Source organism: Sinohyriopsis cumingii, chromosome 6 (genome assembly GCF_028554795.1).
Source record: "Sinohyriopsis cumingii isolate HCF-2022 chromosome 6, ASM2855479v2, whole genome shotgun sequence".
Taxonomy (NCBI): Eukaryota; Metazoa; Mollusca; class Bivalvia; order Unionida; family Unionidae; genus Sinohyriopsis; species Sinohyriopsis cumingii.
Genome location: NC_142966.1, coordinates 31977271 through 32219268, shown reverse-complemented (window position 1 = coordinate 32219268; position 241998 = coordinate 31977271). Strand labels below are relative to the sequence as shown.

General features: G+C 36.9%; 1 protein-coding gene across 4 annotated transcripts; it reads left to right on the top strand.

Annotated features, from left to right (window-relative positions):
- The first annotated feature begins 84781 nt into the window (after positions 1 to 84781).
- Positions 84782 to 227081, top strand: LOC149796582 (nuclear pore complex protein Nup98-Nup96-like). Of its 4 annotated transcripts, none has more exons than XM_089961300.1 (40): positions 84782 to 85025; positions 93903 to 94060; positions 99253 to 99279; positions 102961 to 103119; positions 104667 to 104798; positions 106577 to 106675; positions 108536 to 108687; positions 110589 to 110733; positions 111688 to 111860; positions 113306 to 113428; positions 114924 to 115092; positions 115499 to 115675; positions 117766 to 117829; positions 118319 to 118430; positions 118892 to 119041; positions 121707 to 121894; positions 123258 to 123389; positions 124976 to 125108; positions 128223 to 128427; positions 129700 to 129839; positions 132525 to 132638; positions 133163 to 133273; positions 152712 to 152925; positions 161037 to 161177; positions 163929 to 164093; positions 166135 to 166443; positions 168793 to 168935; positions 180720 to 180864; positions 184691 to 184786; positions 185838 to 185953; positions 190997 to 191176; positions 192363 to 192499; positions 197977 to 198237; positions 206247 to 206402; positions 210571 to 210700; positions 214746 to 214869; positions 219103 to 219245; positions 220047 to 220147; positions 221629 to 221703; positions 224087 to 227081. In XM_089961300.1, exons 2-40 carry the CDS (start codon positions 94009 to 94011, stop codon positions 224187 to 224189), a joined length of 5496 nt encoding a protein of 1831 aa, XP_089817426.1. In that variant the 5' UTR covers positions 84782 to 85025; positions 93903 to 94008; the 3' UTR covers positions 224190 to 227081. The 4 variants fall into 4 exon arrangements, with proteins under 4 accessions (XP_089817426.1, XP_089817424.1, XP_089817425.1 ...); XM_089961298.1 differs by having other exon boundaries at positions 102925 to 103119; positions 115499 to 115666; XM_089961299.1 differs by having other exon boundaries at positions 102925 to 103119; positions 166135 to 166422.
- The last annotated feature ends 14917 nt before the right edge of the window (positions 227082 to 241998 follow it).

The window sequence follows — 241998 nt, the reverse complement described above, 5'->3', positions numbered from 1 at the left end:
TGATACAAGGGAAATGTATGTACAAAAGGGTGTTGCCTTTCTGCTCATAGGGGCGTAATCTTTATTAAATAGTATATAACTGTACTTAAGAAACAAATGGATTTAATCTCAATATATTTCAATTACTTTTAATATAATTTAGAGAATATTTCATGCTTATTAATTGTACTAAAAAAATCTGTCCTAATATATGAACCCATTTTATTAAATACCTGTAATTACCATAATGTAATATATGTACTCATTTCATTACCTACCTGTAATTAAAAGTGTTAGAAGTGTAACTAAAATTGAAAATTTGAAGTTTTTTTTAAAGGTACCTTCAAGGTTTTATATGTTTTGAGGTTCAGTACGCTAAGCAGATACAAGATTATCTCCATGGTGATCATAACTTTATTACAAATTTGATAAAGTATGCCTTTGTAGGAGAAAATTACGCTGATAGAGGTTGGGAACTAGATGAGTTTGAGATCAAATGCAAGTACCCTTTCAACCATTTGCGAATTAAGATATATATGGCCGTTGTCTCTGACCTTATTCTACGCGGTCGGACATGAACAGTATAATGACATATTTTAAATATTGGCAGATAGTTTAACCTAGCATATATATCAAACCACAACACCTTTTTGTGAGCGTCGGATCCGCTACTACCTACATTATTTCACATGTGAGACCCGGGCAAAGCAAGCCAAGCAAAATAGGCATACCAGTGTAAGTAATACTAACATAGGCTACCGCAGTGCCACAGAGGTGCAATGCAAGCTCGTAATGGGTAGGAAAGCAACTAAAATGCACAGAATGCATAGCATAGCATGGTTGTCGAATATAACTCGATTGCAATATAAGACCAATCCAGGTGGAGGATTACATACGAAATATAATACCTACTCCAGCTTAAAAATCATATCCGATAACCTTACACACAACGCGACGGTGAACGGGCATGCGTGGCCAAGGAACACGTTAGTTAGAGTCTACTGTGTATTGTATTTGTGTCGGTTATATTCTGTGTTGTATTTGTCTTGTATTGTAAGTATGTGTTTTGTATTGTTTTAGGTTTACCTCGTACCATTTATAAATCCCACAATCGACGAGCTAGTCTTATTATTTCAACCCGAAACGGAAGGAAAGATAGTTCACATCTGTCACCCACCGTGGGACCGGGATGGAGAGTAGATCGCATTTTACGGGTAAACCAGACCGAAGGGCTGCAACCAAGGGATCCCGAAAAGATGTCACATTGGAAAGTCAGCATACTGTAGGACGCTAACGCGCGCTTCCAAATGATTTGGTGTTCCTTTCTGGGCCCTAACAGGAAACTTGTGCGCATACTTTCGGCGTCCGTAATGTTTCTCGGGAGCTCTGAGAGTAAGATGACGTCACGGAAAGTCGAGACAATTATCATAACAGCTGATGGACATTTAACTGTGTATATAATAATAATAATAATAATAATAATAATAATGAGGACTTTGTATAGCGCCTAATCTTTAGAAGCTCTAAGCGCATTACAACATTAAACAACACCTATAAGATAAAAAAAACATATAATAATATGATTACAAAACAAACACCATGACATTAGAAAACATTAAACATCATGCTGAGAATATTTAAGGTAGGAAACATTATGAGGTCTTTAAGTTTGTTTTTGCAGTCGAAATAAGTGAGTTTTGAGAGCCTTCTTGAATGTGATCACTGTGTCTTTGCGTCTAAGTTTAGGGGGCAATTCATTCCACGTTGCTGGGCCCTGGTATGCAAAAGAACGCTGTCCATATGATTTTGTTTTCAAAGTGGGAATAATGAGTATACGATTGTCAGAAGAGGAGCGTAAGTATCTTGCTGGTGTGTACACATGGGTGAGGACGGATAGGTATGTTGGACGAAAGTCCGACAGTGAAACGTAGCACAGAGAACACATTTTGTGTTTGATTCTGGATCGAATGGATAGCCAGTGTAGGGTACAGAGCAGGGGGAAGGTGTGCTCTGATCGTGGTACTCTAAGTATGATCCGAGCAGCTGTGTTTTGAACTTTTTGAAGTTTCTGGAGCAGATATTGAGATGAACCAGACAGTATTGAGTTACAATAGTCCATTCTTGAAAGTACTAATGAACACACAAGTGTTTAAGTGGCATCAACTGAAAGATATTTGCGAACTGAGCTGATGCGTCTCAGCTCATGTGAGAGTACTGTCCAGAGTAACGCCTAGGTTTCGTACTGATTGTGTGAATTTAATGTTGGTGTTGCTGATATTTATTGTTTGAGGTAAAGGATGTGAATGATAAAGTCTTTGTGTTGTGATCAGAATGGCCTCAGTTTTATCATCATTCATCTGCAGCTTGTTACATGTCATCCATGATTTCGCATCAGAAATGCACCTCTCTACACCTTGGATGGAAGCATCTACTTCAGTTGTGTGGCTAGATTTGTATATTTGGGTGTCATCAGCGTACAATTGGTGAGACACTGCATGATGATCTATGACACTTGAGAGCGACTGAGTGTACAGAATGAAGAGAACAGGTCCAAGAACAGACACTTGTGGAACACCACAACAGATCAACTGGGCTGGAGTGTATTCCATTTGCAGATACAATTTGTGTCCTGTTGACCAAGTAGGACTTGAACCACAGTAAGGCTGTATCATGAATGCCAAATACATGCTGGAGACTGTGAAGTAATATATCACGGTCTATTGTATCGAATCTGCAGACAAATCAAGGAGGGTGAGGACTGTAATCTTTCCGCTATCCAACGCAGAGAGAATGTCATTAACTACTTTTAGAAGAGTTGTTTCAGTACTGTGGCAAGGGCGATATGCAGATTGTACATTGCTAAAAGGACTGTTTGAATTTAGATGAGATACCAGCTGGGATAGAACAACCTTTTCTAAGATTTTATATGAATGGGAGATTCGAAACTGGGCGGTAGTTCTTTAAATCGTTATGGTCTAGTGTTGGTTTCTTCAGCAGAGGCTTTACAATGGCAGTTTTGAAAAAATGATGGGTATTCCCCGGATGAGAGAGGTATTAATAGTATCAGTTAGTGAACGCAATACTGGATCTAAGCACTCAAGCAGCAGTGATGTTGGAATTGGATCAAGTTCACATGAATTTGGTGCACTCTTCATCAGGACGAGGAGTAATGCGTGTTCTGTGTTATGTTATTTGTTAAATTAGTGTTATAGTTTCGTAAGGAAGGATTCTTGGATTTGGAAATGCTGTGTTATTTTCCATACAATTTTGTTGGCTTATTCAATACATCATTTATCGTTTGCACGTAATAGTTATGACCTTCTAGCTCTAGTTGCGCTTATGGGCAACATTGGATGAACGGTATATCCGTTTAGTTCGACACGTGGTAGCAGCACGGTTAGACCCACTTGTCGGATGCGACATAGAAATGGGTGTCAAATCGAGGTTAAGGTCATTGTTATGAATTCGGCCTAGATGATATATTAGCAGATGCAAGGACTTGCGTGTTGTCTAAAAATAATTCTGCGTTGATTCAATGGACATTACAATGACATTCATAGCAATTACCATGATTATTCATATGTTTATTTTCTTTTTACATTACTGATAGAGGGTAGGACAATTTCGTTTGTTGCGAAATGTACATGTTGGTGTGAATTATAATTAGATTATCCGACCACCACATATAAGATGGTTTTATAGGTCACTGCGTGAGATGTTATTGACTTGACAAGACAGACCTCCTTATCTAACATACCACCATGCTTTAAACCCCACTCACAATCTTTTACAGCGCTTGGACGCCCGAGTGAAAGTGGCAGAAAGCTAAGTGATAGTACTGTTTACATTTGTTTTTTGGGGTTATATATGTATACCCCATTATGTGTTACATGTATAAGCTTGCGCTTGATATTTTCACGCGTGCGAGACGGTTTTTAAGGAGCCATTTAGAGTTGCCAGCGTAGTTCGATACCTAAACTAATTTAAAGACGTAGGCCGTTACTGATTTTTTTAACGTTGGTAAAAAAAAATTCTGAATCGTGGTTATGCAACCGATCTCTTTCGTACGATTTGTCTGCAGTGGTTTGATATATGCGCGATGTTTCTCAGGGCTCTTTTCATGATTGCTACAAGTAAGAACCCTATGACAAATGAGGAAATGATAGAGGCATTAAATGCTAGCGGGTATGTGGTAATGCCCATGGGGGCCCCACTTAAGCCCATGGTAACCCCAGCCAAATCTGATATGCCTCCGTCTACCCCTTTGTCGCAAAGCACTCCAATTGCAGGAATGGGGAGGGGCTCGCTCATGCGGTTTGGTACGCAGAGTGTGGACATCAAGCCCAAGGTTCAAGTAGGTGCTTCAGCACTATTTGGTGGTTCCCAGGGTACTTCACCCGCAGCCAACGATACCCCCACCCACCCACTTCAGCCGTAGTACCTAAGATCCCTTCCTTTTCAAGGGATGACACAGCACAGAAAGTTGACGTTACATATTACGAATGAAGATTCGAGGTAAAACGTCTTATATCTGAATATCCCCCAACGATCATGACTCAGGCTATCAGACGGTCTCTACGGGACAGGGCGAGACATACCGTTATAGCATTAGGCGAGAAAGCATCTACTGAAGCCATCTTGAGACGCCTATATACTGCCTTTCGAGATATGTCGACTCAAGGCATGATTATGCAAGAGTTTTTCAACTCTTTCCAGAGAGAAGGGGAATCGGTGACTTCTTTTGGTTGCAGGCTGGAGAGACTTCTCCAGACGAGTAGGATGTACGAGTAGGTGCGTCGACACATTACGGAAATGTTAGATGCTGGTGCAATCAGGGAATCTGACAGTCCCTACTTCTCTAATGCTGTGTTAGTGCGGAAACGTGATAACAGCCTACGTTTCTGTATAGACTACAGGACCCTCAATGCAAGGACCTGGAAGGACGCTTATATGTTTCCACGGTTTGACGATACTGTTGATGTCTTGCAAGGGGCCAGGTTCTTCTCTAAGCTGGACCTTAGGTCCGGATATTGGCAAGTTAGGATACAACACAAGCAATATACAGCCTTCTCGGTGGGTCCGCTCGGTTTTTATGAGGCGAACGGAATGAGTTTTGGTCTGTGCAACGCTGGAGTTACTTTTCAGCGTCTTATGGAGAAATGCATGGGAGAAATGCACCTCAAAGAATGCCTCATCTTCATAGATGATATTCTCATATTCTCAAGGACGTTCGACGAGCACATAGAACGGTTAGAAGCTGTGTTTGCACGCTTACATCAGCAAGGTCTTAAGCTGAAACCCTCTAAATGCGAGTTGTTCATGTCCTCATTCGTTTATCTGGGTCATGTTATATCCGAGGAAGGTATAAAGACCGACCCGGAGAAGACCGCTGAGATTAGGATTTGGCCAAAACCTAAAAACATTAAGGAGCTACGTCAGCTTTTAGGGTTCGCAGGGTACTATCGTCGCTTTGTCGAGAGATTCTCGCAGATAGCACAACCATTAAACGCTCTATTAGAGGGCCATGACACGATCAATGTGCCTCGAAAGAATAAGTCCATAAACAAACAAGCAGCTCCTTGGACTTGGAGAACTGCCCAAAAAACCGCCTTTTCAACTCTAATAGACAAGTTGACCTCTACCCCCATCTTAGTATTTGCCGACTATGCTAAACCATTCATCGTGCACACGGATGCTAGTGGCTCTGGTTTAGGCGCGATCCTATATCAAGAGCAAGAGGGTTTGAAAAGAGTAGTTGCCTACGCCAGTCGTGGATTGAGACCCAGTGAATGACGCTATCCAGCTCACAAGCTCGAATTTTTGGCGTTGAAATGGGCAGTGACGGATAAATTCCACGATTATCTCTTAGGTTCTTTCTTCTAGGTGGTCACGGACAGCAACCCATTAACATACGTCCTTTCGACGGCAAAACTGGATGCTACAGGGCATAGAAGGGTTGCGGATCTTGCAAATTACAACTTTTCCATCAAGTTTAGAGCTGGTAAAAATAACGCTGACACCGACGGTCTCTCGCGTTTACCACAAATGTTCCCAGACGTGGTAGAAGCTATTTGCCATGCAGCTACTGTTTCTGTACCCTTGATTGAGACTATTTCGGATGATCCAGCCCCTCATTCGGCCGATGAGGTGTTTGCGTCTAAACATTATAATAACATCGAGTGGGACAAGGAACAGTTGACTGATAAGACTCTAGCGAGAATTACTGACCTCAAGAGTAAGGGTTTTCGGCCCGGGGAGGAGGATCTACGGGAAGAAAATTCGTCCGTGCAGAAATTTCTCCGTGAATGGAACCGCCTTGTAGTCGAAAACGGCGTTCTCTATGGAACCACTTTTCTTGATGGTCAATCTATCAGACAGCTCGTGATCCCAGAGTCATACCGGAGTCTAGCCTTGAAAGGTATCCACAGCGATATGGGCAATCACGGCAGGGATTAGACACTCTGGTTAGCTAGGCAAAGGTTTTATTGGCCTGGTCTGGAGAAGGACGTGAACCGCAAGGTGGAGTCTTGCAAACGGTGCGTACAAAGAAAGACCCCGGTTAGGGCAATGGCCAAATTAATCCCAATTCACACCACCCGCCCAATGGAGCTTGTCTGCATGCTCAGGCCGTTCTTTGCCGGAATCAGACAGCTCAGACTACCGCAAGACCCTTTATGAGCACTTCTTTCGATATTAGTTTCCCGGAAAGGCTTCACGGCGATCAAGGACGTAATTTCGAGGGTAAAGATATAAAGGAGTTATGCAAATTAGCGAACATACAGAAGTCTCGCTCCTCCCCGTTTCACCCACAGGGGAATGGCACCTGCGAACGCTTCAATGGAACACTCTTAACAATGCTAGGGACATTGGAGGAATAGCAAAAATGTGATTGGAAGTCGTACATTGCTCCAATTGTCCATGCATATAATGCTACTAAGAACGATTCTACCGGATTCTCGCCACATTTTCTTATGTTTGGGTGGCACCCCAGGCTTTCTGTCGACGCCATTCTGGGCACTACATCAGATAGTGGCGAGGTTGCTGAAGCGCCTCTCGCGTACGTGGAAAAACTGAAAGACCGCCTCCAATTTGCTTACAAGGGCGCGACGAGGGAATCGAGCAAGAGCCAGGCTAAGAACTAGGCCCAGTACGATAAAAAGGTACACGGGTCCAAACTTGAAGTAGCGGACCGAGTCTTAGTGCGCAACGTTGGACTGAAAGGGAAACAGAAATTAGCCGACAAGTAGTCCAAGGATGTATATCAGGTGATATTAATCCCCAATTTAGATATACCTGTGTACAAGGTAAGGATGGTCGAGGGTTCGAAATCCACGCGCACATTGCATCGTAATATGCTTTTGCCCTTCGACTACCTTCTCTGTGATCAAGTCCCCATGAAACAAGTTCAGAAGCAACCTGGTGTACCAAATGCTACCCCTTTGGAGTCGAGCTCTGAATCTTCGAGTTCTGACTCGGACTCCGACCGGTATGTTATACCACAAAGACGACCCGGGGGGCCAAGAAGGATAGTGTTAAGTTCCGTGAACACTCTACACGAGCTGCCCCTGTTAATAGATCACCATATTAGCGAGCCTCTTGAAAGCGTAAACTTTCAAACCAGTAGGTCTAGGCAATATGGCAGTAGTTTAAGTGAACTCACGAGTCATTTATCTACTCCCTCTCGCGTTTCACATGAGAGTACTGAGTTCGGTTACCCAGAGATATCTGCCGAAAGGTCAGGTCAAAGCCCGACCATCTTAGAGGAAGACCCGGACCGCCAGTCTGTGGTGTTGATCCTAAGCCCACTGGCGCAACACAGGTGTCACAGAAAGACTCAGGCCAGCAACCGTTAAGGAGTTCAACCAGCGACTTAAAACCACCCGACCGGCTAGGCCAGTGGGTGTATTCGCAAACTGTTTACTACGTGTGAATTACTGAGATCTAGATTACATGCCTGTTTTTATTTGCAGTTGATAGGTGGAGCGACGCAGAAGAGCCCCTTTCATGTAAATTAAGCACTGCAATGTAAATTAAATACAGCAAGGTATTTGACAACGACAATTCCATTTTGAGTTTTAGCTGTAGTCCATATTTCAGTGTTTTATGTTTTATCTGCAGGGAGAGTAAATTAGTTAAGCTCTGTATTTGTAATCATTTCAGAGGTATGATAGTATTTTTTTTTTTATTGGTTTCCAAAAGACTCGAAGGATAGTTCCAAACGATTGTCATTGTACTTTTAACGCGGCAAGCACAAATTTGCTAAATGTCAGGAGACATTTACATTGAGGGAGGGAGTATGTGACCCAGGAATTGCTTCGTGTACCAATGTGCGTGGTTGTCATGAGTGAGTGAGTGATCAATCACGGTGCATGATTCCTGTGCGTCAGGAGTATTAAAATCACTTCCCCGCCAAACTAACAAAACAAGCTTCAGGCATTGCTACTCTAGGCTGGAGACGGACAACATCTCAAGCAGTGCGAGTTGTGAAGAGCACTGGTCTTTCACGCAAGCGAAAGACAAGGGCTTAAATATAATTTGGAAAAATTATACCCTTCGAGTCTGGTCAGGGATAATTAGTTTTTCTGTGATAAAATTATAAATGCCGGTGGGTGGGTTGTATACTGTGTATTGTATTTGTGTCGGGTATATTCTGTATTGTATTTGTCTTGTATTCTAAGTATACGTTTTGTATTGTTTTAGGTTTACCTCGTATCATTTATAAATCCCACAATCGACGAGCTAGTCATTATTTCAACCCGAAACGGAAGGAAAGATAGATCACATGTAGGAGTGGTTTAAGATATTCATAGGAATACGTGTTTTGTAATTTGATACAGGATTAATTAGTTGTGTTGGGCATCTGGGTCCTGTTTTGAGACGCATGGCGTTAAGTATTAGTATTTGGGTTCGAAAAGCTTACTATTGACGTAGTAAAAGGGAAACCACAGAAAACCCTACTAGTGTGAAACTGGAGATTTCTCTTGTCATGTCCTTAGAGGAGAAATATGTGGAGTATTTATGAGATTAAGAAACCTTTAATTGACTTTAAATATTGTTTTGAAGTCCTTGGAACTGAGGAACTTAGCATACTTGTAACCAATTTCTAGAAATCGGGGTTACATAAAGGGGAGTGGAGGGCGAGTAAAGCACATGCTACAAGAAGATTATGTCTTACTGATACAGTTTGGTCGTTAAGCATCACCTTTAAAGAGATTTGACAATGGCCCTTCTTCACATACTATCTCTAGAGGATAGTATAGTCACGGAAGAAGTCCTGAGGAATTTCGTTGAGCCGATTTCGAGAAATCAGCTAGATGACGGAGGTCTCGTACGACACATGATGTAAGATTAAAACAGAGACCCTTCTTTGACATTTTATCTATAGCGGATAGAGGTCCATCCATGTAACGTTATACATGTGTAACTGACCAACCAGAACCCTCTGTGCATGAGTCATGGCTCCACTGGTACTATCTACAGGCGTCTGCCTCTTCGATAGCACTCTATGTTAAGACCTCATATTAGTCATTTGTATATATCAAATTTATTGATAGTTAGAACACGACGTCCCATCTTATGTTTTAACACAATAACACAACATGGTGTCAGATGTGGGATAATACTTATAATAGGAATAACACATGGATCGTAAATGGATATTTTGAAACAATAACTTTACAATCCACGAAAGATTTTGCACGAATTTAAAACCTTAAAAACGTTGAAATTTCTGCATACGAACTTAATACCTTCGAAATGGCTCTTTCCGGCGTGCCAACCCCTACCATGGACTGGGACAATTCCAACCTTACCACCTCATTGGCTAAATTCCAACAATACACTGTGAATTAATATTTAATGGACCGATGAGTAGAAGAAGTGATGCGGTCAAAGCCAACTACATTCTACTTTGGGTAGGCGACAAAGGTAGAGATATTTTCAACACATGGACTCTGACGAATGAAGATAAAAAGGACCCATCAACGCTCTTTACAAAATTCAAACATCAAGTACAACCAAAATTTAATCCAGTCTTTGCCAGATTCAAGTTTAACAATGAAATTCAAGGCTCCAGGACAATAGACCAATATGTGACTTCATTGAAACTCTTGGCCAAGGACTGTCTCTTCAAAGACGAAGACGACATGATTCGTGATAGAATTGTCTTCGGGGTATCGTCACCAAGGATACGAGAAAACTTATCAGCGACGGTGAAAAGTTGACCTTGGAAAAGGCTATTAACATCAGTCAAAGCCATGAATTTACCCAGGAGCAGCTCCAGACCATGTCTGCATCAGCCAGACCGGAAGTACATGCGACAATTCAACGACATGCCAAGAGAAAAGAACTACAGCCGAAGATGAAATGGACCACATCTTCCAGACGGAGCATCAACGCGACCTGTGAACACTGCGGGTACAAATCACTTTCAAGCCAGGACAAGGGCCCTACAAAAGGAAAGACTTGCAATAAGTGTCATAAACTCAATCACTTTGAGAAAGTATGTAGATCAAAAACGATCAGTATGATTAACAATGAAAATAAAAACGTGGATTTATATATTGACAGTGTAAAAATTATATAATTGCCAATGGCCAGGCGTATGCGGCGATAGAGGTATGACCTAATTTATTTTCTATTGATTTTACATTGGATACTGGCTCTCAAGTTAACATCATATCATCGCATATATTCAAAACGCTAGGCATAAAGCATCCAACTCAACCTACATTAAACACATTATCCGCATATGATGGCACATTATTGAGTACAATGAGTAGAGTCAATCTCACATGTAAATGCACTGAACGTACACATGAACTCGAGTTCTACATTGTTAAAACGAAAGCACCACCTATTATTGGTTTACAATCTTGTATGGAGTTAGGCTTAGTTAAATTTATATACTCTGTTCAGACACAGATGTCAAATTTACAATGTAACAAGAGTACACTCCTCACTAAGGCAGTTGTTCTCAAGGAATATGCCGAAGTCTTCAGCGGCATAGGTCTTTTCCCTGGGGAATGTACCATACACATCGACCCCAAGGCTACACCTGTAGTGCACCCTCCGCGGCGAGTACCTGTCGCACTTCAAGACAGACTCAAAACTGAACTTGATCGCATGGAAAACGAAAATATCATTGCCCCGGTTACATCACCTACAGCATGGGTAAATTCTATGGTTATCGTAGAAAAGCAATCGGGTAAACTAAGGGTATGTCTCGAACCACAAGATCTTAATAAAGCAAGTTTGCGCCCCCATTACCCTATGCGCACATTAGACGATATCCTACCCCAATTATCATGTGCAAAATACTTCACCAAATTGGATGCACGGTCATGATATTGGGCAATAAAACTGTCACGTGACTCTTCATACCTCACAACTTTCAACACCCTTTACGGCCGTTACCGTTTCTTGCGTCTCCCATTTGGTTTGAAATCATCTCAGGATGAATTCCAAAGGCAGATCGATGAGAGCTTTGAAGGTTCAAGTGGTATCGTTTCGATTTGCGACGATATACTAGTTTTCGGATGCACAGGCGACGAACATGATACAAATTTGAGAAATGTTCTCAAACGCTCCCTCGAAAAAGGAATCCGGCTAAATGAGGAAAATCTAGAAGTAGGTGTTACAGAAGTACAGTACTTCGGGCACATTCTGTCAGCAGTAGGTCTCAAACCCGACCCTGCCAAAGTATCAGGGGTCAGAGAAATGGAACCCCTTCGTAACCGCGCGGGGTTAGAAACCATTCTTGGCATGGTTAACTACTTGTCCAAATTTGCCCCAAATTTGGCTGGGATCACCAGTCCGTTAAGACAACTGTTAGCGAAAGACGTAGAGTTTTCATGGGACTCTCCGCAAATAGACGCATTTCAAAAGGTCAAAGACATAATTACTATAAGCCCGGGACCTGTTCTGTCCTATTTTGACCCTAAGAAACCACTGACTTTGCAAGTTGACGCGCAAAATATGGGCTCGGTGCCGCCCTAATACAAGATGATAAGCCCATGGCTTATGCATCAAAATCCTTGACTACAACTGAAATTAATTATGCTCAGATAGAGAAAGCAATGTTCGCTATACTGTTTGGATGCAAACGGTTCATCAATATGTATATGCGAGAAAGGTACACGTTCAAACTGACCACCTTCCACTCGTCGCTATAATGAAAAAGCCCCTCTATGCAGCCCCACCACAACTACAACGCATGCTTTTGCAACTGCAGCGTTATGATCTAGAGGTAAAACATTACCAAGGTAAGAACATACCCGTAGCAGACACACTCTCCCGTAAGTTCTTATTTGATACTCACCCCACCTTATCTGAAGGTATAGATATGCATGTGCATATGGTTTTATCGGCATTACCTGTATCTGATTGTAAGAAAATAAGAAATTCAATCTCTCACTGAACAAGACCCCCAGCTGGACATACTAAAACAGGTCATAACTGAAGGTTGGCCTGAAAAGAGGTCAAGCTGTCAATCAGAAATAATTGACGATTGGAATTATAGAGATACACTTTCAGTTGTAGATGGGTTAATTTTGAAAGGTCACAAAATAGTCATACCACAAGTCCTCAGGCAGAAAATGCTAGAAACTGTACATTCAGGACATTTAGGTATTGAGTAGTGTCTGAAAAGAGCCAGAGATGTCTTGTTTTGGCCAAGAATCTCAGTTGACATTTCCGATTTAGTGTCAAAATTCTCTATCTGCTTGGAGCGCAGAAGTTCTAACCAAAAGGTCTCACTGGACAGATTATCTGGTGAATTTTCATCCAACAATGACCAATTATAGAAAAATGAGAATAATTTTACACTGAGGATACAAATAAAAACAAACTAATGATTTTTGTAGAAAGAATACATGTGAGATTTTTACTGCAGTAATCACGTTAATTCCTGATGCAACTGGTGGTTTTCATACTGAACCAACACTGCCACCAACCCCTAAATTTTACATTCATTTTTGACAAGAAATAGCTATTTTGAATATTTTCCTGTGACAAGGCAGCTAAAAGAATCAGTATGTGCTTTATGCATGAATAAAGTTCACTAATACTATAACAAATTAGCATACTTTTAATCACCCCTCAACCATCTAGACTTTTAGATATTTGCCTCTGTAACAGACACACATAAATACGTGGGGCCCCGAGTGGCCGAGTGGTCTAGAGCGCTCTTCGTTACGGATCACTGCCATCTCACCTCTGTCTGCGGAGGTTCGAGTCTAAGATTCAGCCAATGTGGGTATATGAGAAAGCTTGCCAGTAGCTTCTCGAGGGTCGGTGGTTCTTTCCGGGGTTTTCCCGGGTTCTTCCTCCACCATTAATACTGGCCGCCATGTATAGCCTATCGTGTGCTGAAAAATGGCGTTAAACCCCACAACAACAACAACAACAACAACATAAATACGTAAGCCAAGTCGGCAGCTCATTTGCAGCCCAAGTTACGCATTTGATCTCCAATGCTCATCTAACTGTGACATGCAGTCACCAACAAGCCAACCTATTTCCAAGCCTAACTCAAAGTAAATCTAAACCACATTATAGATTTAGCTGATGTGTGAATTTATAAATGCTAGGCTTGTGATAATTAGGTTCATGGCTTCTACCTTAAAAATTAGGGGTGTCCAAATACGAAACTATCCAGTGAGACCGACGGAACCTCTCATCCCCCATGACGTCCCTGAATATCCATGGCAAAAAGTCGCCACAGACCTATTTACATGGGATAATAAAAAGTACATTGTTGTAGTAGATTATTTTAGTCGCTACTTTGAAGTTAAGGCACTCTCAAGCTCAAAAAGTTTCACTGTTATTAATCACATGAAACGCATATTCGCGCTCTTCGGAATACCGGAAGTCGTTGTCAGCGACAATCAAACATGCTATTCTTCCCGAGAGATCGCAAGCTTCCGCGAAAGAATGGGACTTTAAACATGTTACATCGAGTCCCACATACCCTCAGTCGAACGGCCTAGCGGAGAAAACAGTTCAAACTGTATAGAGAATTCTCTCAAAGCAAAAGCCGATGGCAGAGAACCGCTTATAAGCCTATTAGAATATCGAGCCACTGCTCTTCACATCGGGTTCTCACCAGCACAATTGTTGATGGGGAGACAACTCAGATCAATTCTCCCAACAACCCGCTAAAGGTTAATTCCCAAAACACCCATCACCGCTGAGGTCAAAAATAAATTACAATAAATAAATTAATATATAAATAAGAAGAAAACAAAGAATTATTATGATAAAAGTGCAAAACCACTAAAACCAATTAAGGAAGGGGAATCATTCAGAGTTCAATTCAAAGATCAAAACTGGGAACCTGCCGTTATAATAAGAAAACACGACGAAAGGTCATACTCAGTTCGCAGCAAAGATGGTACCATTTATAGTCGCAATAGACGTCAGCTCATGAAAACTAATGAAACACCCCCACCCCTACAATGTAATATAATTGCGCCCTTCTCTCAGATTGAAAACACACTGTGTACAGCTGTAACACTTCCCGCAAATGCCAGTAAACCAATTTCACAATCAGTGGAATCTCAGTGCTTCAGCCAAAGTACGCCTGAGCCTGACGCAACAAACCCACAAGATTGTCAGCAAACATACACACATTCTGGTAGGCTACCAAAACCTAAGATAACAGAGTGAGTGTAATATCAGTTCCTAAAACCTGTACATATCCTGGATAAGAAACAGTTGTGAAATCCTGTACTCACAGATAAGAGAGACTCAGCTAATAATCATTAGTGTAGCACAGTGCATGGTTCTGTTGATAAACACAGACGGTGATTCATGATAAGGACCAGCTGTGTACATTAAATAGCAATCAAACAAGCAACAGGATCTTTAAAAAATGTACAAAGCATTTTCAGTCTGTCTCAGAGATTTATTCGTTGATCATTGTAATCATTGCTATCAAAGACGCGCTTGATTTTGATACATTAGTTATAATGACTCATGATTAATTTAGACAGTTTATTAAAAGTTTCCTAGTGGTTAGAGCGTCCGCCTCGGATGCGGTAGGTCGTGGGTTCAATCCCCGGCCGAGTCATACCAAAGACTTGCAAAAATGGTACTAACAGCTGCCTCGCTTGGCGCTCAGCATTAAGAGGTTAGTGTTAGGACTGGTCGGCCTGGTGTCAGGATAATGTGACTGGGTGGGACATCATGCTACATGTCTGCGGTATGATGCCCCAATGCTAGATATCATTATAAACCGTCAAACTGCAGACATCGTAGCGATATGACTGAAAAATTATGAAAGCTACGTTAAAAATCCAAATCACAAACACACACACACACACACACACACATTAAAAGTTTATTAAAACCTTTTCTTTGTACGAAGAGAGATGTAACATTAAGCATGTGTAACTGACCAATAAGAACCCTCTGTGCATGAGTCATGGCTCTAATGGTATTATCTACAGACGCCTGCCTCTTCGATAGCACTCTGTGTTAAGACCTCACAGTAGTCATTTGTATATATTAAAGTTATTGATAGTTAGAACACGGCGTCCCATCTTATGTTTTAACACAATAACACAACAATCCAGGAAAAATGTCCTGATGAATTTCGTCGAGACGAAACAGCGAAATAATGGATACCCTATGGGTACCTGTTCTTAACCCCTTCCCCCTGAAAAAAAAAACACGAAAACCAATAGCAACACGCAAATGTTAATAGATTGTATCGATAGTTTGTATTAATTGAACACCTGCTAAGAGGATTTTGATTTCAACGTGTCTTGCATATTATCTAACTAGGTACACGGTCTAACAGTAAAAAAAGTTTTTTTAAAAACTTCGTCGAGGCGATTTCGAGAAATCTACGGTTAAATGGAGATCGAGTAACACACATGGCGTAAGAACGTTATATCTTTATACAGTTTTGACACAGAACCTTCTTTGATGTTTTATCTCTAGGGGATAGAGTCAGCTCTCGAAGCAAGTCCTGACTAATGTCGTCGATAGTAATCCGCGATATAAGGGGCGTCCGATATTGACGTCAAGTTGGTTACTTATTCCTTATTCCCGATTGAATAAGGAATAAGTAACCAGTTACCGATTGAATAAGGAATAAGTAACCTTTATCTGCTACTAAGAGAAACCTCCGTATGATAAATAGAACCAAACTAATGCACGACATCCAAGCTAACCTAACAACTTGCTTACCTCCTACCGCGGAACAACTCGATAACTGTCTGCGTACATTACTTGACAAACATGCCCCAGCTACCAAGTGCAGAGTATCAATTCAAAAGTGTTCTCCATGGTATAGCAGTGTTAGGGGCCAGCTTCGCACTGCTAAAAGAGACCGCCTTAAAGCTGAGAGGCTCTCGCTTTCCACCAGACTCACTATTCGTAAGCAACTCTATGAAGTCGCTAAGAAGAATGTCACAGATATAGTCCATGGAGCGAAATCAGCCCACTACACTACTAAGATCATGGAAAGTTTCAGCTGCAAAGAGCTCTTCGAGATTACTAACAAGCTAATGTCAAGGAATAAATGAACACCACTTCCAACTACTTTCTCTCCAGTCGACCTTCTGGACATGTTTGCAAATTTCTTCCATGACAAAGTATAAACCATTAGAGATAAGCTTGACACCACAATTTCAATTGACTCGTCGTCACCATACAGTTGGGATACAGAATTTGAACGACAACCATTACCAGCATTTGAACCTGTCTCTTTGGATTTCGTACGTACAATCGTGATGAAGAGTGCAAATGATCCAATTCCAACATCACTGCTGCTTGAGTGCTTAGATCAGTATTGCCTTCACTAACTGATGTTATTAATACCTCTCTCTCATTCGGGGAATTCCCATCATTTTTCAAAGCTGCCATTTTAAAGCCTCTGCTGAAGAAACCAACACTAGACCATAACGATTTAAAGAACTAATCTCCCATTCATATCAAAAATCTTAGAAAAGGTTTTTCTATCCCATCTTGTATCTCATCTAAATTCAAACAGTCTTTTTAGCAATGTACAATCTGCATATCGTCCTTGACACAGTACTGAAACTACTCTTCTAAAAGTAGTTAATGACATTCTCTCTGCGTTGGATAAGGGAAAGATTACAGTCCTCACCCTCCTTGATTTGTCTCCAACATTTGACATAATAGACCATGATATATTACTTCACAGTCTCCAGCATGTATTTGGCATTCATGATACAGCCTTACTGTGGTTCAAGTCCTACTTGGTCAACAGGACACAAATTGTATATGCAAATGGAATACACTCCAGTCCAGTTGATCTATGTTGTGGTGTTCCACAGGGGTCTATTCTTGGACCTGTTCTCTTCATTCTGTACACTCAGTTGCTCTCAAGTGTCATAGATCATCATCCAGTGTCTCACCAATTGTACGCTGATGACACCCAAATATACAAATCTAGCCAACCCAACTGAAGTTGATGCTACTATCCAGTGTGTAGAGAGGTGCATTTCTGATGCGAAATCATGGATGACATGTAACAAGCTGCAGATGAATGATGATAAAACTGAGGCCATTCTGATCACAACACAAAGACTTTCTCATTCACATCCTTTACCTCAAACAATAAATATCAGCAACGCCAACATTAAATTCACACAATCAGTAAGAAACCTAGGTGTTACTCTGGACAGTACGCTCACATTGCACCAACATGTCATGAACATATGCAAGGCTGTATATCTTGAGCTGAGACGCATCAGCTCAATTCGCAAATATATTTCAGCTGATGCCACTAAAACACTTGTATGTTCATTTGCACTTTCAAGGCTGGACTATTGTAACTCAATTCTGTCTGGTTCATCTCAGAATCTACTCCAGAAACTTCAAAAAGTTCAAAACACAGCTGCTCGGATCATACTTAGAGTACCACGATCAGAGCACACCTTCCCCCTGCTCTGTACCCTACACTGGCTATCCATTCGATCCAGAATCAAACACAAAATTTGTTCTCTGTGCTATGTTTCACTGTCGGTCTCTAGTCCAATATACCTATCTGACTTCACCCATGTGTATACACCAGCATACTTACGCTCCTCTTCTGACAATCGTATACTCATTATTCCCATTATGAAAACAATGTCGTATGGACAGCGTTCTTTTGCATATCTGGGCCCAGCAATGTGGAATGAATTGCCCACTGAACATAGACACAAAGACACAGTGATCACATTCAAGAGTGCTCTCAAAACTCACTTATTTCGACTGCAAGAACAAACTTAAAGATCTACTAATGTTTCCTACCTGAAATATTCTCAGCATATTTTTTATTTTTTAAAGTTTTTCTAATTTCATGGTGTTTGTTTTTGTAATAATATTATTATATGTTTTTTATATTATAGGTGTTGTCTAATGTTGTAATGCACTTAGAGCCTCTAAAGATTAGGTGCTATACAAAGTCCTCATTATTATTATTATTATTATTATTATTTCCAAATCCAATTTTTTTTAAGACTTCTTGCATATAGTTGTGTTTTAATCTGTAAAATGCTTTTTCCTGGTCAAAAAGTACCATAGCACCTTTTAGCCCACATTCCTGTATATAATCTATAATTGTTTAAATACTTAAAAATGTTCTTCTGAATGTCCCTCCCCTTGGCCCCACATGTTTGATTCATGTTTATGGTTTTATTCATTCCCTTTTTAATTCTTTCTGCTAAAATTTTACTTAATAACTTGTAGTCCGTATTTAGGAGGGAGATGGGCCTCCAGTTTTTTTAGACCTTCCCTATTATCCCCCTTCCCTTTGTATATTAGTATTATAATCCTTTCCCTCATGCTTTTTGTCATATTATCATTTCTCAAATATAATTTGTTGCATAACTATTCTAAAATGGGCGACAACTCGCCACGGAATTTCATGTAAAAATCCGCGGTGAGTCAATCTCTACCTGGGGATTTTCCTTTGGTCAAGTTATTTATACTATTTAAAATTTCTTCTCTTGAGATGAAATCATCACACAAGTTCACGTGTTCTGATGATATCATCTCGCAATATATTCCTTGTAGGTACTCTTCTATTGTGTTATTATTAATATATTGTAAGGTATACAAATTACTATAAAATTCTTCAATATGTTTTTAAATTTTCTTTCTGTCGGATACCTTTCCTTCGTTCATTTTTAAAGTTTCAATATATTTTTCACACACACCCCTCCTCAGCTCCTCTGTTTTATATAGGCCCTCCGCTTTTTCATATACTGTGGTAAACTTTCCAGCCCTTATCTCTCTCCCTTTATTTTCTTCATCTAATATCTGATTTAAGTTCCCTTTAAGTATATTTTCTCTCTCATTTGTATTAATTTTTTTCTAGATGTCTTATAATCGTGTCTTTTTCCATTTTTTGTTTTTCCTTCCTTGTTTTTGAATAAGTAATAGTTTTTTTTAAATAAAGTTTTAAATTTATCACATTCACTTAAAATATCTGTTTCCCTTATCTATATATTTTTATTATTTCTACTTTAATTTTTTCGATAAAATCTTTCTCATCTAAAATCTTGTTATTCAGTTTCCAGTTCCCTTTACCCCATTTAAGTTTATTTATCAATTCTATTTCTAAATATACTAACTTGTGATCAGAGACTTTAAAATCCCTCATGCTTGCTTCTTTATTTATCTTTTTTCATAGTAGGTACAATAAAATTTATCTAATCTACTCCCTTTGTTTATTTTGTACTCGTATGTGTATTCACTCCTAAGCCAAATTAATTTCCTATGTACGTCTACCATTTTGTGTTTATTTAGGAAACATTCCATCTCTGGTTCAAACCTTACGTCATTTGTAGTTAATTCCCCTACTCTATCTATATTTTCCCCCACCCAGTTAAAATCTCTCCCTAAAACTAAATTTTCCATGGTATATTTTTCCATGTATTTTGATAAGTTTTCTAAAAATTGTTGTTTGTGGTATTTATTGACCGGCATTTATACATTAGTAGTGAATGGGGTCACCCTAGCGTCAAGGGGAATTAGCATTACAGAACGCCTTGGGTCACTCTAGCGTCAAGGGAAATTTAACATGGGGAAAAATCGTGGGTCATTCTAGCGTGAAGGGGAATTGAACATGGGAAAAAGTCCTGGGTCACTCTAGCGTCAAGGGAAATTGTACATGGGGAAAAAAGTCTTGGGTCACTCTAGCGTCAAGGGAAATTGAACATGGGATTTTTTTTTAAAAAAATTTTTTTTTAAATTTTTTTTTTAAAAAAAAAGGGTAGGCAATCGAAAGTCATTCTCTTTTCGAGACCTATGAGTGCCCCTGAAAAGGGCCTTTGGGTTTCTTCTGCTTCTAATTTCTTCTATTTCTCCACCAACTTCTTATTTTCTCTCCTACACTCTTTCTCTTCTTTTCTTCCTTTTTTTCTCTTCTTTCTTCTTCTCCTCCTCTTCTTTCTTCCTCTTCTCATTTTCTTCTTCTTTTTCAATTTTTTCATTCCATGCTCTTATCCTTATCCTTTCCTCTTCATCCTCCTTCTCCTACTTTATTTCTTTCATCACATCACTTATCATGTCCTTTACTTTTCTTAAGTTGTTAATCTCCATCTTTACTCGATGGGGACTATAAGAATAGTGGTCTTCATTTAGTCTCACTAGCATTTGTTCCATCATGCCCAAATTGTCAAGGACGTCTTGCAATGTTTGCAATTTATCGAGGTGGTTTGAAGCCATCTTCTCTGTAGAATGGTTTGAACGACGAATACTGTGGGTTCTTATACGAAAAGCGCGGACGTGATGGAAAACATCCCCAAGACATAAAATTGATATTACCTAGATCATGACCTAACAACGCGCGGACGTGAAGGAAAACATCCCCTACTTTTCTCATTTCATATGATCTACTATCCACATACGTGAACCAGCAATAAACAAACTCCAAATCTACTATTTACACACGCAAAACATTAAAATCAAACCCAAATCTACTATCCACACAAACATACGTGAGCGCTTACAAACACACACACACACACACACACACACACACACAAGAAAAAAGAGTCAGTGTTTATATTCACACTACTCTACATACACACATTGGCAAATCGATTGTTATATCTTTTCTAGAGATTGGGTAGCCCTGAAAAGGGCTGTTTTTTAACTCTAGATGCACCTATCTAATGCAGGCACCTTCCTGGTCTGGCACCACACACACATCTTCGACTCCAGTCTCCTTGCCAATTCACCCTTGTTGCTGTAAGCGCATAGGCGGGTTGAGTGGCTTCACTATTCCAATCTTCTGTCTCTTGAATAGTGAAGACTTCCCTTTCTCTTCTTCTATTTCTTATTCTAGGATGAATTGGCATCCTTACCTCCTGTTGTAAATGTGGTGCAGCTACAGGTTGGGGAGATGTTCTTGCTTTAGGTGTCACCTTGCACACAGGGTTCATCATAAGGTGACACCTGATCTCTCTCTTTCTTTCCTCCTCTTCTTTCATTTTTCTCTCTTCCTCCTCCTGTTCTATCCTGGCTTCTTCAACAAGGGCCTCCGCAGCCAGCTCGTTCAGGAGGCATCTGGCATATTCCAGGTGCATCTGGAGTTCAAAAAGTTTTTCAAGTCTGCTACTCATTTTTTATTGTTGATCAATCAACAAGGGTAGCTAGACTGTCCAGCGAGTTTCAATTTATAGTGAAAGCGCGGACGTGAAGGAAAACATCCCCTAAAAAAATAAAATTGATCTTACCTAGATCATAACCAAACAACGCGCGGACCTAAAAGAAACACTCACTTTTTTATACTACCCATTCCTATTCTAAAAATTTTTTTCATTAATCACTTCAATATACTATTCACATACGCAAAGCAATCCAATCAAACCCCAAATCTACTCTCCCCACACCTCAAACACCAAAAAAAAACATAACATGATCTTAATCTACTATCCACACCAAGGTACGTGAGCACTTACAAACACATACACTCATTATTTCTTTTCTAGAGTATTGGGTAGCCCTGAAAAGGGTTTTTTTTTTTTGTTTTTTTTTTTTTGTTTGTTTGCTATGGCAATCTTTTAGTTTCTAAGACTGCGACGTCCTCTGAGGATAGACTTTCTGACGATAGGTCTGCTTCTTCGGAAAGAGAAGAAGAACTCTTTGGTGTCGATACAACAATCGACAAAGCCTTTGTCAGGTTCAGGTTCCTGCTGCTGCTGCTGCTGTTGCTGTTGCTGCTGTCTCTGAAGTCTGTACTTCTCTGTCCATTCTTCTTTCTCCCTGTTCACTTCTTCTCTGAAGAGCTCTTCTATCAGGTCTTCAGTGACTTTTAACATTCTCACATTCTCTATCTCTTCAGCTTTCGGTATCAGACTGTGTCTGACCCTATGCAAATTCACGTAGGCTTCGTTTAGCTTAGCTAGTTTGGAGCACATCTTCGTAGGAGGATGAGTCGACAATGGATGGTTAGACTGGAAACTCCCCCGGTTCTTAAAGTCAAAGCGCGGACGTGAAGGAAAACATCCCTCCACGGTTTTCGAACCGCAACGTTCAATGAGTGTCATGAGAGGGATAGTTAGAAGTCAAAGAGCATCAATCAAACATTCTTATAGCCAAACAAACCACAAAGGCATTTTTTTTTCAAAACAGAACATTTTTTTATTCAAAAATCACTTAACACTAGCCAACAACTCTAACATTTTTTTTAACAATAATCCAACCATATAACATCAAACATTTTTTTCAAATCACAAACATTTTTTTCAATTCACACTCTACTTTAAACAGGGCTGACAACGTTGTGAATGAAATTGTGATTTCCACTGTTGGAAGTCATTAGGCCATTGATGGACACTACGTTTCCTAGCTTGAGACAAAAGATAAGCATAATGGTCACAAAACCATCGATCTACTTTCACATCGTTTCTAGAAGAAGAACAAGGATCAAAATGAGTCACTAAATGTTCTAAAGAATAGCCCAGGCTGCGATGATGCAGAAAATACATACAGTACTGTCCACACACCAAGGAATGTGTGCCTTGTAATTTCACATTATTGAATCGTGTGCTCTGAGCATTTCTTCTCATAAAGTCAATGATATCATCTTCAATAGGGGCAATCAGTAGGAATCAAAATATTCCACACATCCTTCTTGAGGAAAGTAGACGGCTACCCAGTGGGTTCCTGGGAGATGACTGTCGTCCGTGTTGATCACATAAGCTAGATGGTCTTGAGGTTTGCGATGAGGGAGTTCATCTTTAGCACAGACGACAGGATTCCAAGAAGCCGTATACGAACTGTGGTTCAAAAGGTAAAACAGTTCCCAGGTATCCATGTTTTGTGTTTTTTTTTCTTCTTCTTCACAGGTAATAATATGTCATCAATTCGATCCTGACTTTTTGCTTGAAAATGTCTGACAAATAACCGTTTCTTCGCTTCGTCTCCCCACTCTAATTCAGGAGAGCTTCGATACGATGGATCTCTTGAGTGGTTAATGGTGGACAAGAATGTTCACGCAAGTCTTTATGCCACTGATGCAACACGACTTCGTCCGAGATGAGACCCCAAGCTTCGTCCAGGTACTCGTCCAATTTTTCTTCTTGACTCAACATCAGGCATTTATCGTGTTGAATTTGACTGGGATGATCGTTTTGACATCCATAGCAATTTTTCTTGATCAATTCCGTCATTTTTTCGACCAAGTGTTTGGCAAAACAGGAGACTAAATGGGCTTCTTGTTCTGGCCATCTTGACTTCATCATAACTTCATCGTCTTTGTCTTGGGATTCTTCTTTTTCCACGGTCTCCTCACATTTCATCTTCAAATTTTCTCCACTAGGTAAAGAGGGATAACAGTCTTCCATGGCTTCTAATAGTCTAGAATGACTTCTCTCAAACTGTTGATTTCTATGGTATTATCGAATTCGGCATACAGGATGACGTTCAACGTTGGATCAGCAGGGTCTCGGTTTACAAACTGAATTTCCACACGAATCTGGCCAGATTTTATAGGGTGGAAATGTCCCTCGTCGCTGCCTTGGTCTGGAGTGAAATCGAAAGCCCACAAAGCATAGCCTCCTGCATAATCTTCGTACGTAATGCCGTGACTGGTGTTGGTTCCTAACTGTCCGGTAGCTTCGTACAAGGACAAGTACGACTTCAAGTAATTCTTCTTGGTAAAGTCGGGTTCGAAAGGTCGGGTACACAAGGTCTTGCCGTCGCGACTGACTTCGATCTTGGACACGCCAAAGTGTTGAAACTCAAAAGGAATTTCGTTGTAGGCTCCATTGAAAGCTGAATTCCTGACGATACCAACAATCAAACGCTTGGGTAACTGTCCTTGGAAGAGATGATCTTGGATCATGGATCGCTGTCCAACAGGAATGGTGAACGTTTTCACTTCTACGCGTCGTATCGGGTACTTGGCGGTCGTTCTGCTCAACGTCTGACTGATGTCGTTTCCCACTTTAGGTAACACTTCCACACGACGCACGTAGAATCTGGCGTCGTCGATTTTGGTTTTGTAAGTGGAATTTTCTGCAGCCATCAAATGGAAAGCGGCACTGCTGCGATTCAGTCTCAAGCGGATATCCACCCCGTTCAGCAAATACTTTTCTTGTAACCACATGTCCAAATGCAAGCGATCCTTCAGTTCTAAACTACGACTTAGATGAATTTTCGTTCGTCGTTCTACAAATCCCGTTGTATTTTGAGCATCCCCAGCAACTGTAATGCTGTTGAACTTAGTCGCTTTCTCATGTTTCCATACCACGCAAGCATCCAGATGAGTATTCTTGACTTCTTTTCCGTACGTCAAGAGATTTTCCAGGTACGCTCGGTAAGGGTAAGTATCCATGCTGCTGCTGATCAGTTTGTTATTCAACCACAAGTCCACTTCGCTAAACAAGGAATGCATGAAATTATTGACGGGAGCTACTACATCATCATTGTCTATGTTAGCGTTGAGTGGTTCGATCACTTTCACTTTCAAGTACAAGTAACTGCTATTCAGATCGATGTAATCTTCGGGCTGTCCTTTGATTTCAAACTCGATGGGAGTGGAGTCTGTCAAAGAGGAGACAGGGTTAAATTCCACCCATTGGGATTCTTGCATAGTCATCATCGTGGGGGGCATGGCAAACAGATCCAGTTCCGACTTGGAACAAGCACAAGACTCTCGGTGCATCATTTTTTTGTTGCTGTGTCTCAATAATCGAAAACGTCTAAGTCTCGAACGGTTCTTCTTTTCTTTGTCTTTCTCGCTTTAGAAATGTGAAGTCTGGTGAAATGGTGTTTTCTTCCTCGTCTCTTTCTGCCTTGTCCTTGCTGAATGCCTGACTCGGTAGCGTGCAGGGCATTTATAGGTGTGTCTCGTCGGCCTAAAATGTCTTTGCCCGTTTGCAGCAAGACATTTTTGCCTGCCCTCATGAAGGCTTGTTTAGGGTTTTGTTTGTCGATGATGACATTTTGAAGAAATTCTTTGCCTTGCGTCAGTGTCGCATCTTTCAAGGCGTGCAATCCGCCTGTCACCATCGGTTTCAACACCGGGGCCACCGAACGAAAGGCCGATTTTAACATATCTCCTAAACCGTGTCCTCGCTGTCGAGCAACCCCTCGGTACACTGGATACATGACTTACGAGTCGTGAGAAAACCGTTTTCGAAAATGGAGTTTCACCGTGACTTTTCCTTTGGTGAAAGGAATATTTTGTCCCAGATCTCCTTTTATAGTAATGTTGACCGTGTCCAAATACGACATGCTGACAGGCAAATAGTGAGGATGTACAAATTCGCGGTGAACGTGGTAAGTGTTTCCACCTTCCTCGTCAGAGTTCGTGGCAGAATCCACTTTGAAAGGAATGACACGCAGTAACGGTACGGAGGTGTGTCCCACCACGTTATACTCCACCACATCGGAGTACACAAACATCAAATTCAGTCCTTGGTTCAGTTCTACCGGGGCACGAAAAAACTTGGCAAAAGACTCGTTGTCGTAAATGACTGGTAATTCGGGTTTCTGCTCTACTATCTTCCTCAGCTCCATGTCCCCGCCCAACATGTCAAACAATTCAGGACAAAGTAAAATGGACCAGATTTTACTCCGGTCAAACTTCATCAAGAAGCGACGAGCTGCTTTGTGGTACTCCATGGTGACACTTTTTTGGGCACTTTCCAAAGCTTTCAGAACCAAGACATTAAACCTGGAGCTTATGGTGCTGACCAAATGTTGACCACTAAAATAATAGCCTGGAGAATAAACAAGTTGTAGGTCCACGTTTGAGTTTTGTCATTATAGGTTTTATTGTCATATTTGACATGGGTATTCAAGTACTTTTGCATTTGCTCGTCATGAACTTCCACCTTAAAAAAATTTTGATTGGGAAGAACATTGAGGACTTGGGTCTGGTGAATGATTTCCACTAAAGCCACTTCCCAATGGGCTTCGTGATCTAAGGGGATGACCTGAGGTAATTTGGCCGTGTAACAGCACAACGTGTTGTGGGGAAACACCTCCATGGAACTGTCACTGGGTAAGGTTAAGTAAAATTGGTTTTGGTGACTCATAATTCCAGAGTTCTGTGGCTGTCCGAGGGGTTACTGGACGTTAGAGGCGTGTCTCCGCCCAAAATGGGGTTCTGGTTGTGGTTGTTGTTGGAGTGGTGACTGGCACTGGCACTGGACACAAGGTTCCCGTGGTTCCCGTTCGAAGAGAATTTCAGGGAGGGATTAGGAAGCACGTAACCGATGCAACTGCTCAATAAAATGGTCCACAGTTGCTTGTCTCCTTGTTGCAAACTCAAATTGGCAATGGCGGCCCCGATGACACAATACACCACGAAGATTTGGCAGAAAAAGACGATTTGCGTTTTAGGCACACGTTCTCCACATCACACCCACAAGGGTTGTTTTTGTAAATCTTGCACAGAAGAACTAGGTGAAGGAGTGGTCGACGTAGCTGCGTCTGTGTGAAAGGGCATGATGGTCACTTCTTTTTACAGTCGATGACTTGCGAAGCGTCGATCCAAGAATCAAAACTGGGTGGATATCCTTTCCAACGTACTTTGACTTCTTTGACACGTCGTTTGCCCACTTTACGGGTTCTGCGTTCGAGAATGCTTTCGATGTCGTACACGTCGTCTTCTTTTTTGGTCACACGTTGTAACTCGGGCAAATAAATCGTTCCTTTGAGCACTTCTCCGTTCATGTCTTCCAATTTATAGACGGCAGGATGACGGCCATGCACTCGTCCAGTGACACCAAACAATTCGGTCGTCCAGTTAGGTAAGTAACCTTTGTCGAAAGTGCGTTTGGTTTTGCCAATGCACACCCAATCTCCTACGGCCAACTCTCCACTTTTCTTGGGGACAGCCCTCGTCGGGGACGTACCAAACAGGCGCTCAAACACCAACACTTCGTTCTCGGGAGTCACGTCTTGCGGGGCACATCCGATCCTTCGATGGTAAGATTGGTTGTACGCTTACACCAGGTGCGGTAAGATGTCGATGTACTTCAGTGTGTGGTGATGCGTAAAATATTTCCACATGCGTTCTTTCAAAGTGCGTTAAAAACGTTCCACGATGCTGGCTTTGGTTTCGGGATTCTCGGTGGTAAAAAAATGAATGTCACGTTTCTTTAATTCTTTTTGGAAAGCTTGGTTCAGAAATTCGGTGCCTTTGTCCGTTTGCAATCGAAGAGGGTGACCACCGCTTTGTTTCATCACTCGTTGCAGGGCTCGCAATAACTCGCTGCTCGATTTGGAAGTCAAGGGCACGACCCAGGCAAATTTGGAAAAGACGTCGATGACACAAAACAAATATTTGTAGCCACGATTGTAGCTGGCCAAATGAGAGACATCGGCTAAATCGGCTTGCCATTGATGATCGATGCCTTCCACTCGGGTGCGACTTCTGGAAAACTTGCGTCGAATGGGTTTGTGTAAAGTGTAGGTAGCTTGTTCTTGTAACCATCGTTGCACTTGAGGTAAACGGAGACTTTTCAATCGAGTTTTGGCAGCACGATACAATTTTTGAACTCCTGCGTAACCTGCAGGATGGGAGGGATCGTAGTAAATGCTGCCTAAGACTTTTTCCATTTTTTTTTTTTTGTGTTGGTTGGTGTGTTAATAAGTCATCCACTCTTCGGTGATGCTACTTTGGGTGGGTCGAAAGGGTGGTTTAGAAACGGATTTACGTGTCCGATGGGCTACGGGAGTAGAAGTCGAAGGTAGTGGTGGTGGAGGTGGCAATGGAATGGCTTTGGTCTTCTTTTCTTTTTTCACTTCTGATTTCCCTTCTTTCTTTTTCACTTCTGGTCGAAGGAGGAGTGGACATCATCTTTTTAACCCAAGCTTTGATTTCTTCTCGTTGGGGTGTGGGGGACGGGGTCAACAAGGATGCTGCAATCTTACTCGAAATGGGAGCTGCTGACGGTGTTTGAAACACTTCTCGCATCTCTTCTTCCTCAGGTCTTCGTGGGGTAGCATCTCTGGTGACCCCTGGGGATGGTAGTAGTGGTGGTGGTGGTGGTGGTGGTGGTAGTGATGATGGTGCTGGACTTTTCATCAAGGTCTTAAAATCTTTCAGAGTGGGTAGAGCTGTTTCGTCTAAAGCTTTCTGGTGAAAGAGTTGCAGTCGTTGCAAGAGTTGACCGTACTTTTGCGATTTTTCTCTTTCGGACAAATCTTGGCGATCCATCAAGGACTGCAATTCCTCTTGTAACTGGGACATCTCGCTCAAATTGGGATTGCGAGGTAAATACTGGGTGTGTTGTTCTTGCCAACGATGGTATTCCATCCATCGTTTGTAAGGCACTAAAGCTAGTTTTCGTCCTTCCATGGGGTTGTCAGGGGTCGATTCTGAGATCTTGGGACTTCCGAGGTTATTTTTATCTTGCTCCCACCAGTCCTCCCAACATGGTTCCCAAGACTCCTTTCAGCAAGGGACCTAACAAGAGGGGTAAAATGCCTCCACGTTGGACCAACATCTTCTTTTGACGAATAGGAATTTTCTTTTGAACCATTTGGCGAAGAACGTGACGATGTTTGCTTAAGCATTGTTTCTGGTGTTTGGACAAAGGGATCGTGCCTTTCAAGACGTTCAAACAACATTCGCACACGGTATCGATGACCTCTTTGGAGGCCGATTGAATGAGTTTTTTTCGTAGAGGTGGAGAAGCTTTGGACAGGACAGATAACATGTCCCCATGTTTTACTAAACGTGGTGGCAGTCCTTTCTTTTTCTTTCCTTGGGGTTTTCTGGAGGGTGACATCTCTGAGTCTTCAGGAGCACCAAAAACACTGATACCCCGACTTGGTCACAGGCCTTTTTTATACTGGAACGCGTCGCCACTGGTTGTCTTTACGTCGTGTCAGTTTGAGGACAGGCATGACACGTCGTGGAGGGGTTCGCAACGGACTAAATCGAGCCAGTTCTTGCTTGGACAAATCCAGTTAACTTTGTAACATGCCCGATCTTTCTTGGACTTTGATTTTGGGAGAAGGTACTTTGTGAGCAGCAGCCACTGCCACTAAATTGGAGGGTCCTGCCACTGGGGAAGTTCTTTTTGGGGTCATCAACGGAGAAGTTCTTGGTGTGATCAACGTCTCGAAGTACTCTTCAGTTCTTGGTGTCATCAACGGAGAAGTGGATGAACGTGAGGCTGCCGGAGACGCAGTCACCGCCGTGGCAGGTCGTGGTTTGCGAGTGTAAGGTTGCGTACTGGCCGAAGAAGTGCCTCTCTTGCGACTAGTTTTCTTCTGTGGACTTTTCTTTTTCTGGGGACTTTTTCTTTGTTTCTTTTTCTGGGGGCTTCTTTTCTTTTTCCGGGGTGGTATCTGGTAAGAGGAGGGTCCCGCCACTAGAGAAGTTCTTCTTGGGGACCTGGTCTTTTTCTTCTTCTTGGAGCTTCGTTTGACTTTTTTCTAAGGGAGAAGTTTGGGGGCATTAGGATCCCATCTTAAGAGAGAGCGAATGATGACCCCTCCTAGAGTACCGCTCCCTCCAGGTTTCAAAATGATTTGTTTTTTGGTTTGAGTGTCGATGCGGGGATCGGTCAGTTGGGTCAAAGCAACTTTGTTTCGATCGAAAAAGCGTTTGGTTTGATGAGGAATCTGAATGATTACTTGGAGTATTTGACGTGCCGTCACCGTGAACCATCGTAAGACTTCTTTGAGACTAGCTTCTAAGACACGAGCTCGTATTTGTGGATTTTTTCTCGACAAGGCACGAATCAATTTGACGGGAAGATGCGACTGAAGGGACGTCATGTTCACACTGTGTGAGACAGACGAAAAGGGTCTGAGGTTTTTATAGATTTTTGTGCAGTGAAATTAAGTCGAGGACGGAGACGTGTACAGGACAGGCCCTCCGTCTTGGACCCAGTGATGAAACAAGTGGGTACGAAATCGCAAATCCTCGGGGGTCGTAGGTTTCAAATCGACGAGTAAATAGGCGTGTGGCGTTTGAGTGGCATCGTCGTACGCCTGAGTCAGCCAAGGCGTTCCTAACTGTTTGGCTAAGACTTGCACTTGCGATTTATCTCGAGGGCTTTTAAACAATACCACGTAATGCGCATTGAGACTAATGGTGCGATGGGCTTTACTTTGTTGAAACAAATTTTGAGTGATGTAAACGACACTGGCATTACGGTGATGCCCTTTGCGCGTGAACCACAGTTTAATTTCTTCTTCGTCTTCTCCTAACATGTCGTCAAAAATGACCAAATGGGTTTGACGGGAGTCAGAGACGATGCCGTCGTCTTCTTTAGGAATGCCTTCCACAAACACGATGGAATCGCCTTGACTTTCTCGCAAGAGGCTGTACGCCGATTGCCACTCTTTGTAACACCACACGATCCGCTGAGGTGGTCGATCGATCAAATGATGTTTGTGTTCGATCAAACGTTTGACGAATTCGGTTTTGCCTGAACCGCTAGGTCCAGCAATGAGCATGTTAAAGGGATGGCGAAGATACAAAGCCTCCCAACTGGCACGATCTAAGTGTTCGTCGATGACTTTGACAGTAGAGGAAGAGGGAGCAGAGACAGCAGAGGTAGCCATAGTGTTAGGAATGTCACTTGTGACACGAAAACAGACAAGACAAGAGTTTATATACTTTTTTCAGAACACGTTTATTGAATGTTTTAAACATGAATACGAAAGACAAAAATACATAAAAGCCAAAGGCTTAAGTACAAGGATAAAAGGCACATGATAACCATTAACGTGGAATAAACACAAGTGTCTGTACAACATGTTTTGGGTAATGTTCTGACCAGTTCTATAGTAGGGGGTAAGGTCACACAAGTGTCCTCCCGAAAGGGTCTTTCAGGCATGTCCACGACAGTCCCGTCCTGGGTGATGGTTTCTTCTGGCACCGTCACTAACACTGGTTGAAAAGTAACTTTTCTTCTTGAACAACTCTCGTGCATACTGGGCCACTTCTTGGGTCCAAGCCTCAAAATCCCATTCTTTCCAGGCACGGACATCTGTCCAATGGGGATGTAAGTCACAATCTACACACACATCGTCATACACGTCTTGGGTAGCTAAAAGTTGACGAATCTTTTTTTCCCGTAGAGGTCGAGAAGTATCCAGATGAAACCGCAAGGCTTTGAGCAAAAGGAGTTTTTCGTGACCATTTAAGGCCATGGGGGTGTGGTAAGTACTGATCGTAAAGAGTCCACAAAGAATCGGCTGGTAAACGAAATCCCAGAAAACAAGTCACAAAGACACACACCACTTGTCGACCCAAATTGAATGGATACAGTTCTTGTAATAATTGATGGTAATGATCCACGGTTTGAATATGGTCATTGAGTTCCTTCCACGGAATCTGTTCAATAATATGTGACATAATCCGTGGCATGGCAGCCTGATTTTATAGTCTCTTTGTTTCGGAAGCAATAAAGGTAATTTCTAACTAGACATGTTCGTTCTCCAGTAGGGAATTTAAATGTTACATACTGTAACCGAAGCGTCAGAGTTTGTCTAGATGTTTCGTCTTCCGCTAAGCAGATTCCACGTAACATATGTTGGTAATCCTTTAACTCGTCTTCCTCAATACGTTGCAGTAGGTGAATCTCGAAGTAACCAAAATTACGAATGTTTAGTTCATTCACAAACTGAAAGTGTTCAACAAGGTCTGACCACTGAAACAATTTCTGACGAATCAGTCCTCTTATACCATTCAGGTACCAGTGGTTAAAGATCTGGTGACGTAACGGATGCAATTGTTCTTTACGTTTGACTTGTATTTTGACCAGCTCTCGGTAAATCCTTTCTCTCAACTCCACAGGCAAAGCACGAATGTTCTCTTGTAAAGTATCCATGAATAGGTCAGTCCGTACAATTCACAATCTTCTCCTAGAGCAAAAGTAATCCACATAGTGTATAATTTCTGGCCACTGCCATTCAGGGTAACGTCCAAGAATGTCACTGAATTCTTTTGATGTAAACGGTCTAGAGTAATACAATAGGACGAATGCACACTTGACCCAAAGAAATCTAACACACTGGTTGACTTTTTTCACTTTCCTCTTGTGAATTTCACGGCACAAAAGTTCTACAGTCACCCATTGAGATTTCACTCTGGCAAGTCCCTGCCAAACTTCCTTGTAAATCTTCTCTTGCAGTTCTTTAGGTAATGATTCAATATCGTTTTTGAAATGAAGTTTAAATACTGGTCTCGGTGATGTCAAACATTTGACTCCTAGCCAAACTGGTTTCCTCTTCGTCAACGACATGGTAAGTTACTTTAATGTCTCGGTCCCACTAAGGGTAAGTAATGACAATTCGGTGACCATCGAAACTTAGAATCTTGTCGTCGGGATGCTCGTCTGTCCAGGCTCCTAAACGGTCTCCTTCGATGTCAGGGTGCTGTTGACTCGGGTGATGGATGTAAATGCAACTGTCCGTGTCAAAGTACAGGACACGTTCCCCTAACAGTTCTAAAGCTTCGTAAAATTTTAAGCGAGCATGGGCTGTCACGTAAGCCGCAATGATCACATTTCCAAAGGGGTCGTCTTGTACAAAGTCCAGATCTCCTTCGTAATTGACCAAGATCAAATCCTTGCGAACGACGTCCACGTGTTTCATGTATTTGGTTTTGTCGTGAATCATCTGGAAGTAGCGAGAAGGTTCTGTCAAATATTCCGTCTTGGGTAAACACGGTCGTTGTGCCATTTTACCCCACAAGCAATTTAACATCACTTTGGCAAACGATCGCCTGCCTTCGTTTTTCTCGATGTGGTCTAAAGAGATGCCTACTTGTTCATAGTATTTCTCTTTGAATGTCTTTTCGTCTTCGGGAGTGTGACACCAGGACGGATAGCCGCTGGCTTCTTGCTTCAGTTTCAAAAAGGCATCCACATAGTCGGCGAAAATGCCTTTCTGCATGGGGTCACCCTTGTGGTATTGTTGTGTCTTGGGAAGGTGACAAATTTCGTACACTTCTAACAGTTGGTATCCCATGTCCAGAGCTTTGAACAATTCCACGCTGACCCACGTCCCCGTCAAGGCCCGTTCTTCCTGGGTGTGATGGCAAGGTTGGTCTTGGTTGCACGTTTCGGCACAAGTACGGCACAAAGGAAACATCAGTTTACCTTGGTAATGGTGAGGTAACACGGGATGGTACCAGTCCGTGGGCGGCAAAACTTTACACTTGATCAGACCTTCGTATTGTCGAATGTTTTTTCAGGTCGATGTGTTCCGTCATCAATTGTGGGTGCCCTACATGAAAGCGACAATATTTGCACACGTAGGGATACAGCGAACACACGTCCAAGTATTTGATTTCTTCTCCTTTGTCTACGTCGGCTTGGTAGAGCAAACAGGTGGCATTGGTCCTTCCTCCGTACAAACTATCCCTCGGGTTCAGGGGGTCCATCAGCTTGTAACTTTCCACGAGGCGCTTAAACTCGGGATCGGTTTTCAAACGGTGATCGTATTCGTGTTCCCACATTTCCACCACTTGGTATCCTTCCTGTTCTAACTTTAGACGTCGCTGACAAGTGTCCTGGTACAAGTCTTCCATGGTTCGTTGTAAAAACTGATTTTTAGTGCTACGATCAGGGTAACAGACGGGACATCCGTGAAATAAGCAACCGTTAAACTCGTACACGATCTTTGGGTTTTCTAAGTCTCAGCCATCTACCGAATACGTTCCGATGGTCTTTTCACCCCCTCCGTTGCGGGCATGCTGAATCCATTTGTCTTCCTTGTCGCACAAGTATTGTAACCAGAGTAGAGCTTTGACCGAGTATTGACGTTTGACATAGTGGGTCGATTAAGGGCTGATGACAGCCACGGTGTTTTCAGGCATGAATCGTTGTCTGTACACTAAGGAACACGCTTTGGCAATGGTGCAAGCTTCTTTCAAAGGATCGACCCCTCCGTGTTCCATGAACAGTTCTCGAAATTTTCCACAGCAACGTCGTAAAATGTCCACGTCGGAACGACAATACTTTAACATTTCTTCCTGAAAGTCGAAAGGGTCGGAGGCGTAAGCCTGGTACCAAGCGTAGAAAGCTTCTCGTTCTTCGGTACGCATGTTGTCAGGGTCGTAATAGTGAGCCTCAGGTAAATGGGGTAGAACGGCGTGTTGATTGGCTTCCGTATTGAAAAAGTGTGGAAAATACCCTTTAGCCATTTCTGTCATTCCAAACGTTTTAGGCATTCGGCTCAAAGGCATGGCCAAGTAACTCATCGAATCTTTAAACTGTACTTGTCCCACTTGCATGAAAATGATTTTGGCTCCGTTCAAAGTCACTTTAGGACGCTCGGTGCCTTGTTCCGTATAGTATCTCAAAAGAAACTGTCCATCGTTTCCGGAGAAATTGTGAGCCATCACCGTGGCATGACGATGACAGTCTCCGTAACGTTCGATGTCCTCTTGGCTCCACGTCTTGTCGATGGGGTCTAAGACCCATTGGGCAAAATCGGCTAACGTGTTCGGTCCTCGAAAGATTTTTTCACGCCCTCCAGGAATCTTACTGCAGTGAGGGCAATAACTGAATATAGGTTCCTGAATGCACTTCTCGCACGCTCGATGAGCCACGCAGAAATTAGGAATGTAAATACCGAACTCTTGCATGCATTCCAAATCGAAAAAGATGAAATTGCCTTTCTTCTTGTGACCGTCCTCTTTCTCTGGTGGGGGTTGGTATTTTTCCACGTAGCATTGGTGTTCCAAGTCCACGATGTGATGACAAATGTGACATTTTTTTTTCCCTGAACATACGTGTGCCTTGGCACTATTGGTACGTATGCCTTGTCCACACGTAGGGCACAATCTCAGCAGTTGACAAGCACATTTCTTCTGTGAACCTTGTGTTTTCAAATGTTGTTGGTAACAGGTAGGGCTGACAAACGTGCGCAGACAAGTTGAACAAGGCACTGGTCCTTCACTCAGACAGGGTGGAGAGGCCAAACATCCTGAGCATTTCGATCCACAATGCTTGTGTTGCTCTCGATTATTATAACCACGGTCACATTTCTCACAATAATAAACATATCCCAGGAATCCAGTGATACTGGTAATGGTATCGAAATGTTCATCGTGATAATAGACATGAATGTATTTTCCGTCCTTAAAGTCTTGGCCTCGAAACAACAGAGGTCCGCGCACTTCTTGAGGGTGCACTTTCAAGGTGTAGCGTGGAGCTAGGACATCTTGCAATTTTTGCATTTCAGGAATGCCACAGGGTGTGTCTTTGGACAGGCCAGCTTGTTGCAACAGGAGTTCTGCTTCGTTTCGTTGTTTGTCTCGGTCCGATTGTTGAATACTTTTCCAGGCTCTTTTCCATTCTACCGTGTCGTTCTTGTTGGCATAGATTCGTCCCACCACGATAGCTCGGGCTAAACACATCTGGTTTTGAGGGTTGTTAATTCGGACGAGACTTGTTTTGGTGTTGCGAAGCTCGTTCACCAATAACATCTTTTTGCGTTCAGTCCCTTGAGGAGGAGAGACGTGGGTCATGTCCAGTGTGGCTTTTCCATCGGTGATGTCAAACTGGTCATTAGATTGTTGCACGTGTTGAATTTTGTCCATGACTTTGGAAGTGATCAATTCTGCAGGGTCTGCTAAACTCGATCCAAACAGGGGATTTCAAACCGTCGTGTTGTATGGAAAGTCTCAAGCGATCGTCTTCTTTGGGTTGACATTGTCGCTTGAGTGTGGTAAGCAAAGAATCCCACACTCCGGTGATGAACCTTTCTGCTTTCTCTAACGGTACTTCAGCCTTGAAATCTTAAAACTTCACCGTGTATTAGTAAGCCGTGGTTCTAAATTTTCTAGAGGAACGCTTTTCCGTCTCTCGAATGGAATAGTATTTTTCAGGGTTGACTAAGGGTGACGAACTTTGTTTAGAGGGTTTGGATTCTGGTTCACTCATGTCCTCTTCAAAATCACTGGCATGAATTTGTGCCAAGACTTCAGCTTTGGTACGAGGCGATAGATCACGTTTCTGCCTCTTACTTTCTTCTTCTTCTTCTTTCTTCTCAAATGAATTGGATCGTTTCATCTTGAGTGAAAAACGTCAAATGACTCATGTTTAAACACCATAGACTAATTTATAGTCATGGCAGACCAGCGTATATAGAAGGGTGTGTGTCTTGTCCTTTCACTATTCATTTCACTCTCAAACCGAGCACAACGATGGAAGAGACTACCCAGATGGAACGTTTCATCAGAGCTTTGCGAGGGGTCATTAGAAAATTCTCTTCAGACCAGCCGACGGACTACTCTCCTTCCTTTCGAGATAAAAGTCAAGATACTTGCTATATCTGTCAGAAGAAAGGGCATTGGTCTTCAGAGTGTCCAGACCATCAAAAAAAAAGGGGGGGGGGCTAGAAAAGACAAAAGTCAAGATACCTGTTATTATTGTCAAGAAAAAGGACATTGGTCTCCAGATTGCCCAAAAAAGAAACAAGAGGAGTCAGAAGAAAAGAGGGATTCTTCAGAAGAAGAGAGGGATTCTTCAGAGGAAGAAAGCAGCCAGGTAAATAAAAAGAAACAGGAGAAGAAAAGAAGAAGGGAAGAAAGTGAAGAGGAAGAGGAGGAAAAGACAGTGAGGGTGAAGAAACTTAAAAAAAGAGAGACTAAACAATGAGACAGAAGAAGTCAATGAACTTTTTAAAGTGCTCTGTTGTGAATTGTGAATTGGATTGTAACTATTGAGAAAAGAATAAATTAATTATATAAGGTAAGTGTCTTTGAGTTTTGATTTTAAAATAAGAACGTACACTCACGCACTCATACACAGACACGTACTATAGGGGTAAAAATTTTTTTTTTTTTTTTTTTTTGAGTTATTGGCAATTGAAATTGTATTTCTTTTCGAGAGACGTGGGTGGCCCTGAAAAGCTCCTTTGGTTTTTTTGGTGTAGGGGTGAGTTTAAGCAATCAACTTTAACTGTCTTAAGCCTTTGCCACGGCCGAGGCCTACTTCTGGACTGCGTACTGTTGATGATGATGATGATTTGGTTGAAATCACTAAGGGTGGTACGGTAGGCTTAGTCACAGGGTTGGCGTGTTTAGCTCGGGAAGGTCGTATTCTCTTTGGTCGTAATAAAGAAGTCTGATACATTTGTTTCACACTTCTTAACTCCGCTAAAATGTCCAACAGTACTGTGACCGTTTGATTTTCACCCTCTTGTTTCTTTGCTGCTACTTCTTCTTGCTTTTTTTTTCTTACCTCTTCTTCTTGCTGCTGTTGCTGTAGGAGAAAAGCTTGTTCCGCTTCCTTTTGTCGTTGTATAAATTTCTCCAATTCTTCTTTCTGTCTCTGTCTAAAATTCTCCACTTGCGGTAATGAAGAAGGTAACGAAGGTTCCGGAACAAATTCTTGCGAGGTAAGAAAATCCACAAAATCGCAATTTACCTCTTCTGAAAGTAAGTCCGGGTTCCCTTGGGCGGTCTGCACTGCTGGTGCACCCCAGTGGATCGTTTTCTGAGTTTCCGTCATGTTGAATCACTGTCGCATAGATTGACTACACACAGGCGCTAGCGAATCTATATAGACCACGTGACGTCACAGACTGTTCTCTTCGGATTGGATGCGGGCTGACTGAATTTTGTAACGCGTGTTTGGATTGGTGAATGAACTCAATCCGTTTCAATCCTTCCTCTACCTATAAATAAGCGCAGTTCACTGCATTGATTCACCTGTTCTCGTCACCTCAAGATGTGGACCACAGTCGAATCATCCACCCTTGTGTCTTCAGTGATGTTTAGGACGGACATGCTAATGTATGTCCGATTCAAGTGGACCGTTGTCCACAGGACAGACACCAGTCTGCGGATACGTAGGATCTACGTAGAAAGACAAGGATGCCTCAAAAGAGTGCTGATTTACGGTCCTACAGTGAGGCGCAGGACAAGAAGAAGACCAATGCTGTGCCCTTTATGTTAATGGATACATTAACATAAACCCAAAGGCCCTTTTCAGGGCCACTCATAGGTCTCGAAAAGAGAATGACTTTCGATTGCCTACCCCTTTTTTTAAAAAAAATTGAAAAATTTTTTTTTTTTTTTAAAAATCCCATGTTCAATTTCCCTTGACGCTAGAGTGACCCAAGACTTTTTCCCATGTTCAATTCCCCTTGACGCTAGAATGACCCACGATTTTTCCCCATGTTAAATTTCCCTTGACGCTAGAGTGACCCAAGGGGTTCTGTAATGCTAATTCCCCTTGACACTAGGGTGACCCCATTCACTACTTACATTTAAAAGGTGGACATCTTCTATTATAATGTGGATCATTCTCTCTTTTAAAAAATCCCCTTCATTTTCCCTTTTCCAGTTTATTCCCCTTTTATTTTTAATAAATTATTGCTACCCCACCTCTTACGTCTTTCCCTTTAAAATCATTTAAAATCAGTATACCATTCATTTTTTCCTTACATAACGCCAGTAACTCTTTAGTTTCATTACACAATTTACATAATTTAATTAATTTATCTGTATTAGTCCCATTTACATTTATAGATTAAACACGGAAGTTTTTTCCTTCCATTTTTCATTTTCCTTCCAGGTTGCCGCATTTCGGTTATACAGTGATTATTATTTAAAATATGGTTATGAATGTATAGTATGTATGTTAATTAATTTGATAATTAATTTGTTTTTGTTTGAGGGGTACTGGATCCCCCCCCCCTCCCCGTATTACTATATGCTGGAGTAACTTCCTCCGTTGTACTGTCTTCTGTCCTGTCTATACTCGTTTGATCGGTGGTATTTTCTATGTACATTTCTGTTTCATTTTCGTGTTTCGTCAGTTTTAAGTCAGTTTCGTTTTCCGTTCCGGTCTTAATGTCGTTTTCACTGTATTCTTTATCTCTGTAACTATTTCACTCTGGTCTTCACTGTCACTTTCTTGTTCCTGTCTCAATTTTTCTTCCCCCGATCTTATCCTCCTTGATTTCATAAATTGACTGCGGACTTTCTCGTTCTGTGTCACTATTGCCGCTCTCCTGGGATGAACCCGACCTAGACAGGGCTTTCCTTTTTTTCAGTCTCAGTTTTGGTAAGGGAGTAGAGGTCAGGTTATTCATGTTCACTTCTTACCCCTCACCTTCCATTTTTCCCTTTTCGACTCACAGGGAGTTGTCCTCCTCTTGTAGGTGAGAATACCTTTTAGTCAGTGTAATTGGGTTTCCCTTGTAGGGAGTTTTTAGTTTCCCTGTTTTATTGGGACTTAAGATTTTCTCCCATTCTGGGGTTGGTGAATTGTCCCTTATTACTGTTACGTCTATTTCTGGTAAGTTCACGAGTTCGTTGTTTACTGATATATTAGTTTTGTCCCCCCCCCCCCGTTTCTTATTTCCGGTATTTATCTACTTAGTTGTGTGTTTAAGTCACCATATGGGCAGCCGTCGCCGCCAAAATGACATTAATCAAATGATCTAGTATGAAATCAAATGATTTAACCTAGCAAATGAAATGATAAATCCAGATTCCAAATGATGTGGTGTCACATGAAATGATTTAACGAACAAAACCGAATGATGCATTTAGATTTCAAATGACATGGTATTAAATGAAATGATGTAGAGTGAAATGAAATGATTTAACCCATCAAACGGAATGATGAATTCAGATTCCAAATGATGTTGTGTGATATGAAATGATGTAGCATGAAACGAAATGATTGAACCCCAAAAATGAAATAATGAATTCAGATTTCAAATGATGTGGCGTTAAATGAAATGATCTGGTATTAAATAAAATGATTTAAAGAACAAAACAGAATGGTGATATCTGCTTCCAAATGACGTGCTATTAAATAAAATGATGTAGTCTAAAACGAAATGATTTAACTCAACAAATGAAATCATGAATTTAAATTCCAAATGATCTGGTATTAAATAAATGATTTAAAGAACAAAACGGATTGATCAAATCTGCTTCCAAATGACACAGAATTAAATGAGATTATGTAGTATGAAATGAAATGATTTAACTCAACAAATGAAATGATGAATATGTTAGGAAACTTTGATAATCACAATTAAGACGCGAATACAAGTCTCAACAATCACAACTCTTTCCAATGCCTCCAGTCTCAACAGAGCTTGATGTGTCATACGGTTCTAACAGTTTTTGTAACGATTACTGAGACACTCCTGACTGAACTACCCCAGGGGATTATCTGTAAACTTTAGGTGTATGGTACTTGTGCCTCTTTCTTATCTTCACTCATTACATTTTATTCATCATCAATTATCCTTTGTTTCTATCACATATATATTTTAGTAAACTTTCCTTATGTCATGTTTTCTGATATTTTCAACATCTTCAACATGAATAATGTATGTATCTTTACAAATTACTGTGAATTTATTTAATGAAATCAGTGTCATTTTGTTTTAAAAATTGAGCATGTATGAATATGCAATATTCTAAGACCTCACATTATAGTGTTTGGACCCACAATGGAGAGATGCTCGATTGCTTTCATGTAATTTTCTTACAAATTGTTCAGTTGCGCCATACATTTCTGTAACAGTTGTCGATACAATATTGCAGTAAATTGAAATAGAAATTTGGCCCTATATAAAGTATTAAATCAAAATGTTTGAACTTTGCGTCACACGTAACGCTTCATAACTGAATCTTTCTTTCAGCATGAATTTAAGATTTGTATGTGATTGTTTGTTTTCTTGAATGTTCAATAAAGTCATCTGTTCTTATGAGACTTTCTGATGCATACATATTTGATCTCGAGTTGTATCACCGTGTTTCAACATTGTTTTCTATCCAGCTTTTTTACGTTTTGTGATCTACACTAGGAAAACAAAGGCTTGGAAATTATGAATTAACTTTGACAGCCACTGTGTGCAGTTTTCTTCTGTTGTACGTTTTTTGTTGAAAAGTGAATATCTATGTATGCATGTTTTTTTAGTTCGGTGATTATTTGTTGCTGTTATTGTAGAATTGATCACTATATTCTGCTGTTAAATTTATCTGACAGACATTATGTGCCATATTATTGCAGTATTTTATATTAGATTTTAATATTCATGTATTATCAAAAAGTCTTGTTATTATTAACAAATTTATAAATCTGAAAGGACATTTTTGTTTGTCTTTTGCTGCTTATACTAGTTAGACATGATATCTTTTCTTCTTTTTGTCTTTCTATCCCATCCTAACAATTTTTGGTTATTTTTTTTAAATAAATAACCTCCTAATTCTCTTTCAATTTTTACTTGACTTTCATTGCAACCACAACGCAATAGCGGTGCCTACAAGGCACAGAATATAGCAAATGTCTATTTAAAGCAAAAATTATAATCATCAAAAATAAATTACGCATACACATGTATTAACGATATTGAATGTATGTGAAACAGGAAGAGTCAATAGTCTTCGCAAATGAAAATGGTCATCCATCATAAATTAAATGTCATTACTTAATTAAGGAATTACCATGACAAAGTTGGCATGCACAAACCACACGTGGGTGACACTAACTCGTTTTCAGTCTTGATATGTTATAACAAAGATATTATTGATTCGCTTTACTTCGAATGTTTTCTTACACAATTATTTGCCTTCTTTAATTTATATCGCATTCAGTAAACTGCGTTAATTTCTTCTTTGTTGATTTTACATAGAACAAGTAGAAGCGTGTCGCAATTAATTTCACGATCACTCAGGTACGATTGTGACATTAGGTACAATAGTAGTGAAGTGGGATACCGTAGGGACTAGGGGACTTTAATGTTAAAAGAAGGGGGTTGTACCCTTGGGACTATGTAAATTTAACATAGACCACCCTGGACGATATAGGGACCATGTAAATTTAACATGGGGGAAAACCAGGGTTGTACCGTGGGGACTATGTAAATTTAACATGGAATATATTTTGGGACTATATAGGGACAATGGAAATTTAACATGGGATATAGATTTTGGGACTATATAGCGACAAGGGAAATTGAACATAGTGGGTCTATGGAAATGGAACATGGGAAAATTAAAACAGGGAGGGTCTCTATTTTTTATTTTTATTTTTTTTAAAAAGGGTAGGCAATGAAAGTCTATCTCTTTTCGAGACCTATGAGTGACCCTGAAAAGGACCTTTGGTTTCATCATCATCTTATTTTATTTCCTCCACTTCTTCCACCATCTTCTAACTTTTGCCAGTATTCCTGTCTTCTTCTTCTTTATTTCTGACTCAGGTATCCAGTCAGGATGACCTATAGCTCTGAATTTCTCCTGTATTATGATCCAATTGTTGTTGAGTTTTTCAAAGGCCTCTTTTTTCTTTAAGTTTTACTTATCCTTTTTTCCTTTATTCCACTTGTCTTTGATCTTCTTTACTTCTTCCTCCATCACTTTTCTCATAAGTTCTTCCGATTTCTTAAGCTGGTCCAGGCCTTTTTTGACAAAGGACCACTCTGTCCATTCCATTACGTCTTCCAAAAAGCACCTTACTTCTATCTTACTTCTGACCAAATCCCGGGTAACTTCATGCTTCCATTCTCGCTCAGTCCTTTCCACTACATAGGCTCCATCCACCATCCAATACCAAATGTTCTTCAACTGGTTAAACAATTCTGTTACAGCCACCATCTTCCTTGTCTTTATTCCTTAGAATGGCGCAAACGACCAATGTTGTGGGTACTTATACGAAAAGTGCGGACGTGAAGGAAAACATCCCCATAAACCCAAAACTTATATTACCTAGATCATCACTTAAAACGTGCGGACGTGAAATAAAACATCCCCTACTTTTCTCTTCTAATATTATCTACTATTCGCACAGTAATGACTAGACAAATAACATATCCATACTATCCACACACACACACACGCAAAGCAGCCAAATCAAACCCAAACTATACTATCCACACACACGCTTAACTCCAGATGCACCTATCTAATGCTGGCACCTTCCTGGTCTGGCACCGCACACACATCTCCGACTCTAGTCTCCTTGCCAATTCATCCTTGTTGCTCGAAGCGCAGAGGCGGGTTGAGTGGCTTCACTATTCCAATCTTCTGTCTCGGGAATAGGGAAGACTTCCCTTTCTCTTCTTCTATTTCTAATTCATAGGGGTGAATCGGCATCCTTACCTCCTGTTGTGGTTGTGACTGTGGTGCAGCTACAGGCTGGGGAGATGTCCTTGCCTCAGGTGTCACCTTGCGCACAGGGTTCATCATAGGGTGACACCTGATCTCTCTCTTTTTTCCCCTCTTCTTTCATTTTTCTCTCTTCCTCCTCCTGTTCTATCTTGGCTTCTTCCACAAGGGCTTCCGCGGCCAACTTGTTCATAAGGCATCTGAAGTTCCATGAATTTAGTTAGTCTGCTGCTCATTCTACTCATTTTCTAGTGTTGATCAATCAACAGGGGTAGCTAGACTGCTGAACGATTTTCGATTTATACGAAAAGCGCGAAAGTGAAGGAAAACATACCCCTAAGACCCAAAACTTATATTACCTAGATCATCACTTAAAACGTGCGGACGTGAACGCAAACATCCCCTACTCTTCTCTTCTCATATTATCTACTATACACACAGTAATGACTAGACAAATAACATTACCAAACTATACTATCCACACACACGCACACACACACACACATACAAACACATCAGAAAAGAGTGAGTGTTTATATTCACACTACTCTACATACACACATTGGCAAATCGATTGTTATTTCTTTTCTAGAGGCTGGGGTAGCCCTGAAAAAGGCTGTTTTTTGTGTGAAGTTGAAGCTATGGCGATTGTTTAGGTTCTAAGAATGCAACGTCCTCTGACGATAAGCTTTCTCCCAGGATAAGGACTGCTTCTTCGGAAAGAGAAGAAGAACTCTTTGGTGTCGATACGACAGTCGACAAAGCCTCTGTCAGGTTCAGGTTGCTGCTGCTGCTGCTGTTGTTGCTGTTGCTGCTCTCTCTGCTGTTTCTGAAGTCTGCACTTCTCTGTCCATTCTTCTTTCTCCCTGTTAATTTCTTCTCTGAAGAGCTCTTCTATCAGGTCTTCAGTGACTTTTAATATTCTCACATTCTCTATCTCTTCTGGCTTCGGTATCAGACTGTGTCTCACCCCATGCAGATTCACATAGGCTTCGTTTAGCTTCGCTAGTCTAGGGCACATCTTCGAAGTAGGATGAGTCGACAATGAATGGTTAGACTGGAGAATACCCCGGTTTTTAAAGTCAAAGCGCGGACGTCAAGGAAAACATCCCTTAACGGTTTTCGAGTCGGAACGTTTAATGAGTGTCATGGGAGGGATAGAGAGAAGTCAAAGAGAATGAATCAAGATTCCTATAGCAAAACAAACAACAAAGACATTTTTTCAAAACACAACATTTTTTATTCAAAATCACTTAACACTAACAAACAACTATAACATTTTAACAATAATCAAACAATATAACATCAAACATTTTTTTCCTTCAAATATCAAACATTTTTTCAATTAACACATTATTTTGGACAGGGCTGACAACATTGTGAATGAAATTGTGATTTCCACTGTTGGAAGTCATTAGGCCATTGATGGACACTACGTTTCCTAGCTTGAGATAAAAGATAAGCATAATGGTCACAGAACCATCGATCTACTTTCACATCGTTTCTAGAAGAAGAACGAGGATCAAAATGAGTCACTAAATGTTCTAAAGAATAGCCCAGACTGCGATGATGCAGAAAATACACACAATATTGTCCACACACCAAAGAATCTGTGCCTTGTAATTTCACATTATTGAATCGGGTGGTCTTTGCATTTCTTCTCATAAAGTCAATGATATCGTCTTCCAAAGGATGCAATCCATACGAATGGAAATATTCCACACATCCTTCTTGAGGAAAGTAGACGGCTACCCAGTGGGTTCCTGGGAGATGACTGTCGTCCGTGTTGATCACATAAGCTTGATGGTCTTGAGGTTTGCGATGAGGGAGTTCATCTTTAGCACAGACGACAGGATTCCAAAAAGCAGTGTACGAACTGTGGTTCAAAAGATAATAAAGTTCCCAGGTATCCATGGTTTGTCTTGTGTTTTTTTCTTCACAGGTAATGATAAGTGATCAATTCTATCCTGATTTTCTCTTGGAAAATGTCAGACAAGTAACCGTTTCTTCGTTTCGTCTCCCCACTCTGATTCAGGAGAGCTTCGATGCGATGGATCTCTTGAGTGGTTAATGGAGGACAACAATGTTCACGCAACTCTTTATACCACTGTTGCAACACGTCTTCTTCCGAGATGAGACTCCAAGCTTCGTCTAGATATTCGTCCAATTTTTCTTCTTGACTCAGCATCAGACATTTGTCGTGTTGAATTTGACTGGGATGATCGTTGTGACATCCATAGCACTCTTCCTTGATTAATTCTTTCATTTTATCTGCCAGGACTGTAGCAAAACAGGAGACTAAATGGGCTTCTTGTTCTGGCCATCTCGACTTCATCATGATAACTTCTTCTTCTTTGTCTTGGGATTCTTCTTCCACGGTCTCCTCAAATTCCATGTCTAAATTTTCTCCACTAGGTAAAGAGGGATAACAGTCTTCCATGGTTTCTAATAATCTAGAATGACTTCTCTTAAACTGTTGATTTCTATCGTATTATCAAATTCTGCATACAGGAGGACGTTCACCGTCTCAGTTAGAGCTTCTGCAAACTGAAGTTCTACACGAATCTGGCCGGATTTTATAGGGTGGAAATATCCCTCGTCGCTGCCTTGGTCTGGAGTGAAATCAAAAGCCCACAAAGCATAGCCTCCTGCATAATCTTCGTACGTAATCCCATGACTGGTGTTGGTTCCTAACTGTCCCGTGGCTTCGTACAGGGACAAGTACGACCTCAAGTAATTCTTCTTGTCAAAGTCAGGTTCGAAAGGTCGGGTACACCAGGTCTTGCCATCACGACTGACTTCAATCTTGGACACTTTGTAATGTTTAAACTCAAAAGGATTTTGATTGTGGACTCCGTTGAAGGCTCTATTCTCGACCATACCAAGGATTAAACATTCGGGTAACTGCCCTTGGAACAGATGATCTTCGATCATGGATCGCTGTCCAGCAGGAATGGTGAAGGTTTTCACTTCCACGCGTCGTATGGGATACTTGGCGGTCGTTCTGCTTAACGTGTGACTGATGTCGTTTCCCACTTTAGGTAACACTTCCATACGTCGTCTGGCTAGTTTTCTTCCTTCCATGGGATGTCAGGGGTCGATTCTGAGATCTTGGGACTTCAGAGGTCCCATTTATCTTGCTCCCACCAGTCCTCCCAATACGGTTCCCAAGACTCCTTTCAGTAATGGGCCTAATAAGAAGGGTAAAATCCTCCACGTTGGACCAACATCTTCTTCTTTTCACGAAGGGGGATTTTCTTTTGAACCATTTGGCCCATCTTAAGAGAGAGCGAATGATGACCCCTCCTAGAGTACCGCTCCCTCCAGGTTTCAAAATGATTTGTTTTTTGGTTTGAGTGTCGATGCGGGGATCGGCCAGTTGGGTCAAAGCGACTTTGTTTCGATCGAAAAAGCGCTTCGTTTGATGAGGAATCTGAATGATCCCTTGGAGTAATTGACGTGCTGTCACCGTGAACCATCGTAAGACTTCTTTGAGACTAGCTTCTAAGACACGAGCTCGTATTTGTGGATTTTTTCTCGACTGATGCCATACAAGGCACGAATCAATTTGATGGGAAGATGTGATTGAAGGGACGTCATGTTCACACTGTGTGAGACAGACGAAAAGGGTCTGAGGTTTTTATAGATTTTTGTGGAGTGAAGTTAAGTCCAGGACGGAGACGTGTACAGGACAAGCCCTCCGTCTTGGCACCAGTGGTGAAACAATTGGGTACGAAATCGCAAATCATCGGGAGTCGTAGGTTTCAAATCGACGAGTAAATAGGCGTGTGGAGTTTGAGTGGCATCGTCGTACGCCTGAGTCAGCCAAGGCGTTCCTAACTGTTTGGCTAAGACTTGCACTTGCGATTTATCTCGAGGGCTTTTAAACAAGACCACGTAATGCGCATTGAGACTGATGGTGCGATGGGCTTTACTTTGTTGAAACGAATTTTGAGTGATGTAAACGACACTGGCATTACGGTGATGCCCTTTGCGCGTGAACCACAGTTTAATTTCTTCTTCGTCTTCTCCTAACATGTCGTCAAAAATGACCAAATGGGTTTGACGGGAGTCAGAGACGATGCCATAGTCTTCTTTAGGAATGCCTTCCACAAACACGATGGAATCACCTTGACTTTCTCGCAAGAGGCTGTACGCCGACTGCCACTCTTTGTAACACCACACGATGCGTTGGGGGGGGGGGGACGATCGATCAAATGATGTTTGTGTTCGATCAAACGTTTGACGAATTCGGTTTTGCCTGAACCGCTAGGTCCAGCAATGAGCATGTTAAAGGGATGGCGAAGATACAAAGCCTCCCAACTGGCACGATCTAAGTGTTCGTCGATGACTTTGACAGTAGAGGAAGAGGGAACAGAGACAGCAGAGGTAGCCATAGTGTGAGGAATGTCACTTGTGACACGAAAACAAACAAGACAGGAGTTTATACACTTTTTCAGGACACGTTTATTGAATGTTTCAAACATGAATACGAAAGACAAAAATACATAAAAGCCAAAGGCTTAAGTACAACGATAAAAGACACATCGAAATTATCAACGTGGAATAGAAACAAGTGTCTGTACAACATGTTTTGGGTAAAGTTCTGACCAGTTCTATAGGGGGTAAGGTCACACAAGTGTCCTCCCGAAAGGGTCTTTCAGGCATGTCCACGACAGTCCCGTCCTGGGTGACGGTTTTTTTTGGCACCGTCACTAACACAGGTTGAAAAGTGACTTTTTTCCTTGAACAACTCTCGTGCATACTGGGCCACTTCTTGGGTCCAAGCCTCAAAATCCCATTCTTTCCAGGCACGGACATCTGTCCAATGGGGGTGTAAGTCACAATCTACACACACATCGTCATACACGTCTCGGGTAGCTAAAAGGTGACGAATCTTTTTTTCCCGTAGAGGTCGAGAAGTATCCAGATGAAAACGCAAGGCTTTGAGCAAAAGGAGTCTTTCGTGACCATTTAAGGCCATTGGGGTGGTAAGTACTGATCGTAAAGAGTCCACAAGGAATCGGCTGGTAAACGAAATCCCAGAAAACAAGCACTAAGACACACACCACTTGTCGACCCAAAATGAATGGATACAGTTCTTGTAATAATTGATGGTAATGATCCACGGTTTGAATATGGTCATTGAGTTCCTTCCACGGAATCTGTTCAATTACATGTGATAAAAGTCATGGCATGGCAGCCTGTTTTTATAGTCTCTTTGTTTCGGAAACAATACACGTACTTTCTACCCAGAGATCTTCGTTCTCCAGTGGGAAATTTAAATCTTGCATACTGTAACCGAAACGTCAGAGTTCGTTTAGAAGTTTCCTCTTCCGCTAAGTAGATTCCACGTAAAATATGTTGGTAATCCTTTAACTTGTCTTCCTCAATGCATTGTACTAGGTGAATCTCGAAGTAACCAAAATTATGAACACGTGGATCATCGGGGGCCTGGAAGTATTGAACAAGGTCTGACCACTGATACAATTTCTGACGAATCAGTTCTTTTATACCATTCAGGTACCAGTGGTTAAAGATCTGGTGACGTAACGGATGCAATTGTTCTTTACGTTTGACTTGTATTTTGACCAGCTCTCGGTAAATGCGTTCTCTCAACTCCACAGGCAAAGCACGAATGTTCTCTTGTAAAGTATCCATAAACAGGTTATGGTAAGTTACTTCAATGTCTCGGTCCCACTAAGGGTAAGTAATGACAATTCGGTGACCATCGAGCATGTTCTAGGTAGGCCGAATCTTGTGGTTCCCAGTGGTGAAGTGACAGACCGCAACTGAAGCACCTGACTTTATCCCCTTCGCCCAAGTAGAACAATCCAGCTCTGGCTAATTCTTCGGGGGTCGGTCCTCCCAGATACTTAGGCCATTTTCCTTTGAACGATTGAAGACGATTTTCAAAGTCGCAGTATTCCGACAAACGCACAGGGAACGGAATATTCGTCTTTCACAGGTTCGTTTCGATGAGGGTTGGGTGACATGGACAGGAGTTTGCTCAGGGCTGGATGACATCCGTGGGGGGTAAACGTGAAGGTTGACATCCACCTTTAAAATGAAACCCAGTAAAGTGTCCAAGAGGACGAGCAGCATCGCTTTCGCATCCCTCAGGTATGACACGCACAGCAACAGTTTCCATGATTGGGGTAGTGAAAACAAAGTTTCCATGATGCTTTATGGCATCGCTAAGGTCACAGCGTACAACATCGTTCCCATCGCAAGGCTCACAATCGCATTCTACTTCAGAAGTCCCCACACTTGAATTGTACCTATCTGAACTTGCTTTGTGTTTCTCTGAAAGTATTCATCTTGTTCGCTTGGTCTTGGTAGTCACAATGAACTATCGATCATGCCTAGGGTTCCTTTTTATATACAGACCAATACCGACGTGTCCATACGGTAAGGTGAAATGATTTGGAAGTCGCACTCGCTTCTGGTACACGATTTGATAGACTTTTTCCAAGGGTCGACTGACGATGTGGTGAGTGGGTAAACGTACAATCTTGTTGGATTGATAGGTGGTCACTTTAAAGTGTTGATCTTTTCCAGAGTGCAAGGCTTCTTTCAATACCCCAAAGTTGACCACTCGACTGGTACGATAATTCAGAGTCAATCCTTTCACTTTACACTTCGTGTGCACTTCTCCTTGTTTGTCCCGGTATTCGTAGCCGTAATTTTTAGGACCGCCACTGACGAAACTTAGAATCTTGTCGTCGGGGTGCTCGTCTGTCCAGGCTCCTAAACGGTCTCCTTCGACGTCAGGGTGCTGTTGACTCGGGTGATCGATGTAAATGCAATTGTCCGTGTCAAAGTACAGGACACGTTCCCCTAACAGTTCTAAAGCTTCGTACAATTTTAAGCGAGCATGGGCTGTCACGTAAGCCGCAATGATGACATTTCCAAAGGGGTCGTCTTGTACAAAGTCCAGATCTTCTTCGTAATTGACTAAGATCAAATCCTCGCGAACGACGTCCACGTGTTTCATGAATTTGGGTTTGTCGTGAATCATCTGAAAGTAGCGGGAAGGTTCTGTCAAATATTCCGTCTTGGGTAAACACGGTCGTTGTGCCATTTTGCCCCACAAGCAATTTAACATCACTTTGGCAAACGATCGCCTGCCTTCGTTTTTCTCGATGTGGTCTAAAGAGATGTCTTCTTGTGCCCAGTATTTCTCTTTGAATGTCTTTTCGTCTTCGGGAGTGTGACACCAGGAAGGATAGCCACTGGCTTCTTGCTTTAGTTTCAAAAGGCTTCCAGGTAGTCTGCGAAAATGCCTTTCTAAGTGGGGTCACCCTTGTTGTATTGTTCTGTCTTGAGAAAGTGACAAATTTCGTACACTTCTAACAGTTGGTATCCCATGTCCAGAGCTTTGAACAATTCTAAGCTGACCCACGTCCCCGTCAAGGCCCGTTCTTCCCGGGTGTGCTGACAAGTCTGGTCTTGGTTGCCCATTTCGGCACAAATACGGCACAAAGGAAACATCAGTTTGCCTTGACGATGGTGAGGTAAGACGGGATGGTACAAGTCTGTGGGAACCAAAACTTTACACTTGATCAGACCTTCGTATTGTCGAATGTTTTTCAGGTCGATGTGTTCCGTCAACACTTGTGGGTGCCCTGCAGGAAAGCGACAATATTTGCACACGTAGGGATACAGTGAACACACGTCCAGGTATTTCATTTCTTCTCCTTTCTCTTCGTCGGCTTGGTACAGCAAACAGGTGGCATTGGTCCTTCCTCCGTACAAACTATCCCTCGGGTTCAGCGGGTCCATGAACTGGTAACTTTCCACGAGGCGTTTAAACTCGGGATCGGTTTTCAAACGGTGATCGTACTCGTGTTCCCACATTTCCACCACTTGGTATCCTTCCTGTTCTAACTTTAGACGTCGCTGACAAGTGTCCTGGTACAAGTCTTCCATGGTTCGTTGTAAAAACTGATTTTTAGTGCTCGGTCAGGGTAACAGACGGGACATCCGTGAAATAAGCAACCATTAAACTCGTACACGATCTAGGGGTTTTCTAAATCCCAGCCATCGACCGAATGGGTTCCGATGGTCTTTTCGCCCCCTCCGTTGCGGACATGCTGAATCCATTTGTCTTCCTTGTCGCACAAGTAACGTAACAAGCGTAGGGCTTTGACCGAGTACTGACGTTTGACATAGTTGGTCGTTTGAGGACTGATGACAGCCACGGTGTTTTCAGGCATGAACCGTTGCCAGTACACTAAGGAACACGCTTTGGCAATGGTGCAAGCTTCTTTCAAAGAATCGACCCCTCCGTGTTCCATGAACAGTTCTCGAAATTTTCCACAGCAACGCCGTAAAATGTCCACGTCGGAACGACAATACTTTAGCATTTCTTCCTGAAAGTCGAAAGGGTCTGAGGCGTGAGCCTGGAACCAAGCGTAGAAAGCTTCTCGTTGTTCGGTACGCATGTTGTCGGGGTCGTAATAGTGATCCTCAGGCAAATGGGGTAGAACGGCGTGTTGATTGGCTTCGGTATTGAAAAAGTGTGGAAAGTACCCTTTAGCCATTTCTGTCATTCCAAACGTTTTAGGCATTCGACTCAAAGGCATGGCCAAGTAACTCATCGAATCTTTAAACTGCACTTGTCCCACTTGCATGAAAATGATTTTGGCTCCGTTCAAAGTCACTTTAGGACGTTCGGTGCCATGTTCCGTATAGTACCTCAAAAGAAACTGTCCATCGTATCCGGAGAAATTGTGAGCCATCACCGTGGCATGACGATGACAATCTCCGTAACGTTCGATGTCATCTTGGCTCCACATCTTGTCGATGGGGTCTAAGACCCATTGTGCGAAATCGGCTAGCGTGTTCGGTCCTCGAAAGATTTTTTCCCCTCCTCCAGGAATCTTACTGCAGTAAAGGCAATGACTCACGATAGGTTCTTGAATGCACTTTTCGCACGCTCGATGAGCCACGCAGAAATTAGGAATGTGAATACCGGTCTCTTGCATGAATTCGAAATCGAAAAAGATGAAATTGCCTTTTTTATTCTTGTGACCATCCTCTTTCTCTGGTTGGGGTTGGTATTTTTGCACGTAGCATTGATGTTCCAAGTCCACGATGTGGTGACAAATGTAACATTTTTTCTTTCCTGAACATACGTGTGCATTGGTACTACTGGTAGGTAGACCTTGTCCACACGTAGGACACAATCTCAACAGTTGACAAGCGCATTTCTTCTGTGAACCTTGCGTCTTCAAATGTTGTTGGTAACAGGCAGTGCTTATAAACGTGCGCAGACAAGCTGGACAATGCACTGGTTCTTGCCCTTCGCTCAGACAGGGTGGAGAGGCCAAACATCCTGAGCATTTCGATCCGCAATGTTTGTGTTGCTCTCGATTATTATAACCATAGTCACATTTCTCACAGTAATAACCGCATCCGAGGAATGAGGTGATACTGGTAATGGTATCGAAATGGTTATCGTGATGATAGAGGTGAATGTATTTTCCTTCTTTAAAGTCTTGGCCTCGAAACAACCGAGGCCCACGCACTTCTTGAGGGTGCACTTTCAAGGTGTAGCGTGGAGCTAGGGCATCTTGCAATGTTTGCATCTCAGGAATGCCACAGGGTTTGTCTTTGGGCAAATCGGCTTGTTGTAGCAGGAGTTCTGCTTCGTTTCGTTGTTTGGCTCGGTTCGATTTTCGAATGTTCTCCCAGGCTCTTTTCCATTCTACCGTGTCGTTCTTGTTGGCATAGGTTCGTCCCACCACGATAGCCCTGGCTAAACACATCTGGTCTTGAGGGTTGTTAATTCGGACGAGACTTGTTTTGGTGCTGCGAAACTCGTCCACCAATAACATCTTTTTGCGTCCAGTCTCTTGAGGAGGAGAGACGTGCGTCATGTCCAGTGTGGCTTTTCCATCGGTGATGTCAAACTGGTCATTGGATTGTTGTACGTGTTGAATCTTGTCCATGACTTTGGAAGTGGTCAATTCTGCAGGGCTGCTAAACTCGATCCAAACACGGGATTTCAAGCCGTCGTGTTCTATGGAAAGTCTCAAGCGATCGTCTTCTTTGGGTTGACATTGTCGCTGGAGTGTGGTGAGCAAAGAATCCCACATTTCGGTGATGAACCCTTCTGCTTTCTCTAACGGTACTTCGGACTTGAAATCTTTAAACTTCACCGTGTATTTGTAAGCCGTGGTTCTAAATTTTCTAGAGGGACGCTTTTCCGTCTCTTGAAAGGAATAGTAGTTTTCAGGGTTAACTAAGGGTGGTGAACTTTGTTTAGAGGGTTTGGATTCTGGTTCACTCATGTCCTCTTCAAAATCACTGGCATGAATTTGTGCCAAGACCTCAGCCCTGGTACGAGGCGATAGATCACGTTTCTGCCTCTTACTTTCTTCTTCTTTCTTCTCAAATGAATTGGGTCGTTTCATCTTGAGTGAAAAACGTCAAATGACTAAAATTTAAACACCATGGACTAATTTATAGTCATGGCAGACCAGCGTATATAAAGGGCATGTGTCTTGTCCTTTCACTATTCATTTCACTCTCAAACCGAGCACAACGATGGAAGAGACTAGCCAAATCGAACGTTTCATCAGAGCGTTGCGAGGGGTCATTAGAAAATTTTCTTCAGACCAGCCGACGAACTACTCTCCTTCCTTTCGAGATAAAAGTGAAGATACTTGCTATATCTGTCAGAAGAAAGGGCATTGGTCTTCAGAGTGTCCAGACCGTCAAAAAAGCAAAACAGGAGCTAGGAAAGACAAAAGTCAAGATACCTGTTATCATTGTCAAGAAAAAAGGACATTGGTCTCCAGATTGCCCAAAAAAGAAACAAGAAGAGAGGGATTCTGGAGAGGAAGAAGAGGAAGAAAGTAGACAGGTTAAGAAAAAGAAACAGGAGAAGAAAAGAAGAAGGGAAGAAATAGAGGAGGAAGAGGAGGAAAAGACTGTGACGGTGAAGAAATTGAAAAAACAGAGAGAGTAAAAAAAGGAAACAGAAGTCTATGAACTTTTTAAAGTGATATGTTGTGAATTGTGAATTGGATTGTAAATATTGATTAAAGAATAAATTAATTATAAAAGGTAAGTGTCTTTGGGTTTTGATTTTAAAATAAGAACCTACACTCACACACTCATACACACGTACTAACGGGGTAATTTTTTTTTTTTTTTTTTTTTTTTTTTTAGCTATTGGCAATTGAAAGTCTATCTCTTTTCGAGAGACATGGGTGGCCCTCAAAAGTGCCTTTGGGGGTAGGGGTGAGTTTAAGCAATAAAACTTTAACTGTCTTAAGCCTATGCCACGGCCAAGGCCTACTTCTGGACTGCGTACTGTTGATGATGATGATGATTTGGTTGAAATCACTAAGGGTGGTACGGTAGGTTTAGTCACAGAGTTGGAGTGTTTAGCTCGGGAAGGTCGTATTTTCTTCGGTCGTAATAAAGAAGTCTGATACATTTGTTTCAGGCTTCTTAACTCCGCTAAAATGTCTAACAGTACCGTGACCGTTTGATTTTCACACCCTTGTTCTTTGCTGCTGCTGCCTCTTCTTCCTGTTTTATTTCTTACCCCTTCTTCTTGCTGCTGTTGCTGTAGGAAAAAAAGCTTGTTCCGCTTCCTTTTGCTGTTGTATAAATTTCTCCAATTCTTCTTTCTGTCTCTGTCTAAAATTCTCCACGTGCGGTAATGAAGGTGACGAAGGTTCCGGAACAAATTCTTGCGAGGTAAGAAAATCCACAAAATCCCAGTTTACCTCTTCTGAAAGTAAGTCCGGGTTCCCTTAGGTAGTCTCCACCGTCGGTGCACCCCAATTGATCGTTTTCTGAGTTTCCGTCATGTTGAAAAACTGTCGCATGGATTGACTGTGCACAGGCGATAGCGAATCTATATAGACTACGTGACGTCACAGACTGCTCTCTTCGGATTGGATGTGGGCTGACTGAATTTTGTAACGCGTGTTTGGATTGGTCAACGAACTCAATCGTTTCAATCCTTTCTCTCCCTATAAATAAGTGCCGTTCACTGCATTATTTCACCTGTTAGTCGGCGCCTCAAGATGTGGACCGATGTGCAATCTTCTACGCTTGTGTCAACGATGATGTTCAGGACGGACATACCCGTGTATGTCCGATCCAACTGGCCAGTTGTCCATAGGACAAACAGAGTCTGTGGATACGTAGGATCTATGTAGAACGTCAAGGATGCCTCAAAAGAGTTTTAGTCTATGGACCTACAGTTAGACGAAGTTTAAGGCGAAGAAGATGTCGCAGATGCCCTATATGTTAAGGGCATATTAACATAAACCCAAAGGCCCTTTTCAGGGCCACTCATAGGTCTCGAAAAGAGATTGACTTTCAATTGCCTAGCCCATTTTTTTATTTTTTATTTTTTTATTTTTAAAAAAAAATAGAGACCCCTCCCTGTTTCAATTTCTCATGTTAATTTCCCTTGTCCCTAGACAGTCCCACAATCTATTCCCCATGTTCAATTCCCCTTGTCCCTAGACAGTCCAACGAACTATTCCCCATGTTAAATTCCCATTGTCCATAGGTTACAAACTTTTTTCTCTAATGTTAAATTTTCCATAGTCCCCAGGGTACAACTCTCATGTTTTTAATGGTAAGTCCCATTGTCCCTAGGGTATCCCCATTCACTACTATCATACAGTTTGAATATCGTGTTTTCGGTTCTTCTGTAAAGATGACCGCTCCGGTGGCCTAGTGGTTAGAACGTCCGCCTCGAAAGCGGGAGGTCATGGGTTCGAACCCCGGCCGAGTCATACCAAAGACTTACAAAAATGGTACTAACAGCCGCCTCGCTAGGCGCTCAGCATTAAGAGGTTAGTGTTAGGACTGGTCAGGATAATGTGACTGTCTGCGGCATGATGCCCCAGTGCTAGACATCACTATAAACTGCCACACTGTAGACATCGTAGCGATATGACTGAAAAATTGTTGTTGTTGTTGTTGTTGTTCTAGGGTTTAACGCCATTTCTCAGCACAAGATAGGCTATACATGGCGGCCAGTATAACTGGTGGAGAAAGAACCCTGCAAAACCCAGGGAAGAAACACCGACCCACGAGAAGCTACTGGCAGGCTTTCCCACGTACCCACGCTAGCCTGAAAAATTGTATAAGCTATGTTAAAAATCCTAATCACACACACACACACACACACACACACACACACACACACACACACACTTCTGTAGAGGTAAAAAAGACACATAGTTCAACATTGTGTGATAGACCGACTATGACTGTTAATGAAATTTGTATGGACCGAACTTGTAATGTGACAACTTTGTTATTGATTGACCCGAGAATAGGCCGAGTATGTTATTGGCTGAGAGTTCCAATGAACGTTCCCTCCGATCTTCTTTACATCTTATGTTTATGTCTATAATGTGCAATTTTTACATAGCATTAGCAAGTTGTTCGTGCGGTGCTCTTGGTTTCTAGACCGATGTTAGATGGTCTGAGAACATATCATCACATTATTTCCAGAATATATTTTGTATTGTTAAGATTTTTCTCATTATTTTGTTATTATTGTTAATAATAAATTGACTTTCAAAGAATTACCTTGATTTTATTTCATATATTTTTGTATTTATAGCTAGGACTGTGATCTGTGTTTCTAACATGGCGGAATAGGGAAAGTTTCCAGCCGTCTCGACAACCGCTAGAGGGCGAAATGACCTTTCGATCTCTACAGTCCTATATGTGCCTTGGAGATCTGATTTGAATCAAAACGTCCATTTTGCAACCCCATCACTGACTGTAACCTGTCTATCCCACTGGACAGTCTCTTCGCTCCAAGTCCGCCAGCTACCATCCTCTTATCTTGAAGATGTAACTCCATTAAAACAGGTATATGCTTTAAACTTAAAAACGTTTTGTGACAACCATAGGCAAAAATGTGTAAGTTTCATTATCTTTATATATATATATATATATATATATATATATATATATATATATATATATATATATATATATATATATATATATATATATATATATATATATATATATATATATATATATAAAGATTACAAATCATATGGCAAATAACAGTCCTTTCAAGTGTACTGGATCCACCAAGGGATCACGTGTGTCAGGGACTGATTAAGATAAATTCAATAAATTGAAAAATGAACAGTGCAAAACTAGTTTCTCAAAAGCCTATGCGCTTTCCACTCGGGGTCTTTTTCAAAATCAAACAATAAACAGAGACAAGACTAGCAATAAACATAAGCGCGTTGAAATTACAAAAGTTTACATAAATATTTCTCCTGAAATAAAAGCTTGAAATGTTTGAAGTTTCGACCAGTTGGCTTCAGCTTGACTGATGTTGTACACTAGTTTATATCAACCTACAAATGAGCCATATCGCCATCTGTTTTTTTATGTAACTTGTCGTAACCTTAAATTATATCTCAGATATTTAATTATTGTATTAATAATAATAATAGGCGAGTGAAAGACTAATGAGCCAAATGAACGAATTATTTAAATGAAAATGTGCGGACTGCAAAAGGATCATGATTTTACTGGCTTGTAGTTGTCTTTACCTAGTTTTCTTGGTTTGAGCCACTTGGTTGCAATGTTTTAATGCGCCGTATCTAGTAAATATCCTTTTCTTTCATGGTTTCGGAAAATGTAGTCATGTAGGGACTAAAAGAGAAGATTGGGAGGGAGGATACCTATCTGATCCCTCTTTCTGGTCAGGTGAGTACAACTCAACTTCCTATCATCATCGGGATTAAACAGTAACATAGTAACGAGGGGGTGGGCACAGACTCGATCCTTGTCCCCAGACTGATAGTCGAAATTCAACGACCAGTGACCGGCTTCGAGGCCCGGACCTAGTCTCAACCGCTTAAATGACTGTAATTGTAAAATAGAACAACCCTATATATTTTCAGTAGTTAGGTTTTAAATCGGGTTGTCCATGCATGAACTGTATCGTCCCTGTCAAGAACAGCGTTTTAAAATCTATTTTCGCAACGGGAAAGTGGTCAAGTATCTGATCCAACAACATGCACGGTGAATTTCCAATAAGGTATTGGTCGTCAATCACGAGACTCCGTTTTACAATTTCTATAGCAAATCCGATATCTCGCAAAACCGTAACATTTGGACCGTTAGCGGTACCTTCGCCTCTGGAGAACAAGTGCCGACCTGCTATATGTCACATCTTAGATGATCTGCGAGTAGTATATGGGGGCTGTTTACGGACGATGGGAAAATACATTACAAAACATCCTGGGGCTGTATACGGACAAGATTTATACGGACAATGGAAAATCCAGTCAAAAAGGTCGTGGGGCTGTATACGGACAAGATGTATACGGACAACAGGTTGAGACTATATACGGACAAAAGTTTGGAATTGTATAGGGACAATAGGAATGGAACAGGTGAGGTAACGTCATGTTACTGAAGATTGGTAGCAATGTAGGAAGGGGCTAACCTCAATAGGACCAAACGGTGGGAAGAAAAAAACATAGAACGCTTGGCGGGGTGTGACTGGCGGGAGATAAACAAATTTCCCATAATGTCCTGCTGAAGTAGTCATAACGAAGTTTCCATGACGTGGTATTGAATCACTGAGGTTACAGCGTACGGCATCGCAAGGTACAGCATCGCACTCCACTCCAAAGTCCGCTACGCAATTACAATGGTAATCGCATGCGCACTTATAGTTTCCTCCCGGACAACTTCCGTTGCAATGCATGGGTCTTATCCATCCGCTACTAGTCACACTAGGGGGAGGTAAAAAAAATTACAATCCCCGAACTTGAATGATGTCTGTTTAAAAGTATTCATCGTTCTCGCTTGGTCTTTGTTGTTACAATGAACTATCGGTCTTGGACGTTTTCCCTTTTTATACTAGTCGTAATGAAGTCTCGAGCTTGTACATCGTTCCATTTTTATGCCTAGTTTTGGAAGTCTTCCTTTTTTTTCTTCCTGGACAAAGGTACTACCTTCTCTAAGGTACCGTAGTGTGATGGGTGAAAAGGCCATAGAAAGGTAAGGACAGTGCGGAGACCATCGAGTATGTTCCAGAATAGCTGAATCTTTATAGATACATCGATCCATTCGCAACTTCAGACCACAACTGAAACATTGTACTTCGTATCCCAATCCAGTCTCATGTCCCAAGTAGACAAATCCTGTTCTAGCTAAAACATTCGAAGTAGGCAATCCTTCCCTATCCGTGGGCCAATTTTGAGACGTTTCCCCTCGATGGGCACAATCACAATAGTCAGGCAAGAAGACAAAAAAATGGTATGTTTGAACTTGGAGTCCTCAGTGGGTCTCTCACTCGATTCTTGCTGTGTCGAAGTCATCCTTCTTGTTGGTGACTATCGTCTTCTTGGAACCATTTTTTTTTTTTTTTTTTTTTTTACCGGCAAGTCCGTAAAGTAAAGTGAAGTGATTGGGAAGCCGCTCTCGTCTCAATTACACAAATGAATGAATAAAATTCATGATATGTTTAACTACGTTATTTTCAGCGAATACACACATTCAAGTCTTTATCATACGTGAAATCATCAAAGATCGGTGAATTCACACGGATTCTCGTAACTCATATCAAATGAAGTAATACATGAAATTGTTAGATTCCTATAACAATCAAGACGACAAATTCAAACAATTCGTCAAACTTATATAAAGAAGATCATTGTACGAATTCAGATAGATGAACTCAAACACAGCTATACTCATATCAAGAGAATTAATCTATGATTTAAACAAATAAATTCATGCAAATATAACCAAATAAATTCAAGCAAATCATTATATTGGTATCAACAAATTACATGAGATCGACGCAAATACTTTGTGCTTTCAAGCTTTGTTCGCTTCTACCGCTAGAATTATGTCGACTTTCCAGACATCCGGTCCCTTTGACAAATGTTTTACGAGAAAATTTCTTCTAAATTCAATCTCGGAGTCCCATATATTTTTACTCTTGCAGGAAAAATGCAGACTGACTAGAGTTTTCGATGGGACACATTAAAACTAAGAAATGTCGTGTGGGAAACACGCCCCTTAATAAGCGTAACTAGACGCCGAAATTGCGGTCAGCCTGACTTCTAGATATCCCAACCTGATTCTGGAAAAATTCAACTCTGACAGTTCCGATCGTAATTAACCTTCCCTTTTCTTTTCGGTCTGACGGTTAATAAACGAAGGCTTAATTAAGAATCACTTCTTTTCCCGACACAGACATTAGAAATCATTGCAGTATAGCGATTTAACAAGCACCTGTCCCCATAAATCTAATTAATTGTTCTCTGACCCAAGTTAATGTCCCTTTCATAGATCGACAGAAATTTGCCTCCTTACAATTTCGCAATGTACAATTCATTATATATTGTTTTTGTATTTTACTGAGTATTTTGCAATTTATCTCATTGTATTCTTGAACTTTAGTAATTTTTGGTAATGTTTCTTTTTCACTGTATTTATGAATTTTACCGACTGACTTAACAATGTTATTGTCATTGTATTTTTATCTTTCACCTTTTACCTTCTTTTATGAATGTAATTCTTTTTCCTCTATAGAGCCTCGAGGACTCTGCTCAAATGACCCGGAGGGTATTTTTAGGACAGAACTTTTGGATAAAAGTATTACAATTGTAATTTTCTCTAAATTGTATTAAAAGTAATTTTTAATTTAATTATATTGAATGTAATTTTCCACTAAAATATATTGAGATTAATTTTATCTATTTCTGTACTACAACTGTAATAAAGATCGCGCTTTACGTGCAAGTGCAAAAACCCATAAAATACATTTCTCTTGTATCCTGTATCCAAAGGTCAGCAATTTAGATTTGGTGGGAAGCTGCTAAACAGGGAAATTAATAAATCCCTAAAGGATAATTAAGCTAGATGATTCATGCGTTTCCCGTGGGAAAGGACGAGTGTCTTCTTCTGATTCGAAATAAGCGTTCATAAAAACTGCGTATAAATAGAGAGCAGACTTAAGCAGAATTAATTCGTTCGTCGAGAGTCAGAACAGCTCTGTCTTTCTTTACAGGTAAGAATCGTCTGTGTTCGTAAACTTCTTTAAAGAATAGGCACTTTTTAATATTTGAGATTTTAACTGTAATGTTCATATTTTTGCACCATTTTTGTGAGTTCTTTCTATTTTATATTATTATGTATTGGAATGTTTAACTGTTTCAAAGAATTTATATTCATTTGTATTTATGATATGTATTATTGGAAAAGATGAATTCGCTACCAACTTCATGTTGAGATTTAATTTGGAAACAAAATATTCTGTAAGTAATAAAGAATAATGTTTTAGTAACCTATTCCAAATTAGTATTCTATTTTAAATTTAGTAAAATACATTTCTTCAAAACGATTGTTGCATAATATCGCAGCTATTGAATTTTATACTCTTTGGCTATCATGAAGTTAATCGAGACTTAATTATCTGTATTACATTCTAAAAGGCAGAAATTATACAACTGTATGAAGTTGGTAAGCTCGAAGGAAAAGTGTAATCTTATATGCATTTCGTGTATTTTAAAAATAAAGGGTTTATAGGTGTATCTCTGAAGTGTAGTATTATATACATATATCAATTATTTACAAAGAATTCGTTCATCGAGAGTCAGAACAGCTCTGTCTTTCTTTACAGCGATTCCGTACCTCATTCCCCAAGATGTATCCGTATCTCCATCGTTATGAGTGACACCCTTTGTTAAGAGAGCCTGAACTCCCCCCGTCTCTGTCTCTGTCTCTCTCTCTCTCTCTCTCTCTCTCTCTCTCTCACACACACACACACACACACACACCATGGACAAATTTCTTCTAATAGTAAGAAATGAGAAGGTTATGATACACAAAATATTTTTCATAACAATATTATATTTGGGGTTTGTTTTTTCTCTTCCCGTGTGTGGATAGTAGATTTAGGTTTTTTTTTCCCTTAACCTCTGTGTAGATAGTATATTTGGGTTCGTTTTACCTCCCTTCTGTGTGGATAGTATATTTTGGGTTGTTTTATTTTTTGTTGTTGTTGCTGTTGTTTTATTCTCCTTCCCGTGTGTGGATAGTATATTTTGGGGTTTGTATGCGTTCGCGGACGTTTTAGTGCATAGTAGATATTGTGTTTGTATGCGTTCGCGTACGTTTGTGTGGACAGTATATTTGTGATTTTGTTTTGTTTTTTCTCCTTCCCGTGTGTAGATTATGTATATGGGATTCGTTTTTTCTTCTTCCCGTGTATGGATAGTAGAGTGTGTGTTTGTATGCGTTCGCGTACGTTTGTGTGGATAGTAGATATTGTGTTTGGGTTTTCTTTCCTCCTTCCCGTGTGTGGATAGTATATTTGGGTTTGTTTTTTGTTTGGTTTTTTTTTCTCCTTCTCGTGTGTGGATATTATATTTAGGGTTGTTTTTTCTCCCTTCCGTGTGTGGATAGTATATTTGGGTTTGTTTTTTCTCCTTCGCGTGGGTGGATAATATATTTGTTTTTTTTTCTCCTTCGCGTATGTGGATAGTATATTTGGGGTTTGTGGATAGTATACATGATTTTTTCTTCCCTTCTGTGTGGATAGTAGATAATATGTGAAGTGAGTGTAAGGAATGTTTTCCTTCACGTCCGTGCTTGACAAATATAAAGTCGAGCGTTTGTCTTTCGCGCCAAACTTCCCAATTCCTCCTCAAACTCCCCAAGTTTCCATACAGTCGGACATTATTACACCGGACGCCCTTATGTATATGACTGGGTGGGGGATTATGTGCGGGGGTGATATATGGTTTACCACCCAAGATTGGGGTGTTGCAGCCTGTGCGCGGGCCGATGCTGCATCTGCACCTATCACCCACTACAGCACCATGAGCTGATCGGGATTAGGCTCCGACATGCAATGCAATGGAGCTGCACGTAGAAAAGATGGTTGGTAACCGAAGTTCCCATTTTCTCCCCAATACAAATACTAACAACCTATTCCTTCCCTCTTCTACAACTTATGATAAGTGGATCATCTAAAAATTAGAAATCAATACTGGCCTACAAACGTAGCTATTATAAGGTGGCTTAAATCTCAGCCATCAGGATCCGCTGCACAATGCGGCAACGATCTGACAAATAACTTGCTAAGTTTACTGTAGGACCCCAAATCAGTACTATAAGGTGTCTAAAACCCCAAAGCCATCAGGCCCAGCCGCACAATGTGCCTCTCAAAATTAGATAATTAAGATTCAAGACCCCAAAATCTAGGACTATGAGGTGGATAAAACCCAGACATCAGGCCACCCGCACAAGGCGGCAATAGTTCAAAAATAGAGTAAGACACCCTAAATATTACCTGACTAAAGTAACTCAACCCCAAAATAGATCAAGCAGATCCACTATGCTGTAAATATCACAAATAATAATTTTCAAAATTATAAGTGAGGCAAGATGACACCATTTACTATTCGGAACATTGGGAGCAAAATTAAACGATCCCGGATGTAAGGCGCCTTCTTTCCACTCGGACGACATTCCTTGCCACTATTGGACATGTATTATATAATTGAGTGCGTGTGGTCCACTCCCACTCACCATGAGTCCCGTGAGGCAACAATGTCTCGAAAACGGACTAATCAAACAGCACTCTGTGAGTGCATAAATGCGTTGGGGGATGTGGCATCATTCCTTCCCCCTCGAAAAAATTAATCAGCCCCACCCCACCCCCAGTAGGGACATTAACCCGTCGTGCATGCCCGTATGGGCGCAAACGACTTTAATCCAATTCAGTCAGTCAGTCATTCGTGCCATTCAACATTGAATAAACCAAGATGGCAAGTAACCACCTTGATAAAATGAAGAAGCTACAGGGCGTTCTCGATAATTTGGGAATGATCGAAGAAATGTTAGTCAAACTGGATGACAATTTTTATTCTTACAGTCCCCATCGAGTTAAGATGGAAATCAATAATCTAAGAAAATCAAAGGACATGTTAAAAGAAATGATTAAAGAAGATAAAGAGGATAAGGAGGAAGAAGAGGAAGGAGAAGGAGGATGAAAAGGACAGAACAAGAATGAGGGAATGGAATGAAAAGATAGAAAAGGAAGAGGATAATGAGAAGAGGAAGACAGAGGAAGAGAAAGAAAAACAGGAGAAGAAAAATAATGAAGAAAAGAAAAAGACAACAGCAATATCAAAACTAAGGAGATGATGGATGAAAAAATGAAACTAGAAGAACAAGAAGAATAAACTGAAAGGCCCTTTTCAGGGCCACTCATATACCTTGAAAAGATATTTATTCTTTTTGCCATATATGTTTGATGTTCACCAATCTATGTCTGCATGTTGTATGTGTTATATATGTCTATGTCCAGCCAGTCCCGCCCCGCCACGCGTTCTAGGTTTTTTTCCCGTTGTTTGGTCCGATTGAGGTCAGCCCCTTGCTACATTGTTACCAATCTACAGTACCATGACGTCACCCCATCTGTTCCATTCCTATTGTCCCCATACAATTCCAACCTTTTGTCCGTATATAGTCCCAACCTTTTGTCCGTATAAATCTTGTCCGTATACAGCCCCAGGGTGTTTTGTAATGTATTTTTCCACTGCCCGTATACAGCCCCCATATACTACTTCTGCGAAGAAGCACACGCTGCAGCCTCTTATACTATGCCAATGTTACAAACTTCAGGATTATCACGCGAGAAACTATATCTATGATTCGCTTTGGATATCCTCACCACAGTATCTCCATATACTACTAGTAACAGTTGCTTACACTTATCTTGATTTTAGACATTTAATAAACTTCATTCATATCGAGCCTTTAGTTCTAAAGCATGTATGATTATATATGTGAAGTTGGATCAACTCTAATACTCAGATCTTAGCACTGTGTATTGTTATTTGTAATGTTTGCGTTTACAAAAAAATATGGTTATCTACATGCTTGGGAGCACATGTATATCATGAGGCCAATAAATCAGCCCCACGCCTGTAACGATCTGTACACATCGCCCATCAGTATCAACATAGATTTGATTTATCAAACTAGTATATCATTATCTCGGCATTTTTCTAAACTGAACCGCTCCGGTGGCCTAGTGGTTAGAGCGTCCGCCTCGGATGCAGTAGGTCGTGGGTTCAATCCCGAGTCATACCAAAGACTTACAAAAATGGTACTTACAGCTGCCTCGCTTGGTGCTCAGCATTAAGAGGTTAGTGTTAGGACTGGTCGGCCTGTTGTCAGGATGTGACTGGGTGGGACATCATGCTATGTCTCAGTGCTAGACAACACTATAAACTGCCACACTGCAGACGTAGCGATATGACTGAAAAATTGTTAAAGCTACGTTAAAAATCTAAGTCACACACACACACACACACACACACACACACACACACACACAGTCCGAGCTTCCTCTGACCCTTGCCACCCCATTTTTGATATTTGGGCATTTATGTTGGGGTGTAGGGTCAGAGCGCATTCCCTTTCGAAAAGTTGAAATTCGCCGACACCATTTGGTGTCGGCATGGGGTAGCCGCTTTCTAGCCGACCCAGCACACTTGAACGACCTTTCATCGAGATATACCTGCATGCATTCGATAGGAATATGATTTATTTTCTCAAAAATCGTGAGCATAGCATTTGTCATGTCTTTAATCCACTGACAGACGAGACGAAAGCATGTCTTTGCTGAAATTTGACTTGCATCTGGCCATTTGCATTCCGAGTCACATGCCTATACAAATCTCGGAACCTACATGTCAATGACATCAGAGGTCATATAGTCACGTGATATCGACAATAACAAATTTCCCAAGTTGTTGTACATAGAATTTGGACATATTATACAGAAGTCACTTAATGTTTGTAAATAAATATAATGCACACTAAATTCTCAACATATTTATTCTGAGAACAACGAAAAGAAACCTGTCAGTATCGCAGCAGGATGAAGAAAACCATTTTCAAGAAGTACTGAGCACGTGTCAGCGATGTTTTTTTGTTGATGTCACGTGATTTCCAAATTGACACGTGCTCTTCGTAGTGAATCTGATTTTCTTCAAATTTCTGCAACATTTACAGATTTTCGTCGTTGTTTTTACAATAAATATTTTGAGAAGTTTGTTTTTTAATTTTTCTATAAAAAATACATGAGTTATTTATATGTTCGATTTGTTTTCCTACATTCACACTAGAAATGGTCTGTTGATATCACTTAACTGTATGACCTCTGATGTCATTGTAGGTTGCGAGAGTTGTGCAGTCACTTGACTAGGAATACAAATGGCCAGATCCAGGTCAAATTTTAGTAACGATGTACTTTCGTCTCATGTATCAGCATATTAATGACATAATGAATGCTATGATCGCAATTTCTGAGAAAATAAATCATATTCCTATCGATTTCATGCAGGTATATCTCTATAAAAGGTCGTTCAAATGTGCTGGATCGGCTAGAAAGCGGCTACCCCATGCCGACACCAAATGGTGTCGGCGAATTCCAACTTTTCGACAGGGAATGCGCTCTGGCCCTACACCCCAACATAAATGTCCAAATATCAAAAATGGGGTGGCATGGGTCAGAGGAAACTCGGACTAACACACACACACACATTTTCTAAACTGACTAAAAAAGTTGAAAGCCATAGGAAGATATACTGTAGCAGCAGAGGAAGCGAACAGACCGACTTTGGAAGCGTCCAAAAACCGAAATAAGGCTTCTAACTAAAAATATTTCGAGCTGAATATTTGCTTGAAATAAATGAGTGTCTAAACAAATTGAGGATTCTCCGGTTAGTTAGACCATTTATTTTCGTAAATTGTTTTCCTGATCTGAAAACTCGTGAAATTAAAATTACTATTACAAAAAACGAACCAACTTGAGATTATGACCTCCTCTGCTGCTATTAATTTATCCAAATATTTTATCGAGTCCGATTCGATATCTTGTTCTAGGATCGTGCAAATTTATTGTTATAAATCCATGCGGAGTAGTTTGCGCTCGTGAAAAGAAATTTTTAAATTTAATTATATCCATGTCACCGCTGCACCAGGTTTGATGAATATTTCGCAACGTGTGTGTGTCAACTCCATTAAACACAACTAAAATATTACAGTTATCTCTGATCACTTTTGGTATTTGTGTGTATCGTTGAGTAACATAAATGATATCGGTGTTTATATGTCTACCTCGAGAAAAAATCCTAGCTGGATTTGATTGTTTGTCCAGCATCACATCATCGTATACAACTAAATTATTAATAAATCCGTCTATGGAATCAACTGACGGAGCTTCATCAATATCGGTTATAAACTCGATAACATCGTTATCGTTATCTATTTGCGCGTTTTCATTAAAATCCTTAAGCACATTATAACATCGTTGATCATCAACTGACGGGGCTACCAAATACAATTTATCCTACTTTAACCATCTCATTATAGGATTGAGTAACAACTGTGTCTTTCCACTTCCAGATGGTCCTATTATTATCATTCTAATTGAATTTGGTAACGCAGGATGGTGCTTGACAGGTTCTCGATTTCTTGTCGCTGAGAAATCAATTATATCCATGCTGTATAAAATATCCGTGGATTTATATTGTGTGAAGTGCAGGACGCGTACCCCGACGGATACACTAACAACTATTACCACAAAAAATAACAGATCAGCGGTTACGGGTAAGTGTACGCGGTGCGGTACAAAGAAGTTTAAATTTATTCCTGGTGATAATTCAGGGACAAAGGCAGCGTTAAAAAAAAAAGCAACACGGGGGTGATATTGCAGCAAAATTAACAAAATTACCCGGGACTCAGTGGGGTAAATACCCAGGAGAAAAATACCTACCAGGATATAATTATTGCGGTCCTGGTACTCTACTCGATATCAGGCTTGATAATCAGGATCAACCAAAACCAGGCGAGGAACCAATAAACGCTATTGATAAAGCATGCCATGCTCATGATGTTGCGTATAAAGGCAGTGACCTGCAACATAGGCATATTGCAGATGTGAAATTAATTCATGCGCTAGATTCTATAATAAAATAAAAATATCAAAGAAAAATTAGCTAATTGGTTAGTAAGATCCGCGATGAAAGGTAAATTAGCGCTAGGGGCTGGTAATATATAAATGGAATCGATTTATTATTCACCAATTGGATACTGGAAGGGTAAAGCAGCAATTAGTAAACTTGCTGATGCTAAAGCGTGGTTATCCAAATAGGCAATATGGCAAATTTACCTATCGCCACATAAGCAAATTCGATTTGCACATTTCAGTGTCAGTGTTCCTAATGAAGTTCATCAAGCTGATATTCTGTTTTTACCACATACTGTACGTAGAAAAACGTATAAATACGCGCTAACTGTTGTTGATGTTGCAAGTAGATATAAAGATGCAGAACCGCTGTCAACGAAAACAGCATCTGAGGTAGCCGATGCTTTTAAACGAATTTAACAACGAGGTGGTCTGCGATGGCCACAGCTGTTACAAGCTGATCCTGGCAAGAAATTTCTTGGTCCAGTATCATCGTTAATGAAGCAACATAATGTCAAAATACGACGAGGACATACTACAATTCATCGTGATCAGGCAATTGTTGAACGATTTAATCGAACACTTGCTGAGCGGTTATTTGGATATCAATACGCGAAGGAATTTATTCAGGATAAAAGATCTCGTGAATGGGTGGCAAGATTACCAAGTGTGATAGCAGCGTTAAATAATGAGATCACTCGAACGACCAACATGAAACCTATTAATGCAATTACAAAAAAAATATACCTACACAACAACGTGATTTTTCAGCGCAACCATTATTAGGTAATATCACTGTAAGGTATTTATATGATCCCGGTGAACTTGAAGGCGGGGAAAAAAACGAGCGACTGATCCTATTTGGAGTGTTACCACACATAAGATATCCACCGTGACAAGATCCTCAGGCAGACCCGCAATCTACAGACTGGATTCAACTGCTCCTCAACGTGGATTTGTACGTGAACAATTACAAATAATTCCCGATGACACACAATTACCACCCAAATCACTTAACTAGCTCCGTTACGTCGGTTACATTCAAGACTGGTCAACATGATATTTTCTCGTGTATGACCAAGATTGTTATTTTTTCTATCTACGGTAAATTGTCTTGGATCATTTTTCAGATACCGCCATAACATTATACAATTACAACATGCACAATGATTATTCTGTTGTTGTTTCAGCGCATTAATAAAATCAACATCAAGATCAAAATCGCGGTTGTTTTTTTTATCACACTCTTTATAACCAGATAATTTTTTCTTATTATATCGCTTTGACATTCGTCAATATCATCACTAGTCACTGACGAGTCCATGACGATTCGTCTTAATTGAGATATTTTTATAACTCGAGACACTGCAAGATAAACTAGGTTCGACCATTCGATACGATCATCAACGATCCAAACAAGTGTATCAGTAATAGTTAATCCCTGAGATGAATGAATTGTCATTGCGTATCCAAGCGTCCACGGGGATTTATCAGCACGTAGAGCATCTTCAACAACATCAACATCAAGTGCAACAATATCATTCAACACAAGATTCTGTTTTCTTGACTCGGTCTGTCCTGGTATATCAACGTCAATATTTTGCCGTCGCGTATCTGCTGGTCGATAACATAACGGAACTGGCAACGTTGGAAACTTTTCTCGTTGTAACTGAAACAACTCCCGCTGAAGTGTATCACGAACTATCTTTCTACTTGCAACTTTCAAATCGTTTGGTTTCCACGCGCGCAAAAAGTCTTTCATGGGTGTTTCTGAAATTATCTCGCGCATTACTTCACACTGAATTTTATTCGTTGTAGTCTGATTAATTTTTTAAATTCCTTCAACGTTGCATCAAGTGCTCTATGATCATCAGATACTTCTTCGAAGTGGTCAACGAAATTTTTCAGCCATCCATGTGGAGATGGTCCAGCTACGGGTGGTGGTTGACCGTGATCGCCGCACATTATCACAGCAGTATTTCTTGTTAATAACCAATCAAGAAATATTTTTAATGTTTCTAGTGGTACAGTGCATATTTCATCCCATATTATAATCCTTGGAATGTATTTTTCGCCCATCCTTAAAGATGTCCATGTATCACCCTTCCATCGGAAAAAGCTGTGATAAGTACATGACTGTACTCCTCGTTGTTTCATTTCTCGCGCGAGTCTGTGTGTAGGTGTTAGCACAATCATATCTGAATTCTGAAATAGTTCGATAGCTCGAGTGGTTTTACCAGAACTTCCAGGTCCGTTTAGATAAACTGTTTTGTGTCTAGTTATTGCATCGTATACCGATGGTAACAACGAAGTTGTCGACGATATCTGATTATTTCTGCCTGATTTTATCAGGTAAATACCTTTAACCGCAACATCAGCAGATTCGGAATAATCGAGCATATATTCCTTTTTTATTCTCCATGAACCCCACGATGCATAAGTGCCTATGCTTAATCTTTCTAACAGTATTGAATATTTTTTACTTATATAAAACGAATCCGTAGCGACTCTGACAGCAAATGTAGAAACTTTTTTGTCATCGATAATAGGTTTATTGAAACGTATGCGAGCATCGATGATCTGAAATGAGTATACTGAGGTGACTCACCGTCCATGTAGCTCACAATTGTACCCAGTTTAGTTCCATTTGACAAGAAAGCTATTTCTCGACTTATAAACGTATTTCTGTTCGTTGTATCAGCGATTATAAAATCTAACGCAGCATCATCCATAATCAATCTTGTACAATGTCGTCAGTGATCATATGCTCCTCCTTGGGTGAACTTGCCGATTATTTTTCTACCAAGATCTTTTGTAATCTTGTTCTTGTAATCAGTTTCATCAGAATATTCCTTTTGTTTTGGTAACCAAACTTCGGTTTGTTTCCGGTATGATATAATTGCTTCACTTACAATCAACCGTGTTAATATCGCACAATTAAGCATATACCGTAATAGTACTATTGGTGTCCACATTTTTTCTGAAAAATGTTTTCCAAACCAAACATAACAAATTGGATGAAGTCCTTTAGACATTTCGAATGACTCGATACGAGCGAATCCAGTTAGGTCAAAATCCGGTAATGATCCATTTATCGATACTCGAGTCATTTCGTGCGTCGGATGACCGAATCTTTTAAAGTACACAGAACACTCTCCGTATCCAAGAAAACTCCCGGGATAACACGCGACCATATCAACTGAAATAACATCTCTGTGATTCTATTTAGTATTCTACAACCCGCCGTGTCTATATCTTACACAACTCAATATTATGTCATCAAGAAAATCAAACCTAGTTGGTTTCCACGAATTTTTCTTTCTAGCAAAATGAGCCGCAACTGACGGAACAGTAAAACAGTTGCTCAATAGTTAGTCAGTGTCATCAGTATATTGCAGTGCAAGATTTTTCATTTTCTCGTGAAGAATATCTGTTCGATAAATAACGCCATTTGGTCTCACAAACTGATCAAATTTATTTTTTTCTTCCACGCAAGACTGAAATAACCATACTGACACAGGATCGTTTTAACTTATTTCGTTAATAAAATCAAACATACCTCCATCAGAATTATCTCCGGGATAACATTTAACAGTTCGATCTCGTGGAAATATTGTTACTGCGTTAGTCTACGCGTGTGCGTTATGAATAATAATTTCGATCGAAGCTCCTTTTGATTTATATTTTGATTCATACAAAATCTCTCCTGTTATCGTCGCTACGGTTATTGGAAATTTTAATCTTTTTCTTAACTCAGCGACATCTTGGATAGACGCACCGGTATCTTTAACCATTTCTCCCCACGTGTTTATTATTTTACGTCTTTCATCCGTTAGACCGTTTCCACGAGTCGAAACGGTAAAATGTTCTGTTACTCGTTCAGCCACACAATTTATTTTTGAAAATTTCATCGGCGCTAGTTTATCAACGCTGGGTTTTTAATTTATCACATAGATTCCATAAATAACCGCTGTCACAGGATATGCTCGTTCATAATACGGTTTGTCAACACCTGTCAATACACCTGGTTTGGAATCTCTACTTAGTATGACAGTTTTTTTATTACCGTGGACAGGATCATATTTGTCACTGATAATCCAATCATCTGTTTCTGTCAACACGACAAATTTTATTCTGAAAAGATATTTGCGATTATCAAGATAGTTGATGATAATTGCTGCTCGTTTGTCGTTCATCACTTTGTTGCGTATAATCTTGAACGTTGACCAAACATGAGATGCACCATCTGTGTGAAATTCTTTCTTGGCGTCATGCATTTTATTAATTAAACCTTTGTTTTTCGGATCAACCAGATCTTGCATTGGTAGGTTAGGAGATATTCTGTCGAGATTAAATTTGTCTCCGCTCAAGGGCTTTATTCGGGATAATCCATCGAATTCGTTCATATTATATTTCAAACAAATATTTAAATTAAAATATTATGTATACAATGTCTCAGTGCAAATGGCTTATGGTGGATTCATTGACTCGTTGTAATAAATCCTGTAAAAAGGAATTCTGCGGACAACACATGCAGTGCGTTTACCGTAGAAGCTTAGGACCAATACCATGTCTGCGATGTGGTACTCGTTGTAATAAATCCTGTAAAAAGGAATTCTGCGGACAACACTTGCAGTGCGTTCACCGTAGAAGCTTAGGACCAATACCATGTCTGCGATGTGGTGCTGGAGTGCGAGGAAAAATAAAACACAGTTGTGTGCGTGTTGTGGTGGTAAACGATACAGAGAGCTTAAAAGATATTATGACCAAAAAAAATAACGTCAATAACAACGCAACAAAATCCGTGGAGGATTATCTAACTAAGTTTTCAGACAAATTATGATTTAAACAAATAATATTATTGTATGATGGAGCAAAATAAGTTTATTTCACATCCTACAATAACAAACTACGAATCAAATATTGATGGTATGATAAGACACTGTCGATTAAAAAAATCAGTTAGTTTTGTCATTAATACTGGCTATCTAATGTTTACTGCAGCGAAGAAAACTTATTTCTGTCATCGTTTCATATGCGAGTGTCACAAGGGGTTGATCAAAGACGGTCTTTTGATCGATCACATTAACGGCGTGAAAATTGACAATATTTTATCCAATCTTCGAGCTGTTACACAAAGCGAGAACTCTGCACGGGAAGGTACTGGTAAATATGACAGAACAATTGTAAGGAGGGCGGTAAAATCCACAAACATAGAGACGGGTGAAGAAATTATATTTCAATCAATGTATTCAGCTGCGAAATACTTTGAAATTAACTCGCGTGTGGTAAAATACGTCGGAGAAAATATGACCAAAACTACTTTTTCCAGTAAATATAAACAGAAAATCACCTTCCAATATTTTAATGAGATAAACTATTATCATTATCAAGTAATTACCTCGAATTATATTTATTAACCATTTTTTAATTATTTATCCTTTTTTTCTCAGAAATCCTCACTTTTATACTACTGATTTTTCGATTATGCGAAAGGGAGATTACTTCTGTAATATATAGTTTTCTTCGTAGATTTCCGATTTTTTATGGTCGTAAATGGTTAATTAATCATCTACGTCGTAATTAATTATTATACCAAAGAAAGATATTTATGGTTTCTAACTTACAAAATAGAAAAATAAACGTATTTCACATCGTACAATATAGCGAGTTATTTTTAGATCTGTTATGAGAAATCGAGGGAAAACACGCTGTTTTTAATGCAGATATTTACAATCTGTTCAGAAATACACAAGTATTTAAACCGATCTGTAGGTGGTAAAACGTTTGATGGTGCCGTGGTAGTATGTAAATAGACAGAACACGCTGTTTGTGCAAGATATTACGAGAAATCTTGGCAGAACACGCTGTTTTTAATGCAGAAATATTTACAATCTATTCAGAAACCGCTGTTTTAATACAAAAATTTACAATCAATTCAGAAACCGCTGTTTTGATGCAGAAATATTTAAACCGATCTTGTAGCTAAATAATAACCTTTGAAACATATATTGTTAGTTGATTCGATAGCTCAGTTGGTAATGTATCTGGCCGTGATGTCACGGTTCCAGGATCGAATCCCATGACTGACATCCGTCGGTGGTTACGCATATTAGCGACTTTTATAATTAATTGGGACACCACCAGCCCCCCTACGCTCAACAGAACCCTCAAACAACACGTCACAGGTGGTTGATACATGTTTTGTATCACCCACGGGCTGATTATTGGGGGTTGTTCTGTTGAGCATAGAAAATGGCCTCATTTATGTTTGTACCGTCCTTAATTAAGATTTCATTCATTGCATATATTCCATTTCATTCATTCATTGCATACTTACTGAACCTGCTAAAACACTCGAATAGAGGTTCATTCATTCATTTATATATGTTTGTGCTGTCTTCCCTCTTGGGCCTCTAGACCGTTGTTAGGAGCTCTCATAGGGGGTAGTATTTCGTGTGCCCGTTGAACTTTGTAGAATGCGGTGGCAAGCTACGAGTTCTGGGTTGTGCCGTCCGTAATTAAGATTTCATTCATTGTATATATTTCATTTCATTCACTCATCGCATGCTTACAATCATTCATTGTATATGTTGTGCTGTGCCCCTTCCTGAACTTGCTAAAAGACTCGAATAGATGTTCATAGGGGAAATATTTTTTTATTTTATATATATATATATATATATATATATATATATATATATATATATATATATATATATATATATATATATATATATATATACTAAATAATGAACTACGAAAATATTAATGATGTAATTGTTGCTATTAAAAAATTGGAAAAAGATGGAATTAATATAACCGATGAACTAAATCCTGAAAAAATAATTTCTGATTTTGAAATTTTACAAGAACGTAAAAACCAAGGAATACACACACTATCATCTGAATACAAGTTCAAGAAACGGATTCAGGCGGCGATGTTCCGGTCGCTAGCTACTGTAGAAGATGATCAAGTGAAGGAATTCGTTCCTCTCTCTCTGCCGCAGTAGAAAAAATTAGATTGGAGTTATCCCACGAGTACGAGGCAAAAAAAATAATCAATACTCGCAAAAGACAATTAAGACAAATTATGCTAGCGAGTAACCTAGTTGGTGAAACGATCCAAAGTAACCTCGTTGGTGAAGTAGTACAAAATAATTCTGGTGAAAATGAAAATGAAAGTTTCAGTAACTGGGGTCCCTGTCAACGTTGACCACGTGTAGATCTTTGATCTTAATATTTTATTTTATCATAGATCTTTGATCTTAATATTTTATTTTATCATAGATCCTTGATCTTAATATTTTATTTTATCATAGATCTTTGATCTTAATATTTCATTTATTCTGAAATTATATTTATTCTGAAATATTTTATTTTTATTCTGAAATATTATATATTTATTCTGAAATATTTTATTTTTTCTGAAATTGATGGTTTAGTTGGTACTCAGAATCATATAAACCAATCAATTTCGTAATTTTGATGGGCTAATTGGTACTCAGAATCATGCAAACCAATCAATTTCGTAATTTTGATGGGCTAGTTGGTACTCAGAACTATGTAAAATGATCAAATTTTCAGAAAAAATAAAATATTCAAAATTTGTTATTTTTAGTCGATTTGTCAAGGAAAATTGATAAATTTTCCAATATCATTCGGGTCAAACCTCAAGCGGTTCTCTAATTGATTTATCGATAAATCATTAAAAATCAGTAAAATTAGCTCAAAAAATGCGATTTTTGTTAATTTTACTGATTTTTAACGATTTATCGATAAATCAATTAGAGAACCGCTTGAGGTTTGACCTGACGAAGAACTGTAATTTGATAAAATCGACTAAAAATAACAAATTTGACTAAAAATGTTGGAATATCAAGATCAAAGATCTATGATAAAATAAAATAAAATAAAATAAAATATTTCTGATAAAATAAAATAAATATTTCTGATCAAAAGATCTATGATCAAAAATCATTACGATAAGACTTTACATGTAGATTGACAATCAATTGCTCCCCACGCAGGTCAATTAATTGTCCTATGTGGTCTGTGAGTTTGAAATTTATTCGTGACAAATACTGATTATGTGTACGTAGATAAACAGGATTGGTTGGTACTTGCACGATCAAATCCCCAGCGGGAACTTGTGGTGTGAACGTGTATAGGATGTATCCTTGCTGAGCCTGATTTGATTTTCCAAGATCTATTTGATAACTGCCTTCGATTACGTCACAAACTAGATTAACCGCGATTGTCGATGTTATATTAACGATTCCCGGAGATACATGTCTGCCACCGCCGTGTGGATCATTATTATATCTAAGAACAGTTGCTGGTGGGGCTATTTTTCTCCACGCAGCTAGTATTTCAGGAAAGTTTTTGTTGATAATATCGTTGGGTAATCTTATCAATTCGCCGGTTTCAAATCCTGGTAGTGTAAAATTTAATAAATCTAATTCAGTTATTTTATAATGATCAATATATGCTTGTTTGATACAATTTTTTCTTTTGAACCTATATTATTATTAGCATTTATTACTTCAATAATAGTCTGATTAAAATATTTAAGATCTAATACAATTTGATTTAAATGTTGTATCGTTACAATGATCTGATGTTTTAGATTGATATTGGTATACTCCAAGATACAGTTTTTAAATAAACGTGCTAATGTCGTTAATGTAGTTGTATATTGGGTTTTAATTTCGTTAGCCTGTGATCTAAATTCTCTTTCATAAACAATATTAGTTGAAGTTTTTCCATCATAATCAATGATAGAAAACGGTACCATAGGATATATTTTTCCAACATGAATAGTATGAGTATCCCTACGAGTCCATGGAATTTTTTTTCTTTGTTCTGGAGTTGCTATAAACTTGGCATTGTCAGTGAGAAATTCAACTAATTTTGTTTCTGGTGGTCCTTCATGCACTGGGGGAACATTCGGCTAACCTAGTACGGATCTTATCGTGGACTGATAAATATCAACGGCATAATCAGGAGAGTTTATTTCGATTGCAGAAGATAGCGTCGGCTCATAAACATTAATTGATATTTTTGCTTCTTTTCCTGTTATTGATTTTATTCTAAGCGCAAATTCATCATTGATTTGTTCGATCTCATAACTGCCAGTTGGTATTCCAACAACAACGCAGTCAGATGTTCCATCTGGTTTGTTTTTATTAGCAAATACAAGCGAATTATTTGCTGGTCTACCATTAAATGATCTTGATTTGATATTTGGCCAACTATGGTATACTCGTAATTGCGTTAGTGCAATTTCATTCGCGCGAATCGCAGTTGGAAAATTGATGTTAAATTCAGGATTAATCGAGCTTACCGAGATCATCGTGGTCTTGTGCGGGGTTGTGTTCGTCACGATCTGCTGGAGTAATTCCGTCATTATTAATACTCGTACCTTTAATACCAGCGCAGTTGTATATTTTAATCATCTCTGAAAACTCAAAATCGGATATAATTCCATCACTGAGACTCGCTGATAACAACGAGGATAACTTCGAGTATGCGACAGTTGCTATGTGTAATTTTATCATGTAATCGGATAATTTTTCATTCGTGCAAGTACATATTTTTTTTGCAATGATATTAAGCACACCTGCAATCGTTGTTGCAGCTGAAATTCAAATAGTCACAGCTACTGGTGCCATCATTGTTACCGCGGATAATATTATTCCAGCTCCAGCAACAACAGCTGATACTGAATAAACAACAACGTCGATGATAACTAATCGTCGTTGATACTTTTTTATTTTTACTGTATATTGTTCGACTCGATCTTTCAACGCTGCCTGCCATTCACGCGCTTGATTGTACCTAAATTTTTGAACGTCGATTGAGGTACTCATTATATTTTATGCAGTAACCAATTGAGGTGTTTCAGCTACAAATTCCAAACACCACCAGAAAGATGTTGCGGTTAATTTCTTATCAGCTGCTTCCAGAATAAATATTTCCTCGTTTCCGCTATTTAATATAACAGATACAACCCCGGAAAACTTATCAGTTGAATGACGCCATGGATACGTTGTAAATATTTCAAATTTTGCAGCACTAAACACAGACAGCCTGTACACGCCAGTGACTATTGCGGTATATTTGATAGTTTTATTTTGCTGCGACCATGTTGCGAATCCCGATGATACCGTGTATACGATGTTGGTAATATGCCCGGGAGTAACTCCAGGTGAGATTTTAATCAGACTGGTTTTATTAACGATCTCAGGAATCCCCGCTACGATGTTTTGCTGTGTTTGTTTGATCGTATCGATGTTCGTCTTGATATCAACGAGTTTTATGTCAATGGCGTGCGGAGTGCCGAAGAATTTATCTATGGATTCATCAGTTTTTTGAAAATTTCTTCGAAATCTTCCAAAAGCGCCTACGTGCACATCATACTCGGCCCGCAACGTGGATAATTTACCATCTACGGTGTTGTAGTTGACGTCAACGTATTTTTTTGTTGCTGCGTCTTCGTCGTATGTTGGATCTCTCAAAACTACTATCTTATTCCCGTTCATGCTGAGTTCATCCGTCATTGTGTCACCGGTATTTTTCACGCGATTAGCAACACTTGCTGTAATTTGATCTCTGATGGTTATAAACGATATACTTGAATCCCTGATTCTGCCGCTTTCAGTAAACACAGGTATATTATCCGTGACCGCACCGAGTACTCGTCGAATTATATCATTCCATTTGACATTGCTCGTTTTTAGTTTTCCGTATCGGTTCTGAAAAATAACAACCTCATCTGGGTCAACTCCAGCAAGATTCATAATACAGCGAGTTCATCTTTAGGCGCGTACTTCGACAGATCAATGTCATCGGACTTTTTCTTAACGCGTGAAGAAGATCTTCTTCCGTAAATATCAACCATTATATAAGATCCTTGATCTGTTTAAAACACCTTGCGCGCAACGAAGCGGTTGCTTGTATAATTATGCACAACTTTATGTGGCGGTTTGGATGATTTTGATATAGCGTTAAGTACATTAATTACTTCACGGCCGCATATTGGCGGATCTGTCATTGTTTGTGTGGGTAGCGTTGAATACCAAACATGCGCGTGAAGTGGTGCAACATACTTGATAAACTCAATGGGTGGAGCTAACCCGTATGAATCAAAATAAACGATTCCACGTGGATCAACCGCGTATGATACCCAATGAGTACCGGGTCCTGAACTCGAGTCAAGATTAATAACGCCTGTTTCGAGTTTGTTCGGTTGTTTCGGTAATTGATCTCGCATAAAAACACCTCTGAAGTTTTTTATTTTTAATCGCTTAGCAGCATCAAGTAAATCAAAATTTGATGCTGGAGCGTCTAACGAAGTGATCCTGGAAGCCTCAGACCTCTTCCCCAACGTGATCCCAGTAATCTTAGGCCGCGTCCCTTTTTTACTTCCATTTCCTGTTGCTTTCTTTAGAGCCATTCCAGCAGCTGTTCCAACAGCACCTAACGCGGCTGCTTTTGCTACGGCTGGAGCGGCAGCAGCTATTAACGCTGGAATAGCCGCGAGAAGTGGAAAAATACCGCCTGTTTTAACTATGTCCTTAATCGCACCCGCAATTTGACGCCTGTTTTTGATTGTTTAGCGCCGTTGAAATGTTTAAGCTGGCGTTCTGATAATGATAGTTTATTTTGACCACCCGTGATCTGATGTCGCTTTAGTGATATTTTCATTCCGCGGTTTTTTGCTGAATTTGATTGAAGGTTTTTAATCTGACCAGGAGTCAGACTGACACTAACGTGATGATATGGCATTTTATGATAAATACTTGCCACGCTCCAAATAATGATCAAAGATTTTCCACTGGTGCATCAACGAGTTTCATTCGACCACTACCACCTTCAAGTAACATTGCTTTATCACTAAGTATAACCACGATTACTCTATAATCAACACATCCACCTGTATCTAATGTTGCTTTAAGATGTATATCAACGACAGATTGTTTTAATAGATCAAGATGCTCCAGTGAAAAATAATAAATCGGATACAAAGTTCTAAAATCATGCTGTGATATTAGCAACCCAGTATCAACATTCTGATCACGTCCCATGAATGACATCAAACGATGATATACACGTCCTATACTATTTTGTTCATAATTTAGTTGCATATTCTCTGTTGGTTCTTGTTGTCCGTTTAACCGTAAGGAAATATTTGTGATACCAAGTTTATCAAATATCATATGAGAGTGGGTTTGTGAGTTTAAACGATTACGGTTCTGAAACGCAATAAAAATATGCCGTGGTGCAGAAACACCTTGTTGTGATGCTATATGCCATGTAAACTGACCGTTAACGTCAGTTTGCATACTATCCGTGCTTGTTGTTAACCATGATAACAAGGATTTACCACCTGTGTCCATGAAAGAAATCAACTTTTGTTCTTCTGCGATCGTTGGAGTCATTACCGGCATCCACAGTGAAAGTTTCGATAATACTACTTTACCAGTATCACCAAGAGGTCTCCACAGAGCACCGTTATCATCACCCTTTCTTATAAGAACAACCGTGTGTCGAGCTCCAAAACGAACCTTTTTAATATTCCTACAAAATCCAAAAATATGCGATAGTGGAATTGTACATGAAAATCTTCTATTGGCTTCTGTCAACATATTTCTACGCGCTGCAAATCCCAAGTTGAAATCTGGGTTAACACCATTAACCACTGGCGCCACATCAGCATCAGCGTTATTGGCATTGTTTCTTGGTCGTCTTATATTATACTGATCGCTTTCAGGGTTATTAGAATTATCTTTCGCAAACATCATTGTGGGAGTTGCTGATCTTGTATAATCATCATAATATCTTGCCAACCCTATTATTGTTGTAGCAACGTCGACATCTTTCTGAATTGATTCAATATTTTTTCCATCGATCATATATGTGGCGCTATCAAATAATGTCATGATCCCGTTGTTGACAAAACCAATTTTTACTGCATCTAAGTAATTAGTATTATCCGTTTTATAATTGTACCTTCTACCTCAATAAAAGCGTCAGCGGGTAAAAAATATCCACTTGTGTCATGAACTTGTAGTTCAATTCTTCCAGGTTGATCTGGTGTTCGTGCGTCATAAGAATATAACTGATAATCACGTACCGATTCATCTTTAAGGACAGGTGCTTCCATGTCAAATGCTGTGTCGGACATGCGCTTGAACATTTTATTGTAATTATTTTCGTCTAACACGTTGATTACCGCGTTCGGAAAATTCCACTTCGGGAAGTTCCACTTCCTGATATCAAACTTGAGATATTATTTCCCGATTCACCGAGTCCCGATCTGCTAACGCTGCTAGCTTTTTATTTGCTGCTTGATTTATTGTTTTACTTACGTCTGCGGGCATAATTTCAGTACTTGGCAATTTTACTGGTTGTTGTTTTCGTCTTATTAGTCGTGCTAGTCTATCTTTGATCGCCGAGAACGCCTTACCAGCAACATTGACAATTGCACCAGGAGCTTTTTCACGAACAATATCAATAGCTTTCATCGATAATTGTTTTGCAATAGGCGCTGCTTTTGGGGCTAACCTTGTAAATAATCCATGAATAACATCACCAAGTCCATCTCCGTAAATAACTCTATAGATTGGTAATCGTGAGTTTACCACTCTGACCGATACGGATTTACGATGATTATTGTGTACGATCATCTTATTTTATTTACCATTTATCTAATCGCGGTGACTAATCATCAACGAGCTCATCAATAAGTTCTCGGTAAACGCCAATATCCATGATACCACCTTGAAATAATCGCCGACAAATATCAGCTGCTTCATTGGTTATTTCTGGTTAATTATTTCCGGCACGTTTTCCCCTTATGAGAACTTCTAACCGTGACACGTCATTGAGGATATTATCAGGACAAACAAGATTATTTTCCGGCTGTGTCAGGATATTTAGACCACTTCCAGTTGCTCGTTCTTCTTCCTCACTTATTATTCTGAGAGACTGTGATAATTTTTATTCTTTTTGTGCAAGATACATGTCTATTTTTCTGCGATAATCATTATATACCTCATCATTGGAATAAACTTTATCTTTATTGTAATATATACGATATATCCATTTATACCAGATTTCGGGATTACTAATACGAGCGGAACTATATTCAGGTTTTAAAAATTGTTCTTTTTTATCCTTACTTTCTGCTGCAAGTTTTGATAACGTATCAATATCCCTAATTTCTCTTATAAATTTGATACCGCCCTTGGTAAATGTATTGCTCAGCGTAATCATTTCCCTTTCATCGTATTCCTCTTCTTCTGGTTTTGTTAATTCACGCTCTTTCATATCACCTATCTCAGTACGAAGTTTTCCAATACCTTCAAGTATTTCTTCACCAACGGGTGGAGGTTGAGCTGCAGCAATATCAGTTGGAAGATCTCGTAAAATCTTTTTTGTTATTTTAGTTCTCGCTGCTATTTTTTCAGTCTGCGCTGCAGTTTGTTCTAATACTGGAAAAATACCCTTTTTCCTCTTCTCATCTTCCTCCTCAATATCTCCCCATATAGTTTTTTTTTTTCAACAGCCGCTGCAGCTTTCTTAGTAGCTGCAGTGACGGGTTTAAATAGTTTTTCAATGTCTTCTTCGTACTCAACTTGTGATTGTTGCTGCGCTTGCAAGTTTTTTCTAAATGAATCTCTAACAGGAAGAAATTTTTTGATTGCTTCGAATCGTTCTCGAGCTATCCTTGCAGTATGAGATTCCGGATGTACCATTTTATTATAACATAATGATTTAATTAATATAGCAGCAGAGGAGGGCATGACCTCAAGTTGGTTCGTTTTTTGTAATAGCAATTTTAATTTCACGAGTTTTCAGATCAGGAAAGCAATTTACGAAAATAAATGGTCTAATTAACCGGAGAATCCTCAATTTGTTTAGACAATCATTTATTTCAAGCAAATATTCAGCTCGAAATATTTTTAGTTAGAAGCCTTATTTCGGTTTTTGGACGCTTCCAAAGTCGGTCTGTTCGCCTCCTCTGCTGCCACTGTGCAAAACAAAGGTAAACATTTATTCCTGTTAGACAAATGATCAACGATAAGAAAATTCTTTAAAAGGTTTATAATTTGAAGATCGCAGTCTTATAAATAGTAGAGTTAATTAATTGCTTTCGTTTGCTTTGGTGTTGACCGCTCCGGTGGTTAGAGCGTTAGAGCGTCCGCCTCGGATGCGGGAGGTTGCGGGTTTGAACCCAGGCCAAGTCATACCAAATACTTATAAAAATGGTACTAACAGCTGCATCGCTTGGCGCTCATCATTAAGCGGTTAGTGTCAGGACTGGTCGGCCTTGTGTCAGGATAATGTGACTGGGTGGGACATCATGCTACATGTCTGCGGCATGATGTCCCAGTGCAAGACATCACTATAAACTGCCACGCTGCAGACATCGTAGCGATACTACTGAAAAATTGTTAAAGCTACGTTAAAAAAGTCCAAATCACACACACACTGCTTTGGTGTTTTACGGCACAGCAACACACGCTGGTCCACTGCAGTTTCTGCCTTCTTTAATCGTCACTTTACACTTTACGCATACAAGAGAACGATGATAAAAAAACTTGTATCATCTTTATTAATAGTTATTATTATTATACGTATCGATGTATATGGCATGTATGCTCTCTACAATAATAATAATAATAATAATAAACAACGAAGCTTGCATACTGTTGTGTGCACTGGTAGTAAAGATGGACTTTCAGCTAAGATTAACCGATGTCTCATCATGCAAATGCTTCGAAAGAAGAGTAGGAATCAATACATTTATCGCCTAAACAGTCTACATACACACTGACTTGTTTACACAGCTATGATTTTTTACCCCTTGGGATGTTGACATGACTTGTGGTAACATAGTATATATGTTCTTCTATGTTGTGACTCAAATAGTAACATTCTAAAAATACCGCATGGGGCTTTCCTTTTCTTTTTATAGTCTGGTAGCCTAACCCTTGTTGACATTAAACCTTGTTTAAATTGAAATCCTTTTATTGCTACTATGTGCACAATAATGGCATAAAAAAAGAATACATTAAATATAGTAGTCATCATTATCTATATATATATTCATATATATATAGATATATATGCTGTCATGTAGACTTTAGTTAAAGAATCTACCTATGTGAACAGATCGAGTTCGGAAAATTGTAGTTAGGATACCAGACTATCCTTCAGTTGAGGTAGACGACGCCATTTGCAACCTTAAACTAGATTGAACCGAAATTTTGAGTCAAGTTTCCAATTTTAGACCTTTGATGTGGAAATCCCCCTTTTAATTAATTATATATAATAACTCATTTCGTCGTAAAATGGTCAGTTGTTCATACAGGACGCTTCAAGAATGTATCACTCCTGAAAGATAACTGAGAATTATACGAAGTCAACAGTAACGTTTTGGCGCCATTGTCAGTGAAATATAGGACGTTCAGGGTACATTTTTCAATATCTTTTCAAAATAATATTTATGCATAGTTATTTCTAAGTTTCTTTGTAAATTAAGTAGAAATTAATGATGAATGTTAGCTGCAGTAAAACTTTTGTGTGTACAATCATGGTCACGTGTTTTATCTAGTCCTACATGTTGAGACCTCGACGCAGAAATTTATGCTTTGGGCGTCAAGGTCTTACAGCCTAACTAACGGCGCTGTGTAGCGTGTTTGATGTCGACTAACATCGTTACGAAAGTCAGATTTTAAGGAATATTTCACACAACTGACAACTAAATTAACGACGCTTTTCTACAAAGTAAAGTCATAATGTTTTAGTCAGACTTACTCTGATGTCTTTTCTCAATTCAAATTCTCACAAAAGAAATGGACCTGTTTTCAAGTTTCGCTGGCATACATTTCAATTGGCTGTAAACTGATGAAAGCCAAGAATGCCGAAATCGGGTTAAGTTGAAATATTCTTTAACAAAACGAATAAAAAAAATATTGGAACTGTAAGCAACATTTCGTTTCGTTCAAGAAACATAGCCCCAACATGAACCTACTTGCACTTACTTCGGCATACCTCGGCTACCGTCACATTGCAACAAATTCAAATGTATGTCAATGGAACATGAAAATGCATCCATTTGCTAGTATCATATTTTCATTCTGCCAGGATAAAGACAGCACAGTAAGTATATTAACCCTTTACCTCATACAAACGTCTTTGGACGCCTCTACTCCATTCGCATGGAAGCGCCTTTTGACGCCTCTACAAGATTCACATGGAAGCGCCTTTTGACGCCTGCCGTAAACATTGGCCATTTTGAGCTAGTTTTCATAGCGCCATCTTCGGGGAAAACCCCCCTAGTAGATACCACATTCATTTCTGTGAACGACAATTATGTCAGATCACGTGATCGCTATTCATGCACTGGTCGATATCTGCTATTTAAAGTAACTGGGTCGTAATCTCCAGTCTCCAAAATGGCAGCCGCAGATTTCATTCAGTACGTACGAAGTTTTCACACTTAGAATAACAACCATGAAAGATTCAATAAATTAGGTAAAGTCTCTGATATTGATGTAGGCAGCAATTAGTTTTTATAAATTATCAAATTCAGATGACTTAGTGATATACACACACGAGAAAAACCTTGTAACTTTGTCACTATGCTCTATGAGGTAAAGGGTTAATTACACATAAATTAGTGGAAGAGTGTCGATATAGGCTGCCAAGTGTGTGAGATGTTCCTGAAACTTTGATTACTCATTCCGATGCCAACGACATCGGAACAGGCTATACAAGGCCGTTATTTGGATAGAAAGACATAGCACTAAAACAAAAACGTGCTTTGTCATACATTGTTGTACTAGTGTTTTATACAGTGTAATCACTTAAGATTCTTAACTTGAGCAACTTTGTTGCGTGTTCAGGAGATGAAAGTTGACATCATAATACGCAAAACATTTTTACCACATATTCTTTCACGCGTCACAATTCTTTTTACTTGGTAGTCCACGTTTCCTTAGTCCTACAACGTAAGACACATCACCCGATATTTCTGTTCTAGGGGGGTGATGGGTCTTATTGCCTAACTTACGGCTCTGTGTAGCGTGTTTTGATGTCGACTAACAGTGTAACGAAAGTCAAATTGTCGGGAATATCACACACAACTTGCAACCAATAACGACGCTTTTCTACAAAGTAAATTGATAATGTTTTTGACAGGTTTTACTTACCCTGATGTCTTTTCTAAAGTAAATTCAAATCCTCACAAAGAAATGTCAATTGCCTGGAAAGCAATGAAAGTTGGGAATGCTGATATGGGGTTAAGTTGAAAAATTATTCTTTAACGAAACGAATAAAAATATATTATGCCTATTGGAACTGTAAACAACATTTCATTTTGTTCAAGAAACCTATCCCCCACATGAACCTACTTAAACATACTTTGGCATACCTCGACTACCATCGCATTGCAATAAATTCAAATGAATGTCAATGGAACATGAAAATGCGTCCATTTGCTAGTGTCATATTTTCGTTCAGCCAGGATAAAGACGGCACTGTAAGTATATTATTATACATAAATTACTGGAAGAGTGTCGATATAGGCAGCCAAGTGTGTGAGATATTCCTGAAACTTTGACTACTCATTCCGATGTCAACTGACATCGGAACAGGCTATACAAGGCCGTTATTTGGATAGTAAGACATAGCACTAAAACAAAAACAACATGTGCTATGTCTTACAATGTAGGACTAGAGTTTCCTCTGACCCTTGCCACCTCATTTTTGATATTTGGACATTGATGTTAGGGTGTAGGGTCAGAGTCCACTCCCTATCGAAAAGTTGGGATTTGCTGACACTTTGGCGATTATATTACCACTGATGTCATTGACATGTAGATTTGTATAGTCCTGTGACTCAGAATGCAAACAGCAAGATCCAGGTCAAATTTCAGCAACGATGTACTTTCGTCTTGTCTGTCAGTGGATTAAAGATCTAACAAATGCTATGCTCGTAATTTCTGAGAAAATAAATCATATTCCTATGAATTTCATGCAGGTGTATCTCAATGAAAGGTTGTTCAAATTTGCTAGGCCGGCTACTTAGCAGCTGCCCTGTGCCAACACCAAATGGTGTCGGTGAATTCCAACTTTTCAATAGGGAGTGGACTCTGCTCCTACACCCCAACATCAGTGTCCAAATATCAAAAATGGGGTGGTAAGGGTCAGAGGAAACTCTGATTTTTTTCTTGGTAGCTAAATCCCAAACTGAAATAGGTCAGTTAGGAAAATAACCTTAAACCGTCTACATTTTAAACTCTTGTAGATTAAGCCTATTGAAAGTTTGGTTTTCTTGGTTTGGTTTTGACTTTTTGTTAACAATATTGTGTTGAGGAAATGGGAGCTAAGTGCCTTTTGCAATGACACGCAACCGAACTGGACGGGTTAGCATCAGCATGCTATGGTAGGATTACATATGAAAAGATATTAACAATAAAGCATTCATGTTTTCTATTTTCATGATTCTTGTTCCTGAAGATTGCACTTTTTTAAGAAACTTGTTACAAATGCTAACAAGGTTTGCAGTTCGAGAACAGATGCTATTCAGCATGTCCATATTGGTCTATTAATTTTGTAAAAATAGTTCATAACCTAAATCTAGTAGTTTTTACTCCAAAATTTTTTTGAGGATTGAACCAGTATATTTATTAATTTATTCTACATTAGGAAAAGGATCAAAATTATTCATTCAGGTCTATATGTTATCAAAGCTTTTGTGACTTCATTACAGCAAAGAATATAAAGAAATGAGTGATATTGGGATATTACATTGGAGAGCAACTGGGGTAATCAGTGATGCACCTGGAGCACGTTAACTCAGATTTTGTATAGTGGCCCCCAAATCTTTACTTCAGTGTTCCCCTCGGGCATACATTTTCATGAGGGAAAAATCCTGTTTTGTATCATCAGTGCATGTCTTTGTTGTCCGTGGTCACTAAAGGTAATACAGAACTTTAAGATGTCAGCTAACATCCATTTTAAATTCACGCTTTTTGGCAATCAAAACATGCAAGGTTTGTAGTAGTTGATAAAGTTGCAATGCAGTGTGATTTATGGCTTCTAGTGTAACATGTTATCCAGGTTGAATTAATAGAAATAAAATTTATATGGTGAACACTTGCAGAAATAGAGTTTTGCATTTTGTCAGTTCAGTATTAGTTTGAAAAAGAAATATAGTTAAAAAGCATGGGAGTTACAAGAGTAAACTTGAGTAGAAAATGAGTGAACACTAAAGTAAAGTGAGTCAAAGATCTGGAATAGAAAATTCTGAATTGCAATACTTTTCAGATAATCCAGATATTCAGAAATGTAAATGTTCTTATAGGCTACTTGAGGATTTGATAAAATGTTTATAACATTAATATAAGTGTCCAAGGAAAGTGTATTGCAGTGCAGATTACAAGTTTTGAGGTAGCAGAGCTGTTACATCAGAAGAGATTAAGTTTTTCTTCCCTCTGTTACCTTGACATTAAGTATTATCTAGTATCTAGTATTTTTCATTGTTAGTTGGAGGACAAGAGAGCACAATATCCGCTGCCCTTGGCACCTTGATGCAACACTGGGTAATTGACCAAATGCAGAATGAAACAACTGCTCCCAAGTGCTGATAGCATGCAGTCCTGCTTAATTGAAACCTACAACAATCTACTTGACAATTGTGCGAACATTATTGTTATGCTCTTCATGATGATTTATCATGTAATTTTCAATTTTATAAATCTACCTTCACCGGTGCCAGATTTTAATAAAGGCATATACATGGATGTAAAATTAGTCCAGAATATTTTGCAGTCTGTGCAGATCCGAGTATCTGGGGGTATATTCATCAAGCATAAAAATCACAGAGGCTTATAAGATTAGATGTCTGCATTTACAGGGTTTTTTAAATTCCGCAACCCTCTTCCCACTCCACCCCTAAACATTCTCTCTTTTAATGATGGTTTGAATTGACTGTCTTGTATATTTCAGCATTCTTGTTTTATGTATTTATCTATTGATTTCTTAGGCAGAATATTTATTTATTTGTCTATTTATAATAAACTGTCTTAACCCTTTCATCACTATGGACTGGTTTTCCAGTCATGGGGAAGTAAGTCCGTTAACACTATGGACCGTTTTACCAGTCTGGAGCAGTATTCTTCTGTAACGTTATAGTACCTGACTATATAAATTTCGGGGTACCTCTAATAACTTCCTACTTGTAATGTAGATATTATATTTGGATTATCTCGTGAGTTTAGCTTGTATACAGCTAGAAATATTGAACAAAGTAGGCACTTTTAATGAGTTTTACGATAGGTGAAATTTGTCTTCAAAATGTCAGAGTTCGATGAAACATCAGATGAGAGTGAAGTGTCATATTTTGAATTATCAAAGGATTTTACCAATTTCAACCTTGTACAGTTGGATGAAAATGATAGAAGATGTCAGGAGAGACAATGGCATGCACTTGTGGGTGACAATGATGAAGATGAAAAGGACTTGGAAGATTTTGAACTGGAGGAATTGTACGCTCCACGTAATTTTGTTAGGACGAAGTTGGAAAACCAAAGAGATTTGTTTCAGTTTTCTGAGAGAGTTGGACCCACCCGAATGTTAGATGGCTCCAGGAAAGCTTTGGAATATTTTCAAATATTCTATTCAGATGAAGTTTTTGGAAACATTGTCCATCTAACAAATTTGGATGTGACGATCAAACGGGCCAGCGGCGATACAGGTGTTGGACAGACCTCACCTTGGATGAAATCAAGGCATTTTATGGAATTTTAATTATTGTGGACAACATGAAATTTGACAGGGATGAATTGTATTGGTTGGAAAGTGATAAGCACTGGTTTCTGGGATCCAAAATTGGCCAGGTTATGTCCAGAGATTGATCTTTTCAGATCAGATGCTATTTGCACTTAAGTTATGACAGGTGTGTTGCAAATTACAAATTACACAAGGTAAGATATTTGTTAGACCATTTAAGACATGCATTCTGGTCTGAATATGTCCCTCACAAACAAGTTATGGTTGACGAAGCAGTGGTACCTTTTAAAGGGAGGCTGAGCTTGAAACAATACATATAAGATAAGCCAGTTAAGTTTGGAATAAAGATATGGGTTCTGGCAGATGCTGTGACATCATATGGTTATAATTTTGTTATTTATGTTGAAGAAAATGCAGAAGATGTGTATTGAAATTTTGGCCTGTCATCTAAGGTGGTAATTGCTCTTACCAAACCAATTGAAATGAAGGGCTATGAGATATACACCGACAATTTCTATACGAGCCCTTATCTTGCTGATTACCTGTACCAATGGAAAACATACCTGTGTGGAACAAAAAGAACAAATGTTGTGCTTGTTGTGGGGTTTAATGCCACACGATAGGCTATGCATGGTGGCCAGTATTAATGGTGGAGGAAGAACCTGGGAAAAACCACTGACCCACGAGAAGCCACTGGCAAGTTTTCTCACATACCCACATTGGCCGAATCCTAGACTTGAACCCACGCAGACAGAGGTGAGATGGCAGTGATTCGTAACGGAGAGTGCTTTAGACCCCTCGGCCACTCGGGACCCCGAAAAACAACAAATAAAGATTATCCTAAAGCCCTGGTACATTCAGATGCTGCTGCGAGAAGAATGTGTAGAGGAACATCAGACTGGCGCTTGAGTGAACCATTGCTTGCATCCTAGTGGAAAAACAATCGTATTGTCTACTATCTTTCATCATGTCCCCGACTAGTAGCAGATCAAACTACAGAGCGGCAGAATAAAGATGGAACAAGGACTCAGCTTCCTTGTACAGATACAGTGACAGAATATGCCAAATACATGGGAGGTGTGGACAGGTTAGACCAGAATAAAGAAAAGAAAACCATGCGATGGTATCGTCGGATAGAGATAAAATCGAGATAGTGTGCATTGTACAATGCCTTTGTCTTGGAGGGTACAGTTGTGGATCATAATCCACCTGGAAAAAGGGCAATTGCCATTTCTCATGGATGTGGCCCATGAGCTGATTGGAAATATTCATCAAGTAAGAAGAGCCTTCAAAAGACCAAGACAATGGAACATTGATGTAGAAAGACTGGATGAGAAAGCACACTGGCCTGTGCCAAGTGGGATTGCTGACAGACTGTGAAGTCTGAAACAAGAAGCACAAAACTACAAGGCCAGCCATCCAGGCGTGTCTGTGATGGATAATCCCTTCAGGCGCTCGAAAACTACACTTATGTGTGACAGATGCAAAGTTCCACTGTGTTAATGCCAGGAGCACCTGTTTTGTAGACTTTCATAGAAAGGTTTATTACTGGTAGTGAAAACATACCTGTGTAGTCTGCAGGTGACAATTGAATAAAGATTACATGCACAGACATTGTAAATGATAGATTCTTCTATAAATTCAGTTATTATACTGGTGTTATAAATTTTAATTTACTTGAGGATAAATGAAAAAGAGCTTTGTGAAATTTATTGTTTTACTTACGATTAACTTTAAAGAGAATTTGACAAGCTTCTACTTGTCAAATACCTGAAAGAAAGACTTGTCTTGCTATTGGAATTATTCATGAGTACATCTAGGGTCAATTGAACAAGTTTTGGGAACTTTCTAAGAGGTAAATAAATAATTACTTGTATTTTAACAGTTGTAACAGATCTGCACATTTTAGTGAATTGGTCATAAAATTTGATTTTTAACCATGATCTTTACACCAATCCAGCCAGATATCTTTAAAATTGGCAAAGTTATTTTATTTCAAAATCCACAAGTCATTTTGCTTTACAACTCCAAAGTTACTTAGTGTTGAGGACTCTGTGCCTAAAAAGTTACTTAGTGATGAAAGATTTAATAGTCTCCAGACATAAAATATAATCAGAGATCTTGGAAACACTTAATTACGCGTATTTGGAAGCCAATTTTTGATCTGGGATGCAGAAAATCACTGAAGTGGGAGTCCTCCGTACGCATGTAATAGGTGTGTAGCAAAATTCAAAGACTTGCTAGTCCTGCTTCAGCCACCTGCTTTGTAGGAAACTGTGTTGATCAGTTTGCTGTGCTGATATCTACAATGACATAATTCAGTGACTGAAAGACCCCTGATGTACATGTTGCCATTTTATAAGAGTACATAAAAAAGAATATGATGCAATAGCTGGGCAGCAAGTTCAAAGGCTTTGACTGGCGGCCGAGTGGGAAAATGTACTGGTATTTACAGTGATTGAATTCAGAGGCAGAAAGACCCAGAGAAGTACATGTGGTCATTTATAAACGTACATTAAAAAAAAACAGCTTTAGCTTTCGTTATTGTGTTCATTTCCGAATGTAGCGGAATAAGCAGTGCACGTGACCTCAGAATCAAAACATGTTGAGACTTAGACAAAATGCCATTCGTAAGTGGGTGACAGGTCGCCTAAAAATGTAAACTTCACCTTCTTCTGTTAGGAGGCGAAAACGACTTCTCCTTGTGATTATTTAAGAGATACATTGACTGACCATAACATAATTTTTTAAAATGCCCCTCACTTTAGAGCGGTTAATTCTAGTGTTGTAGCGAAATGTATTCATAAAGGCATCAGTAGCTAGGCCTAGTTTTTATATCAGTTACATTGACAAACTCTTGGCCATTCACAAGCATTATGTTTTGATAACTGATTGACCATTACCCCTTTTCTAAGTAAGGTAGCAACTATCAATTTCCTGCATGCTATCCTTTGATGATAAAACATACAAACTTGTGTTTTAAGATCAGAATCGGTGATCTGGATATATATTAACTGCCTCTTATGCACTATTTTGTCATAAAATTAGTTTAAAACTGTAAGTGAACCAGTAGTGTCACTTAAATATGCTCCAATTGGTCAAGTGTATTACAATGACTGGCAGTTTGCATCGGGTAAGTTACATTGGACTAGTATTAGCGTCAATCCATTGGAGGGGTTCAGTACCTTGAAACCATGTGCAAAGTGTGAATGGTTTCAAAGTAATTTAGCAGTTGAAAACCCGAGAAAGACAACTTCCTGATTTTAGAGGAAAACCCTTTGAAACTTCCTTCACTTTGAAATCTATTAGGGAAATTGCACTAAACATGTCAATGAATTAGTATATATTCATGCTGTAGGACAGTAAACAATAGCCATTCAAAAGGAAAATATGTTCATCAAAGTGAATTATCTGGTTCTGGAAAAGCAGGAAATTTAATCTGCATTTGTGGCCCTGCTCATGTATGTATTATCTTTTGTGAGAAACAATTTAGATTTTGATTGTAAAGACAATGCATTGATTATTGAAAATTACTTCAATGTTTGTTTGCAGGTAGAAGGAGAAATAAGGAAATAAACAAGGACATTGAGAGAAGTGATAGTCCATTTTGTGGGAATTCAGAGAAGACAATCACCAGACATTAATAGCTGTTGGATAAATGTTCAACATGTTTGGGGCAAAACCATTTGGAACACCATTTGCAGCCACAAGTAAATATTTATGCAATGTAGATTTTTTCTTTTGCACACAAGAGTGGGCAGAAGACCTTTATCATATACCTCACATTTAGTTGTTAGTGACCTTCCTAAGATCACAAATACTGCTGACAAGAACTTCTATTGTCATTAGAAAATGACTCAGAACCACTGATAAATCACAACTTTAACAACTCATTATTTATTGTCAGATGTAGAACATGTATAGATGGTGCTTTCAACACAAGAAAAAATATTTTCTTTTAATGGGACCAGAACTATTCACTTAAAAGTTGTCCATAACAGATTGTTGGGTCAATATTCATCTAGTCCATGTCTATTTGCATTTCAGTCCATGTTTATTTGCATCTTAGTCCAGATCTCTTTTCATCTAGTCAATGTCTATTTGCATCTCAGTCCATGTCTGTTTTCATCTAGTCCATGTATATTTGCATCTCAGTCCATTCGCATCCTAGATCAAAATCAGTGTTAAGTTTGATTTTATTTTTTATTAGGCCAAATGTTAAAAGATATTTTGACATTGTAGCTAAATAAAAAGTGGACTCTTATTGTTAAATATGTCATTTTAGTGGAATTACTTAGATGTTCACTTAATCGGACATTTGGTAAGATGCCAGATTGTTCCATGTAAGGGAAGTATCAGTGCAAATTATGACCGTTAAAAGTCAAAATACACCAAGAATTTAATTTTAAAACGTACTAAATACACCTTAGAAAAATGCAAATTGCATTTGATCTTCGACTTAGAATATTGTCTGCTTATTGTACCTAATACTGTTACACATCTCCCCCCACCCACCCCCACCTCTGTCTCAAAATGGGCCAAAAGCCTAGCATTGTATGGAAGAAAGTTACATTGTGATTTAAAAATTGGTTTATTCCATGTACACTGTTTGTTTCTCCATAAGTTAAAAACCACAGTGTACCGAACTCCCATGAAATAAAATTATCTGTTGGACTGACATTAATTTTATCCTCATCAATGTTAGGATCAGGTATAAAAGTTTTGTGTTCTGTTCAAGTCAGATGTAGTGGAGGTGCATCATAGCGAGGTGCACACTTTCTGTTTGTTGATTGTTGTTTGATTTGTTTTAGCTTACCAGGCCATAAGACCAGGTGTGCTTAAGATAGGCTCTGCTTAAGATAGGCTCTGCATGTGTCATGTGTAATCTATCAGCAGTTGCTTCTTACTGGTTTTGAGTCTATATTCAGGATCTGGTTTCAATGAAACTTAGACTGACAGCTTATATCTTCAAGATCTCAGACAGGTTCGATAATGAGAAAAATCCATGCATATTAACTCATTAACCCGAGGAGGTTTTTGTCGTTTTCGCCTGAAATGCAAGTATGAAACACATTTTGGGGGCTATTTCTAATACATCCTAATGCATCGACTTCCAAGAGATTTCCAGTTAACCTAATGCCTAGTTGTGTTAGAAACATCGTGTTTCGTTGGCTATTTCACTCGGCATGAGCAGAAGGGTAAAAGTTTGAGGGGGTTTTTTGTGCCTTTTATGTGCTTATTGGACCCATTATTTTCGTATCCAGACCACTCTTTATTCCAAATGCCGATCTTATCCTACTTTCTGCGAAGGTTCACCTGTTTGTGTGCAGTTCAGACTGGTATGCCTTAGATCTGAGGCCAAAAAGTATAAAATCTGGAAATAAAATCAGATTCCAACCACAGTAAAATTTTTGGAGGAAAAAAATCAGATAAAAAATTTACATTTTCCCTCTGTATTTTGTCGCGCAACTAGAACATCCAGATTATATGGTATCATTGTGGAGCTATATGTGTCTTCCTTTCTATAATACCACCCACTTTAAAGTATCTTAAATGACCTTGATGCTACAGAGCGCGGAAGTAGACTACTACCTCCTGACACGTAAACAAGGCGCATGGGGTAATTGAGTTAAAGGGGTGATATTGTTGTGATTGGTTGATCTTGATGTCACTCTGGGGGTAATTTTTTTGATCTGATTTTGATAAAAATTGGAATATATGCCTGTATTGTATAAGGATCTCAAATAAGTTCAGTAATGAACAAGATACACACAGACTCTCTGGAGGCCGTATTTATGATCTGACATTGGTTGTGAAACTTGGAATGCATACTTCTATCATCAGGATCTTTTACAAGTTATGTAATGAGTGAGATCAGTAATAATAATCAGGTATGTTGCATCAAATTGGTGGGCCCCGAGTGGTCTAAAGTGCTCTCTATTATTGATCACTGCCATCTCAACTCTCTCTGCATGGTTTCGAGTCTTGGATTCAGCCAATGCAGGTATGTGAGAAAGCTTCTGGTTGGTGTGTGGTTCTTTCTGGGTTTTTTTCCGTGTTCTTATTCCACATTAATACTGGCCGCCATGTATAGCGTATCATGTGCTGAAAAATGGCGTAAAACACAAAAAAAGCATCAGATTGGCCAGGCTTGTTAACATAATTCTGGTTCTTTTGTGGTCAGACTTGAAATATGGGCTTGTATTATCGAGATGTTAGATGGGTTCACCCATTCTTCTGAGCAAGAGCCATGTATATAAATCTGATCGGATGACCTTGTTACATCTGGAGATCCAATTTCTTATCTAATTTTGATCAAGCTTGGAATACATATGCTTATATCATAAAAATTGTGGACAAGTTAGATAATAAGCAAGGTCTCTGCATACTAATGAGGTTATTTTGCTGGCTGAGCTTTCTACCACTCTGGAGTCACCAGGGCTGATCATATTTTGTTTTCATCCACTTGTCTAGGACAAGTGGTTTCAGAAAATTCACTTTTCCCCACTTATGTTTCTCTTGTCCCAAAATTGTAATCACTTGCCAAGGTTTGATGAGATGCGTGCACTTAATTATCAAAAGTAACAAACAATATAATGTACATTATCATTTTTAAAAGAATATATTTTTTCCAAAAATGCTTCATTGAATCTATATATTGGTTACTTCAGTGTGTGTGTATATATATTAGCTGCCTGATTTGAAAAAAGTCCATGTACATGTCTGCCACCAGGACGTGTGCTAAGCCAACAATTGATACTGCTGTATGGGTTGAAGTCCATAAGCTTTGGCCCATTTGCTGAAATGTTCATTGGAATTTGTAAAGTGTCTTGGTTTGAAGCATTCTTTAATGAAGTTTTGATTAAATTCAGTGAATTTAATCTTCATTCACACTCGGTAGTGGATGGGCTTCAAAGAAACATGATTTCTAACAGTTTGCATAACAGATTGAGAGAAGGTAGAGTATTCACTAAGAGTGTTCCAAGAAGTTCAACAGGTGGATCTGTTGACTGCTTGTGTGCTCCTGTCTTCGCTTTAAACTCTAAATACTACTGCTGAATGGCAGGATTTTGAAATAACTTAAAGATGTTTGAGAAGAACTTGCAAGTAATCCCACCCATATTTCATTAGAGCTTCCATCTTGTGAGGAACATGCCTCTAGTCTCGGACAAATGGTTGAATTTCGATCATGTGCCAGTTTTGGGATATTGTTTACAATAACTGCAAAACATCTTTCATTCCAAGTGAGTAAATTCAAGCCAGGGATTACAGTCAGCCCAGTGCGCTGAAAATTTATGTTGTTTAGTTTTGTCTTTGACATTTGTTTGCCGCCACAGATTCTGATTTGTGCCTATTTGTAGAAATAGTGACCTCATGCTCAGTTCCAATTGTATGTTTTATTCTTACACTTTCACATGAATTGTTTTTCTCTGAATCATCCTTATCACTGTCCTTGAGAAAATAATTTAGCCAACTCATTTCATTTTATCTACAGTAAATATCAGCTTGCTTGACTGCTACTTCAAAAGTGATCATACATTTTGTCATTTAAATACAAATATAACAGCTCATTAATTAGTATTATTGTTTCACTTCAGAAGCAATATTGCATGTGGATACAACAGAACTGCTTCAAAACCATATAATTAGTCACACCAGCTTTCTGTTATTTGGTGTCTTTTGATTTTTCAACACTCTTGTCACTTTGTTCAAAATGCAATAAAGCAGTAATAGAATGTGCACACATGAAACAGTTATCAACTACCACTGGTAGGTGTGATACAGAATGTAAATGTATTCATAGAAAGTAGTAGAATCAATTGTTCAGTACTCCCAGAGGGCATTAATGTCAAGATAAAGGTTGATAAAAGTGATTAAAGCACAAATATATAGACTTGCCTGACTTTTTAAAATAGAAAAAAGCACTTGTCCTGGACTAGTGACTTGCAAAATTTTACTTGCCTGACTGAAAATGTCTGGGACACAAGGGATTTTGATCAGCCCATGTCACATTTTTGATCAAGCTTGAAATGAGGACTAGTATCATAAAGATCTTAGGTGGATTGATAATGTATGAGCTCCATGCATATTAATGAGATAGTCTTGCATCTGATTGGCAAAGCTTGTTACCTGTCATGAATCTATATTTCTGATCCAGTTTTGATCACACTTGAAATATGGGCTTATATCTTCAGGACCTCGGATGAATTCGATAATAAACAAAGTTGATGCATATGAATAAGGTGAGCTTGCATCTAATTGCCTGAGCATATCTAAACTTAGAAAGCCTTATTTTTAATCCGATTATGATCAGTTGCCCAATATGGGCTTATATGATCAAGGTGATGCACAAGTTTAATAATATATGGTATCCATGCATATTATTGAGGTGATCTTGCATGTGATTGGTTGTGCTTGTTACCAATCTAAAGACTGTTTAATCCAATTTTTATTTGAATTGGTAAATTTGTTTAGTCTACCAAGGTCTTGGATGAGTGTAAAAATGAGACAGATCCATACATGTTAATGAAATGATCTTTTATCTCTTTGGCAAAGGTTGTGAATCCTGTAGTGACTGTTTCTCATCATAAATTGTTTTATATTAGGATCTGGGATGACTTTGATTATGAAAGAGAAACTATGCTTTTATCATTTGACAGGTTTTAATTTTATATCAAGATTAGAAAAAGAAGTAAAATAGCTTACAGAACCAAGTTTTAAAAGGTTTTGTTCTTAGAACACTAATTAAATCAGCTTAGTGTAATGGTTAGCTGTTAAGTTAATAGTCAAAGAGCTATATCAGACTCACTTGGGCCTCTTGTTTCCATTTTATCAAAGGATTATCTTGGTTTGCTCTTGATCTATTGTATTTGTTTCCTAATTTTAAATTGATTTATTTTAGGCACATTTGGATCCTCAACGCCATTTGGTATGTATTTTAATTAGTGCAACATAAGAGCTTTCGATAAGATTTAATAAACTGGGTAGTTTACTTCCAGGTTTGGAACTAATTGCATTTTTTATGCCCACCATCTGTATATTATGTTACAAGATCCATCCATCAGCCTATTTTCAATTTCATTTCCACATAATTTTAATTGCCTGCAATCTGCAATTATCAAATTTTGTAAATGGCTTACACTTGTTGTAAAGAATTCTGCCTATTGATTTTAAGCTTTAAAGCTTGTCAGTCAGGGTGACAGGTAGAAAACCTATTAATTTTGTTTGCCACAAGCTCAGTCATTTTGGTCATTGTGATACAAAGACAAATGGATTTTGCACAGTACATTTTGTTCTTGAGTAAGTTCCTTGAGCAAACTTTGTCATGAAGAAACCTATAGATATGGTTGTCTAAAGAGCAAAGGTCCCAGTTGTGATAAGTCCAATAAGAAAACAATACTTTTGTACAGTAAGTTTCTTTAAGACTGCAATCTTTGCTAAGGTTGGTAAGTAATCTCTAGAGCCAACTATGCCCTGCCAGAGTGCATCTTAGAGAACTATTAAACGTTGTGCAGGTGTCTAATTGATTGTTTATGGTACGCTTGTTATTGAAATGAATTGCCATCTCAAAATCTTGATTGCCATTGGCTATTTTCTTTAAGTTATCCATATAGAAGCATTGACTGCACTGTAGAACTTTGAAAACTGTTTCAGTTTCAGATATTATGGTTGAATTTTCTTTTGTTTTTGATTTTCTCAGTTCCCAGGCAAAAATGTTTCTTTGCTGGGGCTGAGTAAGTCATTCAGGTGATACCAGATATTTGAGTGATTGATGTGCAAGTTATCAAACTTTTACTGTAATTTGATACAACTCTGCCAAATATATAATTTTGGATATAACTCAGTACTGCTATGGAGCCATTGACCAAAAGTCAACATTTGTACTTGAATTGGTCAGTCATATGAAACTTTGATTTATATCTTTATGTTCTTTATAAACATTATTTCCCTCTCCAACACCACCCCAGCCCCGACACCCATTCATGCAGTCACCAAACTTTTAATCATTCCCATTCTGTTATGGTTCATGCTTTATCAAGGTTATATTTATTTCTTAATCTCTTTTTCTGCTTAATAACTCAGGCTACAACATATACCAAAATTTCTAGACATGTACATGGTTTGCAGTAACTGAAATGATGCCATTTAATCAGAAAATTAGAAAGAAATTTTTTTTATACTCCCACCCCATTAGGCTTAGTGAACAGCTGACAGCTAATATAATGTGTGTACCTTACGTCACTCAACTTCTGATTGTTCATTTGTTGTATGTGAGTTACCTTTTATTTGGATTGGATTCTGTTTGCAGACCTCTTTTTCGTAAAATATATCAGATAGTTTCAGTAAAATATCCGTAGAATTATTATAACATTGTTCACTACTGTTGCATATACATACGTTATAAAATAATTGATAATTGGGATGCTTTTGTTGGATCAATGACTAATAATCTATACAATGCCTTACAAACTTGAAATGGTGTTTCTTTATAATAAAATGTTACTAATCAAGTTTCTTTTAACAAGCATGTTTAAAGGTCAATACTTTACTTTGAAGAATTTTTTATCAGGGCTGTTCCGTTGAAATGTACATGGTACACAGGGAAGTTTTTTTTTAAAGATATATGCCAGAGTAGTATGATTATCCAAAGAGTTGATATGAAAATAATACAAAATTCAAAATTGCATTTATATGGGTTGTTTTCATAGATGTCACAATTGTGTACACAAATACCCACAATGCAACACGATTGACATTTCATCACCATTTTGAGTTTCTAATAAATCTCTGTAAACATTAGTCATCATGTATGTTGAAGATAAAAATCTCATTCATTTGTCGATAAGGATATTACTTCATTGAAATGATGCATAAACTATACTTGAAATTAAGTAGCCCTATAGCATGAAAGTAAAAAGTAAGCTTGAAGTTCCCTGGCTATTATTGAAAGACAGAATAGTGAAGTTGAAATGTAATCATGTTTATTGCTATCAAATAGAAATGCAGTTATTTTTGCAAACCTGCATTATTGAGATATTTGGAAAATATTTTGTATGATGTCCCTAATATTGTCATCTTGAAAGAATATTCCAGACATTGATCTTCAGGACACAGTATCAATTATGGAATTAAAATTTCATGGCATGAGTATTATTCCAGAACTTTTTATGTACAGATACTTCTTGTGAAAACAAGTGCTTGTGCCCAAAACAGCTGACAAACCAATTTTAATTAGCATGGTCAAATATTGTATTTGTGGTGAAAATGATGGACATATTATGATATTGAATGACATTGAGGACCATTCAAAGAAGTTTCATCTTCAGTGTATTAAAATGAATCATGTACCTAATGGAACATGATTTTATGCTGAATGTCAAAATCGAGTATTCTTGAAATGCTTTTAGAAATGTGAAATTATATATTATCAATTGGCTTTTTAACTTGAACAATAACCAAACGATTGATTTCAGCCCATGAAAATTTAAAGTCATTACATGTTTCTCTTTGTGTATCAATTTGTTTTTGCATCTTTTTATAGATGGATCTATTTGTTAATGAAAGAATAACAAAGATTGCTGAAATTTCAATGTTTTATTGGTAGAAAAAAAAACTGGCGAAAAGTCACACATTCAATTTTGTGTGTTTGAACTGCTGAACAGAATGTGATGTATTAGGATATTGTTAAGCACAAAATGATCATGTGCGATGAACAATGTTGTTAGGTACCAGTTTGCTTGGCTAGGGAATCAAAATGGTGGATATGGATGTGTACACATTTTATGACATCACATGAAAACAATGGATTGACAACTATTCCACTTTGAAAGTTCCTTCCCTAGGTCCCAAGTATGTTTTACTGGAACAACTCTGAGCATTATCAGTATATCAACCCTATGATATAATGTGTGCTATCACCAAATCTTGTCAGCTTTTATTTTTATTTCTGCTATGTGATATTAGATACATATTGTAAGAGAAAGAATTAACAGAGAGAAAAAAATCTGCTTAAGTGTCCTGTTCCTCTTAATGTGGTAATATTATTTAATTGGAATAGGTAGTTCATTGACAGTCACTTGGATGTTTAAATGTTTACTGATTTTGTAAATATTTCCAGGCAGTTAACTAAATTCAGCTTTTATACATGTATTACAGCCTTATTTATGACGGATAACTGCAGCTTGAATACATATCTGCTACTGGGCAATGTCAACAACTATTATTCTATGAAAATGCTAAGATACTTTTTATTAACTCCTGCATCATTTTACATTTAAGGAGTTGCTCTTTTGCCAGACATCATGCTTCAGTTTCATTAGTTTTTAGCTTCCACAGTCAAATGCTTAATTAACATTTTTTACAATAGTGAGTGTTTTAGAAGGCCCCTGATCTTAATCTGTCAGTTTTCGAGTAAATGAAAAACTGTAGTAAGTTGCTTGAAGATTAAACCTAGACCAGTAAGTCTCATTTTAGAAGTGGTTACAGTTATCTGAAATTAAGATTTTTATTGTTTTTTTTTTTGTTATCAAGAATACATTGCATTTGCCATTTTCTCATGGTTTGTTGCATAAAGGAGGTAATACCAGTACCTTTACTGCAAAAACCACAGGTACATCTGCAGGATTTGGTACACCAGGATTTGGATCAAACACTCCAGCCCCCACTGGGGGCCTCTTTGGGCAAAACACTAGTTCGAGCACTGCCACTGGACTGTTTGGAGGTGGCCAGCAGACTACTACATTTGGAGGGGGTCAGAATACAAGCTTTGGTAAGGGACATCGCATGTTACCTGTAATATATGCCATTGTTTTGCTGGGGGGGGGGGGTTTCATCTATAAGCTATAATTTTAAACAATTTATATTTAAGTATATTGTTGTTTATGGAACTTAACCCATTTATTATGGTGAACCCTTGACCCATAGATTATGAAATCTAAAGCTATTGTTTTTACTGTTTGAAATTTAAAAAGAGTCCACAATGTGGCTGTCCAATTACATTTTAGTAATCAGCTTTGATTAAGCAACCAGTAAATACTTTTGCATTATTCAGAAAATGAAACTACTCTAACCCCTATGAATATTCAAAGGGAGCTGAAGACATACAGTGAGCAGCTAGAGATCATTTTAGCTGACCCTTTTTTCAGCATGATAATTGATTTTAACGGCTAGTCAAAACCACAGTGCTGTGTGTAATGTTTCATTACACTCTGGCTCAAATAGATCTAAGCAGGGTTATCCTTGGTCAGTTTTCACTCCAGCTTGAAAAGTATTTGAATTTTGCTGGTTATTTAGAAAAGTGCTTGAATTTTGGTAGTTACCTTGAAAAGTAATGGGAAATTTGGTGGATACCTTGAAAAGTGATTGAAATTTGAGATTTGGTCAAAGAAATACTGGCCAAGTTCTTGAAAATGCTCTGTATTCCTTGAAAGTTCTATTTTGAAACATATTTCATTGGAAAACTATAAGTTAGTGATAAAAAACAAAAAACAATTTTAATACCACAGATAAAGCCAGAAACTCATTTATCCTGGAAATTATACTTCCAAGTTGGAAGTTAGACTGCTTGAATGTGCTTATTAATATGCAGCCTCGTTTGGAATTGTTACCACCTAGTGATGTTTAAATGAATGGATGCTACCTTGATCTGTGTTTTGACTTGGCTGATAAAAAATGCCATTCAAGTACTCGTCAGTGGGAATTGTATTTTAAAACATGTTTGTTTCAAGCACTATGTATATGTAAGCCAGCTAAGGTGGCCATGCAGTAAACAAAGAGCTATGTGTTTTGTTTGTCCAAAGGAAACTGAACTAATGGGTGAACTTTGGAGTCCCGTGTCAATAGTAAAGGAACAAAGATAGTGAAGCATCAGCAGTTGGAATGAATTTATAATATTTGCTTAAACATGAACAAAAATCAGTCAGAAACTCCAGCAAATAAGACTGCTAACTTAAAAGATTGATATAGGTGAGATGACTGCACACTTGGCACCCTTCCACACACATCCCCAGGCCAGTTCAGGTAAAGTATCTTCACACTGGCTTAGGTAGGTTTAATTAAAAAAAATAGTTCATGTCTAAGGATGAAATACTTACATGTGAAACTTTGTGGACTCTTCACACAGTAGTCAACATTTCTTATATATTTAAATGCAGTTAATTATGGTTCATAGAAGTTTTTTTTTAAATTTGTTGAAAAGTGTTTAATTTCCGGATGAAATATCAATAGCAACAATATTATGTTCAAACTGAGGCAAAATTGACTAAATTACAAATATATTTTATAATTCATACTCAATAGTGAAGATATTGTTTTCAGCATTTGGCTCAAGCTCAACTCCCAGTGCATCAGGTGGCCTGTTCGGTCAGAATAACCAATCGACAGCAGCAGGGCTGTTTGCAACACCTGTAAGCAACACTGCATTTGGTGCAAAGACTCCTGGATTTAGTGGTAAGTGCAGTTTAATGGCACATATCAGAATCATTATAGCCATCATGATTAAGCTGTACAGAACATGATCATCCTGTCAGCATTATCATGGTGAAACATAGGTACCTATTTTTCATTGGTGTTGGTGACAGAGTCAACAATGTTAAACAAAAGATGGAAATTTTCTGGTTGTTGTCGAAAATCAGGTTTTTTAATGCAAACTAATTTTCCTTTTATGGGTTGACTTTTTTCTGTTTTTTTTTTTAAATCAGAATATTTATTCCTGGATGTAATTCAAGTAGGAAAGAAGGTAGCAAAAACCCAAGACACTGTATACCGGAAGTTAATTGTCAAGGCAGGAATTGTTCATTGTTTCATTATACAGTTTCAAGTTATGTCTCATACACTCAAATCTTTCCATGACTTCTAAAAAAATTGAAATTTGTTGAAAGAGGAAAATGTATAGATACAACTAACTTTGACCAGTCAGTAAAAAAAAAAAAATCTGTTCAGATGGAGTTGGATAGAAGAAAAAGATCACAATAATGTTTTCGGAAATTGGGGGAACCTTTACTTGACTGGTGCATGGGCTGCCAAGACAAAATTGTTTCTGGATCAACTGGCAAAAAAGTTCTCCCTAACTATGTTAAAATGAACAAGCACAGACAGGGAAGAGCATGTTTAAATATGCAGAAGTTTTCAGCAGTTTTTCAGTCACTTTCATCTTTTAAAATGGCAGTGACTGCCTCAGGCCAAAAGAAAATATTTCCGGTCAGTCAACCATCCCAGTTTTTTGTTGTAACTCTAGCACTTATTTCTCCACGGGATGAAAGAAAATGCACCCCAAAAAATCCAAACCTGATATGTGCATTTAATTGAGCTGGTTTAGTCCAGTACTTGAAGTGTTTAGTACATTATGTATATACTAATCATTATAATATTATTTCAAGAAAACTACCTACCCTTATTTTAAAACCAGTGCAATAGGAAACGTGCATATTTTTTTTACCTCACAGCAGGCACACTGAAAGAAATGGGTATCAACAGTTCTTCACAAGTGACTTGTCAAAAGAATGAAAGAATATTCAAGTTAACAAATGACAATAATAGTTAATCTTTTATTACATGTTTTGATGATTTGAATGTGTTGTACATGTTTTCGGTTACTTGTGAAATTCTGCACTGGAGATGCTTGGAAAATTTTAAGGTTTTTTTTGGGAGGAGGCTGTTTCTGTCCCTGGTTAAAGTCTTTTTAAAATCCAATACTGTGTATCAGCATGTAGATACAGGTGAGACATGAGGTTTCTTTCGAATGCATTTGTCATTGAGCCTGTGTTGGCATAACGATTTACTACTGGTTTGTTCCCTCTATTTGGTGACTAGAATCTCTTCCATATTTTTAAAGAAAATATGTTAGAGGTAAATATTTCATTAAAATCATTTGTCTAATAATGTAAACTAAGATTGTAGATATGTAGGTAATATATATGATTTTGAGATAATTATTATATTAGGAAGACAAAGAAAACATGGTGGATTTGGCAGTTGCAACTTGATATACAGTGAAAGAAAAAGTGACTAATAAATACAGTATAAAAGAAATCATGTATGGAAGAAAACCATATTGAATTTATAGTCATATGTTTCTTGTCTCAAATTACATACTTCAGACAGTTTGTTATAACCTTTGAAAAATTATTTTGGAGAAAGTGTGCTCTTATGTGACCAAAAGACATAGGGTTAAAGGATTTTCATTTCTATGACATGAGTAATACTGTTTTTCCTCTTTTCTTTAACAGGTTTTGCTGCAACAGGTAATGCAGCATCTACAGGGGGTGCCTTATTTGGAGCCCAGAGTTCAGGAAGCTCATTGTTTGGCCAGCCAACAGGAAATATAGGTTGGCGATAACAATTACTCAAATAATGCATAGCTACATTATAGATAACACTTAGTGTCGTGTGAAGAGTGCATAGGGCATGTCTTAAGGCCAAGTGAATTTGTGGTATAACTTGGCATCTGGCATATGTTGGTCTGTCATTCATTGTGATCTGTCAACATTTTCTAATTTCTTGACAAAAACTGCAGGGTCAACTTAGATTACACTTGGTGGTAATCCTCTTCAGGACATGCTCTGCCAAAATTATATTTTTGGTGTTCTCCTGATAACTCTTTGATTTCCATAGCAACGCATTAAGTACTGATCAAAAACTAATGACTATAGAGTGACGTTCTTGACAGTTTGAGAGCGAAATTGATTGAGTGAAGGATTTGCTACTGCAAATTAAAGAGTAATTATGGTATGCATAGAGTTAATTTAATAGTGTACTTAGTATAAACAGCTGTTGGTAGTCATCATCTGCTTCAGTCTTGGGCCAACCATTAAAATTCTTTGGAGTTCTATAGATCATTTTGGTTTCGTCTCACATTCACTGATGAAGGGACTTAAGCTTCATTTTCTTCTGATTTTCTTCTGATAGTATTTTATATTAATAAAATCTTAGCCCTATATGCATTTATGGTAGGTCAACTGATTGTTATTTTAATATTCTGTATTTGTCTCCAGTTTTCAAAATTTTCTGTTTCTGTACCATTAGCTGAGATTTATTGCACAGGTCATACATTAGACTGGTCATTTAAAGACAGAAAGTCAGAAAAGTCACATTTCAGTCTCTTCTCTTAGCTTGGTGGGAAATTGTTTTTTTTTTTAGTACTTTTTTCTCTGGTACAGCTTAGCTAATTTTGAACATATTTCATAGGAATATTATTTAGAACATGCTGTAAAAATTGTGTCTAGTATGGTTACCCATAGCAGAGATGCAGCTTTCATAAAAAAACCTACAAAATATATTTTTTGTCAACTTTTTCAGAAGTACCTACCTGGTTATGATCAAACTTAATATGAATCTTTGTTGGGACATGATTTATTAACATTTTTTCTGGGATGGCTTCCATAGCAACAGTGTGGAAAAACTAGAACTGATGCTTATTTCCCATTAAGTTTGGCAGTTGTTATAAAAAAATCTATCACTGAATGATGTTCTGTGTGTAACACCCTTGTGATAGGGTAAGTCCTACCAACAACACCTTTAACATTAATAGAAAAGATGCATTGCTCTGTCAAGTCAATCCGAAGATACTCAAAGTTGGAACAATTGAAGAATATATCAGATTCCATCAGTTTCTACTAAACAGTTGGAAATTATCCTGATCTGGGTGTTTTTCGAGTTGTTCTACATTTGCCATTTGACAAGTGTATTCCAGCTGAGCAATGTCAGGCCCTTTTGGGTGTCTTGCTGTCATCTTGGACTTCTGATAATTGGTTTGCTAATGCGTTAAAATATGTTAATACAGATTGGATGAATCTTTCTTTTTTTCTTTTGTGTTGAGCTTGAACATGCTTCTCCTTCCCCCAACAATCTTGACCAAATTGTTCTGCAGACTTTTAACCTCACATTAGTGATCAAATCATACAATTCCTTCCATTAATTTGTTTACCCTGATAACATTCAATCGCTGTGTAAGAATTTTGTTTTAAATAACATCCACTATGGAACATACAAAATGGCTACTTTATATATTGAGAGCCAGCCTTGTTTTCATGTTAGATTTTCTGAGAATCAAGTCATTTGAACTTAAATTATGTAAACAGAAATTCTGAAGATATGAGAGAGAGAGAGAAAAATCAGATTTAGATGTTTTTTTCTTTTTTTTTTTTAGCTGCATGGGTAGAAAAAAATATATCTTTCTTTCTTTCCAGGTTTTGCAACAACTGCTACAAGTGGCACAACAGTGAAATTCAATCCACCCAATGGACAGGACACAATTGTCAAGAATGGAGTTACCACCAATATTAACACCAAACACCAGTGTATCACGGCTATGAAAGAATATGAGAATAAAAGTATAGAAGTAAGTACAGTCTGTTTTTGCCAAGTCTTAATGCACAAGACGGTGAGTTCTACTAGTCGTGTTAGCATCATCATTCAGTTGTTTTGAAAATATATGAAAGTCTTGTAAGTTCCAAATTAGGAGTTTTGTTTAACTAAAATTTCAGATCTTTGTTACTGTATGCCAAAAGATTGGTGAGCTGATGTGCTAAAATTAACATCTTTTCAGCTTATGGTTTTCCCACAATTTTGACTCCTAGATCCACTACGACTTTTAATTAGTGGATGTCCAGCCATGCCTGTGTTGGCACTAGTAATGAATATCTATTATAAAACAATGTATCTGCCAGTGAAAACATTCAAGGTTTGTTGGCCGAGCTGCAATGTAAAGTATTTGATTGCCATTATTGTGACATATTTTTGAGGTTAAAGTGACCCCTGCCATGAGGAAGATATCTTTTTTTAGGTTGAAGTAATGACAAAAAAGAGAGAAAAATTTATGCAAATACACAATTTATCATTAATTAATGATTTGTTAGTTTGGAATTAACAGTAATTCAGAAAATAAAGGTATTTATTAAAATAAATAATGGTAGATAAGGAGTTATATGAGAGCAAGATCTGGAATCCAAAATTCTATGGTGTAGCTTATTTCAAATTAACCAGATATGAAAACATTTTTTTTCCATGAGTTACTTGAGCACATCTTCAAACATTTCATTGCAGTAACTTAAGACTTGTAAAATATTGTGTCCCCTGAAGGTAGGGGCACAGTGTCCCTTTCCCTTGGGATCCACTAGTTATATGACCTCACCAAGTGTTACTTGGTAGTGTGTTGAATAGTTTTTTTTGATGTCAAAATACTAATAAAAATGAGTATATACTGTTATTCCGATGTTGGCACTTTTTTTACCAGAAGGGTTTATTTCTTTATATACACTAGGTTACAAAGAAAAGTAATAAAATACACTTTAATGTAATTAGCTCTTTTGGCCTTTTCACCTCTCCAATCTATCAGTAGTCTCATTTCTTTGATCAGAAATTATTACCATTTAACAATTCACCTGAAAACTGAATGCCATCAAAATTGACTTTTGCATGAACGATTTTTTAGAATAGTGTGAATTCATTTATTTTGTTGAGTAACAGTTTTCATGGATTTTATGATTAATTTACATTATGTTTGTATGTTTAATGTCTATCATTAGATTTGCAGACCTTTACTTTTAATTGGTACCATATAGCCATTATTGTGCTGACATGCCTTAACACTAATACATATATATCATCAGAATGTGGTCTTTTTTTGTGAAGAAATGATAAAGTTGCCTAGTCCTTGACAATGATGTTAACCCACCACCACCACTTTTGTGACAAACTTTTAGCATTATTTTTTTTTAATTACATGCACAGTTTGAGTCCACTGTTGAAATGTTTGCTTGGAGTTTCTTAGGCAAAGTGTGAGCCATTTTAGTCAGTTCATTTTTTCAATTTATAATATGCATTTCCAATTTACGGAAAATACTGTTATATAAAAGTGCATGATATGTTTTAAAAAGTATATTCTAAGCTATACCCAAATCTTGATTCAAATATGAATACTCTAGTACAGTTCTACACATTGGTCTGTATTTGATCACTGATGAACAGAAACACTGCTGACATACAGACACAAGTGTGATATTTCTATCGTAGTGTTGGTTTACCACAGTATCAACTAATGAAAATTTGTATTAGCTTAGCTTTGCAATTTGTACAATTGTATGGTTTCATTAGGGTTATAAAAAATGTCATGCAAAGGTTAATAGCCGAATAGATACATGATAAATCAGCAACTAAAGGATGGAGGCATATGATGGCGATATTATGAATATACTAATTAGGTCATCACAAAATTTAAAGGAGAAAATTGTTTTTCTGTAGGAATTGAGACTGGAAGACTATGCAGCAAATCGAAAGGGCAAGCAACAGCAAGCAGGTGGTTCTCTGTTTGGAACTACCCCGGCAACACAGACAACAGGTTTCAACTTTGGTGGTGTGGGTAGTGGCACTGGCTTTGGGGCATCAGGTATATTAAATGGCAAAAGTTAATTGATCACAATGGTTTCTTGGTTTCATGTATTTAGCCAATGTATGCTGAGCAAAACATCACAGTAAATTAATGATGTAGATATAGTGAATAAATATGTTGATGTCAAGAACAACTTTTCTGGTTTAGTGGAAACTACCAATATGTTTTCCCCATGTTCTTTAAATCAGCATGAAAAGTTAATAAATGATGCATTTTTGAATCTTTAAAAAAGAAAAACATTTTCAGGAAAACTCAAAAAACAAATTTTTATTCCCAGAAAAAGATTTGGAAAAAAAACAACTAAATTTAGATACCATAAGTTTTATATAGCTATTTAATTTTATGATTTTATTTCCTGTTTTCAACTTTGATATATGTATAATAAAACTTGCAAACTTTGAATCATGATTTATTAATAATAACATTTGTTCTTGTAATATTGGCCACAAGCCAAATTACATTATTTTGTTAATACTTTTAAATCTATTACATATATATTTTGATCTTCTTATTTTGTCATTGATCCCTGAAGTTCAGTAATTTTATCTTGAATATAGCTAAATTATGCGAGATGTTATAATTATTACGGAATCGTTGCAGAAAATTTTAATATTTAGCTTGATTGTAAACATTCTTAAGGTTTTGTACATTGGACATTTAACCACAAAGTGGTATTCAGGTTCTGTATCTATGTAAAAGTTGCAGTCATTGCACAAATGGTGTTTTTAAATAAAATTTAATTAACCATGATAGGGAAGTTTCCACTTTTAAATATGCAGATTAAATTAGCTTTATATAAAGTATTGAAACTATTCCTGTAATACTAACAGTGGAATATTTCATATTTAGTTATAAAATTTGAGCTTTTCAGTTGCATTTAAATCTTGAATTATTATTTTGCAATTACCAAACAGATAATAATACCAATAATCACATTTTTTATCACTTTAGTTGGATTTGGCACCTCCACTGGGACTTCACTCTTTGGTCAGCAGCAGTCTACAGGTCTGTTTGGTCAGCAAAACAAAACTGCATTTGGGACAACCACAGCTGCCAATACTGGATTAGGATTTGGAACAAACACTAGCACTGGGACATCTTTGTTTGGACAGCAACAGAAACCGGTAATGATTTAACATTCTGTTTGTCTCTTTCTTCTTACTCCATGGCATAATGTGAAGGCTGTCCATTAAAATTAACTGGTTGGGTGGAACACAACTTTTAATCTACCTGACTGTACGGTCAAGTGAGTTTATGACATAGCTCAGCATCCATCAATAATTGCAATTTTTAACTTATCAGAGAGCATTAATTTGACCCAATATAGTAGAGTGTTGACATGAAATGCTTTCAGATGTGTGTAAACAAAATCATTGTGCTATCAGATATGGCCACCATCACTAAACCTAGTAACAATCATTTCAGTGACTTTTTCCTTCAAAACTGCTTAAAAGAATTTAAAATTTGACTGAAAACATCCAGGCAGGTAGATCATTCAAGCTTGTACAAATGATGCTGATCTTTGTTCAGATATATATGCCACTACTAAAAATAGGAAAGCCAGTGTTTCAAAAAATTTCAGAAAAATCTTCAAAACAACTTCTTCTAAACTCTTCTATAGAAGTTAACCATAAAAGACAGAAAGCATCCAGGCAGGAAGACCTTTAGTTTTGCCCAAATGATGCCAATTCACCATCAGATAAAAAGAGTCAAAAACCTTTAAATGACTTCTCCAGAACTTGATCATGGTGGATAGAAAGATCCTTGTATGGATTGTCTCAACTTTGTACAAATGATTCCAGTTGCCGTCAGATATGTCACTGTTACTGTAGATAAATGAAAAAGAACTTCAAGTGACCTTGTCTCCAAATCCACTGAATAGAATTTGACTAAACATAACAGAAAGGTTCTAGCATGAAGCCATTTGTTGGCTATTTTTTTTCTGTTTGAAAGCATCCAATTCATTTCAGTGTTGGAAACAAACAAAAAAATCCAAGCCCTGGCAAACAAATCCACAAATGATATTTGACTATCCCTTATGTTGTAAAGTCTATGTAACCACGCTTTTCATGTGAACATAAACCTATATGTTATCTGTTTTATTCAGACCACAATAAAAAACAGTCATATTAAGAATAAGATAAATGTGAAGCATAAATATCTGCATGTTTTAGTTACCTCTGTGTGTGTGTATGTATGTGTGTGTGTGAGTATATATATATATGTGTGTGTGTGTGCGTGTGTAGATGGCATAAAAAGAAGAGGAGAGACACCAGGATTATGAAACAATCGGGCAACTTAGTGCTCAAAACACTCTTCCCACACTAGTTTGAATACATGTATGAATTTACATTTACACATTTCATTTCTACAGTATACCTTGATACAAGAAGGATGTTGTTGACATGCAAGTTTCATGCATATCGTGTACATATAGGTCTTTCAAAAATTTCCTTGCTGGATGGTTTAGTTATAAATTGTAACCTAGATAAGTTAAGACAAAATGTGACCTTTTTCAGTAAGCTTTGTTACAACATATCTGATTGTAGTCCACAATTTTGTATTACAGGGAGGACTTTTTGGAGCAAATCCAGTCACTACCCAGTCCAGCCTGTTTGCAGCAGGTACAGGTACCTCTTTTGGCAGCACTTCATTTCAGCCTACTGCATTTGGAACTTCGCAGCAGCAGAGTGTAAGTAATTACTAACATGCAATACAAGTACAGTGGCTAGAATGGTATGTTTTTATATTTTTTACATGTGCAGGTGTGGACCTTATAGTAAGTTTAAGGTCAGTATTACTGAAGGTTGATGCATATTATTGATATTCTTGCATCATATTGGCTCAGCTTGTTTTCACTCTGGAGGCCTTATTTCTGATACCATTTTATCACTCTGAAGGCCTTATTTCTGATACCATTTTATCACTCTGGAGGCCTTATTTCTGATACCATTTTATCACTCTGGAGGCCTTATTTCTGATACCATTTTATCACTCTGGAGGCCTTATTTCTGATACCATTTTATCACTCTGGAGGCCTTATTTCTGATACCATTTTATCACTCTGGAGGCCTTATTTCTGATACCATTTTATCACTCCAGAGGCCTTGTTTCTGATACCATTTTATCAGTCTGGAGGCCTTATTTTTTATACTGATTTTTAAGATTTGGAATAGATGCTTATATCATTAGGATCATAGATGATTTCTGTTATTCTGTTGAGAGGTGACTGGATGAGCTTGCACTCAGTAGTCAGTATTTTTACTTAATTATTTTTATAATTTTGGTAAATGTATTTAAATCATCAAGATGCTTAAGAAGTTTTGGGTGAGTTTGATATTCAGTATAGATAGAGATATCAGTTATTTTGCTTTTAAATACATCTATCTCTATAAAGTGAAGCAATGTAGGTACCTGTGACATTGATTATTGAGAATTAAATGTTAGGCTAAGTGAACAATTGCATGCTAGCATAAGTTATGTGCACGGGTGTAATTAAGGTTCAGAATTTCTTCACACAGTTATAGGTATTTGTGTGCAAGTAGTTGTGTTATTTGTTTTCTAATGTTGCTTTTGCTCCAGTAAGAATGTTTCCTTGTAACAACTATGCAGTACCAATACAGCAGCTTTAATGGTCTATCTATTTATTTATTATTATCTATTAATTTATTATTATCTATTATGTATGATGTACATGTTTATGTGTAAGCCTTGTGTCAAGTTCAAGGTTACTAAAGTGATTCAAGCCACTGCCCATGTTGTTAATGCAAAATGCTTACATGACCAGACTTTGTGCATTATCGTGGATTTGATGATGAGTCAGATCCAAATGAGGTGATTTTGTATCTATTGACTGAACTCTTTACATTCTGGAGAATGTATTTTCCATCCAGTTTTGTTAATGCTAATTTTGCTGAAATGAGAACATATTTATTGTAAAAACATGTCCCAAGTTTATAAATTCTTTGCAAAGTCCTATTTCTAAAAACTTTGCCACACTTGAAATTCTTCAATCTTTGGAAGCAAGTTAAAATAGAGTTTGACAGTTGCTAGTGCTGCTATGTTAAAGTAGCCAGAAACATGTTTGGGAGCATTTTATCACATGCATTGCATATATTATGGTATTTCATAATATTCAGTGCCATTACTCATTCATTTATTGAAATTAATATTTCCTTCTCAATCAGACTGGTTTGTTTGCACAAAAACCGCTCTTTGGAACTTCCACAGCTGGATCAACAGGGTTCAGCTTCAGTGCAGGCAGCAGTCAAGGATCATCCAATCTCTTTGCCAAGCCATTGCCCAATAACACATTCACAGGCTTCAATACTGCATCTACTGCGACAAGTGGATTTGGTAAAGATTATTTACTTTAATTTTACTCTTTTAATGTTTTCTTCTCTCTAGTTTTCAGATTTCTGATCATCAAACAAGAATAAAAATGATATTGAGTATTTGCATGTTCATTTACAATCCTTCAGGTCAGCTGCATGATTGGTGTGCCACCAATTACAATCACGTATTTAATCTTTTAAAACGTTAAATAAGGTATTTTAAATAAGGTATTTTAAATTTGTGCAGCAGTCACATGCATATTGATTTCTTGTTTAGGAAGTAACAGTTTCCAACACTAAGGTAAGAGAGTTATGTATGGAAAAAGATAGTAAATTTGTTTTCCGTGTTGTTTTGGTTGGAGAATTGATTTTATATTTAATAGCATAGGCTGATGATACGTGAATAACTTAAATATCGTCCTTTTCAGGTACAAGTGGAGGTGGCCTGTTTAACACTTCCAAGCCAGGTACATTCGGTTTTAACACCACCACATCAGCACCATCATTTGGATTTGGCACTGGGCTGAATACAGGAGCTAATATGTTTGGAAACACGCAGAGCAAATCAGCCTTTGGAAATCTGGGCACCACAACTGGTAATACAGGTGTGGTTTGATTTGAATTTTTGAACTACCTTTTGGTTAGGTCTATGTGGGCTTCTGAATGTCTGACAGTGCAGTGTTTTGGTTGTGCTTTCAAAGTATTCGCTCTTGTGTAGAGACTGTTGCCCTGTGGGAGTGTATAGCTTTCTCCAGAATCCAATAGGTGTAAAAGGGGTTAGGATATCGCACAATATTACCCTGTTCTTGAGAAAAAGAAAATATTGGTAAATGTCATGACAGTCCGATTTAATACATCATCAGACTGTTTTATATTTTGCTGTGCCAAACTGAGAAAAGTTTGATGTAGTGGGAACTTTGTTGTCTGTGTGCATGTTCATCCTTCTGTCAGTGTCTCTATCTGCATCCTGGCATCAACTTGATAAGGGGGGCGGGTATATGTAGCGGACTGTTAGTTTTTTTATTACTTTCAAGCTACATAAGGCAGGCTGAAAATGAGGTTTGTGGTAATTACAGAATAAATTAGAACTGTTTGCACACTTTCATCACAAAAACAATTTTGATAAATTATGCTTCTGTTATAACTTGGATCAAGGTTTTACTTGAGTTGATGGATTATATATGTTACATAGAAACATGTTAAATATATCATGGAGTAAGATTTTCTAAATGCCAAAATATTTTTAAAAAATTGTTGATAGAGTTGGCGTTTTTTTGTCACATAATGGCCACCTTTGATTGAAGAACCACTGCATTTGAAGAAATTGAAATGCAGTTTCTCCTTGCATCTTACATTCCTAGTGCTATTCTTTACAAATGCCAATCGTTTGAAATTTCTTTCCTTTATTTACTAACCTTGTGTATGTAGCTTGAGTTTTTGGAGAGGCACCAGCAGAGATCTTCATTGCTCTGAGGATGTTTTTTTAAAGATGTACTTTGTGTTCAGCAAATCTAAATATTGCCATCTTAATGCAGAAAGTGTAACAAAAGATGTCTGAGTAGTTTACAGATAAAATATAATGTTTGAAAATTCTCACAACTTAAATCAATTTTCAACATTGTTCCATGGCATTCAACATGTAAAAAAATAAAATATAAATCTAATATAGTGATTATGAAAGTGACTTAAAACAGCTGTAATTCAGTATAGTCCTTTGTGGAGTCAGTCACTGGAGCCAGTTTATATAAATGGCTTACTCCATTTCACTGTCATTTTATCATATTATAAACCTAATGGAACACAATACAAGATTTTAAGACTCTTATTAGGTTTTTTTCCCAAGATCAAAAGTAATTATTGCCTTGAACAACCTCTTGCTGATGGGATATCACTTTTTTAAAACTTATGTCTTCTTTGAACCCTTTACCCCTGGGCCTTCTATAGGATCCTGTAAATTATCGGAAGTGGTACCTAAAGTGAGCCATTTGGAATATGGAGGTCTCACTTTCAACACTCAAACAAGGAAGGGATAGCAGTTTTATTCACTGTCATGCTTGTGATGTTGGGTTATCCACATATCCTACAAGGAACTAACCTAAAACTAAGGCTTCAGCATTTACCAAAAAATTACACATTTTACAATTGCTGAAAAGTTGCCATTTAATTGAAATGATTAGAAATTCGACCTTTTGCCCTATCTTTCAGTTAGTCTAATTAAACAACTAACAACTATCATAATGTGCATGCCATGCCTCACTCAGCTTGCAACTGTTTCATTTCCTGTATGTCTTTAACCTCTTATTATGACAGGATTCAGTTTGTAAGACATCTTTGTTGAATATATCTAATAATTTGAGTAAAATGTCCATGGGATTTTTATGATATTGTTTCCTACAGATATATAATTTCCATTTGAATACGGTGTACAGACGTTTGGAAAATCTTGATAAGAAATCAAAACTCTTTGTAAATTAGAGGCTGTGAAAAATTATTAAATAATACAATTAATGTTTATTAATAATTCATAAAATCATGATTGATTTGCTGATCAATTGTTGAAAATAACCAGTTATCAATGAAATGAATTATTTGCTAAATAGTATTTTATTTAGGATTTATGTTAAATAGGTATGTGTTTGCTTACATAAATACATGCAAAGCATGTTAATATTTATGCTTGTCCTGTATATTACAGCATTCGGAAGTGCATTCGTTGCTCCTAACTTCAATTTGGGTGGAATCACAAGTACACTCGGACAGTAAGTTTGAGGTTTTTGGTTTTATTTACTATCTCTAATAAATAAAAGTTTAAGATAATGGAATCTGACAAAGAAAGTGACAGTAAAACTATTTATAATGTCAATTTGCAAGATTGAAGTTGTATTGCATGAGACACTATATTATGCAGATTAGTCTGTCCTATGAATTTAAAACTGTCAGAGTTTTTATTTGAATATTTATTTTTGATCTCCATTTTATTTGAATATTTATTTTTGATCTCCATTTTATTTGAATATTTATTTTTGTTCTCCGTTTTACTAGAATATTTATTTTTATTCTCCATTTTTTTTAATGAATATTTCCATGTCTTAGTGCTCAGAATACTCAAATTAGTACATCTTGAAATTATTAGCATCACTATGAACCTGGTATGTAGATGGCTGGTATCACATAGCTGATAGAAATGCTAGTGCAAAACAATTGTATATGATACACATGACTAATTAAATATATGTTGTCAATTTCAGAACTTCTGGCCCCACTACAACAACCAGTAACACAGTTCAGTTACAACAAACAATCCTGGCCTTAGCTCACTCGCCATATGGTGATTCCCCACTGTTCAGGAACATTAAACAGGTATGTTGTTTTTGGTATTATTGTCATATACAGGTTGATCTTGTTAATCTGCCAAAAACCTGAGCATGTAAGCAAGGAGATCGAGGTCAATATTTCACTAACATAAGAAAATTGGTTTGTGGATTCATCTCAAGTAGAGTATCTCAACCATACCAACATGAGGTCACTCTGGCCTAAATTTTAGGCTTGCACGACTCTAGTGTCCTCATCAATACCAGTTTGTTTATTGTTGGCTAATCCAGTTGTTCTTATATTGGTGAGATGGTTGGTGTTAATGAGTAAATCATCTTTTTTAAATTCATTTGCCTTAGGCTTTTAGCTCACCTGGCTGTAAGAACAAGTGAGTTGTGCATAAGTCAATAATCATGCTGTCTTGTACTATTTAAAGAAATGTAGACTGGTATTTGTGCTCATTCATTTAATTAATTAGTTATAAATATTATTATATTTGTCATTTAAAGACCAACACCAAACTAGAGGATGTGCTGAAGCCCACCAATCCAGCAGCCCAGAAGGCTGCCCTTGCCCAGACAGGCCAGTACAAAGTTAGCAACAGACCAACAGCTAAAATCAAGCCCAAATCCATCCATGGAGTCCTCAATGGTGGCAAGGTATGCTTGATTAAACATTCTCTTTATATATATATATATATATATATATATATATATATATATATATATATATATATATATATATATATATGACCAAAACAATTACATAGTGAATGTTTATTTTCTTAATTAATGGTTTATAGCAAGATAAGATAATTAGCTGGTTTAAAGAAAGGAAATCATTTGTGCTCACCTTAATTTCAATACTTCAAATTTTTTTTATTTAAGTCTGTTCAAATATGACATAATGGGACCCAGAAAACACATTCTTAACGTTGAGTAGTGACCCATTGAGTTAGAGCGTCTGCCTCAGAAGCGGGAGGTTGTGGGTTCGAACCCAGGCCAAGTCATACCAAAGACTTACAAAAATGGTACTAACAGTTACCTTGCTTGGCGCTCAGTGTTAAGAGGTTAGTGTTAGGACTGGTCGGCCTGGTGTCAGGATAATGTGACTGGGTGGGACATCGTGCTACGTGTCTGCTTCATGATGCCCCAGTGCTAGACATCACTATAAACTGCCACACTGCAGATATTGTAGTGGTATGACTGAAAAATTGTTAAAAGCTATGTTAAAAATTCTAATTACACATAATCATATGCGACACATTGATGCAATTTAGAATTTTAGATCATTTTCAGAAGAATTTATTCAATAACATAGTACTCTGGCATATTTGATTTTAAAATGGTTTTCCCTGGATACCATGTACGTTTAGGATAACACAGTAAAAATAAAAAGACATCCCCTTTTCACGAAGGTTTTTGATCTAGAACATGCAAGTACATGGCTGTTTTTATTTTGTTCCAAGTCTGCAGAAAGAAATTTAATATAGTGTAGGGTTTCTTCAAAACAATCAGACCAAGACATGTTCATAAGCCATATCAATTGAGTTCTTTACCCAGCATAGAACAGACTTATGCCATTTTGTGTTTATGACATACTTTCTCTTTTAAACTGCCTGATATTTTTTAACTACAGTGTTATAATTTAGAACAAAACAAGCTTTATGAAGGTTTTATTTTAGTGCAGGTGTGAATATTGATGTGTGGATGCCTGTGAAAACACCTGGGTGTGCACTACAGAAAAACCAATTGAACATTTGTATTAAACATTCAGTTCAGTTGGGACCCTGGGAGGATGAGTGATCTAAAGCACTCTCCATTACCAATTGCTGCCATTGCCTCTCTGTCCACATGGGTTCGAGTCTCTGGCTCAGCCAATGTGGGTATGTGTGCTTACCAGTACCTTTTGATAGGTCTGAGGTTCTTACTAGATTTTCATGGATTATTCCTCCACCCTTTTTACTGGCTGTCATGTATAACCTATCTTTCATAGAGAAATGGCATTAAGCCCAAAACAATGACATCTTTGTTAGAGCAAAAGCATAGGTAATAAATATTACTTGCCTGTTGACATCAAAATAAAGTTTCTGTGTTAATGTTAGCTATTGCCAAGGTACTGCTGTGCCGCTGCTTTCTGCATAGAGTCACAGCAAGTTGTAGTAGAGCATATCCATTTTGAGGTTTCCCCTCATACATCGAATTGCTCGTTACCTGTTTGCAATATTTTGTACAACAATACAAGATTGTTAAATTAAATTAGCTGCACAACATTCGAAGATGACAATCATATATTCAGGTAGATTTGTCATGACTGATCATATTTTTAATATTATGTGGATTTAGAGGAATTGAAGCACGGAGTTGTTTGTGTGTGTATTACAGTCATGAGGTTACGTTCAATCAACATGATCGATTTGGATTGGCCGATTGATTGCAATACCCACCAATTCATGATTTGTTTTCCAGAATACACGTGTCAAACTTTTATATAAACAGGGTTGTTTCTTGAAGTTAGGGGGCATATAGTAAAAGCTGGGGGCAGACAGTACAAGGATAGAGCAAAGATAGAAAGGAACTTTTAAAAGATTGAGCCCTTAAAAGAGAGAATGAAAGATTAAAAATGAGACAAGTAATAAATAAAAACATTTGAAAAAGGAAAGTTCATGTATAAAACTTGATGTCTTGATACAATTTTCCTTGCATCAGAAAGTTGCTCTATTTGTTCCGTTTTGAAGACAGCGCTGTAATGCCTCCCAGATTTAAAATGATGACATAAAGTTGGTAATAAAAATGCTTTAAAAGCATTCATCCAACGCAAAACAAAGGGCATGGTGACTAAGATGAGCCCTGCACCTGATCAAATGCAGCAGCCTGAAATGGTCTAAAAGCTCACCCACCCACCCACCCAAATCACTGGCACCTGACAGGAAGTATATTTGGAAGAATTTTTTAAAAAAATCTCGTCATGGATGAGAATGGCATATAAGCAGACAGTAAATCTGTCTGTCTGTCTGTAATCTGCATACTAAAAATACAACCAATTTGTGTAAAGATGAAAAGACCATCAAATTGATAATGTATCTTACTGTGGACTGTATCATGAATCATATTGATACACTGCAGAGGTGTATCATTTTACCCTTACCATTGGGGAGACATTGCATTATGTGGAACCTATTTGTTTTAAATCTTGTTGAAGGAATAGATTACAGGACAATATGCAAATATTTTCGATGATATATAGAGCCCTTTAGAGACTGTATAGAGTCCTTTAGAGACTATATAGAGTCCTTTAGAGACTGTAAAATGTTTTTTGTTTCAGTCTCAACTGTTTGATGGCCTAGAGGATGATGATTTCAGTTTTGGCAATGACACATTTGTACCTCGTAAGAGTGTGAAGAAGCTTGTGATAAAGAAGACGGGAGAAAATGATTCCAGTATCAGTAGTCGTGCTGCATCAATTGCAGAAGAATCATCCAGTCCTCAGATGGAACCAGTTAACATTCAGCAGTGAGTATTTGACCCTGGCATTTTATGCCTCACAATACATTAAAAAATTAGTACTGACACAGATGCAATAATTTATAATTATTATGAAAGAAATTTGCATCCCTGATGAAGTGTAAAATATACATTAATTGGGTGTAACCAGTTTTGGATAGAATAAATAGTTTGTCGGGCTGGGGAAACAATTGTGTTTACAGTGGCTTTGGGAGATAAAATGTCACTGTTTTAATGACCTCCCATATCATACATTTTTTTGTAAGCGAACTTAGCTTCACTGCATTCACCAGTGAAATTCTGATGACAAGATCATTTAATCTGATAGAGCAATCATGGTTCATGAGACTGTTGTTATAAGTAGGAAAATGGGTTGTCATTCATATTGGGAATCCAATGTTTCTTCCCTAGAAAGATACCGGAGGTATAAGTTGCATGTTCAGCATTCTCTCCTTCTATTACCTATTCTCCTGTTGTTAATGTGATCAGGAAATGTATTTAAAGAAGAAAGCAGATTTTTCTAGTAAACAAGGTTTGTCCAAAAATACTTACCCAATCACGTTACTTATAAACCCTCTCTGCTATGTGAACAATGTTCAGTGTAAAAACAGGTGATACCAGGTGGTGGCAAGAGGTGATAATGGGTAAGACTGTTGCCCTTTGTGTATATGATATAGACGGAATTGTCTACTTTGGTATTGATTGACAACCCCTCACCAAACCATATTAACACTGAACTCTTGTTTTCAAGATCTGTTTAAACGAGATTTTGGGGTTTTTGTTGTTTGTTTTTTTAAAATTTGGATTCAGAATAATAATCAATCAAAGGTAGGGTTTTTTTAATGTTTATTTTCAAACTCTTTGTGACAAAAAATGTTCTTTTGGTGCTGAAAATGGACTATCAGTAATCAGATCACTGACTCTCAGTTACTTGTGTAGTAAAGTATAAGAACTTTAAACAAAGCAATTGTCTCAATTATTTGTTCACAATAAAAATTTCATAGAGTTGTGGTTAATTTAATTCAATTACATTTGGATCGGTTGCACAATACATAAGGCATTGTTGACCTTGTATGACCACTGATCTATCCTGGGATGCTTAGCAACATGCTTTATTTCACATTGTCTGTTGTAGAGCACCTGAATGATGGTTACTAGAAATGGTGATGTTGAGAGCACTGATTACCTTGTGAGTTTCATTTTCAGGATGATTTAACATGTTTGAAGTGGATCGTTTACATTTTACCTTCTTTGTTTCTTTTGTAATGTGCTGTGAAACTTGCTATGTAAACAAATGAATATTTGAATACTGATTTTCTATCTGAATTTTTGTCAAAGTATTTTGATTTGAATGTTTTATTATTTGTTTCAGCTCTACCTTCATTAGCAGGGGCACTCCAGACCATATTGCACAGCAGAATGTGGAAGAGGAAAGGCTCGATACAGAAAATATTATCCGTAGTAAAGATTTGCCTGATCCCATCAGTGACACTCCAAACAAAGAGTAAGTTTCATCATACCAGCATTTGCAGGTAGCAAGAGATAAGTACTACTTTTAGAGTGCTGCCACTGCCTGCATTATTATTGTTGTTGCTGGCAGTGTTAACACATTATCCCTGGAGCTTTTTGTCATTTTCGCCTGAAAATCGAGTAGGAAACACATTTTGAAAGCTATTTCTGAATAGACTAGAAAACACCAAATCCCTAGTCATCTTTCAATAACATACTGCCTAGTTGTGTTAGAAACATCGTTTTTCATTGGCTATTTGACTTGCGCATGAGCAGAAGGGTAAAAGTTGGATTCTTTTGTTTCGTTTTTTTCTTTTTGTTGCTAAACGGAGCCATTATTTTTGTATGGAGACCACTCTTTATTCCAAATGCCCATCTTATCCTACTTTTTGCAAAGGCTCATCTGTCTGTTTGCAGTTCATACCGGTTTGCCTTAGATCTAAGACCAAAAAGTCTCAAATCCGGAAACAAAATTGGATTCCCACCACGGGCGAATTTTGGGTAAAAAAATGTCGGGTCCAAAAAAGGGGGTTTTCTATCTGTATTTTGTAGTGCAACTAGATATTCCAGATTATCTGGTATCATTGTAGAGCTACATCTGTCTACCTTTCTATAATACCACCCACTTTAGTGTATCATGCATGACCATGACGCTACAGAGCTCGGCAGTAGGCTACTACCTCCTGCCCCGCAAAGTCGTTGCTAGGGGTTAATTTGTTAATATCTTGTGTCGAAGCATTCATGAACATTTTTGAAAGTCGTAATACATTGTATCCAAATATTCTGATCTAACTGGCCACCCAAACGAATAATTGAGAGCTTCTGCCGTTCTTTATCTATAATCTGTCTTCATCTCAATGAGCTTGTGAGATGGTCATTGTCCTTTTTCTGTTCATCATGCATCCATCCATTAGCACAAGTTTTTTCATCACTACTTCTCCTAAACTTCTTGGTGGAGTGCCATGAACTTTATGTACATTCATCCTATGGTCTAGTTGGTCCTGATGAAAATGGCAATGCTTGGGCATCCAATATTGCCATCTTGAAAATCTTATGACAAATCCTGAATTGATAATCATCTCTACTTGGGGTTTTTACTAAAGGACTATTAATGCTAACATTGCCATAAGTTTTTACCAGAAGATTTCTTAGGATGTCCAGTTGGTGCTAAGTGAAAATTGTTTTTATCTGACATCCAATATGGCCACCACAGCAACCATCTTCAAAATACTATCACTACTTCTCATGCATGGATGGCAATTTCATTATGGAGTTTTTTTTGGATTCATTATTATGTCCTAAATTTTCATTAGATAAAATGATTTAAGATGCATTATTTTCTCGCTGATTTTTGAAGTGATCAGACATGTAAACACTTGACTGTTTAATGACATGCCTCAGTTTGATAGGCAGGACTGCTTTCTTACCTGCAATACCTTAACTGGGCAAGCAAATAAAACATAATACTTGCATTTTTCTTTTCTTGTCTAAAATGAGGACTTAAATGTTGTGTTGCAAAATTTTTTGGTTAAATTTTCTGAAATATTTTTTGCTTGAAAAAAACCTATTATTTATTTACAGTATGGATGACACAATTGACTTGTTGAATGCCAGAAACAAGCGGATGTCACAAGAGCCATCCATGAAGCTACAAGATACAAGTGTTCTCTCCCACAGTAATGCCAGTGAGAGCGATGCCATGGAAGAGAGACCTGTAAGTCTCCATTTTACATTTGATCGTCAGTTTCTCAGTCTATATAGTTTTTTGTTTAGTTTACCTTTTTCTCATGACATAGCATGGTTGCACATGATGTTGGAAAAATCATTGTGCTAAATGAACAGAAATATACTAAATTCGTTTAGTCATTGGCAGACAATATGATAAGCTTACGTGTGTGTGTGTTTTTTTTTTTTTTTGCTCAAAACCTCAATAGTAAATTATAAAATTGCTGCAGGAATCTGTTAAAAAGATGAGATTTATTGCATTTGGTATTCATAACTAAGTTTATGGCCTGAAAGTAGAGGTGGTCCAAGATCTGGGACTGATCTTTCACTATAAGACCTGGTAGCTAAATATGTCATTCCTTAAATGGAACGGATCACTGCCATCTCGCCTCTGTCTGCAGCGGTTCGAGTCTAAGATTCAGCCAATGTGGGCATGTGAGAAAGCTTGCCAGTAGCTTCTCGTGGGTCAGTGGTTCTTTCCGGGGTTTTCCGGGTTCTTCCTCCACCATTAATACTGGCCGCCATGTATAGCCTATCGTGTGCTGAAAAATGGCGTTAAACCCCACAACAACAACAACCTTAAATGGAAATTAAAAGTATTCATCTACACAGTCTCACTTCAGTGAGTATAAAATGTTGACAGGGATGTCTGCAAAAGTCTGTTCCAATCAGTGTTACTTAGAGTGTACTTGTGTTTTACTTTATTGTATACAGTCAGACTACGACATCATGTTTGGTTTGGTTTGATGCTTTATAACACAGCAACACAAGTAGTTTATTTAGGGAAGAGGCAATTGGAGTAAAGTGCCTTTCCCAAGAACAAACCACAGTGGCCTTGTTGGCCTAATTGCAGGATTCAAACCCTTTCTCTTGTTGTCACAATGCTAACCACTGAGCCACTGCAACCCCTCGGACATCGTGTATAGAATAGAATACAAGTCAGTGCTGTTCTTGCCTGTGGATCTGAGTACCAGTCCACAAGCATATCAAAACCACACCGCCTAAAGTCTGATATTGTTCAAATCGACATTGTCTTATTACTTGGAAAAAGAACATTCCAATTGTCCTCATGAAGCTTTATTCAGTGAGACTTGAAATACCTAATGCAAAATATATGTGCATATTGTGTGACTGGTTTTCAAATCATAAAATTGAATTTGCCACTAAATAGAACATTGAAACCTGGTTCCATTCTGATTTTCTTGACTAATAATCATGATGAGTTATGCATTTATGTAACTTTGGCTGCTTGTCCAAGAAGCCAAAGGAACCAAAAATTAGGATAATGGCTCTCCAACAACACAAAATAAGCCAAAGAAGGATGCATTGTATAGAAAACATTTAAGAACAATTGGGGAAAAAATGTGTGTGTCAAATATGATGGGTGGAACTGGAAAACAGTTGTGTTCAAACTGTTTGAAGTTTCCTGATTTAGGTGATAGATCTAGCAGCCTTTACCAGGGTACATGCAGCCTAATGGTAGACCCATATTATGCGTATGCAAGAAGCAAAGAATGTTGTAACTGTGCTCAGTATTGAATCTGATGTTCCTCAGACCCAACTTTGACTTGTTAATATGTATGTTGCTTATGGCTCCCTCAGAGGGTGCCAAGTCCCAGAAATGCTCCCAGGGCATGGAGTTGCATGATTCATGCAAAATCTGTACAAATTCACACACTTGGAAAGGGGTGGAGCATGAGAACTCGCGCAAATTAATTTCAGGTTGTGCTTATGAAAATGTACTTTGTGCAGTCTACAACCTTGTTCAGCCGTTCACCCTTAAAAGGCTTGTTGCAATGTGTATTTTTTCTTAACTGTTTACACATCTGGCTTCTTCAGCTTGACATGAATGGTTGTTAAACTAAATTTAATTGACATATTGGGCCCATGACATTATTGTGTTGAAGTTTGAACCTTGCATCAAGGAGGTTTTACAAATACATTTTTATTATACAGGCTATCTAGAAGACTCCAAAACAGATGACTTGCCAGACAACCCCTCATTTCAGTGGAATTTTAAAATTAAATGTAGTAAAGGCATACAGATAAGCCAAATTAAAATACAGACAATTTAAGAGTATAGTGCACTTTAAATTTCTTTCCTCGTCACAGTTTAGCCATGCAGGATCATGTGCTACAAAACCATATAGGCCTACCATAAAGGGTATGATAAATCTAATAAATAAAAACCAAAAAATGAAATAAAAAAGTGAAGATATTTGTTTGATGAAAATACCCATTTGAACAAGTAGACTATGGAATTAATGGACTTTAAATCCTAATAGAGCATTATGGAATAGTAAATCTGGCATAGTAGTCAGTAGAGTGTTATTTCAAGAAAGCTAAAATTTTCCAGAGCTTTTGTTAATCAAAAATCTTATTTTGGAACAGAATTATCCGAAAGAGAATATGTGTAAGCTGTGAAAGGAGTTCTCAGTACAGAACATATTCATACACACATAAGAAACAGATTAAGCTGAAAAACAAGGAACAAATTAATACTTACACAACTTGAGGCAACATTTTTAATGATTTTGATTTCACTAGGGGTCTTGCAGAGTGGAGCAAGAAGAAAGAGAGATGGATATTGAAGTATTATGTAGATTTTGAACTATGTCTGTTTCCTCCTCAGCCTCTATTTTGTTCTACTCCATCCTTATTTTTTGTGACAAGGCAGGAAATCCCTCTTATGATAAAATCCTGGGAGCATGTCTGATATCCCGGACCTGCCGCTCATATACACTGTTTTCAATTCAAGAAGTTAAATTAAGGTTTTTTTTCATATCTAGGTTCAATTGAGGTTTGTTTGTTTTTTTCGATCTAAGTTATATTAAGGTTTTTGTTGATATCTAAGTTAAATTGAGGTTTATGTTGATATCTAAGTTAAATTAAAGTTTTTGTTCATATCTATGTTAAATTAAGGTTTTTCTTGATATCTAAGTTAAATTAAGGTTTTTCTTGATACCCAAGTTAGATTAAGGTTTGAAGCATTCAGAAACTATATACCTTCAGCCTTAATACAGTTTCCACAATTGCTGAATAACTTTCTTATATATGTTCATTGTTTGGTGTATTTTATTATGTATACTTCTATTTACAACAGACAACTCCACCCCCACCTCATCCAGCAGGGATAGTTCTAAGAAGGCCTGGATACTTCACAGTGCCAAACCTAGAAGAACTAGCCGAGTTGGTGGATGAGAATGGAGACTGTTTTGTAGAAGATTTCACCATTGCCAGGGATGGCTATGGAAGTATTTACTTCCCCGGAGTTACTAATGTAGCCAATTTGAACCTGGATGACATAGGTAAGTACAGGTTGAATGTATAGCTACTTGTAAAATTCTTACAATGAGAAAATGTATATTTAATGACAAATCTTGGTACATTTTATTTTTTACCTGATACAGGGGAAACAAAATGAAAACATGACAATTCACTGTGTACAAGAATGGTGTACATGTTTCTTTGCTTTTGAAGATAATTTTCATGTTACTACAAAATACATTCTCAATGTTAGATATTTTGTACTTTATGACATGTGATGAGCATTATTGTTGTAGATTACATGCTGCTTGCATTTCTTTTTTGCGGTAATCAAGTAATCTTGTATGAAGAACTAAAATTAACAACAGAGAAAATACTATGTGGAGTTGGATCTTTCAACTTTCTTTTTTCTGAATAAAGCAAAATTATATTGAAATTTTTTGAAAATACAGCGATGCCAACCAGTTTCAGAATTATTTTTACTTTTGGCCTCAAATTGTGTTTGCAGTCCCTTCTGTCAGATTCTGATTTTCTGGTCAGATATGATCTTGTAAACTGCAATGATAACACAGATATATCTTGATCATAATCCTTAATTGAAAGTGTGCATGATCACTTATATCTCAAGAATAATTAACCATCAACCAATCAGAAATCAATCTAGGGTCCAGTGTCAGAGTTTAAAGTAGATGTTAAAATGGACTGTATTTTGTGATTAGAATAAATGTGTGCTTCAGAAATTCTAAAATGAATACACAAGGCATCAGAACTGGATGATTACAATACTTTTAAAAGTTATTTCTGCATGTCACATAGTGGGAAAGATGCTATAGGAACCACATTTGAACCAAAAAGGCACTTTGAAAAAAACAAGGCCTTACATGTAGATTCCAAATAAGTTGTTGGATAACAGCTGAAAATATAATTTGTTCTGATCCTTATTTTAATAAACTGACATTCCTGTTTCATGTTTGTAGTCACTAGCATATCAGAATATAGCATATTGTTAAAGTACTGACACTTTCTCTTGTGCGCTATAAGAGTCATTATTTCAGAACTGAAAAAAGCAGAAAGAAACAAAAGGATTACTATTAAGGCCACTATTTGCCAGAAACAATTGTTCAGTAAAACATAATTTACAGTTCTTCTCAAACTAACCTGCAGTTAACAATTTTAACTTTACGGAATAATGTTTTCAGTATTCAGTTAAAGTCTTTTGTAATTATTAATTTATATGCAGTGAGGAGTTGAATTGAAAGGTGCCTTAAATTCTATATGATTTGTTGAATAATTATTAACTCTGTATTTTTCAGTGTTCTTCCGACGGAAAGAAGTAGTTGTGTATCCAGATGATGATAACAAGCCCCCTGTTGGCGAGGGATTGAACAAGAAAGCTGAAATCACTCTTGACTGTGTATGGCCAAGGGATAAATCTGTTGGAACTCCAATTAAGGTATTTTACTTTTTCAGGGTTTTTAATCCACATGTAAATCAAGATGTGAAGAAAGGTATCTTCTCTTTTTACTTCATGTATTCAGTTTCTAAAGAAAAAAAGTAAAAAGTCATGGGTGAGAACCATTCATGGGGCTGTCAAGAAGTTGTCTTTATAAGCAGGTGGTTTTATATAAAAATTATTGACTTGTGCATTAGCAAAAGATTAGTGGAAATTGGCCATTATCCAGTGTTCCTTATAATATAGATGGTAACCTTCGCAGGTTTAAATGCACACAAATAGTTGTAAAGCAAAAATTGGTTATCTTTATATCTTTATCTTACTTGCAGAAGCAAATATCAAGTTGAAATCATTTTGTCAGTATGGCAATTTTTAGTTTTGCATCATATCTATTGAAGGTGTGCAGTAATTTGATAACCCGTTTATTAATGCTTTTACTGTGGTATGATTTTCAGGGAAAATAATGCATATGCAACACTTGGTGGCAGAACAGAGAGTGTTCTGAGTGAATAATGGATTTATTTTGAGTGGGTGAGAACAAGTTTTTCATCCACTCCATGAAATATATCTGTTGTTCACTCAGAGCAAGCGAATATTCCCATGTTTTATGCTCAAACATATTGGCAAAATATGTATAAGAAACTCAAGTAGCAGATTTCTTATTGTGTCCCATGAAATAATGTCAGTCGTCTACTGTTTATATTCTGCAGTAATTTGTGTACATTGACACAGAAAATATAAGTAGTAATAATTTGCCTTCTCAATTCAAGGCAAAACAGCACATGCATGCAGACCACCTATGCCTCTGTAAATAATTTCAAAATTTCTGGGTCATAACATTATCAGTGTTTACTGACAGGCAGTGAAAAATTATTTATTGTATTTCACTCCCATGAATTATCATGATTATTTCTCTCAGAAAATCCACTAATTCGTATCCTATCATAAAATAAAAATGATTTGTCTATATGTAATTTTATAAAACTACAAGTTCTTATATGAAAATCGTAATGTGAATACTAAAGTATTTTTTGTACAGTAAAACATGTTATGAGAGACCATCCCTTCTGCCAACAAAAAGTGGTCTCTCAAGACAGGTGGTCTCTATAGCAGATTTGTGCAAAAAGACCAGTTTCCAAGGTCCAGTTTCAGAACAGTTTCAAGAAAAATAACCACAATCACTGTACATATGTTCTATTCTTTATTAATAGTTCTTGCTAAAATATTGTATGCATTCGTCTAAAAATAAAATTATATAGCAATAAAGATATGCTTATATCATTAAACATGAAATCACATTTACATTGAAGATCACATATTTTAGCATATGAAATCATTTCTGAATTACTCATTTTCCTTTATAACAACCTAAATTTGTTTTACCGACGTTTAAGCCACATTTTTGCCAGTGGTCTGCTCTTTTTCACTTCTTTCAGTTAGAATACTTATTTTCTCCAGCCTTAAAATTTATCTCTTTTTAGCTCAATTGTAATATTGAATGTAAGGATGGTTTTGACTGTGCTATGGGAAAATATGAAAATCTATACTTCTGCATTGCATATCTAACAATTAATGAAATAAAAAGAAACAATTATCTCATCCAGAAACAGAACCATTTACTCGGAGACAAAAGTCAACAGCTTCATTCAAAGATGACATACATGAATTAACTCTATAAGCAAAGTGTGTAACCCGGTCACACCAACTTGAATAGACGACAGCTTTGTGATTGGGATGTAACCACTTAACATCGGGGGGGAAATACAACAAACATCACAAGTCTTGAGCTGTATCAGTTGAATCCTGCAACCAATTCTCTTTTGCTGGTTTTAAAGACAATGACCTTATTCATCCCTGGCAATATGGATTAACTCTTTAGACAAACTGTGTACGTGACCTCTACATCAACTTTGGCACTACAACAGCAATTTGTGACATGTACATTAGCCTGGTTTATGGTCTGTAGCATCTATCATCGGTAGCAACAATCCTTTTTTTTAATATTCCTTTTATGTTTGTCTTTTATCATATGTTTGTTTTTTATCAGAACAATCATTACTAATCAAGCGGTCGTTGTAACAGTTGATTACATATAGGCCAGTGGTGTCTGTTCTCACGATACGGTCATTGATAGGGATGTCGGGTTTTATGATAAGGCCAGGAAACAGGCAAAGTGCGGGAATAATTAGTCTGGTTCCCTGCTTTTTATGCTCCCTGCGTTGCTCACCCCTAAACGAATATGAAGCAGGGAACCAAGCTGGGAAATAACCTACATATACTTTAGTCTGGTTTATGACAGAAGCTATAAAACACAATAGGCATTTCTAAAAAAAATTAAAACATCGGTAGCCAGCATATTTTTTTAAACATTTTTTAAAATTCAGAATGGGATGAGCGATTGTTTTTACAGGGATAAAATGAAGGTCGGTGGAGTTTATCCTCATTTTTGAAATGCTTTTGTTCATAGCAGTGTTGAAATGCATATTTTGCCAAGACATCATGGTTGCTGGTCGTGTTCTGCAGGTGCTCGCTCACAACAGAGTGTTTATATAATAAAATCGATCCATGCATTATGATTGGTCGGAAATGACAGGTGGCTGCTCATAACAGTTTTTACTGTAAAAACAATATTTTTTTAAAGAAAATTAATGTCAAAAATGTTACACATAATTTTTTTTTCTCTAGGATACAGAAAAGCTGAAAGCTATGAAATGGCAAGACAGACTGGAGGAAAATTCTTTAAAAAATGGAGCCAAGTTTGTGGATTACCGTCCAGAGACAGGATCTTGGGTCTTTGAGGTAGGTAGATTTTACATAGGGTTACATCCTATCACATAGTTTACTATATTTAGCATTATGTAGCTTTATTTGAGTCCCAAATGAGACTTGCCACAGATTCATAAGCCAGGGATTGGATTTCCCCATCCAATATCAATGCATGTGATGTTTTTTTTCTGTCTGTTTTAAACAAGGATTTTTTGTATACAGTTTGGCAGATGTAATTCTTTTAATACTAAATCTGCAAGAAACAGCCAATCTTAATGTCATGAGCTAATGATCTCATCTACAGTGTCAAAGAGTATACTACATGTCCCTTTTTATGAAGGTCAATCTTACTATGTTTTATTTTATTATTGGAGTGGTTCTGATTAGACAGTTGCTATTGCATTGGTGGACTTGCAGGCTTATTAGTCTTATTAGTCATTGTTGTCAGTGGAAAGTGAATCCTTGTGAAAGTGGTCAGAGGTGACTTGGAGACTTTGACTCTGGAAAAAGAATTTTAGTGAAAATCTGTTTGTAATTTGCTTCCTATTTGCTTTTAGGTGAAACACTTTTCTAAGTATGGTTTGCTGGATGACTCAGATGATGAGGATTTGTCAGAGCAGGAAAAAAAGAAACTCCGTTCCACACAACAGCACCAGTTGACTGTTCAGGTTAGTAAGTAACAGCCAAGTCATACTACCAGAGTTATTTTTCCTGTGAGAGAGTGCCTTCCCTCGATCATAAGGGAACATAATTCTTCTGCATTATTAAAGGATTCAACCAGCATGAATGAGTCCAGAGGCAGAGAGAAGAGCAGTAAAAGCTGCACCCGTGAGGAAAGGAACCCTTCATTGTCTTGATGGGTTACCTTCCTTAGCAGGGGAACAAGGAGTGGACTGCCAGGGAGAATTAAAAAAATCAATACTAAATCAAATTTGATAACATAATGAGTGTGTGATATCTTCGATTCATTGGAGCTGATAGAATTTTTGTTATAATTGTTACATATTTAATCATATTGTGCTGCCCATCTATATAGGAACTTGAGGAATGGGCCATTATGCTTTGAACAGGCATCAGCCAATAAGTAACATTTCATCAGGAAGATTCTCGTACTTTAAATGTTTTCATTCATTGAGGATCATCTACTATTGAATACTTGTGTTGTGGAAATGTGCCCTTACATTGTGTGCTTTGTGCATGGCATTTAAGACATAATTTGTTGTTGCAAAGTTCATGTGCAAATAAAATACCTGTGGTGCATTACTGATAGAATGAATATATGTATAAACTTGTTATAAGTAAGTATTCCCATATATTGTACAACCTAGAATTAAATATACCTGTCAACATTATCAGCATTTTGAATACTGTTTGATTTGTGTGTATATTTAAAGGGAAAGTTCATGCGCTTATAAATGTTTTTAATTTTAGGACCAGCCGATCTTAGAATAAATGGGTAGGCGAGTCATCTCATACAATTAGAATCTACAAAGATTGACTTTTGTTTTGGGGCACTTTTAATAACATCACTGTTTCACAACATAAAGAAAATCAGAGCTACACAATGCTTACTGGAAATGGACTTTGATTTTACAAGATTTTTAATGTAGATTTAATGTCGTAAAAGTCTACTGTTTTACTTGTTACAAGTAAAGTAATCCTTTTGTCCAGTCCGATGATCGTTGGGAGCTATATATAGATTATCGGGATAAATACTACACAGGCTAGGTCTTTAAAGAATGTTTTTGTTTACTACTTAAAATTTATATTAAATATAATGGATCGGATTGCTAGTTTTTATTTGATGGATTCAGTATATAATAATTAAAAAAAACCAGGATTTAAAAAGATTTGTAACAGATTACAAATGTGAAAATTTATCAGATTTTGTGGCAGCTTTATGAGTGACTTGTACACATCTACACTATATCCTATCAACACTTTATGGATGAAATTCATGTTTATCAGTTTGTGTCATATGTATTTTTAGTATCAGTATATTATTAATGTGTTAAGAGAGTTATTTTTAAGTCTGTTGATTCAATTTTGATATTGTTGATGTTTCTTTTGTCGTGACATTTTTACAAGAATGAATTTTACATGTTTGTAAATTTTGGTCTTAACATTAATGCATGGTTTAGGTGAATGAGTCGAGTGTTTCCACAAAATGATCGTTCTTCTTTGGGCATTAGTCAAAGAAATATACCCCATGAATAATTGTGACTTAGATTTGTTTGCAATGATTTCCTTTGACCAAATCATGATGAATTCAAATAGAATTTGTTTCAGTAAATATTATGTTGAAAATGTATGTAATTACAAAGATTTTGTCGGATCATGGATTTTATTGGTTGCCATTTTTGTTTTTTTCTGTGACTGTTTCTGTAGACAGAGAATAGATGTCAAGTACTTCCCAGCAGCTAATGATTTCCAAGAAGAAAAGCAAGTTTTCTTGTATGTCGAGATTTCTGATTCTTCTTGATTCTTGGTGAACAGGATACATTCGTGTTGTCATCCGTGGAGAAATTCTGGCTAATGTTTGCTTCATGGATCAGATAGTAAAACAGGTGGAGAATACAGTAAAAACACATTATTGTGCTCTTGACAAGGGTCACAGTTTTTCAGGTGGACTTCAACATCATTATGAGACATAACATAATGCAGAAAGACTGTGAAATTAAACTTTGGAGTTGATACTCTTCACATCATCCCATTGTCATAATAGCTTATCAGTCACACTGATGGTCTGTTTCAAAGCAACACTTGGAAGAATATTGAATTCATTGTTTTGTTTATGTAATGATTTCCTTTGATTTGGTGATGACAAATGCCAAGAAAATTTATTTGATATTGATATTGTGTCAGAAATGAGAGTTAATAGATGATATTGGTTAGATAGGAGAGCCAGAATTCACAGCAAAGAAGTAAATTTTTGTGCTCTAGCCAAAGAATAAAGTTTTTCAGGGTGAATGAAACATGCAATGAAATTACTGCTTTCGTTATGAAAGGTTTCTGCCCTTAATGCACAAAAACTGAAACTAAGCCAGACTTGCCAACCCTAATAATTTGACCGTAAGTGTTACTGAAATGACCCTTAAATTACCAACTTAAAGAATAATCACAAACAATATGAAAATATGATTGTTGTGGTCCAATCAAGATACAGGCATGTCTGAGATTGGTCCTTATTTAGGTTTTCTTATTAGGTTCATTGGAGTTGGTCAGAGAACCAGACCACCTTTTACAAGAGTACCTCTCTTTTCATGCAGAATGCCTGCATGATCAAGTTGTTGCTTATTAATATATTTTCTACAAGTGTTATCCGGCACATGTAATCACATTGACGTGAAGTAACAATCAGTTTTTAAAGTTGAGGTGATTGGCACAGAAGTACATAATGGAATAGTCATATTCTTGGGTGTGGGGAGGCAAGAAAGGCAACATTTATTTTTATTGGACATCACATGATGTAAAGTTGAGGAGAAACGATTGCTGTTGCTACATGAATTTTTAAAAAAGTTCAGATTACATCGAGTTGAGAGGTCAAGCAAGAAGCCATTAACCTCAATTGTGTTGGAACTGTGGTTTCTGAAACTGTATTGTAAGTCATTGAGGCCTGAGTGTACTTTACAGACTTGTTAATAGAACATACTGTTTTCCTTTACATCAAGTCATGCATATGAACTTTTCAAATGCAGTTTTTCCAAGTCGAGAATAGGTCTGTCTTATGGAAAAATATCTTCTGCCTTACTGAGACTGTCTTTTGGTTGACAGGTCTGATAAGCTTAGGAGTTTGATACACGTGTCTTGTGACATGATATTTTAAGTATAAGGAACACTTTTCATTTTAAATCAAATACTTTTATTGCATGATAATTAGGTGTTCTTTTAATGCCAAGTACAACTTGATGTATGTCTGTGCCAGGTGAAATTTAATGCATTTTTGTGACAGTTCTTTTCCAGCGATGAAACTGAGCTTGAGGGCTCACTATTCAAAGTCTCGAATATAAAAAAAGAAAAGAAAATTCTGCTTGTGATTTTTGTATATATAATTTTTCTACATACATATTAGACTATTCCACTTACATTTGTTTTTTTAAATTGTTCGATGAAATGAAAAAATACTGCATACATTGATTTCTTGAAAATGTCACTACATAACTTTCACATTCATAAAGGTGTTTCTCTAGCCTTTTGCTTGTGGATGGTAGATGAAGGTGGAATAGCCTATGTGGTAAGGGGAAAATATTTGTGAATATTTGTAAATACATATATTTTGTAATTTTTTTCATACCTTGTGGCTAATGCATATACATGCAAAACTAGAAAAACTGTAATAATTTTCTGAATGCCTCAAGTGAGATTTTGTATATAGTATCACAAATCCTGAAATTGTACAGATTCAAATCTAGAGTTATAGAAGTTGGGGGTACTGTATATACTTAATTATCAGTCAACTCGTCTATAAGTCGACTCCAACCTTCTATTTTTAAGTCTACAATACAGTTATACTATTGAGTGGAATATGCCACAAATAAATTGACATCTTAAAATTTGTTCACCTTTTGTAATAAAATCCATTGAAATGCCTTAATTAAAAGTATTTGAAGAACATTTATATACATATAAATAACGTCCACAGTGGAAAAATCGTGCTCAAAATGACATTAAAAACATTAGATTTAAACATTTACATTTGATAGAGATTTTTACTTTGGTTACAGTATTTTTACATTGATTTGAGTATGTACATCGGATTTTGTATTTGTACATTGTATTGGGTATCCATACATTGCTTTCATTATTTGTACATTGTATTGAGTATTTTTACATTGATTTGAATTGTAAATTCTCTTGTATATGCTTATCATAATAAGCACATAAATGCTAGGTCTATTCTGGAACTGAAAATTAAGGGGCAGTTTCCACCCCCACCCATAATTGTAATTAAAAAGGGTGTTTGTGTTCTGAATACAGGTGGGATTTATGAAAGAAATAAAGGTAGAGCTGAAGATGTAATTTTTGCCAATTTGAATGATTTTTCAGAATAATTTTTTTAGAAATTAGCATCATTTGCACAGAATAGACCCTGCTATGGGACAGTGATACTTTAAATGGTCATCAGATTATGTTACAGAATAGGATACATATATAACAAACACACGTCAAATAAATATTCTGTGACCTTTAAACATGTCGGCTGATTGATGCCAATTGTGACTAAAAATTGAAGATTCATAACTGGTAAACAATTGTCAAAACATTAAATTTGTTTTTCTTGAAACATTTCACTTCTGAAAATGTGGATAGTATTAATTGACTATTCTCATCTCATTAATAATAGAAGGTCAGCGTCACATTCAAAAACTGACCTTATGGTAAAAGTGAACTTCCAAAAAAGGTGCATGGATCATAACTCTTGATGTTTATGAGATGATAATACATAAAATGTGAATAAAGTGCAAGTACATTAAGCAAAGAATAGTAGCTTGTGTAATGTTGCTTTTAATCAAAGTTTAATGTGAAAAATGATAACTTGTGTTTTACAAAACACTTTAGGACTATTAAGTGCAAGTTGAATCTCAGTTGTACGCTCAATTTCTCATGCCACATTGGCAGTGAGGCACCTAGATATAAAAAAATTCATTTGTAATGCTGGTTTATAACAGGAAACAAAAAAAAGTTTGTATCATGTATTTGTTATCTTTCCTTTGTTGGCAGACTGCAAGATATCGGTTCAACCTTTCTTGCAGAAATACTGCCTTCTCCCCATGTTGTTAACAGTTTTAAGATTCAGCTGTACATTTTTTTGTTTTAAAGTTTTTGAAAGTTCTGTAAAATAAATCTTATGATTTGCAGGCAAGAGAACTCGACAGAACTCTTGTAAGATTTGAGAAATTTTAACAGAACATTAAAAAATAAGATTTTTCTATCTGGCTTGGAACTAATTTGCATTTTTTTTTAAATTTGGGGTTATTTTGTGATCAGTACATAACATAAATTTATAATGCCAGACTGAGTTTTAATCATCTAAACATCAATCATGCCTTTTCAAATATGTTATCAGTTTAGTGATCAAAATTTATTTAGGATGCATTCACTTATATGGCTCAATTGAAGTGAGTGTTCTCACAGTGGTCAATAATATGTATGATCATTTCGAACATGAATGGTGCATCCAGAACTTGTGCCCAAATCATAGCTTGAATTGATTGGTCATGCTGTTGTGAAATATGGATTGTGCTTACAGCAAGAGGAATGTGCTGACAAATGAAGATCAGATGCTTGAAATTAAATTGTATAATTTCGATGCATTTATAATTTCTGGATGCGTTTTTAGTTACAATGTATAAAATACACATCTTATCTTGAACTTTGTTTTAAAATGTGGATAATCTGGCCCAGCATATCGATGTACACCCACTCGTCACATCACTTTATGTAATATCCGTAATGAATATCATTTCCATGTTATAACTTTTGAAGTCCTAATGTGCTGAAGTGCTTATTGATTGAAGTCCTTACTGATTGAAGTCCTTATTGATTGAAACCAAATTGGTATGAAGCTTAGCATCTAAAGATCAGATCAAGTTAAATTTTCACCATTTTCCTTAAAATTTTTGATAGAGTTATGGTCCCTATGTATTTGACTTCCCATTTTGCCCTTCAATAACATTGCTTTAGTGGAGCGTTAGTGTTGTATTGACAAATTTCTAGTGGGGACAAATATTTAATAAGAGTTATCACCTGAGTAAAGCATTTTTCCGATTCATATTTTAATTGCAATGGAATAATTGCTGTATAAAATTTTACCATTTGAGTCATTTTGTCTGTTTCTTTCACAGGTGTTTTTTAACGTAAATAACTTGTGAGTTCTTAGCTTTTTTCACTAAATTTACAAAATTGTTTTATATTTACAGTTGTCTAGATGTATGAAAAGTTCAGAAAGTAGTGTTTTCTCCTGGACACAACTTCATTAAGCTCTGCTACATAATAGAATCCCCTCTTAAAAAACGAAATGTAATGAAACCTCTTGCAATCATTAATTCTAACAAAGCTAATCTGATCATGTAAGTGCTTGAATTCTGTATCAACAGCCAGAACCAAGCACTTACTGAGTGGCTTTCTGCATTTGAGCAATGAGTGCTTTCATTAACCAATGAAAAGCATGTTGTCAAGTGCACTTAACGGGTTGTTCAGTGGCATGTTGTTTCAGTATTTAGTAATAATATCTGGACTTTTACATGCAGTTCTAATACGAATTTATCTAAAATATCTTTATGGTATGACTTAGATATTTTGATGTAGAAAATATGAAATCAGAATTTTTTTAAAAAAATTATGAAAAGATAGAAATTCAAACATGCATAAAATAGTTTGAGATCCAAAGTTGAATTGTTGGTAATTATGACTTGTTCTGTGAGAATTTAGTAATAATAATCCTCCTGAAAGTTAAAGATTTACTTGTTATTTATATTATAAATGTGAAAAATTGACTAATCCATTAAGTTCAGTAATTTGATGATTTTTTTTAAAATCTCTGCAAATATTTAGAAAGCTTTGTAAATATAATTATTGCTGATTTCTTGAATGTTATTATTTTTTGTATCGTAATACTTTACAATGCTTTTTCAAACATAAATATATGGGGTGTTTCTTTTTTTCCTTATTTATATACATGCAATTTTGTTACTAATTGTACAATAATTACTGTCTATTTGGTAATTTCTCAATTTCATGTAAAAAGAGATTATGTAAAATATGACAGATTTAATTGGTAGTTGTATTTTTTCTTAGCATAGGTTGCCAGTTTGTCATGGGGTTTGGTTTTCTTTCATAAAATTTAATTTGGATATAGCCACTTACCATTCGATAGTATTGCACCAGTGTGATGAAACATTATGTTGCACCAGAAATGGATGTCTGTAATTGTACGTAAAAACAAAATGAAATTAAGAGAAGGATTTTACTAACTTGTTCATTATTACTTTGTTTGATCCTTAAAGTAAATAACTTGATATATTGTTCTTGGGATGGATTAATGTAAACTTGAGTGGCAAAAAGATATTGACTGCTAAGTTACAGTAAACACTCTTGTGAGGTCAACTGCAGATCTAATATCATCAGTATTTCTCAGAAGTCCCAACTTAAGGGTCCTCAAGATAGTCACTGTCTGGGTTCCGTGAGGGCCATGTCAACCAGTGAATGCCATTATTGCTCTTTGCACTGACAAGTCTTCAAGGACTCGCTTTTGGATGGGCAGTTATCTTGAAACAAGTAACTCCAGTTGAATAGATTTGTAATGATTAGCTAGAATCTGGATACATTTATCAATATTGAAATTGACATCAGTTTTCACTAATGGTCCCATTCTATAATACATGAAGCTTCACTGACCATCCAAAATTATCCATTGTGGTCGATGTATACTACATGTTTCAAGAAAATGGGTGAAGGAACATTTTTTTCTCAAGATACAACCACCACCTGACACTTGTCAGTATGTGTCATTAAGTCCCATCCTTACTGTGAGGTCCATCTTAATTTTCCATTACACCCGTTAAGTTGCTGAATTCAGTTCAGTTTGTAAATAGTGAGTTTCTTCTGTGCAGCACAGTTAAAGTATCTGTTAAAATGCTGGACAGTTTTTGTGCATACTGGTAGGGTGGTTGACCTATGTAATTGTCAGATCCACGAAACTTCCTCCAGTTTCCTTGTACTGTTTGAAATGGGACCCACCCAGCATGAACACCAAGCTTTCATGGCTGACCACTGCTATGGAAATTTTAAGCAGAATCTGTTCTGTTTTTTTCTTCTTCAGAAATCCTTTCCCATAATTTAATAATACTTCAGTTACTTGTGCCTTGCTTGTTACAGTGCAAAATGATAATCTTTTCAGCAAGTGTCATTTCATTCCATATTTTTTAGCCCTTTTCTTCCTATACTATCAAGTTCATTATGGTGCTTAATAGACAACGTATTGACTTCCAAATAACCATAACAGATATTAGTGGTATATATTTACCTTCAAATTTCTGCTTAACTAATTAATAATCCTGTGTGGTGGGTCTAATCATATAATGAACACCAAAAGGCAAAATATTAATGTGTTGCAGCACTTTTGTCAAGATGTACTGTTTGCTGTTGCATGTGCACACTTGAAAATAACTAACAGTTGTGTTCCTGTCACAATATTTTTAAAGTCAATGGTTTTTACATGTTCATGTTTGTGCATGTGTGAGGGATAAAAAGAGCTCATTTTATGTGTTCATTCTTATTGAAAACATTAAAATGATTTTGTGCTACATTGAAAACTGTCTTAAGAGTCCACCCCTTCTTCCAACTGAATGGTCTCATGAGATGCTGTAACAACGTGCAATGCACTTAACACATGCATGTCAAATATTTGGCCTTCTTAAAACTGATTTTTTAAAAGTTGGGTTTAATGCATCTATAAATTTAAATACATAGAATATGATTGTTAGGTTTTAATTATCACATAACATTGTTATTTTATAAAATACTTTATGAAAAAAAAGTCAGTGAAGAGCATGAAACTGGACATTGATGTAGGAAAATAAAGGAACAGCTTGGAGACCATATAATTTTTTTTTGCTCTTTATTATTATATTATGATGTATTTGTTTACATTTTGTGTTTTAGAAAATTCTTAAAGATGATATAATTTTGTACTGTCCTACAAGTAGTTATGTGATTAGTACACAAAACTGCATGCATGTTTTGTTCTGAAAGAATGAGTTTGATATGGTGTATGGGGATACAAACATATAAAATGAGTTCTTTTCCCTGAACCAATACAAAACATGAATGCGGTTTTGTATTTATTACATACCCCCATTTTCACACTTTCTAAACATTTTAGCTTTACGGTAAGAATGAAATTTAAAATGAACAGAGATTTATAAAAGCATCTAAAATATGTGCAGACATCAACGAAGGCATATACATAGTTCAAATCTATGTGTGTGATAAGGAACAACGGATTGAACATCTGTATCAAATGCCTGATCAAACATATAATATTAAATGGGTGTTTAATAAACACATTTGGAATGTTTCATTTGTTTTGATTGAACATATTTTATAAATTATATTTATTATTTGAAGAATAAACCTTATACACTGCACCATTTGTTCATTGTTTAGTGTCACCATTTTTAATTCTGCTTTAAAATTACTACCGAGGTTTGAGTTTTGCAACATAATTGATCACATTTTTCATGAGGTACTTAATAGTCTTTTATTGCCCCATTCTGTGACTTAATTAAAATCAAATTAGATGCATCAGTGTTAGTCCTGCTTTACAAAGAATTTGAGCATAACCTGGCTTAGCAAACACCTTGTATATAAAGAACATACAATCATATAAAGGACATTGGATCATAAGGGAAAATGTATTAGCCTTGCATTATTTAGCATTTATATAAAGGAGACCTGTCCACAAATGACAAAGTTGTATAGTGTTTCTTGTGTCCATTACATATAGCTTGGTCTTATGACATGATAGATTTTATCAGACATCTCATTATAACATGGTACCTCGCTTTAAAGCACCTCCATACAACATGGTTCATTGTGTCAGGTGACTCCGTTCAATATGGTCTCCTTTACATGCCACCTGGGTTTAAATGGTTTCCTTTAAAAGGCATCTTGATATAACATGGTCCCTTGTACAAGGCACCACAATATAAATGGTCCCTTGCAAAAGGCATCTCAGTAAAACATGGTTCCTTTTACAAGGCATGTCAGTATAAAATGGCCCCTTCTACATGGCACCACAATATAAAATCCTTTTCATAAGGTATATCAGTATAAGTGGTCCCTTTTAAAAGGCATATCAGTATAACATGGTCCCTTTTATAAGGCATATCAGTATAACATGGTCCCTTTTATAAGGCACCTAAGTATAATGTGCACCTGTATCAAATGTTATTTGTGGACAGGTCTCCTTCTCCTTTATAGCTGTGCTAAATAAAGCAAGGCTAAAACATTTTCCCAAGTGCAGGATATCAGTGTAGGCTGTGAGGAGGAAGTTTTTGCACTAGTAGCAGGGAAGTAAAATTGGTTTTACACAACAAAAGTTACATTTGCAGTACAATAGAACTTGTCTCAAGTTACCTATGCTATGAGCGACAACCTGTCATGTACAAACATGTAATGCATGCATCGATTTTATTATATAAATGTACCTTTGTGAGCAACCACCTGCAAAACATGACCAGCGACCATGATTTTTAAGCAAAGTAATGCATTTCTTCACTGCTGTAAATGACCACATTGCATAAACAGATATCAACACTGCTGACCTTGATTGAATCCATTGTAAAAATGGTCACTTGCAAGGATCTGCAGGCAAAGCATAGAGTGTTTTAAAGAACATTACTATGAATGACATCTCACAAAAACAGACACTTACCTTTATTTAATCCTTTGTAATCAAAGCCACTTTAAATGTAAAGGCTGTTTTAAACAAACAAAAAAATTAGGCTGGCATCTGGTTTTCTAAATTTTAAAGGTCATGCAGATGGTGTCATTTGTTATACACTGTAAAGTAAACTAAAGTACATGTCACTAACTGCCATTGTTGTGATGGATATACATGTACATAGTCTTTTGAGAGATTTGTATTGTTTCATCATCTTTTGTGAAAACTTGCACAATGCAAATGATGTCACAGTGAGAAATCTTTTGAAAATGCTTCAGTGTAATTGTCAGGTACATGACTTTGTCTTTGAAGGTAATCCATAACGTCTCTAGTGAATAAGGTCTTTTTCTTCATCTTTAATACTACTAAGTGATAATTGTTTTCTGGATTGAATTGCCGCGTTGTTAAAGGGTTTTGTTTATTGTTGGGTTTTTAAAAAAAATTAAAAATGTTATTATGATTGCAACTGACACACCAAGATGTCTTCTGTTCACCTCAGAGCATCCAGTTGCACCCTTTGTTGAAAGTTTTAATACATTTATGTCATCAGTAAATTAGGCTTTTGACTCTTCTGATTTTGAATGAGTTGATTGTCTTTCATTTTCATTAATTGGTGTATGTATATGTGTGTGTGAGTTTATATATATATTATATATATATATACACACACACACACAGGGCTGAGCAAATCCCATAGCCCGATGTCGCAGACTAGTCATTTTTGAAGTCTGACAAGTAAAATTTTCCAAGTCGCTAGTCCGGGACAAGTGCTTTTTAAAAAAGTCGGGCTAGTCCTTATTTTCATGCTTTAATCACTATATCTACCTTTATTTGGCCAATCATGCCCTCCGGGCATACTGAATACTTGATTCTACCCCTCTTCGTGTATACATTTACATCCTGTTACTGCTTGACTGCATATTGGGCGAAGCGACCAAATTATTGGCAAATCAAAACATGTCAAACAGAAGAAAGCCAGTATGATCAATTAGGAGTGTTGTAAGCGGTTTTGTTGCAGTGAGTTTACTCAATCTAGATCATAATGAGTGCCTCACTATGAATTTAATCCAGTGAGTCAGTGGAATTAAATTAATGAAAGGTACTTTACCGACATCAGTGTTGGTTTCCTTTATGAACTTGCTAAATGACCGTAATGATTCTTTAATTTATAATTGATTATACAGATGATTAACTTCCACGTGCGATATTGTGTTTGAAGTGAAACAATTACGCTAATTAATGAGCTGTTTCAGTTCGTATTTAAAAGAGAAAATTGTCATGATCACTTTAGAAGTAGTTGTCAAGCAAGCTGATAGTTACTCTGTGGATAAAATGAGTTTGCCAAATTATTTTCGCAAGGAAGGAAATAATGGCGATTCGGATAAAGTAAATTTGTTTGAAAATGGAGGGATAAAACGTAAGACGGATACTGAGTGTGCAGTAGCTATTTCTGAGTGTGAACGAGGATTTAGTTGAATGAACTTAATCAAGACTTCTTCAAGGAATTCCTTAAACCAAAAGAGTTTACAAATGCTAATGAACATTTCTGCAAATGGACCAGAACTTGATGACTTTAACCCAGACACAGCTATCAACTGCTGGCTTAGTACTGGTGCAGGTGGCAGACATATACATGGACATATTTTCAAATCCATCAGCTAAAACATATATACATGAACCTGAAGAAGCCAAATGTATAACAACCAATGTTTTTGAAAAATTAAATTCTTTCAAGAAATAATTATGTTGTGTATTATTTCGTTTGTTTTTTTCTATGGATTAAGTACATATGTCTCATCAAATCTCGGCAAATGATTACCATTTTGGGACCAGTGAAAAGTAAGGTGGGACTAGTGAAGAGAAAGGTGGGATTAGTGAATTTTCTGAAACCACTTGTCCTGGACTAGTGGCTAAAAAAAAACTTTGCTCAGCCCTGATATATATATATAAATAAATATATATATATATATATATATATATATATATATATATATATATATATATATATATATATATATATATATATACATACATATACATATACATATACATACACATATATACATATATATATACATACATATATGCCCAAAGCATGATCAAAACTGCTACAGTTATTATTATAATTGATACTGATACCTTGGAAACAATGACAGAACCTCTTCTCTAATGAAAAAGACAAATCCTAACACTGGAGGAAAGAAGCAATGTAATTGAAAGAAGTGAATTAAGTTATGGATAGGATATTATCTTAGTGTTGCAGTTCATATGCTAATACATGTACATGTGGTCATCAAATATAAATGGAAATGTTTAATGATAGATGCATATCTGTATTGATAAATAAAATAATTTTCAGATTATTTTTTGTTTTCGTTTAGTGGAGTTTAATGCTGTTTTTCATCACATGATTGGCTGTGCATGTTGACCATTGTATTAGGTAGAGGATAAAACTGGGAAGAACCACTGACCCATAAAAAACTAGTCAGGCTTTCTCACATACCAATGTTTGTAAAGCTGAGACTCAAACCCACATGGACAGAGGTGAGATGTGAATAAACTGTTTAGGCATGCACTCATCCACCCAGGGCCCCATTTTCATGAATGCAGTATTTAACAAGAACTTTGTATTAGGAATGCAATACATGTACAGTGACTGTAGGTATTTTTCCTTCTTAAATAATTTTTGAATTTCCACTTTCGAGACTGCTCCATTTCTATAACCTGTTTTGAGAGAGCACCTGTCTTTAAAGCTCACTTTTTGTTGGCATATATGATGGGGTCTCAAGACAGGTTTTGCTGGAATATATTACATGCTGCTGTTCCATTCCTAAATTTGCCAATTAGGAGGATGGCTGATGATCTTAAGAAAAATATCACAAAGTATTGTAATAAAGCCTTATTGTTGAAGAGATCTCTAACATCTGCTGGCTGAAGGTTGAGCTGCTTTCTGTGCCATGACTGTTGAAAAATTCCTTTTGCTCTCTTGTGCCAATCAGTGATGATAAACTGAGGAGAAGGGAGTGTGAGACTGCCAAAAACTTGGCTTTCATAACATCAACAAAAGAGGTGTAATTCAAGTAGGCATGTAGCAGTAGCTTGAACATCACATGTTTTGATTTGTATAAAAGATAGATCCCACTCTGTGAGTGACTGATAAACTCTTTTGATATTGAGGACAATTCAGACATAAATAGTGGAGGCTAATATCATAGGAACCTGTATTAGGAGGAAGTGATGTTTCTGGCATTCCTTCTGTCTGTAGAAGAAGCCAGATAAAACCATCAGACTCTAATTGGGCAAAGGTGTCTGACTTGGACATCCCCAGCACAGATATAACTGAGACTCAGTATGAACTGGAACTACAGAAGGTAGCTGTTTCTTGGCAAAGAAGAGACAGCACGTCCTAATTACTCATGAAACTTGAACAACAATAGACAATGCATGAAGTTCACTCCATATCCTCAGTGATCTAAGGAGAGCTGGAAATCAGTCTCATGTATAAGGTCTTTGAAGGAAGCTTCAGTCAGTGATTCATAAAGATCAGAAAATGAGGAATATCACTCCAATGCCAGGACCCCTAAGAATGTTAGAAAGGGCTGCTCGATAGCTCTTAGTTTACACTGAACATTTGTTTTCTCATCACTAAGCAAGATGAGAAAATCTGCAACTTTCTCAAAGGAGAACGGTTAGGATTAGCTCGTTTCCTACTGTACCAATCACAGAAGATTCTCCACCTTGCATTGTGAACCTTAAAAGTGCTCAGTCTTCCAGCCTAGATAATGCTGTTTGCAACCTTGCTTGAAAATGGGTCCTGGGAGATTGATCACTTGAGATGAACCATATGTGAAGCTGGAGCTGTTGTGGAGTAGAGACCACCTGCACTGCAACAGCAGGTCCCTCCTGGTCTCGTTTATCAACAGATCAAGCAAGTCACTGAACCACAACTGTTGGGGCCACAGGGGAAGACTATAGGGGTGAGCCAAGCCATGGAGATCCTGTTTTGCTGGAACATCTGTGGAAAATCAATCTGAAGGGTGGGTAGGCTTTTGCAAACAGACAGTCACACCTTGGACTGAAGGCCATCTGATCTGGAACTGGGGAGACATAAAAGGGGACCTTGTTGTTCAGTCTCATCATGAACAAGTCTACGAAGGGTCTCAAAGCATTAAAAGTGCCTCTGCTACTGACTGTTGCAGAGACCATCCCATTTGACATACTGTCGTCAGCCAGAATATTCCTCATGCCTGTAATATGGCAAACTCTGAGAATGTTTTCTGTTTAGGCTGCCCAGTGGAGGAATTTCCAGACTTTCATGCAAGGAGAAGGACCATGTGTACCACCTTGCCTCCTGAGATGCATTACTACTGAGGTGTTGTCTGGCGCTACCATGATAATGCATTAACCTCATTCTAGGATGACAGCCTTACAGGGCAGGTAACACTTCCTGCATTTCCAAGTTGTTTATGTGAAACTTTATTTCTTTCTGGAACCAAGAACCCAGGAGAATTATGCTCTGGCCCCAGGTGAATACCCACCCTGAATCAGATGAATCTATGTACAAAAAGGAGTAGGGTTTCTTGGCTTGAATTGGAAGTCTGATTAGAAACTAGTCCCAACTCAGCCACCAACACAAATTGAAATAAAAATCATCCCGAAGAGGAATCCAAGCTGATAAAGAATTTATGTACAATATCCAGTTTAGTAAGAGAGAAACTGGAGAGGACACAAGTGATGTCTTCCCATGAGCTCAGCATCACTAAGATCGAAAGCTGAAGGCAAGCTAACAGTTACTTGCCAATGAAAGTTATTATGAGAGACAGGATCTTGTCAACCCCATCCTGAAGAACATGAACTGTCATTTTGCCATGTATTATCATGCACTGAAAAAATGTCATTAAACTCCAAACAACAACAACAAATAAAATTATGGGTATTTAGTCCATTGATAGCGTGCATGAAGGAAGGGGTGAGCGGTGATACTTTACCTATATAAAAGAGTGGTTTAAATGTTAACTTCTACAAGCAAATAAAATCACCTCTGTTCATAGAAGAATGTAGACATAAACTGGTCTCTCAACTGACAGAACGTCAGGCCTGTCAAACCACAGCATTTTTATGTGGTAAAATAGCTCTTATATGATGCAATTAGCACTGTCTCCTGTTCCAAATCAACTAATTCAAGTATCCAGTTACAATACATTACAGTAAATATGGAATTTCTTACTTCAGTCGGGCCCCGAGTAGCAGAGTGGTCTAAAGCGCTCTCCATTACGGATCACTGCCATCTCACCTCTGTCTGCGTGTGTTCGAGTCTTGGATTTAGCCAATGTGGGTATGTGAGAAAGCTTGCCAGTAGCTTCTCGTGGGTCGGTGGTTCTTTCCGGGGTTCTTCCTCCACCATTAATACTGGCCGCCATGTATAGCCTATCGTGTGCTGAAAAATGGCGTTAAACCCTACAACAACAAAAATCTTCCTCCAGTAATAAGTCCTATCACATGAATATCCAACAACTTCCAGTACTGAAAGTGCCATACCTTAGGTATCAACATTGTTACATTGATCATCTAACCTCAATGAATCAAATTATGTGTCATCACACAGAACTTCCATACACATTTTGTGCTGAAAAACAATGTTCTCCGAGTCAATTGTTCCATACATTCTGAAGGACAATTACCTTTTTAATTCTAATTTGTAAAAGAAAATCTTTTTTAAATTTTATTGGTTATAATACTGCCAAAAGATTAACAGTAGTTTGGGACTATTTTCTTTTACATGCAACAAATAAAAGGTACATTGTCTCAGTCAGAATAACAAAATATTTCTTCTTTCTATCCATTTCCATTACAATAAAAAAAATCATTCTATTTCCATTACAGTAAAAAAAAACTGATAGTACATAATATAACAATAATTTATTCTTCTTTCTATTTCCATTACTATAAAATAAAACAAGCTATGTGATAAACAGAATCACAAATGGGTAATTATTTAATATTAAATCATTACCCATTTGAGATCCTCTGTGTTGTAAGCAATTGGACCTGACATAAATGAGTACATACTTTAAGTTTGTTATACAAGAGTAGATAACTTTTAAAATAAGCACATGCAACCATCCTTGTTTAATAAATACCATAAACATTCAGTTGTAAGTTGAATTCCTCTTTAAACAGCATAAACCCTGCTCTGTCATTGCATAATGCATTGGTAGATAAGTGTGTATTCTACCAATTACTCCCAACAAACTGCAGAGACCCAGATCTGCTGGCACATGCAATGACAGATCTGGATCTGTTCTGTTTGCCATTGGGGTCGACTTTAAAAGCTCGTATATACGATAAATTTGTGATGTTTATTATACAGATTTTATTGAAGAGATCTTAAAGATGATTATTTTAATGGTTGATTGGTACTGACCAAAAATCTATTCTGTATTATCAGTCTACGGGGACCCGAGTGGTCAAAAGCGCTCTCCATTATGGATCACTGCCATCTCACCTCAGCGTGGGTTTGAGTCTCGGATTTGGCCAATGTGGGTATGTGAGAAAGCTTGCCAGTAGCTTATCGTGGGTCGGTGGTTCTTTCCGGGGTTTTCCCAGGTTCTTCCTCCATCATTAATACTGACCGCCATGTATAGCCTATCGTATGCTGAAAAATGGTGTTAAACCCCAAAACAACAACAACATTATCAGTCTACATGATGTATGATGGGGAAAAAGAAGGTGTTTTGAAGTAACCTGTTACTCTTTAATGGTCATTTTAATGTAATCAGGACAGAGAAAGATTGTAGACAGCATAAAATTGACGTAATGGTTTGCATGCCATCAACAAAATTATGCTATTTCAACTTTAAAGTTAAATTTATTCTCCAAGTATTTGAAATTTAAATTTTGTTTCTGTTTCCATTGCAATGTGATATAGCATAGTGTGTTTTCATTACTTTTCTTGTTGTAGTGGGGTTGACTCAGCACGGTCTAGCTCCCAAAGAATTTGGGTTGTTTTGTTTTTGTTTTCTCACAGCCTCGATCTTGATTTTGGAGGCTGAATCATACATTTTCACATACTTTGATGATTTCAATAACGAAGGTTCTAGTGAACAACATAGTAGAGTGATGTTATCATATGTCACCTTTTCTTGTCAGAGTCTGCATGATGACCATATCAGGAAAAAATAATCTTGTATTGATTTAAGATTGCACTCCAGCCCTTGTAAATTAGTTTCTGATTCAGTGCAATAGAGAGTAGTAGTGTGATGAAAGAACAATTAGATGGTTTACTTCGTACTTAAATGAGAGAACACAACATGTTTACATAAATAATGTTCTGTCTGAACCTGAAACAATTAGATATGGAGTACCACAAGGCTCAATTCTAGGTCCACTACTATTCATTTTATTTATTAATGACCTACCACTTTTACTAAGAGACTCAATAACATCTACAGATCTCTATGCAGATGACACAACATTGTCAGACATCCAAAACACAAAGCATGAGCTCGAAATTTCTTTACAGAATGCACTAAACAAACTGGAAAACTGGTGCACATGTAATGGCATGGTGGTAAATACTGGTAAAACTAAAATATTACTTATCTCAACACGGCAAAGAAGGACAAATCTTGATAGTGATGAACTATGTCTGACATGGAAGGATACAAATCTGCAAATAGTCTGTCATGATAGGCTACTTGGTGTTCTGGTAGATAATAACCTATCATGAACTGAACATATCAAACATACCAGTAAAAAAGTCCATTCAAGTTTATGGCTTCTCAGTAGGATAAGACTATTTTATAACAGTTACATACAACCCTATTTGGACTACTGTAGTACAGTATGGGGTAATTCAAATGATAAAAACAGCAAAGCTGGCACATCTTCAATAAAGAGCATTTGGGCTAATATCAATCCAGAAAGAAAGCAAGGAAAGTTTAGCTGGTAGGTTAAAAATATTACCTATTAAAGACCGAATCTGTTTGAGAAAAGCCAAATTAATGTACAGGATATCTCAGAATAGTGCTCCTGAATATTTACAATCACTATTCCAGTATAGGCTACCTGGTAATACTCCCCACCTGCGATCCATGTCAACCAAATAGTATAAATTCCCAAACCAAATAAGGAGTTATTTAAAAAAAGTTTCCAATACTCTGGAACTCTGCTCTGGAATAGTATTCCAGCTGAGATTAGAAATGCCCACTCTATTTCCTTCTTCCAAACCCAATATATCCAGTGGCTTCAGAGATGCAGCTTAAATAAATGAATTCCTTTGTATGAGGGCCTCAAGGTAGATTAGTTTATAGCTAATTGTGTTACCCTCTTTAAATAAGGTCATTATTATTATTATTATTATTATTATGTTTCTCCATATTGGCTGTATCCAGAGCATTAGTACATTTCAGTCAGTTCTCGTTTGTCTGATGTAATTTACAAAGTGTAGGTTCCGTTGAATTTTTAAAAAAAGCTCAGGCATGGCTGAATGGTAACAGAAAAGACTAAAAAAACACCTTGTCATAGTAAAATTAAGCAGCATGTTTAACATTTTGTATTCTGGGAAGGTGCATGTAGTAAATAAGCTGTTTGAAAGACTGATGTGAGTTGTTAGACTGTATCTATTATAGTGTGTAATAAAAGGTATCCATCTATTGCAGAAGCAGAAAATTCAGGTGGAAGAACTTAAACAAAAGGAGGGTCAGGAGAAGTCAGGGGGGCATGTTCCACATCGATTTATTGTGGGAGGGGATGATGACGATGATGATGATGACATGACTCCCATCAGACGAGAGGTGCCAATGACAGATGATGACTCAGAGATGCCGGATATTACACGGGAGAGGCTACCTGACCACATGCTTGAAATGTCAGGTAAATTACAGTTTGAAAGCTGCCTCATGTTGAGATATTTTGTTTTTTTTTTCCCTTTTTTTTTTCTTTTTGCTCTACTGGTCATTGATTGCCATGTAATCTTAAACACGCATTTGTTCCATGGTCTAGTCTGTTCCAAATGAGAATGGTGCTGCTTGGATATCCAATATGGCACCATAGCATCAGCTTGAAAATTTTGTTATTGCTGCTTCTCTTGAATGGATGGTCATATCAGTATGGTGTTTTCGCTAATGACTTCTTATGATGCCTAATTGGTCCTTAATGAAAACGGTACCAATCTGGCAGTCACTGTGGCCACAGTGACTGCCATCTTGAAAATATTGTTATAGCTACTCCTCCTGAAAAGATTAAAAGTGGCATAGGGTATTCACCAGAAGATTTCTTATATCTGTTTGGTCATAACGTCCAACATGAATGGAAAGCTTGGACATTAAATGTCTGCTGCAGTGGCCATCATGAAACTCATGCTATCACTATCAGCATAGGGTTTTCCTAAAAGACTTCTTATGATGTCTAGTTGGTCCTACATGAAATGGTGCAGTTATGGCCACCACATCATCCATCTTGAAAATCTTTCTATTTTTACTCCTGAACAGAAAGTCATGTGGACATCACGTTTTCACCAGGAGACTTCTTGTGATGTCTAAATGACAATGGTACTTAACTGGCTATCAATATGGCCACTAGAGTTGGGTACCACAAAAAAAATTTTCCACAGTATTTCTGAACATACCGCAATATGTACCATAATATACAGCAATTCTATTAGGGAGCAACAGTTCAGTGTTCTGGGGCAGGGGTTTGAGATCTTTTTGTTTAATTCTGTCTATTATTAGTTGGAAAAATATCATGCTCTGATTTTTATGGCAAAATAACATGATGATAAAAATATTTGGAAAAAATATGAATTATCTTGAGATAAAAGAACAGAAAGCATTTCAGTGCATAAGAAAATCACTACCTCCTGTTCTCCCCACCCACCTACCCACTAAAGAAATTAGGTGGCCAGTTATGTATTTACTGCGTATATTTGGAAATGAGTAAAATACAATTTTGTTCCTGTCCCAGAATTTATGGTAAACTTTTTCACCTAGGTCACATGTCCCAAGGCTTGAGAAATGAAATAAATTTGTGTTTGATTTGTGCCTCCTAACTGATAATTAAATTAAAGAAACTTACCTCTTATTGTTATCATTTATTCCTCTCTTTTTTTTCTCATCATGAGGATCAAAGAAAATATACTTCATGAACTCCATATGTATAGCGTATGCATCCATACTATATTGTGTATGTAAGATAACACGTGACACATTTTTCACTGACATGCATATAGAGAAATGAATCAATATTTGGTTGCACTCAAAAGTTTGAATGTTGTTTGTTGAATCAGACTGAAAACTAGAGTCAACAAAGTCGCAGTCGAAGGAGGGAAATATCAATCAATTGCTTGACAGCATCTGCCATTGACACACAACACTGTTTAAGGTTTAAAGTAACCAAGATTGTATTATATCCAGGTTAACCACATGACGGTATCTCGCAAATGAAAATCATTATTTGAAAATACATTCACTTTGAGTGCAAATGACAATCTTTTCGCATGGGTTACAAAAAGTATTATTAAAGCAAGTTAATGCTGTGTATACTATTTACCTTGCAAACATCAATGCCTGTTTGTATCAATAAAGATTACACATGGCAAGCAAATAGAAGACCAGGTGGTGAATAAACAACTTGCAGCAAGCAATAAACTGATTGTTTAAACTTTCCAACAGGACATCAGATATAAAGGTTATTTTATTACAAAGTATGCCGACCTCAGAAGCTGACTTTGGATTCTTTTAAGTGTGCTGATTTTTTTTTTTAAAAAAAATACACAAATTCGGTCGATATGGGGAAGCTATCTTTGGTTCCTTTTTACCAGTTTTCATGGAAATGTTGAAAAATAAATTAAAACAATGGAAAAGTTTTTAGATTGACACAGTATAGTGCTTCTTGCATAGACATCGATGACCAGCATCTCACAGGGGATTTAGAGGAGAAAATAAAATCATTTCATGTATTCATGAAGGCCAGAAGAGAAGAAGATAAATTCATTGACAATATGATCATTACCATGGATGAAACTCCAGTGTACTTATATCTCATTCCTCCATGGACTGTCGATAAGAAGGTAGTTAAAAGGGGGGGGTAATTTGCACAACTGGTACAGAAGAAAATCTTACTTTAGTCCTCTTAGTTTCTGCTTCAGGAGATGTTACCTGCAACAATAATTTTGAATGGCATGAGAAAGCTAAAAAAATATTTGTGCACCAAAAGGATGGATCGTAGATGTGCAGGAGAAGGGTTGGGCTGATGCTGCAGTGGATTAAATAATTTTATCTCAAGCACACAGTTAAATTTGTAAAATAATTTTATTTAAAGGAGACTAGAAATCAAAATTTTCCTTTTACGTATGTAATTCTCTACAGATTTTAATTCGACTGACATGTTTGTAAATTAAATATCGTAAGCGGGTAGTGATTTTATTGCATGGAAGATACCACGATTCCGTAAATTGCCGAGTTTTTCCGAGTTTTGATGAGACGACAGATCACGTGGTACCGTGACGCAATACTAGCCAGTCCTCGAATACAAACATAAACATTGGTGAGCGAGGCAGACGGAAGGAGACCACATCTGGGTTGCACTTTGAAAACTTGAATCTGCAGTCTGATATAATAGTTTGTGTACTGTACTGGTCAGTGCTAAAATAAATGTTTTAGGCACAGGCCCCGGGCTGGTGACTTAAATAAACTCAAGCCCTGACTGAAATTCCACAAGCCCGGACAGTTCATACCTGTCAACTCTCAAGCCGGGATAAAAACCTCCCGATTTTGGGGGTATTTCCTCATCTACATCCCGATCTCGTAATATCTCTAAATTTTTCGCAGTGAAGTCCCGATTATTACATTATGTCTGTCAATTTTCATTTGTCAGAAGAAAAATCCCCAACCCCAAAACATTTATAAATAGATGTAACGTATGCAATCCACAGTCTAAACTGCCACACTGCAGACATCGTAGTGATATGACTGAAAAATTGTTAAAGCTACGTTAAAAATTCAAATCACACGCACACACGTCTAAATCCGGCACTGGACGAAATAATTAATATCACACAACAGTTTGTTTTTTTCGGTTTTTTTCTTCTTCAGTAAATAGAACGTGAAAATTAAACATTATTCAAGTAAATTTCAGATGTTTTTAAACAACTACAACAGTACTATAGTATACAAAAATTAAAAGAATAAAATTGTCACCAATTAGCTTAAATGAATGATCACTGTGAAATTTTCTCTGCAAACAAAATCGCATCTCAATTTCCGCCAAAGAAACTCGGCCAGTTAACACCTGACATTCCTCTACCGTATATGTAAAGTTTAATTACCATGATTAAATTACAAGGAATAAAACAAACCATACCATGCAGTATATGTGGCCCTAAAGAACTAATTCTGAATAAATATTTTGTTCAGCAAACAGTGTTACATGCATTAAAACTTAAACCTGAAGTCCATGGCATCGTAAGTAACAACAAAATAGGCATCGTTTTTTTGGCAAGTAATTGCTGGTGCTTACACATACACACACTCTCGAACATGGTTTCTTTGAAGTATGTTAGAAGGGCAGTCCTTTTCACAAGATCAGTGCAAGGATAAGGAGTATGTTCATTAGTCACACCGGCTTTATTGTTTGCGTACTTAAATCAAAACTTTAGCTATTTTGCAATTTAGCCAGAGCTGACCAGAATATGCAAAATGGGCTTGTCCTGGGGGAATAATAAGGCGTATCACATGGAGAAAAGGTACGTCCCATGGGCGCTCGCACATTGGGGCAAGGGGTTGGGGGTTTGGTCAATAGTCTCCCCCCCCCCCAAGTTTCTATTTTCAGCCATTTAATGTGAAACTTTGACCTCTTTTCTTTTAATCGCTGCTATTTAAACTGCCCAAGGAATAGTTTTATATCAGTTCCAATCATTGCAGATTACCGTTTATACATACTACATGTATACAATGATTTTTTTTTAAATTTGTAATTTTTATAAGATTACTGAAAATTGTGTTTTCTCGAAACACGACAGGTTTAGAATCTTATTTTTGGCAAAGCCTCCATTTGATCAAAATCAAATCTAAATTTCACCTTGGACAGTAGAGATTTGATTTAGGTTGTGCCGTGTTAAGGCATGTATGTCAACATCTTGAAAATACATTTACTCATTTCAAAAGTTTCCTCAGGCAAACAATTTTTGTTTCGACAAGCCTGATGGGCACCTCACTTTGAATAAAGGATGGGTCGGAACTAAAACCAGAGGGGCCCAGGGTGTCGGGCTATCAGATTTATTTTTAGCACTGCTGGTGTAGATAAAAGATCTGTGAGTTGATTGTTGTATTTTGTGGTCACTTACTCGGCCTTCTGCCTATTTTCGTAACTCGCACGTTTAACACTTTTCCCAGTATTTAAAATATTCAACGTTATGTCTGGAACAGCGCCAACTTTTAGTCTAGGCCTAGCATTTGCGTATCCTTGAACTGCCATTTTTTCAGAATCCCTCTCGTAACAGTCCTTTGAGAAATGTAACGAGCACAGAGTGCTGTATGGTGTTGCTTTGAAATCGACTCGTTTGTAATAATGTTATCCATTCTTTCATTATGCCTTTATCTTTCGAAAAAGAAAAAAAATGTTGTCCACAGGCTTTTCTTAATGTTCTATTACACCAGTAAGCAACGCAAAACGGTATTGTCTTTTACTCTGGCAACTCCCACTTGGGCTGCTGGAGTCGCTACTATGACGTCACATCCCGAAAGTAACCGAATAGGCGCGGAAATTTTGCATACGAGGTCACGGAAATTCAGCTCCTAGAAGATAGGCCAATATTTTAATATCGGCATTACGGTCGCAGATGATACTTTAGAATAAGGTTTTCTGCTACAGTACTTTTATTATTATGCTATATTTCCATTGGTTTCTGGTCTCCTTTAAGTTTGGGTGCATTTTCTGACTTGTAACTTGTAAATGATTTAAAAGTTGTACCACAGCTTATGACTTGAAAAAAAGTGATGTGCCCTAGAATGTACAGTATACAAAAAAATGTCTTTAAAAAATAATTTATGATGTCCCAACAAATATGGTGTCCCATTATACAAACCTGCCAAATACAGACTTATGGTATACTAGTAAAAACCATGTAAAAATGATCATTGCCGAAAAATCAGGATAATTGGTTCATCCATGTTTTGTTTGGATCCTGGTTTCAACTTAGAATTAGTGAAATTAGTCAGAGAACCAGACTAACTTTACAGCATTACCCCAAATGCTTTAAACTGCACATATTTGTTCATGTGAAGCGTCTACATGATACTATTGATTATAAAAATTTTAAAATGGCGTCCAGAAAACACTGCATATTTAAGACAAAAGGGAAAATAAGTTTCTAGAAAAGTGTTAATAATCAACACAGAATAATAAAAAGGAGTATTCAGATTCTTGTGAATAAAAGCTGGAAAGGACACAATTACGTTTATTGGACATCACATGCCAATTTGTTGGCATACATGAAGCGTGTCAAAGATGGAAGTAAAGGATGATACATATAATTATATTTATTATATTCACAATTAAATTGTGACAGATGCAACCATTTTGTTAATAATTTTGAAATGTTTTGTCTGGAATAATGAAAACACACTGTTAATCTCATTAAAGTCATGTCATAACAAGATTCTTCGGGAATTTCCAGACCAATCTTACTGACAGAAACTAAAGACATATCGGTACAGTGAAAAGGTACCGTAGTACATACCGTGAGGAAAAAATACTGTGTTAAACCTATATACTGGTAATAATGCATGCCTGAAATGGCCACCATGGCAGCCTGAAGACTGCACAAACCAGGTACTAAAAACTTATTTTTGAAGATTTTTTCTTCTTCAGTAGAACAGTTCACAAAAATACTACAATAATACTCTTTGGGGCATTAAAAAACAATTTTTCTTTGTTGTAATTTGTGACTGAAGGAAAATAAAATACAAATATTATTTTTAAAAATCTGCAATTATAGGCTAGTTTGAACAGGGTGCAATGTTGCAAGTAATTGTTTCTTGTTTTTTTTTTCTTCAGATATTGAGTTTGTTCCAATAAAAATGTTTCTTGTAAAACCCATATCAAACTTTAAATTTGTTGATAGATAATTATTTTTTAAACTGTCCTGTTAAAATTTATATGCACAACTCCATCATTCATATTTTCTTTTAAATTTCTGTTCAGTTGTGCAAATATTTACATACTTTTCATTTTGACCACTTTGTTGAAGCCAGCCAATGTGGGATTATTGGCAGTCTGATTAGTTGCTTTCCTTTTGCATTTTTTACACTTGAAAATATCACCTCATTACTATTAAAGGTATTGCCTACATTTCTCTTGTCATCTGTTTCATTAGAATAGTTTCCTGTGGCATCAGTAGACATAGTAATTGCATTTATGAAAGACCATCAGTTGTTACCACCTTCACTAACTGTATGCAAAAGTCACATTTTCTTATCTTCATTCTTCACCTAAGCCTGTATTGAAGTACAATGAATCATGGTCATTGGAAAGCTTGCTGCATAATCCAGATGATAAAATGAAGCATTAAGATGACTTTTTTGACATGCTTAATTGTCAGGACACAAGTTGATATTGTGCTCTATTTGGGGGGACTTGTTGCTGAGTATGTGTGCACTGTTTCAGTTTTACTGTGCTTAAAGCAGCCAGGATGCAGCCTGGAGAAAATACTGGGCATTTTGTTGTCTTGCTAAGGACTCATTATCCCCATGCTTTCAAATAAGCTTGATCATACTGGAATACATCACATCTGCCCATCTTTGTACAGGTATATGTACATAGGTAATACCCTTCAAGTCTTCCTAAATCATAAAAGTTGGATTAATCATAGTCCACTGATTTTATAGATTGTGGGAAAAAATTAGAAAATTTGATCTAATCACTCCCCCTCCATGGGAATGGGAGTAGGGTTTATTTTATAATAAATTTTGAAATGATAGACATCTTTGCCTTTGCAAGTCTTAAAATTGACATATGTCATCAGTGACTCAAGTGTCAACACATCTCAGACTGAGACATCTGGTTCATGCCTCAGTATCTTGTCCTACACCCGGGAACCTAGCCTCCTGGGTTACAACATAGAAACTATTGAGATCACTCCAGCAATAGACATTTACTGAGCATATACGCAACACCCCAGGCCCAATACCATCCCTGAGTCCTATACACACTCACTCATTGGTCATGTAGCAATTTATACATGTAACTGGCATCAATAAAGTGCCCATCCTTACCCCCAGAGACTTAGCATGTGAGTTAAAACTTGGAAATTACTGAAAATCCCACCCAATAACCATATATACACACACTGAGCATGCAAAGACAGACTTGTATATACAACAGACACTGGGTTGAAGTTGGGGAAGTATTGACAACCCCACCATATAAACAGACACATTTTCCCAGGGAGCAGTAATTGGTCTCAGAGAACTCTGCAGGATAATAATATTTAAAAGCTGGCAGTCTTAAAAGGGATGCACTTTTCAAAAACAGTTCTAGTTTGCAGTCCAATCAATAATAGCCAGTAACCAGTGATATGGGATTATAGTGTGTGTGTGTGTATGTATGTGTATATATATATATATATATATATATATATATATATATATATATATATATATATATATATATATATATATATATATATATATATATATATATATATATATTGCTGCAGTCTTTGACCATTGGGGATGGAAAGAAAACTGGACGTTTTGAAAATAAAATCTTCGCAATTTTTGACACAGCCGTCATTTCTAAGTAAATTGTGTCCTTTTTATTTCTATATGTGCACAAGCAGCTAGAGTCACTGCTTTGTCCACCAGAGGTCACTTTATACAGACAAACATCACTTCATCCCCAGTTCACTTTCAGTAATGATCATTATTCGAGACTTTCCTTTGGTGGCCACAACATTTTTGAAAACCTTTCTGATTTTCTTCCTTTAGATGATCTCCATGATGACAGCAGCATGATTGTGCAGCCATCTTCACATCGCCAGGCAACGAGAATGGGAGTCAGTGCCCGTGACATGCAGGTCATGAAAGCTTCATTCTTTGATGATGAGGAATTGCAAGAATCTGCTTTTGGTAAGTGTGCACATTTTGATAACAGATTTTTGAAAATGATAAAGTTTATCAGTTTAGCTTGACTATATTATCTGTATATAATATATGGACCCATATCTACCTTCACCTTAGAACCAGCAGATCAGATCCCATACTGTTAATGAGAAATACCAAATGGAATCAACAACATTAATCCATATCTATCATCACCTAATGACCCAGCAGATCAGATCCCATACTGTTAATGTGAAATCCCAAATAGAATCAACAGCATTGATCCATCTCTAATGACTCTGCAGATCCTAGCTGGGGCCCCAAGTGGCCGAATGGTCTAAAGCGTTCTCTGTTACGGATCACTGCCATCTCACCTCTGTCTGTGTGGGTTCAAGTCTAGGATCTGACCATTGTGGGTGTGTGAGAAAGCTTGCCAGTAGCTTCTCATGGGTCGGTGGTTCTTCCCAGGGTTTTCCCGAGTTCTTGGTCCACCATTAATACTAGCCGCCATGCATAGCCTATCATGTGCTGAAAAATGGCATTAAACCCCACAACAACAACAACAGATTCTAGACCATACTGTTAATTTGAAATCCCAAATAGAATTAATAGCATGGATCATCTCTACAATTGCCTAATGACCCAGAAAATCAAAGCCCATAAACTTTGCCTGAAATCATAAGTAGAATCAACATCATAGACCATGGTCTTGTTGAACCAGATTCCTGCACATTTCTGTAACATCTGCACCAAGTGACAATCTGGTCAAATACTTGATTGATGTTACTGATAAAAGGTGCTTCAAACTTTGCACAAGCTAAACTACAAAGACTTTTCTCATTATCTTAAAATTTTTGGGACATACTCTTTGCATTAATTCAAGCAAAATTTCTATTGTTTGCTTGAAAGATATTAAAAATTATTTTTAAAACATTGATGCATGAGGCATGTTTCAGTCAGTCACTGAAACTGTCAATGTTTACATGATGCATATCATTTCATAATTATCATGACATTTTAAGAATGAAATCTCATCATCTAGTCAAATCACTTTCCCTAATTTTGTGAAATCTTTATTTTGTTTCACAAGGAATTTTTTTTTTACCAGACACTTATATGATGGAGGCTACAGAGACCCTTATCTAACAGTACATTATGTAACTGCAGACCCTAATTTGTTGAAAATGTCATTGAACCACATGAGCAGATTGGTTGTCTATCATACCCTCCTCCCATCTTTCAGTATATTATTTGACGGCAGTCTCTTATTTGACCAATTCAATGATTTCTATCATGACCTATTCAGTTATTTCTATCATGACCTATTCAGTGATTTCTGTCATGACCTATTCAGTGATTTCTATCAGTACCTATTCACTGATTTCTATCATGACCTATTCAATGATTTCTATCATGACCTATTCATTGATTTCTCTCAGGACCTATTCAGTGATTTCTATCATTACCAGTTCACTGATTTCTATCATGAACAATTCAATTATTTCTATCATGACCTATTCAGTTATTTCTATCATGACCTATTCAGTGATTTATGTCATGACCTATTCAGTAATTTCTGTCATAACCTATTCAATGATTTCTATCATGGCCTTTTCAGTGATTTCTCTCAGGACCTATTCAATGATTTCTATCATGACCTATTCAATGATTTCTCTCAGGACCTATATAGTGATTTCTATCATGACCTATTCATTGATTTCTATCAGGACCTATTCAGTGATTTCTATCAGGACCTATTCAATGATTTCTATCAGGACCTATTCAGTGATTTCAGTCAGTGTTCACTGATAATAGTTTGGGGATAAAGATCATCTTAAGCACTACCTACTTTTTGGTTATAATTAAAAGATCAAATTCAGCTTTCAAACACTTTTCGGTTGGATAAGTGGATTGTAATAGTAAGTAAAGAAAACAGCTAAAGTATTATGATAGTTTGCAAAAGTCTGTATAAATCCATGTGCTCAAAATGCACTGCGGTCAGAGAAAAATAAACAGATTGGCACAATGTACATACTACACCATTAGATATACATGTTTGAGATGAAAATGTTAACATGCATTTAATCATTTGGTTACCCTTTTTAATCTAAGGACAAATTCAATAATTTACCAACACTTCAGTAACATTTTCATACAAGATATTCTGTTGGCTCATAATTGTCAAGGAATGCTTGCCAAATTCTGCAAGAACAAAAGTTGAAGACAAAAACTTTTACATGTTTTGATAGTTAGTTTACTATTGCCTTCACTTTAGCCATTAAAATAGTTATATTATGAAGCATTTTGATTCCACTTCACGTTAGTAAAATAAGATTATTGTTGTTTGTGGTTTAACAGCATTTCTCAAGCCACAATAGGCTATACATGGTGGTCAGTATTACTGGTGGAGGAAGAGCCCAGGAAAATCTTGGTAAGAACCACTGACCCACGGATAGCTACTAGCAGCTTTCTGATATACCGACATTGGCTGAGCCCAAGACTAACCCACACAGAGGTGAAATGGCAGTGATCAGTAAAAGTGAGCTTTTACTCAACCAGGAACATAATTCTCCAATTTAATACACTTGTATAAATGCCTGTTAGGAAAAAGGTGAATTTCATTATATTTCTTATTGTTTTTACTATGGTAGTTACTTAAATCTTAAAACTGATAGTAATACAAATGTCTTTTGCTTCTTGCTGAGGGCATCCAAATGTTTACTACTAGTTCAAAACTTTGCATAGTCTCCATAGTTTTATCTATGTCTGTATATGCAGGTTCCCAGATGTTTGGTCAGAAAAAGACTGGTACACAGGCTCCAGTCACAGTGCAGCGGGACAGTGGTGGACCCAGTCTATTCAGCTCAGCACTCAAGTCCAAGTTTATGTCACCTGTCAAGCTGTCCAGTTTACCATTGTCAGAGACTCAGTGGGAGGGGAGAGGTAGCACACCAATTGCCATTTGATTTTTCAAAGCTTTCTTTTATTTGACAGATATTTACTTCATAAATACTGAAAACGTATAGTTTGGAAAAATTTGAGCATTATTGTGAAATAATTTAGTTCAGATTTTTGGAAATAACCTGTATCTACCATGTTTTTGCTGCTGCTATGTTTGCTAAAGCAGATGCAAAAAACTTGAAATTATCAGGTTTTTCCTCCAGATGTATAGTTTAACATGGTTCTTTTTTAACCTTTTTAAACACTTCTAAATAAACTTCATGACAACAGTGAAACACTAGACCAGTGTATCAGCAAAAGACCAGATGAGACATCAAAACTATATCCATCATTTTGACTTTTGTAGCCAAGAATAAAGATAGATTTTTGAAATTAATGGGCCATATCTTACAACTGCTCAGTGGGTTTGAATAAAACTTTGGTATATGCTTTCATTCATTTGGCATATCTTACAACTGCTCAGTGGATTTGAATCAAACTTTGGTATATGCTTTCATTCATTTGGCATATTCACTTAAGGCACATATGAAAACAGTTTAATTTTCCTTAAAATGAGAAACACATTAAGAAACAATAAATATCACTACATATAGCGTGTTTCTTCCAAATCAACTTCAAAAAGATTTTCTGCTTCTCCTATCAAACCAGACTTCTGTAAAGATTGGACCAAATGTCATTTTCTGCTGTACTAAAGCTAATTTAAGATCATTTTTCAAATTATGTGGATAAAGAATATGACAGATAATATCCAGTTTCAAATTGCACATTTAGTCATAAACTTTACATAAACAAGAAATTGTTATTTACTCAAAACCATACATAAATAATTTTGCTCATGGTAGTAGCAGCAGCCAAGCTCTACTACTACTACTGCTACTATTATTATTACTACTACTAGTTAAACTGTAATAGGTATGTCTAATGGTTTCTTACTCCTCAAGGTAGAAGTGACCTCTTCTGTTTTGAGTGTTTTGAAACTCTCCAGGTTAAATAAATCTTACATTAGGGATTCAGTTTTATGATTAAATTGTGCTTAAGTAGTGGAAGATATTTCACAAGCAAGATAGCTGCTTCATTGTAACTTCCTAATTTTACAAGCAGCTTAAAATACAAGATTTGTGATAGATAGAATGAGATATTTCCCACATGGAGTTTCAGAATTGTTACATCACATAATGTCTTTTGGGAGCAGTTTTTGTTTTTACTTTCTCCTCATGCTTTACAAATTCTAAACAGCGAACTATTGAATATTTGTAAAGCTTTTATCTGAAAAAAGGTAAAGTATATGTGTGGGACAAGTTGGCAGCTTTTAACGGGAAAGCTCTTCATGACTGATCATGCCATGGATTGGTTACCCATCAGTCTGAATAACAAATACGTATTGGACATGACAATGTTACTGTTTTCCCATCAGTCTGAATAACAAATACGTATTGGACATGACATTGTTACTGTTTTCCCATCAGTCTGAATAACAAATATGTATTGGACATGACAGTGTTACTGTTGGGTTTCAAATGAACTTGGGGCAGGAGATGTAGCAATCACTACCAGGGCTAAGAAATGAATAACACAGCCATGTTTCAGTCATAAGAATTGTGTGCCTTACTGTCATAGAAATGTTGCTTAAAATCTCCAACCACATATCACAAAATCAGCAGGCATGATAATCTTAAGGGAATTTGCAGATTTAAGAGATTTTTTTTCACCCAATTTATGATTGATAACAGTTCCCCAAAATTACCAAAACTTAAGGATTTTCCAAAGGAGATGCATAACATCTGGGAAATTCACAGACACTTAAGGGAATCTTAATGCTTCTCATAATTTTGTCTGAATTATTCACTTTGCAGTGTTTCCTGTAACCTCCATTCACTCACCTTAGGTTTTGGATCATGCTACACAAATTCTTTGGTATAAAGTTTGTGCCACCACAATTAACAGATAGCAAGATCAAATTCTTTGTGGTAAATATACCTCTTGTTGCTACTCATTCTGAACACTGTCTTTGTTCTTTGTTCAGGTATTTATTCTCCTCGAATGATCACACCTGAGCCAATACGTCCTCTTCCTCCAAGCTTCCAGCCCCCTGTAGCAGAACACCTAGCATTGGCTAGTGGTTTGACGACCAAGGATATGCCTCGTAAAATTGTTGGATCCAGAATTCAGAGGGCTATTCCCATGCCAGAAGAATCTTTCAGTTATCAAAAACAGCACCTACTGGTTGATGCAGGACTTTTTATGGGCAGATCATTTAGGGTGGGCTGGGGACCCAATTGGACACTAGCCAACTGTGGATCACCCATATTAGGTGTGTCATCAGATAAAAAAGGTAACAGCTTTATTGGAAAAAAAGAAAATGCTTATCACATTGTACCATTAATACTTGCTTCTAAGTCAGGTCTAGCTGCATAGACCCAGTTTGCCATTTCAAAAAGATATGGTTCTTTGCAGTTTATGATTATATATATATATATATATATATATATATATATATATATATATATATATATATATATATATATATAAAAATCCTGATCTTCTGGCACAGTATGTTGTGGTAAGTTATTGTCTATGTTGTTTGCAGTTGAACCTAACTAATAAGGGAGTATATGTGTCAATAGCAATGCCTTAAAGGTAAAATGTAAAGACTAGCATTTATAAACATTGTTTAAACTTGACTAGCAAATTGCTTTTTCTGATTTGTTGTAATTGTTTTTATTTTCATTTGTGATGAAAATTATTTTGTATGGTTCATGCTGCATTGCCTTGAAAAATGCTTTTATTATAAATTGTCATTGACATAGTCTGTACACTGTGACATTCTGCTAACCACAAAAGCTTCAGTATGAGAATAAAAGACTAGCTGTCTAGAAAAAGTTGGCAGGTATGTCTTCGACACAATTGCACATTAAAGAATCAGCTACTGCATGGTAGGTAATTCACCAGTGACCCAAAAGCTGTGACCTGCCTATCACACACCAGTGTTTAGTCTTGCACAGGAAAGCCATTTTCTTAAAAAACCAAGATTTATTCTATGGAAGTTGCTTACATAACTCCCTTGATTCTCTTTAAAATCCGTATTTAGTCAGTCATTATATCAGTAGTATGGAGGTAAAGAAGGCTTTAGTTATAAGAGTAATGTTTTGGGATTTAGTATTTAACACATACCTACCATGTTACGTCACAAATACAGATTATTTTTTAAATCTCCACCCCAGATGATGAACACAGCTTTCACTGATTTTAGCTAAATAAAACTACAAAAAAGACCAAGATAAAGACTTTTTATACTGCCATGATATATGCTTTTAATCTTTAGCCTGTATAAACAGTCCAGCTTGGTGACCTATCTGCTGCGCATTTTGATTCAGGTCATTGCTACAGAGGCAATTAAAACATAAGGCAGTCAGAGATAACCATCATTTCACAGATTACTTAATTGGCTGTTAATGGCAGCATGTTAAGTCCTTGAGCATTGCTTTTGGAGAGACCATTTGACTAATTTGAATAGGTAAAGTACACTAAGTGGAACAACCAAGTGCTTGAATTTAGATAAATCAAAGAGATGTTTGTTGGAGAACAAAAGCTCAAACACATCACTGTCTTGAATGAGTCCACTTTAAGTCCTATTTGTTAAAGACTAGTGATGAGTAGTTGGAATAATGTACCTGGTGATGAATTTTTTTGGGAGGAAAAATTTCAGAATGCAGCTGTCATTCAGTGAAGGATGAACCATCAGTTAAGGGAGCAAAACTAAATTTAAGAACTCTAGCACAATAACCAGGAAAGGTTATTTCTTCGCACACACTGCAAACACCATATCAATGCTAGTCATTCTGGAGTATATGACATCTATTGACATAGCAACACCACCCAGCATCAGGACAATGAATGCGTAGCTCAGTCCAAAAAGTAACTTGTATATTTAATAGTCATTGGCTGTTCTAAAGTACTATTCATTGCAGGACAGAATCTGCAGTTTGCGGGTACAGATCATTGCAAGTTTGACACTCATTAGCACCAATGCAGATGCAGAGGGAACATAAGTTCCACCAAGTCTCAAATGAGTGCAAAGATGAACACTGTATGAACTAATTAAAACTATATTCCACTGTCCAATAGATTTTAAAGTCAGAAACTTTGTTTAATTTTTTTATTTATAGTCTGTGTTTGTGATTGTGCAAGAGAGGGCATATATGAGTGTGCATGTGTGTGGAGATGATATTGACATTGCTAATTCTAACAACTATTTTTTGTTTGTAAATTTATTAAATGTTTCAAAGAAAACAAATATGCTATTTTCTTCTATTCAGATCTTAATTTTCATATCAGTACATTATAAAAACTCAGAAGTTGCAATATTTCTACATTTGGAAAGTGTTCCAGATTTTGGATTAGCAGATCATTTAGATATAGGCAAATGAGTGCCATTCTTTGGAGCCAAAGCACCATGCATGTAGGAAGATTATTTTTTATTTGTCATAATTACTTACCATTATCCTCACAGCACACCTCAGTAATGTGAATTCCAAGACATCACTTATTTTGGACCCCAAAATATATAGTTATCATTATCGTGATGATAGATTGATGATGGATATTCAGCTCTTCGTTGTAACAGTGACAGAAGGTTGAATACAGGAACAGTTGTAACTTGTCTTACCATTTTCATTTTCAGATGAAAAACATGCAGGTACTTTATCCCTGTTTTCATCTGGTCATAAACGAGCACCCGCTCTCAACAATGTAACTCAGTGGAAAGTTTCTGTTGAAAAACTCCATGTGGCAGATTACCTGAGGGAAGAAGACAAAATGGTTTTGGTAAATAAATTTTTCAGTTGCTGCATCCACCTAAGAAGTGTGTGCTTGTATGTGTGTGTGTGTGTGTGTATATATATATATATATATATATATATATATATATATATATATATATATATATATATATATATATATATATATATATATATATGTGTGTGTGTGTGTGTGTGTGTGTGATTGCTTATTAGCATTTATGTTTGATTCTATGTTAAGGATGTGTGTATTATAGATGCCAACAGGTACCCGCCCATTAATAATAACCCAATTAATAAAAGGAACAAAAGGGTACCCATTACAAAAAAGTATTCCAAGTTCAGATAGAGACACACAAAAAGAATTACAGTTCAAGGTTCATGTCATGTCCACATTTATGCATCATCAGAGAGGCTCATACTTGTCATACATGTACTATATAATAATACAAGGGACAACACTTATCTCCTGTCTCGTGCAACCTATTTAAAAATCAACGATGATATTTAAAGCTAGACTGTCTTAACTTAGTGCCTGTCCATGGTTCGTGCACCATTTTTCTCATGACTTGAACACACTTGTTTTGAGATACTGATTACATTAACTAGGTCAATACCTTTCGTTGACAGAGACAGTAAGTACTGATTAAGAAATATTCAATGAAATGCAATTTAGATACATACTACAATTAAAATAACAGAAAGCACAATATAAATGTCCAGTTTAACTAATACCATTTTTGCCTCAAGTTTGTGGCCCTGGAGCAAGTCTTAGCTGTTCAAGTCAGGGCCACTATTCACATGTTTGTTTACTGGACTCTTTTTTTTTTATTTATTTTTTTATTAGTGGGAAACCCAAGACAGATATCACATATTTTTGTCACGGCAAAGGCAACACAAAAACTTGGTTGCCATAACATGCACTTCTTATACCATGTTAAGAAAAAATGAATGAAATGGACAACTATACATACTGAAAATGAAATGTTTCACCGAAATATTTAAATATAAGGGAAGTCTTTGTTATTTAATAACACTGGGAAAAAAGCCTAATAACAATTGACATGTATAAATGTTGTCATTTTTGCATTAATTTTATTTGAAATAGTTCCAAAAAAACAGACAGGATTCTTGAATGTGAAACCACTTGTCATAGATTCATTCTATTTTGATACTACATACGTAATGGACCTGTCTGAATTGCAAATATATGGGACCATATGTCATACAGAATGGGCTGTATCAATGTGACAGTTGGATGTTATATGACTGAAAAATGTTAGAGGAGAGGGATTTTGTTAAACTTAAAAACATGTTGCACTGGACCATCGTTAAGGGACAAACCATGGAAGGTCAAGGATACTAGAACAGTCATAATTTGTAGACTTTGTGACTGTTTGTGAAAGTTCCTGTAAACTAATTAAAGTGACTTTTATGCATAAATAATTTATCCATTTCTTTTATGTCTGTACTCTTGTATTAACTGCTAATCCACATGGATTTAGCTGCAAAAAAATATAACTGCAGATCCAGGTAAGTAGCAGAATAAATGTACGTTAAATAAATACGTTTTTCATACAGTTTTCTTAATTTATGACATATATAGATTGCTCTTTTTATGCTCAGATTATGCTTTTTGCCACTTATATCAGTAATAAATTATGCTTATACCTCTCTTGGGGGTTGGCATGTGTGAACCTACAACAAAGCAGTTCAGGTTCACATTTAATACAATTTCCCTTTGATTGGGTATACTGGTAACCGATCGTTAAGATTGATGGGTACCCAGTAGAAATTTCCAAAAATTTGACATTTCTAGTGTGAATTGTCTGGGGTGTGTGGGAGTTGGTCCCTACAGGCAAGTTGATTGGTGCAAGAACCTGCAGACAGAGGTTCTAATCTCTTGTTGGGGGGCGGGGGGGGGGGGGGGAATTATAAAATTTGATAACAGATATGATAACATTCTCTCCTCTCTCTCCCCCCATCTCTCTCTTTATATATATATATATATATATATATATATATATATATATATATATATATATATATATATATATATATATATATATATATATAAATAAGCACTTCCATTCCATTCACAGTTCTTCATTTTAACCATCATTGTTTCAACAGGTAACTAAGAAGATACGACTTAAGCAAATTGAAAAACAAAGAAAGAAGATACAAATGATACTGATTGAAAAACAAAGAAAATCTGTATTAATTTTGATAGAATTCCAGTATATTTATTTTAAACTACTGGTCGATGTGTTGCACATAGGACTTAGTGATGACGTCTTGTGCAGATAGAGTCTGGATGAAAATAATGGTACTAAATCAGTTTGATTAGTCTGAAATAACTCTGATTCTGTCTCCTTAAGCATGGCTCTTTACTTGTATCAGCACAGTATTACCTTCAGAGTGAAGCACTGCTGTAGAGACTAAACCAAACCATAACTTATACATGAAAGACAATTCACTTTATTGTTTATATATGCATCATAAAATCATACTTAAATGAATATATCAAAAAGAGAGAAGATTCAGTTGGAAAAGGTGACTTATCATTATCTTGAATTATGTGCCATTAACAGAAACAAAAAGTCATAAATTGTACAGTTAATTATGTCCCCACCATATGAAAATAAAAGAGCCCACTAAATTAATTACATTGTCAAGCCATCGTTCTTAAAAAGTTTAAACAATCAGATATTCAGATCCTTTGGAGGAAAAAGCAGAAAAGGAAAATAATTACATTTTTATGTAACTCACATGTTTATTTGAGTATGTATGATGGCAGGAGAGATGAGTGTCATTGCTACATAAAATGCAAGATAAGAAAACCAGCAAGGATTACATCAACTTGAGAGATCTAGGAAGAAGCCATGGAACACCATGATGTTTAGAAATGTAATTTTTGAAACTGTATTGGAGATAATTAAGGTCTAAGTGTTCTTACAAACTTATTAAGGTCTAAGTGTACTTTACAAACTTTCAAGGTCTAAGTGTACTTTACAGACTTATTAAGGTCTAAGTGTACTTTACAGACTTATTATGGTCTAAGTTTACTTTATAGACTTATTAAGGTCTAAGTGTACTTTACAGACTTAGTAAGGTCTAAATGTACTTCACAGACTTATTAAGGTCTAAGTGTACTTTATAGACTTATTAAGGTCTAAGTGTACTTTACAGACTTATTACGGTCTAAGTGTACTTTATAGACTTATTAAGGTCTAAATGTACTTTACAGACTTATTAAGGTCTAAATGTACTTCACAGACTTATTAAGGTCTAAGTGTACTTTATAGACTTATTAAGGTCTAAGTGTACTTTACAAACTTAATAAGGTCTAAGTGTACTTTACAGACTTAGTAAGGTCTCAGTGTACTTTAGTCTTATTAAGGTCTAAGTGTACTTTACAGACTTATTACGGTCTAAGTTTACTTTATAGACTTATTAAGGTCTAAGTGTACTTTACAGACTTATTACGGTCTAAGTTTACTTTATAGACTTATTAAGGTCTAAGTGTACTTTACAGACTTATTAAGGTCTAAATGTACTTCACAGACTTATTAAGGTTTAAGTGTACTTTATAGACTTATTAAGGTCTAAGTGTACTTTACAAACTTAATAAGGTCTAAGTGTACTTTACAGACTTAGTAAGGTCTAAGTGTACTTTAGTCTTATTAAGGTCTAAGTGTACTTTACAGACTTATTACGGTCTAAGTTTACTTTATAGACTTATTAAGGTCTAAGTGTACTTTACAGACTTATTAAGGTCTAAATGTACTTCACAGACTTATTAAGGTCTAAGTGTACTTTATAGACTTATTAAGGTCTAAGTGTACTTTACAGACTTATTAAGGTCTAAATGTACTTCACAGACTTATTAAGCTCTAGGTGTACTTTACAGACTTATTACGGTCTAAGTGTACTTTACAGACTTATTAAGGTCTAAATGTACTTTACAGACTTATTAAGGTCTAAATGTACTTCACAGACTTATTAAAGTCTAAGTGCACTTTACAGACTTATTAAGGTCTATGTGTACTTTACAGACTTATTACGGTCTAAGTGTACTTTACAGACTTATTAAGGTCTAAATGTACTTCACAGACTTATTAAGCTCTAGGTGTACTTTACAGACTTATTACGGTCTAAGTGTACTTTACAGACTTATTAAGGTCTAGGTGTACTTTACAGACTTATTAAGGTCTAAATGTACTTTATAGACTTATTAAGGTCTAAGTGTACTTTACAGACTTATTAAGGTCTAAGTGTACTTTACAGACTTATTAAGGTCTAAGTGTACTTTACAGACTTATTAAGGTCTAAGTGTACTTTACAGACTTATTAAGGTCTAAGTGTACTTTACAGACTTATTAAGGTCTAAATGTACTTTACAGACTTATTAAGGTCTAAATGTACTTCACAGACTTATTAAGGTCTAAGTGCACTTTACAGACTTATTAAGGTCTAAGTGTACTTTACAGACTTATTACGGTCTAAGTGTACTTTACAGACTTATTAAGGTCTAAGTGTACTTTACAAACTTATTAAGGTCTAGGTGTACTTTACAGACTTATTAAGGTCTAAATGTACTTCACAGACTTATTAAGGTCTAGGTGTACTTTACAGACTTATTAAGGTCTAAATGTACTTCACAGACTTATTAAGGTCTAGGTGTACTTTACAGACTTATTAAGGTCTAGGTGTACTTTACAGACTTATTAAGGTCTAAATGTACTTCACAGACTTATTAAGGTCTAAGTGTACTTTACAGACTTATTACGGTCTAAGTGTACTTTACAGACTTATTAAGGTCTAAGTGTACTTTACAGACTTATTAAGGTCTAAGTGCACTTTACAGACTTATTAAGGTCTAAGTGTACTTTACAGACTTATTACAGTCTAAGTGTACTTTACAGACTTATTAAGGTCTAAATGTACTTCACAGACTTATTAAGCTCTAGGTGTACTTTACAGACTTATTAAGGTCTAGGTCTACTTTACAGACTTATTAAGGTCTGAATGTACTTCACAGACTTATTAAGGTCTAAATGTACTTCACAGACTTATTAAGCTCTAGGTGTACTTTACAGACTTATTAAGGTCTAAGTGTACTTTACAGACTTATTAAGCTCTAGGTGTACTTCACAGACTTATTAAGGTCTAAGTGTACTTTACAGACTTATTACGGTCTAGGTGTACTTTACAGACTTATTAAGGTCTAAATGTACTTTACAGACTTATTAAGGTCTAGGTGCACTTTACAGACTTATTAAGGTCTAAGTGTACTTTACAGACTTATTACGGTCTAAGTGTACTTTACAGACTTATTAAGGTCTAAATGTACTTCACAGACTTATTAAGCTCTAGGTGTACTTTACAGACTTATTAAGGTCTAGGTGTACTTTACAGACTTATTACGGTCTAAGTGTACTTTACAGACTTATTAAGGTCTAAGTGTACTTTACAGACTTATTACGGTCTAAGTGTACTTTACAGACTTATTAAGGTCTAAATGTACTTCACAGACTTATTAAGCTCTAGGTGTACTTTACAGACTTTTTAAGGTCTAAGTGTACTTTACAGACTTATTAAGCTCTAGGTGTACTTTACAGACTTATTAAGGTCTAAATGTACTTCACAGACTTATTAAGGTCTAGGTGTACTTTACAGACTTAATAAGGTCTAAGTGTACTTTACAGACTTATTAAGGTCTAAATGTACTTCACAGACTTATTAAGGTCTAAATGTACTTTACAGACTTATTAAGGTCTAAATGTGCTTCACAGACTTATTAAGCTCTAGGTGTACTTTACAGACTTATTAATGTCTTAAGTGTACTTTACAAGCACACCTTTGGGACGTCCACAAAAGGGATCTACTTGCACAGGTGATCAGACAGCAGACTGTTTAACCTGGCACAACTGAAGGCAAAGAGCAAAATGTGTGAAGCAACCATCAGGGACATGCTTTTGGCAGACAATGCTGCTGTAGCCACTCACACTGAAGCTGAGCTATAGCGCCTGATGGACCGTTTTGCTAAAGCATGCGATGAGTTTGGGCTGACCATCAGCCTAAAGAAAACAAATCTGGTGGCTCAGGATGTGGATCCCCCAAGCAACATCATCATCAACTACGAACTTGAGGTAGTCAGTCAGTTCACTTGCCTTGGCTCTACCATCAACAACAACGCTTGCTAGCTGATGAAAAGCGATTGCAGAGGAAGAAGCAGCAGCTCCAACCAACACTAGACTCAGCCTTCAAGTGCAGCAAGAACTGCCACTCCTGTATTGGGCTACATAGCCACAGCAGATGCTGCACAACCATCAACCAGGACATCTCTTATGGGTGCACTTCCATCATCTCTCGAGACTAACGGATGCCAACCAACCAACCAACTTTACAAACTTATTATAGTCTGAGTGTACTTTACAAACATATTAAGGTCTAAGCGTACTTCACAAACATATTAAGGTCTAAGCGTACTTCACAAACATATTAAGGTCTAAGCGTACTTTACATACTTATTAAGGTATAAGTGTACTTTACAGTCTTATTAAGGTCTGTGTACTTTACAAACTTTTTAAGGTCTAGGTGTAATTTACAAACTTTTTAGTTGAATATAATGTTTGCCTTTGCTGCATCAGCTCAGATTACACTTCTGACACTTTTAAATTTCCCTGTCAAAAATAGCAGAACATGATACTTTGTTGAGCTTACTGAAAATTGATCTAAAAGTTTGATTTCCTTCCTCCAGTCTTGTTAGGGTTTGCAGGTCATCGTCAGTCAGTGATTTGACGTATTACAGAAGAATCAACTTTAAAATGATTTTGTTTTTTGCTGGCACTTTTAACACATCATTAGCTGTATGATGCTGAGGAATAGGAGTTAAGTGCCTTTGTTAAGGACACACTAAGGCAGCTGGCTATGGCCGGCCTGTGTTTGGGTCAAACCCATGGGTTATGGGACTAGTGTTCTACCAACTGAATTAAGTTTCCCAATTTTAATATTGAAATAAAACAATTATGCGTACTATATTGAACAAATCAAAAATATGTAACATTTACAGACTTGTACCTAATTATGATCCAGGCAAGAATAATATGAATTAACAATACAAGAATGATTTTGTGTTTGTCTCATTTTCATTCTCATGTTTCGTTCTTTGCTCATAGAGAAATTTATTCTAATTTATACAATTAACCTATTCCTTCGAAAACATTTTCTTTGAATGGTGGACACCAAATCAAATGTAAACTTCGTAGTCTAGATGTGATGCTAAATAGTGGCACTACCCTATCTTCATTTATGCACATTTCTGCATCACAGCATAAAATATTAGAGACCCATTGGGGTTTTTTTGCAATTAAGGGAGATAACTGCATTCTGCAAATGACAGTTACTTTATTTCACTACATCATTTCTCTGGAAGGCTGATGATATACAAGTTTACTAATTGTCTTAGTTTATTTTAATCATGTACTGGAATTTTTTTGGGAATTTCAGTTACAGGAGTAAGATATTGTGGACATTTTTATACTTTTTCATGACTAGAATTATCACAGTAGTCATTTAAACAAGAATAGAAACGTTCTCTTTTTGAGACTGTTCCATTTAAATATACATGTTTTCCTGGGTAGGAGCTTTTAATAAAAATGTGTTGGGTACTCTGGTTATTCACAGAGTTCGCTTGAAGATGATAACAAATTCTACATTGCTTTAGAAAGTTAAATGCATAATACATAGGTGATGTAATAAACCATTCAAGTTTAGGACATCATACTGTAACAAGATTTATGGAGTAAAATTTATGATCAGTCCCAGTGGAAAATTTAAACTGTGTGTTATATGTAGTTTTGTAAATGTTTTTTGATTTCATTTTGATGCTTGGATTATGCAATTTGTGACAAGAAATTAAATTAGCCACATATCCAGTTTAGTAAAGAAAATAAATGTACATGTTTAATAATGTTTATTGTAACTGTGATGTGTGATGTTGTTATTGGATAATTAATTTAATTATTTGTCTGTTAGTTTAAACAATTTTTTTTATTCCATCACATGTTATTTTAATGTAACCTTGTTTACTGGACTTGATCTTATCCAAAATTGAGTTCAGTTCTCTTTAACCTGATTGACTTTTTAAAAAAAAATGTTTAAGTAAATACTAAAAATAGCTTCATTATTCTCTATTGTGTATGAGCAAATTAACCAAATTATTATTCAGGTAAGCATGTTGATTTGGGTCAGGGTTTTGTAGATTCCAACGGGAATTTAATAGATTATTATGTTTTAAGTAAACAAGGCTCATTAAATCATGCTAGAAAGTTTTTTTCCATTAGGTAATGATTGTTTTTAGAAAATGCTAATTTGTGACCAGAGGTCAAACAGAGAACTGTATTATCTTGTGACTGTCAGAATACTACCAGTTGGGCTTTAAATGCTTGAACACGTTAAATTGTATTAAGTTGTGACCAGTTTGGGCTGAATTTTCTTTTCTTCAAATTATTGAATTCAGGTGATTATTTTCACTGGAAATACAAAAGTGCTGATTCTTGGATAAAGACATCTACTGGAATTTATACTGAATTCAAAACCTGGAATAATATTTATGTGATTCAACAAGAGGCTGTTGACACATCAGCACTTTGCTGACTATAACAGACATCATCTCCTTCAAATTTTGATCTCATCAGGATTTGAACTCAGTCTCATTCAAGACTTTTTATTACTTGGACTTATGTGTTTGATTCTCAGATCATATTTGGATTTAATTTGTAATACCATAGGTTCTTTTTTCTCCTTTTTTTCTCACTTTGTATTCTTGGGAAATAAACTATTTATTAAATTTTACGAAGCTTGTTGTCTTCACTCTTTTTGGTTACTTATTTTAAGAGCATAGACTCGTAAAAATATATTGATTGTAGTTTTTATGCTTGGAATATGCTCATTGTTGACTTAGATTACAATTTTACCTCTTTTGGGGTTTGGCAGGTTTGAAGCACTTACAAAGGTACTTTATAGGGTATTTTGACTTTAATTTCTTTATACTGAAGCAGCTAATAAAGGCAGCCATTTTGCCCTGGTATGCATGTCATGATTTTCATGCTGAGAATGTCTCAGAATTTTACAAGGGTTAGAATTCCATACAGGGTTCCCACACTAATAGGAAATTTGTGAAAAGCATGGATAAAGAATCAGTTTCCACTCCAACAGGAAAAGCCCCTTCATTTTGCAAATATTTATCAAAGTTGGTGGGGTTGGAGGGGACTCTGCACATTTTAAGCTGCCACTTGATAACAGAAAAACATGTAATTGAGTTGTACTTGAACTATTCATGAGTTATATGTATTGAGTTCTTGCTAGAATATTGCGAGGTTGGGGAACTTTCGAGTCAGTAGAGGTGCAATTTGCTATATGTATCATTTGGGTGCTTTCCTTAAACATATTGGTACATGCTTTGCTTTTCAGTTTCATTCTTGTCTCACTGGTTTTCTTGGCCATTGAAAAAACACCTTAAGTATTGTTAAAATAACTTTTCCCTTTTCATTTTAGTATATGATGTGATTTGGGTTTTTTAGTATACAGCTTGGCCACATTTTAGAGACTGCTCACTATGCTTGGTCATTTTCTTGTATTATCTATAATGCCAAACTTTATTTTGCTTATTTTAATAACTGTTCAAGTTTGTATATACTTTTGACTAGTTCAGGTTCATTTCTTAAGAAAATTGGGGCAGCCATTTCAATCAGCTGTCTGCTTTAGGTAGCATGTTGTTTTCCTAATACAACATATAAATAAATTTCAGTCAAAGTAACTGAAAATAGCATAGAGGTTTACATACATGTGCTCCATTCTGGTTGATGCAAATGCACACAACATACCTTATTCTTGTCACACACTCATTAGTACTTGATAACAAGAGTGGAACCAATGTCATTCCAAGCACTCAGGCAATCAGATTGGTCAGGTTATCCTTTTGTCAGCTCCATATTGGTATTTTGTATGAAAACCAGTCTATCATCACAGTGTGCCAATAGGTTGGTTGCGGGATGTCATCTCAATAAGTTTTTGAAAGAAAATAATAAATTTTATGTTCCCCATTTCCCCTTTTGGTTTTTAAAGTTAACAATTGTGATTAATCTTTGCTTATTATTTGATCGTTTACACTGGAACACATAGTTAAATATTATTCTTGATAGTAGCCTTAGTCACCACTTCCAGTCACACCTTGCTTTGTGCAGAATTTTACTATCAAATTTTAATAAATACCCACTGCTGGGGCAAGTGTTAGTTCAGAATCCCACACTCTAGGTGTATTTGACTTCCAGTCACACCTTGCTTTGTGCAGAATTTTACTATCAAATTTTAATAAATACCCACTGCTGGGGCAAGTGTTAGTTCAGAATCCCACACTCTAGGTGTATTTGACTTCCAGTCACACCTTGCTTTGTGCAGAATTTTACTATCAAATTTTAATAAATACCCACTGCTGGGGCAAGTGTTAGTTCAGAATCCCACACTCTAGGTGTATTTGACTTCCAGTCACACCTTGCTTTGTGCAGAATTTTACTATCAAATTTTGATAAATACCCACTGCTGGGGCAAGTGTTAGTTCAGAATCCCACACTCTAGGTGTATTTGACTTCCAGTCACACCTTGCTTTGTGCAGAATTTTACTATCAAATTTTAATAAATACCCACTGCTGAGGCAAGTGTTAGTTCAGAATCCCACACTCGAGGTGTATTTGACAACAACTGCATTAAGGATACAATCCTTAGTCAGATTACATTGAAATTTCTTTCCTTTTACAAATACACATATTTGTGAAGGGCTTTTTCTTTAAATTTAAAACAATTTTTTTTATTTAAAAAAAAAATCTTTATATTAACATTCACAGTTAAGCAGAATGAAGTTCACATTATTATTGTGTAAATTTAAATGAACTGCACACAAACTTATTTGAATTTAAATAGTCATACTTGTTTCTGGCTATACATCCCGTCATTTAATATAATTGTCTTGTTTAGATGTTACGGGGGAATATCCAAAAAAAGAAACAGCTATTGATTTTTTTAAAAATGCATGTTTTCAAAACCACAATGTTCTTGATTTAGTTTATTATGGGTCATAACTGAACCTTACAAATCTATTTCATCTTGGAAAGTCCTGGGGAAAAAAATGGAAATACAAGGTGCCCATACTTTTTAAATTTATTTTTTCCAAAGTAATGGAACCCTGTGATAATAATTTAACTTTCCTTTTCAAGGATTTTACACTCTTTTCCCCTTTTTTCTTTGTTTCTATGCCTCTGTGTTGCTTAAACTTATTTGACAGTTAATAGCAAGGATTATTTCGATATGCCATTAAATCACATATATGCATGCATATATATGTGCATGCATACATATATAGATTTATACATCAGCCCTGGGTGGTCTAAAGAGCTTGCCTTTACTAATGACTGCAATTTCATCCCCTGTTCATCTAGGTTCGAGTCTCAGGTACAGCCATTGTGTGTATGAAACACATTACACAGCACCATAACAAAGATATCTGGTTAGCTGATGTCCTTGGTATACACCATCATTTACCTGAAAGATTTGATTAATACAGAATTTAAAGCAAGACATACCGTCAGTTGAAGCGAAAACTCCAGCATGGCATCTTAAAATTCCCACAGTGCATCACTTTGGTTGTAATGGATGATACTGGGTGAGAAATGGATTTAAACCCAAAACAACATACAAACACATGAACACACACATTCACACTTACTTAACTGCTTACTTACTTTTCCAGCATAACCATGAAGAGATGCTTCTTATCCAGCTTGACCACTCTGAGAGTAATATGGAAAATGGATGTCCTGTGTTTGCCCCAGCCATGGGAGTCGAGGCACTCCATCAATATGCTAAACAGATTAAAGAAGACATAGCAAAGACAGGTAGGCCTGAATGCTGTATTTAAAAATATTTTCAGATTTATTCTTGGGATCTCAATAAATATTTAAAATTTGTACCTGTTTGCAACTGTTATTTTAAAGAATTTAACAACTTTTTTTCTTCTTTTCCTTATGGTTTGTAAAAGAGGTAGCATTTTCAGGCTTTGAAAGTTTGGAAAAATTGAGCAGATTACACTGAGGTCTTTAAAAGTCTTTGAAAATTGAAATAAACCCCAAAAATTTAATTTCTTTCATTAATCACAAATAAAATTGGCCAAGGTTATTAGATTCGGATGTATAGTCTGACTATACCAACCCGTTTGTTATTATTTAAAAAAAAAACCCACCAATTTCAATAATGGAAACCTTTCATGTGATACAAAATTGCAAGAAACTTAGTCAATTCATTCATTGTTTTATAATTTCTAAACTCACTGTGAGTAGAGTGGCCCTAACACCATCATCATCTACATGTTTCATGCTTAACAGAAGTTTTCAATATAATAGAGACGGACATGCTCGAGATCTATTTCCAGTTCCTGGACAAGTCCGTTTTCAACAAAGGGGTGTGTGCACGACTACAGATGTACTTACATATGTCGTCTGCTTCTGATATTTACAATGTTGAATCAAGCAAAGAAAAAGAATGACAACAACAAATTTGACTGTCACATGGATTTAACAAGCAGTTTAATTTCTGTGTTCATGTGTGCACAGGGATATATTTCCAAACTCTAAACATTATGGTAATTTATGGAATTATCTGGCAGTTACCGAATAGATCATTATATTGTCTGATGGAAATAAAGTATACCATAGTGTGCGCAATATCGCACCATGTTAGTATGGAAATTCTGTTAAGCATGAAAGGTGCAGGGGATGCCAGTATTATTGCCATTCTGGTCACAGTCAGGGTATACATTATAAACCAGTGATTCAACTGACTTTTTTCTGTGCACTTTTTATCACATTAAACGTTTTCGTTATTGAAATCAGTAGGGGGTAAAAACAAATGGGGATGTGTAGTCAGACTATAGCTATAGTTGAGTTTTCCTGGTTTCTTTCTTTTGATGACCTGTTCACGTTCATTGCCACCGCAATAACAAAGGAGCATTTGTTTGGCCATCCAAAGTTGGCCTTGGCAATGATTTCAGTAACACATGCACTCTTCATCAAAGCAAGCCGGCTACACCTTTCATCAAAGGATGTCAGCACCATAATTATTTTCAGCACACTTTTTGTTTTCTAATTTCATGGTGTTTGTTTTTCGTAATCATATCATTATGTATATTTTTAGGTGTTATCTAATGTTGTAAAGTGCTTAGAGCTTCTAAAGATTAGGTGCTTTACAAAATCCTCATTATTATTATTATTATCGCAAATAAAATAGCCTAAGGTCTTTAGATTCGGATGAAGTCGGTTTTCCTGGCTTCTTTCTTTTGATGAATCATTCAGTGTTTGATTTGATGAGTCCATCAGCTTTGGCCAGTCAAAATGTTCATTACACTAATTCATGATTATTGTTTTTAACAAGACTTCAGCCAGTTGAATTTTGGTTACATTGAACAAGTGCTCACTATGTAGAAAGTGCGCGAAAGTAACACATGTTCGAGGATTCAAAATATGTTCATTTGATTTACATCTTCAGTTTTGTTTCACCTCGTGTTCAAAAGCGCTAGGTCTTTGCTCTTTCAGTGATATCTGGCTTGAACAAGAGAGATACAAGAATGGCTGAAAAAGGATAAAACATCTAAACAAAATGTGTTTTGTACATTGTCAGATAATGAAAAGGTACAAGCAAAACTCCATAGGGTCCTCAGAATTTTATGTCTGAGGCAGGAAGAGAAGTAGAGTCCTGGTGTGATTCAGTGTTGACTCAGTATGGAAAATTGGTGGATGAAGTTATCCAATTGAACAATCATCCCTTGAAATGCTTCAGTAGAACAGATGACAGCCTTGATAAAGTGTTTTATTCCATCCTTTCCAACAGAAAGGAATATGTTGAACTTTGAGAACCTCAGCGGAGAAAGCCTCAGAGCACAAAGGCTAATCATTGACACAATGAGAAAAGCATATGTACCTTTGGAAGTCATCATTAGCAATGAAATGATGACATATGCCGCCACTGCTCCGGTGGCCTAGTGGTTAGAGCGTCTGCCTTGGATGCGGGTTTTTGTGGGTTCGTTCCCCAGCCAAACTAATTGCTGTTAGGCAATTGTACTTACAGTTGCCTTGCTTGGCTCTCAGCATTAAGAGGTTAGTGTTAGGACTGGTCGGCCTGGTGTTAGGATAATGTGACTGGGTGGGACATCATGCAACATGTCTGCGGCATGATTCCCCAGTGCTAGACATCATTATAAACTGTCACTGCAGACTATGTAGCAATATGACTGAAAAATTGTTAACGCTGCATTAAAAATCCAAATCACACACACATATACCTCTTCTGCAAGACATAAGTACCATGCCTATCTGGATAAGAAGAAAGCAGAGGAGGAGCATAAGGAGAAAATCAGAAAAGAAAAGAAACCAGAATTAGCCTTGGATGAAGTTGAAGAACTTAAAGACATAAAGCTGTGTCTTGAAGCAGACATTGCCAGCCTACATGCTTCTGTTCGGAAGGCAGAAGAAGCAGAGTTAAAAGGACTCATTGTGCTTGTCACAGAGTCAAATGCTCTTAGGAGAAGAGCAGAGGAAAAGATGACAGTGGTGGTTTCTCTTTCCATAATGAATGAAAAGAAAAAACAGCAACTATAATAATGCATTTAAGGCAGTGCTGATGTCTGTTTAGAGAATAATTTATTTTGTATTAAATCTGATGCATAAGTTACATATTTCTGAAATAACAATGAATGTTAACCTGTCTTCCAGATTATTATAAAGCAAATATAGGAAATTAATTATTGTTTGAATTTCATCATTAAACAGTATTGTAGTATTTTGCATTCGTTGTTTGCTGACATAACCTGTATACAAAATGTTAGTGAAAATAGGTCTTGGAAAATCAATGTTTGTGGTCTTTGAAAGTTTGGGAAAAGTCTTTGAATTTAGATTCCTTGCAGAATTCTGTGCCAGTAGATTTTAATTACCTGAATAAATTTTCAGGATACCCCAAGTTCAAGACATGCTGTATTTCTAGCCCTGGCTCAGAAGTACAGGCTGATACCACTGATCTTTACACCAGCGACACTTGCAAATTACTTCCCTTGATCACCAAAACCATTTGCCAGGGTTTTGAAACATAAGCAAAGAGCTATGACACTGAATGTTCAAAATGTTTGTTTATAGGCACCATAAGTGACTGTTAAAGGTATATTTTCATGTTCTATACATTCAGGGCATGATTTTAAATTTGAATACAAGTTTTGATTGTTTTTGCTTTCTTATACAGTGAGTACTGATATTAAACTGTTGTAACTGTGTATGTTTTGTTGGACAGGTGACAGACATTGACTTATCTGCTTCATGTTATTCCCTTGGCCATGTCTAGAAAGTAACACAATGTTTAACAATATTTGGAATGAAGGAGAACATCAAAATTAAAGTCTTTTCTTTTAATCATGATGTATTTGTCTACTGTCATTACCTGTGTTTAATAAAAGCAAGTAAACTCTGCTCTTTTCCCCACCCCTTTCAATTTCAGAATGGCCACTAGTTAAATTTAATATGTCTGGTAAGCATTATTAATGCTGTCTTGTTAAAACAGAATTGAAATGTCAACAATTTTCAGTGCAATCCAGTTAAAACTACATCAGCAGCATTCCACATACACATGCAGTCCCAGTATGCCAGTTGATATACAATTTATACTCGTCACTTTTTTCTCTAGGTTCACACCCTGATGCTCAAACCTTACGTCATATGAGAGATGTATGGGAATTGTGTGTAGCTTTATGGGGGAAACTTACAGAGTTCATGGATATGGGTAAGTAATTGTGTTGGGAATTGGTTAGAATTGTATGAGTGATCATAGATTATTAAGGACCAAGTGAATTAATAAGCCACCTGCTTGTGTAACTTTGGTTTTTTTTCCCCTTGTATCACTTGGTTGATGGAAACTTTAAGTGGTTTTAACTTATTAGGAAATATCATTTCCATCATTTATTCAGTACCTTTATAGCTGCATCTGTGCAGGATGTACTTGTGTGGATTTAGTTTTTGATATATTGTAATAATGGTGTTTAGAAGCACAATTTGACATTTTTCTTTGGTCAGAAATTGAATTGGACACAAATTTCATTGAAAAGATACACTTTCAAGCAGATCATTTTGTATGAATTGTTGGAACTATTATTTTAATTTTCTTTATGGCTTCTCCCATATGGAACAAGTTTGAATTTTGACCATAAATTTAATGAAATTATATGAGGATAATTTTGGAATCTTTCTGCATCAAAATAATGCCCCATTTTGAATTGTGTATATGATTTCCTTTCATGAAAGAAAAAAGGTGGGCTTACTTGCAAAATATAATCACAAACTAGTATTGTACCTATGCAATCCTAACACTTAAATAAAAAAAAACATAAGAGCATCAGCAATGCCGTTTTTTGTTATACATGCCAATGATTGTTGAGAGGTATCATTGTTTTCTTTCTGGGCAGGCAAGCAGCCATCCATTTGAGGATTCTGGTTAACATAATTCAATGCAACTTTATATGTGCTCCCCTAACCTAAGGAATAATTCTGATGATTTAGGGGTCATACATACATACATCCATCCGCCAGCCCATCTGTCAGTCCATCTGTCTGATACAATATTTTTGTTACTGAAAAATTTAGCTGCAAGATCCATAACAACAAGTAACTAGAACAGCCACCACCCTTGTTCCCATAGACGTGATTGGCACTGAGTAAAAACGGGTTAGAATGATGACTTTGAATGATCGGTGGATAGCTTCCAGGGCAGAACTGAACTGGCAAGCTGGTCCATATGTACATTTTGGAAGCAGATTGGTATTGTCCTTTTCTTGCAGATGTAGAGGAGGACAGCTATTTGTACCACCAGGCTCGACAAGAGGCAGTATCCAACTGGTTGGCAGATACTGCAGTTGATATCATCAAGAGGGAAATACAGACAGTCAAATATGAGGTTTGTCATCAATAATGTATTTAAGGAAGCATTCAAGTTCAACAACAAACATTTTGAACCTGGTATGCCAGTGCTTTATATGAGAACCTGATATGCCCATGCTTTGTGTAAGAGTCTGTTATGCCCATGCATTGTGTGAGTCTGATATGCCCATGCATTGTGTGTGAGTCTGTTATGCCCATGCATTGTGTGAGAGTCTGTTATGCCCATGCATCATGTGAGAGCCTGATATGCCCATGCATTGTGTGAGAGCCTGATATGCCCATGCATCCTGTGAGAGTCTGATATACCCATGCATTGTGTGAGTCTGTTATGCCCATGCATTGTATGAGAGTCTGATATGCCCATGCATTATGTAAGAGTCTGTTATGCCCATGCATTGTGTGAGTCTGATATGCCCATGCATCCTGTGAGAGTCTGATATGCCCATGCATCGTGTGAGTCTGATATGCCCATGCATTGTGTGAGAGCCTGTTATGCCCATGCATCGTGTGAGAGCCTGATATGCCCATGCATTTTGTGAGAGCCTGATATGCCCATGCATTGTGTGAGAGTTTGATATGCCCATGCATTGTGTGATATCCTGATATGCCCATGCATTGTGTGAGAGCCTGTTATGCCCATGCATCGTGTGAGAGCCTTATGTGCCCATGCATCATGTGAGAGTCTGATATGCCCATGCATTGTGTGAGAGTCTGATATGCCCATGCATCCTGTGAGAGCCTGACATGCCCATGCATTGTGTGATATCCTGATATGCCGATGCATTGTGTGAGAGCCTGATATACCCATATTTTATATGAGATCCTGATATACCCATGTTTTGTGTGAGAGCCTGATATACCCATATTTTGTGTGAGAGCCTGATATGCCCTTGCATTGTGTGAGAGCCTGATATGCCCATGCATTGTGTGAGATCCTGATATGCCCATGTTTTGCGTGAGAGCCTGATATGCCCATGCTTTGTGTGAGATCCTGATATACCCATGCTTTGTGAGAGTGTGATATGCCTATGCTTTGTGTGAGAGCCTGATATGCCCATGCATCGTGTGAGAGTCTGATATGCCCATGCATTGTGTGAGAGCCTGATATACCCATATTTTGTGTGAGAGTCTGATATCCCCATGCATTTTGTGAGAGCCTGATATGCCCATGCTTTGTGTGAGATCCTGATATACCCATGCTTTGTGTGAGTCTGATATGCCTATGCTTTGTGTGAGAGCTTGATATACCCATGCATGTCAGAGCCCGATGTGCCAGTGTATTGTGAGAACCTGATGTGAACAAGCATTATGGGAGAATCTGATATGGCCGTGCACTATATGAGAACCTGACGTGCCCATGCCTTATGTGAAAGCCGTATTTATCCATGCATTATATCAGAGCCCAGAGCTTCTGTTACACTGATAAATGCCGGGTTTTGTTAAAAAAAAAGGGAACATCAGTATTTGTGTACCAACAAACAGTAAAATGTGTTTTAAGTCTTGAAAGTTAAATGTCTCAACATCAAAGTCTGTCAGAAGCTGATCTATTCTTTTCATGCAACTGTAATCTCATATCTCTGCCAACTTTGATGAGTGACTGATAACAGCAACACAGCACCAGAAGAAGAGTCGGCTTGTCTCTTTGATGGATTCAGATGGCATAGTGGTGTCTTCCTGGTTCATTAAAATGAACAACTTACATTAGGGCTGGAGTTCCCATGTATCAAATTACTGAAACATAATATTGGATTGCTGCTGCAGCTTAGCAATTCTGGGAGCCTGGCAAGCAGTTTCATCATGCATAGTTGCTGTCAAAACAATGCCTGAAACCTTCAAGGAAATAAGCTGACACTCCTCCCGGCGCTGTTGTGTGTGACTAATTGCTGGTGATCAGAGCAATAAAAACTAATGTACCCATATTTCTGCTTCATCGATGTTAATCCCAACTTTTATTTCTTTTTGTTCAAATCAAATTAATAGCCACGTTTGTTTGCCAAAGGACAGGCTTGGTGTAGATTTGGCTTCACTCAGACCAAGCCACTAAAATGAAACACCATAACTACTTACTTTATAAATAAACTCTGAACCAAAGTTCTTAATTGCATGTGAATTAAGCTGGTGACTAACTGTGATGATAGTGGAATGGGATTACATAGTCGAAGTTCACTCTGACCTTTCCCACCCCCATTTTAGACATTTTGACATTATGTTGGATATAGGGTCAGAGCCATTGGCTATCGACAAGTTGGAATTTGCTGCTTCCTGGAGAAAGCCACGAAGCACAGAGCACTTGTGAGTGATGGTGTTGGTGGTATCAGATGAGTACCATGTTGACATGTGCTTTGCTTGATGAATATGGTTTTCTCCAGGTTGCTGTGACAGCGTCAGGTGACTGGTCATTGTTCTTAGAATAAATAAGTATGCTTTATTTCTTTCTATAAGCATTATGCAATTTTTGTTTAATATTTTAACATTTTTTGTAGAATTGCATTGGAAAGGGGTTTATTGTTGATATAACGTGACTATTCAACCACTGATATCATGGACATAATGGTTGCGAGATTTTTTTAGTCATGTGACTTGCAATGTAAATGGAGAGTACCAGATCATACTTCATCAGCTCTTTAGTTTTGTCTTGTCTGTCAGCAACTTAAAGACAGCAAATATTATAATTGCAATTTCTGAGAGAAAAATCATCTGTCTATTGATTTCATGCTGGTATAGCTCAATGTAAGGGTGTTTAAATTTGCTAGGTCGACTAGTAAGCAACTCTCTGTTGCCACCATACCATGGCAACTAATTCCAACATTTGTCAATAAAATGTCCAAATATCTAAAATGAGGTGGGAAGTATCAGAGAAACTCTGATCAGGGATTACACTACAGATTAGGGATTACACTACTGTTGTGTTGTTTATTTGTGACATCTGTTATCAAGGCTGTTCATGTCAAGGCATTACATTATTTGTGACATCTGTTATCAAGGCTGTTGATGTCAAGGCATTACACTACTGTTATGGTGTTTATTTGTGACATCTGTTATCAAGGCTGTTCATGTCAAGGCATTACATTATTTGTGACATCTGTTATCAAGGCTGTTGATGTCAAGGCATTACACTACTGTTGTGAAGTTTATTTGTGACATCTGTTATCAAGGCTGTTCATGTCAAGGCATTATACTACTGTTGTGGTGTTTATTTGTGACATCTGTTATCAAGGCTGTTCATGTCAAGGCATTATACTACTGTTGTGGTGTTTATTTGTGACATCTGTTATCAATTCTGTTCATGTCAAGGCATTACATTATTTGTGACATCTGTTATCAAGGCTGTTGATGTCAAGGCATTACACTACTGTTATGGTGTTTATTTGTGACATCTGTTATCAAGGCTGTTCATGTCAAGGCATTACATTATTTGTGACATCTGTTATCAAGGCTGTTGATGTCAAGGCATTACACTACTGTTGTGAAGTTTATTTGTGACATCTGTTATCAAGGCTGTTCATGTCAAGGCATTATACTACTGTTGTGGTGTTTATTTGTGACATCTGTTATCAAGGCTGTTCATGTCAAGGCATTATACTACTGTTGTGGTGTTTATTTGTGACATCTGTTATCAATTCTGTTCATGTCAAGGCATTACATTATTTGTGACATCTGTTATCAAGGCTGTTGATGTCAAGGCATTACACTACTGTTATGATGTATATTTGTGACATCTGTTATCACGGCTGTTGATGTCAAGGCATTACACTACTGTTGTGGTATTTATTTGTGACATCTGTTATCACGGCTGTTAATGTCAAGGCATTACACTACTGTTGTGATGTTTATTTGTGACATCTGTTATCAAGGCTGTTGATGTCAAGGCATTACATTACTGTTGTGGTGTTTATTTGTGACATCTGTTATCAATTCTGTTCATGTCAAGGCATTACACTACTGTTGTGGTGTTTATTTGTGACATCTGTTATCAATTCTGTTCATGTCAAGGCATTACACTACTGTTGTGGTGTTTATTTGTGACATCTGCTACCAAGGCTGTTAATGTCAAGGCATGCATTTCATTTTCTTTCTGAAACATATTGTTTACAACACAATTTTCCCTGATTCATGCAAAAAGATAAACTATGTTTAGATGATATTGGCTGATTAGCATTTGTACTGGTAAAATTTGGCCTTGACTTATAGCAAACAAATCTTTCTATTTTTGAAAAACAATAATACTAGAATGTATCCACATTTGCAAGCAAAAAGTGGTCATGTAATACATAATCTTTTTGCTTGTGCACATGTAGTCTCTGTTTTTTATCAAATCCCATTGTTTGTGAGTTATCAAGGGAGACATATACATGTGTTTCCTATGGCAGCTACTGTACTCCAATCATTTGTAGAAAAGTCAGAGTGTTTTCTGATTGCTAGATGATGTGTAGCCTCCCATTGCAGTGTGTCATGTTTGATAGGCACTTTTATATCTGCCATTATACATAAAACAAAGTCCTTTACTTAATTGTGTTAATACTGAATCAGGTTTAAATGATTTCGTTGCTAAATGTATGTGAGGGCTACACATAGGAACCCCAATTTTACAATTCCAAAAAGAAAGAACAAGATTCAACTTAAAAATCAATGAAGTGTTCACAATTATTTTGGGAATAATCATTTGAACTTGAAGATATCAATCCCAAAATTATGAATTTATTATCCGCATAGCTGTTAAAACTTAACCAACTGGAAGATTATGAGTAACAACTTTTTGCTTTTCTTGATAAATGGTTACAAATATAGTTTTGCTCTCTATTGCTTGTGCAGTTAGACCTAACATTTTCAGCATTGCTGACAGCAGCTGACGGCTTTTATAGTAAGTGTCTTGAAACGGCATACTTAACCAGATTTCTTGACCTTCTGCCCTTGCATTCACAGTAGGCAGGTGTCAGCCAGGTGAGCAGCATCTGGCACACTTGGACCTCTAGTATAACATACATAACATTCAGGTGATCAGCCTCTGGCACACTTGGACCTCTAGTATAACATACATAACAGTTTTTTTCTTCTCCAGGACCAGGGTTATTTGAAAGCCATCTTGAGTTCCCTCACAGGGAGACAGATTGCCAATGCGTGTGCTCTGGCACAAAAGGCTGGTGACCACAGACTAGCTCTTCTGTTGGCTGAAGCCATCGGTAGCTTTGAAACTCGCCAAATGTTGGACCAGCAGATTGAGGAGTGGCAAGAACTTAATGTAAGTCAATACTAAAACCAGGCCATATCCCAAAATCTAATTAGTTTTAATCCTAAAACTGTCTTGATATGCAGTGCATGGATGCAAAGGAACCTTATTAGAGGTCATGTCAGATTGACCCCAGCACTAACAAGGATCTCCACCTATCAAAATCCCTGTTTCATTCAGCACTCTAGTTTGTTCCCATGTATTTCCTTTGTCATTTTCTTTTGGCAAATTGAGAGAACATCTGGACATAACCTGTAATGCAACTGTTTCTTCTCTTTACATTGTTGGTCGTCAGCATAGTTTTAGGATCTATAATCTGATTTATCCATACCAAAAATTTGTTTATAGAACAGGCAGGTTATAAGAACGGTTTTTGCATCCCAGAAGTAGTTTTAGGATAACAGTGAACCTTGACATAAATTTTTAATGTATTCTGAAATTTAAATTTGTATGTGCTTGGTGAAGAGTGTGAAAATTCTCTAGATTGTTTGAACTACACAAAAAACTTGTTAGAATTACTAAACCTTTCATTACCTTTACTATGGGGGCCCCGAGTGGTCTAAAGTGCTCTCCATTACGGATCACTTTTGGTTAAGATTTTTTATTTGCTTATTTTTCTTAAATCTCTTGTTGGATTTCATTCATATTTTGGAAGAATCTGTATAAGATATTACATTACATTCTACAACATGCTCGCTCAGTTTAGTTTTCTTTGTCACCCATTTTACAGTATTGCTCTGATTATGGGCCTGTTATACAGACCCTGTCCTTGTTATTGTCCACTCTCTGATGAATGTGCACCAGAAATTTCAGTAAAGATAACCTAGTCAGAATTACATATGACACACTGCCTTTCTGCTGTGCCGATGATGAAGACAAACAACTATTTTATCTTTATTCAGCTAAACTTATTTATTGTACGTTTGTTGAAGCATACTCTCAGGGCTTTTTTTATAAACAGTTTTCGTATAAAAGCTAATTTTTAAAATGCAGTCTCCATAATGAAAATGCCAGTTTCCTGCTTGTGTGAAAATCCTAGAGAAAAAATAGAGCACATAGAGCTCACAAGCTTGCTTTCATTCTTTGGTCTTGCATACAATATCCAAAAGTCCAAACAATATAATAAATAAACATTAGCCTTGTCTATTATTATATATTAATGAGAATGCTTACTTTAATAATATTCCAATTTTGACAGGCAAATCCATTTGTCAGGCTTGTGAGGAGTAAGATATATTCCCTGCTGGCAGGCAAACTGGTGCTACAGACCCGAGAGGGTCCAATTAACACTTGTGAGGGACTAGACTGGAAGAGAGCTCTGGCTCTTCATTTATGGTGAGTGTAATTGGTGGTCAGGAACTTAAGAGTATTGCAGTTACTGTGACATCAGTTTTGAATGCTTGGAAAGCCCATGCTTGAACAAGACTGGTATTCATAACAGTGAATTATAGTGTGGACTGTTTATATTAAGTTAAATAGACAAGATCAAAACAGTCTCATTATAAGTTATGATAAAGCATCCGACAATTTGCAAGTTACCAATAAACACAACACCCTCCATTGTGTCTTAGTTCTCGTTACATGCAAAGTGTGTACCTATATGTTATGCTAGCATTAAACATGTTGACCAGTAAAATCTGTTCTAAATCTTCATTCCTGTAAGACCACCACATTTTGTTAAGATATGCGAGCAACATATATTGGCAGAAATTTGTTTCTGATATAATTATATTCATGATTCTAGAGCAAGCTGCAGGACATATTTTCCAACAAGTTTGAATTTGAAAATTTAGATGTTGATTATAATGGGCTAGAAGTGGATTTTAAACATATTTATGCATGAAAATATGTCGTGTTGAAACATAAAAATTACTATATGCAAATTGATTTTTGTATGCCCACCATAACGAGGAGTGATTATGTCATGATATTGTCATTACGTTTGTCTGTTGGTTATCAATTTCATTTCTGCACAATAACTCAAGTTGTCCACAGTCTGCAGTTACCAAACTTTACAAATCGCTTTCACTTGGGCTAAGAAAGAAACCAATTGATTTTGGAATCAAAAGCTTGAAGATGAAGGTCACTGACTGAAAGAAGAAAAGTGGTTTAATTTGAGTTCTCCATCATCTACAATTACCAAACTTTTTGGATGACTTGCTTGGTAAGGAAGAATCCTGTTGACTTCAGGATCTTAAGGTCAAGGTCATTGTTACTGAAAGAATAAAAATAGGCTTCCAGGCAGTAACATTAGTTTGACATAATAAACTGGCACCAAACTTTGTGGACGGCTTTCACTTTTGGGTATTGAAGAAACGTATTCATTTTGAGATCATTGGCCAAGATGTCACTTAGACTACAAGAAGAACAATGGTTTCTGCACAAAAACATTATTGCTACATCACAGGCCTGGATGGCATACACCTGGCATAAGGGAGAAGCCAATCAATTTGAAAGTCAAGGTCACTGAAAGAAGGAAAGTAGTTTCTGCAGAAAAATGTTAATTCTCTACAAACAGGACTTGTAACATTGGTCAGTTGTATAACATGCCATTCACAGTACTTGTATTTTATCAATTGGCCATTGTTTATCTGAACTATCACATTACATCTAAGAAATGGGTATGTAGTGGGGGGCGTGTTTTATAACTGATCTGGTCATAGACCAAAAGAGCTTATGAGTTTGTTGTCCATCATCCAACCGCTAGCACAAGTTTGTTATCCTCCAACCAGTTCGAGGATTACCCTTAACCTTTACACCCACATGCTTCCCATGGTCTGATTGGTCCTAAATCTTTACACACACATGCTTCCCATGGTCTGATTGGTCCTAAATGAAAATAGTGCTGCTAAAATATTCAAAATGGGCACCACAGCAGCAGTCTTGAAAATCATTTTGGTGCCACTCCTCCTGAATGGAAAGTCATATTGAAATTAGATTTTCACCAGAAGACTTCTTATGTTAAGTTAGTTATAAATGAAGATGGTACTGAACTGATGTCCAACATGGCCACCACAGTGGCCATCTTGAAAATCTTATAAAACTACTCCTGAATGGATGGTCATATCAACCCTTAGGTTTTTACTAAAAGACTTCTTATGATGTCTGGTTATCTTGAAAATCTTTTTTGAAAAGTGATATTGCCATGGTGACCATCTTCAAACGTTTATCACTTCTCCTGAATGAATCAGCAAAGGGTTGTCTCTGAAAAACTTCCTATGAAGTCTAGTTGGTCATGAATGAAGATGGCAAATGATGCCTATCAGACTTCCAAGATGCTGGTCATATCATTCTTATGGTGTCTAGTTGGCCCTCAATGGAAATTGTGCCACTGATGTTTAATATGGCAAACATGGCAGCCATCTTAAAATCTTTTTGTTACTTCTCAGAAACAGAATGTCATATCAACATATGATGTGTTGTTCATATTAAATGATAGCTTGTTGGTCTGACATTCACAGCAGCTGATTTGAAAATTATTTTATTCCTGAAGAATGTAAGAGATGGTTTCAACACTTAGCAGTTAAATGATATTAGCTTCAGTTTCAGCCAGTAAAGCATTACTTTTTTAGAGGGACTCTTCTCTCTCAAGGATTCACCATTTAAATCCACCTCCAAGATCTCATTGGGCCTTTATCTGATCTTTAGATGGTACATTCTGTACACTGTGAATTTGGTGACATTTTTATTTGTGCTGTCAAAATATTAATTGCTACCACAGTAAAACCTGTTACGAGAGACTGCCCCTTCTGCCAACAAAAAACGGTCTTTCAAGACAGGTGGTCTCATGTAGCAGGTTTGTACAAAAAGACCAGTTTCCAGTGTCCCGTTTCAGAACAATTTAAGTTAAAATAACCACAATCACTGTACGAATATTCTTTATTAATAGTTCTTGCTAAAATTTTGTATGCATTCACCTGAAAACAAAATTATATAGCAGTAAAGATATACTTGTATCATTAAACATGAAACCACATTTATATATGAAGATCACATGCACATGTATTAGGATTTGAAATCATTTCTGATTTACTTCTTTTCCTTTATAACACTGTAAAAAAATTGTTCCAAAGTTAGAACCGCTATTTTGCGAGAGGTCTGCTCTTTTTTCACTTGTTTCAGTTACAATAATTATTTTTTCCAGTTTTAAAGTTTGTCTCTTTTTAGTTGGAGGTTCTTTCCATTCTTTCCTAAGTACTAGGTGTTAACATTATTAGTTCTCAGTTATCGACTGTAAAGGCGGTTTTGACTGCGCTTTGGGAAAATAGGAAAAAATTACACGTGCATTGCTTATCTAACAATTAATGAAATAAAACGAAACAGTTATCTCAGCGTAAGTCAACGGCTTAATTCCAAGAAGACATACAGGAATTAACACTATAAACAAAGTGTGTAACCCGGTTGCACCAATTTGAGTAGATGACAGCTTGGTGATTGAGATGTGAATTACTGTAACATCAGGGGATAAAAGCAACAAACGTCACAAGCCTTTAACGCTACCGATCAAATTTCACAAACGATTCTCTCTTGCTGGTTTAATTGACAATGACCTTATTCACCCCCACAGGCAACATGGACTAACTCTAAAGAGAAACAATATATGTGACCACTACCTTAACTTTGGCACTACATTATCAATTTGCAGCCTGTACATTAGCCTGGTTTACAGATTGTAGCATCCGTCAGCGGTAGCCAGAATACTTTATTTTTTTCTTTTTATTCTTTTTATATTTATTTTTTATCAGAACAGTCTTTTCTAATCAAGCGGGTGTTGTTACAAATGATTACATAAAGATCATTGGTGTTTGTCTCTGTTCTCGCGATACAGTCATTCATAGAGCTGGATACTGGGTCCAACTTGTTACATATCGGCAGTAACTATGATAAGGCCGGCAACCAGGCTAAGTGCTGGAATAACCTACATATACTTTAGTCTGGTTTACAATAGAAAATATAAAACATTATAATTATACCTTCAAAATTTAAGATACATTGTTACAAGGATTAAATAAAGGTCGGTAGTGTTTATCTCCATTTTGCAATGTGGTTGTTCATAGTAGTGTCGACATGCATATTCTTCGTGGTTGCTGGTCATGCCCTTATGTTAATAAAATCAGTTGGTGCATTACAATTGTGGTCGGAAACGACAGGTGGTCGCTCATAGCAGAGGTCACTCAAAACAAGTTTTACTGTAGAAATTGACTTTTTTTCATATTGATTTATTTTAACTTGCAAAGGAAAATAAATTTGCAAAATCATATACCTGTATAATTTTTTAATTAAATTATTGAAATTTAGAAACTTGAAATAATTTTACATTTGGAAGAAGTTAGTTGTAAATAAAGTATGTTAACAGCATAATGAGTCAGAAGACTGAAGATTGCCATTTTAAATAAAAACATGAACTCAGAACATTCTTTTTCAACTTGGAGATACAAATATTGAAAAATCAACAATTTTGACAATATAACTATTTTTCAACAATTTATGTATTGCATGGAGATAGAAGTTAACATGGATACAAGACATTAATATATACATACAATCCTCTTGGGCATTTCGGCGCACCAAAGGTTTCTGTCCCCAATATTGAAGCAGAACACATACAGAATTAGACCGATTGATGAAAATAAAATACTGTAATGTTTACCATTTGAAAAGAGATAATTGTCACCAGAATATTCTGTTCAGAATAATATTAATTTTGGACACACCGGATACCACCTGTGTGTTTTTGTGACTCGCAAAATGTCAGCCTATTCTGTGTATAGTTTTAAAAAGATGTAATGTTTATTAATCTGGCTATGGAAATGAAATACATTACTTTGGACTGTTTATGTCAGCATTTCGGTTGAGTAATAAGGTCAGGTTTATAGCTGGTTTTACAAATTCACTGTAACAATGCCAATAAATGCAAGAGATATTAAACAAACTAAACTGATCATGTAAAAAAAATTAGAAAATGTTCAGCATTTTATATAAAAAATAAGCTGAAGAGAACCAACAATGAATAGGATGTAAGGTGTTTACAACTTAGTTTATGGGGAAAAAAATTACTATAGAATTTAAGAACAGACTTTATGCCAGGGAATTTCTTGATAATCCCATTCTTGCGGCAAGTTGACATGTTGTATAGCAGACAATAAAACTACGTGTGGGACAACTTCTTGCAGAATTGGAAACTTGGATTAAAATGCAGTATTGTTTTAAGGCATATATTTCCATCTTTTATATAATGTATTTATTTTATAATTCTAAAATAAAGCTTGCCTCTAGCTTCTCGTGGGTCGGTGATTCTTCCCAGGGTTCTTCCTCCACCTTTAATACTGGCCACCATGCATAGCCTATCGTGTGCTGAAAAATGGCGTTAAACCCAACAACAACAACAAAGATTCTAAAAGATACATAGTAGATAGAATTTTCTGGGTTACAAGTTCGGTAGGTCATGGAGTGGGTCTTCATGATTACATTTAGAAATCACATTTTCATATGCAATTAGGGTAGAAACATGGAATTTTTTTTGTACACTTTATGAATATCACTTCCTTAAAAAAATGATCATTCTTTCTTGATACAAATTGGATATTCAACCTTAAACAACACATGATTCAATGTTTACGGGAATGTTGTATCGTTATGCAGAATTATGCACAGAATTGGCCAACATGATGGTGTGTGTGTATGTATGTGTGTGTGTATGTATATATATATATATATATATATATATATATATATATATATATATATATATATATATATATATATGTATGTATAAATAAACACCTATAATTAATGCATTGGTGTTTTTCCAGGTACCACTGCAGAGCTAATTCTACTATACTTGAAGCTCTAGAAGAATATGACCGCTCATTTTCTGGTGATGAACCCTACTCACAAGCACCCGTACCTCCATATGTGGAAACAGATGAGGATTCACTAATTGACATAAGACACAATGCTGTCTTTGATACTTGTTACCATCTATTGAAGCTCTACTGTAGACGTTCACACCAGCTGGAAATAACATTGAACCCAGTAACATCTACCATCAATCAAACAGACTATAGACTTAGGTATGCATTAGAAATTTATCATCATTTTAATATCAGTAATACATCTTGCCATTGCATTGCTTACCTTTCTGTGATGGAGGGTACCATCATCCACATAAGAAAATTTCATCTTCCCATTAGATAAAAAAATTCAAGAAAATTCAGAACTAGTAAGAATACAAACCCAGTCTGTACCCCAGATCATAGGCACATTTGCAGTGTCTATCCTCTTTCTGGAAAACATTTGGATTTGCTTGAATTCATAAACACTCTCAGAAACTTTACCTGTTCACATGTCCAAGACACGTTCTTGTATTATTAGAGTGATTACACCATCTTTCCATTATATAATTATCCATCGGATAAATTCAGTTGTGAGCTCTGAGGTAATTTGTCCTATTTTTCAGCAGTGCACATTTATTGGGTAGGTTATTTGCATGCAAAATATATTATTAATTCACTTATTTTGGGATGTGTCCAGAATTCTTTAGTAGGTATCGTCTTCCCATTCATATCTGGAATATTTTGTTACCTGTTCTTATATGGAGATTTGGAATGCATTCTTGTTTCATGGTATATTGATGGTTACTAGTCAGTATCATCAGCATACATGTCAACCATTACGCTTTTGGTTAATCATTACGCTTTTTTTCACCTAATTAAGTCTTACACTTTTCCAGAACATTAAAAAAAAACCAATAAAAGTTGTTAGTAATTTATATTATCATCTCTGTAATTCCACTCATCATAAAATATTGAGAATATTTTAAACAGAAAGACTGCTGCATAACAATAGCATAAGAGCTATTAAATTTGTCTATCTTAGAGCTACATGTACTTTACGAGTTTTCTATTTATAGCAACTGTATGACCCGTTTTCAAGAAAACAGATGGGTTTCTTTAATTTGAAAGTTTTCCTTGTACATTCATAATATTAATATTGAATTTAGGTAGCAGACCAATTGGTACTTATAAAGAAATTGGTCTGGTAGAGGTTGACTTGTGAGTGAAAAGTCTGAGAGCAAATGGGTCTTATTAAACTTCAAAACATGTCCAATCAGAAAAAGGACAATTCAATACTACGTTGGAAATTTGTCAAGAACAATATGGGAGTGATGCAGTACAACAGTTGGATTGAGGACAGAATCTGTAGGCTTCACGATCATTTGGCAAAAGTTATAGACATGTAGACTAGTTAAAGTGAGTGTTAAATATAAATAATTTTTCAGTTTGTTTTGTGTTTGTATTCTGGTTCTAATCCATGTGGATTTTGCCCATTTTTACAAAGTATTTTGACCTGCAGATCCAGGTTAGTAGTAGTTGTTGTTGTTGTTGTTGTGGGGTTTAACGCCATTTTTCAGCACACGATAGGCTATACATGGCGGCCAGTATTAATGGTTGAGGAAGAACCCAGAAAACCCCGGAAAGAACCACCGACCCACGAGAAGCTACTGGCAAGCTTTCTCACATGCCCACATTGGCTGAATCTTAGACTCGAACTGCCGCAGACAGAGGTGAGATGGCAGTTATCCGTAACAAAGAGCGCTTTAGACCACTCGGCCACTCGGGGCCCCCAGGTTAGTAGTAAAAACTAAATGAAATTTTCATACAGTATACTGTATTTATGGTATATAATATATTAGCTATGATGTCGTAACCTCTACCAAGTAATGATGTTAGTAATAGCCCAGATTATACTATTTTGCCACTTACATTAGCAAAAGTTATGCTAATCCGTCTTTCGGGGTGTGCATGTATGGACGTGGTATTTGGTGGTCTCACAGCACTCATTGCTGCCCATTATCATAAGTATTGATGGATAAAGTACTGCTTGTGTTACATTGTGTTGGAGATCTGGTGCCATTCATTATCATTATCAATATTCTTGTTCGCTTCTTGTTTCAGAAATGTTTCATTTTGTAAGTCACCTTGAGAGACCTTGTTTAAACATGATGCCAGAAACAGGCATTTAATCTTTATAGGCCTAATAGACAATATTTCTACTAAATGCTCCAGACTTTTCTTTCCACTATATAATATGATACATGTATGAATCTGCTCTCATAAGCTTATGTGTCATTTACCCAAGTGAGTAATGTCAGGCCCACTTGGGCTTCTTGTTAGCTTATATTACCATAAGGCCGAGAGAGATGTGTTTTTGGCTTGCTTTTGGTATTCTATTTATGTCACCATCATGTGTCCATCAAATTTCGTTATTTTTTTCCATCACAATAAACACTTTTACCAATTTGAACCATTTTGCTGGGAACTTTCAGGACTGTCATGTTTTTTTGTGCAAATGATGCTAAATATAGACAGAGAAAACTTTGCTCTTAAAAACCCACTCAGCAGAATTTGATATTAAAGTTTTTGTCAAATTCAGATTATCTTGCCAACTTCTATTGCAATTGGTCCTTAAACCAATGTCAGCCTAATCTCATTTCACCAAACCCTTGTGTTGCTTCCTGGGATCTTTTCCTTTTAAAGGTCTAGTATAATGTTTCACTGTTAATTATAGAAAATACATCAGTCAAAGTTTGTAGACGCAAACGTGGAAAGATTTTTGTCTCTATTTATTGACATGCACCCATTTAATCAAACATTTTTAGTAAGTTTGAATGGTTATCATTAAAGTTTTTTAAGCCAACACAATTGCAGGAGGTGTTTTTCAATCAGCCACTCAAATATCCATCTTACTTGAAAGATGATGTGTCATATTACAATTTTATATTATGTCATCCAACATTATAAGCCAATTTGGTTACCTTTCCTGATTTTGAAAGACTTGTTTATGTGCTATAAAGGAAAACAGATTTCTTCTTCGAATACATTACCCAGTCATAATACCTTAGGAGAACTACCATTACCTAACAAATCCAACCCTCACAGATACTGCATTGGCGGTCAGGCAGTGTTCTCCCGTTACATATAAGACTTGGCGGCAATGCGAAAGGATAGGTTAGTTATTACATCTATTTGTGCCAAGAAGCATGCTCTCATCATGAGATACCTCGCAAAGCCAAAGCTACATGGAAGATATGTTATTTTAAGTTGGAGGAGTTTTTTCACTTCTAAGGAAAGTATACTCCATCTGTATTTCCAACTTTTTCTTTCGCTCACGACAAAGTTCTGCCTTTACAAATTAGTCACACTTTGTCATCTTCACACATTGAGTACTTGCATGTAGAGCCTAAGTGACTTCAGTCCATTCGCGCTATGCTTAATCCTACGTGCAAGTCTCTAGTGCTCATATAGCTCCTATATATGTGTAATTTCCTTACTAATGGGTACATAATAGCGAGTTTTTTATCCAAGGCTTTCATAGCATCCGGGTGCCATTTTAGTATCATTACTTGTATGGGCAGTCTCTGGGCCTTTTTCCCCTACAAGGGAATCATAATGGATTTTGTTGCACCTACCAGGTATATCTCGAGAACTGTGCCTTTATTCTATTCTTTGTGAAGGTTGTTTGTGTGTAATGTGGATACTGGTACATTCTGTATTTCTACCGTTCTAGTCAGACAAGTACAGTTGGGCACTCTGTACATGGTTCATTCAGTCACCTCTTGAGCATGCATGTTTATATAGTCAACCCTTGAGTCATGTTTATCTGCATAACTTTTTATCATATTGATCAAACACTCGGCGTGCACACGTGTAGCCCATGTCTTCATAGTTAGGTTCGGGCTACATTATTTACATGCGTGCATGTCTTTATGCTCAGAAGAACCCCTTATATATGTATACTTCCATTCTTTTTGTATATCAAGATGAGTTCTTTGATCATGGTTTTTTTGGCCTTGGAACACCATTCTTCAATGTTTCTACCTGTATAGGCCATCCTTGACCTCCTTACAGGTAGGCATAGTTGTTGAAATCGTCTGCTAGCAATTTTTTCCAGGTAACCATTATTTGTGTAGCTCTGCACCAAGAAACAGGTGGTATTGTCACACGGTATGCAACATAACATGCAGGCACACAAGTTTGTAAATAGGTGATATTGTCATAGTTTACCTGTTCACTTCCTTACCTTGTTAGACATTAATTTTTGGGTCACCTTCATAATGAATTAGCTCAGCATGGATATTTCGTTTTGGAACAGGTGCAGGGCTACAACTTTATCCATTTTGCTCTTTTTTGTCTTACAGATTAGGACTATGGGCAAAGCACAAACAAGATAAGCTCAGACCAAAGGCATTAATAGCCTGCATGCTGATTTCTTCTACAGTGTGAACCTTTGTAGGAGCAAGGGAGATAATTCAACTTACCCTTTAACCACAGAGAGCCAGACATTGACACGCTCAGAAAGGCCAGTACAAAAGGCAGGGGAGCCCACCCACTACCATCATTTCGGAACACCAGTAGTGCATGATCTCCCCAGGAATAACATCTACATATTAACAGTTCAGGAGAGGACGGCCAATGTGAAAACTTTTCATTCGGGACAAGAATACTCAAGAGGCCAAGTTCTCATTCTGTCTGACATATTGACAATGGTGACTTTTCTCAAAAACAAGGATTATCTCTAGACTACATTGTTGGTTTACCTCCAGCAACAAGGAGGAGCTCAGTCCCCAGCCCTTTGCATCAATGTGTGGGACTTTTCTCAGACAACAAGGAGGAACTCAATCATACAATGGTGATTATCTTGAATAGCAAGGATCCCAGTCGCCAGACCTTTGCATCATGGTGTGTGACTTGTTAAAGTGGTTGGTATTGACATCAACAAGAATTTCAAGTTCACCATATACCTGGACTTGTTGATGCACTGATCGTTGGGAATGCCAACCCCATTCTTTGTCTCTCCCATCCTGGACATAACAGCTTAGACAGTGGACCCCCTATCGTTTGATTGGACCAACCTTAACTCGTACACAAGCCACCAATACCTCTGATTCCAAGTGATACAGCAGACAAGGGAATCAGCCTGTGACCTTATTACATTGCTTTCTGATGGAAGAAGTCATGGATCGACAACCTCACCAATCTGGCATCAATAACCCCGTGGAAGATTTGGGTCATCCCTCATCCATTCAAACAACCAGCATGACAGTTGTTCATCCCAGCCCAGAGCTCCTGGACCTGCATGTCTGGATTACATCAAACAGGCTCTCAGACACAAACAGTTCTCGCTACCAGTAGTGGAGAGAATCACTCAGGCATGACGGCCCTCCACTCTAAAGCATATGAAGGCAAATGGCACTTTGCACAGACTGGTGCAGAAGGAACATAACTTACATCTATAGGCATCGATATAGCAGATAGCTAATTTCATCCTCTGGCTCTTCGAAGAGAGAAAATTAGCTTAGAGTACGATCAAAGGCTATTGCTCAATGATAGCAGACACCTTTTGTCATCATGGGCACAAAGATATCAGACAAAACAAGGCCATATATGATCTTGCAAGTATACACGGCTTAACGTTATTCCTCTACCTCAAGGGGAACCTATCTTGGGCATTAACCGGGCTGAACAAGGACCCTTTTGAATCAATTGCATGGGCATCTCTGGTGCACCTTTCCTACAAGACCTGCTTCCTCATGGCCTTAACAGGCAGAATTAGGGAAATGCATGCACTGTCCTCAGACCCCAATTACCTGCTGTTTCGACAAGATGGGTCAGTCTTTCTTATGACGGCATCCTCTTTCATCACCAAGAACCATCACCCTTCCACATGTAACTGGTCTTTTCTCATGAAACCTGTCTCATCTGGACACTTCAACTGAAGGCCACCTACAACACCTAGTCGGATCTTTGAAGTAACTTAATCAAATGGAGCCGGTACATAGAGGGAGATCAAGCCTTTTTCTATCTCTTAAATCAGGTCAAGACGATATATAGCACAGAATGTCTAATCTTGGATCAGGTGGGTTATTTGCTCATCATACATGGAAATAACCCTGGTTCAATGAACTTTTTCACGCCTTTGGCTCATGAGGTTAGGGCAGTTGCCACCAGCCTAGCATTTGAATGAAAATGTTCTCTAACCGTCATCATTCATGCTGTGGGATGGAGATCGTAGTCCATATTTTCTAGCTTTTGTCTCTGAGATTCGTCATCCCAAAAGGCCCAATTTGATCAAGTAGGACCTATATATGCGGCTCAACAGGTCACATTTCCAAGTCAATAGACAGCTTCTTAAGACACGGCTTCATGACTTCTGCTGGATTTGCGTGGGGATTTTTTTATTCCCTTTTAAAGCCACGCCCTGACAGATGGAGTCTCTTCCAGTCAGGCTACTTAGAAGCTGTCTGTCGTATCTTACGGGATTGGAGATTTTAGCTCCAGGGTAAGACGATGTACCTCCCTCCACCTCTTACTTATTCTTCAAAGGTATTATGTTTGAGTGTGAGTAATGTATTTGAAGGAGAATTTTTTTTAATAGTAACATACAGCCTCCCGGCAGTTACATCCATAGTGAGCGTGCCTTTTGCTCCAGTAATAACTAATATATACTTTCGCCTTGCCGCAAAGTCTTTGGTAAGGGGAGATCACTCTTCCTGACTGTCAATGGGTCAGCAGACAACTTTTAAGCTCCCTAGAGCTAAAAGTAGTATCTTGGAGGGCTGGATTTATGAGGTAGTGGTAGTTCACTTAAGGTATTATAACTGGGTAAGTATGTTCGAAGAATATTTTTATTTACCAGACCCTTCCCTTGTTTAACAGAGATTTCATGAGCCAGATGTGAGGTCTGGTTGATTGAAACTTTTTTCATGCAGGTAAGCAAATTCAAACCCATAGGAACCATTAGTTTAATCATGTTATGAAATTGGTAAAATGTTTCAGAAGCAGAGTTTATATTTACACATCACATGACAATATCACATAATATACAAAGCATCCAGTTGTACTTCATTTTCAGTATTTTTGAAACCTGAAAATGTTTCTTGATTTGCTTCTTTACAACTCACTGAATCAGTGAACATTTTTTTTTTACAAACTGCAGATGAATGAGCACTCATGCAATAGTTTCTATTTCTTCATGGTAAAAAATTACATGACAATGCTGGATAATAATCCTCAGACAGTGATCATGACTTTTGTTGCCATATGTAATCCCTTATAAGTCAATTCAGACTTCAGACAACAAAAATCGTGATTTGCCATAGGATAATGTGCCTGCAGTTCAGGATCTGTGTTGTCTTTTCTACTAATTCCTCCTAACAGACTGCACAGACACAGATCTGCTGGCATATATATATATATAATGAATGTGTATGTGTGTGTGTGTGACAGAAGATCTGGGTCTTTGCAATTTGCTGTTGGACTCGTATTATAAGTAAGTATAGACAGTAACTTCTGATTTTGTTACTAGTCTTTTGTCCCCTTATTTGCTCTGTACAACTAGTTTGTTCTCATCAGTGTCAAAAGGCAGTTTTTAGATCACTTGAATGAACAATGTATCTTGAACCTTTTTTTTTTTTTTTTTGCTTGCAGCTGTCGTGAAGCTGAGAACTGAACACACATTTCAGATCTACTATATCATTAGTTTGTTTGAATACTGTGGGTTAATTACCATTTGTGGCTTTCATTATTTGGAGGAAAAAAATGATGTTTCTTAGATTTGATTTGTGAATGGACATGTTTCTGAATGGTAAAGAGTGTTACACTTCTCTTCTTTCAAGATGGATTGAGGCTTTTCCTCAATAAACTGTAAGGGAGTCAAAAGGCACATAATTTAAATAAATATTGGTAGTGAATGTTATCATGACCGTTATAAGTGTCATGCTGAGTAGCATAGGTCAAGTTTAATGGAGTGTCAGAAAACTGCCTTCCTTCTGACTGCCCCATCTTTATAATTACAGAGCATTTTACTTTTTGTTTTAAATTGTGGTTGGTAGCAACCATGTAATCCACCAGATCTGCAATAATAAAAGAGGATCCATTTTAAGTCATAAAGTCCTATTTTTTGTCTGAGTAAGAAGTTACTTAAATTTTTAATAATGTTTTGATGTCAGTGTCATATATTAGAATGATTTACATTCATATTTTGCAAATATACATCATAATACCTGATGTTACTTTTGTAGCTGGCATCTGAGTCAAGTTCTGCAGAGTTTGTCTTACACTCATCTATCTTCCTTCCATCGAGCCAGTCTTCACATGAACTTTGCATCCCAGCTGGAAGCCTTGGATATGTGGGAATGGGCAGTATTTGTAACTCTCCATATTGAGGATAGAACAAGGTATGTTGTTTATTGCAACATTTATATCTCTGTCTTGGTACATAAATGTAGTCTCAGCATTAACAAACACCACACCCTTTTCTGTGAATGACCAACATCACTACATTGTTTGCATATATATGACCTTAATATATATATATATATACACACACACACACACACATATATATATGTATTACTTTACTCGTTTGTCTCTGTTTTGCTCTCAACCACCATGCATGTGGTTCCTCTAGTTTGAAAGAAAGATAGGAGAATGGGTAACCAGAGATATTTGAAGATTGGAGGCAAAACAACTAGTGAATGAAAGTGCAAAATGATACCTAATTCTGAAAATGTTTTTGAATTGTGTATGCTCATTGTTAGCTAAGACTGACTAGCTAACTCTAATTTAGAGTTGATAACTTTAGCATATTATTTGGATACAGAGAGAGAGAGAGCTCATCTGGCTTGTGACCATGGGTGCTTATAGTATGGCCCTGTGTCTATTTGCATTTTTCTGTCTATTACACTTGTTAGCCACACAGGTGTCCATATTTTACTTTTGCCACATCACTACAACCACTTCATGCCCTGGCTTTAAAAATGATTCCGTTCAGCTCACCAATCCTGTTTTGGAGAAAAATTGAAGAAGTTCAGAGGCAGTCAGATCAGGACCTCCAACTGACCACTCCACCCGTGTCTTTGTTTAGGAACCTGCTGACCGTATCATAAAAAGTTATTTAATGACAAATAAGCAAGATTATGGCCAAACTGAATTTTCTCAATCAACCAAGGCTGCAGGTGTTTCATCCCTTCTCAGAATGTCTTCTTCACACTTGGCTCTTGCCAGGATAACCTTGCAAGAAATAGAATTCAGAATGACTGGGGAGAGAATCTTGAGAGCAAGAAAGCCAATCGCTCTGAAAACTTGTGAGGGAGAGTGGTGTGTTTTCAGGGACTTGTGTAGTTTGAATACTATTGTCACTTTGAGTACTTTCATCCCTCAACTAGCTGGCTCTGCAAAGAGAATGTGTCACCAATTACCATCAAAGGCTACCATTCCATGATATCTGACATATTCAGGCACCATGGCAGAGGAGATATCAGTCATGATCTATCAAACCTATTTGTTATCTTTGATTTAAATAGACCAAAATCCCTTATCCTGTTTCCAAAATAGAATCTGTCTTGAGTCCTAACATTCAGAGAAGTTTGAGCAATTAATCAAGACCCCACCAAGCAAAACCGGTCTCCAAAATGGCTTTAAAGAGTGAGTGAATTGCATGCTCTTTAAGTTAACTCGAGCTATCTTCAGTTCAGGTCGGATGGTTCAGTGATCCTCATGACACGACCAGGCTTTGTGGGCGGTCAGTCATCATATGATCTCTCTCATCTATAGATAAGTTGAGCACAGCGACTATGAAATACCTACTGAAAGCATACAAAGACAATTAGTGACAACCACAGAATCCTTCTCCCCATGAAGGCAGAGAAGCAGGATATCACCTCTCAGGCACCGTCTTTATGGCTTAAGTGGGTTATATGATCTGCATGCTCGGACATCTCAAAAGCTGAAAGTTACCTTATGCAGTTTTTACATCACAAAATTAGAGCAATCTCTAAGCCTCACATTCAATGTTTTGATTTGAGACATCACAGAAGCTTCTTGCTGGCATGCAGATTCAACCTTCTTGAGTTTTTATCTTGGGATTTGGCTTTGCAGAAACAAAACCTGAATCTGGTGGGTTCTGTGGCTGCAGTCCAGATGACCACTAGTCTTAACTAAATCAAAATAGTTTCTAAGCTTTGCCTGATTCACCCGTATATTTTGACAGTAAGAAGACTTTAATAGTCATCATGTTAACCTAATAGTGTTCATGGCTGAATAAGCTGTGTTACTTTAAGCAGGAGAATGGGTTATTACTTACATGGGGAATCCAGTTTTTCTTCCCTTGAAGGATATCCAAGGGACAGGTAGGATGCACATCGTTCCCTTCACATATTACGTATTCTCTTTACTGTTAAAATGACTGGTTAATTTATCAAAGCAGAAAGCAAATTTTATAGTGAATTGTGTTTCTTAAACAAATCTTGCCAAGTCACATTACTTGAAGACCCTCGCAACCACCACACTATGCAAGCATCCACATTGATGATTTGCACAGCTTAAAACTGGTGACACCTAGCGGTGGCAAGGGGATGTAATGTACAAGAGTTGTTGCCTTTTGTACAATATAGACGGAAAAGACAAATTTTCATCTTTTAATAGGGCTGGGAGGTAATAGGCTTATATCCTTGATATGATCGGGTAATTATTCTTGGAGAAACATAGTTCACAATAAAATTTGTTTTCTGATTAAATTTCAGTCAAACTTGGATTATGGGTTTTTATCTTCATAATATCAGCCAAGATCATTAAGATCTTGGACAAGTTTGATAATGAGGGAGATGTTGCATACTAATGAAGTGATCATGTACCTGATTGGCTGAGTTCTATACCCCTCTATAAGCCAATTTTGATCAAACTTGTAATATGTGTTTATAGCAGCAAGATCTTGGATGGATTCACTAATGAGCAAGATTCATGCGTACCATTGAGATAATCTTGCATCAGATCAGCTGAACTTGCTTTCACTCTGGATGCCTTTTTTCCGATCCAGTTTTTATCACACTTGGAATGTATGTTTAAGTCATAAGGATCTCGGATGAGTTCTTTAATGAGCCAGATCTGGAGATGCTAATGAGGTGATCTTGCATCTGATTGGCTGAGAAATGCAGTATGGGTTAATTCCAAAATGATCTTGGATCAATTTGATGATGAGCAAGATCCATGCTTATTATTGAGATTATCTTGCATCTGATTGGCTCAGCTTTTTGACATTCTTTATTTCTGGTCCAATTTGTTATCAAACCTGGAATATTTACTTATATCATCAAGATCTCTGATGAGTTCTTTAATGAGCAAAATCCACAAATAGTAATGAGGTGATCTTGTATCTGACTGGCTGAGTATGAGTTTCCTCTGACCCTTCCAAACCCATTTTAGATAATTTGACTTCTAAGTTGGGATGTGGGGTCTGAGCCCATTGCCGAACAGAAAGTTGGAATTCACTGCCACCTTGCAGTAATGGTTTTGGGTCGCCACTTGCATGCAGGACTAGCCAACTGAAACTACTTTACATTGAACCATACCTGCATGAAATCAATGGAAAGATTATTAATTTTCTCAGAAATTGTGAGGATAACACATTTGCTTTATCTTTAATCCACTGACAGACAAGATGAAACCAGTGATGGTGAAATTTGACCTGGTACTTGCCCTTTGCATGGCTAGTCCATGTAACACCCAAATCTAGCAACTTCATATCCATGACATCAGAGGTCCAGTAGTCCTGTGATATGAACATAAAACCCTTTCCAATGTTGTTGTAGACGGACAAAAATTAAATGAAAATCATGTTTGTTTTAATTAAACAACAAAACAAAAGGATACATAATTCTCAGGATATTTATTCTGAGAAAAACAACTAGAACCCATCATTGTTGCAGTAACCTGGAGAAAGCTACATTCGGCAAGCGGAGAACACATGTCTATGATGTCTTTTGTTGGTATTGTATGACTACCGCATTGACATGTGCTTTCTGATTGGCTGAGCTTGTTACCACTTCTGGAAGCAGCAGGAGGTTAGACTGTTTCAGTAATGAGGAAAATTGATGCATATTAATTAGGTTATCTTTCATGTGATTGACTGGTCATTTTGTCAGTGTAAGACATTTTGGATCTCTTGGGGTTATTATCATCAAGCTCTTTGATGACTGTGACTATAAGCAAGACATTGCACATTAATTATGCCTTCAACTGAGGATATAATAAAATAGCTAAAATAATCCTGATAAGTTTGGGAGTCAGTTTTAGGTTTTTATCTCGTCAGCCAAATGTGCATATGGATATAGTCATAGTGATGTCTTTCTGTCCATCTATCTGAATACGATAGTGGTTCCTACATCATAAATTTAGTAGTTGTGGTCTTTATGGTCACATGGCCAAGTGAGCTTATGGTATGGACCTGTGTTCAGTGTGCCGTATGTAGCATCAGTCATCCATCAACACTGATGTTTTCAACTTCTTGGTCTGTGGTTGCGGTATACATGTCCTGCAAACACAAATATTCTCTTTCTTATTTTGCAGCCGTGAGTCAGCTGTCAGATGTATACTAAACCGTTACATCACACTGTCTAAAGAGGATAGCTATTTGTCTAAAGAGAACTTTTTAAAAGAAAAGCTCAAGATTCCAGTCGAGTGGATACACCATGCTAAGGTACAGATTTAGTCCATCTGCATGTCATACTCACACAAAGATATAACGGTCTTTATTAGGAATACACAGGTAGCACGGCTATCCCTAACTATTAGTCAAAACACCTTTTCATCATGTACAGTGCAGTCTGATTAGAACCCCAATTAATGAAGTCCGATAACTCCTGTAGTAATCACATCCATCTGTCCATCTTTCAGTAAATTTGGTTTCTGTAATATAACATACATGAGAAGGGTTGGATTTTCGATTGATTTGATTTGCAGCTTTATAGTGGCAAGATCTCTAATGAATTCAGCTTTTGAAGTCATGATTGAGGGAAGTTAAGCCTCATGCTGCCCTATCTCCTAGCTTTAAGTTTCCACAACATAGCTTGTAAGCTTTAATTGAACCAAACATGGTGTTTAGATTTGTATTGCTCAGACCTTCAGCAAATTCAAACGCTGATATTCCACATCATCATTTAAAGTAAATATAGCCTTTAACTTTACCTATTGGACTTCAATCAGTATAACATTACCTAGGATTATTGGACTTCAATCAGTATAACATTACCTAGTATTATTGGACTTCATTCAGTATAACATTACCTAGTATTATTAGACTTAAGTCAGTATAACATTACCTAGTATTACTGGACTTCAATCAGTGTAATATTACCTAGGATTATTGGACTTCAGTCAGTATAACATTACCTAGTATTATTGGACTTCATTCAGTATAACATTACCTAGTATTATTGGACTTAAGTCAGTATAACATTACCTAATATTACTGGACTTCAATCAGTATAACATTACCTAGGATTATTGGACTTCAATCAGTATAACATTACCTAGTATTATTGGACTTCATTCAGTATAACATTACCTAGGATTATTGGACTCCAATCAGTATAACGTTACCTAGTATTACTGGACTAAAATCAGTATAACATTACCTAGGATTATTAGGTTTCAGTCAGTATAAGAATACTTAGGATTATTGGATTTTATTCCGATCTTTTTATTGATGTAACTGAAAACAATTTTGATTGCCAATATTCAACAACATCAGGTACAGTAAATATTATCCCTGTCCTCATAACTTTGGTTTATGCAACATAACATTACTTAAAATTGGTTGATTTTAAGGAAATTAAGTAAATAGATCCATATTAAAAAGGCCTTGAGTGAATGTGATTCCCAGCGTTCATTACGCCAAACTGACTGTTTGCCTAAATTTTATTTCCTCAACATGACTTGATCAAAGATTGTCGGGTTTCAATCAGATGTGGCATGCAGTTTTATATTGATGTGTCCTCAAATCGGGTTGATTTGCATTCATGTGAGTTATGGCCCTTTATTACCCACCCTCCTAACTTTTGTTTCCACAACATATCTTTTCTAAGAATTGTTGTATTTCTTCTATATTAGACATGCAGCATTGTATTTGATGAGACCTTGAATGAGTTGTCCAGCATCTGTGTCATTTATAGGATTTGTGCCTGTGATTGCTCAATATCCTAACTTTCCTTAACACCAAGGAGTGTTTGGTTTTAACTGCATTTGGAATGCGGCTTTATATTTATGAGATCTTGACTGAATTGCTTGCCCACATTCCATGCAATTATTTATTGAAATTGTGGCCCTTGATTGCCTCTCCACCCAAACATTTCTGCTGTATAACTTGACCAAGGATTGTCAAATTTCATGTACATCTTTATGTTGATAAGATCTTGGATAAGTTGAATTTGTAAATTTCAATTCCCATAATTTTAGTTATAGATTTCAATTCCTTAATTAGTGGAGTGATTTCATCCCATAATTTTAATTGTAGGGTACATTTTATTAAGTAGTGTAGTGATTGCCCTTATTTTCCGACTTTGCGCGAGATCATCTGGGATTTCAAGTGAATTTATGTACATTTTTAAATTAATTCTTGCATTAGTTTGACTGCCATCATTGGACATTATTTTCTACAGTTATGATATCCATGTTTGTTTCCATAAAGTTCCTCATTTTAAGGTCCTAGCCTGTGAATTGTTCCAAGCAGAGCCCTTTGCAAGCAACTTTATTAGATGTAATTAAGTTGGTGCAAACCATTGCTGTGAAAAATATAGGCCTCACCTGGCTGTCAGATAAACTGGTTAAATTTTCAATAATGCTTGATAAACCATTCCATGATGGTTGTCATAATATAGTGGAATAAAAAGGATAGTTAGAAACAGGAAATTAGACTGTATATTTACTATTTTCAATGACGTTAATGTTTAGTATATAATTGCTTAAATTTTACCAGTGGGTTTCAGTATCCTTTGTCCATTTTATTTTGGAGAAACTTTGATTTTAAACAAAAAAAAGCAACAATAGCAACAATTTCAGTTTTTAATTTTTTTATATAAAATTGATTATATTGTCCATTATAGATGAAACATTATATAACATTGATATTGATGTTTGTATGCACATGAAAATACCCCCATTAGAATCTTTATGTATATAAACATATAAATATATCAGCATCTGTATTTTTATACACATGTAAATATATCAGTCAGCATCTATATGTATATGCACATGAAAATATATGTCAGCATCTATATGTATGTGTACATGTTAATACACCAGTTTGCATCAGTATGAATATGCTTATGGAAATATATCGGCATCTGTGTGTATATGCACTTGTAAATATATCAGCATCTGTATGTATGTGCATATGGAAATATACCAATTAGCATCTATATGAATATGCACATGGAAATATACCAATTAGCATCTGTATTAATATGCACATGGAAATATACCAATTAGTATCTATATGAATATGTACATGGAAATATACCAATTAGTATCTGCATTAATATGCACATGGAAATATACCAGTTAACATCTCTATGAATATGTACATGGAAATATACCAGTTAGTATCTGTATGAATATGCACATGGAAATATACCAATTAGTATCTGCATTAATATGCACATGGAAATATACAGATTAGTATCTGCATTAATATGCACATGGAAATATACCAATTAGCATCTCTATGAATATGCACATGGAAATATACCAGTTATTATCAATTTCTATATGCACATAGAAGCAGTTAGCATTTATATGAATATGCACATGGAAATATACCAATTAGCATCTGTATTAATATGCACATGGAAATATACCAATTTGCATCTTTATGAATGTGCACACAGAAATATACCAATTTGCATCTTTATGAATGTGCACACAGAAATATACCAATTTGCATCTTTATGAATGTGCACACAGAAATATACCAATTTGCATCTTTATGAATGTGCACACAGAAATATACCAATTCGCATCTTTATGAATATGCACATGGAAATATACCAATTAGTGTCTGTATTAATATGCACACAGATATATACCAATTTGCATCTTTATGAATATGCACATGGAAATATACCAATTAGCGTCTGTATTAATATGCAAATGGAAATATACCAATTAGTATCTATATGAATATGTACATGGAAATATACCAATTAGTATCTGCATTAATATGCACATGGAAATATACCAGTTAGCATCTCTATGAATATGTACATGGAAATATACCAGTTAGTATCTGTATGAATATGCACATGGAAATATACCAATTAGTATCTGTATTAATATGCACACGGAAATATACCAATTTGCATCTTTATGAATGTGCACATGGAAATATACATGTTATCATCAATTTCTATATGCACATAGAAGCAGTTAGCATCTATATGTATATGCACTTGAAAATATACAAATTAACATGATCTGTATATGCACATGGAAATATACCAGCATATGGATTATATGGAAATATAAATATACCAATTAACATCAATCACAAAAACATTTTTTGCTGCATTGATGCTAACAATACAGTATAACTTGTCTTGAAAGACCACCTCTTTTGCTAAAGAAGTATGGTCTCTCAAGACAGTTGGTCTCATAGCAGTTGTCTTTCAATACAGGTTTTAATGTAGTGCCATTTCTCACCCTTAAATATTGATGTTAGTAAAATAAATGTATTGTAATTTCAGGCTCTGAGAGCACGACATGAAGGCAAACCTCATGATGAAGCCTACCATTTGTTGAAGGCAGGTCTCTGGAACCAGAGTCACATCATTATTATTGAACACATTGCTCCCGATGCCATTATCAGTGGTAAGCATTTCCTACTGGCAGTCAGTATTTCAGGACATCTCTGGGTATTGTACAATGTGAAGAACTCCTCAGATTTTGTATAATTGTGTGCCAAATGCACCAGATAATGTCTTATTTACTGCTAATTTATTGTGGTACAATAGTGTCCAAAGTGTTTTCTTTGAATAAATTTCCTGATCACATTAACATTAGGGACATAAGCCAGCTACCTCATGATTACTGTCCTTCTAAAAGATGCAAATTAATTTTTTCTGTCTCTATCATATAGATAAAGGGCAATGACTCTTGCCCTCACCCAAGCTATATTTGTGTTAAAATCAAACAATCCATAAAAGAACTTGGATTAATATTCTTTTCATTTTCTCAGACTTGGTCAATTTTAGACCACATGGTAAAACACACTATCATTAATGCATGTTGTTATTCACAGTTTTACATACACTGCCTATTGCTTGCTCACCCAATTAGTGATCGGTGTTTTAGTGACTTTTTAATACGCTGCATTCTACTTTTTTTTTTTGTGTTTTCTTGTATCATGTTATTTCTGTAAAACCTGTTGACAAAGTGTAATAAATGCAACAAGTTTAAGGCCAAGGAAGACACACACAAGTCATTCCTTGTATGTGAAAATGTACTTAACCTATACTGTGCAAAATGTGCACAATATGGTCTTAGAGTATATGGACTATAGCATTGCAAAGTCATCCAGTGCAAAGAAAGAGGGTGACAATGACACAAATTTTAAATTCCTACATGTAATTATGATATCATGGTGGAGTGTACCCCCATTTTTAGGCAGCTCAAGTGGCATAATTCCCCATGTCTGAACATGGTCTTTGGATCTGTAAGTCTAGGTGCGTGAGGTTATCAACAGAGCCATCCCATATTACCATATCACTGTCTGGAGCTGACCACAATCATCCAACCAGCTGAGTCAGTCATCCAGCCAGTCTAGTTGTCTTAATCAGGAGAATCTTACTGAAAGATCAAGTTATCTCACCAGGCCTACGATTTCATCTTTCCATAATTATGGAGAACTTAGCAATAGATCTTTCCATCCTACCATGCTATGGCTGTATACAATTACAGGGATCTTACTGAAAGATCAAGTCATTTCACCAGGCCTACGATTTCATCCTTCCATAATCATGGAGATCTTAGCAATAGATCTTTCCATCCTACCATGCTATGGCTATATACAATTACAGGAATCTTAATGATAGATATATCCATCTTGCCAGGTCTGTGGCTTCATCTCTACAATTATGGAATTCTTAATGATAAATCTTTTTGTTCTAACATCTCTATGACTGCATACAAATACAATTATAAGAATCTTAGTAATAGATCCATTCAACTCACCATGCATAAGGCTACATAAACTATTATGACCGAGATTTTGGTGATGGAATTTATCCATCAGTCCATCCATGCCCACAGAACAGCCAGCACCAACCGGACTACTGTCTGCACAGGTGGCAACTATGCATTGTGTTAACCTTTGCCACGGGGAATGGTTTTCCTGAAATGAATGCAGACCATGAACAGGTACTACTGAATAACAGCCCTACTCCAATCCAACCATGGGGATATACCTTGTGCTGGCAGCTTTGGAATACCCTCTGCCACCTACCACCGCTGCTTCCCCAGTCAACAAAAGTCAAGAAGATTATTCGTAGGCTGTCTGGATGTATGTGACCAGGGAATGCTAAGGATTTGTGTTCTGAGAGCCAGATGCCGTTTTCATCACACTAGTACAAGACACAGTCCACTGCATACTTTACTGAACTCCCAGCATTCGAAAAGAAGAAATTTTTTTAGCAGTTAACATGTATACCCTGTTTATTTGGGAAGTGAGTAAAATGTGTTTCTTGCCAGACTGAAATGGGTTTGAAACACTGTTGCCATGTCTTTGATGTTGGATTTTACCTCCTGGCAATTTTCCAACTGGTGGAAAAATCAGCCATCCAACTTGCTGGGGAGTCAATGGCCTGAACTGCATGGTCATCAAACAGAGCAGTTCACCATTCATTGGTGAATGCATTGACTGCCTCTGCCAATCTTGACTTACATCATGATGCATGTTTGCACGCCACATCACTAAAGCTGTATCGTGCTCTGGCTTCAAAGATAACTCCATTTGGTTCACTATTGCTATTTGGGGGCACAGCTGATAAAGTTCAGAGGCAGGCAACTGAAGAACTACCCTCCAACTCGCCACTCCATGCATATTCTCATTTTAAAAACTAACCATCCTTACCACAATGGAAGGACTATAGGAAAGCCATACTCCTGCAGTTATGATTTTGTTGGATCAACATATTTCCAGAAAAGGAATTGATACAAGTAACTTTGGAGGTTTTTCGGATTGGTCTATCTAATCCATCATCTTTCTTCCTCTCCCCATCTAATGGATGTGCCATCAGATCAGGGGAAGAAAGAATATTCTTCAGCAGAAGATAGTCGTTCATCAACAAATAGGAAGTGGATATTGTATGAAAAGGAGGTCTCTTCTCATAGATGTTCTTACCAGAAAGGCCAATGGCATGTTGAGGCTGATCATAGACCTGTCTTGTCTCAGCAAACTTTATCTTCTACCAAGGTTCGAGATAGAGACAGATCTATATAGCTCTCCATCCAAATGGATGAGTATCTCGATCTCACAGATGTCTACTTCCATGTTCCTATTCACCCGACATCAAGAAGGTTTCTTAGGTTTGCTTGTAATGTCAAAGTTTACCAATTTAGAATTCTTCTGTTTGGTTTATATATCAACCCTTGTGTCTTTACCAAAGGATTGTATCATCGTTCTTTACAGTTGACTTCCTCTCTGACAACAGCAGTGTATTTGGACAATCTCCAAAAACATGGTAAGTTCTGTTATCCATAAGGGCAGAAACAATCTCCTATACCTTTTGAATCATCATAGTTTTCTTGTGAATTGAAGTAGAATCCAGCCATTGCCCATCCCTGTGTTTTGTCCATCAGTTTATGGAATTTATAACCAATCTGAATCTTGTACATTTCCCTCATGTCTGCATTATATGGATTGTCAAACTTGTAGAGATATGGTGAATAGAGCCATCCTTCCTGCCAATGGTGCCTGTGGTACATGTACAATGCTCTGTATTTCCTCCTATTACCATTAATTAATGTGATCTAGAAATGTATTCAAATAAGGAAGCAAATCTTTTGCTTACTTATGTTTTTCCAAGAATACTTACCCAATCACATTACTATAAAACCCTCACACACCTACCAGCAAATGCAAGCATCCTAATAGATGCCTCACTCGGCGTAGCACTGGTAAACATCTGGTTGATAGGTAGCCACCTTGCAATTGTAAAGGGAGGTAATGGTTAAGAGTTTTTTTCTTTGTCGAAATGGTATATAATCGGAAAAGATGAATTCTTTTATCTTGTCTGGAAAGCTGGAATTGGGATACAGTGGAGTTTGTTTTTCCAGAGTTTAACTGAGCAGATATTCTGGGAGAAATATAATTTACTAAAAAGAATGCTTGTGTATAAGGTCTAAGAAGGTAGACAAGTGGTACTAATATTAACAAGGTAGCAAATATGTGTGCAAATTTGCATTCACAAGCTGACATACTTCGGCTTTCCAGAGGGGCCCCAGGTGGCCAAGTAGTCTAAAGCATTCGCCTTTACCAGTTACCGACATCTTAACTCTGTCCACATGGGTTAATATCTCAAGTTCAGCAAAAGTGAGTATGTGAGAAAGCTTGCCAGTAGCTTTCCATGGGTTGGTGGTTTTCCTTAGGGGTTGTTTACCAGGTTCTTCATCCACCAAATGCACTGGCTGCCATGAATAGAATATCGTGTGCTGAAAAATGGCAGTAAACCCTACAAGAACAGCATCAGTTATCCAGATTGGATGATGTCAAGCCAGCTTAGGACTCTTCATTTTGTTTCTGCCCAACTTCTGAAATGCTCTCTTGAGATTGAGGGATGCAGTTTAGTAGAATAATGTACATTTTCAAGGGGTCTTGTTGGATATTGTAGTTAGGGTTATATCTTCTAACCCAAGATCAAGAATCAGCAGGTAATGGACTAACCTCGTGCTTGCTTACTTCGTAGGCTGCTTTATTTTGGTTGCAACAGTGCAAAATGGAGAATATAATGACCACAATGTCATAGTTGGACTTTATGGTATGTGGCTGGGGTTAGAAGAGTAGCCATAGTTTCTAACAATGTTCATTATTATTTTCAATTACAGAGAATTATGACTATTTGTTGAAGTTTCTGGTAGAGTTGTCTACCCCTCCCTCACGCTGTGAAACAATTCAAGATTGGCGCAGAGGGGGGCTGATATTTTTAGACTACATCAACCTTTGTAATGCCCAGGACAAAATCAAACAGGTAAGCAGTAAAGCTCAGGACACGGTTTCTTCTTGCATTAGTTAACTTTCTGATTAAAATCTATATCTACATACAAATAATTTGGTCTGATAGGCACCAATTCAAGATCATGCTCACTCAGATCTGATAGGCACTGATACAAGGTCATGTTCACTCATATGATGTCATGTTCTGCAGACCTTTTGTTTTTCCAGTCAAATTCAAATTCTCATTCCTCTCAAAGTGACAAATGCCAGAAATTGTAATATTCAAAGCTGCTAAGATGGTGAAAGTGTTCTGTATGAAAAAATGAAACATTTGAAAAAATAATTGAGTAAAGGTTTTAATCAAATTATTATTTAAGGGTTGTATTTGAAGTCATATTTAAAGGATAGGTGATGGGAATTGAGTTATCACTCTCTCACCGAATGGGTGTTTGCTTCTATCAGCTTGGTGTTGAAAGGGCTGAATTGGAAACTTTTGAAAGAAGCTATTCTTGACTGTGTTATGTACAACAACAAATTCTATTGTGTTTAGTTCACTTGGCAATGTAAAAGGGTTTTTAAACAAAATATAATGGAGTTATAATCAACTTTTTTATTTCATATATATATATATATATATATATATATATATATATATATATATATATATATATATATATATCTTTTGTGTTTTAAAAGCATATAAACATAAATCCCAGTTGCAACTTTAGATGGTCCAACAAGATGGCTAGAATTTATAGTTTCAATCAGAATGTAAATTTTTGTCATAACATTGGTGTATATCGAATAATATAATATTCCTCTAATTAATTTTCAGTCTGGCAAAACTGATGCCCGTGAAATGGATAGATTGCAGGAAGAGTTGAAGAATCTCTGTCTAAGAGTGGGCAGCATTCAGTGTAGGAACTCGAGAGACAGGTATAATTTGATAAGTTGTGAATAGCAGGGATGGCGCTGGCTTTAAAACAGTTGTCACCCAAAAAATTGCCAACCTCAATATTTTGTTGCCAATTTCAAAAAAAATTGTGCCTTTTCATAATACAGTACTACCCATTTATCTCAACATCCTCTGGACCAAAGTAATATTGTTGGCATACGTGGGTGCTCAGGTGGGGGTGGGGGGGCTGAAAATAAATTGAAATCTTGCATGCAAGTGAAATTTTTAAGAGATTACCTGTCATTAGCAACTAGTTTGTTGTATGTAAATCTACTGGTAGGTTTCAGGAAACCATTAGCCAGACTAAGCAGTTGATTGTATTTTCTTCATCTGGGCTCAGAATAGTCCGTAATTCACTTGCCAACTTACCTCAGGAGTCATCGTTATAAAGAATGAAATAAAGTCATTAGTGTTGATAACCTAGTGCAGTCCTCAAAGCAATGTTGAAACATTTTTAGCATAAAATCGGTGCATTTATATAATAAAATATAATGGTTTCTTAAAATAGGTTTTATCATTTTCCATTTTTAATTATTTCATTTTGTTTTGCAGTTGAAATCTGTATGTTTATGTTTCTCAACATGCCAAGACTTTTTAAGTTTGGTACTGGGAATATCCAATACTGTTATCAACCAGTGTGTGGTTTTTGGTGCTTTTCTTCGATTCCAGAGAAAATTACCTCAGTAATCTGAATGCACTTATTGTGACGATTTCAGAGATTTTAGACTGTGATATCGTTAGCTTTACATGATGTCAGGTTATAGCAATACTGATACAAATATCGGTTGAGGCCTTCTTATTGGATGTTCTTTTTACTTAGCATTTTTGTCTTCAATCTAATTATGGTCAGATAATTACTGTCTGGGGGCACTGAGTGGCTGAGTGGTCTAAATCACACACCGTCACAGATCATTGACATCTCACCTCTGTCTGCTTGGGTTCAAGTCTCGTGTTCAGCCAGTTTGGGTATGTGAGTAAGCTTGCCAGTAGCTTCTCGTGGGTCGGTGGTTCTTTCCGGGTGTTTTCCCAGGTTCTTCCTCCATTTATACTGGCCGCCATGTATAGCCTATCTTGTGCTGAAAAATGGCATTAAACCCTACAACAACAACAATTACTGTCTGTACATGCTTATAAGTCGAGTAAAACTGTAAACAACAAAGATCCTGATCTGCCATTGCACCTGCAGATCAGGGTCTCTGTTGTTTATTCTACTGATTACTCCTAACAAACTGCACAAACCAAGATCTGCTGGTGCATTATACAATGGCAGATCTGGGTCTGTGCAGTTTGCAGTTGGAGTCTTCTTATAAGCAAGTTTATATGGTATTAAATGTAAATGAAAAACATTTAAATGGTCAGTATTGTTGTTTTTGTTATTCTTTTAACTATGTATTTTATTCATTACTGACTCGTATTTGTAAGACATTCTTCAAATTGTTTAATGCTGATGTCTCTTATGCAGGTTATGTCAGTCAGAAATGGCAAAGAAAGCAGCTGTACTTTTGAGAAGCACAGGGCATGCACAACCCTCAGCAAGGTAGATGTTCTATATATTGTAGCCCATTATTCCCCCACCTACCCCCATATTTTTTTTTTTAAATTTTAATTTTCTTTGGCATATGATATTTCCTTTTTGTGACTTCAGTTTAGATAGTTCTTGTAGTGGCCAAATCTGTGCTTCACAGTGTACAGTAGTGACAGATTGCAGGGCCAAGATTATATCTCTGCTAGTCAAAGATTGGAGGAGCTTAGGTAATGGTATGTAGTCTGGGATCCATCTTGTAGCACATTTGTTATTGCTATTCCCCCTGAACTTCTTCAAGAAATGTCATAAAACATGGCACACAGGTCTGCAAGGTACCAGACTAAAATGGTGCCTAGTAGACATCAGGCATGGTTGCTATGGTGGCCTTCTTGAAAATATTGGTATTTCTGCCTTCCCTAAACAGGCTGTCATATTGACATGCATGCAATTTTCACAAATCTTTTGCGCACGTCTGATGGACATTTCTCATAAAATTTATGAGCATCAATGGGTCTTCATTTTTTTTACTCTATCATCCAATTGTACCATTTTTATTTTCTCAAGTTTATGCTGTTTCTTGATTTGGATTTAAGGTTATAAATCTTACAGTTTTATTGCATTTGTCGAGATTTTTTTTGTTGTGAATTCCTGCATTCCATAAAGAACAGGAAAATTCACAAATACACTATTAGAGCAGAACATAATCTTTTTTCTCAGTTTTTTTTACTTCTAATTTTTAGTGATAAACAGTGACCCTGTTTCAAGAGAAACTTTAACCTAGCATTTCCTTTTCTTAGTATGTTATTGACTATGCATTAACCAGAGAGTAAGTTTAAGTTTGGAGACATGAATATTTAATATACCTTTGAGAATTGACTATGTGGCCGTCACAGGTTACTTTGAATTCTCAGTATTTTTTATCTCCCCACTAAAAGCCAAATAGGATGCTTTCTGTAATGGCAGTTTGTTGTCAGTGAGTCAAGTTGCAAAATTCTAGTTCTTTCCCACACTTTTTAAAAACTCAAATCAGGATTCTGATGAGAAAACATGATAACATTGTCATCTGCATGTAATTAAAGCTAAAAGACAGTGCTAGTTACCTTAAAAAATAGAATAGGTCCTAAACTACTAGCCCGTGGTACATTGTCAAAGGTCTGGATACTGTATTGTTAACACGGACAATTTCTTGTCTGTTTCTTAGATATGATATCAAATATTCAACAGATGTAACCCCTAATCCTAATTTTTCTCTCTCGAAATATATCATTCACTGTGCCTAACACTTTTTCTAAATTTAGCATGATCATTCTAATATAGAAACCTTTGGACATCTGAACATTAATCAAAAAGTAGCAGTAGAGTACATGCTGCAAAAATCTGGCTTATTTTAAGTTAAGAAGTTTTCAAGTTAAGAATAAACGTGCTTTTTCTAGAATCTTGGACACAATTACTGAGTATACTAACAGGCTTGTAATTGTTTCCATCAGCCTTACTACCCTTGTTGTAAAGAGGTCTAACTCAAGCTAATGTCAGTTCATCGGGCACAATGCCACTTGATACAGACATGTTCAGCAATACTAGTAACTGGAATCTTCAAATCACTGTGCCTTCTTTTATAAATCTTACTGGGATATTTTCAGGGCCTGTGCTTTTACATAGATGATGATTATTCAATTTTTCATAACCAAAATCCTCACAGGTTGAAATTGGAGTATGTTATTATTTCTTGCCCTGGAAAACTTTGTAAGAAGTAAGAATTGTTGATCCTGCTGTAAATGTGCTTCAAGATGTGTTAATTTCTCCATGATAGTAGATGAAGATATTAGTGAAGAAGGTATTAAAATAATTTGCATTACAATACTACAGGGACTATTAGCCTTATCTTTTGCTTTAGAACTGTAACCAAGTAACATCATCTGTTTGTTGCCATAATTTCTTTGGTTGATTTTGTTCTCTTCAGCTTTGTTACCAAAATAATTAAATTGTGCCTCTCTAAATTGCAAACTTTTCTATAAACAGCAGCTTTACTTTTATTTTTCAAAACTAATCCTTGTATTTAACATTTTCCAAAATGTCAGTAGTTATACATGGTTCTGTTCTTTGTTTGAATCTAACCTCTTTAATTGGTGCAATCTCTACCATAACAGCTGTAAATATATCTCTAAATTCTCAACATCAAAGAGATATTGTCAGTTAATCTATAGTAATTGTGAAACAAATCCTTCTTTTCCAGATCAGTAGGCCATGATAAAAGATCAAGTGTGATAAAACTTTCACTGTTAAACATTACAACTGAAATTAAAGCTACTCACCATGTTAAAAATTAATGAAATTTTTTCAAAATTCCTTTTATTTAAAACTTTGTTAATGTTTGGAACACTATATCTATTTGCAGATTGCTAGCCTCTGTTATTAGCGGACTACCTATGCCAGAAGATTATTCTCTACAGGAGTTAAATGCATTGACAAGGAGCTTCATATTGGAACAGACAGCATGATAGAGACTTTAATATTTAGTGTGTTCAGTTTAAAATGTGTACAGTTGATTGTAGATATACATTTTCTGATTAAAACAAACACACTGTTTGCTTTAGCATTCCACGTGTTTTTCTTGTGCACCTAGATGCAGAAGTTTAAAGAAAAAGTTAAATTTTATTTGGTCAGCCATCCTTCAGATATTTTTTTTTTTACCTTAATTTTCTTGTAATTTAGTAACTGTATCAATGGGTGGGGGGGGTGGAGTATATTCACCAATTTCTTGTCTATATCTAGATCCATTCACATAATCCCAATGGGAGATAAGTTAACATATAAATCTATATGCAGTTGATATTTAAATATTGTTTCCATTATTAATATTATTGTCAGCCTAAACTTGTATCATGATATCATTACTTTTTATGATACTGCCATAATAATAATATCTCAAAGTTTATAATGTTTTAGAGCAGTCCAAATTGGCAATTAATGTAGGGCCAGGGTAGGTATTCCAGTTTCTTTCCACAGACCTATGCCTTTATCAGACAAATATGCATTTGTTAAAATTTGTTAATACTAAGGACACAGCAACATTGGTAGGGGTGGTATGTCAAATCTATACAATACCACCAATCTTTGGGTTTTGCCAATATCTAACTGCCATATCTATGATAAATTGCAGTGGAAATGTATAATAACATCACTAGTTTCCATATGACACATTGATTATTTTGTAAAAATAGGAGGAATTTCAAAATTCTGTCCAGAAATAATTGCATTATTCATATATTTGTTTGCAGTACAGGAACACAACTAGGTTGCCCTAGGACAGATCACAATAGCCAATCCATGCTGAACTGATTATAGGATTCAAACAAAAACCCTTTGGGTCACCAGTCTGGCACTCTAAGCACTGAGCTATTGTAGCTCCTAAATTATTTGTATGTAATTCAAGTAGTATTACATGTGTTCCGAGTTTGTAGAACATTTTTTTTATTTAAAAAAAAAAACTTAAAAATCACAAGCGAGATACTAATGGAAATAAAGGTATAAATAGCTGTATGTGAAGCATTCAGACTGAATGGATTTACAATTATATTTGTCAATAGTTCATGGACAATTAATTGGAATTATTGGTACAAAATGTAAGATACAAAATACAGTTTTCAGTACAGACAACCCTGTGTTAACAGTGACCTTTATCTGTGGTCACCAGGTCTCAGTGGCTATCTCCATTTCTCCAATGAAATTTCCTCATTAAAAGTTTTGTATTAAACAGTCACCTGCTTTCCACAATCAGTGGCCAGATATTTCCTAAACAAACTGGTTCAAAAAACTGAAAGTGGTAGTTTGAGTGTATCAGCTATGCAGATGAAGTGGTTTTTTTCCCAACAATAATTTTCCTGAGAAAGGCATCATTTAAGTAAATACCAATTATGTGAATTCATGTACAAGTATGCCTTATTTTGCACTTTGACCTATTTATATATATATTGGTATTTAAACATGATCATAGTTTGGTGACCAAGATCATGGCAGGCTGTTGCCCCATATTATACATAATGCAAAACAATAACATTCAACTTTCAGACATTTTTGTCTGTTAAGTGGAATGTAATTATTGTATTCAATGCTTTTTCAAAAGCCACTGCAGTCTTATCATAGTTTGAAAAAGTCAGCATAAATCCATTTAGATAAAATGCATTGTGGTCCAAGAAAAACGGGTATCTGTATATATAACATGTTCATTATAATATCCATCATTGTTTATGATGAAAATATCAACTGGCATTCATTCATTAAGTTAAATCTAACCAAAAAAATTTGATAATGGACCAACACTACAGTCACTTTTTGATTCAAAATATTCTGTTGGTTCAATTTTCATGGATTGCTATAAAAAAAGTCTGCAAGAACAAACACAGAGGATGAAAACTTGTCCACATTTGATCATAAATGCATGATGCAAGCAGTGTTTCCATATAAAAGGCACCACAGATCTTAAAACAAAGGTGACTAGTAAATATTTTGTTTTACACTTTCTTTAATGGGCTTTGGTGTGAAATAAGAGAGCAAACTCCAGCCATAATACACAACTGTCTGAGCTGTCTGCCTCATATATATATATATATATATATATATATATATATATATATATATATATATAAAGCTAAAATATACTACATGAAAAATATACCATGGGAAAGCTTGGAGAAGTTGTTAAAGAAAGAGAACCCTTTTCCACCAGAATTTACTTACGATAAATTTATATTGTGAATTCTTTGAATATGAGATTATGCTCCTGATCTGAAATGATAGCAATAATAATGTTGTTTGGTGCATGGTATTTGTTCAAGAACCACATTCAGAGGTCACCTGTGTACAGAGTCAAGTATAGCCAGTTTGTTAATAGTCTTAAGAGCAACATATGAATTTCACATTAAAATTTATCAATGATTCACACAATATAAATATATAGGACAGGCATAGAAAAAGCAAACAACAGTTAAACTGGTATACAGATTTCTGTTCACACTTTATATTTTGTATAATATGTATTTTCAGTTTAATAGTGTGTTGTTTACATGCACATAAATACAATTGTCGTATAATGTTATTGCCATTTTCTGTTACTTGGTGGTAAGCAGTCCCATTTCCATATTGAGATAACAAATGACTTTAAGTGCTTTACATGTGTGAACAAGAGTAAACGAGTACGAATTTTTCCCATTTTTCAAAATTTGATTTCATTATTTATATTCATATGCTTTGGATTTTGGACTGCTTCACGTCTTTATGTACAGTAATGTCCATTGTCAACTGAGTTTAAATAATTCCTGTATTTTTCATTCAATCATGTATCCATCATGTACAGTTATCTTCATGTCAATTAAAGAAATTTCCAAAATTAAGTAGTAGTAAAATTAACATTGTAAAAAATTTTTTTCCTCTCTTTTGAAATACAAGAAGCCACGGAGCAGATCATGAATAGCATAGCTAGTATTTAACCCTTTTAATAGCATTAGCTGCTATTTTTTAATTCCTATCTGTTTCCCTGACACTTGTCCCCAGTTCAGGGTGAACTACTCCAGTTAACCTTACGACAAAAGGAACATGATCTCAATCTGATGCCTTAAATACTTCCATAATTTGGAATATCTTTCTTTTCCTTGGACTTAGTGTGGTTATCACGTGTTTCAGGATTCCGAATGTTCTAATGATGTAAGGTTTCCCTTGGCATAAATATGGCATAATTACCATCAATCACACACATTTTTGTGTTGTATTTCACATTTTCTGCCCAGTTCTTAATGGAATCTGGAGGAACCGATAAAGATCAGACAAAATTCACTCACTTCTGGTAAATCACTGATGACACTGACATTGCAGATGATTTCAATGATTTTTTTCACCAACATTACCACAAAGTTAAAAGAACCAGTGATAAAAAAACAACTTTAATGAACTGAAAAGTTCTGCAGCAGCAAAATCTCTAAGGAGGTATGTTTCTCTATCCCACCAGTATCAAAAAACTTTGTTAAAAAATGTCTCAGTGAACTTCATACTAAGAAAGCTACAGGACTTGATCAAATTGGTCCATGACTCATTAAATCTTCTGCCTCTGTTATTGTAGATAGCATAACATTCATAATCAGTTAAGTATTGCAACCTCATCTGTCCCCAAAATATGGAAAACTGCAAAAGTAACTCCTATTCACAAATCTGGTTCTAAGGATGATGCTGATAACTACCAGCCAATCTCAGTACTACCAAACTTGTCAAAATTTATTGAAAAACGTGTCCATGACTCATTCATGTCATATTTAACCAAACACTTGCTGTTACACCCTAATCAATTAGGCTTTAGACAGAAACATTCATGTGAGACTGCCTTGATCTCCCTAACTGATAAATGGCTTCAAGCACTTGACCAAGATAGAATAATAGGATCTGTATTGGTAGATTTCAGGAAAGCTATTGACATGGTGGATCATGAAATCTTTTGAAGAAACTGAAAATCTACCAATGTGCTGAAAGCACAGTAAGATGGTTTACCCCATACTCAAGGGAGAGAACACAGCATGTTTGTATAAATAATGTTCTGTCTGAACCTGGAACAATTAGATATGGAGTACCACAAGGCTCAATTCAAGGTCCATTACTATTTATTTTATTTATTAATGACAACACTTTTGCTTAAGGGGCTCAATATCATCTACAAATCTCTATGCAGATGACACAGCATTGTCAGACATCCAAAACACAAAGCATGAACTAGAAATTTCTTTACAGGATGCCCTAAACAAACTGGACAACTGGTGCACATGCAGTGGCATGGTGGTAAATACTGGTAAAACTAAAACATTACTTATCTCAACATGGCAAAAAAGGACAAATCTAGAGATGAACTATGTCTGACATGGAAGAATACAAATTTGCACATGGTCTGTCATGATAGACTACTTGGTGTTTTGATAGATAATAACCTATCATGGACTGAACATATCAGTAAAAGAGTCAATTCAAATTTGTGGATTCTGTCACGTGTTTATGCTCTTACAATATGTAACAAGAAAAAGGTGAAGACAACAAGCTTTGTAAAACTTAACAATCAATTTATTTCCCTAGAAAAACAAGGTAAAATTGAGAAAAAGAACTTATGGTTTGACAAATCGAATCCAAAAATAATCCAAGAAAGTCCTAACGAAGCTGAGTTCAAATCCCATTGAAATCCAAAAGGAAGGTGCTGACATATGCTGTAGTCAGCATTGTACTGATGTATCAACAGTTCTTTGTTGAATCACAGAAAATAATATTCCAGTGTTTGAATTCTTTATAAATTTTGATAACTGTCCTTGTCTAAGAATTAATTTAGAGCACTAGTATTTCCAGGAAAAACAAACTTGAAATCCAAATAATTTGAAGAAAACAAAATAATTAGCCCCAAAACTGGTCACAACATAAAACACTTTAACTTCTCAAGTGTTAAGGCACTAACTACTATTCTTTCTCAAAACATCAATAATAAGCTACAATGCAAAACAGATGTCTAGATGTGGGTCAGTCCTCTGGAAAAACCTAATTGATACATGTTATTTTGTCACGTACTCCAAGTATAGCCTCATTTTCACTTTATGAATCTTACTCTGTGAAAGAATTCAAAAAATATATATATAAAAGTTGTCATTTGTTTCTGAATCAAGGTCAGGAACTAGGTCAGCATTAGATAAATATCTATATCAAAAATATTTTTTAAAAAACAGTCAGAACTGAACTCTATTCCAGTAAATACATTACAATAGCAAGTAATGGAATAAAAAAAATTGAAAATTAACAAATAAACAATTAAAATAAATCGAATATAAATTAAATCAGATATAAATAACACTTCTCAGTCGGATAAGACATTTTCTCCCTGAAAGGCAGCGAAAAAGTATTCTATAACAGTTACAACCCTATTTAGACTGCTGTAATACAGTATGGGGTAATTCAAATAATAAAAACGTATCAAAGCTGGCACATCTTCAAAAAATAGCATTTGGACTAATGTCAATCCAGAAAGAAAGCAAGGAAAATTTAGCTGGAAAGTTACAAATATTACCTATTAAATACCAAATTCGTTTGAGAAAAGCCAAGTTAATGTACAGGATATCCAATAATAGTGTTCCTAAATATTTACAAGCACTATTCCATTATAGGCTACTAGGCAATACTCCCCACCTGTGATCCATGTTTTCCAAACAGCATAAAGTTTCCAAACCAAATAAGGAATTATTTTTAAAAAGGTTTCCAATACTCTGGAACTTTGCTCTGGAATAGTATTCCAGTTGAGATTAGAAATGCCCACTCATTTCCTTCTTCCAAACCCAATATATCTAGTGGCTTCAGAGATGCAGCTAAAATAAAATTCCTTTGTATGAGGGCCTCAAAGTAGATCTTAGCTAATTGTGCTACCCTCTTTAAATAAAGTCAATATTATTATTATTATTATTATTATTATTATCATAGAAGCTGGTGGCTTAAACAGGAAGTCCCACAGATCCTTCTCTTATGGGATCTAGCAACTTCCTTACATCAGAAGTGCCATTGACTACTGCTAATACAAGGGTTCTCAGTTCCCATGAGGGAGGAGACAATGTGGTGTAATAAGGTCACCAACACCCACATACTAGTCTGTTGCAAGGAAAGCAAGGTCTTCTTTTGTAGCTGCACATAAGTTGAGCAGATCTCTTTCATCAGAGTCATATCACCTAAATAGAGAGAACCTTCTCAACTAGGTCTCCATCACCTCTTTAGTCTCTGGCCAGTGACCAGTCATCTTGCAGGGCAACATAATGGTCACCAGGTGTTCTTCACCAAGCAGTGGGTTTGAACACCAGTTGTCTGTCACCAAATTTTGATCTCCCATCTAGGGAGATGAATCATGTCATCCCCAACCCCTAATGTTTATTGGATGAGTTTCCCATGGATTGATGGACTGGCTATAAGCCCCCATCCCTTTCTCCAATTTTTTTATGAAAAGAAAGGAGTGGTGCCACCATTTTGTCTCCTTGGTCAAGAGAGGCTAGTCAGTTCTTATCTTCAAGGAGAGAGAAAGAGATAGTCCTGTCTTGCCTGCATGATGAGAGACAAGACCGTGCACACTCAATTATAAAGTTTTCCTCTCCTAGGAGAAAGAAAGCAATAGGACTGTTGCCTTCATGGGACAACGAATTTATTAAGTTTAGTAGACTCAGATTATTTTTGGGAGGATCTGTGTCATTTCAGTTGCTTCAGGGTTCCTCATCTGAATCCCACTCTGTTGGGCAGGCAGCAGACAAAGAAATGTAGACTTTTGATCCGTGTCCAAAGCCTTCTTGTTCATGAGACACCATGATTCCCTCCAATCTAAAGTGGACCTTCTAGTGCTACAATGGTCAAGGGTATATTACAGAAGTAGTCACATTATATAAAGGCAGCCAGAGAGCAGAGTTGATAGGTAAACTATTATAAGCTGCAGCCCCATGTTTCTACAACCACTTGCATAGTCCATTCATCTGCTTGGCCATTCAGACTTCATTCCCTGGACTAAGATATTCGAAGTAGGGACACTGACACTCACCTAGTCCCATATCCTGGTTTAATGCTCTCTACACTATGGAACTTGAGGCTGTCCTAGAAAGTTGCCCCTCTACCCATAGTTCTGGAAGGTGCCCAAATCGGACTTTTTCAGAAGCCTTATTGGATCTAACAAATGATACATGGGTCCTCTCTACAATACTAGTTGTCAGCTTTACCACCTGGGCTTTTACAAAGAATCCCTGATTGGTTCCACCATACCAAACTGGAATCTCTAAGGGAAGAAGTATATGCACATCATAGACTTTCCTGGTTTTGGAGAGAGTGGGACAGTTATTGACTTGTTATCAATTGTTCCCCATTGAACACATTTCTAAAGGAAGAACACTTCAAGATTGAGAACTGTACCTCGGTTGGGAATAACATGACACACAATTTGTGTAATCTTCATAGAACAACAGGATTATTAACCTCACATCCCCATCTGCCTGTCATTGAGGAAATTCCTGCAGTTTCATATGAGCCAGGAGGTGTTTAATTTTGGCCACATCCTTTAGCAGGCTGCTGTTAACAGAAACTTTACTGGGGTGATGGGGCTAATAGTGACACACTTAAGATCATTAAGGGTTCCAATCATCCAATATTTTGATAACTGGTTGATGAACAATGTTCTCAGACATGTTCTACTTAGGGACCTGACTCTGTTGTAGGACATTGACTTGTCTAGGGTTTATCCCCAGCCAGACATCAGATCTGACCAGTTTGCAAATATTCATTTACCAGTTAATGAATTTTCTCACCAGTTGTGTTCCCACCCACCCCCAATAGGAATGTCCAGATAATGCCTCTCACAACAAGACTTCATGAGCATTTGCTTGCCTCTATCTTTTTCCCAGGGGATCCAGAATGTGGAACAAGTTTGGTTCCCCTATGAAGACTTCATATGCAGCCTCTGTTTCCTGCTGCTAGCAAACTGGATAACTCACACCTACCAGAACAGGTAAAAAATTAGGACAATATCTGACAGAAGTTTCAATACATGTCCTAGAACCTCATTCTTCCTATATCACAGAGGTTTATTCCTGGAGTCCAAGGGAATATGCATGCAGGGTTTGTGGTCACACACAGAGTCTTTCCTTCATATTAACAGAGAAATACAGACTGCTTTTCACATACATCACTGCATCATGGTTACCATGGACAAAACATCAGTTTTGACATACCCAAGATGCTGAGGAGATTCACTCCTTGTATTTTTTTAAGTCTGGAATTTTCTTCAGTGGATGGCTTCAGAATGGTTGACTGTTAGAGTCCAGCAAGAGTCATATTGGAAGTTAGCTTGTGCAGACATAGATCAGCATTACTAACAGAATGGTCTCCTCACCGGTCGATAGCAGAGATATTTTTTTTAACTGGTGGGGAGGTATTTTTTCAGCTGTGGGGAGGCTAGTAGTAAACTTGTGTATAATTGTTTTTGTTTTTTGTTTTGTTTGCACAGTATTCAAGAAAAACATTTTCAAGTATGATTTATAACAATATAAGCTATATGGGGAATCACTTGAAAGCTGGTAGCTTGCTCAATTATGTTGAGTGACAAGCTATTGTTTATATATTCCCACTTCCAGGTCAGAATGCATGGGGCAGTGGATAGTGGATTCCTTTGAACTGTAGTAGGACCGGGTTCATGCCTACTTACCTTTCAGAATAACCCACAAGCTCTTCACACGCGTACTTACCGGGTACCTGTCAGAATAACCCACAAGCTCATCGGAGTAAGAACAAGTACGTTATGTCACAGCACATTCTGATTGCCTTCTTATGGCCCCTGTGAACATTGTTCTCTGATCTCCTGAGCCTTGTGGTAAACTACAGTGAATTTAGGATGATGAGGGATGTATCACTACAGTAGAACTGTCCAGATTTTCTGTCTTCACCTGGCTCATATCAAGTGATACACACACCGAGGTCAGTTTTGAGCTAGGTTGCCAACTGCATCACCCAGGCTAGAAGGCAATCAACCTTCATTATGTTGATCCAGTCTTTCCCCCCTTTAACTGCAGTACTGTTGTAATTCTCCTTCTCAGAGGTACACCAGATAATTTGGCAGCCACGATCTCTAGTGGATTGTTATATGAGGAGAGCTTATAAATTTCAAGATGAGATAGAGTTTTCATTCGTGAAAATCAAAGCCTATGAAGTTACACTAGTCCTGCATCAGGAACCTTTCGTATATAAGGTTTGAACGTTGGCAAGCTGTTCTCCAGGATGCAGTAGAGTACCCTACTGACAGTAATTGGTATGTTCACTCTGACAGCTTATCATGGAGCAATCAGCCTTGCTTGGAAAGTGGGCATTGTAATAATAGTAATAATAGCCGATTGGAGCATATTGCAGCTAATCCAAGAACTTCTTGTAATGGCCCACTTCAATGCCAAAACAAACTTGCCCGAATATATGTGGTAATTCTTCTCAGAACAACCAAAGGTCTGGATGCATAAGCAACTACAGCTAGCCTTCCAGTGTTCTGTGTTTATTATAGAATTGCACCAAGTTCATTTTGGAATGCATCCATATGCAACACGAAAGATTTTTGAAAGTCGGTGTATATCATTATTGTTGGACTGAGAATCTGCTTTTCTATAATAATTTTAAAAAATTATTGGGAGTTACGCGACCAACATCATCCACTTACTCTAACAAACATTTCCTTTTTCTAGCTCTGCAAATCCTCACCAGACACAATCTTTACTCTCGTCACTTTGGAGCAGGTCGTACAGAATTTTGGCTCGTCTAGAAAAATCGGGAGTAGAGCGGCGAAAATATCGGATGAAACTCGTCAATCTCCACATATCACCTGTACTGTGGAGGTACCTTAGTTTTCAGAGCAGTCTCTGCTTCTTCGTCATTTGGATTCATTGTATAGTCATCCGCAGTGACTAGATGTCAAGATAATGCTCCAGGACAATTTTTACTTTGCAGGCTTGAGCTTAATTCCATGTCTTTCAGGCATCTCAAAATTAATTTTAAGTGTTCTATGTTCTTACTGTACGTAAGTGCATGATCAATACAGGATAAACAAATTTCATCTGGTAACCATGTCAAAAACTCGCTCAGATATTACAGGCTCGTTCCACAATTTACAATCTATCACCCACTTTTGCCTTCAAACTCCTAACCTTACAAACAAAATTAATGAATGAAAGGAGAGTTATACGATGGTTATTAAAGCATATAATTACGATCCAATACTGATCTTAACCGTATAACACCCATCCAGCACCCACTCTTACAACACAGTGAATGGGGGAAAGGGGAGTTACGTTAGGGTAACTAAAATGCATCGTTACTATCCAACACTTATGAAACAAAGGTGGAAGTTATTGTTGGCAAATGGAGGGGGTATTTACTTTGGGGAAAGGGGTACACACATACATGAATACATACAACAAATTATGCAAAATGGCAATTATTATTATTATTATTATTATTATTATTATATAATGCTGTGTCTTCATGAAAGAAAACTTGATTTAACCCTGAGAACGGTTAATTTTAATGTTTGCACGTCGCAGGCTGTGCTCCTCGATCATTACACATTGTTGTCCATCGATCTGGCCCCCATAAATCTACTAAGAGTAACAGTTTGGCTTATTACTTTCACTTTTCCAGCACTCCACATTGGGCACCAGTAATTCGTATTGCTGTTGATCGTATTATTGCTGCATCTGTTCTCTTTTTTACATCCATTAGTTTGTTTTTATATTAAATGGTTGTCCATCTGTAGAGTTTTGCATCAAGGTGCGCGAAAATATGGACACATAGACTTATTTCAGGGCTTACACGAGGGTATTTTAAAAAGCATTTATATTTGGTTGTAATTTTGGAGTTTCGTTTGAACCTGTCAATAACTTTGACGCTAATCGATAGACAAAATAATGTTGAGCTACACCTTCAAGTGCAGATTGATGCACGCGACCTAATTGCCACTGACTGACAGAAAACTGTTGGACGAGAAGAATTTTGCTGATGAGAAAATAGCATACTGTAAAATCCCAACACTCTTATAATACTCTCTGACTTATAACATATGCTGACTTCGATAAAAATGACGAATGAAATGCTCTGCCATATAAAATTTGGTTTCATCGCTTTTAAGATGGTCGCGACTCCATGAAAGATAACTTTCGTTATGAAGACCTTGTCTGCGATTCTTGAGCGGAAAGTGGCTGATGTGAATTATGCATTTGATGGTGATGTTCGATACACAGCGGAATATATTTTTTATTATCACGGATATTATTTCGTAAGCTGCGTTTAATGTATTGAAGTATTATGTAAAGCAGAGAAGGGTTTTTGCAAGATGGGTCATGCAATTGTTAATGGCTGATCGAAAAAGAGACTCGGGCTGCAATCGTCAAAATCATCTTCGCTAGCCAAGGTTCCGATATGATAACCCTATCCTCACTTACAGATATTTTAGTCCTTTGTCCTAGCGACATCTTTTGGATTTCATGAGTTACCTACCTTAGTATGTAATGCCAACTAACCAACAGCGTGTAACAGTGGTACATTGTACATCGACCGAAAATGGTGGAGGCAACTGACTTAAAAAGGATACTTTGTAAGTTTAACATCGAGAGTATGACTACCTACCAGAGAGAAGTCATTTCATGTGTATTTGAGTCAAAGTCATTTGTACAAACACGGACCGGCAGTGGAAAATTGCTTATTTATGAGCCCATTCAAGTTGTGTTCTCCCCTTGTCTCGATCATGTAGGAACAACGTTCAAATTTGAATTTGATTTTGATTGGATCCAGTGAAACTCACAGACCCGAAGCACAAAGATATTTGCTTGATCTGCCAAAGTGTAGATAGGGTTAACACATCGGAACCATGGCTAGCGAAGATGGTCTAACAGCCACTCGCCAAATATGAAATGAGCGACCAGAGACAACTGAATGATGTTGCCGCAGATGATGAAATATGGATTTCTTTTTTCAACTCGAAATGAGAAAAAATACTAAGTCTGGCTTGGAGAAAATGGGTTGACATAGTTGGAGAGTCAAGAGAGTTTTTTTTACGGATTATTTTTCTATCCAAAATGCTCGATAATCCAGATACGTGTGCCTGACTCTGCTGGTGTCACTGAACATTTGTATGCTTCCAAAGCGGCGTCAAAATTTGTGGAACATTACTAAACCAAGCGTACTCTCAGGTGCATGAATCAACGTATTGACAGACTTCCTGGAGGAGTACGTCGTCTATATGATTCATAAAGCTGCTTTAACTCCAAATGAGTTTTAGCTCAATTTTCTAAGGGTCAGACGAAAACCACCATGTGGTTGGAAGCGCATTATGCCAGTGTATGAACAGCATACCATGAAATAAATACAAAATGGCATTTAATAATCGCACAATCAGATTTAGAAAGTGTAATGAGATGCATGGAAGTATTCTGAGGGGATGCACTGACATATTCTTACTAATAAGAACATAGTTGTACAGTGCATGCTAAATACCCTTCACCGTATGTATGTATGGATGTGTGGATGTGTATGGATGTATATATGTAGTTATGTATGTATGTGGATGTCTATGTATGTATGTGTATAGGTCGTCGGATAAGCATACTTAAGGGAAGCTTATGTGTCATGCCTATTTATTTCGACAGCAAAATCGTAACAAATTATTCCTATAGACTTGTATATCATATTTAGGAAGACAAGTATTATATTGTATTTAATGTATTCCTTCACTGGTTCGGAAACTCTCATATTGCCGAGGAGTCCCTTGCCTGTTAGGCATGCCTGTGATACACATAGACCCAGGCCTGGATATACATGCCTGTGATACACATCGTCCAAGCATGTATAGGCATGCCTGTGATGCACATAGTCAAAGCCTGTATAGGCATGCCTTTAATACACAGTCACAGGCCTGTATAGGCATGCCTGTGATACACATAGACCCAAGCCTGCTTAGGTATGTCTGTGATATACATATAGTCCCAGGCCTGTCTAGGCACACCTGTTATACACATAGTCCAAGGCCTGTATAGGCATGCCTGTTATATGCATGCAGTCATAGGTCTGTATAGGCATGTCTTTGATACATATAGTCCAGACCTGTATAGGTATGCCTGTGATAACACAAAAGAGAGCATGATATGTAAAAGACGTTGGTAGGATGGGTGGAAATTGAACTCTCTATTGTAATTTATTTTCTATGGCTATCACGCATTGGGATTTAACACCCCAAAATAACATGGAGAAAGTTGCGTTTTATACAAAATATAGTGTACTGTATGAAAGTTGTATTTGATATGATAACATCTAGTAATTAAAATGTGCCCAGCAACTTATATTTTTTCTCTAATGCATGAATATTCTCTTCTTCAAATGGTTTTACTTCTTTTTTTGAGTCAATTTTCTCTACCTGGTATATGCTTTTCGTAACTGATGCTCGCTATTTGAAACTCTGTATACATTTTTTTGGTTCGAGTTTTGCTTTTCTCGGCTCAGTAATCGGTACTAAAGTGTAAGTAAACCGAGTGAAGAACGAAATGTTTTATTAAGTATTCAGGGATGTACTGCTGCTTAATATAACGCCATGGGATTTTGTGCAAAACACTACAAATTTAGATATATTATGAAATAAAAAGTAAGCAATAGTAATGGTATTTTTTAAATTCAATAAATTATAAAGTGTTACTGCAATTCATTAACACTTTGTATTCCCTGATGAAAGAAGGCATAAACCAATGAAAAAAGGTACACGTTAGTGCGCGCTTTTCCCTCTTTAGCTGATTTGAAGGCTTGGGACCTGAGTTCACCATTTAAATAAATATTTGAAGTACTTTTATAACCTTGTCATTATAAAAATGTACACTTGCAACATTACAGGCGAAAAAGAAAGCGACACTATAAGAAGAGAACAGACGAACATTGTCATGTTTATATAAAAAAATTGTTTCTGTTCAAATTTTTTAATGTATAAAACTTAAACATAAAAATGGAGAATATGAATCTACTACATTCCGCTGATTATGGACTGGATTTATTAGCGGTGTCAATTGCACGCAAAGTACACGTGTCTGTGATTTGAGCAGGAAGATACGTGTCTTGATTCATCTGCATGTGTGTTTTTGTTCTGTTTTTGAATCTTTGGATTCATAATGTTGGAAAATTATGAATTCGTTCAATTATAATTATCATAAAATACGCTATGGAGTATAACGTTCATTTTATTTAGAATGCAGTAAGAAGAATGTTATTGCAGTTGGAAATGTTGCCGAAATTGCAGTAGAATTTCGAAATTTGTAATCAAGCTTTAGAACTCATGACATAGCTCATTCGGATTTGCAGAACTAGGACAGTTCATTTTGAGGAAATTCAACATGCAAAACTTAAGTAAAGTTTTACCATTCTTATTACCAGCTAAAGATGACATGTTTATACCTGGTCACTTGCATGCTCTTTATAGGGATCCCATCTATGTTTTCACTTGTATGGCGTCTTTCGCTATCCTAAATCTGAAACATTGTGTCAACAAAGTTAACGCTAAAATTGCAAAGCAGCTGGTGTATGACAGTCCTTTCAGCCACCGGAAATAATAATTCTTCGTCGTCTTGACTTACTGGCTCTGAGGCCCTTAATTTTCTACCAAAAGATTCAGTTGCATTTTTAACCATGAATTTAGTATGTTCACTTATAAAATGGTGCGTCTCTGATAGATATACGATAGCCCTTGCCCTCAAAATGCTTTTCTATGCTATTTTTATTTACCCCAGAGAGCACTGGTCATAGTCTGAGCCATTCCATTAACGAAAAGTTACGAACATTTCTCCTAAATGGTTGCATAACTGATCAGAATGTTATTTTCAATAATGCGTCTCTCACGTTCGTTGTGGACATTGCGAATATTACGTTCATTCATTATGTTGTTGAAAGTCTCATTTGTGTAAACTTGTCCACATTGTTCTCTTTATCATCCATACCCGTGGTTCCCAAAGTGGGCGGTACCGCCCCCTAGGGGAGCAGTTGGATTATCGATGGGGCGCTAATGACGAATAATGATTTTTACTGGGTAAAGGAGGCACTGAGGATAACCCTGGAAAGAACCACCGACCCACGAGAAGCTACTGGCAAGCTTTCTCACATACCCACATTGGCTGAATCCGAGACTCGAACCCACGCAGACAGAGATGAGATGGCAGTGATCAGTAACGGAGAGCGCCTTAGACCACTCGGCCACTCGGGGCCCCTAACACCTTTTGGTGCAGTACTCTTGAACATTAAACTTCATATGATAACACCTGTGGTGCAGTATTTTATATTCTTATATGCTCATTTTTTCCCCGTTAACTTTACATTGATAGAATCGTTCAATATTCCCCGATACTGAACGCGCGCGACAATACACATATAGCATTCACGTGAATAAAGAAACTACTTTCTTTTGTAAATAAACAATGGACTCAGACGCCAGCACTTTTGATTTGTAAACAAATCATGTACACTCGCGTAAGAGGCTCTTTACGTTGTGGTTGTTTAAATTTGTTTCTGAATGAACTAAAACATGTTTCGTGGACTGCAAAAAAAACCAGCTGGCTTGACATTTTGCGTTGATACAATGAACTCGTTTTGTCGGAAGGATATACTGCACTCACAAGTTCGTGCAGTATTCATTCCGAAAACTCGTTCCTATTTTCCCATACAAATGCAGTAACCCATAAATAGTGCACAATTCTGACACTGTAAAGTTAACTGAGAGAAAAGGAGTATATAATAAATCATTTATTATATACTCAGTTTTCTCACCGTAAACTTTGCATTGTCAGAATTTTTGCACCATTGACGAAAAGTGACGAACATTACTCCTAAATGACTGTTTAAATGATCAGAATGGTATTTTCAATAATGCTTCTCTCACGTTTGTTGCGAATATTACGGTCATTCGTGTGCTTGTTTAAAAGTTTCGTTTCTGACTCAGTGAACTCGTCCACATCGTTAACTTTATCATCTTTACTTTCAAATGGACGAAACAGCTTGTTTAGTTAATTCGCACACAAATTTAATAAACCAAAACCTAAAGTCTACTACGTGAGTGTACATGGTTTGTTTACAAAGTAGTTCTTAGTACACTATAATATATTTAGGCACACGTTATTCGCAATGTCAACAATAAACGTGAGATACTCAGTAAATGAAAACACCGTTCGTCATTGGAACAGTCATTTAGGAGAAATATCCGTATCTTTTCGCAAATAGAATGGTTCAGACTATGACCAGTGCTTTCTAGGGTCAATAAAAATATAGCATATAAATGCATATTGAGGCCAATGGCTATCGCATAGCTATCAGAGACGCGCCATTTTTTTTTTTTTTACAAGTCTGTCAAAATACTAGATCCGAGAAAAAATGCAACTGAAGGATTTGGAGGGAAACTAGGAGCCTCAGAGCCAATAAGTCAAGACAGCGAAAAGGTATTCTTTCCACTGGCTAAATGGACTGTCACACAACAGCTGCTGTACAATTTTCCACGTGTAACTATTTTGAAACAATGTTAGGCTAGTGATAAAAGAGACAAATTGTTATGATACAGGTCATAGCTGGGTTCCCTCCAACAGCAAGATATAAGTGACAGGGAATAAACATATGTCGTCTTTAACTGGTAATTAGAATGCTAATAAATATACTTACATTTATGCATCTTAAATTTCCTTAAAATGTACTTTCTTAATTTTGCAAAACTCCATACACACCGAAACTGTACTTGATTTTCGAGTATATTTCCAACTGAAATCTTCACTGAATTGACCCAGTAATCCAGTTCATCACAAGGAGAAAGCACAATTGAGTTGGGTCAACATAAAACCAAATTCATTCCAGTCCAAACCAATGGAAAAGTTGTTGCAATGGGCATTCGTTCACAATATGACTCTAAATTTCAATTTTCAGTAGAACAAAAGAACAATTCTTTTTTAAACTAGTATTATTGAGCGTGCGACTAAGTTCAAAGGTCACTGGATGGTGCTTTGTGGCCATTAATATTGTTATTGTGTATTGATGAATCTACGGTTTTGTATTTTTGAACTTGTTTCCACGGAATAATACTTCATTTTAAAAAAAACGTGCAGTATTATTTCGAGAAAAAAACGTTTGTATTTTCCCATACAAATGCAGTAACCTATAATTACAATTTGCAATTACATACATTTTACTGAATAAACTGGCATTTGTTGCTGCGGTTGCACTCATTTTAGCATGTAACAAAAATGACCTGTCTTTGCAGTAGAACACAAATTAAAAAAGAAAAAAAAGTTACTTTTACTGTTCCTGTAGCACAAACTTTAACGAGAAAAAAAATCTTACTTTTACTGTTCCATTATCATACAAATTTAGTGAAGAAACTGACTTTTTCTGTTCCAGTGACACAAAATTTAGTTGGACAGTAGACTAGTTTTTATTCGCTAACTGGTTCTATTATCTCATTGGTCTAGTCATTTTAACTGAGCAGCAGTACTTCATTTTGTGGTTGCATTATCTCTCAATTTAGTGAAGAAAATGACCTTTGCTATTACAATAGCACCTATTTTAGTATAAAATAATATATATATATATATATATATATATATATATATATATATATATATATATATATATATATATATATATATATATAAACTGGCATTTGCTATAGCAGTAACATACGGTTTAGTGAAGAAAAAATGTGACTTTTACTGATCCAGTGCACAGACTAGTGAAAAC

Excerpts from the sequence above, each read along its gene's own strand:
- LOC149796582 (XM_089961297.1), top strand. The coding sequence starts at position 94,009 with ATGTTCAACATGTTTGGGGCAAAACCATTTGGAACACCATTTGCAGCC. Across the intron at positions 111,861-113,305 it reads TTGGACAGCAACAGAAACCG|GGAGGACTTTTTGGAGCAAA; the intron begins GTAATGATTTAA and ends TTTGTATTACAG. Across the intron at positions 191,177-192,362 it reads AGGAGTGGCAAGAACTTAAT|GCAAATCCATTTGTCAGGCT; the intron begins GTAAGTCAATAC and ends CAATTTTGACAG.